Genomic DNA, 251,651 nt, shown 5'->3' with positions numbered 1-251,651 from the left:
GAGATCTCTCTGCTCATCCACACTGCCAAGAACCTTACCATTAGCCCAGTACTCTCTTCCTGTTATTCCTTCCAAAATGAATCACCTCACACTTTTCTGCATTAAACTCCCTTTACCACCTCTCAGCCCAGCGCTGCAGCTTATCTATGTCCCTCTGTAACTTGTAACATCCTTCCGCACTGTCCACAACTCCACCGACTTTAGTGCCATCTGCAAATTTACTCACCCATCCTTCTACGCCCTCCTCCAGGTCATTTACAAAAATGACAAACAGCAGTGGCCCCAAAACAGATCCTTGTGGTACACCACTAGTAACTGGACTCCAGTCTGAACATTTCCCATCAACCACCACCCTTTGTCTTCTTCCAGCTAGCCAATTTCTGATCCAAACTGCTAAATCACCCTGAATCCCATGCCTCCGTATTTTCTGCAGTAGCCTACCATGGGGAACCTTGTCAAACGCTTTACTGAAATCCATATACACCACATCAACTGCTTTACCCACATCCACCTGTTTGGTCACCTTCTCAAAGAACTCTATAAGGTTTGTGAGGCACGACCTACCCTTCACAAAACCCGTGTTGACTATCTCTAATCAAATTATTCCTTTCCAGATGATTATACATCCTATCTCTTATAAACCTTTCCAAGATTTTTCCCACAACAGACGTAAGGCTCACTGGTCTATAGTTACCGGGGTTATCTCTACTCCCCTTCTTGAACAAGGGGACAACATTTGCTATCCTCCAGTCTTCTGGCACTATTCCTGTAGACAAAGATGACTTAAAGATCAAGGCCAAAGGCTCAGCAATCTCCTCCCTAGCTTCCCAGAAAATCCTAGGATAAATCCCATCCGGCCCAGGTGACATCTATTTTCAAACTTTCCAGAATTGCTAACACCTCCTCCTTATGAACCTCAAGCCCTTCTAGTCTAGTAGCCTGAATCTCAGTATTCTCCTTGACAACATTGTCTTTTTCCTGTGTGAATACTGACGAAAAAAATTCATTTAGCACCTCTCCTATCTCCTCGGACTCCAAGCACAACTTCCCACTACTGTCCTTGACTGGCCCTACTCTTACCCTAGTCATTCTTTTATTCCTGACATATCTATAGAAAGCTTTAGGGTTATCCTTGATCCTACCTGCCAAAGACTTCTCATGTCCCCTCCTGGCTCTTCTTAGCTCTCTCTTTAGGTCCTTCCTAGCTAACTTGTAACTCTCGAGCGCCCTAACTGAACCTTCATGTCTCATTTTTATATAAGTCTCCTTCTTCCTCTTGACAAGTGTTTTGACTGCTTTAGTAAACTACAGTTCCCTCACTCGACCACTTCCTCCCTGCCTGACAGGTACATACTTATCAAGGACACGCAGTAGCTGTTCCTTGAACAAACTCCACATTTCCATTGTGCCCATCCCCTGCAGTTTTCCTCTCCATCCAATGTATCCTAAGTCTTGCCTCATCGCATCATAATTGCCTTTCCCCCAGATATAACTCTTGCCCTGCGGTAAATACCTATCCCTTTCCATCACTAAAGTAAACGTAATCGAATTGTGGTCACTATCACCAAAGTGCTCACCTACCTCCAAATCTAACACCTGTCCTAGTTCATTACCCAGTACCAAATCCAATATGGCCTCGCCTCTCGTTGGCCTATCTACATACTGTGTCAGGAAACCCTCCTGCACACATTGGACAAAAACAGACCCATCTAAAGTACTCGAACTATAGCGTTTCCAGTCAATATTTGGAAAGTTAAAGTCCCCCATAAGAACTACCCTGTTGCTTTCGCTCCTATCCAGAATCATCTTTGCAATCCTCTCCTCTACATTTCTGGAACTTTTCGGAGGCCTATAAAAAACCCCTAACAGGGTGACCTCTCCTTTCCTGTTTCTAACCTCAGCCCATACTACCTCAGTAGACGAGTCCTTATCAAACGTCCTTTCTGCCACCGTAATATTGTCCTTGACGAACAATGCCACCCCTCCCCCTCTTTTACCACCTTCCCTGAGCTTACTGAAATATCTAAATCCCGGCACCTGCAACAACAATGACTCAATATCAAAGCTGGTCCAGGTAGGACATTGGTGCATAGGCCACATATCAATATCCTGATCACTCACTACGTAAAAAGGTTTTTCCCCCTTTTGCCTTTGGTTCTTTAGCTATTCATCTTAAATTGGCGTCCTCTGCTTCTCGACCCTTCCGCGGCCCGGTGGCACACTGGTTAGCACTGCTGCCTCACAGCACCAGCGTCCCGGGTTCAGTTCCAGCCTTGGGTCACTGTCTGTGTGGAGTTTGCACTTTCTCCCTGTGTCTGCGTGGTTTTCCTCCAGATGCTCCGGTTTCTTCCCACAGTCGAAAGGTGTGCAAGTTAGGTGGATTGGCCATGCTAAATTGTCCCTTCATGTCCAAAACGTTAGATCAGGTTACGGGATAGGGTGGGGGCGTGGGCCTAGGTAGAGTGCTCTTTTGGAGGGTCAGTGCAGACGATGGGCCGAATGGCCTCCTTCTGCACTGTAGTGATTCTATGGTTCTTCGGCGAATGGGAATGGTCGCCACACTACCAGAAGGATGTGGAGGCTTTAGAGTGGGTGCAGAAGAGATTTACCAGGATGTTGCCTGGTACGGAGGGCATTACCTATGAAGAGAGGTTGAATAAACTTGGTTTGTTCTCACTGGAATGATGGAGGTTGAGGGGCGACCTGATCGAGATCTACAAAATTATGAGGGGCATAGACAGAGTGGATAGTCGGAGGCTTTTCCCCAGGGTAGAGGGGTCAATTACTAGGGGGCATAGGTTTAAGGTGCGAGGGGCAAGGTTTAGAGTAGATGTACGAGGCAAGTTTTTTTTACACCAAGGGTAGTGGGTGCCTGGAACTCGCTACCGGAGGAGGTGATGGAAGCAGGGACGATAGTGACATTTAAGGGGCGTCTTGACAAATACATGAATAGGATGAGAATAGAGGGATACGGACCCAGGAAGTGTAGAAGATTTTAGTTTAGATGGGCAGCATGGTCAGCGCAGGCTTGGAGGGCCGAAGGGCCTGTTCCTGTGCTGTACTTTTCCTTGTTCTTTGGAACAGCTCGTCTCTGTCCAGCCCCCACCGTGATTTTGAACATCTCTATCAAACCCTGCTTTCAAATCTCTCTTATCTGGCTGAGAACTCCAGCTTCTTCAAGCTATTAAGTCCCTCATCCCTGGAACTAATCATGTAAACCTTTTTTCCTGCATCCTCTCCAAAGCCTTCAAATTGGTCCGACCAGTCCCCAGGCGAAGTCCCCAAATTTGTTCCCCTCTGTTGCCTCTGTGGGAACTACCTCGGCCCAAGCCCTAATTTGTAAAATTGTGGATGGGATGCCCCCAGGTGAGGAGTGATGAACTGGCTTCCTTTATTCAACCCCCTCGGTTGGTCATAACAAGTTTAGTTTAAAAAGAAACCCTTAATGCCTCCACCTCATGAGCGATGTTGGGGCGAATACAGGTGAAGGTGGTATATAGAGCGCACCTCACGAGGGCGAGGATGAGCTGATTTTTTGAAGGAGTAGAGGATGTGTGTGAGCGTTGCGGGGGGCGGGTGGGGGGGCGCTAATCACGTTCATATGTTTTGGTCCTGTCCAAAGCTAGGGGAGTACTAGAAGGAGGTGTTTAGGATAATTTCCAAGGTGGTGCGTGTGAAACTGGACCCGGGTCCCGGGAGGCCATATTCGGGGTGTCGGACCAGCCAGGGTTGGAAACGGGAGCGGAGGCAGATATCATAGCCTTCGCCTCGTTGATCGCCCGAAGGCGGATCCTGCTGGGATGGAGAGTAGTCTCTCCACCCAGTGCCCTGGCGTGGCGGGGAGACCTGTTGGAATACTTGACCCTTGAGAAGGTTAAGTTCAAACTGAGGGGAAGCTCGGAGGGGTTCTACAAGTCATGGGCACTATTTATTATGCACTTTCAAGAACTGGATAACATCGAACATTAGTTGGGGGGAGGGGGGCTGTGTAGATTAAGGTGACTATGGGCAATCCCTGATTCCTTTTTGTCATTTGTTTATGTAAACATGCGGGCTGATGTTTGGGAGTTGGTGGGCAGGTGGGATCGTTGTTACTGTTATGGGGATTGACATATCTTGCTGATTATTGTTTATTGTTGATGGGTGTAAATGCGGGAGAAAATGTGAAAAAGGAGGAGAATAAAAATATATATTTTTTAAATTTAAAAAAAAGAATCCCTTGAGGATCCCTATCCCAGTCCCAATATATTTACGTTATAAAAGAAGCCAAGTTAACCAGCCTAATTCGGTTAAAGAAGGAGCCAGTTTATTAACTAAATGCAAGGAATATAATAAAACACTTGCAGACATTCACACAGATTAGAAGTGTCTGAAAATAGGTTTTTAAAAAACAGATATATGAATTACATAGATACAGAGAAGATAGGAGCAGGAGGAGGCCATTCGGCCCTTCAAGCCTGTTCCGCCATTCGTCATGATCATGGCTGATCATCCAATTCAATAGCCTAATCCTGCTTTCTCCCCATAACCCTTGATTCCATTCGCGTCAAGTGCCATACTGTGGTAACGAGTTCCACAGGCTCACCACTCTTTGGGTGAAGAAATGTCTCCTCACCTCTGTCCTAAATGGTACCCCTAATACTCAGACTGTGGCCCCTGCTTCTGGACACATCCACCATCGGGAACATTCTCCCTACATCCATCGTCTCTCGTCCTGTTAGCATTTTATAAGTCTCTATGCGTTCCCCTTCTCGTTCGTCTGAACTCCAACAAAAACAATCCTAACCTAGTCAGTCCCGCCATCCCCAGAATCAGCCTTGTAAAACTGCATTGCACACTCTCAAGACCAAGAACATGCTTCCTCAGATAAAGAGACCAAAACTGCCACAATATTCTAGGTATGGCCTTACCCCCAAATCCTGTATAATTGCAGCAACACATCCCTGCTTCTATACTCTAAACCTCTCTCAATAAAAGCTAACATATCATTAGCCTTCTTTACCGCCTGTTGCACCTGCATGCTTACCTTCAGTGACTGGTGCACAAGAACATCCAGTTCCCATTGCACACTCCCCTCTCCAAATTTACAACCATTGAGGTAGTAATCTGCCGCCTTGTTTTTGCTTCCAAAGTGAATAACCTCACACTTATCCAAATTATTCTGCATCTGCCATTGATTTGCCCACTCACCCAACCTGTTCAGATCTTGCTGTAGGATCTCTGCATCCTTGCCACGGTTCACCCTCCCACCCAGTTTGGTATCATCTGCAAACTTTGAGATGTTACATTTTGTTCCCTCGTCCTAATCATTAATATATATTGTGAAAGGCTGGGGTCCCAGCACCGATCCCCATAGTTGCTGCCTGCCAATTTGAAAAGGACCCATTAATTCCTACTCTTTGTTTCCTTTCTGCCAACCAGTTTTCTATCCACCTCATTATACTTCCCCCAATCCCATGCACTTTAACCTTCCAAGAAATTAGTCTTCGACTTGTCCGTGAGGGGTGGATATGTTGCAGCTGCTTGAGATTTGTGAATCCAGTAGTATTGACATTAGCAGTTGAGTAGCTGGTTTTGAGATTCAAGGGTTCTAATTATAATAATTAATAATTGCTTATTGTCACAAGTAGGCTTCAATGAAGTTACTGTGAAAAGCCCCTAGTCGCAACATTCTGGCGCCTGTTTCGGGGGGGGGGGGGGGCAGGGACAGGAATTGAACCCGCGCTACTGGCATTGTTCTGCATTACAAGCCAGTTGTTTAGCCCACTGTGCTAAACCAGCCCCTGCTGTTTAGCTGATAACTTGTCCTGCTTCCTTTTCAGCTGTAGTTTTGCTGACTAGGCTTGCTTCAGCAATCGGAGAGAGAACAAGACTTTCATTTTTACCTGCCAGAGCAGGTGGACCCTGCTGTCTTTTTGTTTCTGTATCACATGCTCTGACACACCCAGCACCAGTCCACATTGACCATGTTTTGCAGCTGGCTTTTATCCCAGTCTTAATGTATCATCTTGGAAGGTGAAAATCCAACAAACCAGTGTGGGGCATAACTTCCAGGATATGATTTCCACTGAGCTGAGAGGATTATCAGTTTCCATTATCTCCACAGGAGATGGCATTTCATGTTTGCATGGCTTCTTCCTGTTGAATGTCTGTCTGAGACAAAGGGTGTGATATTTCATTATATCTCTCTTAGTACCACAGGCAGTGCTGAATTTACATTCTCAGAATTTACATCATCATCCACCTTTGGCTTGTGTGCCCATTTAAAAAAGCAAACATGTCTTATTTAAAAATTCAATATGTCTGTATGTAATTTTGGGGCTTTCTCCACCTTGACAACGTTCATCTTAAAATTGGACACAATACTCCAGTTGAGGCTGAACCAGGTGTTTTATAAAGATTCATCATAACTTCCTAAGCCCCTGTTTAAAAAACTTTTCAACCACTTTCTCAACCTGTTCAGTTACCTTCAACAATTTGTCTATGTGTACTCCCAGGTCTCTTTGTTCCTGAACTGCCATTATTTTATATCCATTTTCAGATTGTTATACCGTTTGTTTTATATTAGTTGCCTTGTTCTTCCCACCAAACTCTAATCTGTGGAATTCACTACCCCAGAATGCGGTGGATGGCAGGACAGTGAGTACGTTTAAGGAGGAGATCGACAGATTTTTAATTAGTAATGGGTTTAAGGGTTCTGGAGGACGGGTGGGAAAATGGAGTTGAGGCCGAAAGGAGATCAGCCATGATGGTATTGAATAGCGGAACAAGCTCAAGGGGTAAATTGCTTACTCGCTTCTCTGCATTACATTCATCTGTCCAGCCATTCTCTGTCACACATCTGTCCTTTCTACCAGCCTTGTATGAAAGTTTGAAACTGAGGACTGAACTTCAAACCTTGTGAGGCACCAAATGATTTATGATACATTGTCATTTACCCAGAGGTTGGTTAGACTGTGCCCTTACAGAGGTTGTTCAATGGTTGGCTGCTACCAAACTCTCAAGATTATAGAATTTACAATGTAGAAGGAGGCCATTCGGCCCATCGAGTCTGCACTCTTGGAAAGAGCACCCATTTAATTCCAAACCTCCACCCTTTCCCCGTAACCCCACCAAAACCTTTTTGGACACTAAGGGCAATTTAGCATGGCCAATCCACCTAACCTGCACATCTTTGGACTGTGGGAGGAAACCGGAGCACCCGGAGGAAACCCCGCAGACACGAGGACAACGTGCAGACTCCACGGAGACACGGAGACACTGACCCAAGCCGGGTATCTGGAGCTGTGAAGCAACTGTGCTAACCACTATGCTGCCGTGCTGCCCTATGAAGATGAACACACCAAAGGCAACGCAACCCCTACTTATTTTTCTCTTCCTGATTCCTCAGCCAAGCAAACATTGACTCAGGGACAATATTCCCATCGCTAAGGCGGGAGAGCGAGGGTTGAAAATCACCTCATAGATAGAAATCAGAGCTCTGGCTCTGAATTTTGGGTTGACATCCAGCGCGAACTTTGCAACCAGTGTGTGGGGGTGAGGTCGACTCCTCCCTTCATCATATTGGGAACTCAAATCTGGGATTCGCGTGAATCGACCCCTCCCTGGTTATGGCCACAGAAGGTGGCCATTCACATAACCTATCGGCCTGTGAATCCTCCCACTACTTCACACTGTTCTCCACTGTGTGAATACAGCAACAGCTCATTCAGTAAAGGAAGCCATTATGTCACTGCACAAACTTGAATGTTTATCAGCTGTCACAAAGAATATTGAGTGCCTCACAAGAGTCTCAAACACTTCCAGAGTTTTATAATCTCAGCATTCCGCAGCCTCATAACCCTAAACATAGCAGGGCTAAATATGGTCTTGAATGCCAGCGAATCAGCCTCTCCTTTTATACCATGCCATGTCCACTTTAGTTAAAGAAAAGAAAATGGTCAAGAATGGCTCCTGATTGGCTATTCTCCACTTTTTTTCCTTGGTCCAAGACCAATTTCAACACTGGTCACTTGCAGACGTGTCGCCCGCCATCTTCTGTTGATAATTAAAGTTTGGAAGAATTTAGACTTCTGCCCTCCCCAGATGTGAACTTGATGGGACCGTGCGCTTCTGGAAGCAATGTCAGGTTTGCTGGCGAGGGGCCTTTGTGATGGTGCATCAGAGAAACGTCACCCACAAAAAGAGACCTGATGAAACACCTCAATATATTGGGTTTTCTCTGTGTTGCCCAATCAAAGTTGTTGTCGGGGCTACAGGCTACACTATTTTTTGCCACATGCACCAATTTTAATAGAATGCGCCTTGCGCACACTTGCACAACAGGAGCAAATGTACTTTAAAATGTGTATTTACTTCACAAATATCTCCCATCATTCCATAAACAAAAGAATAAAGCATCACAAAAATCAAAAAGCACCCACTCTGCATCTCATATCACCATATTGTAAACAAACACTCAAATAATGTGAAAGTTCACCCAAATATACCATACAAATTTGTATTGAGATCACATGCCCAAGGTCAATGTCTATTACTCATTTTTTACTTATTAATGAGAGTGCAATTAGCCACATGTAGCTTGTGACTGACTTATTGGACAACCATGGAACTACTTCCCTAAAAAATTAAAGTCTGGTGCTTAAATTAATTTTTAACCTCTTTAATGCTCATTCTTTTTTTACAATCCCTGGGAGGGTTCACTACACCCTATCTGTAACATCCTTCAGTCCTACAACTCTCCCAGATATCTACACTCTGCAATTCTGGCTTCTTGAACACTCCTGATTATAATCACTTGACTATCGATGGGGAAAGCGAAAAGATTAATAACACCCGATTGGTATCTTCAGCTGACAAGGCCCTGTGATCTGGAATTACTTTCCCAAACCACTGTCTCTTAACAACTTTACTCGGAATAACTGTCATCTATTAATCTGCTTCTTCAAACCTACCAACCTTTTCAACACCTGTCCTAATATGTCCTTTTCTGACAGTGTTGAATTTTAATTGAAAACAGCAACTATATAAAGGTGCTGGATGAATGAAAGATGTTTTACCTTTTTGGTCACCTTGAGGAATTCATACATTCTTGGGTATTTTCTGATCCCTACAGTAAAAGGTTTAAAACTAAATTGTATATCTTTTGTGGATAAAAGGTGGAAAGAAAGAAAGGAGATTGAAACCACACTCTGATATTAGCAAATTAGCGCATCCTGAATTTCTTTTGCCTGCTTCTTCATGGCATTAGCTAGTTCCAAAGTACACAACAACTAACTTGCTGAAGATTTTCACTATTGTTGAATTCACTCGTGGCAATTTTTTGCAACCCTGAGCTGCAGCCGTTAAACTGGGAGATTCCCAGGAAATTTGGGGTGTGGGATTTAATTTTTTTTTTTAAATCTAGTTCATCAAAGTTCAGTTTGTTTCCAAAACATGCCCTGAATTTACCTGGCTCACACTGTCATAGGTAGACTCCAATTGGTGGAAGCTATAGCTCAATTGGTAGCGCACTCCCCCCTCGGGCAGAATAATGATCACGCTCCACTCCTTAATGCCATGACCAAGGTTGACAATCCTTTTTTAAAATTAATTTAGAGTACCCAATTATTTTTCTCCAATTAAAAGGCAATTTAGACGTAGAACATACAGTGCAGAAGGAGGCCATTTGGTCCGTCGAGTCTGCACCGACCCACTTAAGCCCTCACTTCCACCCTATCCCCGTAACCCAATAATCCCTCCCAGCCTTTTGGACACTAAGAGCAATTTATCATGGCCAATCCACCTAACCTGTACGTCTTTGGACTGTGGGAGGAAACCGGAGCACCTGGAGGAAACCCACGCAGACACTGGGAAAACGTGCAGACTCCACACACAGACAGTGACCCAGCGGGGAATCGAACCTGGGACCCTGGCGCTGTGAAGCCACAGTGTTATCCACTTGTGCCACCGTGCTGCCCTAAGGTTGACAATCCTGAGCAGTGCAGAAATTGTTGTCTTTGAGATGATAAAGCCTAGTGTGATTGCCTTTTCCAATGTTCTCTTGAATGCGATTAATCTTTTCGCTTTCCCTATTTACCCTTTCTGGTAGAAGTGATGGATGCCATTGCACTATTTGAAGAACATAGTGGCTGATATTTATCCCTCGGCCAAGATCACTAATAATAATAATCTTGGGCAGCACGGTGGCGCAGTGGCTAGCACTGCTGTCTCACGGTGCCGAGGTCCAGGCTCGATCCCGACTCTGGGTCACTGTCTGTGTGTGGAGTCTGCACATTCTCCCCGTGTTTGCGTGGGTTTTGCCCCCACAACCCAAAAATGTACAGGGTAGGTGGATTGGACATGCTAAACTGCCCCTTAATTGGAAAAATGAATTGGGTACTCTAACTTTATAGAAAAAAAATAATTTTTATTGTCGCAAGTAGGTTTACATTAACACTGCAATGAAGTTACTGTGAAAAGTCCCTAGTCGCCACATTCCGGTGCCTGTTCGGGTACATAGAGGGAGAATTTAGAATGTTCAAATGACCTAACAGCACGTCTTTCGGGACTTGTGGGAGGAAACCGGAGCACCCGGAGGAAACCCACGCAGGCACAGAGAGAATGTGCAGGCTCCACACAGACAGTGACCCAAGCTGGGAATGGAACCTGGGACCCTGGTGCTGTGATGCAACACTGCTAACCACTGTGCTACCGTGAACAGCATACCTGGTCATCTCCTCATTGCTATTAAGTGGGTCCTTGCTCTGTTCAAATTGTCTGCTGTATTGTCTCCATTACGCTAGTGACTGCATTTTAAATGGCTTTAATGGCTCCAAAGTACTTTGGGAGACGTTGAAATAATGGGAGATGGTGTTTTAAGTGCAAGTTCCATCTTTTCTTAAACCTAAAGTTAATAGGATGTTGTGGGGTGCTAACCACTCAGCCTCGGATGGTGCTCTGAGGAAGGCATCTAACCCTTTGAGACTGTGGAAAATATTCAAAATAGAAGGCCAGAAATTTATGTTAAAGAGAGCACATTTGTATACTTCATTCCCCATAGCCTATACTTCTGGAGCAGGCTGTTGAATCCTCATTTTATCTATTTAAAGCTTGTTAACTGATTTGAATAAGTTATTTGGTTTCTGACTTTATTTAATATAAATGTGGAATAATTTCTAATAGCACAAATATGTACATTTTAAATTTATATTTTGACCGGTTCTTTTAGTTTAAACATAGCTTGTTCATTTTAATAACTGGTGACGGAGCTGTACCTTTTGCATAAGAATGTTGTTTTTTCATTTATTGACGTTGTGTGCTGGATTTTTCACCTCCGGTAGCAGAGTTCCCAATGCAGCGGAGATTCCAGCATGGGGGAAAATGGGATCGGTGCCCGTTTCCGCTGTTCCGGTCTCGAAACGTTAGCTCTTTTCTCTCCCTGCAGATGCTGCCAGACCTGCTGAGATTTTCCAGCATTCTCTCTTTTTTGGTTTCAGATTTCAGCATCTGAGGTCTTTGGGATTGAACCTGAAACAAAAAAAGTAATTCCTATCCTGGGGTAGGGGATCCTACCCCTCCCCCAATTATAAACCTTTTCCATTATCTTCCCGACCACCGAAGTAAGACTAACTGGCCTTTAATTACCAGGGTCATTCTTATTCCCTTTCTTGAACAGAGGAACATTCGCACTCTCCAGTCCTCTGGCACTATCCCCATGGACAGCGAAGACCCAAAGATCAAAGCCAAAGGCTCTGCAATCTCATCCCTTGCCTCCCAAAGAATCCTTGGGTACATCCCATCTGGCCCAGGGGACTTGTCGACCCTCAGGTTTTTCAAAATTGCTAATACATCCTTCCTCAGAACATCTACTTCCTCCAGCCTGCCCGCCTGAATCACACTCTCATCCTCAAAAACATGGCCCCTCTCCTTTGTGAACACTGAAGAAAAGTATTCATTCAACACCTCTATTTCTTTTGACTCCATGCACAAGTTCCCACTACTGTCCTTGACTGGCCCTACCTTCACCCTGGTCATTCTTTTATTTCTCACAAGAGTAAAAAGCCTTGGGGGTTTTCCTTGATCTGACCCGCCAAGGACTTCTCATGCCCCCTCCTAAGCCCTTTTTTCAGCTCATTCCTTGCTACCTTGTAACCCTCAAGCGACCCTACTTAACCTTGTTTTCTCATCCTTACATACTCTTCCTTTTTCCTCTTGACAAGACATTCAACCTCTTTTGTGAACTGTAGTTTCCTCACACGGCCATTTCCTCCCTGCCTGACAGGGACATGCCTATCAAGGACACGCAGTATTTGTTCCTTGAACAAGCTACACTTTTCATTTGTGTCTTTCCCTGACAGTTTCTGTTCCCATATTATGCTCCCTAATTATTGCCTAATCGCATCATAATGACCCCTCCCCCAATTATTAACCTTGCCCTTCCGTATGGCCCTATCCTTCTCCATTGTCACTATCTCCAAAGTGCTCTCCCACAAACAAATCTAACACTTGGCCCGGTTCATTAGCCAGTACCAAATCCAATGTGGCCCCCCCTCTTGGCCTATCCACATATTGTGTCAGGAAACCCTCCTGCACACACTGTACAAAAACTGCCCCATCCGAACTGTTCGACCTATGGAGGTTCCAATCAAAGTTAAAGTCGCCCATGGCAACTACCCTGAGACCTCCACACCTATCCATAATCTGTTTTGCAATTTCTTCCACCACATCTCTGTTACTATTTGGGGGCCTATAGAAAACTCCTAACAATGTGACCGCTCCTTTCCTATTTCTAACTTCAGCCCATATTACCTCAGTAGGCAGATCTCCTTCAAACTGCCTTTCTGCAGCCGTTAAACTATCCTTGATTAACAATGCCACTCCTCCACCTCTTTTACCACCTTCCCTACTCTTACCGAAACATCTATACCCCAGAACTTCCAACAACCATTCCTGTCCCTATTCTAACCATGTCTCTGTAATGGCCACAACATCGTAGTCCCAAGTACCAATCCACGCTCCAAGTTCACCTACCTTATTCTGGATGCTCCTTGCATTGAAGTAGACACACTTCAACCCATCTTTCTGTCTGCCGGTACACTCCTGTGACCTTGATACCCTCCTCAGTACCTCGCTACTCTCAACACTGGCTTCTGGACTAGAGCTCGTTTTCCCAGCCCCCTGACAAATTAGTTTAAACCCCCCCGAAGAGCCGTAGCAAATTTCACTCCCAGGATATTGGTGCCCCTCTGGTTCAGGTGCAAACCGTCCTGTCTGTACAGGTCCCACCTTCCCCAGAATGTGCTCCAATTATCCACGTACCTGAAACCCTCTCTCCTACACTATCCCTGCAGCCCCGTGTTTATCTGCACTCTCTCCCTGTTCCTCACCTCACTAGCACGTGGCACCGGCAACAAACCAGAGATGACAACGTGGTTTGTCCTGTCTCTCCGCTTCCACCCAAGCTCCCTATATTCCTGTTTTAAATCCCCGTCCCTTCTCTTACCTATATCGTTGGTACCGATGTGTACCACGACTTGTGACTGCTCCCCCTCCCCTTTAAGGATTCTGAAAACACGGTCCAAGATGTCATGGACCCTGGCACCCGGGAGGCAACATACCATCCGTGAGTCTCTTTCACTGCCACAGAACCGTCTGTCTGTCCCTCTAACTATCGAGTCCCCAATAACTGTTGCTCTCCTGCTCTCCCTCCTTCCCTTCTGAGTCACAGGGATGGACTCAGTGCTGGAGATCCGTTCACCGTGGCTTACCCCTGGTAGGTCTCTATGCTGGTGCTCTTGGCTCCTTCAAGGATGCTGATATTAGTAAGCCTGTCCTCCCAGCTGATGCAGAGAATCCGTCTCCGACAGTGTTGATGATACCTCTCCAGGACCTTGAAGTGGTGTCTGTACATAGTCCACGTTTCTGAGCATAGAAGAGTTGGGAGGACACGAAGATCAGCCCGGAGCTAGGGACTTCCAGATCTGACGTTATGTCTCCGTCAGTTCTCGGCAATCGCCACAGGGCTTGTTTGTGTGGTGTGTGTGTTGGTTTCCTCTAGGTAGATGCCTTGTGAGGTGCATCTTTTAACATGAGTATGCCGCTGCGCATTAATAGATGCACAGTCCTTGACAGAAGGTAGGTCCAGTTCCAGTGGCAGGGGAAACCTGACAACTGGGGAACTCCCTGTTGCTGAAGCCTTCATCCGCCATTGCAGCTGTTGATATAATACGAGTATCTTCTACCTGATGAGCTGTTAAGGACTGCTTTTGGATTGTGCTTTGTCTGTTTCCTTCCCTCCAACCTTACCATCATGGGTGACCCTGCCAGGAGGGTCTCATGATCAACGGAGCGCTCTAGCATATCTACCGTGATGTCAATCCACGGAAAGGTTCACCGAGTTAATCTCTGCTCTGGTTATACCCCTCTTTTAAAATAAGTTCATTCATGGGAGTATGTGCTGGCTAGGTCAGCATTTATTGCCCATCCCTAGTTGCTCTTGAACTGAGTGGGCTGCTGGCCACTACAGAGGGCATTTTCACCACATTGTAGTGGATCTCTACCACTAAGCCATCACCTACTCTTCTGAGAATATCAGTCTAGATTTCTTGCTCAAGTTTCTGGAGTGGGATTTGAGACCTTAAATTTTTGACTTGTGATTACTATCCACATCAGAAATCCCAGATTGAGCATTGAAGGGGAGATGGTGGCGTAGTGGTATTGTGACTGGACTAGTAGTCCAGAGACCCAGGGTACTGCTCTGCGGACCTGGGTCCGATCACGGCAGATGGTGGAAAACGAATTCAATAAAAATCTGGAATGGCCTAGCAAGCCTCTGAGTTGTATTAAAGTTGGTCAATAAGGAATAATACCAGTTCCCAGTCTGTCCCACCAGCAGGGCAGACCCAGCAGAGGTGGCAGCACAGTCGTGTACAGTTGGGAGTCCCCAACATAGATTCTGACCCTATGATGTCTCCTGGCATTCGGTCAAACATGGGCAAAGAAGCTTCCTGCTGATTATCCCGTACCGTCCACCGCCAGCTGATAAATCATTACTCTTCCATGCTGAACATCACTTGGAGGAACTAGAAGCATTGAGGGTGGCAAGGGTGGGGGAATGTGGGTGGGGGACTTTGGGGATGGTCTAACTCGGGCTCGCCTGGAGGTTCCCAGCATTGCCTTTAGCCAATTTGATTCACTCCACGTGATATCACAGGAAACGGCTGATGGCACTAGATAGTCCAAAGGCCCTGACAATATTCCAGCAATAATACTGAGAACCTGTGCTCCAGAACGTGTGCCCCTAGCCAAGCTCTTCCAGTACAGTTACAACACTGTCAAACCCAGCAATGTGAAAAATTGCCCAGGTACGTCCTTCACACAAAAAACAGGACAAATCCAACATAAGAACATAAGAACTAGGAGCAGGAGTAGGCCATCTGGCCCCTCGAGCCTGCTCCGCCATTTAATGAGATCATGGCTGATCTTTGTGGACTCGGCTCCACTCTCCGGCCCGTACACCATATCCCCGAATCCCTTTATTCTTTAGAAAGGCATCTATCTTTTTCTTAAAAACGTTTAAAGAAGGAGCCTCAACTGCTTCACTGGGCAAGGAATTCCAGAGATTCACAACCCTTTGGGTGAAGAAGTTCCCCTTACACTCCGTCATAAATCTACCTCCCCTTATTTTGAGGCTATGCCCCCTAGTTCTGCTTTCCCCGACCAGTGGAAACAACCTGCCCGCATCTGCCCAACCCAGCCAATTACCACACCATCTGCCTATTCTTGACCATCAGTAAAGTGACGGAAGGAGTTAGCAGCGGTGCTATCAAGCGGCACTTGCGAAGCAATAACCTGCTCATTGATGCTCAGTTTGCATTCTGCCAGGGCCATTCTGCTGTTGACCTCATTACAGCCTTGGTTCAAACATGGACAAGAAAGCTGAACTTCAGAGGTGAAGTGACAATGATGGCCCTTAATAATGAGGCGCCACTGCTGGGAGCGAGGTATGGGCTGGAGCAGGGGGAAATGTTTAGATACATGCAGGTTCGAGATTTTGCCAGGAATGAGATACAGAGCTTCCCGGTGGAGCCGGCCTCCACATTGCTGGAGGAGGTGCTGATGACAGGGGGACTGTAGGAGGGGGTAGCGTCGGCGGTTTACGGGCCTACTTTGGAAGAAGTAGGGGAGGGGGGGGCGCGGGAGGGTGGGGGCGCGGGGGGGGGGCCGCGGGGGGGGGGGGCGCGGCGCGGCGGGGGTGGGGGGCGGAAATCACGTTCATATGTTTTGGTCCTGTCCAAAGTTGGAGGATTACTGGAAGGTTTTTAGGGTAATCTCGAAAGTGGTGCACGTTTAACTGGATCCGGGCCCCCCGGAGGCCATATTCGGGGTGTCGGACCAGCAGGGGTGGTCCGACAGTGATGTAGCCTTCGCCTTGTTGATTGCCTGAAGGCGGATCATGTTGGGCTAGAGAACAGCCTCTCCACCCTGTGCCCTGGCGTGACTCTTGAGAAGGTTAAGTCTGAACAGAGGGGAAGGATGGAGGGGTTCGACAATTCATGGGCGTTATTCATTATGAACTTTCAAGAATTGGATAACATCGAACATTAGTGGGGTGGGGGTTGGCAGGGTTGGGGAGGGAGACTCTATGTGTTAATGGTGAGTATGGGTGATTCCTGATTCCTTTTTGTTATTTGTTTATGTTAACATGTGGGCAGTTGTTTGGGGGTTGGTGGGAGGATGGGATCGTTGTTGATATGGGGGATTGACATTATGTTCATTACTGCTTATTGTTTATTGTTGGTGGGTGCAAATTTGGGTGAAAAAGGAGGAGAATAAAAATAGTTTTAAAAAATTAAAATAATGAGGCACCCTTAGATTGCGTGTGGCATCATGTAGCCCTAGCAACTCTGCAGTCAATGGGAACCCAGGCAGGTACTCTCCTGGTTGGGGTCATACCTGGCACAAACAAAGATGGTTGTGGTTGTTGGAGGTCAGTCATCTCAGCTCCAAGACATCACTGTGGGAGTTCCTCAAGGTAGTGTCCTAGGCCCAGCCATCTTCAACTGCTTTATCAAGACCAAATAGGAACATACACGATTGAGTGGAAATGTGACAGAATAGGTTGAATGGTCTCTTTTGCTGTAAAACTTCTATGGTTCCAGTGAAATACATTCGCGGACAGGGCAGAGATGGACCGACTGATAAAGGAGATATTACAGATCGATAGGAGGTATGCGGAGACCCCAGAGGCAGGGCTTTTAAGGGAACGGCGGAGGCTACAGGCGGAGTTTAGCTTGCTGACCACAGGGAGGGCAGTGGAGCAGTTGAGAAAGGCGAGGCGGGGGCGATCCATGAACATGGAGAGAAGGCCAGCAGAATGCTTGAGCAGCAGCTAGGGAGATAAGGAGAGTAAAGGACGGAGATGGGAACCTGGTTGGAGATTCGGCAGGGGTGAATAAGGCGTTTAGGGATTTCTTCAGTAGGCTGTACAGGTCGGAACACCCTACGGGGCCGTAGGGGATAAGGCACTTCTTCAAGGGGCTGAATTTCCCAAAGGTGGACGGGGAACTGGTAGAAGGGCTGGGGCCCCGATCGGGTTGGAAGAGATAGTGGAGGGTCTGAATGCCATGCAGGCGGGTAAGGCCCCGGACCCGAATGGGTACCCAATGGAGTTCTATAAAAAGTTCTTTGGGATATTGGGGCTGGTGTTAATGAGGATGTTCAAATAGGCAAGGGAAAGAGGGGTGCTGCCCCCGACGATGTCACAGGCCACGATGTCGCTGATTCTGAAGCGGGACAAGAACCCGGAGCTGTGTGGGTCCTACAGGCCGATCTCCCTGTTGAATATAGATGCCAAGTTGCTGGCCAAAATCTTGTCCTCCAGGATCGAGGATTGTGTTCTGGATGTTATTGGGGAGGACACGGTGGCCAATGTAAGAAGGTTGTTAAATGTGATCATGATGCCCCCGGAAGGTAGGGAGGTGGAGGTAGTGATCGCAATTGATGCAGAAAAGGCTTTTGATCGGGTAGAGTGGGATTATCTGTGGGAGATACTGGGACGGTTTGGATTCAGGCGGGGCTTTATTGACTGGGTTAGGTTGCTGTATCAGGCTCCTGTGGCAAGTGTACGGACGAATAGGACAACATCGGACTATTTTAGACTGCACCGGGTGAATGAGATAGGGATGCCTCCTCTCCCCACTGTTGTTTGCGCTGGCTATAGAGCCGTTGGCAATTGCTCTGAGAGCCTCAAGGGGCTGGAGAGGACTGGTCCGGCGAGGGAGGGGGGGGGGGGGGGGAGGCGGGGGGGGGGGGTTGGAGCACAGGGTTTCGCTCTATGCAGATGACCTGCTTCTGTACGTTTCGGACCCAATAGAGGGGATGGAAGAAATCATGAGGATTCTAGGGGAATTTGGCCGGTTTTCGGGGTATAAGCTTAATATGGGAAAGAGTGAGATGTTTGTGGTCCAGGCGAGGGGACAGGAGAGGCGACTGGGAGAGCTGCCGTTTAGGTTAGTAGAGGGAAGCTTCAGGTACCTAGGCATCCAGGTGGTGCGGGAATGGGACCGGCTGCATAAATTGAATCTGGCCCAGCTGGTGGACCAAATGAAGGATGATTTTCGGAGATGGGACGTGCTTCCATTGTCTCCGGCTGGGAGGGTGTAAACGGTGAAGAGGACGGTCCTCCCAAGATTCCTACTTGTATTTCAGTACCGCCCCATCTTTATTCCGCGATCCTTTTTTAAGCGGGTCAACAGAGTGATCATGGGCTTCATCTGGACGGGCAAGACCCTGCGAGTAAGGAAGGTAATGCTTGAGTGGAATCTGGGAGAGGGCGGGCTCACGCTGCCAAATTTTAGCAACTATTACTGGGCGGCTAATATAGCCATGATCAGGAAGTGGGTGGTGGGGGAGGGGTCGGCATGGGTGCGTATGGAGGCGGCTTCATGTAAGGGCACCACTTTGGGGCGTTGGTAACTGCGCCTCTGCCGTTCCCGCCGTCACGGTATTCCACCAGTCCAGTGGTAGTGGCGGCCCTGAGAGTTTGGGGGCCAATGGAGGAGGTATGTGGGAGCAGTGGGAGCATCGGTCTGGGCCCCAATCTGTGATAATCACTGGTTTTCCCCGGGGACTATGGACGGGGGGTGCAGGTTATGGCGGAGAGTGGGGATTGAGAGGATGGGGGATGTGTTCATAGAGGGGAGCTTTCCGAGTATGAGGGCGCTGGAGGAGAAGTTTGGATTGGCGAGGGGAATCGAATTCAGGTATCTGCAGGTGCGGGACTTCCTACGTAAACAGGTGTCAACCTTCCCGCTCCTACCGCTAAGGGGGATTCAGGACAGGGTAGTTTCCAGAGGGTGGGTAGGAGAAGGGAGCGTCTCGAACTTTTATAAGGAGCTTATGGGGTCGGAGGAGACGCAGACCGAGGAGCTGAAGCGCAAGTGGGAGGAGGAGCTGGGAAGTGAGAGAGAAGATGGTCTATGGGCAGACACGTTGAGTAGAGTCAACGCGTCCGCAACATGTGCCAGGCTCAGCCTGATACAATTTAAGGTTGTTCACCGGGCTCACATGACAGTGGCCCGGATGAGCAGATTCTTTGGGGTGGAGGACAGGTGCGCAAAATGTGCGGGAGGACCAGCGAACCATGTCCACATGTTTTGGACATGTCCAAAGCTTAGGGGATTTTGGCAGGGGTTTGTGGATGTCATGTCCACGGTGTTAAAAACAAGAGTGGCGCTGAGTCCAGAGGTGCCGATTTTCGGGGTGTCAGAAGGCCCGGGAATCCAGAAGGAGAAAGAGGCAGACGTTCTGGCCTTTGCTTCCCTGGTCGCCCGGAGATGGATACTATTAGCATGGAGGGACTCAAAGCCCCCGAAGCCGGAGGCCTGGCTATCGGACATGGCTAGCTTTCTCTGTTTGGAGAAAATCAAGTTCGCCTTGAGAGGGTCACTGTTGGGGTTCGCCCGGATGTGGCAACCGTCCGTCGACGTCTTTGCGGAAAATTAATCGTCAGCAGGCGCAGGGGGGAGGGGGGGGGGGGGGGAGTAGTTTAGATTAGAGTAGGGGGGTCAATAAGGGTGGGACCTTTACGAGAGGTAAATGGCTTTTGCACTATGTTTATAGTTTCATGTATATTGTTTAGTTTGTTTTTGTTACTATACCAAAAATACCTCAATAACATGTTTATTAAAAAAAAAGAAATACATTCGAGGCACTTGCAGAGCAGGCGGCCACAATGGATCAATTAAAATGGGGGTTTGCAAGATGCCAGAGTTGGAGGAGCCTAAAGATCTTGGAGGGTCATATGGGACTCGAGGTAGGGAGGGGTGGAAGAGGCCGAGGGGTTGAAATGCCGACTCCTTTTCCGAAAAGAGAGTTAAAGCATTACTGCCTTCTGAAATTCTCTTACCAAACTCCTTGCTACATTTCTTCCTCCACGTTTAAAAGCAACTCTTCAACATTATGTTTGGACAGCCCCCCCCCCCCCCCCCCCCCCCCCCACCACCACCACCGCTGCTGGAGGCCTTCCGTTTCAAACACTCTATTTTTAAATCTTTTAAAATATTTTTATTCCACTTTTTCAATTTTATACATCAACAGTAAAACAATAACAGACCCCCACCCTCCTGAGCACAAAGACCCCGTTCCACACCCCAGCTCCCTCCCCCCCTACCTAACAGCTAACATTGACCAGCTCTTTTTATAGTACAGAATAAACGGCTGCCATCTCTGGTTGAGCCCCTGAATTGCACACTCTCTCACACACTGTGTGACCGCAAGGGGTTCTCCCCTCCATGTCCCATGTTTCTGAGACCAAGGTGGCAGCCAGCCCCACCCACCAGATGGAACAAAGAACCCTCAGTTACCATCAGAACTGTACCCACCCTCCCCATCCCAGAAATCCCCCAGCCACTTCCTCTCGAACCAACACCTCTCCCCTTCCTCCCACCCTTCACACCTTCCGGAACATGCCTAAACAGGTCCAGCAAGCCAAAGCCCCTACCACCCACCCCACCCCCCATCTCGTTCCCATTCCCTCGCCAACCTTGGCAAGATAAACCCCTGCCAGAGCCCACAGCACCCAAAAAAAACCACCCCTCCAGCCAAACAACCAACACTCACCAAAAAGAAAAAACACAACAAAAAGAAAAATCCCCAAACAAAACACACCAATTTCAATTAACAGCAACTCGGTACAAAAAGGGAGAAGGACAACGAGGGAGAAATAAGGAAAAGTACCCATCTTTACAACAACGTCCCCAGACAAATCCGTCTTGACCACCAGTAAAGTCCCTTTCAACCCCACTCAATTCTGTCCAAGTCCTTGAGCTTTAATAAAAGCCTCCATTTTCTCTGTCGCCTTGAAGAAATAGTCCTTGGCATTATGTGTAAGACCATAAGACATAGGAGCAGAATTAGGCCATTCAGCCCATCGTGTATGCTCCGCCATTCAATCATGGCTGATATGTTTCTCATCTCCATTCTCCTGCCTTCTCCCCATTGCCCCTGATCCCCTTATTAATCAATAACCTGTCTATCTCTGTCTTAAAGGCACTCTGTGATTTGGCCTCTACAGCCTTTTTGTGGCGAAAGGTTCCACAGATTCATCACCCTCGGCCTCGCCGGGCACACCCACACCAAAAAGTTCACCACTCCTGAAAAGTGCTATCTTTGTCCTGTTGAAAGGCCACACGCCTCCTTTCCAATTCTGCCGCGACATCTTGGTAAATTTGAATACTGCTGACATCCCACCAAACTCCCGATTCTCCTTTGGTCCACTTCAGGACCCTCTCCTTCATCCGATAGCTGTGAAAACATACTATCACCGCTCGTGGTGACTCATTCACCCGTGGTTTTGTCCGGAGCGAGCGGTGGGCCCGGTCCAGCTCAATTGGGGGTGGAGGGGGAGGGGGGGGGTGGGGGGAGACCTGATCCTCCTTCATCAACTTCATAAACATTGACTCAAAGTATTCGGTCAGCCTTGGACCCTCCACCCCCTCTGGCAACCCCACGATCCTGAGGTTATACCACCTCAACCTATTTTCCAGATCATCGACCTTCGCTCAGGCCTTGTTCCTCTCCTCCACCCTCCGCAGCTCAGCATCCAGCGAGACCAACTGATCATTATGTCACGACACCATCTCCTCCACCACCTTCAACACCTCACCTTGCTCCTGCACCTTCTCCGAGGTCTTCCCAATGCACCTTTATCGGGACCAATGCATCATCCACCGACGTTTTGAGGGTGTCCAGCATCTCTTTCCCTTGCCTCTCGAAATGCTTGCCAAACTGCCTTTCAATTCGATGGCCATTACCCCTGTCAGCTTGTCCGCTGTCCGACAAGCTTGCCTCCGCTATCTTCGATCCCACAGGACTCCGCAACCTGCTCAGTTTCTCAGAAGGGCTACCTCTCCCACCGTTCTGCCCAATATTTTTTTTGCACCTTTTGACACAAAAGGCTCTCAAATGGGACAAATCTGTCCACCAATTACCACCGGGAACCGGGTGAAAAGGACCAGAAACCAAGGACTCCAGCGAGAGCTACCTTGCACACGACCTCCTTCTGCATGTTGCCACCGGACGTCCCCCTCCTGCATCAAATTTAACACCGTTAATTGAAACCAAATTCGTCAAAGGCACTCTACTGCATGTTTTCTATTTCTCGCACCAAGGGTTGGATTTTCCCCTTCATTAGGTCACTTTCAGGCTTTTTAATGCATCAGTATCAAGTTAGTCAGTGTTGAGCTATGGGTTCATTTCATAAGAAATTACGATGTGGAGATGCCGGCATTGGACTGGGGTGAGCACAGTAAGAAATCTTACAACACCAGGTTAAAGTCCAACAGGTTTGTTTCGAATCGTTAGCTTTCAGAGCACTGTTCCTTCCAAAGGTGAACGAAGAGGTTGGTTCCAGAAACATTTATACAGACAAAGTCAAAGATGCAAGGCGATACTTTGAATGCGAGTCTTTGCAGGTAATTAAGTCTTTACAGGTCCAGATGGAGCAGGTTAGAATGTGAATGGTCCCAAGCCAGGACAGTTGGTAGGATTTTGCAAGCCAAGGCCAGATGGTGGGGGGTGAATGTAATGTATCATGAATCCAAGGTCCCGGTTGAGGCCGCACTCGTGTGCGGTACTTGGCCATTTATTCCAACATTTTGCTTCCTGTCTGCTACCAACTTTCTATGCATCTCAAGGCACTCCCTGCAATCCCACGTGCTTTAACTTTACATATTAATCAGCTATGTGAGACCTTGTCGAAAGCCTTCCAAAGTCTAAATAAACCACATCCACTGGTTCTCCCTCGTCAACACTTACTAGTTACATCTTCAAAGAATTCCAGTCTATTTGTCAAGCATGATTTCCCTGTCGTAAATCCATGCTGACTTTGTCCGATTATGCCACTGCTTTCCAAATGCTACGCTATCAAATCCTTGATAATGAACTCTAACAACTTCCCTACATCCGATGTTGGGCTCATTGGTCGGTAGTTCCCTGTTTTCTCTCTACTTCCCTCTTTGAACAGCGGCGTTATATTAGCTATCCTCCAATCTGTAGAAAGCATTCTAGAGTCCAGAAAATTTTGAAAATTGGCCACCAATGGATCTACTATTTCTTGGGCCACTTTCTCAAGAACTCTGGCTCTGGAGATTTATCAGCCTTCAATCCCATTAATTTCCTCAAAACCATTTCTCTACTAGTACTAATTTCCTTAAGCTCCTCACTAAAACTTGCGTTTCTCAGAACTTCCGGTACATTATTCATGTTTTCTTTTGTGAAGGCAGTAGCAAAGTACAAATTTAGTTCCTCAGCCATTTCTTTGTTCCCTGTTATGAATTCTCCCGTTTCTGGCTGTAAGGGCCTACATTTGTTTTTTCAATCATTTTCTGTCAAAGGAGCCTTGGTGAGTTGCTGACACCCAAACAGCTTGGTGAGAAATTTATCAATCGGCAAAAAGGTATGAGATTTGCTGGTGCGAATTTAAGAGGCAAATGCAGGTTTTTCTTCAATTTGGATAACCTTACTGAATTGTACAGAATGTACTGCACAAACGTTTCATTCGGCTCACATTTACCCGTATTTTTCCGTCAGTTTATCCTAATCCCTTCTCCCATTGGTATTTATTATTGCTTAAATGCAACCAATGCGGCACAGTGATTAGCACTGCTGCCTCACAGCGCCAGGGACCCGGGTTCAATCCTGGCTTAGGGTGACTTGTCTGTGTGGAGTTTGCATGTTCTCCCCGTGTCTGTGTGGGTTTCCTCCGAGTGCTCCAGTTTCCTCCCACAGGGCAGGTTAGGTGGATTGGCCATGATAAATTGTCCCTTAATGTCCAGGGATGCGTACATTAGGTGGGGTTACGGGGATAGGATGGGGAAGTGGGCTTGGTGGGGTGATCTTTCAGAGGGTTGGTGCAGACTAGGTGGGCCGAATGGCCTCCTTCTGCGCTCTGGGGATTCTCTGAACCATGCTATTTATCTCCATTTTCCACATTTGCTCCATTCTTTGACTGTTTCTCCTGATTTCTTCTTTGGATTTAAATTATTGGTCACGCACTCGGTAATACGTTGGCAGATTTTACTGAAGTATGGAAATACAAAGAGGTTCCAGCAATTCTATAAATAGTGTCTGTCATTGCCACCCCTTCATCGAGTATGTGTTTCAGTTCCCTTTATAAACTTCCTTGTTTTTTTTAAAAGGCAGACGTACTTTAGTTCCACATCAATTTTCAGATTTTTTGGGGTTTTCATTTTTTTCTCTTGTTTTACTTCTCTATTTTAATAGTCAGCTGATCTTTTTTTGTCAGTTTGATTTCAGATAGATGAAGAAATCTACAGCTATGCTTGAGCTCCCAACCCAGACAGACAGATCGACATAAATAGAGTTTCTGTTTACCTGAAAAAGACATTTCTTCTTTGAACTGTTTGACACTGTTGGAGTTTAAGAGTAAACCGCATTGGCATGGGACTGGAGTCACATATAGGCTAGAGCCTCCCCCCAGACACTCCAATGGAAGCTATCAATGTTCAATTAAAAAGAGAAAATAAATTGGGAATTATGGATGGGTCAAGCGGTTGAAAAAAATCAAACAGGGAGGAGTTGCACAATGAAAAGTAATTTTGTTGAATAATGTGGGTAATTAACCTTTTAGTTAAACTGGGAGGAAGTCTTTTATAAAATTATGCAGAACAAGAGGAGGCCATTCAGCCCATCTTGTCAGTGCCAACTCGTCAAAAAGAGCTAGCCTCTCGGGGCAGCAGGTTCGATCCCGGCTCTGGGTCACTATCCGTGTGGAGTTTGCACATTCTCCCCATGTTTGTGTGGGTTTCACCCCCACCACCCAAAAATGTGCACGCTAGGTGGATTGGACACGCTAAATTGCCCCTTAATCGGAAAAAATTAATTTATATTTTTTAAGAAAAAGAGTTAGCCTCTCACTCACCTGGTCTTTTCCCCACAGCCCTGCAAGGTTTGCCTCCTCAGGAATAGATCAAATTCCCCTCTTAATTACAAAGTATAAATAACAGGAAAGCTGTGAGTATTTCCAGCCTGGCTTGTGTTTGCGTGAACATGAAATAGCTACAGAAACCTTGCTCCATTTGTGACCAATGTGTAAACATGACGGTGAAAAGGAAGCAACGACATGGCTTTACATAGGAACCAACTGAACGGTGTCGTCACGTCCGCCTCGAGAGGCCTCTCGTGAAATTTGTAAACTATTGAGATCTCATGACACATTGCGATCTGGACCCGACTCGCTGATGTGATCCAGATTTTCACTTAAATATGTCTACTCCGGAGTCTCCCAAGGCCCGGGATCGAACACCCGCTCCTGGGAGACCTTGCTGTGGTGCCATTTAGGGGTCTCCTAGGCCGTTGGAGGCCCCCAGGTGGTCGGGCCCTGGGCTGGGTGGTACCCCAGCACTCCCGCCTGGGGGTGCTCTGATTGTGAGGGGTGCTCGAGGACCCTCTAACAAGTAAATTGTGGCATGAGGGGTGGGGTCTGGAGGCTGTGATGGGGGGGTTGAGAGATCAGACAGGCATTTAAAAACGGCACCCCGATCTCTTCCTGTCCTGACGAGATCAGAGTTGAGCTTGTCAGTGCGGCCTTGGCCAAGCATTCCTCGCTAAGGCCAGGAAAAAAAGAGTCCCGTTTGATAGCGGGGTCCGGTGCTGAGAAACACCACGTTAAATGTGCTCAAAATTAGACTCCGTTTCCCCCCATTAAATTGTGACTTAATTTGAGCTGGCACTTCTTTACCCTTGTTGCTCTCTTTTGGTGGCTATGAATATGGCGATTAATAAGGTTGCCTTTCTTGATCTTAATTATGAATATGCTTTCAGAGTCGCCAGGTATCTCTTGATACCGCCACAAGGTTCAACCGAATACCGATCAAAGAGCCAATACACCAGTTAGTTAGTTCAAAGTCAATGCAATTTTATTCACACACAGTATGATTTACTCATGCACAATAACACTACAGGCTAAACTATGTCTATCACTAACACCTATACTTAACTTCGGGTGCCCACTTAGGTCAGAGGAACATGGCCATTGTTCGGATCTGAGACTGTTGGGTTCGAAGAGGTAGCAGGAGTACAGCTAAGGTTGGTATATAGAGGCGGGAGCGGCCGTGGTCAGCATGGGTGAGCTGACTCATGGAAGCACAATGGGGGGGAAACCAGAGCTAAGCGGATGCTTGGCAGGGGCGGGGGGGGAAGGGGTGCTGCTTTGCTGACTGAAGGGATGCCAGGTGAGGGATATGGATGGAGAGTCGGGTGGGGGGGGCGCCGGGGGGGAGAGCTGGAGGACGGAGGAGGGAGGCGGGGCCACGCGGCCGGCCGAAAAAGGGAGATGGTTAGTTGGTGGGATGGGGGGGTGGTTAACCCCGACCAGGCTGATCACGTGGAATGTGAGGGGCCTGAATGGGCCAGTCAAGCGGCCCCGCGTGTTCTCGCATTTGAAGGGGTTGAAGGCGGACGTGGCCATGTTGCAAGAGACGCACTTAAAGCTCACGGACCAGACGAGGCTGAGGAAAGGATGGGTGGGACAGGAGTTTCATTCGGAGTTGGACTCCAAGACCAGAGGGGTGGCCATTTTGGTCAGTAAACGAGTGGTGGGGAGCATCGTGGCAGACAAGGGATTGCAGGTATATAATGGTGAGTGGCAAGCGGGGCCCGGGTGGTGTTCGTGAATGTATATGCCCCGAACTGGGGCGATGCAGACTTTGAGGCGCGTGTTGGGTAGGATCCCGGACTTGGAGATAAGTCACCTGATAATGGGAGGGGACTTTAATACGGTCTTGGATCCGTGCTTGGACCGTTCCAGGTCCAGAACGGCAAAGAGGCCGGCGGCGGCCAGGGCCTTGTGGGAGTTCATGGGCCAGATGGGGGGAGTGGACCCCTGGAGGTTTACACGGCCAAGGACAAAGGAGTTTTCCTTTTTCTCCCATGTCCATAAAGTCTATTCGCGAATAGACTTCTTTGTGTTGAGTAGGGCGTTAATCCCGAGGGTGGAGGGGATAGAATACTCGGCCATCACGGTCTCGGACCATGCACCGCACTGGGTGGACCTGCGACTGGGGGCGGAACGGGGTCAGCGCCATCTCTGGCGACTGGATGTGGGGCTGCTGGTGGACGAAGAGGTGTGCGGGTGGATAAGGAGAGTATTGAGAATTATGTGGGAGCGAGTGACACAGGTGAGGTGACAGTGGCAGTGGTTTAGGAAGCTCTGAAGGCGGTCATTAGGGGAGAGTTAATCTCCATTAGGTCCCATAGAGAGAAGGAGAGATACTCAGGGTAGATAGGAGGTACGCGGAGGCCCCAGAGGGGGGGCTGTTGAACGAGCGCCGGAAATTACAGGCGGAGTTTGACTTGCTGTCCGTGGCAGAGGGCGAAGGCGCAGCTGAGGAAAGCGAAGGGGGCAGTGCATGAGTATGGGGAGAAGGCGAGTAGAATGCTGGCACACCAGCTGCGCAGGAGGGAGGCGGCCAGAGAGATTGGGGGAGTACGGGATAGGGAAGGCAACATGGTGCTGAACCCAGAGAGGGTGAATGAAGTCTTCAGGGAGTTCTACGGGAGGTTATACGAGTCGGAACCCCCCCCCCGGGGAGGGGGAAGGGATGAGGCGGTTCATGGACCGGTTGAGGTTCCCAAGGGTGGAAGCAGAGGGGGTGGAGGGACTGGGGGCCCCGATTGAGTTGGAGGAGGTAGTCGGGGACTGGCAGGCATGCAGACGGGCAAGGCCCCGGGCCCAGATGGCTTCCCCGTAGAATTCTATAAGAAGTTCTCGGAGCTGCTGAGCCCGCTCCTGATGAGAACCTTCAATGAGGCAAAGGAGAAAGGGACCCTCCCTCCGACAATGTCGCAGGCATTGATCTCGCTATCCTGAAGAAGGAGAAGGATCCGCTTCAGTGTGGGCCCTACAGGCCGATATCACTCCTGAACGTGGATGCCAAGCTGTTGGCAAAAATGTTGCCAGAATAGAGGATTGTGTCCCGGGAGTGATTGGGGAGGACCAGACGGGTTTTGTTAAGGGCAGGCAGCTGAACACGATCGTGAGGAGGCTCCTGAATATTATCATGATGCCCTCGTAGGTGGGGGGGAGGTGGAGGTGGTGGCTGCGATGGACGCGGAGAAGACCTTTGACAGGGTGGAGTGGGAGTATCTGTGGGAGGCGCTAGGCAGGTTTGGATTTGGGGAGGGATTTATAGGGTGGGTCAAGCTGCTGTATCAGGCCCCTGTAGCGAGTGTGTCCACAAACCGGCTAAGGTCGGAATATTTCAGGCTGCACTGGGGGACGAGACAGGGGTGTCAATATTAATGGCCCAGACTTGGGTGTGCAGGTCACCATTTCAAATTTGTGAATGACCCCAAACATGGAAGTACTTTGAATCGTAGGGATTGTGAGGCTTCATGTCACGTGGAACACAATCGATTCCAATGGAAAACGGTGCCGGATTCTCCGGGTTCAGGGTTGGCACTCAGGAGGCTGACAAGCTGCAGCCGCATATACACACTTCACTCCCTACGCACACCCATCCTAGCCAACAAGATGGCAGCAAGACGTGAGGCCCCGAGTTTCACTGATGCGGAATTGGAGACCCTGCTGGACACCATGGAGGAGGGGGCGTGACCCCGTACCCTGGGGTGGGAAGGAGGATGCCAGTCACTGCTGTTCACCAGGCCTGGGCACAGGTGCCAGGTGGACAGCGCCGTGGGCAACATCATCTGGCCCGGCCAGTAGTGCCACATAAAACTGCACGATCTCCTCAGGACGGCCAGGGTGAGTAGCCAGCACTGTGTCCCTGGCACCAACCCCTGTCCCACATACCTGTATGCATTGGACTGTCTAACCCTGTGTGTCTTGTTTTCCTCAGCCCCATCCCGCAGGAGCTGGTCACCCATAACCGTCAGGAGCGGGAGAAGACTGGAGGCAAACCGCCAGACCTGCAGCCCCCACCGCAGCAGAGCAGAGGGCACCGGACGTGTTGGGCACACCCGAAGAAAGGGCAGTGGCTGGGGCAGAGGTTGGCATTGGTGAGGAAGCGAGACCCCGCTGAGTTGGTTCCCCACGTCACCACCCCCATCACCACCCCCATCACCACCCCTACACCCCGACCCGTGATGCAATCATGCGCCTTGTGTCTTGCAAGAGCTGCTGGGGTGGGCCCCAACCCCAACCCCAGCCACAGTCAGAACCCCATGTGTCGACCAGTGTCGAGGATGGACTGACACGGACGTGAGCTCTCAACACACATTCCATGACACCCTGGAGTTCGGGTCCGGAGATGACACTGACTTCCCGTCACAGCTGTCTCCAACACCCTTCATCATCACAGGGACACGCACTTCAGTGAAGAAGCTCCTGGGGCTACACACCACACACAAACCTTTTAGAAAATGCTGACCCTAACTGGAGTCTCGTGTCCAATGCTGGGTACCATTGGAGAGGCTGGAGAAATGATGTACAAGAATGGTTCAAGGTGTGAGGGGCATCAGCAAAATGGATTTGTTGGAGAAGCTGAAGCTGTTCTCCTTGGAGAAGAGAAGGTTGAGAAGAGATTTTATAGAGATGTTCAAGATCATGAGGGGTCTGGACAGAGTAGAGGGAAAACAGGCATAAGGATTCAAAGCCACGCAACACTGAATGGCAAAAGAACCAAAGGGCGACTTGCGTGAAAATATTTTAGCCAGAGAACGATTTGGGTCGGGAATGCAACACCTGAGAGTGTGGTGGAGGCAGAGTCGATTGTGGTTTTTCAAAGGGATTTACATAATTATCTTGAGAAAACAAATTGCAGGGTTATGGGGAAAGGGAGGGTGGAACTGGCTTAGTTGTTGTTGCAGAGATCTAACACACACACGATAGGCTGGCGGGTCTTTATAATTCTCTGAATAGTTCTCCGGGATCATGTACATCACCTGAAAGTGGGAAGACAGGGGGTGCAATTCTCCCATCGGGAGTCTAAGTGCCGTCGTCGGAGTGAAACCGGAGTGTTTCACTCCGGCGTCGGAGCCCGCTCCCAGCCCCCTATTCTCCCGCCCCCGGGGGGCTAGGAGCGGCGTCGCGTCATTTACGCGCGTCGGGCCTTGGCGCTGCGTAAAAGCGGCACCGCGTGAATGATGCGGCCGGCGCCGCGTAAATGACGTCACCCGCGCATGCGCGGTTGCCGTCCTCCCCGAGGCCGCCCCGCGAGAAGATGTCGGATGGATCTTGCGGGACAGCGGAGGAAAGGAGGTCCTCCTTCAGAGAGGCCGGCCCACCGATTGGTGGGCACCGATCGCGGGCCAGACCCCATTTGAGCCCCCCCCTCCCCACAGGCCACCCACCGTTCCCGCGCTGTTCCCACCGGCAGCGACAAGGTGTGGACGGCGCCGACGGGAACCCGTCGTGTTGGGCAGGCCGCTCGGCCCATGTGGGCCGGAGAATCGCCGCTCGCCTATTGCAAACGGCGAGCGGCGATTCTCAGCGGCCAGCCGTGATTCTCGCCGCGCCGGTTTGGGGTGGGGGGGGGAATCGTGTGCGGGTGGCGGGGCGGCATGGCGGGACACGCGTGGCGCCCTGGCGATTCTCCCACCTGGCGTGGGGGGGGGGGGGGGAGAGAATTCCGCCCAGGGTCTCGGTTTAATGTTTCATAAGATGGCACTTTCAACAGTGCAGCACTGCTTCAGCACAGCAGAAATGTCATTCTGAATTATGTAGTCAAATCTTAGTGGGACTATGAACCCAGGACATTCTGACTCAGAGCAGAATGCTGAGCCACAGCTGACACTGATGAAGCTGTTGCAGCCTAGGCTGTTTCTTCCTTCCAATTTCTCATCACAAGTTCCTCTTTTTTTTCAGTTATTAACATCAACTGTCTGATGTGCCTTCCCTTTAATATGTCTGCAATTTTTTGAAATTAATACTGTAGATGACCTAACTTTTCATTCCATGCATAGAACTAGTTTCACTGACCTTGTCCTCCCCAATGTGTGTTTACCAGTAGGCAAATCCCAGACAGCAATCGAGAAGTTAATTTGCCAGCTGGGGAGACACTCGAAGTAAGAGATGCCCAGACCTAGGCCTAACATCTACCTTGGCTTGGCTTAGCAAACTTGCAGCGATTCAACAATAGTCTGCATTTGCCTAGTGTATTTTGTTGCTAACTTTCTCCTTGGTTCAATTGCTCTGTTTTATTACCTTTGCTCTCGATCAATAACCCAATACACTGATTAGTAAGATTCAAATCAAAGCACATTTATTATACACAGTAATCGCTACTCATGCACAAATTCTACGTCTAAGCTACTTCTACAACTAACAGGCCTATACTTAACTTCGGACTGGCCCACCAGGTCAGGGGAACAAATGGCCTTTCGTTCGGGTTCTGAGTCTGCGGGATTCGAAGTTGGTACGGATTGGTAGCTAGGAGCGCCTATCACGTAGCGAGCGTTGAATTAAGACTTACTTTGTTCGGTGGTCACTGCACCGGTCACGGTCAATGTTGGTTCATGTTGCTGGGTGACCTGGGCAGGACGAAGAGGTGAAGAGGGCTGAAGCGAGACCGATTTGAACTTGGGGCTTAACTCTTATAGTCCCCAGGGGCTTCCTGCCTTTCGGGGCGGACCCTGAACCTGGTCACAAGTGATTGGACTTCGTCCCAATCGCTTGGTTCGATTTCTCCAATACTGGAGCGGTTCCCTGATCGATGGGTGGTCTTTAGGTGCTCGTTCACCTCCTTTGTTTTGGTTCCTGCTGGCGCCAAGGAGTCTGGCTTTGCGTTGTGTGTCCAAAATGTTACTTATTGTTCCCGGGGATTGTTCATCAGTATGCAGATGGCTGCTACATTGTTATGCTGATGGTCGCTGGTATCGATGTTGTCTGGCCTTTGCAGAGGTAAATACACAGCAAACCTGCACCTGCCGGTTTCTGTCTTGTTGGCTGACTTTCCCATCAGCCTTTGCCGTTCGCCATTTTAAATTGGGAGTTGGCCAATTTAGGTGGCTACAATTTCATGTAGATTATTTGTCTATTATGAGAATGCCATTTGTGAGACCTTACAGTGTTCAAACTGGCTGCGTTGTTTCCTATTTACAACAGAAATTGCACTTCGAAAGTATTACATAATAATCTTTATTAGTGTCACTAGTAGGCTGAAGTTACCACTAAATCTCCTGGTCGCCACACAACGATGCCTGCTCGGGTACACTGAGGGAGAATTCAGAAAGTCCAATTCACATAACAGCACATCTTTCGAACATGTGGGAGGAAACCCACGCAGCCACTGGGAGAACGTGCAGACTCCACCCAGACAGTGATCTGAGCCGGGGATCGAACCCGGGTCCCCAGCACTACGAAGCAACAGTGCTAACCACTGAGCTGCCCTTTGACTGCGAGTGCTTCAGAACATTCTGAAATTGTGACATACATCAGAAAGTAATTCAATCTTCTTTCCTGCACCATCAGAAGACCATGCTGGTAACATTGGCACTTGGCTGGATCCATCTGTCAGAGCAATTGCAAATTTTTAGTTGCATAAAATGTAAAATACAATTTTATATATTTCCCTCCCCTAACCTCCAAATAATTTATTACATGGCACTGAACACTGTTCCAGAGTTGTTAACATAGACCTAGTCAAGTAGGTGATTTCCACGTTGCTCCTGGCACTATCAGCAGGCATGTTGATTATCACTGGATATTACTGCTGGTCTTGTTTGGCTAACCACAAATATTTCTCCACAGGAATGAAAACAAATAACTTTAACTTATATGGCAGGCACCTTTCACAACCTCAGCTTTTTCCAAAGGACTTTACTGCTATGTCTTTGAAATGTAGGCCGCGAGTCTCCGAAATCCCGGCCAAGTGTTGACGCCGGTGTAAACACCGGTGTGGTGTACGCCTTCGTCAACGGGCCTGCTGGCCCAGCAATTTTCCTTTTCTTAGGGGGTTAGCACGGCGGTGGAATGCTGTGCGCTGCTCCGGCGCTGAAAGGCAGCCCTGCATGGCCGGCGCGGATCCGCGCATGCGCACGATGGCCGTCACCGCGCCGGAATGGAGCAACATGTTGGACCAAATAGCGAGCCTGAGCGGAAGGAGGTAGGCCCCCTCCAGATCGGAGAGGAACCCCCCCCCACACCACACAACCAGGGCGTCCACGGGTCAGAGCTCCCGCCGGGTGGTACCAGGTTTGAACCACGACGGCGGGGCTCGGAGGGCGTTTGGCCCGTCGCCCGCGGAGAATGCTGCGGGGGCCTATTTCAGCGGTCCCCGACCGGCACCACGGCGACCGCGATTGGCGCCGATTCTCCGGTCGCCGGAGAATCAACAGCCCGGTGTCGAAGCGGCATGCCGGGAATTTCCCACGCCCCCACCGATTCCCCGACCCATTGCGGGCTCGGAGAATCCCGGCCCCAATGTGAGCAAACGCAATTGCCAAATTATGCACAGCAAGGGCTGACAAACAGCAATAAGTGACTCAAGTGACAGATAAGTGGAAGACGAAATTCAGTCTGATACCCTGCTCCCCAGTGACCTCTGCTGGAAAGTACATGTGGAGCCAATAAAAGTCTTGGCTATGATCCAATCTCTGGTGCCTGATCACATTCACTGGTCTTCAGAAGAAGTGGACTCACCTGTGTGAGGTATAGGGATGTTTCTGGATCTTTGACCCTTGAAGGAGCTTCACCATCAATTTAGTGCAGGAAAATACATGGGAACAGGAGTAAGCCATTCAGCCCCTTGAGCCTGACCCACATTGAATGAGATTGACTGATCTATGGCCTAACCCCCTAAACCTGCCCTTGGCCCATATCCCTTAATATGTTTGCTGAACAAAAAATTATCTATCTCTGATTTAAATTAACAACTGATCCAGCTTCAACTGCTGGTTGTGAGAGAGTTCCAAACCTCTTCCACCCTTTGAATGAGGAATTGCTTCCTGACATAATAATAATCACTTATTGTCACAAATAGGCTTCAATGAAGTTACTGTGAAAAGCCCCTAGGAGTATCTTCTCAACGGCTGAGTCCTAACTTTTAGACTATGCTCCCAAGTTTTAGAATCTCCAACCCGTGGAAATATCTTCATCTACCCGTCCTGCCCTGTTGAAGACTTCGATCAGATCACCCCCTTAACCGTCTAAATATTGGGGAAGTAATTTGTGTAATTAAACAAAAATCATTTACGGGATGTAGGCATCGTTGGTTAGGCCAGCATTTCTTGCCCATCCCTAGTTGCCCTTCAGAAAATGGTGGTGAGCTGCCTTGTTGAACTGCTACAGTTCATGAGGTGTAGGAATACCCTACAGTGCTGTTAGGGTGGGCGTGGATTTTGACCCAGTGACAATGAAGGAACGGCGATATATTTCCAAATCAGGATGGTGAGTGAATTGGAAGGGAACCTCCAGGTGGTGGGGTTCCCAGCTATCTGCTGCTCTTGTCCTTCTAGATGGTAGTAGTCTTGGTTTGGATTGTGCTGCCTAGTGCAGAAGTCTCACAGGCGTGAATTACTACAAGTATTTACAAACGTGGACTGGACACCATGGCTGCGGAGGGGGAGAAAGAGGTTATAAAACACTGAAAAACTGTGAGGCATGCTTGGGGTGGCTGTCCGGGTCAGAAGCTGGTAGTGACTTGGTGCCGAGTCCGTGAACTTGGGGTGTCCTCTCAGGATTGGGGTGGCCTGGCTAAGACCGCCATTGCTACAGTGTGTCTTTTAAATGCATTCCTTTGTTGCTACTTACAGGCTCTTGGCTGCTCACATTGCTGAGTGCTGCCTGAGTCCTATAACTGCTCAGAAGGCCTCTGGCCATCTGGAAGCCCACCCAGGCAGCCCCTCTGGATTCCCTAGCTGTATGATCAAGGGACAAACTCAATCAGGAGCCCACCAGGTGTTGGCACCCCTCAGAAGTGCTGCCCTATTGTTGAGGAAACAGCAGGTCAGCAGCACTCACCACAACCAGAAGACACCTGCACCGCAGCCTTTGGAAACCTCCCTGGTTCTCTGCCCCCCTCAGGGCAGAGGACTCACCAGTGACCCCCACCAGTGACCTCCGGATCACCAGGTGTCTCCTCCTGGTGAGACTGGCAGCGCTGACTTCCTCTGTCACCACCTCCCAGGCACTGTTCATTAGGGCAGGCTGGAGTCTGCGGCCCACATTGAGGAAGAGTGTGTCCCTCCGCTTCTCACTAGCATGGAGCTGCGGGTCCACCTCGGACTCCTGACCTCGGGGGACAAGTCTTCTCTGACCATCTTGGTAGCTGCAGTGAGTGTGTAGTAAGTGGAGCGCTTAAAAAACAGCTCCAGTGGCCTGGCTCTTTGGCACTAACTCTGGCCCCAGCGGTTAGAATACCCGCTGGGCCCGGAATTCATGGCAGCAGAGTGCTGGCCCATTTAAATTACCTGACTCTCTTAACGAATAGCATCCCCAACGAGAATGTGAATTGCACGCATTTCAGTCCCAGCGTCAACACTTAAGTCTCCCAGAGAATTTTGCCCTGTTTATTTAAAGAAAAAGTTACTGGTCCCTAATCATAACAATAGAGCGCATAATCTCCAAATTAACACTTGTGTGGCTACACCACTCTTGCTGCAGCAGTGTACTGTTAATTGTTAACTTTTTTATGGCTCCTTTCATCAAGTTTAACAAAATTACAGCTGTTCAATATCTGTCGCAATAAATTTATTGCAGTGTTTTACCAACTATTAAAAATAATAAAGTTATACAATGATAGATATCTCTCAGTATAATTAAAAGCATTCATGAAATCTCAAACCAGAACATTTTTTTGGGAATATTTCACAGTAAATTACCAGAGGGCAACTGCTCCTGTTACAAGCTGGATAAAAGATTACTCATTTAACAAGAACTGCAAATAACCGGTTCAAGTTAAAATCAAGGATGTAGAGGAAAAGATGTATGCTTATTCCTATTCTGATTTACCCAGTGGTAAAAATGCACAATGTATTTACCTCCATGCTTCTAATTTTTAAATGCTACCCTCAATAAATGCCACCCTCAAATTGTAATCTCCACATGCTCCCTTTGTATTTTACTCCAATTTTTCACTTTATTATTTTGGCTTCTCATGTCACACACATTTCCCCATCAATGAAGAGATGCAAGATTCTCCCAACTACAAAGGAGAGTGGTAAGATGGTGATCTCTTTTGGATGATGGCACACTGAGATCAGGAATTCAAATTTAACCCCATGAATCTCATCTTGCAGCATGTTGATGTATTTACGAGTTATTCCTTCTTCATATAGCTATTGTATGCGTGAAAATGTCTATCCTTGTGCAAAAGAAATTACCACACTTTAAAAAAAAAACTTTTTTCCCCTGTTGGTCGAGGCAGCATGTTCCTATTGGAGCAGTTTTCATTTTGAACCCCCATTTTGCACTCCCAGTCAGGCTTCGGACAGATTACATGAAGTGCAAAACTCTTTGTACCCTGCACCAACAAAGTGCCTCAACCAAACTTCCAAAAAAAGTATCCTTTCCCATATCATCATCACATTTTTCCAATTGTTTACAGCGGGATTATCAACGTTGTGCTTAATCACTGTGTTGTACACCCTCTCGGTATTAGACTTAATACCATACAAATTATAATAGGCTTGAGGAACTGAATGACCTATTCTTGTTTCTATATTTCCCAAATTCACATCACCAGAATCCTCGTAGCTAGCAGACGGTAGAGGATTTTTTTTTTACCTCTTTCATCTAGCTAGATTTAAATTTGGGTTTCTGAAGTGACCAACAAGAACTAGGCAATGAAAATTTGGTCACTAAATAAATCAAGGAGCAACCCATGTCTATGACGGACAACAGTAAATGAAGATGTATTCCGAAAATCTCACCAGAAACTTTGTAACCCAGTCAGGAAAATGGTACGATACATTTTCTGACCCGAATGGAACGCTCCCAGTTTCTGCAATTTGGGACCAGTGCAATTTTCAACCCCTGTCTAACAATAGCTACAGGTGCCAGAAAAAATATGTTCTACCGCTTAAACAATAGCGTATGGAAAACTTAAATTAACTAAAAGCATCAGAAGCCTGACAGAAACTCATCATCGTCATCTGGAAATTGGGCTCTTTTATGAGAGCAAGTGCTCATAGGCAATGCAGGTCGGAAACTCTTCGGCTGATTGGTGGGCTGACGGGCTAATGGGAAGGGGGCCACAGTAGCTTTGATTTTATTTTGGTATGGTCTGTTCTGTTGCTGGAAGAGAAACAAAAATAAGCGATGATTAATAGTATATCACCAGAACAAAATGATAACATTTCCTGTTGGCATCTGCACAATGACTTACCATTGGCTGTTAGGGCTCCAGAGTCAATTTCCAATCTGTGCTAATCTAAGCTAGGGCCATGACTGGAGCACAATTAATTTCTGTTCTAATGGGCTAGTTGGGAAGGCAGTGAACATCAGCAACTCTATCACTATCCAGCAGCTACTCCCCTCCCCACTGCCTCGCCACCTGGAAACCAAGAGTGCTTTGCCATCATTGTGGTGAGTGACAAATGAGACCTGGGGCGAAATTCTCCAGTATCGGCGCAATGTCTGCCGACCGGTGCCAAAAACGGCGCTAATCAGTCCGGCATCGCGCCGCCCCAAAGGTGCGGAATCCTCCGTATCTTGGGGGGGCCGAGCCCTAACCTTGAGGGGCTAGGCCCGCGCCAGACTGATTTCCGCCCCGCCAGCTGGCGGACAAGACCTTTGGTGCCCCGCCAGCTGGCGCGGAAATGACATTGCTGGGCGGCGCATGGCGGGAGCGTTAGCGGCCGCTCACGGCATCCCCGCGCATGCGCTGTGGAGGGAGTCTCTTCCGCCTCCGCCATGGTGGAGACCGTGGCGAAGGCGGAAGGAAAAGAGTGCCCCCACGGCACAGGCCAGCCCGCGGATCGGTGGGCCCCGATCGCGGGCCAGGCCACCGTGGGGGCACCCCCCGGGGCCAGATCGCCCCGCACCTCCACCAGGAGCACGCCAGCGCCGCCTTGTCCCGCCGGTAAGAAAGGTGGTTTAATCCACGCCAGTGGGACAGGCATTCTAGCTGCGGGACTTCGGCCCATCCGGGCCAGAGAATAGCCGGGGGGGGGGTCCACCAACCGGCGCGGCGCGATTTCCGCCCCCGCCGAATCTCCGGTGCCGGAGAATTCAGCAACCAGCGGGGGCGGGATTCACGCCAGCCCCCGGCAATTCTCCGACCCGGCGGGGGGTCGGAGAATCTCGCCCCTGATTCTGATTAATTAGAAACAAAATCTGACAATGAGCATTGGAAGGAGATATGAGGACAAGTGATCAAAAGCTTGGTCAGGGAGATGGGTTTTAAGGAGTGTTTAAAAGAGCAGAGACAGGTAAAGAGGCAGAGAGGTTTGGGGAGGAAATTCCAGAGCTCAGATCACTGAAGGAACTGTAGAATTTAATGTAGACAATGGGGTGTCACGCCCACTGGCTGAATACCTAGAGGTTGCCATGTGTTGTCTCTTTTGAGAAGGCCATTTTATTGTGTGCCGGTCAAGCGCTGAACTAGGCAGCAGCAGGCCTTTCCAAGAAACAAAGGCCCCAGGGGTGCAAGTCCCTCCCACCTGCCAAGAGCTACCAGCCAATCAAAAGCTGGCAACATTGTTCAGCATAGCCACTGGGAAGGCAGTCACCTGCTGCTGATAACACACTCATTAGAGGCTCAGAATCATTGTGGAACCCAGGCTACAGGTGAGTAATGGCAAGATAGGGATTGCCGGGAAGAAAGAGGAGGTATCATAGAATCATAGAATTTACAGTGCAGATGGTGGCCAGGGAGGAGGTATCATAGAATTCACAGTGCAGATAGAGGCCATTTGGTCCATCGAGTCTGCACCGGCCATTACAAAGAGCACCCTACTGAAGCCCACGTATCTACCCTATCCCCATAACCCAGTAACCCCCATTTAAAATTTTTTGGGACACGAAGGGCAATTTAGCATAGCCAATCCACCTAATCCGCACATCTTTGGACTGTGGGAGGAAAGCGGAGCACCCGGAGGAAACCCACGTAGCAAATGTAGTTGGGTGACTCTCAGTGGGTTCCCCTTCCTGATGTCAGGTCCCTCAAACTGGCAATGACTAGGTGGGCCCACCCCCTGAAGCTCAAAAACAACCACAACAGGGTTTGCTTTTTGGGCTTCCCACTTGGCAAGTCTGCCGCTTGGGTGAATATCAGTGTCAGCGGGATGAGGATTGGCAGCCGCCCATGAGAGATGGGAAGGTTGCACCCACCACCTTCGTTCACGATTAAATGCCTTCCTGCCACCAAAATCACCTTGGGGCATTAAATTCCACTCTGATGTTGGGCGATGAAAATTACACTCACAATCTAGAATCATACATGGTACCAGAAAGATACTCATGTTCATGGAGACTTAAATCAGCAAGAGTTTGCATTTTCAACAGAAGACAGGAGAAAGACTTTGTGAAGACTGTCAAAAGCATTTATTTTGTTAAGCTTTGAAGTTTGGTCATAATGCAAGAGACTGAAAGCTGATTTCATCAATCAAAAACCTCTGAAATCTAGTTAATTCTTCTGGATAACAATGTTCCAATCAGTCGGCCAATTTCAAATTTCAATCCTATTAATTACTGTTTTAATCCTCAGAAGAAGGTTAGCAAAGGTCTGGAACTAAAAGAAAAGATTCCAAAATATGAAACTTATAAATTACTCATGGCACTTGAACTTATTTGCATAATATTTTTAAAATAACATAATATTCTCTCTTGCAGACCTGTCACACCTGCACATGTGCATGCACAAGGTATGCCACGTAATATTTCAATAAGGTCATAAGTAGCTTCCTCAGATAATTTGTTTGCTGCATTTGTATTTATTTTGGAACCTGTGATAATGACATGTTTTCCTAGCTGCAAACTTTAATTGCTATGCTAAACACTGATGCAAGCTGTTGCTGTTTGCCACGGTTCATTAAAGCAGATCTGTCAGCTCTTTGCTGCTTTCTAGCTGTGAGTTATGGAAAATCCTCTGTTGCTAATGACCAGCATTAGGAAAGACTCTTAAGGGATGATTTTTTAACTTATCAAAATTAGTTTTAAGGAGGCGGTAAAGGCCTCAAACATTGGGTTGACAGACATATTGCCCATCAATATGGTTAATGAACCAATCACCGCTCTACTGCTGGGTGGCTAAAACAGCTGTTTCACACATTAGTCTTTATAGTATGCACATTTTGGGGACCTATGAATTATATAGGACTCCAATTAGGGATTTGGGATAGAACTAGTTGGGGTGCAATTCCCGGCAGTTTCACTAGTGACAGAGCCGAAGGGACCCTGTAAAGTTAAGTTTTAAATTATTTTTGTGAAGGCAGAAGAAGCTGGAGCATTCCTCTGGTCCTTGCAAAAATAATCAGGGTTCGTCCTGTCTTACCCAATCCACTTCCTCAACCCTCGATTGGAATCTGTTCCAAGACGTAACTTGTTGCAGGCTGGATGACTTCAGGACTGTTTTGTTACCCGTCAGCTCCCTAGTTGAATTTACATGAGAGCTGGGCCAGGCCTTTTTTTAATGTCGTAATGGTGGGTTGCTGTCACGCACCACTGATCAAGTGTACAAAAGTTAAAGTCATCGTCTCCTTCAATTTTATTTTTAACTTTTTACAGCGTAATATAATCTTTAATACTTAGTGCTATGCCACTCTTAGCCGGACTGTAGTTACAACATGATAAGCTTACACAACCAACTGGCATTGTAAATGCAAATATAGGAATTTATATGGGTATGGTCGGCCTGGTAGCACAGTGGTTAGCACTGTTGCTTCACAGCGTCAGGGACCTGGGTTTGATTCCCGGCTTGGGTCACTGTCTGTGCGGAGTCTGCATGTTCTCCCAGTGTCTGTGGGTTCCCTCCGGTTTCCTCCCACAAGTCTTGAAAGATGTGCTTGTTAGGTGAATTGGACATTCTCCATTCTCCTCTTCATTGCAGTGTTAATGTAAGCCCACTTGGGACACTAATGAAGATTATTATTATTAAATATAAAAATGAAGAGAGAATGTCTGTGAAATGAAGACTGAATTATGTCTGTGTGTCTTGGTCCAATTTTGTCCTCGAATCCTGCTCTACTTGTTCATAACTCAATGTTTGTAATATCATGGGAACATTCTTCATTGTAATAAAATGGTACCCTTTTCCATTCAATTTTCTTTTTGTCCCCCCTCCTCGCCTGCAAACTCAGAATGCAGCACACCAGCTGAAAACTCTTATGTTAGCACAAACTTTGGATCAAATCTGAGTATTTCCAGGGCATATTCTTGTGTAATCCTGGGTTTATTGAAGTCACTCTAAATATTTCAGCTTCCTTCCCAGTGCTGATATTCCAGTAACATAGAAACTAGGAGCACGAGAAGGCCATTCGGCCCTTTGAGCCTGCTCCGCCATTCAAAATGAATCCTCAATCTGGTCCTCAATCTCAATGCCATAATCCCGCCTTTTCCCCAGACCCCATTAATATCTAAAACAAATCTATCTCTTTCTTGAGTACATTCAGTGACTTGGCCTCCACAGCCTTCTGTGGTAGAGAATTCCACACGTTTACTGCCCTCTGAGTGAAGAAATATTTCCTCATCTCCGTCCTAAATGGTCTACCCTGTATCCTGAGACTGTGTCCCCTGGTTCTAGATTCCCCAACCAGGTAAAACATCCTCCCTGCACATAGTCTGTCCAGCCCTGTTAGAATTTTATATGTTTCAATCAGGTCTCCCCTCATCCTTCGATTCTAAAGGGAGAAGGACCTACTGCTGGTAAGGAAGGGCTGGGTGGGACAGACGTACCATTCATGCTACGGGATGAGGGCGAGGGGAGTAGCCATACGGATCAGCAAGAGGACGGGATTTACGAGACCAGGGCAGTTACGAATCCAGGGGGACGGTACATCATGGTCAGCGGTGTCCTGGAAGGGGCACTGGTGCTGCTGGTGAATGTGTATGCTTCCAACTGGGATGATACAGAATTTATAAAAAAGACCATGGTGGAAATCCCCGTCATTGACACACACCGACTGATTATGGGGGGCGACTTTAACTGTGTACAGGGCCCACTGGCCGACCGATCAAACCCCAGAATGGGGAGAAAGACAGGCATGGCTAGGGAATTGGGAACATTCATGGAACAGATGGGGGCAGTGGATCTGTGGAGGTTCCTATACCCAGGAGAAAAGGAGCTTACGTTCTTTTCGGAGGTGCATAGGGTGTACATCTGCATCAATTTCTTTGCAGTGGGGAAATCGCTGCTTCCAGGAATCATAGGAGCGGAATATTCCGCCATCATCATCTCCAACCACTCTTCATATTACATGGATGTGAGATTGGAGACGGGCCGTGCCCAGCGCCCTTCATGGAGGCTGGACACCGACCTCCTGGTCGACAAGGCCTTCTGCCAGAAAACATCGCGGGCCATAGGTGATTATGTTAGTAACAACCAAAACGGGGAGGTCTCACCCTCCATGTTCTGGGAGGCATTGAAGGCCGGGATCAGAGGAGAGATCATGGCCTAGAAGGCAAGCAGAGATAGGGAAGAGAGGGCGGCCAGGCAGCAGCTGGTCGAATCCATTTTGGAGGTCGACAGAAAGTACTCCGAGGGCCCGACCGTAGAGCTGCTGGCAGAGAGGCAAAATCTATAAATGGACTTTAACCTGCTATCCACCAGTAAAGCAGTGCACCAAGTCCTCCAGACACGGGGGACCTTCTATGAACACGGGGACAAGGCTGGCTGCCGTCTGGCTCACCAGCTGAGAAAGCAGGCAGCCACGAGGGAAATAGCACAGGTAACGAATAACAGAGGCAGACTGGTAGCAGAACCAAAAGAGGCAATCAGAGGGGAGACATGGCCGAAGCTGACGGGGGAAGAAAAGAACATTGAACATAGAACAATACAGCGCAGTACAGGCCCTTCGGCCCATGATGTTGCACCGAAACAAAAGCCATCCAACCTACACTATACCATTATCATCCATATGTTTATCCAATGAACTTTTAAATGCCCTCAATGTTGGCGAGTTCACTACTGTAGCAGGTAGGGCATTCCACGGCCTCACTACTCTTTGCCTAAAGAACCTACCTCTGACCTCTGTCCTATATCTATTACCCCTCAGTTTAAAGCTATGTCCCCTCGTGCCAGCTATTTCCATCCGCGGGAGAAGGCTCTCACTGTCCACCCTATCCAACCCCCTGATCATTTTGTATGCCTCTATTAAGTCTCCTCTTAACCTTCTTATCTCCAACGAAAACAACCTCAAGTCCATCAGCCTTTCCTCATAAGATTTTCCCTCCATACCAGGCAACATCCTGGTAAATCTCCTCTGCACCCGCTCCAAAGCCTCCACGTCCTTCCTATAATGCGGTGACCAGAACTGTACGCAATACTCCAAATGCGGCCGTACCAGAGTTCTGTACAGCTGCAACATGACCTCCTGACTCCGGAACTCAATCCCTCTACCAATAAAGGCCAACACTCCATAGGCCTTCTTCACAACCCTATCAACCTGGGTGGCAACTTTCAGGGATCTATGTACATGGACTCCTAGATCCCTCTGCTCATCCACACTTTCAAGAACTTTACCATTAGCCAAATATTCCGCATTCCTGTTATTCCTTCCAAAGTGAATCACCTCACACTTCTCTACATTAAACACCATTTGCCACCTCTCAGCCCAGCTCTGCAGCTTATCTATATCCCTCTGTAACCTGCTACATCCTTCCACACTATCGACAACACCACCGACTTTAGTATCGTCTGCAAATTTACTCACCCACCCTTCTGCGCCTTCCTCTAGGTCATTGACAAACAGCAACGGCCCCAGAACAGATCCTTGTGGTACTCCACTTGTGACTGAACTCCATTCTGAACATTTCCCATCAACCACCACCCTCTGTCTTCTTTCAGCTAGCCAATTTCTGATCCACATCTCTAAATCACCCTCAATCCCCAGCCTCCGTATTTTCTGCAATAGCCTACCGTGGGGAACCTTATCAAACGCTTTGCTGAAATCCATATACACCACATCAACTGCTCTACCCTCGTCTACCTGTTCAGTCACCTTCTCAAAGAACTCAATAAGGTTTGTGAGGCATGACCTACCCTTCACAAAGCCATGCTGACTATCCCTGATCATATTATTCCTATCTAGATGATTATAAATCTTGTCTCTTATAATCCCCTCCAAGACTTTACCCACTACAGACGTGAGGCTCACCGGTCTATAGTTGCCGGGGTTGTCTCTGCTCCCCTTTTTGAACAAAGGGACCACATTTGCTATCCTCCAGTCCTCTGGCACTATTCCTGTAGCCAATGATGACATAAAAATCAAAGCCAATGGTCCAGCAATCTCTTCCCTGGCCTCCCAGAGAATCCTAGGATAAATCCCATCAGGTCCCGGGGACTTATCTATTTTCAGCCTGTCCAGAATTGCCAACACCTCTTCCCTACGTACCTCAATGCCATCTAATCTATTTACCTGGAGCTCAGCATTCTCCTCCACAACATTATCTTTTTCCTGAGTGAATGCTGACGAAAAATATTCATTTAGTATCTCGCCTATCTCTTCAGACTCTACACACAACTTCCCATCCCTGTCCTTGACTGGTCCTACTCTTTCCCTAGTCATTCGCTTATTCCTGACATACCTATAGAAAGCTTTTGGGAAAGAAAGGGGGGGGAGGGGAGAGGAAGGGGGGGAACCCCCCCAAACCAACCAAGGGGACACACAAGGGGGGTGGGTGGGAGGGGGGCAGGGAGGGGCGGACAAAGGGGATTTGGGAGGGACCACATGCCGAGCCAGATGGCGGCAGACTGTATGGAGAACTTAAGGGAAGGAAAAGACAAACCTTTCTGTATTTACAGTGAATGAACACAGCCAGTAAAGTACATAATTGTTTATAATTTTTGAAAATGCCAATGAAAAGAATTTTAAAAATAATAAATTCTATCTCCCACTTTCCTGCCCATTTGACCATCCCAACTATATCTTCCTGTAACCCAAGACACTCAACCTCACTGTTCACCACCCGGCCAATCTTTGTGTCATCCACAAACTTACTGATCCTGCCCCCCACATAGTCTTCTATGTCATTTATTTAAATGTAAAATAATAGGAGACCCAGCACAGATCCCTGTGGAACGCCACTGGACACTGGCTTCCAGTCACCAAAGCAGCCGTCTATCATCATCCTCTATCTCCTACAGCTAATCCAATTTTGAATCCACTTTATCAAGTTCCCCTGTATCCCATGTGCAGTTGCCCTGTTTATAAATCTCCCATGTGGGTCCCTGTCAAAGGCTTTTCTGAAATCAGTTTGACAGTTTGACAGTGCATCAACTGCACTACCCTCAACAACACACCTGGTCACATGCTCACAAAATGCAATTTGTTAGGCATGACCTTCCTCTGTCAAAGCCATGCTGACTATTCCTGATCAAACCTTGCCTCTCCAAGTGGAGATAGATTCTCTCTTTCAGAAGTTTCTCCAATAATTCTCTTACCACTGACTTGAGACTCACTGGTCCGTAGTTATCTGGCTTATCTCTACAATCTTTCTTAAGTAGTGCGACCACATTAGCTGTTCTCCAGTCCTCCAGCATCTCCCCCGAGGCCTGAGTGGAATTAAACATTTGGGTCAGAGCCCCTGTAACATCCTCCACCGCTTCCCACAGTATCCTGGGATGCAATTCATTTGGACCTGGAGACTTGTCCACTTTTAAGCCTGCCAACACCACCAATACATAGATCATAGAATTTACAGTGCAGAAGGAGGCCATTCGGCCCATCGAGTCTGCACCGGCTCTTGGAAAGAGCACCCTACCCAAGGTCCACACCTCCCCTATCCCCATAACCCAGTGACCCCACCCAACACTATGGGCAATTTTGGACACTATGGGCAATTTTAGTATGGCCAATCCACCTAACCCACACATCTTTGGACTGTGGGAGGAAACCGGAGCACCTGGAGGAAACCCACGCACACACGGGGAGGATGTGCAGACTCCGCACAGACAGTGACCCAAATCAGGAATCGAACCTGGGACCCTGGAGCTGTGAAGCAATTGTGCTATCCACAATGCTACCTTGTCATTCCCAATGATAATTTGCTCAAGAACCTCACAGTCTCTCCTTCCGCATGCTATACCTACCTCCTCATTCTCTTGGCTGAAGACAGATATGAAGTATTCGTTCAACACCTTACCAATGTCCTCTGGCTAAATCCACAGATTTCCCTGTTGGTCCCTAATGGACCCTACTCTTTCCCTGGTTATCCTCTTCCCATTGATATACTTAATAATAATCTTTATTGTCACAAGTAGGCTTACATTAACACTGCAATGAAGTTACTGTTCCCAAGCTCCTCCTCCCCAACATCGCGCCAACTCCGCTCCCTGCCGACTACTTAGATAAACTCCAATATTCAATGGTCCTTCTTTCCTTGTCCTTGTTACTACCAACTAGAGCCCTTACAGATTATAAACCACAAAACGCATTTTCAAACTCTAATTGATGAAAGTTGCAATGACTTACTGACCTTGTCCACCACTTACCAATCAGTTCTCACTTGTAGCCTCAGCAGCAGCAGGGTAACACCACCCTCTGAAGATTTGAAAGCAAGGAGAAAAAACAAAGAGCACCTCTTCCCCTCTGCAATGAATCCCCGCTCGGCTTCAAATTCCTGAGTTTAAAGCTGAAACCTCACTCTGCCTGTGGAACTCACTCCGAGTGTGGCCTCTCTCCCACTGCTGGTGCGCAAAGCTCACTGTAGTGCGCTTTGAAGCTCTTTACTTAAATAGAGCTGGGACTGTCTGAGATGTCTCACACACCAGTTAAGCTTCAAATGATGTAATCAACACCTCTTACCTGCGAAGCAGGCTTCAGGAGATTGACAGAAAACTGCCATTCAGAATAAAACCAACACAAAACCCCAAACCTGCCCCCCCCCCCCCCCCCCCCCCCAGCTCCTTGAAATGTAGTATAAACAAACCCGATCCGTTATGAATCCATCATTTGACCCACCACCCGTGAGCAAATTTCACCTTTTCCAAATACAAGAACTCCATTAAATCCCCCAGCCACACCAAGGCACAGGATGGAATCATAGAATTTACAGTGCAGAAGGAGGCCATTCGGCCCATCAGGTCTGCACCGGCCTTGGAAAGGAGACCCTATCTAAAACCACACCTCCATCCTATCCCCGTAACCCAGTAACCCCACCTAACTTTTTTTGGACACTAAGGGCAATTTAGCATGGCCAATCTACTTAATCTGCACATTTTTGGACTGTGGGAGGAAACTGGAGGACCCGGAGGAAACCCATGCAGACACGGGGAGAACGTGCAGACTCCGCACAGACAGTGACCCAAGCTGGGAATCAAACCTGGGACCCTGGAGCTGTGAAGAAACTGTGCTAACCACTGTGCTATCATGCTGCCTGGACAAACTGGCCTCCAACCCAACAGGACCCGGCTGCAAGCGATCACCTCGGTGAAGGCTAAAACACCTGCTCCCATTCCCATCTGCAGCTCCAGGAAATTCAACACCCTGAATATGGCCCTAGGGGACTGGGCTCTAAATCCACATGCAAGATTGCAGACATGGTGTTGAAGAATGACGTCCAACTTCGGGCAGGACCAGAACATATGTAGGTAATTGGCTGGGCCCCTCCCACACCTCTCACAATATCCTCCACAACCTCATACAACTGGCTCTTCTTCGACATGGTCAGAAAGGAAGGACCTCGGACAGGCAATGGCAGGACTTCAAGGAACGAATAGGTGAACTCCAAAAGTTGTTTATTCCTATTTGAATAGAAAGGGAACTGTGGCCAAGCCATGGCTTACAAGGGAAATTAGAGATAGTATTAGATGCAAAGAAAAGGCACGCAAATTAGCAAGAAAAAGCAATAGACTGGAGGATTGGGGAAAATACAATTTGAAAGTAAACTAGCAGGCAACAAAAAAAAACTGACTGAAAAGGTTTCTCAAGGTATGTAAAGAGAAGAAGATAAATAAAAACTAATGTACGCCCCTTAGTCAGAAATGGGGGAATTCATAACAGGTAATAAAAAAATGGCTGACGAACTAATTTGAACTTTGCTTTTGTCTTCACAAAGGAAGACATAATAATGTACCGGAATGCCTGAGACGCACAAGTTTTAGTGAAGAGCTGAAGGAAATCAGTATTAGTAAGGAAATTTTTAAAAATAAAATTTAAAGTGCCCAATTTTTTTCTGCCAATTAAACAGCAAATTATTGTGGCCAATTCACCTACCCTGCACATTTTTGGGTTGTGGGGGTGAGACCCACGCAGATATGGAGAGACTGTGCAAACTCCTCACGGATAGTGACCCAGGACCGAGCTCGAACCCGGGTCCTCAGCGCAGTGATGCAGCAGTGCTAACCACTGTGAAACCATGCCACCCGTTTGGAAATGGTTTTGGGGGAATAATGGGATTGAAGGCGGAAAAATCTCCAGGGCCTGACAATCTGCATCCCAGAGTACTTAAGGAAGTGGCCCTAGAAATAGTAGATCCATTGTGGTAGTTTTCCAAAATTCTTTGGACTGTGGAATGGTTCCTACAGATTGGAGGGTGGCGAATGTAACCCCACTATTCAAAAAGGGTCGAGAGAAAACAGGGAACTATAGACCAGTGAGCCTAATGTTGGTAGTAAGTTGCTGAAGTCAATTATCAAGGATTTCATAGCACAGAATTTGCAAAGCAGTGGTGTAATCAGACAAAGTCAGCATGGATTTACGAAAGGAAAATCATGCTCGACAAATCTATTAGATATTTCTACTAGTAGAGTTGACCAGGGAGAACAGGTAGATGTGGTTATTTAGACTTTCAGAAGGCTTTCGACAAGGTCTCACATAGCAGATTGATATAAAAAGATAAGCATGGGATTATCGATAGTGCCTTGAGATGGATAAAAAGCTGGTCCGCAAAATGTTGGAATAATTGGGTCCTTTTCTGATTGACAGGCAGTGAGTAGTGGGGTACTGCAGGGATCTGTGCTAGAACTTCAACTGTTGACAATATATATTAATGATTTGGACGAGGGAACTAAATGTATTATGTCAAAATTTGCAGATGATACAAAGTTGGGTGGGAGGGTGAGCTGTGAGGCGGATGTACGGATACTTCAGCAGGATTTGGACAGGCTGATTGAGTGGGCATATGCATAGCAGATGCAGTATAATGCGGATAAATGTGAGGTTATCCGCATCGGTAGCAAAAATAGGAAGGCAGACTATTATTTGAATGGGTGTAAATTGAGAGAGGTAGATACTCAGCAAGCCCTCGGTGTCCCCGTGTATCAGTCGCTGAAAGTAAGCGTGCAGGTACGGCAAGCAGTAGAGAAGGCAAATGGTATGTTGGCCTTCATAGCAAGAGGATTTGAGTATAGGAATAGAGATGTCTTACTGCAATTATATAGGGCATTGGTGAGGCCATATCTGGAGTATTATGTGCAGTTTTGGTGGCCTTATCTGAGGAAGATAAGGCCACCATAAAGCAAAAAGTGCAGAGGATACCAGAAGTCTGCAGAAGGATTTGGATAGGTTAGGTGAATGGGCTAGGGTCTGGCAGATGGAATTCAATGTTGCCAAGTGTGAGGCTATCTATTTTGGGAGGAATAACAGCAGAATGGATTATTATTTAAACGGTAAGATGTTAAAACATGCTGCTGTTCAGAGGGACCTGGGTGTGCTGGTGCACGAGTCGCAAAAAGTTGGTGTGCAGGTGCAACAGGTGATTAAGAAGGCTAATCGAGTTTTGTCTTTCATTGCTAGAGGGATGGAGTTCAAGACTAGGGAGGTTATGCTGCAATTGTATAAGGTGTTGGTGAGGCCACATCTGGAGTATTGTGTTCAGTTTTGGTCTCCTTACCTGAGAAAGGACATATTGGCACTGGAGGGAGTGCAGAGGAGATTTACTAGGTTGATCCCAGAGTTGAGGGGATTAGATTATGACGAGAGGTTGAGTAGACTCATTGGAGTTTAGAAGGATGCGGGGGGATCTTATTGAAACATATAAAATTATGAAGGGAATTGATAGGATAGATGCGGGCAGGTTGTTTCCACTGGTCGGGGAAAGCAGAACTAGGGGGCATAGCCTCAAAATAAGGGGAAGTAGATTTAGGACAGAGTTTAGGAGGAACTTCTTCACCCAAAGGGTTGTGAATCTCTGGAATTCCTTGCCCAGTGAAGCAGTTGAGGCTCCTTCTTTAAACATTTTTAAGAAAAAGATAGATACCTTTCTAAAGAATAAAGGGATTCGGGGATATGGTGTACGGGCCGGAGAGTGGCGCTGAGTCCACAAAGATCAGCCATGATCTCATTGAATGGCGGAGCAGGCTCGAGGGGCCAGATGGCCTACTCCTGTTCCTAGTTCTTATGTTCTAATGTTCCTATGAAGGATGTTCTTGCTATGGAGCGTGTGCAGCAAAAGTTTACCAGGCTGATTCTTGGGACAGCGGGACTGTCATATGAGGAGAGACTAAATCGGTTAGGATTATATTCATTGGAGAGGGGATCTCATAGAAACATCCACATCCATGAAAGAATGAAAAAAAGGCTGTAGTGTCATTGTCCCTTAATCCCACAGGCTTTAATTTTTCTAATAAGTATCTTTTGTGATTGCAGAGGTTGGCTAGCTCAGATGGTTAGGGTGTAATGCAGAATGATGCCAACAGAACAGGTTTGATCCCTATACCAGCTGTGATAGGTCATGCCTGCCTCCTTGCTTGGCCATATGCTTGTAGAGTGGTGGCCCTCAAGCTATATATAACCTATTGTCTATCTTGCTAATTCAGAGAGATGCCCCTGGTCCTTTGTGGACTAATATTTATTATCTGATACTTTTTAAAATGCATTTTGAATGTCCATATACACATGAACCACAATACCTTCACCAATACTCTCCACAAGGAGGCTACAAAGGGACATAGGTTAAGTGATTGAGCAAAGATCTGGCAAATGGAGTATAATATGGGAAATTGTGCAATTGTTCACTTTGGCAGGAAGAATAAAAAAGAAGCTTATTATCGAAATGGGGAGAGATTGCAGAGCTCTGAAGTGCAGAGTGATCTGAGTTCATGAATCACAAAAAGCAAGTTTGCAGGTTCAGCAAGTAATTAGGAAAGCTAATAAAATGTTACCCAATTGGGGAGTATGGAGTGAGGCACTGCGAAGGGTAAACGGGACCTCCTCTTGTGCAAGGATGAGCCTGATACAGTTTAAGGTGGTGCACAGGGTGCATATGACTCGGCCGAGAATGAATTTCAGGTGGTAGCAGATGAGTGTGAGAGGTGTGGGCGGGAGCCAGCGAATCACGTGTACATATTTTGGGGTTGCAAAAAATTGGAAAGATTCTGGTCGGGAGTGTTCGCGGTCATAGCTAGGCTAGTGCAGGAGGAAGTGGACCCGGACCCTTTGGTGGCGATATTTGGCGTTTCACAGAAGCCGGAGTTCATGGAGAGGAGGAAGGCCGATGTCGTGGCCTTCGCCTATCTGATTGCACGGCGGCGAATTTTGCTGGAGTGGCGGTCGGCATTACCACCGGGGGTAGTGGCATGGTTAGGTGACCTGCACAACTTCCTGTGGTTAGAGAAGATAAAGTATGAGTTAAGGGGCTCAGCAGGGGCGTTTGAGAAAAGGTGGGGGATGTTTGTGACCGTGCTTGAGAAGCTATTCGTTGCAGGGGAGAGCGGGGGTGGGGGGGGGGGGGGGGTGGCGGGGGTGAAAAAGGGGAAAAATCGGTACAGACTGTCTAGTTGATTGTTGGGTAGCATGTTTCCTGGGGTGTTTTTCTGCTGTAACCTGCTTTGATACATGTTTGTAATAAAATACGTTTTTTTAAAAATATTACCGTTTATTGTGAGGGGAATTGAAGACAAATGTAGAAAGGTTATGGTTCAGTTATACAGGGCATTGGTGCGACCATATCTGTGTACAGTATTCGTATTTAAGGATGGCTGTAGATGCATTAGAAGCAGTTCAGAGAAGGTTTATTAAACTGATACCAGAAATGGGCAGCTTAGTTTCTGAGGAAAGAATGGACAGGCTAGGCTTGTATCTGCTGGAGTTTAGAAGAGTAAGAGATGATTTGAGTAAAACATACAAGATCTTGAGGGATCTGGATAGGGTGGATGTGGGAGGATGTTTCCTCTTGTGGAAGAATCTAGAACTGGGGGTCATTTTTCAAAAGTAAGGTCACACATTTAAGACCATGATGAGGAGAGGTTTCTTTACTCAGAGAGACGTGAGTCTTTGGATCTTCCTTCCTCAAAAGGCAGTGGAAGGTGTCTTTGAATTTACTGGTACAGGCTTGGAGGGCCGAAGGGCCTGTTCCTATACTGTATTGTTCTTTGAATGTTTTCAAGGCAGAGGTCGATAGTTTCTTGATAAACAAGGAGGCGAAAGGTTATCGGGGCGAAGAGGTGTGTATGTGTGGGGCCGGGTGGGGCGGGGGGGGGGGGGGGGGGGGGGTGTTGTAGGAGGCAGGTTACAGTCAGATCAGCCATGATCAAATTAAATGGTAGAGCAGGCTCGAAGGTCCAAGTGGCCCATTCCAGCTCCTTGTTCATTTGTTCATAATACTTCACCAAAGAACTTTACCAAGTTAGTCAAACACAATTTTCCTTTAACAAATCTGTGTTGCCTTTCATTAGCCAAATACAAATTAATTTGGTCTCTTATGTCTCTATTAATAGGCAGAAATGAGGAGCTCAGTCCATTTGTGAGCACACTCACAGGTTTTCTCAGCCACCTTTACTTTAATTCCCTCATGTGAACGAGCAGCATTTATTCAAATTATTCATTTATACAGCATTGATGCAAATGTTTCATGGGCATGTGGTTTTAAATACCACACATTCTCGTCAAGGAAATATTGGTCATTACTATTGTTGGCATAAGATAGCCAAAATAGGGGGAATTTATGTTTCGTCAGGATCAGATAATTAGTCAATGTCCTACTTAGAATACAATCATAGAATCCCAAAAGTGCAGAAGGAGGCATTCGGTCCATCGAGTCTTCACCGACCCTTCGAAAGACCACCCTACCTAGGCCCAATCCCCCACCCTATTCATGCAACCCCACCCTAAGTGGCAATTTAGCGTGGCCAAACCACCTAACCTGTACATCTTTGGATGGTGGGAGGAAACCGGAGCACCTGGAGGAAACCCACGCAGAAATGGGGAGCACTGGCCGACTCCACACAGTCACCCGAGGTCGGAATCGAACCCGGGTCCCTGGCGTTGTGAGTCAGCAGTGCTAACCAATGTGCCGCTGTGCCGCCTAATTGCAATTTTAGCCAAAACATTATGTGAGTGAAGCAACTGTTACACTATCATTGATAACCAAATTGCATCATACTTAGCAACATAGACCAGAAATTTCTCAAGCGCAGGCATTGAGTCAGCTGATCCTGGCTGAGCCAGCAGTTGGGTTGTGAGAATTGGCCTATGGCCTCTTGATTGCTATCCTGTTGTGCAACTGCTGGAACATGCAGACTTGTGCGTGCCAGGTGAGAGCCAGGCAGGCTTGCTTGCGATGCCCTTTACAGTTGAATAGGCTGTTTTCACTCAAAATTCAGTTCAGACATGAAAAAAAGATCTGTTGAGTGATATTCCAATTTGCAGTGGTTTCAGGGGGATTCAGTAATTTAGAACAGCAATAACTTACAATGACAGAGCATCTTTAATGCAGTAAGCACTAATTGAGTCAGGTAATGAAGATCAGAGAAAAAACATGTCTTAAAAGTTACTTAGACAATTTGCTCACCTCACTTGCCAAGGGTTAAATACCCTGCTGAAAGTTGCAGAGTATACAAAGCCAAGAGAGATTAGTGAGAATTCTGAAAGCTGTGAAAAGTAACTCAGTGTGAATTTCTCAATGGCCTGATTGAAAGACTTGAGCAAAATATTTGGATTATATAGATTTTGAATAACTACCTGGCCCAAAATAAATATCATAGTATTGTATGTGTACTTCCTTTATCATAGATGACACTAGAGAGACTTCATTATGATCCAATCTCTTTTGTTAAACAAATCATATTTTTAAATTAATATTTAACTGGAAATGCAAAAGGTCATTGGTGAACAAGGAAAGCTTTGAAGCATCCCAGGAACATAAAGGGCACTCAGTTTATTGGCGTGGGTGCCAAAGCACAAATTCAAATATTGTAGCATTTGGTCACAGCGATGAAAGATAAAATGATACTGGCAAAATGTTCCTGTCACTATTTACGAATACACCTATTATTCATTTTGTTTTTTATTGCTCTTGAACTTCAATAATTATGAGATATATTTTCAGCTTCTGCATCCTGGGAATAGGTGCAGGAGGGAGGGATTGACATTCCTGGGACATTGGGACCGGTTCTGGTGAAGGTGGGCCACAAGCAGGACCGGTTGCATTGAGGCAGGGCTGGGACCAATGTCCTGGGGTGGGTGTTTGCTAGTACTGTCGGGGAGGGTTCGAACCAGAACGGCAGGGGGATGGGATCCTGAGCAGGGAGACAGATGAGGGAGAAACAAGGATAGAAACAAAAAACAGAAATGTAGGAAGCAAAAGTGGAAGACTGAAAAAACAAGGGCAAAAAAACAAATGGGATGACAATACAAAATAAAGCTGAGATGCTGACGATGAAATGAGGAAGAGGAGGATGACGATGATGAGGAAGATGAGATTACAAAACTCCTGTAAGAACATCAGTTAAAGTGAGTTAAAACCACTCTTTGGGTGGTCTATTCAATATAGGCAATTAGTGCTGCTTCTATCTTTTCCTTATGCACCAAAGTAAAGATTGAGGATTGCAGTCCAGCATGATAATAGGGCTGGGTTTGAGCGTGGAGCCTTTAATGTGGCAGGATACAATCTTTCATGTTGGTGCAAAACAAACCAAGGTTAAACCCAATGGCAGTGTAATTCCCACAGTTCATTTCCAATTTCCCAATTATGGGCTGCACAGTGGTTGGCACTGCTACTTCACAGCTCCAGGGACCCGGGTTCAATACCGGCCTCGGGTGATTGTCTGTAGTTTGCACGTTCTCCCGTGTCTGTGTGAGTCTCGTCTGGTGTTCCGGTTTCCTCCCACAGTCCAAAGATGTGCAGGTTATGTGGATTGGCCATGCTAAATTGGCCCTTAGTGTCCAAAAGGTTAGGTAGGGTTACCGGGATAGGATGGACTGTGGGCTTAAGTTGGGTGCTCTTTCCGAGGGCAAAGATGATTCTAGATAGGAGCGAAAGCAACAGGGTAGTTGTTATGGGGGACTTTAACTTTCCAAACATTGACTGGAAATGCTATAGTTCGAGTACTTTAGATGGGTCCGTTTTTGTCCAATTTGTGCAGGAGGGTTTCCTGACACAGTACGTAGATATGCCAACGAGAGGCGAGGCCGTATTGGATTTGGTACTGGGTAATGAACCAGGACAGGTGTTAGATTTGGAGGCAGGTGAGCACTTTGGTGATAGTGACCCCAATTCGATTACGTTTAGTTTAGTGATGGAAAGGGATAGGTATATACCACAGGGCAAGAGTTATATCTAGGGGAAAGGCAATTATGAAGCAATGAGGCAAGACTTAGGATGCATCGGATGGAGATGAAAACTGAAGGGGATGGGCACAATGGAAATGTGGAGCTTGTTCAAGGAACAGCTACTGCGTGTCCTTGATAAGTATGTACTTGTCAGGCAGGGAGGAAGTGGTCGAGCAAGGGAACCGTGGTTTACTAAGGCAGTCGAAACACTTGTCAAGAGGAAGAGGAAGCTTATGTAAAGATGAGACATGAAGGTTCAGTTTGGGCGCTCGAGAGTTACAAGTTAGCTAGGAAGGACCTAAAGAGAGAGCTAAGAAGAACCAGAAGGGGACATGAGAAGTCTTTGGCAGGTAGGATCAAGGATAACCCTAAAGCTTTCTATAGATATGTCAGAAATAAAAGAATGACGAGGGTAAGAGTAGGGCCAGACAAGGACAGTAGTGGGAAGTTGTGCTTGGAGTCCGAGGAGATAGGAGAGGTGCTAAATGAATATTTTTCGTCAGTATTCACACAGGAAAAAGACAATGTTGTCGAGGAGAATACTGAGATTCAAGCTACTAGACTAGAAGGGCTTGAGGTTCATAAGGAGGAGGTGTTAACAATTCTGGAAAGTGTGAAAATAGATAAGTCCACTGGGCCGGATGGGATTTATCCTAGGAATCTCTGGGAAGCTAGGGAGGAGATTGCTGAGCCTTTGGCTTTGATCTTTAAGTCATCTTTGTCTACAGGAAAAGTGCCAGAAGACTGGAGGATAGCAAATGTTGCCCCCTTGTTCAAGAAGGGGAGTAGGGACAACCCCGGTAACTATAGACCAATGAGCTTTACTTCTGTTGTGGGCAAAATCTTGGAAAGGTTTATAAGAGATAGGGTGTATAATCATCTGGAAAGGAATAATTTGATTAGACATAGTCAACACGGTTTTGTGAAGGGTAGGTCGTGCCTCACAAACCTTTCTTTGAGTTCTTTGAGAAGGTGACCAAACAGGTGGATGAGGGTAAAGCAGTTGATGTGGTGTATATGGATTTCAGTAAAGCGTTTGATAAGGTTCCCCACGGTAGGCTATTGCAGAAAATCCGGAAGCATGGGATTCAGGGAGATTTAGCAGTTTGGATCAGAAATTGGCTAGCTGGAAGAAGACAAAGGGTGGTGGGTTGATGGGAAGTGTTCAGACTGGAATCCAGTTACTAGTGGTGTACCACAAGGATCTGTTTTGGGGCCACTGCGTTTGTCATTTTTATAAATAAGACCATAAGACTATAAGACATAGGAGCGGAAGTAAGGCCATTCGGCCAATCGAGTCCACTCCACCATTCAATCATGGCTGATTTCAACTCCATTTACCCACGCTCTCTCCATAGCCCTTAATTCCTCGAGAAATCAAGACTTTATCAACTTCTGTCTTAAAGCCACTCAACGTCCCGGCCTCCACCGCCCTCTGTGGCAATGAATTCCACAGACCCACCACTCTCTGGCTGAAGAAATGTCTCCTCATCTCTGTTCTAAAGTGACTCCCTTTTAAGGCTGTGCCCCCGGGTCCTAGTCTCCCCTGCTAATGGAAACAACTTCCCTACGTTCACCCTATCTAAGCCATTCATTATCTTGTAAGTTTCTATTAGATCTCCCCTCAACCTCCTAAACTGCAATGAATATAATCCTCAGACATTCATCGTATGTTAGGCCTACCATTCCTGGGATCATCCATGTGAATCTCCGCTGGACCTGCTCCAGTGCCAGTATGTCCTTCCTGAGGTGTGGGGCCCAAAATTGCTCACAGTATTCTAAATGGGGCCTAACTAATGCTTTATAAAGCTTCAGAAGCACATCCCTGCTTTTATATTCCAAGCCTCTTGAGATAAATGACATCATTGCATTTGCTTTCTTAATTACGGACTCAACCTGCAAGTTTACCTTTAGAGAATCCTGGACTAGTCCCTTTGCACTTCAGCATTATGAATTTTGTCACCGTTTAGAAAATAGTCCATGCCTCTATTCTTTTTTCCAAAGTGCAAGACCTCGCACTTGCCCACGTTGAATTTCATCAGCCATTTCTTGGACCACTCTCCTAAACTGTCTAAATCTTTCTGCAGCCTCCCCACCTCCTCCATACTACCTGCCCCTCCACCTATCTTTGTATCATCGGCAAACTTAGCCAGAATGCCCCCAGTCCCGTCATCTAGATCGTTAATATATAAAGAGAACAGCTGTGGCCCCAACACTGAACCCTGCGGGACACCACTCGTCACCGGTTGCCATTCCGAAAAAGAACCTTTTATCCCAACTCTCTGCCTTCTGCCTGACAGCCAATCGTCAATCCATGTTAGTACCTTGCCTCGAATACCATGGGCCCTTATAAATGACCTGGAGGAGGGCGTAGAAGGATGGGTGAGTAAATTTGCAGATGACACTAAAGTCGGTGGAGTTGTGGACAGTGCGGAAGGATGTTACAAGTTACAGAGGGGCATAGATAAGCAGCAGCGCTGGGCTGAGAGGTGGCAAATGGAGTTTAATGCAGAAAAGTGTGAGGTGATTCATTTTGGAAGGAATAACAGGAAGACAGAGTACTGGGCTCATGGTAAGATTCTTGGCAGTGTGGATGAGCAGAGAGATCTCAGTGTCCATGTAGATAGATCCCTGAAAGTTGCCACTCAGGTTGTGAGGGTTGTTAAGAAGGCGTACGGTGTTAGCTTTTATTGGTCGAGGGATTGAGTTTCGGAGCCATGAGTCATGTTGCAGCTGTACAAAACTCTGGTGCGGCCGCATTTGGAGTATTGCGTACAATTCTGGTCGCCGCATTATAGGAAGGATGTGGAAGCATTGGAAAGGGTGCAGAGGAGATTTACCAGAATGTTGCCTGGTATGGAGGGAAGATCTTATGAGGAAAGGCTGAGGGACTTGAGGCTGTTTTCGTTAGAGAGAAGAAGGTTAAGAGGTGACTTAATTGAGGCATACAAGACGATCAGAGGATTGGATAGGGTGGACAGTGAGAGCCTTTTTCCTCAGATGGCGATGTCTAGCACGAGGGGACACAGCTTTAAATTGAGGGGAGATAGATATAAGACAGATGTCAGAGGTAGGTTCTTTACTCAGAGAGTAGTAAGGGCATGGAATGCCCTGCCTGCAACAGTGGTGGACTCGCCAACACTAAGGGCATTCAAATGGTCATTGGATAGACATATGGACGATAAGGGAATAGTGTAGATGGGCTTTAGAGTGGTTTCACAGGTCGGCGCAACATCGAGGGCCGAAGGGCCTGTACTGCTCTGTAATGTTCTATGTTCTATGTACTCGATGGGCCGAATGGCCTACTTCTGCACTATTCTATGACTAACAAGGTTAAAACGACAAATCTAAAAATGTTCTGTCTTACTTTGCAGAGAATTCATAATGAAGTAGTTGAATTAACAGCACAAATAGATATATACAGGTTATGATAGATTCATAGAGCCAAAGAGATCTAAATGCCAGATAGTTGTAATCACAGAGGCATGGCTGCAGGGTTACCAAGGGTGGAAACTGAACATCCAGAGGTATTTATTATTCAGGAAGGGCAGACAAAAAGGGAAAGAAGGTTGGGTAGCATTGCTGGCGAAGGGTTCCGGTTGTGGCGATGCGGAGCTAAGCCGCACATTTCGGCGGCTCCCACTAGAACGGACTTTCGGGCTCTCCAGAGGAGCCCCAAAGGAAATTTTTTGACCACTTCCCATGTGGGAAGGTGAGAGCAAGGTCCCCCTTCCATAGTGTATGGAGGGGACCAGAAGTGGAGCAGGAAAAAAAGCGGCTTTGGAGCAGCGACAGAAACGAGGGAGAAAAAACAAGATGGCGGAGGGCAGAGATCGAGCAGCATTGGGGCCGGAGCAGCAGGAGTTTCTCAGGTGCTGTGTGGAGGAGCTTAAAAAAGAGGTGCTGGCGCCACTGCTGACGGCAATCGAGGGGCTGAAGGAGACCCAGAAGGCCCAGGAGGTAGAGATCTGAGAGGTGAGGGAAAAAACCACCGAGAACGAGGATGAGATCTTGAGCCTGGCGGTGAAGATGGAGGCGCACGAGGCGCTGCACAAGAGATGGGCCGAAAGATTCGAGGACCTGGAGAACAGGTCGAGGAGGAAGAATCTTCGGATTCTGGGTCTCCCTGAAGGGGTGGAGGGGGCCGATGCCGGGGCATATGTGAGCACGATGCTCCATTCGCTGATGGGTGCGGAGGCCTCTCCGAGTCCCCTGGAGCTAGATGGAGCTCACCGGGTCCTGGCGAGGAGACCCAAGGCCAACGAACCGCCAAGGGCGATAGTGGTGAGGTTTCATCGTTTCGTGGACAGAGAGTGTGTCCTGAGATGGGCCAAGAAGGAGCTGAGCAGTAGATGGGAGAATGCGGTGATCCGAGTCTACCAGGACTGGAGCGCGGAGGTGGCAAAGAGGAGAGCTGGCTTTAATCAGGCCAAGGCGGTACTGCATAAGAAGAGGGTGAGATTCGGAATGCTGCAGCCAGCGCGACTGTGGGTCACATTTCAGGATCGACACCACTACTTTGAAACGTCTGAAGCGGCTTGGACCTTTATCCAAACGGAAAAATTGGACTCAAACTGAGGGTCTGTGGTTGTGGGGGGGATGTCGATTGTATACAGGGTTTTAACTATGCGTAAGGAATGTTCCACGGGTGGGGCGATGGGTGGGGATGGGGGAAGAGATAGATTTTTTTGTTCTGAGCAGGGCGCTGATCCCAAAAGTGGAGGGAACAGAGTATTCGGCCATAGCCATCTCAGACCACGCCCCGCACTGGGTGGAACTGGAGTTGGGAGAGGAGAGGGGCCAACACCCGTTGTGTCATTTGGATGTGGGACTACTGGCAGAAGCGCACGGTAGCATTGTGGATAGCACAATTGCTTCACAGCTCCAGGGTCCCAGGTTCGATTCCGGCTTGGGTCACTGTCTGTGCGGAGTCTGCACATCCTCCCCATGTGTGCGTGGGTTTCCTCCGGGTGCTCCGGTTTCCTCCCACAGTCCAAAGATGTGCAGGTTAGGTGGATTGGCCATGATAAATTGCCCTTAGTGTCCAAAATTGCCCTTAGTGTTGGGTGGGGTTACTGGGTTATGGGGATAGGGTGGAGGTGTTGACCTTGGGTAGGGTGCTCTTTCCAAGAGCCGGTGCAGACTCGATGGGCCGAATGGCCTCCTTCTGCACTGTAAATTCTATGAAAATATGAAATGAGGAGGTGGGCGGGAGGGTGCGGGGGTGCATTGAAAGGTATTTGGAAGCCAACGACAACGGGGAAGTACAGGTGGGGGTAGTATGGGAGGCGCGGAAGGCGGTGGTCAGGGGAGAGTTAATCTCCATCAGGGCTCACAGGGAGAAGAGACAGGGCAGGGAAAGGGAGAGGTTATTGGGGGAGATTTTAAGGGTGGACAGGGGATATGCAGAGGCCCCTGACGAGGGACTACTCAGGGAGAGGCGAAGTCTCCAGATGGAGTTCGACCTATTGACCACGGGGAAGGCAGAGGCACAGTGGAGGAAAGCACAGGGGGCGACTTATGGGTATGGGGAGAAGGCGAGCCAGATGCTGGTACATCAGCTCCGTAAGAGGATGGCAGCGAGGGAGATAGGGGGAGTCAAGGATGGAAGGGGATCTACGGTGTGGAGTGCGGTGAAAGTAAATGAGGCATTTAAGGCCTTCTATGAGGAGCTGTACAGATCCCAGCCCCCAGCGGGGGAAGAGGGGATGCAAAGTATTTTGGACCAACTGAGGTTCCCGGGGGTGGAGGAGCAGGAGGTGGCTGGTTTGGGGGCGCCAATTGGGTTGGAGGAGCTGATTAAAGGACTAGGGAGCATACAGGCGGGGAAGGCCCCAGGACCGGATGGGTTCCCGGTTGAGTTCTACAGGAAGCACGTAGACCTGTTAGCCCCATTGCTGGTGAGGACTTTCAATGAGGTAAGGGAGGGGGGGACCCTGCCCCCGACAATGTCTGAGGCGATGATCTCTTTGATCCTGAAGCGGGATAAGGACCCACTGCAATGTGGGTCGTATAGGCCGATTTCGCTCCTTAATGTGGACGCTAAGTTGCTGGCAAAAGTGCTGGCTACGAGGATTGAGGACTGTGTCCCGGGGGTGATCCACGAGGACCAGACGGGATTTGTAAAGGGCAGGCAGCTAAACACCAATGTGCGGAGGCTCCTAAACATGATAATGATGCCATCGGTGGAGGGAGAGGCAGAGATAGTGGCAGCTATGGACACGGAGAAGGCCTTTGACCGAGTAGAGTGGGAGTATCTCTGGGAAGTGTTGCGGAGGTTTGGGTATGGGAGGGGTTTATCAGTTGGATTAAGCTCCTATATAGAGCCCCGGTGACGAGTGTGGTTACGAATTGGCGGAGGTCGGAGTATTTTCGGCTGTATCGAGGGACGAGGCAGGGGTGCCCCCTGTCCCTCCTGTTGTTTGCATTAGCAATTGTTTGCATTAGCAATTGAACCTTTGGCCATGGCATTAAGGGAGTCCAGGAAATGGAGGAGGGTGGTTCGAGGGGGAGAGGAACATCGAGTGTCGCTGTATGCAGACGACCTGTTGCTGTATGTGGCGGATCCAGTGGAGGGGATGGTGGAGGTCATGCAGATCCTAAGGGAGTTTGGGGACTTCTCGGGCTATAAGCTCAATGTAAGGAAAAGTGAGCTCTTCGTGGTGCATCCAGGGTCCAGGGAAGAGGGATAGACGATCTACCGTTGAGGAGGGCGGAAAGGAGCTTTCGGTACTTGGGGATCCAAATAGCTAGGAGTTGGGGGGCCCTGCATAAACTTAATTTGACGCGGCTGGTGGAGCAGATGGAGGAGGACTTCAAACGATGGGACATGTTGCCACTCTCGCTAGCGGGCAGAGTACAGTCGATTAAAATGATGGTCCTCCCGAGGTTTCTTTTTGTGTTCCAGTGCCTTCCAATTGTGATCACCAAGGCCTTTTTTAAGAGGGTAGGCAGGAGCATTATGGGTTTTGTGTGGGCGAACAAGACCCCGAGGGCCAGGAGGGGGTTTCTGGAGCGGAGTAGAGATAGAGGAGGGCTGGCGATGCCGAATCTGCGTGGCTACTACTAGGCAGCCAACGTGGCGATGATCCGTAAATGGGTGATGGAGGGAGAGGGGGCGGCATGGAAGAGGTTGGAGATAGCGTCCTGCAAAGGAACGAGCCTGGGGGCGCTGGTGACGGCACCGCTGCCGCTCTCGCCGACAAGGTACACCACGAGTCTGGTGGTGGCGGCAACGCTAAAGATCTGGGGTCAGTGGAGACGACACAAGGGTGTGATGGGAGCCTCGGTATGGTCCCCGATCAGAGATAACCATCGGTTTGTCCCAGGAAGGATGGACGGGGGGTTTCAGAGCTGGCATCGGGCAGGGATTAGAAGAATGGGGGACCTGTTCATCGATGGGACGTTTGCGAGCCTAGGGGCGCTGGAGGAGAGGTTTGGGCTACCCCCGGGAAACGCTTTCAGGTACATGCAAGTGAGGGCATTTGTGAGGTGACAGGTGAGGGAATTCCCGTTGCTCCCGGCACGGGATTCAGGACAGGGTGATTTCGGGTGTATGGGTGGGAGCGGGCAAGGTGTCGGCGATATACCAGGAGATGAAAGAAGAGGAGGAGGCTTTGGTAGAGGAGCTGAAGGGCAAATGGGAGGAGGAGCTGGGGGAGGAGATTGAAGAGGGTCTGTGGGCTGATGCCCTAAGTAGGGTTAATTCCTCTTCTTCGTGTGCCAGGCTTAGCCTGATACAGTTTAAGGTGATTCACAGAGCGCATATGACAGGGGCGAGGCTGAGTAGGTTCTTTGGGGTGGAGGACAGATGTGGGAGGTGCTCAGGAAGCCCAGCGAACCACGCCCATATGTTCTGGTCGTGCCCGGTACTGGATGGGTTCTGGAGGGGTGTTGCGAGGACTATATCTAAGGTGGTGAAAGTCCAGGTCAAGCCAAGTTGGGGGCTAGCACTATTTGGAGTGACGGCCGAGCCGGGAGTGCAGGAGGCGAAAGAGGCCGGTATCCTGGCCTTTGCGCCCCTGGTAGCCCGGCGGAGGATCTTGCTATTGTGGAAAGACGCGAAGCCCCCCAGTGTGGAAGCCTGGATAAATGACATGGCAGGGTTCATCAAGCTGGGAGGATAAAGTTTGCCTTGAGAGGGTCTGTACAGGGATTCTTCAGGCGGTGGCAACCGTTCCTAGACTATCTCGCGGAGCGTTAGGTGGAGGTCGGTCAGCAGCAGCAGCAACCGGGGGCGGGGGGGGGGGGGGGGGGGGGGAGGGGACGGGGGGGACGTTTCTTTCGGGGGGGGGGGAGGTAGAAGGGTGGGCGGAGAAGTTTTTTTTTCCTAGGGGCACTTGAGTAAGGAAATACATAAACATATGGGAAAGTCGATATGTGCGGGAGGAACCCTTTGTACAAAGTTCTGTATTATGTTGAATTGATATGTTTATGTCTTGCTATGCGACTTTTCTTTTCTTTTTTTTGTTACGGGGGGGGGCGGGGGTTTGAATGGTTGAAAATTTTTGTTGAAAAATTCTGAATAAACATATTTTTTTAAAAAAAAGCATTGCTGGCGAAGCAGGAAACCAATGCAATAGTGAGGAAGGATATTGGCTTGGGAAATCATGATGCGGAATCTGTAGATAAGAGATAAGAAACACTAAGGGGCAGAAAACGTTGTTGGGGGTTGACTTACAGGAGATATAAGGGAAGGTATTAAATGAGAAATCAGAAATGCATGCAATAATCTATCATTATGAAGTGCTTCGAGAGGTTGGTCATGAGACACATTGTGGTAGTATGCATTAGGGGTCATGTGGGAATGTGAAGCCGTGATGCCATTGGCTGACAGATCCCGGGTCCTGGTTGGCTGTTGATCTCTAGCTCCGCCCTGAAGGCGGAGTATAAGAACCAGGAGTTCTCCCCGCAGCTCCAGTCTGTTGCTGAACTGCGGGGAACAAGTTACGCTTAATAAAGCCTCATCGACTTCATCTCTATTCGTCTCTCGTAAGTCATTGTGCGCTACAATTTATTAAGCGTGCTTAAAGCACTTTGGAGCTCAGGATCGCCCCGGAATGCCTGCGGATCAGCCCCCACGCAGTGAACTCAGCAGCAGTTTTTAAACACTGGCAAGCTTGTTTCGAAGGCTACCTCCGAACGGCCCCCAGCCGGATCACAGAAGACCAGAAACTGCAGGTCCTGCATTCGAGGGTAAGCCCGGAAATTTACCCTCTCATAGAAGACGCAGAGGATTTCCAGACGGCGTTCGCAGCACTAAAGAGCGTCTACGTTCGCCCAGTGAACCAGGTCTACGCACGCTACCAACTCGCAACGAGACGGCAAAGTCCCGGAGAATCGCTAGACGAATTCTACGCCGCGCTGCTAATTTTGGGAAGGGCCTGCAGCTGCCCGCCGGTAAACACGGCTGAACACACGGACATGTTAATTCGCGATGCGTTTGTGGCAGGTATGAACTCTCCCCAAATCCGCCAAAGACTGTTAGAAAAAGAGTCACTAGGACTCTCAGAGGCACGGGCCCTTGCAGCTTCCCTAGATGTGGCCGCGCAAAACGCCCGCGCGTACGGCCCCGACCGCGCGGCAGCCCCTTGGGCTCCGTGGACCCCTGTCGCGACAAACCCCCCCCCCTCACAGGCTTGCGCGGTTCAGACGCCAGGTCATCCCGGGGGGGCCCGCTGCTATTTCTGCGGGCAGGCGAAACACCCCCGGCAGCGCTGCCCGGCCCGCGCAGCGATTTGCAAGAGCTGCGGCAAAAAGGGCTATTTCGCGGCTGTGTGCCGGTCCCGGGGGGTCGCCGCTGTCCCCGGAGAAGAAAGAGTCCAGCGCATCCCAAACGCTCCCCAACCCCCCCCCCCCCCCCAGCGCCCCATGTGCGACCCGCAGGCGCCGCCATTTTGGGTCCCGGCCACCACGAGGGGAGGATGGGTGCCGCCATCTTGTGACGATGCATGGGGCGGCCATTTTGTCCCCCGCCGCCATCTTGGACGACAACAAAGGACCCCAGCATCGACGGCTCCACGGGGTTCGAAGAAGACGCTGAGACACTGCGACCACATCTGGCCTCGGTGACGCTTGACCAAGCACGGCCCCGGACGCTCCAGACGACGACAACAACGGTGCTGATCAACGGACACGAGACACCATGCCTGATCGGCTCCGGGAGCACCGAAAGCTTCATCCACCCCGACACGGTAAGACGCTGTTTCTTGACCATCCGCCCAAGTATGCAAAAGATTTCCCTAGCTGCAGGATCCCACTCCGTACAGATCAAAGGGTTCTGCATAGTGACCCTAATGGTGCAAGGGAGGGAGTTTAAAAACTACAGGCTCTACGTCCTTCCCCAACACTGCGCGCCCACATTACTGGGATTAGACTTCCAGTGCAACCTGCAGAGCCTAACATTCCAATTCGGCGGCCCAATACCCCCACTCACTATCTGCGGCCTCGCAACCCTCAAAGTTGAACCCCCATCCTTGTTTGCAAACCTCACCCCGGATTGCAAACCCGTCGCCACGAGGAGCAGACGGTACAGCGCCCAGGACCGGACATTTATTCGGTCCGAAGTCCAGCGGTTGCTGAAGGAAGGCATAATCCAGGCCAGCAATAGTCCCTGGAGAGCACAGGTGGTAGTAGTAAAGACAGGGGAGAAGCAAAGGATGGTCATAGACTATAGCCAGACCATCAACAGGTACACACAGCTAGATGCGTACCCTCTCCCCCGCATATCCGACATGGTCAATCGGATTGCCCAATATAAGGTCTTCTGCACCGTGGACCTCAGGTCCGCCTACCACCAGCTCCCCATCCGCCCAAGTGACCGCAAGTACACAGCCTTCGAGGCAGACGGGCGACTATACCACTTCCTAAGGGTCCCATTTGGCGTCACAAACGGGGTTTCGGTCTTCCAACGAGAGATGGACCGAATGGTTGATCAGCACGGGTTGCAGGCCATGTTCCCATATCTCGACAACGTAACCATCTGCGGCCACGATCAGCAGGACCACGACGCCAACCTCCAAAAATTCCTCCAGACCGCTAAAGCCTTGAACCTCACATACAACGAGGACAAGTGCGTGTTTAGCACAAACCGGCTAGCCATCTTGGGATATGTAGTGCGCAATGGGATAATAGGCCCCGACCCCGAACGCATGCGCCCCCTCATGGAATTTCCCCTCCCCCACTGCTCCAAAGCCCTGAAACGCTGCCTGGGGTTCTTTTCATATTACGCCCAGTGGGTCCCCCAGTACGCAGACAAGGCCCGCCCCCTAATACAGACCACTACCTTCCCCCTGTCGACAGAGGCTCGCCAGGCCTTCAGCCGCATCAAAGCGGATATCGCAAAGGCCACGATGTGCGCCATCGACGAGTCCCTCCCCTTCCAAGTCGAGAGCGACGCCTCCGACGTAGCTCTGGCGGCCACCCTTAACCAAGCGGGCAGACCCGTGGCCTTTTTCTCCCGAACCCTCCACGCCTCAGAAATCCGCCACTCCTCAGTGGAAAAGGAAGCCCAAGCCATAGTGGAAGCTGTGCGACATTGGAGGCATTACCTGGCCGGCAGGAGATTCACTCTCCTCACTGACCAACGGTCGGTAGCTTTCATGTTCGATAATGCACAGCGGGGCAAAATTAAAAATGACAAGATCTTAAGGTGGAGGATCGAGCTCTCCACCTTCAACTACGAGATCTTGTCCCGTCCCGGAAAGCTGAACGAGCCGTCCGATGCCCTATCCCGCGGCACATGTGCCAACGCACAAATAAACCTTGTCCAAACCCTCCACGAGGACCTCTGCCACCCGGGGGGTCACTCGGTTCTACCATTTTATAAAGTCCCGCAACCTCCCCTACTCCGTGGAGGAGGTCCGTACAGTCACCAGGAACTGCCACATCTGCGCAGAGTGCAAACCGCACTTTTTCAGGCCGGATAGAGCGCACCTGATCAAGGCATCCCGTCCCTTTGAACGCCTCAGTCTGGATTTCAAAGGGCCCCTCCCCTCCACCGACCGCAACACATACTTCCTGAACGTGGTGGACGAGTACTCTCGTTTCCCTTTCGCCATCCCCTGCCCCGACATGACAGCGGCCACAGTTATTAAAGCCCTTAGCACCATATTCACACTGTTCGGTTGCCCCGCATATATCCATAGCGACAAGGGGTCCTCCTTCATGAGTGACGAGCTGTGCCAGTTCCTGCTCAGCAAGTCTGGAAGACCGTGCTACTGGCCCTACGGTCCAGGGATCTCCCAGTTTTACGGTGGCAGGAGGTCCTCCCGGACGCTCTCCACTCCATCCGGTCGCTGCTGTGTACCACCACTAATCAAATGCCGCATGAGCGCCTCCTTGTCTTCCCCAGGAAGTCCTCCTCTGGAACGTCGCTGCCGACCTGGCTGGCGGCCCCAGGACGCATCTTGCTCCGGAAACATGTGCGGGCGCACAAGTCGGACCCGTTGGTCGAGAGGGTTCACCTCCTCCACGCGAACCCGCAGTACGCCTACGTGGCGTACCCCGACGGCCGACAAGACACGGTCTCCCTGCGAGGCCTGGCGCCCGCCAGCAACACGCACACCCCCCCGACACCGATCACCCTCTCCCTGCCACCGGCGCACCCCGCGACCGCCCCCTTCCCGGGAGGATCGGTCCTCCTCCCATGTCCGACCAGGAGTGAAGCAGAAGCAGACACCGTAAAGCTCCCGGAGACGACAACGCTGGAACAAGCACCTGCACCACCACCGGGGCTGAGGCGATCGACAAGGAAGACCAGACCGCCCGCTCGACTCGTGGCATCGGTGTAACACAAGAATGTTGTGGGACTATAACGAGAAGGTTCTGTTCCTCTTACGAATATTGTAAATAGTTCACAAACCCTGTACATAGCCCAGTGTAGGGCAAAGTGTAGGGCACTGTAATAACGTGCAAAAAGTTTTTTTCCTCCCAGGACCAGCCTTGTAAACCCCTACCACCATGCGAAGCACCACCCCGCCGGGTTCATTTTTAACAAGGGGTGAATGTGGTAGTATGCATTAGGGGTCATGTGGGACTGTGAAGCCGTGATGCCATTGGTTGACAGATCCCGGGTCCTGGTTGGCTGTTGATCTCTAGCTCCGCCCTGAAGGCGGAGTATAAGAACCAGGAGTTCTCCCCGCAGCTCCAGTCTGTTGCTGAACTGCGGGGAACAAGTCACGCTTAATAAAGCCTCATCGACTTCATCTCTATTCGTCTCTCGTAAGTCATTGTGCGCTACACACATCAACTCCATACTCCCAAAATGTCTTGATCCACTGCAATTCGCATACCACCACGACTGGTTCACAGCACACACCATCTCCCCGGCCCTACACTCATCCCTGGAGCATCTCGACAACAAGGCCTCCTACATCAGACTTCCAATCATTGACTACAGCTCCGCCTTCAACACCATAATCCTAGCCAAGCTCATATCAAAACTCCAAAACCTAGGACTTGGCTCTTCCCCCTGCAACTGGATCTTCGACTTCATGACCCATAGACCATAATCAGTAAGGATAAATAACACTTCCTCCACAATAGTCCTCAATACCGGGACCTTGCAAGGCTGCGTATTTAGCCCCCGACTATACTCCCTATACACATACGACTGTGTGGCAAATATTTGGCTGCAATTCCATCTACATGTTTGCTGATGCCACGACCATAGTGGGTCGGATCAGAACAATGGTGAGTCAGAGTACAGGAGGGAGATAGAGAACCTAGTGGTGTGGTGTAACGACAACAATCTCTCCCTCAACATCAGCAAACCTAAGAAGCTGGTCATTGACTTCAGGAAGCGAAGTGTCGTATACACCCGTCTACATCAATGGTGCCGAGATGCAGATGGTTGACAGCTTCATATTCCGAGGTGTGCACATCACCAGCAATCTGTCCTGCTCCACCCACATCGAAGCTATGACCAAGAACGCCTATACTTCCTCAGGAAATTTGGTATGTCCCCATGGACTAAAGGGTGCATTAGTGGTCATCTTCCAAACTTCTATAAACTCTGGAGCAGTTCCTAGAGATTGGAGGGTGGCAAATGTAATCCCACTAAAAAGATAGGAAAAAAAAGGAAATTTACAGACCAGTTAGCCTGGCATCAGTAGTTGGGAAGATGCTGGAGTCTACTACAAACGACGTGATAACAGAACATTTGGAATGCATTAATGGGATTGGACAACGCTAGCATTGTTTATGAAAGGCAAATCCTGCTTAACAAATCTATTAGAGTTTTTTTTTGAGGATGTATTTAGTAGAATAGATGATAGAGAACCAGTGGATGGGATGTATTTGGCCTTTCAGAAGGCTTTTAATAAGGTCACTTATAAAAGGTTAGTGGGCAAAATTAAAGCACATAGGATAGGGAGTAATGTATTGGCGAGGATCAAGAATTGGTTGATAGACAAAAAACGGGTGGCACAGTGGCTCAGTAGTTAGCACTGCTGCCTCACGGCGCTGAGGACCCTGGTAGATCCCGGCCCCGGGTCACTGTCCATGTGGATTTTGACATTCTCCTCGTGATTGCTTTCCAAATGCTGTGCTATGAAATCCTTGATAATTGACTCCAGCAACTTCCCTACTACCGACGTTCTGCTCCCTGGTGTATAGTTCCCTGTTTTCTCTCTACCTCCTTTTTTGAATAGCAGGGTTACATTCGCTACCCCCAATCTGTAGGAACTATTCCACACTCCAAAGAATTTTGGAAAATGACCACCAATGGATCTACTATTTCTTGGGCCACTTCCTTCAGTATTCTGGGATGAAGATTATCAGGCCCTGGAGATTGGTCTGCCTTCAATCCCATTAATTTCCCCCAAACCATTTCTTTACTAACACTAATTTCCTTCAGCTCCTCACTAAAACTTGTGTTTCTCAGAACTTCTGGTACATTATTCATGTCTTCCTTTGTGAACACAGAAGTACGAATTTAATTCCTCAGCCATTTCTTTGTCACTGTTATGAATTCCCCGTTATTGACTGTAAGGGGCCTACATTAGTTTTTTATTAATCTTTTTTCTTTACATACCTATAGAGAGAGGCGAGACTTCAGTAAAAAACGCAGAAAAAGAGGTGAGACTTCATTTAAAAGTGCAGAGGGAGAAGCGAGACTTCAATAAAGAGTGTGGAGAGAGAGGCGGGCTTCAGTAAAGATCACAGAGAGAGAAGCGGGACTTCAGTAAAGAGCACATAGAAAGAGAGGCGGGACGTCCGTAAAGAGCGCAGAGAGGCGAGACTACCATTAAAAAGTGTGGAAAAAGAGGCAAGACTTCACGAAAGAGTGCAGAAAGAGAGACGAGACTTCATTAAAAAGTATGAGGAGAGAAGCAAGACTTCAGTAAAGAGCGTGGAGAGGCGGGACTTCAGTAAACCTTTAAAAAAAATTTAGAGTACCCAACTTTTTCAAATTAGGGGGAAATTTAGCTTGGCTAATCTACCTATCCTGCACATCTTTGGGTTGTGGGGACGGAACCCATGCAAACACGGGGAGAACGTGCAAACTCCATATGGATAGTGACCCAGAGCCGGGATCGAACCTGGGACCTTGGTGCAGTGAGGCAGCAGTGCTAACCCACTGTGACACTGTGCTGCCAGATTTCAGTAACCTTGACATCACAGTAAAGCTGTGACCTGATTTGCTGGTGGGGAAACTGCACTAAATTTGAAAAACAAATTAAAACAAATTAATTAACTAAGTAGAGGGGTAACTAAACCAGAGGACAGAGATTAGTGTTTATCATTTAATAATTATAGTAGAAATGTAGCGATAGAGACCATATATTATTTGGAACTTAATTAAATAAATATTTATTTTTAATTAATTAGTGCGAGGAATATCAGTTGGCAGGGTAAAGGGCTTCACTTGTGAGATGTGGGAGATCTGTTACACTTCCAGCATTCCGGACAAGGAAGTATACCCAAATTGAATCCGGGTCCCTGGAGCTGTGAGGCAGCAGTGCTAACCACTGTGCCACCCCAGGAAGGAGTAACAAGCCCAGAAAACCATGGATGACCAGAGACATTTAGGATACGATGAGAAGGAAAAGAGAGGCTTTTAGCAAGTACAAGGAGAGCAAATCAACAGAGGCATTAGTGGAGTACAGAAAGTGCAGGATGGAGTAGAAGAAAGAAATTAGGAGAGCAAAGAGGGGATAGGAGAAAGCTCTGGCTGGTAAAAGTAGGAAAAATGCCAAGATATTCTATAACAAGGTAGCATAGTGGTTAGCACTGTTGCTTCACACTGCAGGGTCCCAGGTTCCATTCCCGGTTTGGTTCACTGTCTGTGTGAAGTCTGCACGTTCTCCCTGTGTCTGGCCGCAGAAAAATACTTTTCACTGTACTCTGGTACACGTGACAATAAATCAAATCAAATAAATCAAATCAAACACCATGGCCGCCACCAGAAGTTTCAGCCCAGTGTCTTCCATAGAAAAGTAGAAACGAAAGCTAGAGCATGAGCTAGAAACAAGAACCTGAGCCCCCGTAACCCCATCTTCCAGCCACAGATCAAAGGACAAAACAGATCACCGGACCACCAGCACCAACACCACCACAGAGAGGTCAACAAGATGCTGTGGGGTCAAAGGCCACTCATGAAACAGGGGGAAAATCCCATTCCAGGGTGAGACAGCTGCTAGAGACCCAAAATTGGGAGCGCTCTGAGAGGGAGGGCCGATCTCCCTGGAACCAAGAGATTCTCCCTAGCTCCCAGGACCACCCAAACGGAGAAAGGATTATGCCCACACAGAAGACAACATTAATCCGTATCTGATTGTCCATGACACCGAGGCCGACCATCCAACATTCAGATGGTAAAATTTGAATTCAATAATAAATTTGTAATTAAAGGTGACCACAAAACCATTGTCGATTGTTGTAAACACCCACTTGGATCACTAATAACCTTTCGGGAAGGAAATCTGTTGTTCTTACCTGGTCTCGGCCTACACGTGACTCCAGACCCACAGCAATGTGGTTGACTCTTAAATGGCCTCAGGGATTGGCAATAAATGCTGGCCCAGCCAACGATGCCCACATCCCATGAACGAATTAACAAAAAACGTCAGCTCATAATAGTCACTTGTACTGCGAGAAGTAAGGGCAACACTCCCAAGGCCTCCAAACAAACAAGAAGAATGAAGAGGAAGAGCAAGAACTGTCAGAACTAATCACTCGTATAACAGGATTCCACAGGCCACTGTCTAAAATATTACGACTGGACGAGAGCCAACCACCCTCTAATTCCGAAGACAAAAAGAATAAGGATAATTACTGGGCACAGACCTTGGTCCATCCCCAATCTTCACCCCGCCGAATATGGAATGACCCACATCGGAATCCCCATGGCATCCCTCAAGGAAGCAACAGGATACTCATCATAACGCTGAGCCTGGCTTAGCCCAGCATCGCCACAAAATAGAAAGAAAGGAGAACTGAGCCCCAAAGACTACCATGACACTCCAGCCCTTACACCCTCTGAAACTGTAACAGTCCTGTACAGAACACGGCGACTCGACTTCCGGGTGCGGCGATGACCAGCTGAGTCGCACGTTTCGGCAGCTCCCGGTGTAACGGACTTTTGGGCTCTTAATAAGAGCCCCAACGGCAATTTTAACGGCTAAAAGTACTGTGCGGTGAACCAGAAGGGAATCCCCCCTGGATACGGATGGAAAAAGGAGAGGAAGGTGGCCGGATTGCGGTGGATCCTTTAGAGCAGCGGCAAGGAAGGCAAGCAAAAACCAAGATGGCGTCGGAAGGTGGCAGTTTAATATGGGGCCCTGAACAACACGATTTTTTGAAACGCTGCGTGGAAGAACTCAAAAAGGAAATGAAGAAGGAGCTGTTGGCCCCGATATTGCAGGCGATCGAAGGGCGAAAGGAGGAGCAAAAGACCCAGGAGCGGGAGCTTCGGGTCGTGAAGGCAAAGGCTGCCGAGAATGAGGACGACATACAGGGCCTGGTAGTGAAGACGGAGATGCACGAGGCACACCATAAACGATGTGTGGAAAGGCTGGAGGCGCTGGAGAACAACGCGAGGAGGATCAACCTAAGGATTCTTGGCCTTCCTGAAGGTGCGGAGGGAGCGGACGTCGGGGCATATGTGAGCACGATGCTGCACTCGTTAATGGGAGCGGAGGCCCCGGCGGGTCCGCTGGAGGTGGAGGGAGCATACCGAGTGATGGCGCGAGGACCGAGAGCAGGAGAAATTCCTAGAGCCATAGTGGTGAGATTCCTCCGTTTTAAGGACAGAGAGATGGTCCTTAGATGGGCAAAGAAAACTCGGAGCAGTAAGTGGGAGAACGTGGTGATCCGCGTATACCAAGACTGGAGTGCGGAGGTGGCGAGAAGGAGGGCGAGCTTTAATCGGGCCAAGGCGGTGCTTCACAAAAAGAAGATAAAATTCGGAATGCTGCAACCGGCAAGACTGTGGGTCACATATCAAGGGAGGCACCACTACTTTGAGACGGCGGATGAGGCGTGGACTTTTATCGTGGAAGAAAAATTGTAATGAGCGGGTTATTAAAAAAATGAACGTTTGAAACAAAGTGGTGGGGCGAGTATGGGGGGGGAAAGAGGAGTTTTATGTTATTAATCCTGCGATGTGGTAACTTTTCTCTCTTCCACAGGAGGTGGTGGGGGGAGGAAAGGAGGTGGAAGAGATGGGGCGTTGGCCATTGGGGGCAGGGCCAAGGGGGAAGCGCGGGCTCGGTTCCCGCGCTATGATAATCATGGCGGGAATAGGGAAGCAGGAAGGAGGGGGCATCGCACGGTGCGAGCCGAGGTCACGGGGGGAAGCCGAGGTCGGCCAGAGTTTGCTGACTTCTGGGAGCAACATGGGGGGTGCAACTACGCTAGTGGGGGATGTAGCGGGGGGGGGGGGGGGGGGGGGGGGGTGGGGGGGTGGGAGGGGGGAATTATTGGGCTGCTGCTGCTGGGGAGAGGGGGGAGCTGGTATGGGGTGGGATGGGCGGGGGGGGCACCGCCTGGGGGGGACACAGCTGCGTGGGAACCGGGTGAGGAGCTGGAAAAAGGGGATGGCTAATCGACAAGGAGGGGGTAAAAAGCCCCCCAACCCGGCTGATCACGTGGAACGTGAGAGGGCTGAACGGGCCGATAAAGAGGGCACGGGTACTCGCACACCTTAAGAAACTTAAGGCAGACGTGGTTATGTTACAGGAAACGCACTTGAAACTGATAGACCAGGTGAGACTACGCAAAGGTTGGGTGGGGCAGGTGTTCCATTCGGGGCTAGATGCGAAAAACAGGGGGGTGGCTATATTAGTGGGGAAGCGGGTAATGTTTGAGGCAAAGACTATAGTGGCGGATAGCGGGGGCAGATACGTGATGGTGAGTGGCAAACTACAGGGGGAGACGGTGGTTTTGGTAAATGTATATGCCCCGAACTGGGATGATGCCAATTTTATGAGGCGTATGCTAGGACGCATCCCGGACCTAGAGGTGGGAAAGTTGGTAATGGGGGGAGATTTCAATACGGTGTTGGAACCAGGGCTGGACAGGTCAAGGTCCAGGACTGGAAGGAGGCCGGCAGCAGCCAAGGTGCTTAAAGATTTTATGGAGCAGATTGGAGGAGTAGACCCGTGGAGATTTAGCAGACCTAGGAGTAAGGAGTTTTCGTTTTTCTCCTATGTCCACAAAGTCTATTCGCGAATAGACTTTTTTGTTTTGGGAAGGGCGTTGATCCCGAAGGTGAGGGGAACGGAGTATAAGGCTATAGCCATTTCGGATCACGCTCCACATTGGGTGGACTTAGAGATAGGGGAGGAAACAGAAGGGCGCCCACCCTGGAGAATGGACATGGGACTAATGGCAGATGAGGGGGTGTGTCTAAGGGTGAGGGGGTGCATTGAAAAGTACTTGGAACTCAATGACAATGGGGAGGTCCAGGTGGGAGTGGTCTGGGAGGCGCTGAAGGCAGTGGTTAGAGGGGAGCTGATATCAATAAGGGCACATAAAGGAAAGCAGGAGAGTAGGGAATGGGAGCGGTTGCTGCAAGAACTTCTGAGGGTGGACAGGCAATATGCGGAGGCACCGGAGGAGGGACTGTACAGGGAAAGGCAAAGGCTACACGTAGAATTTGACTTGCTGACAACGGGTACTGCAGAGGCACAGTGGAGGAAGGCACAGGGTGTACAGTACGAATATGGGGAGAAGGCGAGCAGGTTGCTGGCCCACCAATTGAGGAAAAGGGGAGCAGCGAGGGAAATAGGGGGAGTGAGGGATGAGGAAGGAGAGATGGAGCGGGGAGCGGAGAGAGTGAATGGAGTGTTCAAGGCATTTTATAAAAAATTATACGAAGCTCAACCCCCGGATGGGAGGGAGAGAATGATGGGCTTTCTGGACCGGCTGGAATTTCCCAAGGTGGAGGAGCAGGAAAGGGTGGGACTGGGAGCACAGATTGAAATAGATGAAGTAGTGAAAGGAATTAGGAGCATGCAGGTGGGGAAGGCTCCGGGACCGGATGGATTCCCAGTTGAATTTTACAGGAAATATGTGGACTTGCTCGCCCCGCTACTGATGAGGACCTTTAATGAGGCAAAGGAAAGGGGACAGCTGCCCCCGACTATGTCTGAGGCAACGATATCGCTTCTCCTAAAGAAGGAAAAGGACCCGCTGCAATGCGGGTCCTATAGACCTATTTCCCTCCTAAATGTAGACGCTAAGATTCTGGCCAGGGTAATGGCAATGAGGATAGAGGATTGTGTCCCGAGGGTGGTCCATGAGGACCAAACTGGGTTTGTGAAGGGGAGACAGCTGAATACGAATATACGGAGGCTGCTAGGGGAAATGATGATGCCCCCACCAGAGGGGGAAGCGGAGATAGTGGTGGCGATGGATGCCGAGAAAGCATTTGATAGAGTGGAGTGGGATTATTTGTGGGAGGTGCTGAGATTTGGTTTTGGAGATGAGTATGTTGGATGGGTGCAGCTGTTGTATAGGGCCCCAGTGGCGAGTGTGGTCACGAATGGACGGGGATCTGCATACTTTCGGCTCCATAGAGGGACAAGGCAGGGATGCCCTCTGTCCCCATTACTGTTTGCACTGGCGATTGAGCCCCTGGCAATAGCATTGAGGGGTGCCAAGAAGTGGAGGGGAGTACTTAGAGGAGGAGAAGAACTCCGGGTATCTCTGTATGCGGATGATTTGTTGTTATATGTAGCGGACCCGGCGGAGGGGATGCCAGAGATAATGCGGACACTTCGGGAGTTTGGAGAATTCTCAGTATATAAACTGAACATGGGGAAAAGTGAGTTGTTTGTGGTGCATCCAGGGGAGCAGAGCAGAGAAATAGAGGACTTTCCGCTGAGGAAGGTAACAAGGGACTTTCGTTACTTGGGGATCCAGATAGCCAAGAATTGGGGTACATTGCATAGGTTAAATTTAACGCGATTGGTGGAACAAATGGAGGAGGACTTCAAGAGATGGGACATGGTATCCCTGTCACTGGCAGGGACGGTGCAGGCAGTTAAAATGGTAGTCCTCCCGAGATTCCTCTTTGTGTTTCAGTGCCTCCCGGTGGTGATCACGATGGCTTTTTTCAAAAGGATCGAAAAGAGTATCATGAGTTTTGTGTGGGCCGGGAAGACCCCGAGAGTGAGGAAGGGATTCTTACAGCGTAGTAGGGATAGGGGGGGGGCTGGCACTACCGAGCCTAAGTGAGTACTACTGGGCCGCCAATATCTCAATGGTGAGTAAGTGGATGGGGGAAGAGGAGGGAGCGGCGTGGAAGAGATTGGAGAGGGCGTCCTGTAGGGGGACTAGCCTACAAGCTATGGTGACGGCCCCATTGCCGTTCTCACCGAAGAAATACACCACAAGCCCGGTGGTGGTGGCGACTTTGAAAATTTGGGGACAGTGGAGACGGCATAGGGGAAAGACGAGAGCCTTGGTGGGGTCCCCGATAAGAAACAACCATAGGTTTGCCCCGGGGAGAATGGATGGGGGATTTGGAATATGGCAAAGAGCAGGAGTAACGCAACTGAAAGATCTGTTTGTGGATGGGAAGTTCGCAAGTCTGGGAGCGCTGACCGAGAAATATGGGTTGCCCCAAGGGAATGCATTCCGGTATATGCAACTGAGGGCTTTTGCGAGGCAGCAGGTGAGGGAATTCCCGCAGCTCCCGACGCATGAGGTGCAGGACAGAGTAATCTCAAAGACATGGTTGGGGGACGGTAAGGTGTCAGATATATATAGGGGAATGAGGGACGAGTGGGAGATTATGGTAGATGAGCTGAAAGGGAAATGGGAAGAAGAGCTGGGGGAGGAGATTGAGGAGGGGCTGTGGGCGGATGCCCTAAGTAGGGTAAACTCATCGTCCTCGTGTGCCAGGCTAAGCCTGATTCAATTTAAGGTGTTACACAGGGCGCATATGACTGTAGCACGGCTCAGTAAATTTTTTGGGGTAGAGGATAGGTGTGCGAGATGCTCGAGAAGCCCAGCGAATCACACCCACATGTTCTGGTCATGTCCGGCACTACAGGGGTTCTGGGTGGGGGTGACAAAGGTGCTTTCGAAAGTAGTGGGGGTCCAGGTCGAACCAAGCTGGGGGTTGGCTATATTTGGGGTTGCACAAGAGCCGGGAGTGCAGGAGGCGAGAGAGGCCGATGTTTTGGCCTTTGCGTCCCTAGTAGCCCGGCGCAGGATACTGTTGATGTGGAAGGAAGCCAAGCCCCCGGGGGTGGAGACCTGGATAAATGACATGGCAGGGTTTATAAAGCTGGAACGGATTAAGTTCGTTCTAAGGGGATCGGCTCAAGGGTTCACCAGGCGGTGGCAACCGTCCGTCGAATACCTCACAGAAAGATAGAGGGAATGGAAAAGAAGAAGGCAGCAGCAGCAGCCCAGGGGGGAGGGGGGGGAGGAACCAGAAGGAGTCTCAGGGTTATTAATATATATGTATAATATGTATAGGTCGTTGCTATAAATAATTGTATATTGGATTGTTAAACCATATTTTTGGAGAGTGTTTATCTGAGACAAGGCAGTTGCCATTTAGTTTTAGTTTTCATTTTTGTTATATATTATTTATTCTTTGTTTATAAAACAGGTCATTGGTATTTATACTGTTATATTATTGTGTAAAGGATACACAATGTACTGTGATGGTCGACCAAAAATTTTCAATAAAATATTCTTTAAAAAAAAAAGAACACGGCGACTCTCCCTCCATCAAAACGTCCAATGCACATAGCAGCAATGCTATCAATACCCAGTGCCCCAACAGGAGAAAAGAAGAAAAAACCCTGTGGGGGCAGGCCACCCAGACAAACCACCTACCATCGACAAAGCATATTCAGACTGGCCTTTCTCTCAATAATTTTTGACAGTAATTAGAACAGTCAAAGAGGGAGATCCGCAGCAGGAGAAATTACTGACTCGCCCCTGAAGTGGGGTTAAACAAATCCCAGTCCTCAATAGGATAATCCCAGTCTGCCTGGGCCTGAAGAAGAAAAAAGCGCAACTATAAAAGAGATTAGCTCTGACTAGGGGGGACCTTCCTCGAACATATCGAGGGCAGAACTAACCTTACCAGCCACACCCTCCTACCCTCATCCTGCACCGGCTCTGCTCACCCTCCCCTCCAAGGATACAGTCAGAGAAAGAAACTGGGCCCAATCCCGAAATCAACATTCAGCTTAACATGATATAACCTAATTAAATCAGGATAGCCAACGGGGCAGGACATCACATCCAGAATATTTACATCCCTGCAACCAGATGAATTGACGACATCAACTGATAACAACATGATTTTCACAGAGTCAAAGAACAACAAAGAACAAAGAAAAGTACAGCACAGGAACAGGCCCATCGGCCCTCGAAGCCTGCGCCGACCATGCTGCCCGTCTAAACTAAACTCCTCTACACTTCCAGGGTCCGTATCCCTCTATTCCCATCCTATTCATGTATTTGTCAAGATGCCCCTTAAATGTCACTATCGTCCCTGCTTCCACCACCTCCTCCGGCAGCGAGTTCCAGGCACCCACTACCCTCTGTGTAAAAAAACTTGCCTCGTACATCTCCTCTAAACCTTGGCCCTCACACCTTAAACCTATGCCCCCTAGTAATTGACCCCTCTACCCTGGGAAAAAGTCTCTGACTGTCCACTCTGTCTATGCCCCTCATAATTTTGTAGACCTCTATCAGGTCGCCGTTCAACCTCCTCTGTTCCAGTGAGAACAAACCAAGTTTATTCAACGTCTCCTCATAGCTAATGCTTTCCATACCAGGCAACATCCTGGGAAATCTCTTCTGCATCCTCTCTAAAGCCTCCACATCCTTCTGGTAGTGTGGCGATCAGAATTGAACACTATACTCCAAGTGTGGCCTAACTAAGGTTCTATACAGCTGCAACATGACTTGCTAATTTTTATACTCAATGCCCCGGCCAATGAAGGCGAGCATGCCGTATGCCTTCTTGACTATCTTCTCCACCTGTATTGCCCCTTTCAGTGACCTGTGTACCTGTACACGTAGATTTCCCTGACTGTCAATACTCTTGAGGGTTCTACCATTCACTGTGTATTCCCTACCTGCATTAGACCTTCCAAAATGCATTACCTCACATTTGTCCGGATTAAACTCCATCTGCCATCTCGCTTCCCAAGTCTCCAAACGATCTAAATCGTGCTGTGTCCTCTGACAGTCCTCATCGCTACCCGCAATTCCACCAACATTTGTGTCGATCGCAAACTTACTAATCAGACCAGTTACATTTTTCTCCAAATCATTTATATATACTACGAACAGCAAAGGTCCCAGCACTGATCCCTGCGGAACACCACTAGTCACAGGCCTCCAATCAGAAAAGCACCCTTCCATTGCTACTCTCTGCCTTCGATGACCTAGCCAGTTCTGTATCCATCTTGCCAGCTCACCTCTGATCCCGTGTGACTTTACCTTTTGTACCAGTCTGCCATGAGGGACCTTGTCAAAGGCCTTACTGAAGTCCATATAGACAACATCCACTGCCCTACCTGCATCACTCATCTTTGTGACTTCCTCGAAAAACTCTGTCAAGTTCGTGAGACATAACCTCCCTTTCACAAAACCGTGCTGTCTCTCGCTAATACGATCAGTTGCTTCCAAATAGGAGTAGATCCTGTCTCAAAGAATTCTCTCCAGTAATTTCCCTGACGTAAGGCTCACTGGCCTGTAGTTCCCTGGATTATCCTTGCTACCGTTCTTAAACAAAGGAACAACATTGGCTATTCTCCAGTCCTCCGGGACATCACCTGAAGACAGTGAGGATCCAAAGGTTTCTGTCAAGGCCTCAGCAATTTCCTCTCTAGCCTCCTTCAGTATTCTGCGGTAGATCCCATCAGGCCCTGGGACTTATCTACCTTAATATTTTTCAAGACGTCTTTTTGGATCTCAATGTGACCCAGGCTATCTACACACCCTTCTCCAGACTCAACATCCACCAATTCCTTCTCTTTGATGAATACCGATGCAAAGTATTCATTTTGTACCTCGCCCATTTCCTCTGGCTCCACACATAGATTCCCTTGCCTATCCTTCAGTGGGCCAACCCCTTCCTTGGCTACCCTCTTGCTTTTTATGTACGTGTAAAAAGCCTTGGGATTTTCCTTCACCCTTTTTGCCAATGACTTTTCGTGACCCCTTTTAGCCCTGCTGACTCCTTACTTAAGTTCCTTCCTACTTTCCTTATATTCCACACAGGCTTCGTCTGTTCCCAGCCTTCTAGCCCTAACAATTGCCTCCTTTTTCTTTTTGACGAGGCCTACAATATCTCTCGTTATCCAAGGTTCCCGAAATTTGCTGTATTTATCCTTCTTCCACACAGGAACATGCCGGTCCTGAATTCTTTTCAACTGGCATTTGAAAGCCTCCCACATGTCAGATGTTGATTTACCCTCAACCATCTGTCCCCAATCTTGGTTCTTCAGTTCCCACCTTATATTGTTATAATTAGCATTCCCCCAATTTACCACATTCACCGTAGGACCACTCTTATCCTTGTCCACCAGCACTTTAAAACTTACTAAATTGTGGTCACTGTTCCCGAAATGCTCCCCTACTGAAACTTCTACCACCTGGCCAGGCTCATTCCCCAATACCAGGTCGAGTACAGCCCCTTCCCTAGTTGGACTATCTATCTCCCTCAATTTTTTCACCTTCTGCCCTATTGCTCTGGTACCCACCCCTCTGTCATACTACTTTCAACTAGTTTAGTCCAAGATAAGAACTGTAAAGCGCAGCAGTTATCAGGATAAAGACTCCTCCACTGGTGCACAAAGAAAATAGAAATCAAGGATGAAGCAAGATATCAAAAACGACGAGCCCTCCTCAGGATCTTCCAAGGATTCCAACGATTGGAACACAAAACCTCATTGCTTCCAACATGCCAACAGGCCAACAACCTCGGCTCCAGCAGTGGGGCAGCACTGTGGTTAGCACTGCTGCCTCACAGCTCCAGGGACCTGGGTTCAATTCTGGCTTTGGGTGACTGCCTGTGTGGAGTTTGCACTTCCTCCTGCGACTGCGTGGGTTTCCTCCCGGTGCTCCGGTTTACTCCCACATTCCAATGAAGTACAGGTTAGGTGGATTGGCCAAGCTAAATTGCCCCTTAGGTTAGGTGGGTTATAGGGTTGCGGGGGAGTGGGCCTAGCTATGTTGCTCTTTTGGATGGTCGGTGCAAACTCAATCGGCCGAATGGCCTCCTTCTGCACTGTCGGTATCCTATGGGATGACTTAGCTGCCTCAACCATCCCTGGCCATCTCGACAGACATCAGGAATAAGACCAAACAGAATCAGAGGTCGGAAGGCCAACCCACCCCAGGCCTCGGAGACAGGATTAAAAGTACTCCATCAAATTTAAGCTGGCCGCCCTCCAGATCGAGACTCTGAAATATGGTAGCTCGTTCTCCAACTCAGCTGGGAACCTCTCCACCACCTCACCATAGATATCAGGGTCAGCAGCGCTCCTCGCCCATTCCCCTTCGTCCTCAGGAAGGACAATAGGCCATGCAGCAGGAACTCAACTGCGTGGAGGCAGGCTTCCACCAAAGACAGTGCTGTCTGAACCTCCTCATGCACCACCATTGCCTTGCCACTCTTGAAATTGGGCAGAGCCAAGACTTTCAGCCAGATCAATTTCATCGGTAGCTGTCAGAGCGAGAATCCTCTCAAAAGTAACTGCGCCACCAAAGATATGGCCCGTCCCTAACTCCTTCCAGCGCCACAAATCAACGAGCATTTAAGTATTTTGTATTGCGTTTTGTGTGGAAAGCCAACGAGCAAGGACCCTGAAGACTCTCTCACTCTCTCTCTGCAGACGATTCCAAAAGGCATACTGGACAAATCTGTGAAGAATTTCTTGTTTTATGGGGCACAGACAGTCATCAGAACTGGGAAAGTGGAAGTCATTTTCCCAAAGATTAGTAACCATCGAACTGTGGAAGAGCTGTGGAATTTAAGCTTAAAGTGGGAGCATTTGTGATAAAGCCGCCAGAGTCTTGTACAGGAATCAGGCAAGTAAAAACTACTAAATTCCAGGATCAGAGCTGTATTCTTCTCAGAGGGAAGTCAAAGCTTCCTCCGGAGGTAGAAAGGCAGAGGTGCACTGATCTGAGCATCCCATGTACAGCACTATCCGGTGGCCGGCGACAAGAACTGTAGTGATCTGAACACCCCGGACCTAGCTCCATCTGGTGGCTGAAGAGTGGAATCGTACTGACCTGGAATTCTCAGGTGAAACACCATCTGGTGGTCGAATAACAGAATTGCACCAACCTGAACCTCTCACGTAAATCTATTTCCCAGAGGCTGCAATCACAGTAGTGAAGACTCATCTCAGACATACCCTTTAATCCTTGCTTTTTCTTTTATCCCCACTGACCCTTACCTAGTATCTGTCTTGTGTGCATCTGGGTAGAGGGTGGGATGGAGTCTTGGGATTAGGTACTCTGATAGACCACTATCCTGTTATTTCCTTATATGTTCATCTTTTCTTCTTTTTATTAATAAACAGTTTGTTAATGTTTTACTTATAAAATAGTATTTTGTCTTGACAATATAGCGCTGAAACATTGACCAACAAATCTCTGCACAAAATAAAAGCTATGGGTGCGATTTAACAGAAAGGTTTCTAAGTGTGGGAGTGAGCGGGAACTGCCATGTGCTTCCCGAAGGTCGAAATGGCAAGGCCGTCACGAGTATCAAAGGATAATTGGGCCACTTAACGAGGCCCCAAAGGCTTCACGCCATTATTGACTGTTCCGCCGGCTGATTCGCTGAGACTGCGCCTACCAGCAGCCTACTAACAAGGGGGAGCACCACCCAAACCGATCCCGCAGAGCAAACTCCAGATAGCATGCAGCCATGCCAACTTGCAGACCAGCTCCACAATTCGGGGATGCTGAACTGGCCAGAATGTTGGACGTGGTGGTGTCCAGATGGGTTGCCCTGTTCCCCCAAGGGGTTTGGAGGGCTGCCAGTGCCACCTGGGAGGAAGTAGCAGTGGCTCGGTCAGCTCGGGGAGTGTCACTAGGCGGAACGGCACCCAGCGACCTGCACCGGTCCAACGGGTGAGTTTGCACTGGCCCCCTTGCCGCATACCTCCGCCACCCCCACCCAACGGTATTGTGCCTGGCACAGCCCCCGCACAACACCATACCGTGCCCCAGCCCACCCATGTCTAGCAGTGGTGTGCTCACCTGCCCCCTCTTCTCATGATAGCCTCTCTGTCCCCGCAGGAGAGGTTGGCCCACAACAGATGGGAGGGGGCCCAGACGGGCAGTGGGGTGCCAGACATCAGAGTTTCCACCCCCTAAGAGGGTGGCAGAGGACAAATCAGTCACCGACGCAGAGGTTGGCGTACGATGCAGAGGTGAGTAAACACCGGCCCCCACCCCGACAACGGCAGGTCTCGGAGTCAACCTATGAAACAAGAGTAGCATGGTGAAGCTTGTGCCGCCGGCAAGTGCACCAGGGGATGCCTGCCAGGGGCATCAAAGGCCATGTGGAAAGGTAAGCAGCAGGCTGCCTCCACCTTCGATGTGCAACCTGGGGACACACCTGGATGTAACAGTAAAGCATGGAAGGCTAAGCAGGTCGAGGATCACTCAGAGGGCATGGGTGGAACGGGAACGGTGGGGGATGTGAGATGCGGAACCAGGGGCAGTTGGGGGGTCACAATTGTACGTCATTTTATACACCTTGCACCCAACACATGTGAATACTCTGGCATGTTGTTCGTAATGTGGGTTGTCCTCCAATCCCCTTCCCCAGCCCCCCCTAGGTATGGTGAGGTCCTGCACGTCCCTGCTCCGAGCCCTGGAATGATCCTGACGAATACATGTTCAGGGCTGCGGTGACCTTGATGGTCACCGGGAGTGTGTATCCTACTCCTCCACGTGGTGCCATGTTTCCCCTCCCACCGATGGTGGCCCACCCCCTCCCCCGCCCCCTAGCACTGGGGCAGCAACCCAGGATCGAAGATGGCTAACTCACCTCTTCGGATCCCCACAGCCATTCCACCGGCTTCACCTTTTTAAAAAAGTGTGCTGATCAGTGCCCATGTGACTGCTTGTTGGGGAGGTGGTTAGATCATTGGAGGCCGTTAGATAGGGGGTCATTCCCGTTAATGGTCTGAAGATTGGCTTTAATTGGTGATTAGTGATTTCTCGCCATGGCGGGATTCTGTTCTCAGAAGCGCAAGCCACGATTTTGTCCTCTCCCGCAATCTAACGGCCGCGTCGCGCTCTCGTTCAAGTGCGATGCGGCCGTTAAATCATGCCCTATGTAAACCAAGAAAAGACATAAGAGAGATGTGCACAAGGATTGAAAAAAAATTGAAAGTTGAGCAGATCCAGAGCTCATGAAAACGCAGCCGCTCCAGCGCTCACATTACAGTTCCACAGCACTGACCTGCCATTTCCCTGACCACCCAGGAACTCCAATGGCCTTTGAGCCCCCCCCCCACCCCCTCAGTGTGGTCGTCAGGTCTGGTCTCCGGTGGTGGAGACCAGTAGTGATTCCCACTGACCTCAGCTGTGCCAGCGGATGGGGGCAGGTGCCAGGCAGATCTGGCTTTAAACAGATGCAGCAGATTTAAATGCTCATTTAAGTATGCTGCTTTTGTTTTGAACCAGATTTTGTCACCTGTAACAGGCCAGAGGGACTCTTCCGCTATTCCCCCGGCACAGCTGGATGTGCATGAGGCACGGCTATCAAGCGGCACTTAATCAGCAATAGCCTGCTCACGAACGCTCAGTTTGGGTTCCGCTAGGGTCACTCAGCTCCTGACCTCATTACTGCCTTGGTTCAAACATGGACTAAAGTGCTGAATGCCAGAGGTGAGGTGAGAGTGACTGTCCTTGACATCAAGGCAGTATTTGACCGAGTATGGCATCAAGGAGCCCTAGCTAAACTGGAGTCAATGGGAATCAGGGGGAAAGCTCTGGTTGGAGTCATACCTGGCACAAAGGAAGATGATTCTGGTGGTCGGAGGTCAATCATCTCAGCTCCAAGACATCACTGCGGGAGTCTCTCAGGGTAGTGTCCTCGAACCAACCATCTTCAGCTGCTTCATCAATTTAAAAAAAAAACATTTTGTGTACCCAATTCACTTTTTCCAATTAAGTGGCAATTTAGCTGGGCCAATCCACCTAACTTGCACATTTTTTTTGCGTTGTGGGGGCGAAACCCACGCAAACACGGGGAGAATGTGCAAACTCCACACAGACAGTGACCCAGAGCCGGGATCGAAACTGGGACCTCGGCGCCGTGAGGCCACAGCGCTATCCACTGCACCACAGTGCTGCCCTAATTGCTTCATCAATGAACTCCCTTCCATCATAAGGTCAGAAGGGGGGGTGTTCGCATTTGACTGCACAATGTTCAGCACCATTTGCGTTCGTCGATGGTAGGGTGTTTTAATGTCTGTGGAAGGAGGAGCAAACAAGTGGGCTGCTTTGTCCTTGAAAGTGTTGAGCGTCTTGAGTGTTGTTGGAGCTGCACTCATCCAGACAAGTGGAGAGTATTCCATTACACTCCTGACTTATGCTTTGTAGATGGTGGACAGGCTTTGGGGGGGGGTCAGAAGTTGAGTTACTCGCTGTAGCATTCCTAGCCTTTGAGTTGCCTGGTAGCCACAGTATTAATATGGTTAGACCAGTTCAGTTTATGATCAATGGTAACCCCCAGGATGTTGATTGTGCCTAACTCAACAGTCTGGGGTACATTTAATCTTGCCCTGGAGATTTGGCTATTTATAAGCATGATAGACTACTCAGAATCTTCTCTCTATGTTAATTTCTTAAATTTTATCACAGTCCTTCTCCCTGATTTCTATACCTACACAAGCTCGCTCATTAGTGAACATCGACACAAAGTATTCATTTAAAATCCTGGGCGACATTCCCCGACCCCCCGCCGGGTCGGAGAATCGCCGGGGGCTGGCGTGAATCCCGCCCCCGCCAGTTGCCGAAGTCTCCGGCACCGGATATTCGGCGGGGGCGGGAATCGCGCCGCGCCAGTTGGCGGGCCCACCTGCTCGATTCTCCGGCACGGATGGACCAAAGTCCCGCCGATAAATTGCCTGTCCCGCCGGCGTAAATTAAATCACCTACCTTATTGGCGGGACAAGGCGGCGTGGGCGGGCTCCGGGGTCCTGGGGGGGGCGTGGGGCGATCTCGCCCCGGGGGGTTATCCCACGGCGGCCTGGCCCACGATCGGGGCCCACCGATCCGCGGGCGGGCCTGTGCCGTGGGGGCACTCTTTCCCTTCCGCCTCCGCCACGGTCTCCACCATGGTGGAGGCGGAAGAGACTCCCTCCACTGCGCATGCGTGGGAAACTGTCAGCGACCGCTGACGCTCCCGCGCATGCGCCACCCTGAGATGTCATTTCCGCGCCAGCTGGCGGGGCAACAAAGGCTGTTTCCGCCAGCTGGCGGGGCGGAAATTCCTCCGGCGTCGGTCTAGCCCCTCAATGTTGGGGCTCGGCCCCCAAAGATGCGGAGCATTCCGCACCTTTGGGGCGGAGCGATGCCCATCTGATTGGCGCCGTTTTGGGCGCCAGTCGGCGGACATCGCGCCGTTTCGGGAGAATTTTGCCCCCTGTCTCTGCCCTCCGGCCCCACACATAAATGACCACTGTGGACCTTGTGGCCCGACTGTTTTCCTAATTATTCTTAAGGTACTTGTAAAACAACTTAGGATTTTCTTTTCTTTTACCTTAAGCCTCACTTTTTCTCCTTATCCAATGCTGTACATCCCTCAATATCGAGGGTTCACTGGATTCGTTGGTCCCACCCTTTTCTTGATTGGATGTTGGCCCTGTATCCCTGATTCCTTTTTGAATGCATCCCACTGTTCTGTCACAGATTTACCTAAACGTGTCTGCTCCCAGTCCACTCTGGCCAAATCATATCTGATCTTATTAAAGTCGGCCATCCCCCAGTTTAGAACTTTGATTTCAGGCCCATCCTTGTCCATTTCCATAATTATGTTGAATCTAACGGAGTTATGATCGCTGTCTGCAAAATGCTCCCCCACTGATACATCGGCTTTGTAGCCGAAAATGAAGTCTAGGACCCTTCTCTTGTAGGACCTTCTAATAATACTGGCTTAAAAGGTTCTCCTGGATGCATTTTAAGAATTCCGCTCCCTCTAAACCTTTCACACAATGGATACCCCAGTTAATGTTGGGAAAGTTGAAATCCCCCACTATCATTATCCTATTACTTTTACACTTCTCTGAAGTTTGCCTATATATCTGCTCTTTTATTTTTCTTGGGCTATTCGGGGGCCTATAAAATATTCCCATCAATGTGATTGCTCCATTTTGATTCTTATGTTCTACCCATATGGCTTTCTTTGAAACGCCTCTACTGACATCCCTCCGTACTGCTGTAATTGATTCCCTGATCAAAATTGTAACATCCCTCCTCTTTTACCTCTTTCCCTGTCTCGCCTGAAGATCCTATATCCTGGATTATTGAGCTTCCAATCCTGCACCCCTCACAATCATGACACTACAACTCAGTTTTATTGCTAACAATAACAACACCTGGTACTATGTTGTGTTGGGTGCTCTGCTACATAGATGAACCAACACGGTTGCGGATGGTACAACTCAGTTTTATTACTAACAATAATAACATCTGTAAACTGGTTACTGTGGTTCGTTCCTTACCCTCTAACTTGTGAACCTAGCCCTAACACTATCTTGGAGAAGCTCTCAGCACATGGTGAATGTCTGAGTGGCTTGCTGTGAGCTCTGTGCCCTGAGCTGTCTCCTGCTGGAAATGAGTGGGAAGTGTTGTGTTCCCCATTTTATAGTGTGTATGCTCTTGCCTGTGATTGGCTGTGATGTTGTGTGTGTATTGATTGGTCCGTTGATCTGTCCCTCAGTGTGTATGTATGTTTGCACCATGATGTTTATCTGAATATCATGACACCCCCTGCCAAGTTAGTTTAAACTCTTCCCAACATCATTAACAAACCTTCCTACAAGGACGCTGGTCCCATTTTGATTCAAGTGCAAACCGTTCCACAATCCCCCAAAACTGTCCCAATGTCCCAGAAATCTACAGCTCTCCCTCCTGCACCATCTCTCCAGCCATGCATTCATCTGGACTAACCTCCTATCTATACTCATTGGCATGTGGCACCAGAAGTTATCCAGAGATTACTACCTTCTGGGTCCTGTTTTTTAATCTACTTCCTAGCTCCCTAAATTCTGCTTGTGAGACCTCATCCCTTTTTCTGCCTATATCGTTGGTACCAATGTGTACCACGATATCTATCTATTTGCCTTCTCCCTTCAGTAGGTCCTGCGGCCGTTCAGTGACATAGAAACAGACATAATAGAAGAAGGAGGAGGCCATTTAGCCCTTCAGGCCTGCTCCGTCATTCATCATGATCATGGCTGATCATCAAGTTCAATACCCTGATCCCGCATTCCCATCATATCCCTTGATCCGTTTAGCCCCAAGAGCTATATCTAATTCCTTCTTGAAATTGCACAACATTTTTGCCTTACATCCTTGACATTCCTGACCCTGGCACCAGGGAGGCAACATACCATCCTAGAGTCTCTTTTGCGACTGCAGAAATGCCTGTCTGTTCCCCCTACAATTGAATCCCCTACCACTATCGCCCTGACGTTTTCCTCCTTCCCTCTTGTGCAGCAGACGTACCCATGGTGCACAAAATTGGCTGCCACTGCTTCCCCCTCACAGTCATCTCCCCCAACAGTATACAAAATGGTATATTTGTTAGAAAGGGGGATGATCACAGGGGACCCCTGCACTATCTGATTTCCTCAAGTCTGCTTGGTGGTCATCCATGCTTTTTCTGCCTGTTCAATCTTCACCCACGGCGTGACCACCTCAGTAGATGTGCTATCCACGATTTGCTCAGCATCGTGGCTGCTCCACAGTGAATCCACCCTCAGCTCTAGCTCCAAAATGCGTTTAACCAGTAGCTGCAGTTGGACACATTTTCTGCATACTTGGTCACCAGGGACAACTGAAGCTTACATAATTTACACATAGCACGGGAGGAGCATATCCCGAGTGCAAGCGCTCCTGCCATGACTCAACCGTAAGCCAGAGAAGACAGAATGGTGAGGTTGTATTAGTTATTGGGTTGAATTGTTCAGTAAATGTAATGATTTCTTTGCAGCAACTTTCCTTACATCAGTTGACTGCTCTGTGATTAATTAACCTTAGAGAATCAGCACTAGGCCTCCAATTTCACCACTGCTACAGTCACTCTGCTTGCTGCATGTGGATGCAACGAAAGAAACATAAAACCTACATTTGTACAGCACTTTTCCCAAATTGCTTCACAGCCAATGAAGTACTTTTGAGGTAATAGTCACTGGTATAATGTGGGTAATGTTATCAAATGACAGAGCAGACTCAAGAGGTCAAATGGCTTACTCCTGCTCCGAAGAAAAATGTCCATTTGGATGGATGAGATGAGCTGGGCTAGATGGTCCTTGTCATCTGTAATTAACTTGTGAACAGAGGATGGAACCATGGCTGAAGTTCTGTTTATTTTGTTGCTAAGTTTACTGATCAGACTTTGTGGGGTGAAATTGCTAGGACAGGAGTGATAATGGGCTAATAGTGAATCAATGGTGTGTTTTATCTTGCACATGATTCTCAAGAGTGTTTTCCATTGACTTCAGTCAATTTCCTATATCCCACTTTATCTTTGTGCTTTTATGAGTTATTTGATGTATTGAAATATCATGATAAAGTTCTGTTGTGTAGAAGGTATTGCAAATATATTGTAGTGATTAGAAGCAATCAGCAGAGTCTTCAGATTTGCTGATCAAGAAAACACAGATATAATTGTGAACCACTCGGTTGTTGTGCTCTGGACTGTTAAAAGTTATGTCACTCAGAGACAACTGCGGGCTCCAACTCTCACTTTGTTGCTCAGGTGGAATTTGATCTTTCTACCCAGTGAAATTACTTATAAAATAGAATCCAATTGCATCCCTTGTATGAAATAATTATATTTAATAACATCATGCACCCCGGCAAGAGACAGTCTTCTTCTACTTCTACAGAATGGAAAACATCTAATGCAGTTTGCCTGGGTTTCAAGTATTAATCTTCTGCCAAATAACATGTTAATAAGGGCTGAGGCAGTCACGAAAATCAATGCTATTGGCTGCACAGTGTTATAAATAATCACTGGGATAGTTTCCTATCAAATTAATAATATTGCATGATGCTTTAAAATTTTTACACACTTACATAGAACATACAGTGCAGAAGGCGGCCATTCGGTCCATCGAGTCTGTATTGACCCACTTAAGCCCTCAATTCCACCCTGTCCCCAAAACCCACTAAACCCTCCAAACCTTTTTTGGACACGAAGGGCAATTTATCATGGCCAATCCACCTAACCTTGCACATCTTTGGACTGTGGGAGAAAACCGGAGCACCCGGAGAAAACCCACGCAGACACGGGGAGAACGTGCAGACTCTGCACAGACAGTGACCCAGCTGGGAATTGAACCTGGGCCCTTGGCGCTGTGAAGCCACAGTGTTAGCCACATGCGCTACCGTGCTCCCCACTTGTCATAATCTTCCCAAAAGGGAACAAAGTCCCCGAGTGAGCGTGTTTAGCCGCGTGGTTCCTGGCACTCGCAATGCCGAGAAACACATGGCTATTCAATGCGATTCGTACTGAATAAGTGGCCTGAACGAGGAACGCGCGGCCGATGCCGCATAGTCCTGTTTTTTACAATGGGGAGCTCAGCCGGAACTCCCCATTGTAGCAAACGATCAGGACGCCATTTATCTCCGAGGCCCCAAAATGAATCCCCGACCCCCCCCCCCCCCCCCCCCCCCCCCCAAACCCCAGCCCAGGCGCAATATGGGCACCCCGGCCTGATCGCGTGCACAAAATGGCAGCTTGGCACTGCAAACCTCGCTGCACTGAGCAATTTCTGTGCGGGGAGCTCCTCAGTGTACAAAACGTGCGGCCAGGCACGGCGAATGGCAGCAGGTGGCAGCCTCCTTCCCAAGCTGGCTTGCCTCTCCTCCACCGTCTCCAGCAGGGTCTCCAGCTTGGTGTTTGCAAATCGTGGGGCCGCACATTTTGCTGCCATCTTGTTGGCTGGGATTGTGGGGAGTGTGCAGCTTGTCAGCCTCCTGAGTGTCAATCGCGAATGTGGCGAAACCCGCACCGTTTCTCATTGGACTCGATTGTGTTCCAGGCGGCGTCGGTGCTAGCCCCCCAGCAGTCGCTGAATCGGTCTAGGTGCGGTGCCAGTTTTGCTGTCACGGAAGTCCACAAATTCTGTGCCAACACTTGGACTCTGGAACGGAGAATCCTGTCCCAGGTCTTTCAAAGCAGCCCAATGTTTGATTACAATTTTGTCAGTCAAACTTTAATTCCAATTTAATTGGGCCAGATCAAAGAACAAAAGAACAGAGAAAGGGACAGCACAGGAACAGGCTCTTCGGCCCTCCAAGCCTGCGCCGACCATGCTGCCTGCCTAAACTAAAATCTTCTACACTTCCGGGGTCCGTATCCCTCTATTACCATCCTATTCATGTATTTGTCAAGATGCCCCTTAAATGTCACTATCGTCCCTGCTTCCACCACCTCCTCCGGCAGCGAGTTCCAGGCACCCACTACCCTCTGTGTAAAAACTTGCCTCGTACATCTCCTCTGCCCTATGCCCCCTAGTAATTGACCCCTCTACCCTGGGAAAAAGCCTCTGACTATCCACTCTGTCTATGCCCCTCATAATTGTGTAGACCTCTTTCAGGTCGCCACTCAATCTCAGTTGTTCCAGTGAAAACAAACTGAGTTTATTCAACCGCTCCTCGTAGCTAATGCCCTCCATACCAGGAAACATCCTGGTAAATCTCTTCTGCACCCTCTCTAAAGCCTCCACATCCTTCTAGTAGTGTGGCGACCAGAATTGAACACTATACTCAAGTGTGGCCGAACTAAGGTTCTATATAGCTGCAACATGACTTGCCAATTCTTATACTCAATGCCCCGGCCAATGAAGGCAAGCATGCCGTATGCCTTCTTGACTACCTTCTCCACCTGTGTTGCCCCTTTCAGTGACCTGTGGACCTGTACACCTAGATCTCTCTGACTGTCAATACTCTTGAGGGTTCTATTATTCTCACCCTACTGAAATTGGCCCAAGATTCATTCTAATACTTTTACTTTAGATTTCTTTTTGTCCTTTTCGATTGCTAATCTAAATATATAATCCTATGATCACCGTTCCTGATAAGATCCTTCACGGACATTTAGGGATGGATTTTGTAGAACATAGAACATAAAATTTACAGTGCAGAAGGAGGCCATTCGGCCCATCGTGTCTGCACCGGCTCTTGGAAAGAGCACCCTACCCAAGGTCAACACCGCCACCCTATCCCCATAACCCAGTAACCCCACCTACCACTAAGGGCAATTTTGGACACTAAGGGCAATTTATCATGGCCATCCACCTAACCTGCACATCTTTGGACTGTGGGAGGAAACCGGAGCACCCGGAGGAAACCTACGCACACACGGGGAGGATGTGCAGACTCCGCACAGACAGTGACCCAAGCCAGAATCGAACCTGGGACCCTGGCGCTGTGAAGCAATTGTGCTGCCCATGCTAGAGGAGACAGGGATCCCGTCCACCAGTTGGAGAACCAGTAGGGAATCCCCATCAGTTTCATAAGGGAAGGCGTTACAAAATCAAGTGTCCTTTAGGTGGCCACCGTTGGGCCTCTCTCACAATTGATTTATCCAGCACTGGAAGTTTAAACTGCTGACAGCTGCTGGCCAATTAGAGATCAGCTACTCTTTGATGCCAGAACCCATCAGAGGCCCAGAAACATCTTGGGACCCCAGACCCAGGTGAGTGAGGTTGAGATGGGTTGTGTGGTGGAAGTTGCAGGGAGTGTGATGGCTGGGTGGGGTAGGAGAAATGGCAGGAGACAATACATAGCCATCCCTCTGCCCAGTGCCAACAGCTCAATGAGGCACAGAATGCTTGATAACAAGGAACCCCACCCCTGGGAGGCCGCTGCCCAACAGAGCTTGTTGGGTGGCCTTTCAGGGTCATGGCAAAGCCAGAAGGCTCTGGTTAAATCTCTGAGTCATTACCAAATTGTGGTGGTCTCAGGGATCATAGTTGTCAATAGGTTTGTTTATGAGCCTAACTGACATCACATTTCCACCCTTTGAGAATCCAGCATTAAGTCCTTCCGCTTTCCAACTTAATTGGGAGCGATTATCCCATTGTTAGGAGACTGACATGGGACCTCTTCCATGATAACGTGAGCCCGACAATCAGTCACACTAACGTTGCTCTGAAACAGCACATCACTAAGAGATGTGACCGAAGTGTGGTACAAAGTACCAAGATGTTGCTCCTCCTCTTTTATGTGTTCAAAGTGTTTCCAACTCGCACTCTGCAGAATTTACTCTGAGAGATTCAAGATAAATAGTGTCCAAAAGGTTAGGCCGGGTTATTGGGTTTACGGGGATAGGGTGGAGGCATGGGCTTAAGTAGGGTGCTCTTTCCAAGGGCTGGTGCAGTCGATGGGCCGAATGGCCTCCTTCCTCACTGCAAATTCAATGATTCTATGACGGTAGTTACTTGTAACTGTGTTCACTCTGGATAGTTTTGCTGACCACAGACCTCCACCTACCGCTGTCCAGACACAACCTGCTTTTCTCTGAGCTTCAGCAAAACTTTTAAATACTTACTGCCTCAAGTTTACACAAACTGCTACAAGTATTGCCATGAAACAAGGCTTGTATGTCGCAACGTATGGGAACAGTGTGGGTAATCATGAATGTAAATACCTGTCTGTATGGTTGCTCAGAATGATTTTGTTCTTTACGTTGTAGTTGCTTTGGTTGCTGACGATAAGGAGTTCGAGACAAAGTTCCTCTGAGCTGTTTATACAGATTACTTTTCAGACTCAGTGGGTTATATGTTGATTCGACATCTAGCCCATCCAATATGTCCTACCAAAGTACAAAATAAAAGCTTTTCCTTGTTTTTTTGAATTTGTCAGCACCAAGAACATTTGGTCCTCTCGCAGCCCCCGCAGCCTCCCATTATTGAAAAACAAAGTGTAATAAACTATACAAAGAAGTAGGCCTGTAGCATGTTTACGCATTGCATTAATAATAAAACAAATTGTATCACAATATACCACATTTAAGTGAAACTGCTCAATTTTGTATGTATATTGTAATAAATCTGCTGACTGCAGTATCTTTAAATGCGAGAATGTTTTTTTTCAGTGGTTATGTGCAGTTTTACTGATGGCGATTTTGAACAGTCACCCATTTATATAGGGTATGTGAGCATCTCAGGCCTGTGCATCAATTTTCCCATCGAGATGGTTCAGATAATCTTTGCTCTACAAGGAAAGGGTTAATATTTATATTGCAGTAATGTTAGCTTCTGCCCTTTGTTAAGTGGCGAAGTATCATAGAATCATAGAATTTACAGTGCAGAAGGCCATTCGGCCCATCGAGTCTGCACCGGCTCTTGGAAAGAGCACCCTACCCAAGGTCAACACCTCCACCCTATCCCCATAACCCAGTAACCCCACTCAACACTAAGGGCAATTTTGGACACTAAGGGCAATTTAGCATGGCCAATCCACCTAACCTGCACATCTTTGGACTGTGGGAGGAAACCGGAGCACCCAGAGGAAACCCACGCACACACGGGGAGGATGTGCAGACTCCGCACAGACAGTGACCCAAGCCGGAATCGAACCTGGGACCCTGGAGCTGTGAAGCAATTGTGCTATCCACAATGCTACCGTGCTGCCCACAATGATTCTTAAATTATTACTATCTTAAAATGGTTCGTCATCAGACACACATCAAACGGAAAAGTTCTCTTTGTTTATTCATTAGAAGGGAAGCTACAGAGGGGGGTGGAAAAAACTCAGCAGGTCTAGCAGCATCTATGGAGATAGAAGGAGTTAGTGTTTCAAAGACAATATGATTCTTCTTTGGAATGAAAGCGAGGCATAAAAGTGAAGGCTTTTATGCTGTTGAAAATGGAGGGAGAATCAGGAAGAACAAAAGGGAAGGTCAGCGATAGGTTAGAGGGCGGAGGAGATAAAATCACAAAGATGTCATGGAACAAAAGGCAAAGGGTTTGGGGATGGGTGTATTGAAAGAACAAAGCATTTGTCCAGAGTAGGTGTTAATAGCAGAATAATGGTAAGTGCTGCCTGGGAGCAAAACATGAGAACAAGGTACAGACTGGCACAAGGGGAAATATACAAATGGAGGACAGAATTCATCGCCTGAAGTTGTTGAACACAATGTTGACTCCAAAAGGCTGTAAAGTGCCCAATCAGAAGGTGAAGTGCTGTTCCTCAAGCTTGTGTTGGACTCCACTGGCGTATTGTACCAGGTGAGGACAGAAATGTGAGCATGAGAGAAATTATGTGGAGATGTCGGTGTTGGACTGGGTGGGCACAGTAGGAAGTCTTACAACACCAGGTTAAAGTCCAACGCCTGTTAGATTTTAACCTGGTGTTGTAAGACTTCTTAACATGAGAGAAAGGTGGTGAATTGAAATTGCAAGCCACACGGAGTCATGCTTACAAACTGAACACGGGTGTTCTGCAAAGCGGCCACGCAATCTGTGTTCGGTCGCCTCAATGTAAGTAAAGTCGCCGGCCGGTTTAGTTCAGTAGGCTGGACAGCTAGTTCATGATGCAAAGTGATGTCAACAGCATGGGTTCAATTCCCGTACTGGCTGAGGTTATTCATGAAGGCCCCACCTTCTCGACCTTGCCCCTTGCCTGAGGTGTGGTGATCCTCAGGTTAAATTGCCACCAGTCAGCTCTTCCCCTCAATGGGGAAAGCAGCCTTTGGTCATCTGGGGCTATAGTGACTTTATGTTCTCCTCGATGTATGGGAAACTACGTTAGGAGCAGCAATTACAATAGACCAACTTGAAAGAAGTATAAGTAAATCATTGCTTCATCTGGGAGAAGTGTTTGGGGCCTTGGACAGTGAGGAGAGAGGAGGTAAAGAGGCAGATGTTATACCTCCTCCAATTTCATGGGAAGGTGCTTGAGAAGGTGCTGAGGTGTTAGGATTGATAAAGGAGAGTGTCATGGAGGGAACTGTCCCCTCAGACTATTAACATGGTTGGGGAAAGGAAGATGTGTTTGGTAGTGGCATCATGCTGGAATTGGCAGAAATGGCAGAGGCTGGCAAGGTGGTAAGTGAAGACAAAGGGAAAGCTATCATGGTTCTGGGATGGGAAGGGCTGAAAGAGCAGTAGTGTGGGTAATGGGCCATACGTGGTTGAGGGATCTGTCAGCCACACTGGGGGAATCCTTGGTTGAGGAAATAGGAAGACATGTTGGAAGTGCTGTTGTGAAAAGTAGCATCATCAGAAGAGATGTGACGGAGGCACAAGGGGTGTAATGCCTGCCTGCTTACCTCCTCCATCCTCACTATCTAAGGCCCCAAACACTCCTTACAGGTAAATAAATCAGTGATTTACTTGTACTTCTTTCAACTTAGTCTAGTTCAGTGTTTTTCAAACTTTTTTCCCCAGAACCCACTTTTGCTAACTGGACGACCTTTGCGACCCACGCCAGCCAACCTCCACGACAAATGTCACGTTCGCTTTCCTTTACAAGTACGCTGATGACACGACCGTAGTGGATCGGATCTCGAACATCGATGAGTCAGAGAACAGGAGGGAGATAGATAACCAAGTGGCGTGGTGTAACAACAACAATCTCTCCCTCAATGTCAGCAAATCTAAGGAGCTGGTCATTGACTTCAGGAAGCAAAGTATCCTAATCACCCCTGTATGCATCAATGGTGTCGAGGTGGAGATGGTTGACAGCTTCAAATTCCGAGGTGTGCACATCACATCACCAGAAAGCACAACAGTGCCTATACTTTCTCCGGAAACTAAGGAAATTCAGCATGTCCACATTGACTCTTACCAATTTTTACAAATGCACCATAGAAAGCATCCTATCTGGCTGCATCATAACTGCTGCTCGGCTAAAGACCATAAGAAACTACAGAACGTCGTGAGCACCTCCCAGTCCATCACGCGAACCTGCATCCCATCCATTGACTCTGTTGACACCTCCCGTTGCTTTGGGAAAGCGGGCAGCATAATCAAAGACCCCTCCCACCCGGGTTATTCTCTCTTCCAACCTCTTCCATCAGGCAGGAGATACAAAAGTCTGAGAACACACACTAACAGATTCAAAAACAGCTTCTTCCCCGCTGTTACCAGACACCTGAATGACCCTCTTATGGACTCAGCTGATCTCTCCACACATCTTCTCTACTGAGCAGTAATACACTCTGTCTGCTTCACCCAATGTCTATGTATTTACACTGTGTATCTATTGTATGTCCCATGTTTTTCACGTATGGAACGATCTGTCTGGACTGTACGCAGAACAATACCTTTCACTGTATCTCGGTACACGTGACAATAAACTCAAATCTAATCTAACCTAATGTGAAAGGAGAGCCTGCTTGGTTCTCACAATCCCACTCCAATCAGGTTAGACCCATAGAATAGAATTCCTACAGTGCAGAAGGAGGCCATTCGGTCCATCAATAATCATAGAAATGTTATAGCACAGAAGGAGGCCGTTCGGCCCATCTTATCCATGCCAGCAAGAGTCTGCACCAACCCTCTGAAAGAGCACCCTCCCCTTGCCCACTCGCACGCCCTATCCCCGTAATACCATAACCCCACCTAACCTGAACATTTTTGGACATTACATAAGAACATAAGAACTAGGAACAGGAGTAGGCCATCTGGCCCCTCGAGCCTGCTCCACCATTCAATGAGATCATGGCTGATCTTTTGTGGACTCAGCTCCACTTTCCGGCCCGAACACCATAACCCTTAATCCCTTTATTCGTCAAAAAACTATCTATCTTTATCTTAAAAACATTTAATGAAGGAGCCTCTACTGCCTCACTGGGCAAGGAATTCCATAGATTCACAACCCTTTGGGTGAAGAAGTTCCTCCTAAACTCAGTCCTAAATCTACTCCCCCTTATTTTGAGGCTATGCCCCCTAGTTCTGCTTTCACCCGCCAGTGGAAACAACCTGCCCGCATCTATCCTATCTATTCCCTTCATAATCTTATATGTTTTTATAAGATCTCCCCTCATCCTTCTAAATTCCAACGAGTACAGTCCCAGTCTACTCAACCTCTCCTCGTAATCCAACCCCTTCAGCTCTGGGATTAACCTAGTGAATCTCCTCTGCACACCCTCCAGTGCCAGTACGTCCTTTCTCAAGTAAGGAGACCAAAACTGAACACAATACTCCAGGTGTGGCCTCACTAACACCTTATACAATTGCAGCAGAACCTCCCTAGTCTTAAACTCTTAAACATAATGATTAGTCTTAAAATTGAGGGGCAATTTACCACGGCAAATCCATCTAAGCTGCACCTCTTTGGACTGTGGTAGGAAAAGGGAGCACCCGGAGGAAACACATGTAGTATGGCGAGAAAGTACAATCTCCACTCTGACAGTAACCCAAGGCTTAAATTGAACCTGGGTCTCTGGCGCTGTGAGGCAGCAGTATCAACCACTGTTCCACCGTGCTGCAGGTTTGCAGGAGGAGAGGGCAATGCACATATCTGGTATAGAGTTCAGCCAGTTCCTTTGTGTTATCTTCATCTTTGTGAGAATGGAAAATCGAACCTCACACATGTAGGTCATCGTGAAGGGCAATAGCAACAAATTATTGTTTTACTCAGCATTGGATAGTCTTGGGAGAGGCTGCTCCAGAATGCTGACAGCCTCAAGGGCTTTTGGTATGTTTTTAATGTGTTGTCATAGATCAGGTACAGCAGCGTAATCTTCTCATTTGGAGTCAGCTGTAAGTTAATAATTGACTCTGGGGTCTCAACCTCAAAATAAATTTTTTACCTATCACTTCTCTTTCAAAATCTTAAACTTCTCCTCACATCCTCACATTTGCCAGTACCTCCCTGCATATAACACACATGGGCTTTGAATACTTATTTTCATTGGCACAATTCAGAAAACTATACCTCAAGTAATCCTCTTTGTATTGCTTTGTTCCGAATTAAGTTTCTTCTTTGTAGGCTGTTAACCAGAGGCCCTGGAGCTCTGTACAGAGCTAACACCGGGTGCACTGCTCTGTCCTGCCGTGGGTTCTCCTGAGCAGCTCTCTCCAGCAGATCAGATGTGACAGCCTGCCAATAGGTATACTGCCTATTTGTGTTTCTGGCCATCTCTTTCTTGTAACAAAATGATCCAACTTAACAGTCCTCGTGCCTTGCTTGCTAGCAGCTAGAAAATGGAAGATGCACTCATCCGTGATTTGGCGTCAAAAGCATGAACATACAGCGTGCTTGATGTCAAGTGCATAAGCAGGGCGCGGGACCTGCTCACTGCTGTCGCTTATGGTTAGACAATCCCACGCAGCCGCTTTTCATTCTCATCTGAAAGCTGGTCACAGTCGCCATTCTTAATTTAAATGTCAGTGGGAGCTGTTCTCCCACAATTGGGATCACCATGGGAATGCCTCAATCGATCGCTCTGTGACCCTCCCTGTCATGATATTCAGATGAACATCACAGCACATACATACACATATAATGATGGACAGATCAACGGACCAATCAACACACAAAACACGACAGCCAATCACGGACAAGAGCATACACAGTACAAAGCAGGGAACACGACACTTCCTGGGCACTCGAGCAGGAGAGAGCTCAGGGCATAGACTTCATTGCCAGCCACTCAGAGGTTCACCATGTGCTGAATACCAGAGTTTACTATGTTTATAGTTCAATGAAAGAAAACTGCATTGTACCATTCGCAATCGTGTTGGTTCGTCTGTGTATCAGAGTACCCAACACTTCACTCCCGACACCTGCCTACAACCTATCTCGAACTGCACTGTGAAAAACCCTGGTCCACTGTATTCGCTGCTCACAATGAGATCTCCTTTTTTCTGGGGAGACCAAACATAGATGGCGTGATTGTTTTGCAGAATACCCCTGTTCAGTCTGCAAGCATGACCCCAACCTTTGCTATTTCAATTCACCACCTTGCTCTCATACTCATATTTCTATCCTCGATCTGCTGCAATGTTCCAGTAGAGTGCAGTGCAAGCTTGAATAATAGCACCTCATCTTCTGATGAGTCGCTTTACAGCCTTCTGGATTCAACATTGAATTCAATAACTTCAGACTTCTGTCCTCCATTTTATATGTTTCCCTCCAATACCACTCTGTATCTTGTTTTCATGTTGTGCTTTCAGGCAGCACTGTCATTTTTCCTGCTATGAACACATTCTGCCATTTTGCCTCAGACAGCACTGACCTTTATTGATATTAACACCTACTCTGAACGAATGCTTTGTTCTTTTACTACAACCAGCCCCTCTGTCTTTGTCCTTTGTTCCATCATATCTTTGTAATTTAATTACCTCCATCCTCTAACCTATACTTGACCTTCCCTTTTGTTCCACCTGACTCTCCCCGCTTTCTCAACAACATAAAACCCATCACATTTCTGCCTCTCTTCAGTTCCAAAGAAAAGTCGTATTACTTCAAATGTTAACTTTCTTTCCCTCTCTGCAGATGCTGCCAGAGCTGCTGAATTTTTCCGTCACTTTCTGGCTTTATTTTGGACCTCCAGCATTCACAATATTTGGCCTTTGGCCTGAGAAAGACCTTGGTTCTAGAATATTTGGGAATATAGTCAAGTTAGAGAGTCATTAATTTATGTCTGAAAGAACAAGTCATAATCAAATCAGTGTTGAATGACAACTGGTTTAGCACAGGGCTAAATCGCTGGCTTTGAAAGCAGACCAAGGCAGGCCAGCAGCACGGTTCAATTCCCGTATCAGCCTCCCCGAACAGGCACCGGAATGTGGCGACTAGGGGCTTTTCACAGTCACTTCATTTGAAGCCTACTTGTGACAACAAGCGATTTTCATTTCATTTTTTTCATAACTATGTAATTCAATTACGAAGCATACATAAGGGATGCAAAAAAGGTATAAAAATGGGTGCTGGAACAAATCCTTTAGAATTCACTTCTGGGCAATTTTCATACTAATATTGGAATTGCAACTAATTGAACTCTGGTGGAAACTCACAGTTTTGTCATAAGCATGCTGTTAAGTATATATTTAATTGTTACATGCTTTTTAATCAATATGTGATGTATGACATTCAAATTTGTGAAACTTATTAATTTGAGAGTAAGTTACAAGAAGCACACAAATAAAAATTCTCCAATAGCGGAGTAAATTCTATTTGAATGAGAGTGTTAGCTCACTTCCTCCCACTACCTCCTCTCATCACAAGTCCATGTCAATGACGAGTGCAGCCACTCACCTCTATTCGACTTAGAGCTGTCTCAGGTGGTTCATCAGACCTGTAAGGAAGGTCGCAGGGTAAAAGGAGTTCTTGCACCGCTACGGGCTTTACCAGGAGTGTCATTGTGGTTGAAGGCAGGATGATGTAATAGGAGTCAACATTAACAGACCAAGTGGGTCCCATTACCTGAGGTTCAGATCGAGCCAGAAGCATCCAATCTCTTTTCTGTGAAAACAAAGAAGAAATTGGGCTGGTATTTGTACCTTCCCAAAGCACTTTGCAGCCAATTAAATATCTCTTGAAGTGTGGTCATTGTTGTAATGTAAGAAACACAACAGACAATTTGCACGCAACAAGGTCCCACATACAACAATGCATTAATAACCAGATAATTACATTTTAGTGATGTTTGTTGAGGGTTATATATTGCCAGGACAGTGGGGAGAACTATCTAGCTCTTCTGTGAAATATGGATTTTTTTACATCCAGTTGAAAGAGTACACATAACTTTGGTTTATCATCTCATTTGAAAGACAGCACCTCCACATTCCGACAATCCCAGTCTAGATTACTTGTTCAAATTCCTGGATTGGAACATTAACTCACAACTTTCTGGTTCAGAGGAAAGAATTCACTTACGAATGAAATATTTCAGATTTCAAGTTATACAAACAGTATTATTCCCCACTTATCCAATGTTATCTCATAGAAATTGCTGATTATCTACAGGTGAGCCTAAGGAACACTGGGTAGGATTCTCTGTTTGGGAGACGAGGGTGGGTTTCTCCGTCCCGCCCTGCCAGATTTCTGGTTCAGCACACCATCAGGATTCTCTGTTTTGCCAGCTGGTCAATAGGGTTTCCAATTGTGGAGCAGCCCCATGCTGTCAGGAGCGCCGGCAGAGAATTCAGCCCTATGTTCTTCTGTCGTGGAGGAGCGCCAGAGATGATCTATTCACGACAGGCATGGACTAGCGCGTGGGAAACGTGCAGCCCGCGCAATACCGGGTCCCGTTGGCATCTGATTCTCTAGGGTTGGGATTATCCTTTCGAACCTGACAAGCTGGAGCAGATTTTAAGCGCTCCACTTACACCACTCTATCATTCCAGCAAGAAGATGGTGACAGGAAGAGCTGCACCTTACTTTATGGATGCCAAAATAGAAAGACTGTTGGACGCTGTCGAGGAGAGGAGGGCCACCCTCTTCCCCAGGGTGGGATGGCGACCCAAGTCTGCCCTTCTTAACAAGGCTTGTGGTCAAGGGGTAGAGGCCATCAATGTTGCCAGCATGACGAAGAGGACCGACACGCAATGCTGTAAAAAGATGAACAACTTCCTTCAAGCAGCTGAAATGAAATGAAAGAAAATCGCTCATTGTCACAAGTAGGCTTCAAATGAAGTCACTGTGAAAAGCCCCTAGTCGCCACATTCCGGCGCCTGTTCAGGGAGGCTGTTACGGGAATTGAACCGTGCTGCTGGCCTGCCTTGGTCTGCTTTCAAAGCCAGCGATTTAGCCCTGTGCTAAACAGCTCGGGTGAGTAACCAACTCTGTGCCCCTGGCATCACTCCCATCTCTCACCTCCACACCTACCCCCAATCCCCTAGAGGCCAGCAACACTCCACCTGCCTGTATTTCCCTTACAGCCCACCCTTCACAAGCCCACACCATTTTTACTGCCCTTCTTGGCGAGGAGCTTTGCACACACATGCCCCTCCCCCCCTCAAACTCATCGCCTCAATCCGTCCTTTCTGTGTCCCAAGGTTAAAATTACCCGTAACTGGCAGAGTGGGAGAAGACTGGAGTGGGTAGCCCAGAGCTATGGGTCCACAACCTGTTTGACGAAAGGGCACTCCAAATCGCTGGGGAGGTCGAGGAGAGGGCAGTGTCTCAAATTGAATTTGGCATGTGGCAAACAAGTGAAAGGCCAATGCAATGCAAATGTCCCTCCAGCAAGTGAGTCTTTCATCTCCTATAGACCTGACCTTCTCAAGTCATCTACCCCTGTCTTTTGTCTTGCAGGATCACAATCAGGTCAGGCCGGGCCGTCTGGGGTCACTGCTCCCATCGAGACCCTCCACTCACCCCGGAAGATACTGACATCTCAGCACTGCTGTCACCTGCACCATCCACCAATGCAGAAACTGTCACCTCGGTGGGTGATCAGGCTCCTTGGTCACTCTCTGGTGCACACCGCACACATGCTGTAGCACATCAGGTGGAGGCAGTGACTCCAGATGGCGTGGGCGGTCAGATGGCTGGTCAAGCCCAGGGAACAACTGTCACCGAGACAGATGTTTGGCTTCTGGAAAAGATGAACCCAGCACTCATGCAGATGCAGACTCAGGGCCAGAATCTATAGGAGATAATGTGGCAGCGACATTCCAGTGCCTGCAAGGTCAGCTGGAGGAGTCCACTCGCTTTCAGGTGCAGGAGATGTTGCCGGCAATGCGTGGCACCGAGGCTAATATTGAAAGGGTGGCAGCCGCGGTGGAAGGCCTGGGGCATGTGTCAGGATATCCAAGACATGGGCACACAGTGCTGTCCATGGCTGAGGCACAGGACAGGATGGTCCAGTCACAGTTGGGTATGTCCCAGGCACAGATGGACATTGCTGTAGCATTCCAGAGCTTCACCCAAACACAAAGGGTCATGTCTGAAGGCGTTGAGAGAATTGGCCGGACTGGACATAGAGGAACATGGCTGAAGCATTGTGGGCATGACACACTCACAAAGTGAACAATCCAAGGCACTGAGAGACATGGCTCAGTCACAGCGCACCTTGGCTGAGGGCATCGAGACCATGGTGAAGCTGAGGGCAGGCCTCCGGCTTCCCCACCATCCCATGGAATAACCCGGGAGCCAGTGAGCTCCCTGAGAGAGGTGGAAGTGATGGGGCCCATTATGGCACCTCCCGTGGGGGGGATGCTGGAACGCCTCAGTGTTTGCAAATCCCCCCAACCAATACTGGTGCATCTCATAAGTGTCATAATATACACCAGTATATGCGCGGTTGTGCAACAAATGTGCTGACGTCACGACGTGCGGCAACTGTGGCTCCGCCCACTTAAAGCGGCAATGCCCCGCAAAATCCCGACAATGCCTACGATGTGGAAGACTTGGCCACTATGCTGCCTTCTGTTGAGCAGCTCAGCCTGCCAATTCATCTCGCTTCAGCCAGCCTCGCAGGAATGTTCGGGCAATTCAACCCACGGTCACCGAGTCCAATGCGGACCTCCCACACAGCAGTGACACCGAGGACCCGAAGGCGCCTTTTCGAGTCGGCGTCGTAACGAAAAACAGGCTATCCCCGAAGCAAAGGCACCAGCCGCTGTCGGTATACAGCATCGATCCAGACGATGAGTGGTGTGCCACCCTGACGGTCAACCAGAATTCGTCGCCCACCTCAGAGACCTAATTTGTGAACTTTGTGGACTTATGGACTTTTTGATTTGTTCTGTTCCGTTTAATCGTTCAAGTGGTTTGTATACAGTGTTCATCTCGTTATTCTTGTGACACACTTTTTCTGCACCAGGCACCTTCCCATGTAAATATCTTAGTTTCTATGTACATAATCCTGTAAATATTTCGCACCCACATAGTCAGGAACATTCACCATACACTATTTATTGCCACGCAGGTACATTTTTTATAAAAGGGGGGATGTCATAATATACACCAGTATATCATGGTGCAGCCACACACTGATGGACACACAGTGGGACCAATCAACACACACAACACCGCAGCCAATCACCAGTGAGAGCACACGCACTATAAAGACAGGGGGCATCAGAGATCCCACTCTTTCGAGTTGCAGCTAGCTAGGAGGACAGAGCTCACAGCCTGCAACACAGACATTCACCATGTGCTGAGTGCATCGACTGGTTAGGACAAGGCATAGGTCTTTAGTTAAAGCTAGTATCGTATTAACCCACAGTCTGAGTATGTTTAAACAGTTAATGATTCAATGAAATAGTGTTGCACTATTTCAAGTGTTAGTGACCTGTAAGTGATCCAGAAAACCCAACACATCAATAAGTTCATAAGATATAGGAGCAGAATTAAGCCATTCGGCCCATCGAGTCTGCTGCGCCATTCTATCATGGCAGATATGTTGCTCATCTGTTATGTACCAAGAGCTGGATTGCAAAATCAGCCAGAGCATCTCCTTCCGGAACACATGACTTAGGAGCAGAAGTAGGCAATTTAGCCTCCCGAGTCTAATCACCCTCAACGTGATCATGGCTGATCCCATCCTGGCCTGAACTCCACTGTCCTGACCGTTCTCCATGACCCTTCAATCCATTACCAATTAAAATTCTGTCTGATTCTCCTTAAATTTACTCGCTGTCCCGGAATCCACCGCACTCTGGGGCAGTGAATTCTACAGATTCACCACCCTTTGGGAGAAGTAGTTTCTCCTCAACTCTGTTTTAAATTTGCTATCTCTTATTCTAAGGCCATGACCTCTCATTTTAGATTGCCCCACAAAGAAAGTAACAGCTCCATGTCTACTTTATCCACACCTTTTATCATCTTGTATACCTCAATTAGATCTCCCCTCATTCTTCTAAACTCTAGAGAGTATCGGCCTAAACTGTTCAATCTCTCCTCATACAACAAACCCCTTAGGGTCAATGCAAATGCGAAGCTCCCCTGACAGCTTCGTTACGCAGACCATGGAGCTGACCCAGTCTGTTGGCTCTGTGACGTTCGATATGATGCCCTGGTCTTGGAGGTCCTGTAATTGCTTCTTCAGACGATCCTTGAGGGGTGCCGGCACCCGGCGTGGTGCATGAATTACAGGGGTGACGTTCGGCTTGAGCAGGATTTTATATCGGTATGGGAGCGTGCCCATTCCATCGAATATGCTGTGGTACTGCGTGATAATGTCATCTATGTCGGCTTGCAAGTTTCCATCAGGTGAGGCCGTCGCCGGTGATGATGACATGGTGTGGACTCGCTGAACCAGGTTCAGGAGCTTGCAGGCTCGAGCACCGAGCAGGGACGCTCTGTCAGGCCCGACGATTTCAAACCGCAGTGTTGCCTTGATCACCTTGTTGGATACCCCTAGTTGACAGGAGCCACTGGCAGCTATGGCATTGCCATTGTAGTCAAGGAGCTAGCACGCCGGTGGAAGAATGCTTGGTCTGGCGCGGATGGTGTCGAGGTCGGATTTTGAGATGAGATTCAATGATGCGCCGGTATCCAGTTTAAATCGGATGCGAGCCTTGTTAACTGTGAGGACAGCACACCACTCGTCGTCGGGATCCACACTGAGGATCGAAAGGCGTTTTGCCGTTGTGGTGGAAGGCAGCGCACATGTAGTTATGATGCCCACCCGGTATGGGGACCTGAGGCACTCAGGATCAGGGTCTGTTGGGCTGTCGGGATCGGAATCTGGCATGCTTTGTTGTATTGAGCGGATACTTCTGCGCCGCAGCTGGGATCGCTGGCTGCTGAGCGGTGGAGAAGATCTGCAAAAGGCTGCGTAGTGGCCAAGCTTGCCGCACTAGACACTGGCGTCCTTTTGCCGGACATTGCCGCTTTAAATGGGCGGAGCCACAATTCGGACATGTCGCTGATGTCAGCGCATTTTGTGCGCCATCGCGCATGCGCAGTGCGGTTGGTCGATGTACACACCTGCACAGTCGGGTTGTCGGGCTCGTCGTCCACTCGGTCGTGGCACGCATGCGCAGGGACCCGGGAAAAGCGCGCAAAACGGCCATTCTTCTCGATGCTCAGGCCCTGCATTTGTGCAATGGCCTGCACCCGTTCCGCCTCGTGGGAGGCCAGCTTTGCAGTTTCTGCCACCCTGATCTGGGAGTAACGATTCTTAGCATGCTCATGGACAACGCACGTCTCGATAGCGACAGAGAGGGTCAACTGTTTGACTTTCAGGAGCTGCTGCCGAAGGGAGTCGGAGTGGACCCCGAAAACGATCTGATCCCGGATCATGGAATCAGCCGTCGAGTCATAGTTACATGACTGCGCTAGGATGCGGAGATGGGTCACGAAGGACTGAAAAGGTTCATCCTTACCCTGAAGCCTCTGCTGGAAAACGTACCGTTCAAAGCTCTCATTCACCTCAATGTCGCAGTGGCTGTCAAACTTCAGCAGGACTGTTTTGAATTTTGTTTTGTCTTCGCCTTCAGCGATCGTAAGGGAGTTGTAGATGTGGATGGCGTGGTCCCCCGCAGTGGAGAGAAATAGCGCTATCTTCCTGGCATCCGCTGTTGCTTCGTGGTCGGAGGCCTCGATGTACAAGAGGAACTTTTGCTTGACGATTTTCCAATTGGCGCCGAGGTTGCCGGAGCTGCGGAGGACGCTGGATGTTTTCCATTTCACCGGATGGCTGCTTGCTGGTCAATGCTGATTCACTCAAGGTAGGTCCGTCAAGATCAGTATCACTCTGGTACCATGATGTGTTAGGCAGGTAGGTTCGATGTGGACTGCACTCGATGCAGGGAAGCTAGAAAAAGACGTCTAACACTGGAGAAGATCCAACGCTGTTTTATTCAACGATAGAACTGATATACATATTCAGCTGTGGGTCGACACTATACTGAACTGACTGGAGACCTCGTAGTAGCCTGACTAGACTTACTAGCTACCGCATGGTGTTTCCACTTGCGAGCTCGTGGACTCTGACTGTCTCAGTGGCTGGGTCCCGAGACAGCGGGAAACCTAGTGCCCTCTGGCTTTATAGTGGTAGTGGCCTGTCTGGTGATTGGCTACACTGTGTTGTGTGCTTACTGGTCATCCTGTGTGTCAATCACTGCCTGTCTGCATCTCATTATATACATGAGTGGATATTATGACACAGAGTAAGGCTGAAACGAGAGAAGTGTTCCTTCCAAGCTCAGGAAATAACATATTTAAGATTCAGATTAGACGCCAAAGGGCTGCACCCTATGGAGGAGAAGATGACAGCAATTAAAGATGTACCGGACCCCACAAATACGTCGGAATTGAAATCCTTTGGAGGAATGGTAAACTATTCTGGTAAATCTATTACCAATGCTTCTACATTATTGGCATTCTTACACATCCTACTCAAAAAGCACCAGAGATGGTACTGGAAAGAGTATCAGAAAGAAGCTTTTGAATAGGTTAAATTAGCCTTACAATCATCCAGTCTCTTACATAGAACATAGAACAATACAGCGCAGTACAGGCCCTTCGGCCCACGATGTTGCACCGAAACAAAAGCCATCTAACCTACACTATACTCTTGGTCCATTTTGATCCATTGAAAGAGATAATCTTTATCTGCACCACATTCCCTTATGGGATAGGGATGACTTTGACCCAGAAAATGGAAGATAGGTCAAAAGGCCTGTTGTCTTTGCCTCGAGGACTATGACGAGTGCTGGCGAGTGTATTCGCAGATCTCTTCACCACCTCACTTCTCCGTTCTGAGGTCCCCACCTCCTTCAAGAAGGCCACCATAATACCAATACCAAAGAAGAACGAGGTAGCCTGTCTCAATGACTACTGACCGGTGGCCCTAACGCCTGTTATCATGAAATGCTTTGAGTGGCTAGTCGTGAGACGGATCACTGCCAGCCTCCCAGACGGTCTTGATCCACTGCAGTTTGCCTGTCTTCGCAAGACACTATCTCACTGGCTCTGCAATTAACACTCGAACACCTCGACAACAAGGACACCTATGTAAGACTGCTGTTCACAGGCTACAGCTCCGCCTTCAACACCATTATCCCAACAAGACTAATAACCAAACTCTGCAATCTGGACTTGACCCCTCCCTGTGCAGCTGGATCCTCGACTTCCTCACCAACAGACTGCAATCTGTCAGGATAGGCAACAGCACCTCCTCCACAATAGTCCTCAACACCGGAGCCGCGCAAGGATGTGTGCTCAGTCCTCTACTGTACTCCCTATACACCCATGACTGTGTGGCAAGATTTAACTCCAACTCAATCTATAAGTTTGCAGATGATACGACTGTGGTGGGCCGCATCACAAACAATGACAGGAGGGAGATAAATCACTTGGTTGCATGGTGTACCGAAAACAACCTCTCTCTAAATGTTGGAAAGATCAAGGAACTGATCATCGACTTCAGGAAGCGCAGCACGACACACACTCCCGTCTGCATCAACGGCTCCGAAGTGGAGATGGTAGATAGCTTTAAGTTCCTGAGGGTCACCATCACCAACAGTCTGTCCTGGTCCACTCACGTTGATGCAACAGTCAAGAAAGCCCAACAACGTCTCTACTTCCTGCGGAAGCTAAAGAAATTTGGCATGTCTGCATCGACTCTCACAAACTTCTACAGATGTGCGATAGAGAGCACCCTATCCTGCTGCATCACAGCCTGGTATGGCAACTGCTCAGTCCAAGATCGCAAGAAACTGCAGACTGTGGTGAACTCAGCCCAATGCATCACACAAACTTGCCACCCCCACATTGATTCTGTATACACCTCTCACTGCCTCAGGGAGGCAGACAGCATTATTAGAGACCCCTCCCACCCAGGAATTCCCTTCTTCCAGACCCTTCCATCAGGCAGAAGGTACAGAAGTCTGTAGACTCGTACATCCAGACATAGGAACAGCTTCTTCACCACAGCTACAAGACTCCTCAACGATGCCCGCTCGGACTGACCTGTTCCCTGTAAGAACACTATTCACGACGCCCTATGCTGCTCTTGCTCATGTATGTGCTTTGTTTTGCCCTTTGTTTCGCACTGTAACCAATCACTATTTTGTCAATGTACCATTTGTCAATATTCCCTGTTGATTATTCTTGTGTCTACTATGTACGTTCTGTTCCTCGGCTGCAGAAAAATACTTTTCACTGTACATCAGTACATGTGACAATAAATCAAATCAAATCAAATCAAAACAAGCTTGTTCCCAAATTGAAAAGGAGGGACAAGCCATGATATTTGGAGCCAGAAATTTCCACCAGTACATCTATGGATGACATTTCATAGTCGTTAGCGACCACAAACCTCCATTGCGGTTTCCTAGGGAGGATAAGGCCATTCCCCCATGGCTCTATTGTTGACACTTTGCGAGTATACATTCCAAAATATGCATGGCACTCACATTTCAAATGTAGACGCTCCAAGCTGTCCACCCCGACCTCAGAATATACCGCCTCCATCAGTACCTGTAGCATAGTGGGCTAAACAGCTGGCTTGAACTGCAGAACAAGGCAGCAGCGCGGGTTCAATACCCGTACCGGCCTCCCGGAACAAGCGCCAGAATGTGGCGACTAGGGGCTTTTCACAGTAATTTCATTGAAGTCTACTTGTGACAATAAGCGATTATTATTATTATTATTATTACCACAGGTGATCGTTCTTACTTTGCACTTCCTTCATGTAGTGCCAGTGTCAGCTCGGCAGATCAAGCTTTGGACACAAAAAGACCCCTTATTAAAGCAAGTCAAATGCTTGATTCTTCACGATTGACATTATGATAACAGGCCTGAATTGTTACAGCCGTTTCAGATAAGAAAAGACAAGTTAAGTTGTAAAGACGGTGCATTATTGTGGGGAACTAGGTTGGTGGTTCCCACCCCGGCTACAAAACTATTTTTATAGGAGCAACTCTGCAGCAATTTGGTGATGACAAAAATGAAAATGCTCCCATGAAGTTACGTGTGGCGGCTGGGATGGACATCGACATAGAGAATTTGGTCAAACAATCTGACCAGTGTCAAATGCAGCAACACTTGCCGGCTGTGGCACTCATGCACCCTAAGGTGTGGCCAGGTTGCCCCTAGGTAAGACTACACATCAACTTCACTGGCCCATTTATGGGCTCCATGTTCTTGCTTATTATTTATGCTCACTCCAAGTGATTGGAAAGATGAACTCCATGACCTCATCAGCAACAGACGATTGAGGAGTACAGAAATTGTGACAGACATTCGCCACCCATGGGTTGCCGGTGGTTCTGGTCCCAGATAATAGGACCGCTTTTACAAGCGAAGAATTCCAACATTTTATGAGGATCAATGGCATTCCTCATATTCAAACTGCTTCATTCCACCCTGCTTCCAATGGACTGGCTGAGAGAGCTGCCCAAACATTGAAGGCCGCCATGAAAAGCGGTTTTCAGCCCCTTTGCAACTCAGACCAGCATGGTGGCAAAGTGATTAGTATTGCTGCCTCAGAGAGTGAGGGACCCAGGTTCAATTCCGGCCTTGGGTGACTGTGCGGAGTTTGCACTTTCTCCCCGTGTCTGCCTGGGTTCATCCGGGTGCTCCGGTTTCTTCCCACAGTCCAAAGATGTGCAGTTAGGTGGAATGGCCATGCTAAATTGCCCCTTAGTGTCCAAAGATATGCAGATTAGATGGGGTTACGGGGATATGCGAGGCAATGGTCCTAGTTCGGATGCTCTTTCAGAGGGTTGGTGCAGATTTGATGGGCCAAATGGCTTCCTTCTGCACTGTAGGAATTCAATAGTTCCTACTCACCTATTATACTATACCTCATGCCACCACGGGTGCCACACAGGCTGAGCTGCTAATGGGCGATTAGAGCGCGATTAGACAGTCTATTTCCAAATTTGGCGGGGATGGTGGAGGCTAAACCAAATAAACAGAAAAGACACCATGATTCAAAGAAAATTGAAAGACCATTTGTGGTGTGATTTAGTTTATGTGAAGAATTTTGGTGCTGGCCCAAATGAGATAGAAGTACAAGGGAGAAAGTTTAAACAAAACGTTGAAGCATTTAAGGAAAAGAGAACTGCACACTGAACTAGTGGGACAACTAGGCTCTAGTAGACTTGTCAGCGGGATGGATACAGAGGAAAGTAAAGCCAAGGCAAGCTGTTCAAACTCAGTATTGTTTCAAGGGGAACTGACAAAACTACCTATATGGATACATCTTCACTCAGCGAGAGTCAGACCATTGAGTGCCGAACACCAGCCACCTCTACTGTGAAAGCATCCGGCAGTGAATTTTAATAATAATCTTTATTAGTGTCACAAGTAGGCTTACATCAACAATGCAATGAAATTACTGTGAAAAGCCCCTAGTCACCACATTCCGGCGCCTGTTCGGGTACACAAAGGGAGAATTCTGAATGTCCAATTCATCTAACAGCACAAATTTCAGGGCTTGCGGGAGGAAACCGGAGAGCCAGGAGGAAACCCACGCAGACACGGGGAGAATGTGCAGACCTCACAGACTGTGCCCCAAGCGGGAATCAAACCTGGGACCCTGGCGTGTGAAGCAACAGTGCTAACCACTGGATTGGATTGGTATGGATTTCTTTATTGTCACATGTACCGAGATACAGTGGGAAGTATTTTTCTGCAAGCAGCTCAAACAGATCATTTAGTACATGAAAAGAAAAGGAAATACATAACAGGGCAACACAAGGTACACAATGTAAATACCTAGACACTGGCATCGGGTGGAGCATATAGGAGTGTAGTATTAATCAGGTCAGTCCATAAGAGTGTCTTTTAGGAGTCTGGTAACAGCAGGGAAGAAGCTGTTTTTGAACTTGTTTGTGGGTGTTCTCAGGCTTTTGTGTCTCCTGCCCGATGGAAGAAGTTGGAAGAGTGAGTAAGCCGGGTGGGAGGGGTCTTTGATTATTCTGCCCGCTTTCCCAAGGCAGCGGGAGGCGTAGATAGAATCAATGGATGGAAGGCAGGTTCGTGTTATGGACTGGGCGGTGTTCACGACTCTGAAGTTTCTTGCGGTCTTGGGCCGAACAGTTGCCATACCAGACTGTGGTGCAGCCAGATAGGATGCTTTCTATGGTGCATCTGTAAAAGTTGGTAAGAGTCAGTGTGAACATGCCGAATTTCCTTAGTTTCTTGAGGAAGTATAGGCGCTGTTGTGCTTTCTTGGCAGTAGCGTCAATGTGGGTGGACCAGGACAGATTTTTGGTGATGTGCACACCTCGGAATTTGAAGCTGTCAACCATCTCCACCTTGGCACCGTTGATGCAGACAGGGGTGTGTACAGTACTTTGCTTCCTGAAGTCAATGACCAGCTCTTTAGTTTTGCTGGCGAAATTGTTGTCGTTACACCACTCCACTAGGTTCTCTATCTCCCTCCTCAATTCTGACTCGTCATTGTTCGACCGTGCCACGCATTGTGTCGCTCTCAAAGAATTAAGTTCCCTGACCTATAAATCAAAAGTACTTTAAAAAGAGGGCTCTTAAAAATGGGAATTAACTGTGTGTATATTTGCTGATCAAATTTGGGGGAGATAGTGGCGCAGTAGCAATGTCACTGGACTGGTAATAGAGAGACACAGACTAATTGTCTGGGGACATGGTTTCAAATCACAGCAAGGTAGGTGATGGAATTTAAGTTAAATTGATAAACTTGGAATGTAAAGTTAGTCACAGCAGTGATGACTATGACAACTGTCATTGATTGTAAAAATCCAGCTGGTTCATTGGTGTTCTTTGGGAAAGAAATCTGTCATTATTACCTGGTCTGGCCTATATGTGAATCCAGATCCACATCAATGTGGTTGACTCTAGCAAGTCACTCAGTTAAAGGGCAATTAAGAATGGACAACAAATACTGGCATTGCCAGCAATGCCAACATCCCATGAAATATTTTTTTGTCACCACCATTCAGTGTGAAATATTCCAGTTTTTCCCTGTTTTGGAAATCAAGGTTGGAAAAAAAGTTGGGTGGCGTGGGTAGGCAAAATAACAATGCAAGAAAAGATTAATTAGATTGATTAGAGAAAGTGTACCTGAGAGTCAGGTTCGGCAAGTCTGAGGGAAAACAGTGCCAGCAACCCACATGTAAAAATGTTGGCCGGGGGAAGGGGGTGTGGAGTCAGCAGAAAACAGAAACAACAAGCCTGAGGGAAAATAGTTCCCAAGGTTAACAGGTAAAAGCGACAGAGGAATGTCAGCAGGAGGCAGAGAGAACAAGACAAAGGGAAAACAGTAACAGAGACCAGGAGGTAAAAGTGGAGTAAATGAGATACAGAGGGCTGGATTCTCCATTTCTCAGGCTAAGTGTTGACTCCAACAGAGGATGTGTGGGGTTTTACGACAGAGAAATCGGCGCAACACCTGCACCAATTCAGCTACTTTAAATGGGACAGCACTGTCGCCACGTGGAATGCAATCAATTCCATGGAAAATGGTGCCGATTCGTCAGGTCCGTGATTGGCACTCATGAGTCTCACACGTTGTAGCTGCACTTAAACGGTCCTTCCCCCTACACACCATCCCAGCCAACAAGGTGGCTGGAAGGAGAGTAGCGCCACGGTTCAGGACACTGAGCTGGACACCCTCCTGGACGCAGTGGAGGAGAGAAGGATGACCCTATACCCCGGCCCAGGAGGAAGACCAGTAGGCGCTGCCATTCGGCATGCCTGGGCGCAGGTGGCAGAGGCGGTCAGCGCCATGGGCAACGTCGCCCGGACTGGCATGCAGTGTCGCAAGAAACTCCACAACCTCCTCAGGGTGGCCAGGGTGATTCGGCTGTTCCATGCCCCTGGCACTAACCCCTCCCCCCACACACATGTAACCAGGGCCCTCCCCCCCAGGGGACAGCCACACCCCCACCCTGCACCACATGCCAGAACCCATGCCATCCGCCATGGCCTGGTGCCCTGGCCACTGAGGCCACCCCCTGGGCTGCATGGACCGGACCGTCTAATGGTTTCATTGTTTGTGTTTCCCCCCCCGCAGGAGAAGGCCGTGCACAACCACCGTGAGCAGGAGAAGACTGGAGGGGACCAGGCACCTGAAGCGCATCTGTAGGAGACCGAAGCACCACTCAATCACACTCCTGGTCGCTATATGGGCATCGTCGTAGCGGGTGTCCACGTCGGTCTGTGGCCTCCGGATAGGTGTCACCAGCCATGTCCGCAGCGGGTAACCCTTGTTACCCAGGAGCTAACCCCCTCAGTGGGGAGGGGGGGGGGCTGTGATTTTGGCGAAGTTTCGTTGAAAAGTGACTATTTTTACAGGTCCACGGCAGGAGAGCCACCTGACGTGCGACTGCTCAGCGCATCGTCGTCACGACCTTCTTAACCAGATTCTCCCGCTTAAGTTTCTGCTTGTATGCCGGGAGAAGGAGAACCATCTTGTGGTCTGATTTCCGTAGTGCGATTTGGGGATGGATCGGTAGGTGCCCTTGATGTTTGTGCAGCTGTGGCCAAGGATGTTGGGGCCCCTGGTGGGACAGGAGCTGTGTTGATGTGACGGTCAACAAGGCCTCCCATTTAGACAAGTACCCCATGCCATGTGTGAAAGACCTTTACGCAAAGTTTGTTGGGGTCCATTCTTTCTCGAAGCTGGATATGAACCATGCATACCTGTAGCTGGGGCTGGACACGGCATCCAGAAATGTAATGCTTAATACCCACAGGGGATTGTATGAGTACACCTGGCTCTCATTTAGAGTGCCGTCCGCATGTGCCATTTTCCAGTGGGTTATGTAAAACATTCTTCCAGGGCTCCCCAGCATGGCTGTCTACCTGGACAACGTGTTGATTACAGCAGCCTCCAAGAAGGAACACCTAGACAACCTAGAAGAGGTCCCCTGCCGATTCTCAAAAGTAGGTGTCCGCCTGAAAAGAGGCAAGTGAGAAGTCATATATCTGGGATACTGGGTCCGAGCCATCAAGCAGGCCCCAAGGCCAGAGAATACGACAGAGCTAAGGTCATTCCTCGGACTCATTAACTATTATGGAAAATTTATTCCACATCTGGCAACCATACATGCACTTTTAAAGAAGCACCAGAAATGGGCACAGAAGGCGCCACTAGAAGAGACATTTGCCACAGTAAAGCGCCAGCATTATCCTCCATGCTACTGATGGCAATCAAGGCGACGTTAAGATTCCAGATCGTCCAGCCTGACAAGAAACCCTCTGGTGAATTCTGCATTTGCATCGATCCCAAAGACCTGAATCGCAACATCATCTGTGAGATGGCTCATGCCAAATTCATCACCAAGCTGGACGCCTCACGTGGTTTCTGGCAGATACAGCTGGACGCGTCCAGTAGGAAGCTGTGCACGTTTAACACTTCGTTCGGCAGGTATTGCTACAACCGCATGCCTTTCGGTATCATTTCAGCTTCCGAAGTCTTTCATCGAATAATGGAGCAAATGATGGAGGGCATCGAGGGGGTGCGAGTCTATGTGGACGACGTGATCATCTGGTCCACGACGCCCGAGGATCACATCGCTCGCCTCAGACAGGTTTTCCAGAGGATCCACGAAAATGGTCTCCAGCTCAACAGGGCCAATGCTCATTTGGTCGGTCCGCTATCAAGCTTCTGGGTGACCACATTTCACAGCATGGTGTGCAATCTGATGCTGAGAAGGTACTGGCAATCAATGCCATGAAGACCCCAGAGGACAAAAAGGGGATCCTATGTTTCCTTGGGATGGTAAATTTTCTCTGAAAATTCATTCCTAACATGGCATCCCACACCACAGCCCTCCGGCATCTCGTAAAAAAGTCCACAGTGTTCGAGTGGCTTCCCGCACATCAAGCGGAGTGGCTTGAGCTGAAGGCGAAGCTCACCATAGCCCCAGTACTGGCGTTCTTTGACCCGACCAAGGATACCAAGATATACACAGACGCAAGCCAGGACGGCATTGGTGCGGTGCTCCTCCAGAGAGGCGACTCCTCATCCTGGGCTCCAGTGGCATATGCATCCAGGGCCATGACTCCGACCGAACAACGGTATGCCCAGATCGAAAAAGAGTGCTTGGGTCTCCTGACAGGAATAGTCAAGTTTCATGACTACGTATACAGTCTGCCAAAGTTCACGGTGGAAACAGACCACAGGCCTTTAGTCCACATAATCCAAAAGGATTTAAAGATATGACACCTCGGCTGCAGCGAATTCTTCTTCGTCTCCGCCGATATGACTTTGAACTCGTCTACACACCGGGTAAGGAGCTGATCATCACGAATGCCCTAATCCCGATCCATCACCACGCCATGTGAACAGGGCGACTTCATTCACCACATTGAGGCACAGGTACAGTTGTGTGCCAGCAACCTCCCAACCACTGATGAACGAGTTGTCCAAATACGCAAAGAAACTGCCAAAGATCCTCTACTGCAGCGTGTGATGCAACACCTCGCCCATGGCTGGCAAAAGGGGCAGTGCCCCCAGTTCTTCAATGTTAAGGACGAGTTAATGGTTGTTGAGGGGATCCTTCTTAAACTGGATAGAATCGTCATTCCCCAAAGCATGCAAACCATGGTGCTCAGACAGATCCACAAGGGTCACCTTGGGGTCGAGAAATGTCGACGAGAGCTCGGCAGGAAGGTTACTGGCCTGGCATCAGCCAGGACATTGCCAACACGGTCCTCAACTGCACAACATGCCAGAAATTCCAACCATCCCAGCCCAAGGAAACACTGCAACAGCACGAGATCGTGACCTCTCCGTGGTTCAAGGTGGGGATAGACATCTTTCACGCAAATGGGCGTGATTACGTGCTTTTAGTCGACTACTTCTCCAGCTACCCGGAAGTGGTGAAACTGTCGGACCTCACATCCAAGTCAGTCATCAAAGCCTGCAAAGAGACGTTCGCCAGTCATGGGATACCACTCACAGTAATGAGTGACAGCGGTCCATGTTTCTACAGCCAAGAGTGGTCCGACTTTGCACGAGCTTACCACTTCAGGCAGATCACATCCAGTCCCCATTACCCGCAATCAAATGGGAAGGCCGAGAAGTGGGTCCATATTGTCAAGCGGCTGCTTTGCAAGGCTGCAGACTCAGCCTCTGATTTTAACCTGGCTCTGTTGGCATACAGGGCAACCCCTCTGTCGACTGGTTTGTCTCCGGCGCAGCTGCTCATGAACCGCAGCCTGCGGACGACTGTTCCAGCCATCCATGTTCCAGACCTTGACCATCTCACAGTGCTGCAGAAGGTGCAGTGATCCAGGGACCAGCAGAAGATCACGTATGATGCTCATGCCACTGATCTGCCTGCGCTAGCTCCAGAAGATGTTGTTCGCGTCCTGAGAGAGGCTGGTCAGTCCTGTCATGATATTCAAACACACACATCATGATGGACACACTAACAGGCAAATCAGAGTACACAACACCACAACCAATCACAGACAAGAACACCAACCACATAAAAAGCACGAGCACGACACCTGGAGGTCAGTAGGTCTGGGGAGAAGGAAGCATGAAAGAGCTGTTGAAACACCACAAGCAGGGAGCCCCCCACGTGCAGAGTGCAAAGACCAAGTTGTAAATAGTGAGTTTAAATAAACAAGTGTTGTACCATATGCAACTGTGTTGGCTCTTCTGTGTGTTAGAACACCCAACACCACATGGTACAGGAGTGGATCGATACCTGCCTACCAACCTGCCATTCTGGACATGGACCACACCGGCAAACCGCAGCCGATGCAAGTCACGGGGAACCTAGGCACCAACTGGAAGCTCTACAGGCAGCGATTTGACCTGTACATCCGTGCCACCGAAAAACAGAATGTCTCGGATGATTCGAAGATTGCAATGCTCCTCTTCTACGCAGGCCCCCACCCAAATGATGTCTTTAATTCACTGGTGTTCGAGGAAGGCGAAAACCAGGCCAAATATGACACGGTCATCCTCAAAATGGACCAGCACTTTCAAACTGAAGTAAACGAAACTTTCGAAAGATACATCTTTCAGCAACGCCTGCAAGGTAAGGAGGAGCTTTTTCAACCCTTTTTGACGCACCTCCGGATTCTAGCGCAGTCCTGCGGTTACGGCACCACCACAGAGTCCATGATCAGGGACCAGATTGTTTTTGGCGTTGCCTCCAGTGGCCTACGCCAGCAGCTTCTTAAAATAAAGAGCCTCACCTTAGCGTCTGCTGTGGAAGCCTGTGTCCTCCATGAAAATGCGACCTGCCGTTTTGCCCGATTTCAGGCGTCCGAGTTGGCACGGAGGGGGTCCCCAGCCGTCGAATCGGCAAGCCAGGCCGCCCACGACGTTGAACGCATCCAGGCCGTCGATTTCTTCCCGCCCCACAGCCCGGACGACAGCGGCCGCTTCCCGCGCTTTTCGCGGTCTCCCGCGCAGGTGCGCGCCAAGAATAACGGCCACAACGAGGGACGCACTGCGCAGGCGCGCCCACCGCAAGATCGCACTGCGCATGCGCAGTGGCGCAACGAACGCCGTGACGTCATGACGTGCAGCAAGTGTGGAGGTCTACACTTAAAAGGACAATGTCCTGCAAAATACCAACAGTGCAACAGATGTGCCATGATAGGCCACTACGCAGCCCGCTGTCGTGCGGCTCAACCCATGGATCCGGCGCATCCTCGACAACCTCGCACACGAGTCAGGACCGTCCAGCCCACGCATCAAGACTTCCAGTTAAGTGATGCAGATGACCAGGATGACTTCAGAGTTGCCGTCATTGATGTCAACAAGGTCAATGCCATCAATCCAGACGATGAGTGGTGTGCCACCCTGACGGTCAACCGATCGCGCGTCGCCTTCCGTCTGGACACCGGCGCATCCGCCAACCTGATTGCTTACTCTGCAGTCCAGGCCATGAAGGTCAAACCACTCATCACACCATCCCGGCTTAAGATGGTTGACTATAACGGGAACGTTATCCCGTCCGCAGGATCTTGCCAGCTACAGGTGACTCACAAGGGGTACACGGCCACACTCCCCTTCGAAGTTGTGGGCTCATCAAAGGACTCGTTACTGGGCGCACAAGCGTGTAAGGTCCTTCACCTGGTACAGCGCATCATGTCTCTCTCTCCAGATGAGATATCCGACTTCCCGGATGCTGAGTTCCACGCGAATCTCCATTCCCTCCTCGCTCACAACCAGGAGGTTTTTGAAGGCATGGGGACATTGCCACACACGTACAAGATTCGACTCAGACCGGACGCCATCCCTGTCGTTCACGCACCTCGCAGGGTTCCTGCGCCTCTCAAAGACCGCCTCAAGGCACAACTGCAGATTCTTCAGGACCAAGGGGTCCTATCCAAGGTCACGGAGCCCACGCCATGGGTCAGCTCCATGGTCTGTGTAAAGAAGCCCTCTGGCGAGCTCCGTATATGTATAGATCCAAAAGATCTGAACAACAACATCATGCGGGAACACTATCCCATCCCAAAACGAGAAGACCTCACCAGCGAGATGGCGCGAGCCAACATATTCACTAAATTGGATGCGTCCAAAGGATTCTGGCAGATCCAACTGGACCCGGCCAGCCGAAGACTATGCACATTCAACACCCCTTTTGGCAGATTCTGCTACAACCGGATGCCATTCGGCATCATTTCGGCATCTGAAGTATTCCACCGCATTATGGAGCAGATGATGGAAGGCATCGAAGGGGTACGTGTATATGTGGACGATATCATCATTTGGTCCACCACTCCGCAGGAACACATGCATCGTCTTCGACGTGTCTTCACCCGCATACGGCAAAATGGCCTGCGTCTCAACCGTGCGAAGTGTGCTTTCGGCCAGACGGAGCTGAAATTCCTCGGGGACCACATCTCAAGGTCCGGGGTCCGTCCCGATGCAGACAAGGTTAGCGCCATCACAGCCATGCCACGACCGGCTGACAAGAAGGCTGTCTTAAGATTCCTGGGCATGGTCAACTTCCTTGGGAAGTTCATTCCCAACCTGGCTTCTCATACAACAAACATGCGCCATCTCGTAAAAAAATCGACGGAATTCAACTGGCACCAGTCGCATCAGCAGGAATGGGAGGAGCTCAAGCACAAACTGGTCACGGCACCAGTGCTGGCCTTCTTTGACGCGACTCGCCCTACAAAGATCTCAACAGACGCCAGCCAATCTGGTATTGGAGCGGTACTCCTGCAAAAAGACAGCACGTCATCATGGGCCCCGGTTGCGTATGCCTCACGAGCCATGACCCCTACCGAACAGCGCTACGCGCAAATCGAAAAAGAATGCCTGGGCTTGTTAACTGGACTGGACAAGTTCCACGACTATGTGTATGGCCTGCCACGATTCACGGTCGAAACTGACCACCGCCCCCTGGTCAACATCATTAACAAAGACCTGAACGACATGACTCCTCGCCTCCAGCGCATCTTACTCAAACTCAGGAGGTACGATTTTGAACTGATCTACACTCCGGGGAAGGAACTCATAGTGGCGGACACTCTTTCCCGAGCAGTGAGCACACCACCAGATGCGGAGGGGTTCGTGCGTCAAATTGAGGCACACGTGACTCTGACAGCAGCAAATATGCCAGCTGATGATCCTTGTCTGGCCCACATACGCGCAGAGACGGCGACTGACCCTCTGCTGCAGCGAGTGATGCGCCACATGACGGAAGGGTGGCTAAAAGGGCAGTGCCCCCAGTTTTACAATGTGCGAGATGATCTCACCAATATAGACGGGGTCCTTATGAAATCGCATAGGATCGTCATTCCACACAGTGTGCGCCAGATGATTCTTCGTCAACTACACGAAGGCCACCTGGGTGTCGAAAAATGCAGACGAAGGGCCCGGGCGGCGGTATATTGGCCGGGTATTAATGAAGACATAGCCAACATGGTGCTCAACTGCACAACCTGTCAGAGGTTTCAGCCGGCGCAACCTCCGGAAACACTTCTACCACACGAGATGGTGACGTCCCCCTGGGCGAAGGTGGGTGTTGACCTATTTCACGCGCTCGGCAGAGATTACATTGTTATTATAGACTACTTCTCAAACTACCCGGAAGTCATGCCTCTCCATGATCTGACGTCGTCCGCAGTCATTGGGGCCTGCAAGGAAACGTTTGCTCGCCATGGCATTCCAAGGACTGTCATGTCAGACAATGGACCTTGTTTTGCCAGCCGTGAATGGTCGTCCTTTGCCGCAGCATATGGTTTCACTCATGTGACATCCAGCCCTCTGCATCCACAATCGAACGGGAAGGCTGAAAAGGGTGTCCACATCGCAAAGCGGCTCCTGTGCAAGGCGGCTGATGCCGGATCGGACTTTAACCTTGCCTTGCTGGCCTATCGATCGGCCCCGTTATCCACGGGCCTCTCGCCAGCGCAGCTACTAATGGGTCGCTCCCTCAGGACGACGGTACCTTCCGTCCTGGCACCGACAACAGACCATGAGGCGGTTCTTCGGGACATGCAACTGCAGCGTGATCGCCAGAAAGGTCGGTACGACACACGAGCGACGGACCTGCCCCCCCTGTCCTCCGGAGACAAAGTACGCGTCCATCAACCGTATGGTGGCTGGTCAGCACCGGCCGAAGTCCTCCGACAAGTGGCTCCCCGCTCGTTCCTGGTTCGCATGCCGGATGGTTCCGTGCGTCGCCGCAATCGGCGCGCCCTTCGCCGACTTCCACGTTCACAGCCACACAACACGCCAGATCCTCAACAGGCTTCCGAGGATGACTTTGTGGAGCTGCCGCACATCACGCCCTTTCCATCGCCACCCATGGCCATGCCTGCACAGCAGCCGGTGGTTCTTGATCCACCCTTAAGGCGGTCAACCCGAATTCGTCGCAAACCCATTAGAATGGACTTATAATACAGTTCATATGTTTAATAAGTTGGACAATTTTACATGATAACCTGTTGTTGTTTATCGTTCCAGATGTCGTCTGACTGGACAACTGTTCAAAATTTTTTTTCTTCTTCTCTCGTTCGAATTTCTGTTATGTTATGGTACAACTGGATTCATGTGACGCACTCGACATCGCCCCATGTACATAGTTCCGTCATAGACACATGCTGCACACGACACACACACACTCTTAGATGCACTCACGTCACGATCATATTTATTACCACGTAGGCACATATCTTTGTAAAAAGGGGGGATGTCATGATATTCAAACACACACATCATGATGGACACACTAACAGGCAAATCAGAGTACACAACACCACAACCAATCACAGACAAGAACACCAACCACATAAAAAGCACGAGCACGACACCTGGAGGTCAGTAGGTCTGGGGAGAAGGAAGCATGAAAGAGCTGTTGAAACACCACAAGCAGGGAGCCCCCCACGTGCAGAGTGCAAAGACCAAGTTGTAAATAGTGAGTTTAAATAAACAAGTGTTGTACCATATGCAACTGTGTTGGCTCTTCTGTGTGTTAGAACACCCAACACCACAAGTCCCAGCTGTTGTCGTCAGACAGGCCGCCCCCAGGTCTTTCATTGTTCAAATGGCTGATGGCTCCATTCTATGGCGCAACAGGAGGGCGCAGCGCAAAGCTGCCTGCCCACCACCTGACCGCACTTCTCCGCATGTCATCATGCCGCCTCAGGACATCTCGCACCACGTGGCCACCGATCTGGCAGCAATCCCGACTGTCCACGTGGCCACTGATCTGGCAGCAATCCCGCCTGTCCAGGTGCCGGCGTCCCCCCTCCAGCTCTGAGGCGATTGACAAGAATTCATCGCCCACCACAAAGACTGAATCTATAGACTTGAATCCTGTAAATTTTGTTCAGTTTGCTCTGTATCTGCACGATAGACACCTTCCCATGTACATATGTTCATTCACTCACCACTTGTACATAGTCATACATATATATACAGCCACATTCCAAAATTTATTTCAAAAAGGGGAGATGTTATAATATCCACTCATGTATATAATGAGATGCAGACAGGCAGTGATTGACACACAGGATAACCAATGAACACACGACACAGAACAACCAATCACCAGACAGGACACTACCACTATAAAGCACACAAGGCATTAAAACTCTCCCTCTTCTCACAGGATACAGCTACAGAGATAGTTAAGAGTGCACAAGGCTGTGAGCACCGTCTCCATGTGACAGAGAGCTAGTCTGGTCAAGCCAGTCAGAGGTTATCAGTTTAGATTAATAGAGTGTCAACCCACATCAGATTATGTACAGCAACCAGCAGGTTCAATAAAACAGTGTTGGACCATCTCCTGCGTCAGAAGCCTGTTTCTAGTCTCACTGCATCCAGTTGCAGTCAATGTTAAACCAACTCAAATAACACATCAGTCATGGTCTTTGTAGTTAAAATATTTCACCAGTACGTCTATGGACATCATTTCACAATAATCACGGATCACAGACCCATACTCAGCCTTTTCAAAGAAGACTGATAGCTGATAGCTTTGGCCAAGATCCAGTGATGGGCATTGCTATTGGATATCGCTCAGGTGCACAGATTGCGCACGGGGATGCACCTAGTTGACTCCCACTGCCTATGAGCCTCCCATCCCTGCCAGGAGTGGACAAAGTTTTGTTGGCACTTAATTTTATGGGCATGTTGCCTGTCACGGCCTCACAAATTCGTGTATGGACTCAAAAGGCCCCAACAGTGGCAAAAATGCGGCAGGTCATCCTACATGGGGGACTGCAGGGAAAACTTCCAGAAGAACTGTGAGCATTCGCCACCAAGCAACAGGAGGTTAGTGTAGAGGATGGCATTCTCTTGAGGATACTGTGGACCATAGTGGAGAAGACATGACCAGTCTCCTATATAGTCAAAACCAGATAGCGGACTTTAAGCAAGCATCTGGACCATCTCAAAGGCAGGGAACCTGTAGCCACCTGGGTTGGCCAATTCCCGACGTAAAATGGAGAACAGCAAAGGCTGAAGGGAAATTCAGCCAACACAGGCAGAAACTAGCAGGTGCAAGTTTACTGTGTAAAAGCCCAGACAGCTTCGATACCAGCAACCATCGGCATAATAATGTAGCAGCCATCTACATACTAATGAGCGATCCCCGCGAACGATCGAAACATTTAAGGTAAACAAGGCCACGCCAGACTCCTCGGCGCCAGCAAGAGCCAACACAAAAGAGGTTAACGGACACCTAAAGACCGCCCAACGATCAGGGAACCGCTCCAGCATTGGAGAAATCGAACCAAGCGATTGGAATGTAGTCCAATCACTTGAAACCAGGTACGGGGTCCACCCCGAAGGGCGGGAAGCCCCTGGGGGCTATAGAGTAAAGCCCCCAAGTTCAAATCGTCCTTCTTGACAGGGTCACTCAGCAACGTGAAACAACCCTTGACAGTGACCTGTCCGGCTGCCTCCAAAGAACGTAAGTCTCAAGTCAACGCTCGCTACAAGATAGGCGCTCCTAGCTACCAGTCCATACCAGCTTTGAATCCCGCAGACTCAGAACCCGAACGAAAGGCCATTTGTTCCCCTGACCTGGTGAGCCAGTCCGAAGCTAAGTATAGGCCTGTTAGTTATAGAAATAGCTTAGAAAGTAGAGTTTATACATGAGTAGCGATTTACTGTTTATAATAAATTGATTTGAATCTTACTAATTGGTGTATTGAGTTATTGATAATTACTTGAACTTGAACCTCGTGGCGGTATCATAAAGACACCTGGCGACTCTAAAGCAAAGGTTATAAAACAGAGCCAATTGAACCAACCAAAAGTTAGCAACATATTACTGGCGACATCCTGACGGGACCCGATCTAGAAGTGGCTTAACCACTCCGGGAGAACCCAAAAATGTGAATTAGAAATCCAATTGGGAACAGAAAAACCACAAGTGTTCAAGCATTCTGATCAATCCTCATAATTCGGAAGTGTGTTACATGCATGCGTAACTAAGAGGGCGATAAGGCAATACTGATAGATTTTTTGTTGCGACAACACTGTCGGGAGTTTGTATTGCGGAAAATAGCAAAAGCCGTACCCGTAATTACAGCACCGCCTTAGTCCCCCTCGTTCCAAATTTAAGAAAGCATTCAGATAGGAAAGATGGCAATGCAGGCAATGCAACGCCTCATGAACCCCGAAGAATTCGCGGTCGCAGCGACCAGCAGCAGTAGAATAGGACAGTGTCCCGTTTGGGAAGAGGAAATCAGAAAGTACCTCAAAGGGAAACGATGGCCCCTTTGGAGCGAATTCTGTAACAATGAGGAAACAGGTCCCGGGAGTATAGGACATACTTGGTGGGAGAACCTGAGCGAGATTCACAAGAAGAGCTTAGGAAAAGCTCGCAAGCCGATGGCAATCGTGTCCTGTTTGGCACAATTGTGAGGCACAGAGGAGGTCGTTAGGACGCTCCGGAAAGAGATAGAAGGCATACATCAAATGAGCAAGGTCGATGTCAGTGAGGTAGAGAAAGAGAACGTAGAGCTAAGGAGGAGGTTAGCAGCAAAGGACGGAGAGGTGGATGATGCCAAGTGGGCACACCAATCTTGTCTGGCGCACTTAAGCAGCTTCCAATCCCAGTAAGAAAAGGCCTATCAGGACACGCAACGTGCAGTCCTGGTACGAGAGGAAACCGAGAAGCAGGTAGAGGCATTGCAGAGGCAGTGTAGTGACCTGAAGGAAGCGTTAAGAGCACTCCATGCTGTCACCATGGAGCAAAGGCAAAGATCATTAGACCACGCAAAGTGCCAGAAGCAGATTGCAGAACTGCAATCTCTGCTTTCAGTTCAAAAAGGATTCCAGGAAACCTTTGGATCACAGCTAGATGAGGAAGACGGCCCTGATTGGGAAGAATTGAGTGAGACAGCGCAGAGATATGTTCAAGGAACATGTGCGCAGGGAAAGCCACAGGAGAGAAAAGCGCCCCAACCCCCCACCGAGCAGATAGTTCAGGCTCCAATGAACCCAGTCACCACCCACCGCACAGCCACATCGGACGACACGGAATTTCTGTACACCACCCCCTTAACAGTGACCCAATTACGGGACGCGTGCGATAAAATCAAACCGTTCCTCCCACCTCAGACCCCACACCACTTCTTTGCCAGAGTAAAACAGCAGGCTACCATGTATGGCCTGGATGAGCGAGAGGAAGTAAAGCTCACAGTTTTGAGTCTGGACCCTTTGGTCGCAGCAGCCCTTCCCGACCCACAGAATGTAGGAGGAGACACCCTTGCAGAAATGCTTACCGCGATCCTAGACGGGATCGGGTATAACAGGGTTGACCCCGTAGATGGCCTCAATAAGTGCAGACAAAAGAAAACCGAGCACCCCACAGCATTTGCTGGACGCCTGTGGATCCATTTTGCAGCGGTTTTCGGAGACTTAGACCGTGCCCAATGGTCCCCAGACAACATGGCCAAATGGACCCGCACCCTTATCTCCCATGCCACAGAAACAGGACAAAAAGCTTGTGCGAATTATGACCCCTCAGAGGAGGCTCATAATGAGAAATGGGTTGTAAAAAGATTGTCCCGCACCTGGGAGCAATCTGTTCAAAACAAACCCACGAACAAAAATCCCGAGGAACAGCAGGCAGAAGCAGTTAAGGCACACCAGTACCCCGCATGGGTAAATGAAGGCAAGAACAGCCCCCCACAAAAGTCACAGGAGTGTTACAACTGTGGACAGTTGAGACACTTTGCAAGAGAATGCAATGTCCCACAAAAGCAACAGAGAGCCCAGCAGACAGGCACTCTAAATAAGAACAGGACACAGCCAATACGCAGCGTTAGCACCTGTTCAGATCAGATGGACCTGAACGGAACGGACTGACGGTGTTCGGGCTCCCCCAGTTGGGTCTGCGACACCCTTTGGGATAGGTCCGGCCGACCAGTAGTTGCAACAAAGATACGGGGACAGCCCATCGAGTTTCTCTGGGACACAGGAGGGTCCCGCACCACAATCAATTCCTCCACCATGTTTCAAAAGGACATGTGGCCCACTACAGCCACCATCATCCTCAGCGGCTTTACAGGCCACTCACAGCAGAGACACATCACAGCCCCTGTACCCATTCAAATCGGCAACATCACCACCAAGCACCCCATAGTTTTAGTCGATCTACCCCACACAGCAGATCACATTTTAGGAATTGATTTTATGAATTCCCACAACCTATCCTTTGATCCAGTCAACCAATGTGTCTGGAAAATGGCAAAATCCGCAAGAGCCATAGGAGAATATGCAAACAAGATTAGCGCAGTAGGCAAATTTTGGTTTGACCCGACTACAATTAGCACGAACAAGCAGGTTAGGGCAGTTTTACAAAAGAACAGGACAGCATTCGCGACCCACAAACACGACTGTGGCCGGATGACTGGTTCAGTTCAAATCACAGGACCTGACCCTAGACCCCAAAAGCAATATGGATTTCCCCAAGAGGCAGAGGGAGAAATCGCAAATGTTATCGACAGCTTATTAGAGCAGGGCGTACTCAGATCAGTAGCCTCCACTAATAATGCCCCGATTTGGCCAGTGAGAAAGCCCGATGGATCATGGCGACTGACCATCGATTACCGGGAACTCAACAAAGTCACCCCCGCAGCAGCCCCCACTGTAGCCACAAGTCATGAGACCATGCTCAAACAGGGACTCAACTCATAATTCTTTACGATTTTGGACGTCAGTAATGGATTCTGGTCTATTCCATTGGCAAAAGCGTGCCAATACAAATTTTCCTTCACTTTTAAAAACCAGCAGTACATGTGGACATGCCTTCCACAAGGATTCGACAACTCCCCCTCCATTTTCCACCAACAGCTGGCAAATGGTTTAGCCAAATTTTCTCGCCCCGAATGTCTGGTCCAGTACGTAGACGACCTACTACTGCAGACAGACACCAAGGAAGAGCACATCGAGCTTCTGTCCGAACTCCTGGAACTCCTACAGAAAATTGGTTGTAAAGTCAACCCCAAAAAGGCCCAGATTTTGGAAAACAAAGTGATATATTTGGGTACAATTATCACACACGGTAAACGCGAGATTGAGCATAAAAGAATTGACTTGATTGCCAAATTGTCCCTTCCCCAGAACGTTTCAGCCCTCTGGTCGTTTTTAGGACTTATTTTCTACTGCCGAAACCACATTGACGGTTTCGCCAGCAAGGCAGCACCCCTCTCAGACCTCCTAAAGAAAGGAGCCCCCTGGGAATGGCTCCCGCAGCATACGGATGCTGTGGACTCGTTGAAAAGAGCACTCATTTGCAGCCCCCGCACTACAAGTTCCAGACCCGCTTTCCCCCTATGCGATAGAGGTAGCAAGCACAGACCGCACCCTTTCGGCCGTGCTCCTCCAGGAACGGCACGAACAGTTAATGCCCGTGGCTTACGTCTCCAGAGTTTTAGATGCTGTGGAGCAGGGTTTTTCAGCCTGTGAAAGGCACCTGCTCGCAGTTTTCTGGGCAGTACAGTATTTTTCTTACATAACCGGACTAAACCCCATCACAATCCTCACAGAACACACCCCCACCCAACTTTTACTTGACTCAGTTAGTCAGATTAGAGCAGCCAGATGGACCCTTCTTTTGCAAGGACGGGACATCACTGTTAAAAGGACCAAGACCCACACTTTCTTAGCAAATAACCTACAGTACCCAGGCAACCCCCATGAATGTGAAATCATCTCTCCACACCACAACACAGGCCCCTTTATTGCAAAAACACCCCCCCAGAAAGATAGGTAGTTCAACCCAGAGCCCCAAGCACACAGACATGTGCAAACCCATTAGGATATATGTGGATGGACCTTCCACAATATTAGCAGGGAAGCGCATAACAGGATGCGGCATTTATGTTGAGGACGCGCAGGGACGCGCCCTAGAAGAAATCGCAATAAAACTTCCAGGACACTTAGGCGCGCAGGCGGCAGAGCTTGCGGCCATCACATACATAGTGGAACACCCAGATTCCTTCCCCAGCCCAGCAGACATATATTCGGACAGCCTCTATTGTCTGCAACAGCCTTACGGAATTCCTACCCCTGTGGAAAGCAAGAGGATTTGTTTCTGCAGATGGAAAACCCCTCCCCTCAGCCCCATTGCTCCGTCACATTTTAGAAAGAGCACAGAACAGGACCTTTGGAATCATCAAAGTTCGTAGTCACCATCGTTCCTCCCCCCCTGGAAATGTAAAAGCCGACGCATTGGCAAAAGCAGGTTCCAGGCACGGATATTTTTGGACACCCCCCGGGAGCGCACCAGTGAATGCAGTTCAGGTCTCGCAGACTAATATCGAGGATTTAGTGCAGGCCCAGAAGCAGGATAGCAATCTCAGGGAGATTTTGAAAGGTAAATTTACGGCACTCTATGATAGGTTTAGAAATGCACTGACCACACATGACGGTGTGGTGTTAAATGACACCCTTTATGTGGTTCCTGAACAGGACAGGAATCGACTGATTTGTTTGTTCCATGACAGTCATGGACATCAGGGAATTGATCCCACTACAGCCCACCTCAGGCAGCTCTGTTGGTTGGTAGCCGAGTTTGAAAGAAGATGTAACTCACTATGTTGAGAATTGCCTTATCTGTGCCCAGAACAATCCGGACAGATATGCCAAAAAGGTTCAGCTTAGTCACACCCGACCCGTTAACGGCCGCTGGACTAACCTCCAGATCAATTGTACTGGACCATTGCCCCCTTGCAGGAATGGTTATATGTATGTACTCGTGGTGATAGACACGTTTACAAAATGGGTAGAAGCATTCCCATCCAGAACGAACATGGCAAAGACCACAGCCAAGATCCTAACTCACCACATCTTTACGAGATGGGGACTCCCCCGCAGCATTGAATCCGACCAAGGTTCCCATTTTACGGGACGTGTCATGAAGAACGTCCTCACGATATTTGGCATTACCCAAAAATTCCACATCGCATACCACCCCCAGTCGAGTGGTATCGTGGAGCGCATGAATTGGACCCTAAAAGTTACCCTTTGGAAAGTGACCCAGCAAAACAACACCACTTGGGATTCAGTCCTCCCTTTTGCGCTGATGTTTTTGCGAAATACGGTTTCAACATCTACAGGTTACACCCCACACACCCTCATGACCGGACGCCCCATGAAAGGCACAGAATTTTTATTAGGATTAGATTTGACCAGCCCCGAAGTGACGGCCCTCACACACGAGAAAGCAGTAGAACAACTGGTACAAAATGTAAAAACGGCTCAGCTAGCAGCCGCAGTGAAATTGGGCACAAGAAAGAAACAGAGCAAGGCCTGTTTCGATAGGACAGTGCATGCGACTGAGTTCAGTGTAGGACAGCAAGTCATGCTCTCCATATACAACCCCAGCACATTCCTGTCACCAAAGTATTCGGGTCCGTACTCCATTGCGGACAAAGTCAGCCCTTCCGTCTACAAAATAAAGTATCCCAACGGAAAGACTGCGTGGTTCCATATCAATCAGCTTAAGGCATATGGAACACAGTCTAACCACACACACCACGTCATGCTCGACGCAGCAGACCACGTGCCGCCCACAGCCAACGTAACCCTACCCTCCCCCAACATGTCCAGCCCAGCCACGGACTCAACCCCGACTCCACCCCCGAAATATACACTCCGCCCCAGAACGCCCACAGACTGAAGCAGTAGCGACAGCGACTGTGACTCGGACAATAGCCACAGCACGCCTCCCTACTATCCCCATGCAACAGGACCCACACCCTGCGAATCTGACCACGATTCGAGTGATCCCTTCATGATCACTTTCCTAAACAAACCCCACCACCGACCACCGACCTACAATGACGACCCCGATTCCGTCCCCACAGAACTGGACACCACCTTTTGGCACCGAGATAACTCATACAGACTCGTCCGGAATGACGAGAGGGATCCCAAATCACACCATGCAGCCTTATCCGCCCTGATACACTCGAGAGTTTGGCATCTGGGAGAAGATGACGACTTTGAGTCTGACTCCCAAAACGAGAACCCCTTTGTGACCCTGTTCGCAACGGATAACTGAGATGTCCAGATGACGTTTTAAAAAGGAACCGCTTGGGAGAAAACGGTGTCCTTTCTGATGGAACCTGCAGCATGTTTAATGTTGTCTGTTAGGACTTCCGGGTGCGGCGATGACCAGCTAAGTCGCACGTTTCGGCAGCTCCCGGTGGAACGGACTTTTGGGCTCTTGATAAGAGCCCCAACGGTAATTTTAACGGCTAAAAGCACTGTGCGGTAAACCAGAAGGGAATCCCCCCTGGATACGGATGGAAAAAGGAGAGGAAAGTGGCCGGATTGCGGTGGATCCTTTAGAGCAGCGGCAAGGAAGGCAAGCAAAAACCAAGATGGCGTCGGAAGGTGGCAGTTTAATATGGGGCCCTGAACAACACGAGTTTTTGAAACGCTGCGTAGAAGAGCTTAAAAAGGAGATGAAGAAGGAGCTGTTGGCCCCAATATTACAGGCGATCGAAGGGCTAAAGGATGAGCAAAAGACCCAGGAGCGGGAGCTTCGGGTCGTGAAGGCAAAGGCTGCCGAGAACGAGGACGATATACAGGGCCTGGTGGTGAAGACGGAGATGCACGAGGCACACCATAAACGATGTGTGGAAAGATTGGAGGTGCTGGAGAATAACGCGAGGAGGAATAATTTAAGGATTCTTGGTCTTCCTGAAGGTGTAGAAGGAGCAGACGTGGGGGCATATGTGAGCACGATGCTGCACTCGTTAATGGGAGCGGAGGCCCCGGCGGGTCCGCTGGAGGTGGAGGGAGCATACCGAGTGATGGCGCGAGGACCGAGAGCAGGAGAAATTCATAGAGCCATAGTGGTGAGATTCCTCCGTTTTAAGGACAAAGAGATGGTCCTTAGATGGGCAAAGAAAACTCGGAGCAGTAGGTGGGAGAACGCGGTGATCCGCGTATATCAAGACTGGAGTGCGGAGGTGTCGAGAAGGAGGGCGAGCTTTAATCGGGCCAAGGCGGTGCTTCACAAAAAGAAGATAAAATTTGGAATGCTACAACCGGCAAGACTGTGGGTCACATATCAAGGGAGGCACCACTACTTTGAGACGGCGGATGAGGCGTGGACTTTTATTGTGGAAGAAAAACTGGAATAAGCGGGTCACTAAAAAAGAACGTTTGAAACAAAGTGGTGGGGCGAGTATGGGGGGCGAAGAGGGGGGGAAAAAGGGGGGGAAAGATGAGTCTTATGTTATTAATCCTGCGATGCGGTAACTTTTCTCTCTTCCACAGGTGGTGGTGGAGGGAGGAAGGGAGGTGGAGGAGATGGGGCGTTGGCCATGGGGGGCGGGGCCAAAAGGGAAGCGCGGGCTTTGTTCCCGCGCTATGATAACCATGGCGGGAATAGGGAAGCAGGAAGGAGGGGGCGTCGCACGGTGCGAGCCGAGGTCATGGGGGGAAGCTGAGGTCGGCCAGAGTTTGCTGACTTCTGGGAGCAACATGGGGGGGTGTAACTATGCTAGTGGGGGATCTAGCGGGGGGGGGGTGGGAGGGGGGAGTTACTGGGTTGCTGCTGCTGGGGAGAGGGGGGAGCCGGAATGGGGTGGGGTGGGCGGGGGGGGCGCCGCCTGGGGGGGACACAGCTGCGTGGGAACCGGGTGAGGAGCTGGAAAAAGGGGATGGCTAATCGACAAGGGGGGGGGGGTAAAAAGCCCCCCAACCCGGTTGATCACGTGGAATGTGAGAGGGCTGAACGGGCCGATAAAGAGGGCATGAGTGCTCGCACACCTTAAGAAACTTAAGGCAGACGTGGTTATGTTACAAGAGGCGCACTTGAAACTTATAGACCAGGTTAGACTACGCAAAGGATGGGTGGGGCAGGTGTTTCATTCGGGGCTAGATGCGAAAAACAGGGGGGTGGCAATATTAGTGGGGAAGCGAGTTATGTTTGAGGCAAAGACCATAGTGGCGGATAGCGGGGGCAGATACGTGATGGTGAGTGGCAAATTACAGGGGGAGGCGGTGGTCTTGGTAAACGTATATGCCCCGAACTGGGATGATGCCAATTTTATGAGGCGCATGCGAGGACGCATCCCGGACCTAGAGGTGGGAAAGTTGGTAATGGGGGGAGATTTTAATACGGTGCTGGAGCCAGGGCTGGACAGGTCGAGATCCAGGACTGGAAGGAGGCCAGCTGTAGCCAAGGTGCTTAAAGATTTTATGGAGCAGATGGGAGGAGTAGACCCGTGGAGATTTAGCAGACTGAGGAGTAAGGAGTTTTCGTTTTTCTCCCATGTCCACAAAGTTTATTCGCGAATAGACTTTTTTGTCTTGGGAAGGGCGTTGATCCCGAAGGTGAGGGGGACGGAGTATACGGCTATAGCCATTTCGGATCACGCTCCACATTGGGTAGACTTGGAGATAGGGGAGGAAACAGAAGGGCGTCCACCCTGGAGAATGGATATGGGACTATTGGCAGATGAAGGGGTGTGTCTAAGGGTGAGGGGGTGCATTGAAAAATACTTGGAACTCAATGATAACGGGGAGGTCCAGGTGGGAGTGGTCTGGGAGGCGCTGAAGGCAGTGGTTAGAGGGGAGCTGATATCAATAAGGGCACATAAAGGAAAGCAGGAGAGTAGGGAACGGGAGCGGTTGCTGCAAGAACTTCTGAGGGTGGACAGGCAATATGCGGAGGCACCGGAGGAGGGACTGTACAGGGAAAGGCAAAGGTTACACGTAGAATTTGACTTGCTGACAACGGGTACTGCAGAAGCACAGTGGAGGAAGGCACAGGGTGTACAGTATGAGTATGGGGAGAAGGCGAGCAGGTTGCTGGCCCATCAATTGAGGAAAAGGGGAGCAGTGAGGGAAATAGGGGGAGTGAGGGATGAGGAAGGAGAGATAGAGCGGGGAGCGGAGAAAGTGAATGGAGTGTTCAAGGCATTCTATAAAAGATTATACGAAGCTCGGCTCCCGGATGGGAAGGAGAGAATGATGTGCTTCCTAGACCGGCTGGAATTTCCTAAGGTGGAGGAGCAGGAGAGGGTGGGACTGGAAGCACAGATCGCGATAGAGGAAGTAGTGAAAGGAATTAGGAGTATGCAGGCGGGGAAGGCTCCGGTACCGGATGGATTTCCAGTCGAATTTTATAGGAAATATGTGGATTTGCTTGCCCCGATACTGATGAGAACCTTTAATGAGGCGAAGGAAAGGGGACAGCTGCCCCCGACTATGTCGGAGGCAACGATATCGCTTCTCCTAAAGAAGGAAAAAGACCCGCTGCAATGCGGGTCCTATAGACCTATTTCCCTCCTAAATGTAGACGCCAAGATTCTGGCCAAGGTAATGGCAATGAGGATAGAGGATTGTGTCCCAGGGGTAGTCCATGAGGACCAAACTGGGTTTGTGAAGGGGAGACAGCTAAATACGAATATACGGAGGCTGCTAGGGGTAATGATGATGCCCCCACCAGAGGGGGAAGCAGAGATAGTGGTGGCGATGGATGCCGAGAAAGCATTTGATAGAGTGGAGTGGGATTATTTGTGGGAGGTGTTGAGGAGATTTGGCTTTGGAGATGAGTATATTAGATGGGTACAGCTGCTGTATAGGGCCCCGATGGCGAGCGTGGTCACGAATGGACGGGGATCTGCGTATTTTCGGCTCCATAGACGGACGAGGCAGGGATGTCCTCTGTCCCCATTATTGTTTGCACTGGCGATTGAGCCCCTGGCAATAGCATTGAGGGGTTCCAGGAAGTGGAGGGGAGTACTCAGGGGAGGAGAGGAACACCGGGTATCTCTTTACGCGGACGATTTATTGGTGTATGTGGCGGACCCGGCGGAGGGGATGCCAGAGATAATGCGGATACTTGGGGAGTTTGGAGAATTTTCAGGATATAAGCTGAACATGGGGAAAAGTGAGCTGTTTGTGGTGCATCCAGGGGAGCAGAGCAGAGAAATAGAGGACTTACCGCTGAGGAAGGTAACAAGGGACTTTCGCTACTTGGGGATCCAGATAGCCAAGAATTGGGGTACATTGCATAGGTTAAACTTAACGCGGTTGGTGGAACAGATGGAGGAGGACTTCAAGAGATGGGACATGGTATCCCTGTCACTGGCAGGGAGGGTACAAGCAGTTAAAATGGTGGTCCTCCCGAGATTCCTCTTTGTGTTTCAGTGCCTCCCGGTGGTGATTACGAAGGCTTTTTTCAAAAGGATTGAGAAGAGTATCATGAGTTTTGTGTGGGCCGGGAAGACCCCGAGAGTGAGGAAGGGATTTTTGCAGCGTAGTAGGGATAGGGGGGGGGGCTGGCGCTACCAAGCCTGAGTGAGTACTACTGGGCCGCCAACATCTCAATGGTATGTAAGTGGATGGGAGAAGAGGAGGGAGCGGCGTGGAAGAGATTGGAGAAGGCGTCCTGTAGGGGGACTTGCCTACAAGCCATGGTGACGGCGCCGTTGCCGTTCTCACAGAAGAAATACACCACAAGTCCGGTGGTGGTGGCTACTTTGAAAATTTGGGGGCAATGGAGACGGCATAGGGGAAAGACGGGAGCCTCGGTGTGGTCCCCGATAAGAAATAATCATAGGTTTGCTCCGGGGAGAATGGATGGGGGATTTGGAACATGGCAAAGAGCAGGAGTAACACAATTGAGAGATCTGTTTGTAGATGGGACGTTTGCAAGTCTGGGAGCGCTGGCCGAAAATTATGGGTTGCCCCAAGGGAATGCATTCCGGTATATGCAACTGAGGGCTTTTGCGAGGCAACAGGTGAGGGAATTCCCGCAGCTCCCGACGCAGGAGGTGCAGGACAGAATGATCTCAAAGACATGGCTGGGGGACGGTAAGGTATCAGACATATATAGGGAAATGAGGGACGAGGGGGAGATTATGGTAGATGAGCTGAAAGGGAAATGGGAAGAAGAGCTGGGGGAGGAGATTGAGGAGGGGCTGTGGGCTGATGCCCTAAGTAGGGTAAACTCATCGTCCTCGTGTGCCAGGCTAAGCCTGATACAATTTAAGGTGTTACACAGGGCGCATATGACTGGAGCACGGCTCAGTAAATTTTTTGGAGTAGAGGATAGGTGTGCGAGATGCTCGAGAAGCCCAGCGAATCACACCCACATGTTCTGGTCATGTCCGGCACTACAGGGGTTTTGGGTGGGGGTGACAAAGGTGCTTTCGAAGGTGGTGGGGGTCCAGGTTGAACCAAGCTGGGGGTTGGCTATATTCGGGGTTGCAGAAGAGCCGGGAGTGCAGGAGGCGAAAGAGGCTGATGTTTTGGCCTTTGCGTCCCTAGTAGCACGGCGCAGGATACTGTTGATGTGGAAGGAAGCCAAGCCCCCGGGTGTGGAGACCTGGATAAATGACATGGCAGGGTTTATAAAGCTGGAACGGATTAAGTTCGTCCTCAGGGGATCGACTCAAGGGTTCACCAGGCGGTGGCAACCGTTCGTCGAATACCTCACAGAAAGATAGAGGGAATGGAAAAGAAGAAGACAGCAGCAGCAACCAGGGGGGGGGGGGCAGAGGGGGGGGGGGGGGGGCAGAGGGGGGGGAGGGGGGGGGAGGGGGGGAGGAACCAGAGGGATTCTCAGGGATGTCAATATATAAGTATATAAGTATAATATGTATAGGTTGTTGTTATAGATAATTGTATGTTGGACGGTTAAAACATATTTTTGGAGAATATTTATCTGGGACAAGGCAGTTGCCATTTAGTTTTGTTTTTGTTTATATATTATTTATTTCTTGTTTATAAAACTGGCCATTGTTATTTATATTGTGATATTGCTGTGTAAAGGATACACAATGTACTGTGATGGTTGGCCAAAAATTTTCAATTAAATATTTTTTTTTAAAAATGTTGTCTGTTAGTGTTATTGCTAAATGTTGTTTGTGAAATCGGAAATTTTTTCCACGGCCCCACGCCTTATTTTTCGGCCGAAACCTCTGAGAGCTTGTCAGCACGCTCATCAGCAGAAACCTCTGAGAGCTTGCCAGACCCCAGTTCGTAACTGCCCTTCTGGTTCGAAGGAAGAACCAATACGGCAACCCCCCACGATGACTACATTTCTTGCCCATACTTGTCGGTTGCTCAGGCAGTGGAGAAACGGCATTGGGACCCGCCCTCCCTGGGAACCCCCCTCTGGTCAGCTACGCTCGGGTAGTGCACACACGGCATTGGTCGCCGTCCTACCCGGGGATTTCATCCAAATCTTACCCGTTGCGGCCCATACGCACCTCATTTCGGCAATTTTCCTTCAAAAAGTTTTGTTTTGTTTCAGGCGACCCTTAGGTTGCCAACCCTATGCTATTTACATCCTCAAACATTTGGATGGTAAATCGCACAGCCTGTGAGACGGCTCGCACTGGTTCAGTATTTGTAAATGTGTCTTGTCCTTAAATTTGGTTTTTGGAGAAAAAAAATGAGGGAGTCACACATGGTGACAAATTGTAAAGGGAGTAATTGGCACTAAAGGACAGATATGCTATCATACAAGATATTAATACAAGGTAGTGACAGAGACTATGCTTGATCCCACAGAACTCCAGAAGCTCCAGGAACAGAAGAGAAGAGAAAAAGAAGAACCATGAGGACATCCTCCGTGTTGCTCATCACCCTCATGAGCATTTGGTTGCGCGCGAACGCGAACCCCCTAACCCCAACCCTCCCCCCCCAGCCGTTAATGATTCACTTCCCCATAGTACCCAGAGCCCAGTCAAAAGTGACACCACACCATCTTGGTGTGTCAGGTTTATAACCTGGCACTCCCTGTCCTACTTAATAGAATCCCTACTAGTATTGGCGATACTCTGCTGCATCGTGCAGACTATTCGTCTGAGGAAATGGAGAAGGAGAGCCTACCGCGCTGCACCCCGGTATATAGGATAAGATCCCCTATTTTTGGATATGACCAGACCCCCGACCCCCGCGATCTCTAATCAAGAACATTTGTTTGCGTTCCTTTTTGTGAATAAAGAAATGTTTCATGAGCGATTGTACAATCCTGAGCTTGACTGCCAAGCCAGGAAAAATGTGAGTAATGCTGCTATGATTTCGTTTGTATTATTAGGAAGTTAGTATGATTGAATGTTTGAGTGAGTGTAGTTTATTGAGGATAGTTAAAGGTACCGTTTTTCTTATTTTGCAATGCATGTCCCTGTTTTGGCATAGCGCCACTTAGAATTGTCAGTTTAAATTTTTCCTACATAGTTATGGTCAGTGTCGAGGCCATAAAAGAGTGTTCGCCGGGTCAGGGAATGAAGAACAACGCAGTTATGTGATCCTTCACGCTTCGCGTTAGGATCACAAGGAGGGTGTGTAGCCACCTGGGTTGGCCAATTCCCGACGTAAAATGGAGAGCAGCAAAGGCTGAAGGGAAATTCAGCCAACACAGGCAGAAACTAGCAGGTGCAAGTTTACTGTGTATTAGACTCTGCAAAAGCCCAGACAGCATCGATACCAGCAACCATCGGCATAATAATGTAGCAGCTATCTAAATACTAATGAGTGATCCCGGGAACAATCAAAACATTGAAGGTAAACAAGGCCAAGCCAGACTCCTCTGCTCCAGCAGGAGCCAACACAAAAGAGGTTAACGGACACCTAAAGACCGCCCAACGATTAGGGAACCGCTCCAGCATTGGAGAAATCGAACCAAGCGATTGGAACAAAGTCCAATCACTTGAAACCAGGTACGGGGTCCGCCCAGAAGGGTGGGAAGCCCCTGGGGACTATAAAGTAAAGTCCCCAAGTTCAAATCGTCCTTCTTGACAGGGTCACTCAGCAACGTGAACCAACCCTTGACAGTGACCTGTCCGGCTGCCTCCAAAGAACGTAAGTCTCAAGTCAACGCTCGCTACGAGATAGGCGCTCCTAGCTACCAGTCCATACCAGCTTTGAATCCCGCAGACTCAGAACCCGAACAAAAGGCCATTTGTTCCCCTGACCTGGTGGGCCAGTCCGAAGCTAAGTATAGGCCTGTCAGTTATAGAAATAGCTTAGAAAGTAGAGTTTATGCATGAGTAGCGATTTACTGTGTATCATAAATGTGCTTTGATTTGAATCTTACTAATTGGTGTATTGAATTATTGATCATTACTTGAACTTGAACATCGTGGCGGTATCATAAAGATACCTGGCGACTCGAGAGCAAAGGTTATAAAACAGAGCCAATTGAACCAACCAAAAGTTAGCAACAAACCCACACCAGTGGTAGCCACGCCAGACCAATCAGTCCCTCGTACCCCTTGCCTGCCATCCATTAGCCAGGGAGCACAACTCTCCAAGGACCAGGGCCCAGGTTTGTATGAGATGTAAGACTCTGCATCGGATATAGATACAGAATCATCAATACTTTCGGTGAACAGTATGTGTGGTGATATGCCAGCAAGCAATACCATAGATGGCTGCTGGTGCGATCTCCAACCAGCAGGCGGCAGTACAGACACACCATGTGGTCTCAAGACAGTAGTCACGTGACAAGGCACTCACATATAAGTGGGGGCACATCCGGTCACAGGGATATGGTTATAAGACATACAAGTAGACAGTCATGCTTAGGGGTAGTTCCAGAGGGGTACAAAGGAACTCCATGATAACTTGCTCCGTAACAGATCGCTATTTTACCATGCGTGATTCAATAAACATACTGGTTTGGACAAGACTCAAGTTGTTTGGTCGATTCCTTGTTAGACATCGAACACCGAACACAACAGTATGGTCAGAGATGGATCTCTGGCAGGATTCCTCCGACAGTCAGCGCAAAAATGGCATTCGCCGGCGCCTTAAACAGACCTCAACCCACAGCTGTTGGAAGCATAACTGCGGGCAAAGTGGTGAAGGAGGCTTCCTTTGGATCCAGCAACAGGGGAAACTCGGGGGTGGGGGGGGGTGGGGGGGGGTGGGGGGGATGTAATAACCCTCACGAGACCCATGGGGATGACCCAATTGACCTCTCCGTGGGGCCCGTGTCATATGAGCTTCTCCGCTGATGGGCAGAGCCGGTCCGGATTCGGACCAGCATGACCGGTAGTCCTGGTTGGGACCTATGTGCTGTACGCTGTATTGCACCTTTTCTTTTGGTTATAAATACATCTTCTTTGATCTCCTGAGCTTTTATAGTGATCTTTAAGGATGAGATGTTTTGCTATGGGCGGCACGGTAGCACAGTGGTTAGCACTGTTGCTTCACAGCACCACGGTCCCAGATTCGATTCCCAGCTTGGGTCACTGTCTGTGCGGAGTCTGCACGTTCTCTCCGTGTCTGCGTGGGTTTTTTCCGGGTTCTCTGGTTTTCTCCCACAAGTCCCGAAAGACGTGCTGTTAGGTGAATTGGACATTCTGAATTCTCCCTCTGTGTACCCGAACAGGCACTGGAGTGTGGCGACTAGGGGCTTTTCACAGGAACTTCATTGCAGTGTTGATGTAAGCCGACTTGTGACAATAAAGATTATTATTATTATTATAATGTTTCACTATAACTACTGCAGCAGTAATTTCTCCTTTTCCAGGTTTTGCAGTAAGTGGATTCTTCCACTTGAGGTCCTCAGTAAACTATGGATATAATATGAACTTCCTCTCGTGGCAGAGGTTATTGTTGCATTTCAATTTGTTTCATAGATTATGTATAATTATATGGTGAATATAGCAAATAGGCCATTTGGCTCAATTAGACTGAGCTGGTGCTTACACCTCATGCAGATTTCTTCCTGTTCCATTTACACACGTATCAGGGGAAGCAATAGTGTAGTGGTATTGTCAATGGACTAGTCACCCATTGACCCAGGGTAATACAAAACCCAGGGTATTGTGCTGGGGATCCAGTTCAAATTCCCCCATAGCGGAGGTTGAAATTTGAATAAATTAAAAATCTGGATTTTAAGTCTAAGAATGACCATGAAACTATTGTTGTAAAAACCCATCTGGTTCACTAATACCCTTGAAGGAAATCTGTTGTCTTTACCCTGTCTGGCCTACATCTGATTCCACACCCACAGCAATGTGGTTGACTCTTAAATGCCATCTGAAATGGCCGAGCAAGCCACTGAATTCAAGGGCAATTAGGGATGTGCAACAAATCCTGACCCAGTCAGAGACGCCCACATCTCATGTAAAAATGTAAAAAATCTCAGCCTTTCAGCATATCTTTCAATTCCTCTTTCTCACAAGTACTCACATAGTTTGCTTTTGTAAAGGTCAATTTCTCCACTTCTGGAGTTATTAGGGTGGACCTTAAATTTGTGCGAGGTCAGAGTGGTGGTGGGATAGTAAATTCAAGTGGCCATCCCACTTCTACTCTGACCTCTCATGCCCTCAGCCCCCTACGCAGTTTCAAAGAAGTTTGAGGAACAACACTTCATTCTTAGGACTTCCGGTGGCGGCCATGAGGTGAGTGGTCGCTCATAGGGCAGCTCAGGCTCGAAGGTTTGGGCGCTTTATACCCGTTAGTGGGGTAGCTCCGGCAGGAAAGTGGTGCAGAACGTGTAGAGGGAGAGGTTCTCCCTAAGATTGGTATGTATACTGGCTACCAGACTCGGCAAAAAACAGTCAAAGACCTGGCTGATTGTTGCACTGTCTCCTTGCTCAGCCGGAGTCTTCGATGGCAGCCCGGTCCGGCAAGTCCTCGAATGACAGGCACTGCCGGTACAAGCGAGGCCTCATGTCGCACCTCCTTGACATTCATCCTCCTCGGCCTGGAGGGCGGCTTGCTCTCCATGCTGCGCGGTTGCCAGTGCCATGATATGCAAACACGCAACCAATGAACACAGAATAGGACACAACCAATGGGCAGTCAGGACACTCAGAGGTGGCATCACCACAAGGGGGCATGGCATAAACACTATAAAAGGGATGAGGCACTCACACCCTGCCTCTTTCCACAGACAGACATCTAGAGAGTTAGACAGGATTGATCAGCAGCATCACACCCCAGCACGTGGCTTAGAGCAAGCTGATACAGTTAGGCTGAGTTACTACAGTTAGATTAGCAGAGAGTCGAACTCATTTGAGAACTGTGTTAATAGTTCAATAAACACGTTGAACTCATTTCAGAGTCTGGAGCAGCCTTTAGTTAAGACTGCATCAAGTAGCAGCCTATGTTATCCGAAGCAGCATAACACAACAGCCACCTGCATTCTCCGCTGCTGCAGTTCCTCTTCCTCGAGCAGCTGCAGCTGGTACAGCTGCAAGGTATCCCCACAGGGCTGCGGTGACTAGCAGGAAGGCCACCATTGCTGGTTGAATTCCAATATCCATTTTCTGCAGGGGATGAAAGGCTGGCATGTTAGCATGGTGTGTACCCCCCGTGCCGAACCAGGTCCAACGGGCTACATGGTGGCTCCGGTTGGCACTGTGGGTTCTACCTCCACATGTTCTCTCCACCCACTCCTGCGAACTCCACACCCCTGGCCGCATCAGTGTCTGGCCCCATGGGGACCACTGGCCCTGGCATCGTCCCTGCTGCCAGGGTTACCGTTGGCTGGCACTGCCCTTGCCAGCAGTATGCTCTATGGCACCCGCCTGCCCCCCCACCCCCCACCCGTAGGGGCTAGTGTGGATGTTGCCCTGGTTGGGCTGCCGGCAGATGGCAGCTGGGTTGGGCGGGGGTGAATGGCGGAGGGTTGGATGCGGGGCTGGGGCACCCATGGTGTCACTCTGCAAAACCAGGGCCCAAGGTGGGTGGTCACTGGGGTGTGCAATTAGATGGCTGCCTTGCAGGCCGCGGCAACAGCGGTCCATGGCTGGACACCGCCCCAGTCCCGAGGGGGGGGTCCTCCCAGCCACTCGGTCTGTTCCCCCATCAGTCCCCTCTCCCCTGGCCCTGGCAGGGTGCCTCCCCCCCCATCCCAGCGCGCCCGGCCAGTGTACTGCACTGCAGCCCATGGTCGCACCTCTCTGTGTCCTACCTCCTCTCTATACTTAATCAACCACGGCCCAGTTTCATGATTTTTAAAAGCACAAGTGAACCACGCAGTTGGGAACTTGGCCATTGGAGGCGAAAAATCACGGAGGCCTCAGAGAATACTGGGCCGGGCCCGCCAATAACATGCAAACAGTGTAGAGTACATGCATTCTGCACTGCATTTACGCTGCTGTCGAGGTGACAGAGAATTGCGATTTGGCGTCAAATCGGCGCCCGCCGCGATTTTGGCGTTGGAACATATTCTTCGTCCAGTCACGTTTCACGATTTCTGCGTCAGCCAACGGAGGATTCAGCCCACAATCTCTGCTTACTCTATTTAATGCACACCTATTATACTCATCTTTTCTCATGGACAACTGATGAAGTAATACCTATATTTCATGCCAAAGGTTATATAGCCATTACAATCATTGCAGCATCACTCTTTCATCGTGAATATATAATTTATTTGTAAAAAGCTTACTGTGGCAATTCAATTTAGTGCATCTATATTTACATCTCCTTACATAAGCTAATCTTTCACATAAAAAATTGAGTGGGGCTGTAATCTGAAAGCTTACAATATAAAGAAATGGGTATCTCCATATATGAGTCAATGAGCCTCGTCAATGTTTGATGTTTTAGATTTAATGAAAAGTAAGCCAAAAATGCAACAGTAAAATTAGTTTCAGACGTTTTCACATTGCAACATACGTTCTTTTCCTGCCTTTACTCTACATTTATACCTTATTGGGCAATGGTTTTTTTCTCATTCCTACCTTCAAAGTATGACAGAGTGCGTGAAAACTTTGGTGGTTTGTCTCTAGTTCATCCCAGTCCAGTTTCCAACAGTTTGTGGGTCTGATGATAAGTGGGAGCCCATAGAATACAGATTCACAAACACCGTCTGATTTCAGAGCCCTGTAAGGTAAAGATTTTAATAAGTATCCAGGCCTTGAAATTTGACTGCCCGGTGTCCATTTCTGAGTGAAAAATGTGTGCTCAGGAATGGTTGTCAGACAAAATGTGACACCGAGCCGCAGAGAAAAGGTGATAGGACAGGTGGCCAAAAGCTTAATCAAACAGTTATGTTCTCAGGAGAAAAAAAGAGGTGGAGATGTTGAAGGATGGACTTCTAAAACTTAGGGCCGAGGTAGCAATGGTGGAGCGATGAAAATCAGGGAAGTGCAAGAGGCCAGAATTGGAGAAACTCAGAGATGTTTGTATAGTTGTAGGACCTAAGGCGGTTACAGAGATATGGATGGGCAAGTCCATGGACTAAAGTGGAAAGCTTAATAACAAACTATGCTATATTGGTTAAAAGAAAAAGCATAGGGCAGCACAGTGGCGCAGTGGTCAGCATTGCTGCATCACGGCGTTGAGGTCCCAGGTTCAATCCCGGCTCTGGATCGTTGTCCGTGTGCAGTTTGCACATTCTCCCTGTGCTTGCATGGGTTTCGCGCCCATAACCCAAAGATGTGCAGGGTAGGTGGATTGGCCATGCTAAATTGCCCCTTAATTGGAAAAAATAAATTGGGTACTCTAAATTTATACAAAAAAAGAAAAAGCATAGAAACTTATGCACTGAAGGAGGCCATTCATCATGTCCAAGCCAGCTGAGAAAGAATTATCCATCCTAATTAACAATTTACATTAATCCCACCTTCCAGTTCTTAGTCCATCACCCTGAAGGTTTGGCACCTCAAGTGTATATTCAATTGTGTTTTTTACTGCAATGAGTTTCTTTCATCTTTTTACAGTAAGAAGTCTTACAACACCAGGTTAAAGTCCAACAGGTTTGTTTCGATATCACTAGCTTTCGGAGCGCTGCTTCTTCCTCAGGTGAATGAAGAGGTATGTTCCAGAAACATATATATAGACAAATTCAAAGATGCCAGACAATGCTTGGAATGTGAGCATTAGCAGGTGATTAAATCTTTACAGATCCAGAGATGGGGTAACCCCAGGTTAAAGAGATGTGAATTGTGTCAAGCCAGGACAGTTGGTAGGATTTCGCAGGCCAGATGGTGGGGAATGAATGTAATGTGACATGAATCCCAGGTCCCGGTTGAGGCCGCACTCGTGTGCGGAACTTGGCTGTAAGTTTCTGCTCGGCGATTCTGCGTTGTCGCGCTGAAGGCCGCCTTGGAGAACGCTTACCCGGAGATCAGAGGCTGAATGCCCTTGACTGCTGAACTGTTCCCCGACTGGAAGGGAACATTCCTGCATGGTGATTGTCGTGCGATGTCCGTTCATTCGTTGTTGCAGCGTCTGCATGGTCTCGCCAATGTTGGCCAAGTCGCACGAGTATGTACCGCGTACCTGGTGGGTGGTGTTCTCACGTGTAATGGTGGTATCCATGCCGATGATCTGGCACATCTTGCAGAGATTGACATGGCAGGGTTATGTGGTGTCGTGGTCACTGTTCTGAAGGCTGGGTAGTTTGCTGCAAACAATGGTTTGTTTGAGGTTGCGCGGTTGTTTGAAGGCAAGTAGCGGGGGTGTGGGGATGACCTTGGCAAGATGACTTCTTACTGTGCTCACCCCAGTCCAACGCCGGCATGTACATTTCATCTTTTTAGGCAGTGATTTCCAGATCCCACAAATCCTCAACTCCCCAATAATCATTGTGCAAATTACTTTAAATCAATACTCCCTGATTAGTGGCTTCTCTGTTAATGGTCCTTACTATCCACTCTGTCTAGGCAGCTCATAATTTTATACCTCAATTTTTAAAAACATTTAGAGGACCCAATTATTTTTTTCCAATTAAGGGGCAATTTAGCGTGGCCAATCCACCGACCCTGCACATCTTTGAGTTGTGGGGATGGAACCCATGCAGACACAGGGAGAACGTACAAACTCCACACAGACAATAAACTGGGGCCAGGATCGAACCCGGGTCCTCAGCACTGTAGGCAGCACCGTTAACCACGGCTCCACCGTACACCCTATTTTTATACCTCAATTAAGCCTCCCCTCAGCCTCCTCAGTTCCAAGGAAAACAACACCAGCCTATCCAATCTTTCTCCACATTTAAAATTCTCCATTTCTGTAAATAGCCACATAAATCCCGTTTGTGTGCTCTCTAGAGCGACAACATCCTTCCAATAATGCATGACCAGAATTATCATAGATTATCATAGAATTTACAGTGCAGAAGGAGGCCATAAGGCCCATCGAGTCTGCACCGGCTCTTGGAAAGAGCACCCTACCCAAGGTCAACACCTCCACCCTATCCCCACAACCCAGTAACCCCATCCAACACTAAGGGCAATTTATCATGGCCAATCCACCTAACCTGCATATCTTTGGACTGTGGAAGGAAACCGGAGCACCCGGAGGAAACCCACGCACACACGGGGAGGATGTACAGACTCCGCACAGACAGAGACCCAAGCCGGAATCGAACCTGGGACCCTGGAGCTGTGAAGCAATTGCGCTATCCACAATGCTACCGTACTTATACATAGTACTCCAGCTGCAGTCTAAATAGAAGAAGACTACTTATTTTATAACTTGGAGTTTGTGCTGTAGGGGTCCAGGATCTGTTGCTTTGCTTGTGTTCTGGTAGTCTCGGAGGCTCTCAGTTTTCTCAGTGAGGAGAGTTGGCCCAGGAAGGAGAGCAGGACTGATAAGTCTCTCTTGAACATCACATTTCAGACATGCTATGAATGAGAAAGAAACAAATTATGTAGATCACATTATTTTTACATGAACTACACTAGACCGTCCTTATATTGGCGAGGAGGTGCCGGCGATGGACTGGGGTGAGCACAGTAAGAAGTCTTACAACACCAGGTTAAAGTCCAACAGGTTTGTTTCACCTGAGGAAGGAGCTGTGCTCCGAAAGCTAGTGATTCAAACGTTCCTTATATTGGTAACTGGTGAAAAGACAAATTGTGGAAATAAAGAATAAGAAATAGGAGCATAAATAGGAGGAGTAGGCCAATGGGCCCATTGGGTTTGCTCAACCAATCAGTAAGATGGTGGTTGATCTGATGTGGCTTTAAATCCACTTTCCTGCCTGCCCCTTGGGAACCATAAGAAAATTGGCTCTATTTTGAGTGACCTGAGGTAGTGCAGGATCATGGACTTGGAGGAGCCCATTCAGCTCATGAGTGCCACCATCTCTCAGGGCTTTGAGCATTTGAGTTTGTCCATTGAAGCTATTTAGATCTAATGTCATGCAATGAGGAAGAATTAATTAGTAATCTCACAATAAAAGATTCTCTCGGAAGAATTGACCATAATACAATTGAAACACATATTATGTTTTAAAACGACGTACTCCAATTTCAAAAAAGAACAAAGCCAATAGCGTAGGTATGAGAAGAGAGCTAGCTAAGGTTGATTGGGTTAATAGATTTAGTTATTATGGGAAATATTTAAAAATAACAATTCGAATTGTTCACCAAAATAGATTCCATGAGAAAATAAACACTGAGCAGAAAAAATCCATCTCTGGCTTACTAGGGAAGTTTGGGATAGTATTAGATTGAAATAAAATTCTTAGAGTGTTGCAAAGAATAATAGAAAGCCTGAGGATTGTGAGTGTTTTGGAAACCAGTGAAGAATGACCAAAAAGTTAAGAAAAGGAAAAAAAGAGAATATGAGAAGAAAAAAGCCAGGAAGATAAAAACAGATTGTGAAAGCTTCCACAAGTATAATGTTATGGACAGGGAGGGTGTTAATATAAGCAGCAGGAATTAAGTCTTAAAAATCTTTATTGTCACAAGTAGACTTACATTAACACTGAAGATAGGACAAACTCAAAGGAAAAGGTTTAGTTTATTTGCATACAATAAAAATTTGGGGGAGGATCATAATGTAGCCTCCTATACATTCATACAGTAAAATATGGATAGAGAAATGAAATATTTACAATGCAGAGATCACAGAGAAAATAATTGTTTTACGTGGGTTACAGAGTCCAGAATCAAAGTCTAATGAGGTATTCCTTTACGGATGTTGGTGGGTTGAAAACCGATGCTGTACATTTCACTTTTCTGGTGCTATTGACTTCACACAATGAGATAGGCATGCTGAGATGAATCAGTCTTGGAGGTGATGGTACACAATTTCTAGCAGTGTAGATGGAGACCAAAGCTCCTTGTCTGTGAGACCACGAGTCAGATGGTAAAAAGACAGACTGATAATTTACAGTTCAGCAAGGCAATATTATTGGCTCCACAAGTGAGGTCCATGTCACATGACTCCCACCTCTCCACACTGTTTTGACAAGGATGTGTATCTCTTATCGAGGTCCCTGAGATTGTTCAATGTCTGATCCATTAGAATTGAAAGGAAGGTTGCGGCCCTTTGTCTTCGCAGATGAGCAGGCTCCTCTTGGTCTGCCTGGGTTATGAAATGTAGCTGGTCTTTGTAAGTTTGATCTGTGCAACCATCGGTGTGGTCATTAGTGGCTCTTCATAGATAACGAGGTGCCAGTTTCTCCAATACTGCCAGGTAGCCTCTTGCGTTCGGGGTCACAGGGGTGCAAAGAGGTGGGTCCCTGCTAGGGGATTCACTGGAAGACGATGAGAGTTCCTCAAAACATGAAGATGAAGTGGTGCAGGAAACCCAGGGCCCTGCAGAGGGAAGATGTGACAGACATGTCTGTCTAGTCGTCTGCCTTGGCAATGAGCAACCATAATATGATAGAATTCTTCATCAAGATGGAGAATGACACAGTTGATTCTGAGACTAGGGCCCTGAATCTGAATAAAGGAAACTACAATGCTATCTGCACGAGTTGGCTCGATTTACCAATTACTTAGGGGTCCTTTAAGAAAATCAACAAACCCTACATTGGAGAATAAAATGGGCCTGTATGACCCGCATTTTGTCGGGTCTTTCTTTTTCTTGGGTATCAGAGAGATTGAAGATTGTGCTAGAGTTGGTGGCAGCGTGCCCTTGCTAGCGAGTCTGTAAACATCTCCTGCAGATGCGGCGCCAGTGCTGGCGCAAATCTTTTATAGAAGTGTGCCGGGAATCCATCTGGTCCCGGGGCCTTCCCTGCCTGCATGGAGTTGATGCTCTCCATGACTTCTCCCAGTTCCAATGGTGCTTCCAGCCCCCGTTTTCTATCCTCCCCCATGAATGGCATGTCCAGTCCATCGATGAACAGTTTCAACCTCAAGTCCCCTCTGGATGTTTCATTTACCTTTTCCAGCTTGGTTTCTAGTCTACCGTTGCTGTCCCCAATCTGCGCTATTTCCCTCGTGACTGCCTGCTTTCTGAACTGGCGAGCCAGCAGGCGGCTAGCCTGGACTCCGTGTTCATAGAAGGCTCCCTGTATCTGGCAGAGCAGGTGCACTGCTTTCCTAATGGACAGCAGGTCAAAGTCCATTTGTAGCTTTTTCCTCTATGCCAGAAGCTCTACGGTCGGGCCTCAGACTATGGCCTGTGCACCTCCAGCATGGTGTCGACCAGTTGTTGCCTAGTCGCCTCTCCTGTCTATCTCTACGTGCTTTATAGCCAATAATCTCACCCCTGATCACTTCTTCCATCGGGCAGGAGATACAAAAGCCTGAGAACACGCATGAACAGACTCAAAAACAGCTTCTTCCCCGCTGTTATCAGACTCCTAAGCAACCTTCTTATGGACTGACCTCATTAATACTACACCCCTGTATGCTTCATCCGATGCCAGTGATATGTAGTTACATTGTGTACCTTGTGTTGCCCTATTATGTATTTTCTTTTATTTCCTTTTTTCATGTATTTAACGATCTGTTGAGTTGCTCGCAGAAAAATCGCAGGGATCAGGGGCTGGTCTCGAAAAAAGGACCCACGGACGCAAGCTAGGGTCCGGGATTTACTGTTTGAAGGGACGCCTACTGTGCCTGGACTGCTGATCGACTGTTTACTGCTTAAAGGTGCCTTGTGCTGTACTTTTCGTGGGCAGTTTTTTGCCTTTTTTCTGTTGCTTTTTTTCTCTCTTTTTTTTCTGGTGTGGTGGGTATCTTTTGTTGGGCTCTCTGAGTGCGCTGGAGCCTGTATTGTAACAAAAGGGTGGCCGGTCAGCAATGGGGAATAAAGATGTTGGTTGGGGGCTTTTGTTTCATTTATGTATATGGTTTTTATGTTTGTTTCGGATGGGGGATGTACGGGTACTGGGTTATTGCGGTGTTATATATTTTCTTTTAGTGCTCAGAAAGTGGGTTAACACTTTTCTGTGTACACAGCTGGAACTGTATTGTACCTGGAGCAGCCTCGCGGTGCTTTTTGATGTTTACATCTTGTTTGATCTTTCCCATCTCAGTGAGACTGCTCCAGTGGGTCGGAGTGGGGGATGGTGTGCTGGGGACGGGGGAGATGAGGTCGGGGAAACAATGGGAGTGAGACAAGGGGTGCCGGAGCGATGAGTCACCGGGCTAGCAGATTGGCTAGTCAAGGGAGTCAGGTGGCGGGGGGGAGAATACAGCCAGTGGATGGCAGGGGTGGGGTTATCGGTGGTGTTGCTAGGGGGGGGAGTGTTATTTTGCTGACGTGGGGGGATCTGAAGTAGGTAATGAAAAGGAGGTCAGGGGTGGAGGCGGCCAAGAGGTGAGCCAGGAATGGCGCGGCGCATGGGCGGGCCCAAGAAAGGTTATGGCTGACCGGCAGTGGGGGGGGGGGGGGGGGGGGGGGGGGGGGGGTTGTGCCCCCTAACCAGGCTGATCACCTGGAATGTCAGGGGACTAAATGGGCCAGTTAAAAGGGCACTTGTGTTTGTGCATTTGCAGGCTCTGAAGGTGGACGTAATTATGTTGCAGGAAACACATCTGAATGTCTAACCAGACTAGGCTAAGGAAGGGCTGGATCAGCCAGGACTTCCACTCGGACTTGGATTCTAAGTCCAGGGGGGTAGCAATTATGATCAATAAGCGGGTTCAATTTGAGACGGAGGGCGTAGTCGCAGACGGCGGGGGCAGATTCCTTATGGTAGTGGCAAGCTGCAGGGGAGAAGAGTGGTGCTGGCGAACATATATGCGCCGAACTGGGACGACGCTGACTTTATCAAAAGAGTGCTGGGGAAGATCCCGGACCTAGACTCACGTAAGTTGATAATGGGGGGGGGGGGACTTTAATATGATCCTTGACCCGGGGCTGGACCAGTCATGTCCCAGAATGGGTAGACTCCCAGCAATGGCAAGGGAGCTGAAAGGGTTCATGGAGCAAATGGGGGCTGTGGACCCATGGAGAGCCAGACAGCCGACGGGAAGGGGCTACTCGTTTTATTCGCATGTTCATAAAGTATATTCTAGGATTGATTTTTTTATCTTGAGCAGGGACTGTGTAGGGGAGGTAAAGAATACGGAATACTCGGCAATCACTATCTCGGATCATGTCCCGCACTGGGTGGACCTGCAGGTCGGGGGGGCGAATTACCAACGCCCGCAATGGAGGTTAGAAATAGGACTGATGTCGGAGGAGGGGATATGTGAGAGACTTCGGAAGTGTATGCAAAATTACTTACAGGTGAACGATACGGGGGAGGTTTCAGCAGCGACCCTATGGGAGGAGCTGAAGGCAGTAATGAGGGGGGAGCTGATCTCAATTCGGGCTCACAGGGTCAGGGCGGACAGAGCAGAAATGAACAAATTGGTTAGGGAAATTCACTGGATAGACGAGGAGCATGCGGGGTCCCCGGGGGAGGACCTACTCAGGGAGAGACGGAGATTGCAGTGGAACTGGGGGTGCTATCCACGAGTAGGGCTGTGGAACAACTTAGGGGAGTAGTGTATGAGCATGGGGAGAAGGCCAGCAGATTGCTAGCACAGCAACTCAGGAAGAGGGAGGCGGCCAGGGAAATAAGTAGAGTGGTTGATGGGAAGGGGAGCAGAGTGGAGGACCCGGCAGGACTGAATAAGGTATTTCGGGACTTCTATAATAAGCTGTACACTTCAGAACCCCTGGAAGAGCCGGAGAAGATGAAAAGATTCCTGGATGGACTAACCTTCCCAAAAGTAGGCAGGGGACTAGTGGACGGGCTGGGGGCCTCGATTAGAGCGGAGGTATTGGGGGCCTAAAGGGCATGCAGTTGGGGAAAGCCCTGGGGCTGGATGGATACCTAGTAAAGTTTTACAAGAAGTTCTCAGAGATAGTGGGACCGGTCCTGACAAGGGTTTTTAATGAGGCAAGGGACAGAGGGACCCTGCCGTCGACGATGTCGCAAGCCATCATCTCGCTGATATTGAAGCGGGACAAGGACCCGGAATCCTGCAGGTCATACAGGCCAATCTCCCTGATCAATGTGGATGCCAAGCTCCTGGCCAATGTCCTGGTGATTAGAATTGAGGACCGGAGGTGATTGGGGACGATCAGACAGGGTTTGTGAAAGGCAGGCAGCTGACAACTAACTTGAGACGACCTGCTCCCGTACGTGTCGGACCCACTGGCCGGGATGAAAAATATACTGGAAACATTGAGGAAGTTCGGCCGGTTTTCAGGGTACAAATTAAAAATGGCCAAGAGTGAGATGTTTGTGGTGCAGGCAAGGGGCCAGGAGAATAGACTGAAGGAGCTACCATTTAGGCTGGTGGAGGAAAGTTTCTGGTACTTGGGGATACAGGTGGCACGAGACTGGGGCAGGTTGCATAAGTTAAATTTGACTAGAATGGTGGAACAAATGAAGAGGGAGTTTCGGAGATGGGATGCACTCCCGCTGTCACTGGCGGGGAGGGTGCAGACTGTAAAGATGATAATCCTCCCCAGATTTCTGTTCATCTTTCAGTGCCTCCCAATCTTTATCCCACAGTCCTTCTTCAAAAGGACTGGCAAAATCATCATGAGCTTTGTCTGGGCGGGAAAATCCCCGTGGGTGAAGAAGGCGATGCTTTAAAGAAGCCGCAGCGAGGGGGGACTGGCATTGCCGAGTCTGATCAACTACTACTGGGCGGCTACATAGCCATGATAAGGAAGTGGATGGTGGGTATGGGGTCTACCTGGGAGCGAGTGGAGGCAGCTTCGTGCAGGGGCACCAGTTTGGCAGCCCTGGTCACGGCTCCCCTACCGCTGTCGCCAGCCAGGTACTCCACCAGCCCGGTAGTGGGGGCGGCCCTGCGGATATGGGGCCAGTGGAGGAGGCATGTAGGGGGGGGGGTGGGTGCATCTGTCTGGGCTCCAATATGTGATAACCATCGATTTGCCCCCGGGAACATGGATGGTTTTGAACATGGCGGCGGGCGGGGGTGGGGAGGGTGGGCGATATGTTCCTGGAGGGGAGCTTTGCGAGTTTGAGGGGCTTGGAGGAGAAATTTGGGCTGGTAAGGGGAAATGACTTTAGGTACTTACAGATGCGGGACTTTGTACGGAGACAGGTCCCATCCTTCCCATGCCTCCCGCCAATAGGGATCCAGGATAGAATGTCTGTGATGATTCTAGAGGAGAAAGAGGAGAGGGTAGAGTCTCGGATATCTACAAGGTGCTCATGAAGGGGGAAGAGTCCCAGACGGAGGAACAGAAACTCAAATGGGAGGAGGAGCTTGGCGTGGAGATGGAGGACGGGCTGTGGGCGGAAGCCCTGAGTAGGGTAAGCTCAACCGCAACATGTGCCAGGCTCGGCCTGATTCAATTTAAGGTCGTTCACCGGGCCCACATGACGGTAGCTCGGATGAGCAAATTCTTTGGGGTAGAGGACAAGTGCGACGCGGGAGGACCAGCGAACCACATTCACATGTTTTGGGTATGTTCTAAGCTTAGGGGTACTCGGAGGGATTTGCGGGGGTCATGTCCCGGGTGCTGAAAACAAGGGTGGTGATGAGTCCAGGGGTGGCAATTTTCGGGGTTTCGGAAGACCCGGGAGTCCAGGGGATAGAAAGAGGCAGATGTCCTGGCCTTTGCTTCCCTAATAACCCGGGAGCGAATACTGCTGGCATGGAGGGACTCAAAACCCCTGAAGACCGAACTATGGCTTTCGCACATATCAAGTTTTCTGGGTATGGAAAAAATTAAGTTCGCCCTGAGGGGATCTGTACTGGGGCTCGCCCGAAGGTGGCAACCATTCATCGACTTCTTCACGGGAGAGTGAACGTCAGCAGGGGTTGGGGGGGGGGGGGGGGGGGGGAGGAAGGAAGAGGGGGGGAGGGGGGAGATTAGAGTAGAGTAGGAGGGATACATAGGTGGGTAGTGTCTAGGGGAGAGGAGCGGGCATGTGCAGTATGGTTTGATTGAAGTATTGGTTTTATATTGATGTTTGCACATTTCTGTTATCTGTAACTGTTTACAATTCCAAAAAATACCTCAATAAAATAGTTTGTTAAAAAAAAATGGAACCTCCTGACTGAGTTTGCGGATGGCAGAACCTCGAGATAAGGGGGCTTCAAGGAGCAAATTCAAATGCTTTCAGTTGACCAGAGCATTCACCATCCAATGAGTTTCAATAAGTTCAATTTATTTAAAGTGATAGCAGATCCGTGAACCAGAGGTGACATCAACATTTTTAAACTTTCCTGGCCCTACCACTACACCTTGGTACAGCCTCAACACCCACAGCAGTGGAACCTGCTGACTGCTAGGTCCTGATGCCTGTGATGACCTTGACAGGTATCCTCTGAGGGCCCTCTGAGTTGCACTGGTGGAGTGGGTGTGGGCTCAGGCAGAGGGGACGCTGTATGGTTGCACATCCTTGGGGTGTCTTGAGTGGAGACTTCTGGCACGTCCAGCTGATGTTCATCCTCCTTGTGGGTGCCAGAGAGCATCAGTCCGACTCCTGCAGGATGTGGAGCACTTGGAGAGAAGTCAAAGTGTCTCATTACCATGTTGCCTACATCCTGATGGTGTCCACCAGAGTGTGTGGCGATGGAGTGCAGGGCCAAGCATAAATCTGGCAAGACCTGCTGGACCAAGATCTCCATGGTGGTCATCAACTTTCCCATTGTGGCCTTGAGGTGCTTGCACGTCGGAGCCACATCAGACAGAACAGACAAACTCCTCCATCGTTCACTCATGTCTGCTGAGTGACTGTCGAATCTCTGCCTGATGTTCCACCGCCTGCTGTTGCATCTTCACCATGAGCTGGCAGCTTCCAGAGGCTTATCATCTGACTGGGACAGTGCAAATGGCTCATCTCCAGCATGTGTCAGTGTGCTGGATACCTTGGCTGTCCCGCCTCAAGACTGCTGCTATGTGGTGTTCTACAGAAAGTGACCTCAAGTCTAATCTAGAACTGTGCCCCACTGAGATGTGTATCTCTGCACTGGTGGGGAGAGTAGGTGAGAGCTGTAATGATTCTTCATGAGACCCTTGTCTTCAGACTCTGAGGACTCTGAGTGCTTCTCAGTGGATGGCCTTGACCTGATTGTGCCCGCAAGAAATAATGACAGTTTTAGTGGATGTGCTGAAGCTATTTCAAAGTACATCTGACTCAGTGATTGTCACGATTTGATGAAGTGATGGAGCTGAAATCTGCACCAGATTGTTAGGAGTGGCCAACCAGCGCATTGCTATAACATCAATCCCTGTCCTCACCATCAAGGTCAGCTGGGGGCAATGATCTCTGCATTCCCTCCCCCAGTTTTGATTCGTTCACAATTGTTGTGTGCCAGCCTATCCTGTATGAAGACAAAATAAAGGCATGTGATCAGAGATGGAGCAGAGGTTGAGCGAAATGCATGAATCCTGTGGTGCTGAGCCCTCCCCAGAAGGGACAGAGGATGGAGTGTGGGCAAAATAACATATTGGACGGTGGTGATATGAAAGGGTACGTGAGAGTATGAGCAATGGATGCGTGGGATCTATGAAGAGAGTAGACTTTTGAGTACATGATGCCATGCTGAGAGTTTGATACTGGAAGGAATTGAGAGAGGAGTTACGCTGGCGGTGCGGATGAGATCATTTATCCGCTTCCTGCACTGGATGTGCTTCTGGCACGGTTTTCAACCACGTTGGCTTCCTAGAAACTGACCTCCCAGTCCAGAGAGGGGAGTTTGCTGTGCTTCATCGAGCCAGCCCTGGGGTAGAGGATGTGCCTCGGCATCCGGACTCCTTGAATCAAGACCTCAAAGGCATGAAATGGGGTGCAAACTTGTTCTTGAGGTTTCGGGCCTTCTGCCCTGTGTTCATGACATCCTGCACGGCCTTGTGAAGACGAGTGGGCTGGAGAGAGTGGCATGAGCGTGTTGGACTGATGTTTAAATATGGCACCCAGACCTTCAAGCCCACAAACTGACGGTGGGTGGACGGGTTAGCTCCCAACCCATCAGGTGATTTGGAGAGATACTTGCTCCTGTGTAGCACTGTCAATATGACGCGAGGCAGGTTGAGGTAATGTCAATTGAAGGCTTTATTAAGCAGAACTTTATCCCCAGCCGCGTGGTTACAGAATACAACTGCTGAGGGAAATGGAGGGAAAAACTGGGTTCTTATACCGGCATTTCTGGGTGAAGTCCAGTAGGTGGCAGATCCTATCAGGACCTGGCATCCCTCCACCAATAGCCTGTCGACACGTGGTGTACCGTATTACCCCTAATACATACCAGCACATCCTGCATAATTATCGAGACTCTAAGCCTGGAATTGGGTGCGACTTCACGCCATTCTGGCCAGCAGGAACAATGCCATCAGAACCTCCCGTCACTGCACTTAGACGAAGGCACTGAGAATTCCACCCTGGTTTTTTTGCATGTGCAGGTCTTAATCCTGTTTTTCATACTGTTGGTTTCGGACAAAATTCCTTGTTCTGTCATAACATCCACTCCCGACAAACATTATTCCTCTTTACTATAACCATTACTTCTCCCTTTGTACCATGAAATATTTTGTCAGCTAATCTCTCCCATCCTCCACCCACCCTGTCACTGACCTTCCCTTTTGTTCTTCTTTCCCCTTTCACTTGTTCAAAGACTATTATATTGTTACTTTCCTTCAATTATGAAGAAAGGACCTTGACCTAAAATATTTTGTCTCCCTCTCCACAGATGCTGCCAGACCTGCTGAGTATTTCTAGGATACTGTTTTTAATTTTAGATTTCCAGCATCCGCAGCATTTTGCTTTTGTAGATTGGTTGAAGGACAGGAAGCAGACTAGGGCATATCCAAGTTGACAGACTGGAGCGAGTTGAGTCCTCAGCTGCTTGCAATCTACATTAATGGCTTCGGCAATGCTGATAATACAAAGTTAGTTGGAAATATGAGGAGGACACAAAAAGTGGCAAATTAAATAGAATGTGCATAAGTCTAAGGTAGGAAGGACTGGGGGCTGGTTTAGCTCAGTTGGCTGGACAGCTGGTTCTTGATGCGGAGCAAAGCCAACAGCGTGGGTTCAATTCCTGTCTGGTTGAGGTTATTTGTGAAGGTGCCTGAAATGGTAGATTTAGGTATAAAAAGGTAGATTTAGGTATAAACCTATATACTAGGTTTAAATTAAAACCTCAGGGCTCACATGAGCTCCTGCTTGCGGAGACACTAGAAGGTTCTGGAAATAGATAACCTCAGGCCATTGCTATGGCGACAGATACAACTGCCAAGGACTGAGAACAAAGGCAAGGATGCCTGCACACATAAAGTTGATTGATACAAGACAGTTGCTGCTCACGTGAACCTCACGTGAACCAGGCCTTCACTCTGCAGGCTCCCAGAGTCCTTGAAAACACCGCAGAAGCCAGGACCTCCACTCTGCTGCTCTCCAACGACCAGACTAGCATCGCAGCAGCTGGAGCCCTCGCCCCCACAGCTACCAACCCCTCTGACCTGGAGAACTGCGACCCCCTACAGACCCCAAGCTCTCCCTCCACTCCCCCCCTCTACAGTCGCCCCACACTCCTAGAAATCAACTCCCACAACCTAACTATCACTAATACTGCTCTTGTAAATCTAGAAATCCTCTGTCCTCTGAAGGAAGACCGCGATCTGGAAAGGACCCTGCGGACCCCAACACACGGACCCGGCCATTGCCTCAACCACAATCGCGATCCCAGAGACGTCATCCACTTACCGGCCTTCACCCCATCCACGCCGGAGCGTGGTCTGGACATCCACCGACCTGTGAAGACAAACCGCAGCCCAACAGCGACCCGGGACGCTCGACCTACCGACGCAGGAACCGCAAGCAAGGCAACAAATCCTCCATCCACACACCGACCAGAGTGAATAACCTCATTGGATACAACTATACCCTTAACACTACAAAATATGGTACACAGCAAGACACCACCAATAGCAATGGGATAATGATCAGATAATCTGCTTGGCGGTGTGGGGGAGGGGAGTGAGTGGGTATGGGTGTGAGTGTTACATCTTACCTGAAAATGACACTTCATGAGGGGCAGTGGCATAGTGATATTCTCACTGGAGTAGTAATCCAGAGGCTCAGGGTAATGCTCTGGAAATCCAGGTCCTCGAATCCCACCATGGTAGTTGGTGAAATTTGAATTCCGTAAAAATCTGGGATTAAAAGTCCAACGATGATCATGACGCCATTGGCAATTGACGTAAAACCCGTGTCTGGTTCATGAATGCCCTTTTAGGTTAAAACAAATCTGTCATCTCTACCTGGTCTGGCCTGCATGTGACTCCAGATCCACAGCAATGTAGTTGACTCATAAATGCCCTCGGTTCGAGGGCAGTTAGGGATGCTGGTCCTGCCATGAATGAGTAAAAATAAGGAAGGCAGTGTAGCACTCCGTCAGTACCGCACTGGGAGTGTGGGGCTGGATGATTGTGCTGAAGGAGTGGGATTTGAACCCACCCTGGAGGATTTGACCTGGAGGAGGGCGTAGAAGGATGGGTGAGTAAATTTTCAGATGACACTAAAGTCGGTGGAGTTGTGGACAGTGCGGAAGGATGTTACAAGTTACAGAGGGACATAGATAAGCTGCAGCACTGGGCTGAGAGGTGGCAAATGGAGTTTAATGCAGAAAAGTGTGAGGTGATTCATTTTGGAAGGAATAACAGGAAGACAGAGTACTGGGCTAATGGTAAGGTTCTTGGCAGTGTGGATGTGCAGAGAGATCTCGGTGTCCATGTACATAGATCCCTGAAAGTTGCCACCCAGGTTGAGAGGGTTGTTAAGAAGGCGTACGGTGTGTTAGCTTTTATTGGTAGAGGGATTGAGTTTCGGAGCCATGAGGTCATGTTGCAGCTGTACAAAACCCTGGTGCGGCCGCATTTGGAGTATTGCGTGCAATTCTGGTCACGGCATTATAGGAAGGATGTGGAAGCATTGGAAAGGGTGCAGAGGAGATTTACCAGAATGTTACCTGGTATGGAGGGAAGATCTTATGAGGAAAGGCTGAGGGACTTGAGGCTGTTTTCATTAGAGAGAAGAAGGTTAAGAGGTGACTTAATTGAGGCATACAAGATGATCAGAGGATTGGATAGGGTGGACAGTGAGAGCGTTCTTCCCCGGATGGTGATGTTTAGCACGACGGGACATAGCTTTAAGTTGAGGGGAGATAGATATAATACAGATGTCAGAGGTAGGTTCTTTACTCGGAGAGTAGTAAGGGCATGGAATGCCCTGCCTGCAACAGTAGTGGACTCGCCAACAGAAAGGGCATTCAAATAGTCATTGGATAGACATATGGACGATAAGGGAATAGTGTAGATGGGCTTTAGAGTTGTTTCACAGGTCGGCGCAACATTGAGTGCCGAAGGGCCTGTACTGCGCTGTAAAGTTCTATGTTCTATGTTCACTGCATACTCTCACCATCTCCTTGGCTCATGTGGTGAATGTAAATACAGTTAATTCACCAGTTCTGTTCTATGTTTGTAAATACAGCTAATTCACCAGTTATGTTCTATGTTATTAACCCTGTGGGTTTTATCTGTGGGCCATTGTATGGTTTCACCCACAGGGGGAGATGTTGGAGGCTGTTGGAGCATGTACAGGCTCAGCCCATGGCTCTGCCCTTTTGAAGGAGTACAAGAGTAGCTGGCCTGTGGGACTGTCCTCAGTATGTACCAGTCGCAGGCAGGCAAAGTTGATAGTTAATTAAAACACTGTTTTACTCCGACACGAGTCCTTGAGTGAATTGATGGTCGCATCAATTTAATTAACTACCTGAACAAAAACGATTATGGAGTCAGCCCTCAAACCTGACAGACTGGAGCTCGATCCACAGGCCGCGGAGGCGAAGGAAATTTTTTCACACTGGCTGCGGTGTTTCAAGGCTTACCGTGCCACGTCGTCGACGCCATCCGTCACGGACGAACAAAAATTGAGTCTCCTCCACGCACGGGTGAGTCACCGCATTTCTGTGCAACTCGAAGAGGCCACCTCATATACCGCCGCTCTCGCAATCCTCGAGCGCATCTACGTGCGGCCTGTGAACGAGGTCTATGCGTGACATATTCTCACTACTCGACTCCAGCGCCCCGGGGAGTCACTCAACGACTATCTGCGCGACCTCAAAGCCCTCGCGCGCAGCTGCAAATATCAGGCCGTTACGGCCACTCAGCACATGGAGCTCGCCATCCGAGACATCTACCTTGCGGGGTCAGATCAAATTACATGCGGCAGCGACTGCTCGAGAAAGGGGCCCAGGACCTGGACGAGACGGTGAAACTGGCAACTTTACTGGAGGTCGCTTTCCAAAACCTCACTGCATTTCCGGCCGAACATTCGACCCCCTCGTGGGCTCCCGACCGGAGACTACCCCAGGCCTCCCGCTCATCATGGGGGGTTGTCTTGTTATTTTGGGGGCCAGCCTCAACACCCTCGACAGCACTGCCCGGCCCGCAACGCGCACTGCAACAGTTGCGGCCGAAAAGGGCACTTCGCCAAGGTCTGCCTCGCCCAGCCTAAGCTCGCGAACTCTCAGACCCGGACTACCGACTCTCAGGCCTGCTGACCTCGCAATCTGGCAGCGTGCCTGCCAACACCGACTCCGCACAGCATGTGCGACTCACGGGGGCCGCTATTTTGGCCATCCTCCCCCACGCGGCCGGCCACGTGCGATCCATGGGGGCCGCCATCTTCCTCGACGCCCGCCACGCTTGATCAACGGGGGCCGCCATTTTGGACTCCATCTGCAATGCCGCTCGAAGCGTACGACCTGCTCGGGCAGTCACCGGGGGGCCGCCCAGCACAGCCGACCACGCCGCCGGTTACCCTCAACTCAGCGCAGCCACCTTGGGCCAGTCGCGACCCTAGCACCTCAAGAGCTCAATGATGGCCGTCCAGGTTAACGGGTATGAGACATCTTGCCTGTTCGACTCCGGGAGCACCGAGAATTTCATCCACCCGGATCTGGTAAGCCGCTGCTCGCTGCCGATATTCCCGGCGCAACAAACAATTTCCCTCGCCTCCGGGTCGCACTCGGTACAAATCCGAGGGTGCACTATGGTAACCTTAGCGGTACAGGGCACTGAGTACACTAATTCCCAGTTGTACGTGCTCCCAGACCTCTGCGCCCTCCTCCTTTTAGGGCTCAATTTTCAATGTAATCTCAAGAGCCTGACGCTTAGCTTTGGCGGACCCCTGCCCCCACTCACTGTGTGCAGCCTAGCCACTCTGAAAGTCGACCCTCCTTCCCTCTTCGCTAATCTCACCGCTGATTGCAAGCCAGTAGCCACTCGCAGCAGGCGATATAGCATGCAGGACAGAATATTTATTAGGTCTGAGGTCCTGCGTCTCTTGCGGGAAGGAGCCATAGAGGCCAGCAATAGCCCCTGGAGAGCTCAGGTTGTGGTCGTCAAGACAGGGGAGAAGCTCCGGATGGTGGTTGATTACAGCCAGACATTTAACCGGTTTACGCAACTTGATGCGTACCCCGTTCCCCGGATTGCAGACATGGTCAATCAGATTGCTCACTACCGCGTGTTCTCCACGGTGGATCTGAAGTCTGCATGCTACCAGCTCCCAATCCGTCTGGAGACCGCCACTACACGGCGTTTGAGGCAGACGGCCGCCTTTTTCATTTCTTCCGGGTCCCTTTTGGCGTCACGAACGGGGTTTCGGTGTTCCAACGAGCAATGGACCGAATGGTGGACCGTACGGGCTGCAGGCCACGTTTCCGTACTTAGACAACGTCACCACTGCAGCCATAACGCCAACCTCCACCGATTTCTCCAAACCGGCCATTCTCCTATAATAAGGAGAAATGTGTTTTCCGCACCACTAAGCTAGCCATCCTCGGCTACATCGTGGAAAACGGAGTCTTAGGGCCCAACCCTGACCTTCTGCTTCCCCTCCTGCAACTCCCTCTCCCTCACTATCCCAAGGCCCGCAAGAGGTGCCTTGGTTTTTTTTCCTACTACGCCCAGTGGGTCCACCAGTATGCGGACAAAGCCCGCCCACTATTTAAGGCCACCCTTTTCCCTCTGGCAGCTGAGGCCCGCCAGGCCTTCAACTGCATCAAGACGGACATCGCCAAAGCCGCGATGCGCGCGGTTGACGAGTCTGTCCCCTTTCAGGTGGAGAGCGACGCATCAGAGGTTGCTCTCGCCTGCACTCTCAACCAAGCAGGCAGACCGGCTGTGTTTTTTTCACGCACCCTCACCGCCTCTGAACTTCGACACTCCCCGGTCGAAAAAGAGGCTCAAGCCATCGTGGAAGCCGTACGGCACTGGAGGCACTACCTCGCTGGTAGGAGGTTTACCCTCGTCACCGACCAACGATCGGTAGCCTTCATGTTCGACAATACGCAGCGGGGCAAAATCAAGAACGACAAGATCTTGAGGTGGAGAATCGAACTCTCCACCTACAATTACGATATAGTATATCGTCCGTGGAAGCTCAATGAGTCCCCAGATGCCCTGTCCCGCGGCACATGCGCCAGTGCGCAAGAGGACCGACTACGGGCTACCCACGACATCCTCTGCCACCCGGGGGTCACCCGGCTCGCCCATTAGATCAAGGCCCCCAACCTGCCCTACTCCACTGAGGAGGTCAAAGCTGTAACCAGGGACTGCCAAATCTGTGTGGAGTGTAAACCGCACTTCTATCGACCAGATAAGGCCCACTTGGTGAAGGCGCCCCGGCCCTTTGATCGCCTCAGTATCGATTTCAAAGGGACCCTCCCCTCGAATAATCGCAAAACATACTTTCTCTATATTATTGATGAGTTCTCCCATTTCCCGTTTGCCATCCCGTGCCCCGATATGACCACCCTCACTGTTATCAGGGCCCTGCACAGTGTCTTCACCCTGTTTGGTTTCCCCAACTATGTCCACAGCAACAGGGGCTCGTCGTTCATGATCGACGGACTTCGTCAGTACCTGCTCAGCAAAGGCATCGCCTCGAACAGGACTACAAGTTACAACCCCCGGGGAAACGGACAGGTGGAGAGGGAGAACGCAACGGTTTGGAAGACCATCCTACTGACCCTACGGTCCAGGAATCTCCCGGTTTCCCACTGGCAGGAAGTCCTCCCCGATGCGCTCCATGCTATTAGGTCCCTCCTTTGCACGGCCACAAACCAGACTCCTCATGACTGCTTGTTTATTTTCCCTAGGGGGACTACCCACCCTGGCTGATGACACCGGGTCCGGTTCTCCTCCGGAAACACCTTCGGACCCATAAGACCGATCCCCTGGTAGAGAGGTTCCAGCTCCTGCACTCAAACCCGCACTACGCATATGTTGAGCACCCCGATGGTCGACAGGATACCGTCTCCTTCCGAGACCTTGCGCCTGCAGGCTCCGCCACCACTACGTCCACAGTACCCCCCTCGCTGTATGCCACTCTTTCTTCCATGCCCAGCGCCCCTGCGCCCATTTGGCTCCCTTCCACCCGGCACACCAGTCCACAGGAATGAAGTTCAGGAAGAGCCGCTCCCGGAGTCCATCCCTGGGGCTGCACCGGACCCACTTCCCCAGACACCTGAAGCGGCTGCAACACCAGTGCTTCGGCAGTCGCAGCGTACGATCCGGGCGCCGGACCAGCTGAACTTGTGACCCATCACCCCTGCTGGAATTTATTTTTTTACAGGGGGTGAATGTGGTGAATGTAAATACAGTTAATTCACCAGTTATGTTCTATGTTTGTAAATACAGCTAATTCACCAGTTATGTTCTATGTTATTAACCCTGTGGGTTTTATCTGTGGTCCATTGTATGGTTTCACCCACAGGGGGAGATGTTGGAGGATGTTGGAGCATTTACGGGCTCAGCCCATGGCTCCGCCACTTTGAAGGAGTATAAGAGTAGCTGGCCTGTGGGACTGTCCTCAGTATGTACCAGTCGCAGGCAGGCAATGTTGATAGTTAATTAAAACTACTGTTTTACTCCGACACGAGTCCTTGAGTGAATTGATAGTCGCACAGCTCAAAAAGAAGCCGTCACTCCAGGAAGCGTAGAAAACGTGCAGGCCTGCAGGTGAGAGTGAAACAGCGCGGCCCCAAAGCCCCTCTGCCTAGCTTACTCCCAGCTAATGTCCAACCTCTAGAAAACAAACTAGACGAACTAGCACGGTAGCCTTGTGGATAGCACAATTGCTTCACAGCTCCAGGGTCCCAGGTTCGATTCCAGCTTGGGTCACTGTCTGTGTGGAGTCTGCACATCCTCCCCGTGTGTGCGTGGGTTTCCTCCGGGTGCTCCGGTTTCCTCCCACAGTCCAAAGATGTGCAGGTTAGGTGGATTGGCCATGATAAATTGCCCTTAGTGTCCAAAATTGCCCTTAGTGTTGGGTGGAGTTACTGGGTTATGGGGATAGGGTGGTGGTGTTGACCTTGGGTAGGGTGCTCTTTCCAAGAGCCGGTGCAGACTCGATGGGCCGAATGGCCTTCTTCTGCACTGTAAATTCTATGAATTCTATGATATGATAAAGCCAGACTCACTTTTCAAAGAGAACTGAGGGACTGCTGTGTGCTCTGTTTCACGGAGACATGGCTCACTCCTGCATCACCGGACTGTGCCCTACAACAAGACGGCTTCTCAATCCACCGAATGGACCGTACGGCGGCCTCAGGCAAGGCTAGGGGAGGTGGGGTCTGCCTCCTAATCAACACCTCCTGGTGCCTAGGTGGAGCAACACTGGCGAATTTCTGCTCCCCGGACCTAGAATACCTGACTACTACCTTCTGCGGGAGGTACGCTCTGTTATCCTGACGGCAGTTTTCATCCCACCCCATACGAATGTGAAAATCACACTGGACGAAATATTCACCACCACAAATAGCCATGAAACGAAACATCCCAAGGCCTTCTTCATTGTAGCTGGGGACTTCAATCAGGCCAAGCTCAAGAGCGTACTACCAAATTACCACCAACACGTCACCTATTTCACCAGAGGCCCAAACATCCTGGACCACTGCTACACAAATATCAAACATGCCTATCGCTCTATCGCCCGCCCACATTTTGGCAAATCTGACCACAAGGCTGTGCTCCTGCTCCCGGCCTATAAGCAAAAACTGAAGCGGGAGCATCCATCAAATAAAGTTGTGTATTGTTGGTCTGAGGAATCGGATGATCTCCTACGGGAGTGCTTAGAGTCAGTGGACTGGTCAGTATTTAAAAACTCTGCAACCAGCCTGAACGAGTACGCCACTACAGTAACTGACTTCATTAGTAAGTGTGTAGAAGACTGTGTGTCAAAGAAACAAATCTGCATGTTTCCCAACCGGAAACCCTGGATGAACAGGGATATCCACTGCTTGCTGAAGTCTAGGTCTGAGGCATTCAAGTCAGGTGACCCTGATCTATACAAGGAAGCCAGATATGATCTAAGGAGATCTATCAAAGATGCCAAAAGACAGTACCCGACCAAGCTCGAGTCCCAGGCTAGCCACACAGACCCCCACCGACTATGGCATGTTTTGCAAGACATAACGGGCTACAAGATGAAGGCATGTAAAATTACCGTCTCCAATGCACCCCACCCTGATGAGCTCAATGCATTCTGTGCACGCTTTGAGCAAGAGGTCAGCGAGAACCAACCCTCCCCCCTGGAAGCCTCGGAGGAACTTGTATCTGAGATCACCTTTGCAGACGTCAGAGCAGCCTTCTCGAAGGTCAACCCTCGGAAAACCACTGGACCAGATGGGGTACCCGGACGAGCACTCAGGTCTTGCACGGATCAGCTGCCGGGGGTATTCGCGGACATCTTCAACCTCTCTTTACAACAATCTGAGATCGCTATCTGCCTCAAGAAGATGACCATCATCACTGTACCAAAAAAGGCAAAGCAGCGTGCCTTAATGACTATCGTCCAGTGGCTCTGACATCCATCATCATGAAGTGCTTCGAAAGGTTAGTCATGGCACAAATCAACTCCAGCCTCCCGGATTGCCTTGCTCCACTACAGTTCACCTACCGCTGCAACAGGGCCACAGCAGACATCATCTCCATGGCCCTGCACTCTACCCTGGAACACCTAGATAACAAAGACACCTATGTCAGATTCATATTTATCGACTACAGCTCAGCCTTCAACACCATAATTCCTATGAAACTCATCTCCAAACTCCGCGGCATTAGCCTCTGCTCCTCCCTCTGCGACTGGATCCTGCACTTTCTAACCCACAGGCCACAATCAGTAAGAATAGGCAACAGCACCTCCTCCACGATCATCCTCAACACCAGTGCCCCACAAGGCTGTGTCCTCAGCCCCCTACTGTACTCTTTGTACACCTATGACTGTGTGGCCAAATTCTCCTGCAACTCGATTTTCAAATTTGCTGATGACACCACAGTAGTGGGTCGGAATTCAAACAATGACGAGACAGAGTACAGGAATGAGGTAGAGAATCTGGTGAACTGGTGCGACGACAATAATCTCCCCCTCAATGTCAACAAAACAAAGGAGATTGTCATCGACTTCAGGAAGCGTAGCGGAAAATATGCCCCTGTCTACATCAATGGGAACGAAGTAGAAAGGGTCGAGAGCTTCAAGTCTTTAGGTGTCCAGATCACCAACAGCCTGTCCTGGTCCCCCAATGCCGACACTATAGTTAAAAAAGCCCACCAACGACTCTACTTTCTCAGAAGACTAAGGAAATTTGGCATGTCACCTACGACACTCACCAACTTCTACAGATGTACCATAGAAAGCATTCTTTCTGGTTGTATCACAGCTTGGTATGGAGCCTGCTCTGCCCAAGACCATAGGAAATTACAAAAGGTCGTGAATGTAGCCCAATCCATCACGCAAACCAGCCTCCCATCCATCGACTTTGTCTACAATTCCCGCTGCCTCGGAAAGGCAGCCAGCATAATTAAGGACCCCACGCACCCTGGACATACTCTCTTCCACCTTCTTCCGTCAGGAAAAAGTTTGAGGCCATGTACCAACCGACTCAAGAACAGCTTCTTCCCTACTGCCGTCAGACTTTTGAATGGACCTACCTCGTATTAAGTTGATCTTTTCTCCACACCTTGCTATAACTGTAACATTATATTCTGCAGTCTCTCCTTCCTTCCCTATGTACGGTATGCATTGTTTGTACAGCATGCAAGAAACAATACTTTTCACTGTATACCAATACATGTGACAATAATAAATCAAATCAAAATCAGAAAACACAGGACAATGTCAGTGAGTTTAGGAGGGCTATAGCTCAGGCGTCTACTTAATCTAATAACTGTTTGAGAAAATGTAGATAAGAGGCACCTATATACCTAGCACATTATAATATTGTGTAGGTGCCTTGTTTATGATCGGTAATTTCTTTAAAAAAAAATTAATTTAGAGTATGCAATTATTTTTTTTTCCATTTAAAGGGCAATTTAGCATGGCCAATCCACCTAACCTCCACATCTTTGGGTTGTGGGGGTGAAACCCAGGCAGACACGGGAAGAATGTGTAAACTCCACACGGACAGTGACCCAGGGCCGGGATTCGAACCCGGGTCCTCAGCGTCGCAGTCCCAGTGTAACCAATGCACCACATGCCGCCCCCATGATTGATAATTTCATGTATAATGCATTATGTAATTCTAATTCTTAATTGTGAATAGACATAGATAATTTTTGAACAAATGTATTTTTTTGATTGCTGTATGCTAATTAATTTAGATAACACACAAAGTTTAATTGACCTGTATTTTCTGTGCTCAGGGAACGAGCAAGTCATCTGCTGGTAGCTGAATTCCCTGGCTATAGCTTGCAATAAAAGTTTAAACTGAACTTCAACTCTTTTTTATTTCAATATATTTTATTCAAATTTTTTCGGTCAAACAAGAACAGTACAGGGTTTTCCCCTTTTTACAACTTTAAAACAATATAAATAATAATGACCGTTTTTTTTAAACAAATAAATAATATATTAACTAAACGGCAACTGCCAACAACAAAATAATAACTCTCCAAGACAGCAAAGTCCCACACGCCAGTGTAAATAACTAATATACAAACAACTATAGGAAACCCCTGAGGGCCCGCGTAACACCCCCCCCCCCCCCCCCGGTTGCTGCTGCTACCTTCTCCATTTCTCTTATCGTTCTGCGAGGTAGTCAAGGAACGGCTGCCACCGCCTGGTGAACTCTTGAGCCGAACCTCTTAGTGCGTACTTTATCCGCTGCAATTTTATAAACCCTGCCATGTCGTTTATCCAGGCCTCCACGCCCGGGGGCTTAGCTTCTTTCCACATAAGTAGAATCCTTCGCCGGGCTACTAGGGATGCAAAGGCCAAAACATCGGCCTCTCTCGCCTCCTGCACTCCCGGCTCATCTGCAACCCCAAATATAGCCAACCCCCAGCCTGGTTCGACCCGGACCCCCACCACCTTTGAAATCACTTTTTCCACACCCACCCAGAACCCATGCAGTACCGGACATGACCAAAACATGTGGGTGTGATTCGCCGGGCTTCCTGCGCATCTCCCGCACCTATCCTCCACTCCAAAAAATCTACTCAGCCTTGCTCCCGTCATATGCGCCCTGTGTAGAACCTTGAATTGTATCAGGCTGAGCCTGGCACATGAGGACGAAGAGTTTACCCTACCTAGGGCATCTGCCCACAGCCCCTCCTCAATCTCTTCCCCCAGCTCCTCCTCCCATTTTCCCTTCAGCTCCTCTACCATCGTCTCTCCCTCATCTCTCATTTCCCTATATATATCTGACACCCTACCATCACCCACCCATGCCCCCGAAATCACTCTGTCCTGGATCTCTTGCGCTGGGAGCTGCGGAAATTCCCTCACCTGTTGCCTCACAAATGCCCTCACTTGCATATAGCGAAATGCATTCCCAGGTGGCAACCCATATTTTTCTGTCAGTGCTCCCAGGCTCGCGAATGTCCTGTCTAAGAACAAGTCCTTCAATTTCGCAATTCCTGCTCGCTGCCAAGATTTAAATCCCCCATCTATCCTTCCCAGGACGAACCTATGGTTGTTCCTTATCGGGGACCACACCGATGCACCCGTCACTCCCTTATGTCGTCTCCACTGCCCCCAAATTTTTAGTGTTGCCACCACCACTAGACTTGTGGTGTACTTTTTCGGGGAGAACGGTAAAGGCGCCGTCACTAATGCTTGCAGGCAGGTTCCCCTACAGGACGCCATCTCTAGTCTTTTCCACGCCGCTCCCTCCCCTTCCCCCATCCACTTGCATACCATTGATATATTGGCGGCCCAATAATAATCACTTAAGCTCGGCAGTGCCAGACCACCCCTATCCCTGCTACGCTGCAGAAACCCCCTCTTCACTCTTGGGGTCTTCCCAGCCCACACAAAGCTCATAACGCTCTTATCCACTTTTTTGAAAAAAGCGTTGGTAATCATCACAGGGAGGCACTGGAACACAAAAAGAAATCGCGGAAGGACCACCATTTTGACCGCCTGCACCCTGCCCGCCAGTGACAGGGGCACCATGTCCCAACTCCTAAAATCCTCTTCCATCTGCTCCACCAATCTTCCTAAATTAAGCTTCCCCAGTTCCTGGCTATCTGGATCCCTAGGTACCGAAAATCCCTTGTTACTCACCTCAGCGGCAAATCATCTATTCCCCTGCTCTGTTCCCCAGGGTGCATCACAAACAGCTCACTCTTCCCCATATTCAGTTTATATTCCGAAAATTCCCCAAACTCCCTGAGTGTCTGCATTATCTCGGACATCCCCTTCTCCTCCCCTAAGTACTCCCCTCCACTTCCTAGAGTCCCTCAGCACTATGGCCAGTGGCTCAATTGCCAACGCAAACAGTATCGGGGACAGGGGACACCCCTGTCTTGTCCCTCTATATAGACGGAAGTAGTCAGATCTCTGCCTGTTTGTGATCACACGTGCCACCGGGACCCTATATAAGAGCTGAACCCACCCAATAAACCCCTCTCCAAATCCAAATCTCCTCAACACTTCCCACAGGTAATCCCACTCCACTCTATCAAATGCTTTCTCAGCATCCATTGCCACCACTATCTCCGCCTCTCCCTCCGGCGGGGACATCATCATCACACCTAGCAGCCTCCGTATATTAGTGTTCAACTGTCTCCCCTTAACAAACCCAGTTTGATCCTCGTGAACCACCCCTGGAACATAATCCTCGATCCTCGTCGTCATCACCTTGGCCAAGAGCTTGGCATCTACATTCAGAAGGGAGATAGGCCTGTAAGACCCGCACTGCAGCGGGTCTTTGACCCTCTTCAGGAGCAACGATATCGTCGCCTCCGACATCGTCGGGGGCAACGTCCCCCCTTCCCTGGCCTCGTTAAAGGTTCTCGTCAGAAGCGGGGCTAGTAGGTCCATGTATTTCCTATAAAATTCCACCGGGAACCCATCTGGTCCAGGGGCCTTCCCTGCCTGCATGCTCCCAATCCCTTTTACCACCTCCTCCACCTCAATCTGTGCTCCCAATCCTGTCCTCTCCTGCTCCTCCACCTTCGGGAATTCCAGCTGATCCAGGAAGTGCATCATTCCCTCCTTCCCTTCCGGGGGTTGAGCCTTATACAGCCTCTCATAAAATGCCTTAAACACCCCGTTCACCCTCTCTGCTCCCCGTTCCATCTCACCCTCCTCATCCCTCACCCCACCTATCTCCCTCGCCGCCCCTCTCTTCCTCAATTGTTGGGCCAGTAACCGGCTCGCCTTCTCTCCGTACTCATACTGTACTCCCTGTGCCTTCCTCCATTGTGCCTCTGCTCTGCCCGTGGTCAGCAAGTCAAATTCCGTCTGCAACCTTCGTCTTTCCCTGTACAATCCCTCATCCGGAGCCTCTGCATATTGCCTATCCACCCTCAAAATTTCTCTCAACAATCGCTCCCTCTCTTTACTCTCTTGTTTCCCCTTATGGGCCTTTATGGAAATCAGTTCTCCTCTGACCACTGCCTTCAGTGCCTCCCAGACCACTCCCACCTGAACCTCTCCATCATCGTTAATCTCCAGGTACCTTTCGATACACCCCCTCACCCTTACACACACACCCTCATCCGCCAACAGTCCCATATCTAATCTCCAGAGTGGGTGCCGTTCCTTTTCCTCTCCTACTACCAGGTCTACCCAATGTGGGGCATGGTCCGAGATGGCTATGGCCGAATACTCTGTCCCTGTCACCTTCGGGATCAGTGCCCTTCCCAGGACAAAAAAGTCTATCCGAGAATACACCTTGTGGACATGGGAGAAGAAGGAAAACTCCCTACTCCTGGGCCTAGTGAATCTCCAGGGGTCTACTCCTCCCATCTGCTCCATGAAGTCCTTAAGCACCTTGGCCGCTGCCTGCCTCCTCCCGGTCCTAGACCTGGACCGGTCCAGCCCGGGATCCTGCACTGTGTTGAAATCTCCCCCCATTACCAACTTTCCCACTTCCAGGTCCGGGATACGCCTCAGCATACGCTTCATGAAGTTTGCATCATCCCAGTTCGGGGCATATACGTTCACCAGAACCACCGCTTCCCCTTGTAATCTGCCACTCACCATCACGTATCTACCCCCACTGTCCGCTACTATGGTCCTTGCCTCAAACACTACCCATTTCCCCACTAATATAGCCACCCCTCTATTTTTCGCATCCAAGCCCGAATGAAATATCTGTCCCGCCCATCCTTTACGTAATCTGACCTGATCCGCCAGTTTCAGATGTGTCTCCTGTAGCATGACCACATCTGCCTTTAATTTCTTTAGGTGCGCGAGTACCCTTGCCCTCTTAATCGGCCCATTCAGCCCTCTCACATTCCACGTGATCAACCGGGTCGGGGGGCTCTTTACCCCCCCCCCGCCATGGCGACTAGCCATCCCCTTTTTTAGACCAGCTCCTCACCCGGTTCCCACGCTCCCGTTTGTCCCCCCGACGGTGTCCTCCCGTACCGACCACCCCGCCCCATAACAGCTCCCCCTTTCCCTTAGCAGCAGCAACCCAGTTAACCCCACCCCCCCACTCCGCTAGATCCCTTTCTAGCGTAATTGCTCCCCCCATGTTACTCCCAGAAGTCAGCAAACTCTGGCTGACCTCGGCTTCCCCCGTTTATCCTTGGCCCCCCATTGTGTAAGGCCCCCTCCTTCCTGCGCTCCCTTTCCCACCGTAATTACCATAGCGCGGGAACAAAGCCCGCGTTTCCCACTCAGCCCCGCCCCTAATGGCGCAGCTCCCTCTCTCCTTCCCCCTCTCCTTCCCCACCGGCGCCCACAGTTCACCATACCCCCCCCCCCCCAACGAGGGGAATAGAGAAAATTTCCCCCCCTTCCCCCTTCCCCGTCCCATACAATCCCCCCACTACTTTATTACAGAAACTCTTTCTCTCTCCAGTCTAGTCCAACTTCTCCTCTACAATAAATGTCCATGCCTCTTCTGCCGTCTCGAAGTAGTGATGTTTCCCTTGGTGTGTAACCCACAGTCTCGCTGGCTGCAGCATTCCAAATTTAACTTTCTTTCTATGTAGCACCGCCTTGGCCCGATTGAAACTCGCCCTCCTTCTCGCCACCTCCGCACTCCAATCCTGGTACATGCGGATTACCACATTCTCCCACCTGAAGCTCCGTGTCTTTTTCGCCCATCTCAGGACCATCTCCCTGTCCTTATAGCGGTGAAACCTCACCACTATGGCTCGAGGTATTTCTCCTGCCTTTGGTCTTCGCGCAAGGACTAGGTATGCTCCATCCACTTCCAAGGGGTCCGTTGGGGCCTCCGGTCCCATTAACGAGTGAAGCAATGTGCTCACATATGCCCCGACGTCCGCCCCCTCTGCACCTTCGGGAAGACCCAAAACTCTTAAGTTCTTCCTCCTCGAGTTATTCTCCAGGGTTTCCAGCCTCTCTACACACCTTTTATGCAGTGCCTCGTGCGTCTCTGTCTTCACCACCAGGCCCTGTATTTCATCCTCATTCTCAGCAGCCTTTGCCTTCACATCATGAAGCTCCAACTCCTGGGTCTTCTGTGCCTCTTTTAGCCCTTCAATCGCCTGTAGCATCGGGGCCAACACCTCCTTCTTCAGCTCCTCCACACAACGCCGCAGGAACTCTTGCTGTTCCGGGCCCCACACTGAACGGCCTCCTTCCGCCGCCATCTTGCTTCGTGCTTCCCTACCTTGCCGCTGCTCCTGAGGATCCTCTGCAATCCAGCCACTACTCTCTTTCTACTTTCTCCATATACATCCGGGGGGATTCCCTTCTATTTCACCGCACAATGGTTTTAGCCGTCAAAAATTGCCGTTGGGGCTCCTAATAAGAGCCCAAAAGTCCGTTCCAACGGGAGGTGCCGAAACGTGCGACTCAGCTGGTCATCGCCGCACCCGGAAGTCACTGAACTTCAACTCTTAACTGTCGTCTGGTCAGTTGGAGAGTGAAGTACACTACAGTTGAATAACTATGTGAAAACTCCCACAGAAGCCCCGCCTTCGAAACCTCGGCCCTCGCCTGAATTGTGGTGAGCCTCAGGATAAATCACCACCAGTCAGCTCTCCCTCTCAATGGGGAAAGCAGCCAATGCTCATCTGATAGAACATAGAACATTACAGCGCAGTACAGGCCCTTCGGCCCTCGATGTTACACCGACCTGTGAAACCACTCTAAAGCCCATCTACACTATTCCCTTATCGTCCATATGTCTATCCAATGACCATTTGAATGCCCTTAGTGTTGGCGTGTCCACTACTGATGGTCTGAGTTATAAGGAGAGGCTTTTATCCGTGGAGCGTAGGTTTAGGGATGATCTTATAGAGGTCTGTAAAATAATGAGGAGCGTAGATAAGGTAGATATTCAACGGGCAGGATTCTCTGACCCTGAGGCTAAGTGTTGACGCCCTCGTAAACGCCGTCGCGTTTTACGACGGTGTCAACAGGCCCCTAGGAGCAGCGATCCTGCGCCTCACAAGGGGCCAGCATGGGACTGGAGCGACTCATGCAGCTCCAGCTGCCGATAGCGGCGTCAGAACCGGTGGCGCTGGTCTGCGCATGCGCGCTATGGATGGCGCGAAATCGCGCATGCGCGCTACTACCGGCGCAAACTCGTGCTTGCGCGCTAGTTGCCTTCTCCGCGCTACAGGGGGCCGGCGGGAGGAACATAGGCCCCCACCAGGAGAAGCCGGCCCGCCGATTGGCAGGCCCCGATCGCAGGCCAGGCCACGGTGGAGGCCTGCCCGGGGTCGGATCCCCCTCCCAGCACCAGGCCGCCCTCCCCTGCAGCATGAGCAGCGAGGCCCCGCCGAGTAGGACCACACATGAACGGCGCCGGCGGGACTCGGCCTATCTTGGCGGCCACTCGGCCCATTGCGCGCGGAGAATCGGCGGGGGGGGGGGCACGCGTAGCGCGTCCCCCGACTGGCGCCGTGCCGGTGGCAATTCTTCGGCGGACCGGCGTCGGAGCAGCGTCACGTGAATCGCGCCCGCCCCCGGCGATTCTCCGGCCCAGGGTCGGAGAATTCCGCCCAACATCGTTTCCCAAAGATAGAGGCGTCTAGAACTAGAGGGCATAGGTTTAAGGTGAGAGGGGAGAGATACAAAAGAGATCAGAGGGGAAATTGTTTCACACAGAGGATGGTGAGCATCTGGAACGAGCTGCCAGAGGCAGTGTTAGAGGCGGGACAATTTTCCCCTTTAAAAAACAGTTAGACAGTTACATGGGCAGGGTGGGTATAGAGGGATATGGGCCAAATGCGGGCAAGTGGGACTTGCGTAGTGATAGAAACTGGGCGGCATGGACAAGCTGGGCCGAAGGGCCTGTTTCCATGCTGTAAACATCTATGACTCTATCTGGGATTATGGTGACTTTACTTACTGGTAAGAAGGAAAAACAGAGGGCGTGATTCTCTGAAATGGAGACAGTGTGTTCGCGCCGTCCTGAACGCCGTTGAGGTTCACGACGGTGCGAAACGGCCCCTATCCCGACCGATTCAGGGCCCGAAAATGGGCTAGGAGCGGCGCTGCATCATTTACGCGCACCAGGCCTTGGCGCTGCGTAAAGGCGGCGCCGCATACATGACGCAGCCGGCACCGTATAATTGGCGTCACCCGCGCATGCGCGGGTTATCCGGCGCCAACCTGCGCATGCGTGGTTGCCATCCTCCTCGCGTCCGCCCCGCAAGAAGATGTCCGATGGGTCTTGCGGGGCTGCGAAGAAAAGAGGTCCTCCTTCAGAGAGGCCGGCCCGACGATCGGTGGGCACCGATCGCGGGCCAGACCCCATTTGCGGCCCCCACCGGTGCAGGATCCCCCCTCCCCCCCTCCGCAGGCCGCCCCCCCCCCAGCGATTCAGCGCTGTTCCCGCCGGCAGCGACCAGGTGTGGACGGCGCCAGGGGGAACACGCCGTTTTAGGCAGGCTGCTCGGCCCATCCGGCACTGTGAATCGCGGTGGTACCGGTGAATCGCCATTTTGGCTGTCTCGGGCGATTCACTGGACCGTGCCGTGCAAAACGCGATTGTGCCGATCTGGCCGCTTCCGTGAATCGCGGGAGGGTGTCGGACCGGCATCACAGGAAAATTTGGCGACCCAGGCAATTCTCCAAACCGGCGCGGGAGCGGAGAATCATGCCCAGAATATTTTTCAAAAGCGTGAAACTTTGAAATGTTAATGACCAAAGAGATTTGGGCGTACATGTATAAAAGAACTACAGCAAGCAAATAGAAAGGCAAGTGGCATGTTGACCTTTATTGCAAGGGCTACAAGAATTTGGAAACCTTCCTACAATTGTAAAGAATTTTGGCAAGATGCCAAGTGAATGCTGTTCTGTTCCTCTTATCTCAGGAAGGATCTAATTCTCTTGGGGATCATTCAGCAAAGGGTCATTAGACTGATTCCTGGAGTGAGGCAGTAGTCCTATGACCAGAAGCTGAGTAAACTGGACCAATACTATCAAGTTTAGAAGAGTGAGAGTTCATCCTGTTGAAACATACAAGACTCAAAAGAGACTTGGCAGCGTAGGCACGGAGAGGTTGTTTCACCTGGACGGGGAATCTAGAAGATGGGCACAGCTACTCAGAATAAGAGGTTCATCTCTGACTGAGACAAGGAGAAATTTCTTCACTCGAAGGATTGTGATTCCTTGGAATTGTCCACTCCACTCTGTGGGGTTCTGTATGTTCCATTGTTGAGTATATTCAAGACTGAGAATAGCATATGTTTGATCTTTCAAGAATGGGAATCAAAGCAATTGGAGCAGAAGATCAATCATGATTGTATTGAATGGTGGATTGAGGGCTGAATTGTCTATTATTTTTCTTACTTCTTATGTTCTTATAATGTAGCAGGAGGCCTTAATAGAGCCAATTATCAAGATCAAAATAAAACTTAATTGAAATAAATTAGATTTTCTATTCAAATTTCACAATCAGCTACAGGGAGCCCATTGTTTCACTATAGGAGCCAAGGATGATTGGCATCTTCTCTGTACTCTATGACACTGGCTGGTTGTACTGCTAATTATACTTTCAAACGGGATATTAAAGATCTCAGGGCAATCAGTATGAGTTTACAATTCTATTCACATGAATTCATTGTACAGCCAAAAATGCTGTTGCTTTGATATTTTTTAAATGACTGCCAAGCCCTTGTGCGGCGTGACAGTCAACAATTGTAGGAAGCTTGCCATGAAATTATGTACTTGGATGATTCACACACATTACAGTTGTTTAAGCTTTCAACAAATTGGGTGAGACTTATTAATAAACCACGGGCAAAATTCTCCACCTTGTGACGCCATAATCGCAAACTGCAATCAGGCAGAGAAGCGGGCGTCTGTCCAAAATTGAGGTCTGTGCCCGGCGCCAATTCAGGTGGCATGCTCCGGTCCCTTCCTAGTGGCGATAACAGGATTTGCACCCCGTACCAGCGGGGCATGCAAAACCGGCATTTGCATGCATTTAAATGTATTTAGCGCGTTTGACCCAGTATGCTCCGGACCTCCTCTCAGGCGGAAGTCACACGAGCGTGATTTACGACAGGTATTTATAAACGGGGACTGGACGCCATGGCTGCTGAGGGGGAGAGAAAGTAAGCAAAGTTTGAAAAACTGTTGTTGTGCTTGCTGGGAGGTGGCTGCCAGGGCCGGTGGAACTAACGGGGAGTGACTTGGTGACAGTTCTGTGGATTCGGGATTTCCCCCTTAGGATCGGGGTGGTCTGGCTCAGACTGCCATTGCTGCACTATTTGTTTTAAGCAGATTCATTTGGTACAAGTTACAGGCCCCTGGCTGCCCACTCTGCTGATTGCCCACTGTGGTCTCTGCATGTTCACAGAGCCTCTGGTCATTTGGCAGCCCATCCAGGAAACCTCAGACCCCAGCTGATCCATTAATGGGACGGGTATGGTCAAGCTCATCAGGTGCTGACACTCCTCAGTGCACTCATCAGAAGTGCTGCCCACAGCCAGGGAATAGCAGAGCTCACCTCAAACAAAGGACACATGCACCATGGCTTTTGGCACCGTCTCTGGCACACTGCCCCTCTCAGGGCAGAGGCCTCAACAGTTACACTATCAGCTAGCCCACCCCTCAGGTGCACCATCTGTCTCCAAGTCCTGTCTTCCCACTGTGCCCCTGCTCCCATCCATCCAGCCCCCGGTCAAGTTGTCACAAACTATGCATCACACCCAAGACCCCACATCCCTCGCAGCAGACGCACACTTCCCTGCCCACACACAAACCTCGAAGCATGTAGGTGATTGGTGGCAAACCATGACCCCTCCACCGCACATCCAGGTGCCACCTGCTGGCGAGATAACATACGGCCAACCCAATGAGGATACCCATAGTATACCCCACTGGGGAAACAGGACTGACACGGGTTGCGGCAGCCACCGGTACATCTGTTGACAGGGACGCGTGGTGAGGATAGAAACTCCCCGGTGCCCTTCACTGATGGGAACAGGGGTGTAGTGTAGGCGGCAACATATTGCGGGGGGGAGATATGGTCAGTGGAGTTGAAGTCAACTCAGGATCACCACGTAGTCTGTTGGATTTGTATGGGCAAGGGAATACTCATCTTGCTAACATGTCTTCTCATTTTCTCTGCTGCAAAGAATAAATTTCGGAGTACAGCCAGCAATGTTTGCTATCTACCTGGCCACGGCTGCCGTTTCGGAATCATAGAGGCTAGAGGCATAGGACCCACTTGGGGAGGACCCTGCATAAGAGGAGCCTGGTCCAGAAGAGCAGGGGCCAGCAGGTGAGGCTTGAGTGTCGGCTGTCAACAGGCCGATGAGGACGAGAGGAGGTGCCGCATCAGCGCTTGTCAAACAAAGAACAAAGAACAAAGAAATGTACAGCACAGGAACAGGCCCTTCGGCCCTCCAAGCCCGTGCCGACCATACTGCCCGACTAAACTACAATCTTCTACACTTCCTGGGTCCGTATCCTTCTATTCCCATCCTATTCATATATTTGTCAAGATGCCCCTTAAATGTCACTATCGTCGCTGCTTCCACTACCTCCTCCGGTAGTGAGTTCCAGGCACCCACTACCCTCTGCGTAAAAAACTTGCCTCGTACATCTACTCTAAACTTTGCCCCTCTCACCTTAAACCTATGCCCCCTAGTAATTGACCCCTCTACCCTGGGGAAAAGCCTCTGACTATCCACTCTGTCTATGCCCCTCATAATTTTGTATACCTCTATCAGGTCGCCCCTCAACCTCCTTCGTTCCAGTGAGAACAAACCGAGTTTATTCAATCGCTCCTCATAGCTTATGCCCTCCATACCAGGCAACATTCTGGTAAATCTCTTCTGCACCCTCTCTAAAGCCTCCACATCCTTCTGGTAGTGTGGCGACCAGAATTGAACACTATACTCCAAGTGTGGCCTAACTAAGGTTCTATACAGCTGCAACATGACTTGCCAATTCTTATACTCAATGCCCCGGCCAATGAAGGCAAGCATGCCGTATGCCTTCTTGACTACCTTCTCCACCTGTGTTGCCCCTTTCAATGACCTGTGGACCTGTACTCCTAGATCTCTTTGACTTTCAATACACTTGAGGGTTCTACCATTCACTGTATATTCCCTACCTGCATTAGCCCTTCCAAAATGCATTACCTCACATTTGTCCGGATTAAACTCCATCTGCCATCTCTCCGCCCAAGTCTCCAGACAATCTAAATCCTGCTGTATCCTCAGACAGTCATCGCTATCCGCAATTCCACCAACCTTTGTGTCGTCTGCAAACTTACTAATCAGACCAGTTACATTTTCCTCCAAATCATTTATATATACTACAAAGAGCAAAGGTCCCAGCACTGATCCCTGTGGAACACCACTGGTCACAGCCCTCCAATGAGAAAAGCATCCCTCCATTGCTACCCTCTGCCTTCTATGGCCTAGCCAGTTCTGTATCCACCTTGCCAGTTCACCCCTGATCCCGTGTGACTTCACCTTTTGTACTAGTCTACCATGAGGGACCTTGTCAAAGGCCTTACTGAAGTCCATATAGACAACATCTACTGCCCTACCTGCATCAATCATCTTAGTGACCTCCTCGAAAAACTCTATCAAGTTAGTGAGACACGACCTTCCCTTCACAAAACCGTGCTGCCTCTCACTAATACGTCCATTTGCTTCCAAATGGGAGTAGATCCTGTCTCGAAGAATTCTCTCCAGTAATTTCCCTACCACTGAAGTAAGGCTCACCGGCCTGTAGTTCCCGGGATTATCCTTGCTACCCTTCTTAAACAGAGGTACAACATTGGCTATTCTCCAGTCCTCCGGGACATCCCCTGAAGACAGCGAGGATCCAAAGATTTCTGTCAAGGCCTCAGCAACTTCCTCTCCAGCCTCCTTCAGTATTCTGGGGTAGATCCCATCCGGCCCTGGGGACTTATCTACCTTAATATTTTTTAAGACACCCAACACCTCGTCTTTTTGGATCACAATGTGACCCAGGCTATCTACACCCCCTTCTCCAGACTCAACATCTACCAATTCCTTCTCTTTGGTCCTTCGAGGAGTTGCCAGACCGCCTGTGCCGCCAAAGACTTTGGCTAACCAGGGAGACCGTGCACCACGATAATGGCGCACCTGGCACTGCGGGAGTATGGAGGAGGAAACCCACTTCCTGTGGGAGTCAATGTGATGGCCACCCTGAACGTTTGTGCCTCTGGTTCTTTCCAGTGTCCGAGCGGGGACCTGCCTGGGATCTCTCAGACATCCGTACACAGATGCATCTGAACTGTGATGGATGCCTATGCGCCTGGGCAGCAGACTATATAAACTTTAGTCTAGACCAGTCACCCTCATGGGTTCCCGGCACTTTTGAGGCGCTCCCGCGGGTGAGGGGTTGACGCTTGTGCAATAACAGTTACCTGCTGAGGTCTTGGCTAATGTCGCCTTTCCGGAGGCGTAGTGAAGCATTATAATGACGCCCATGCAGCAACCAGGAGCAATGATGCGGGGTGCTTCGGCGTCCTCAAGGTGCACTTCTGATTCCTGGATGGCTCTGGTGAGGCGCTCCAAAATAGCCCCAGGAGGGTGTCTAACATTGTGCTGGCCTACTGCATCCTGCACAACAATGGGTGGTAGAGGGTGGACATGCTGGAGGAGGAGGAAGAACGGCAGGCCTCATCTGACAAGGAGGATGGTCAGGAAGAACCAGGCATGGAGCCCAGTCTGGCTTGGCAGACCACCCAATGTGTCCTCCAGGGCTGCTACACACGGGAGAACCTGATCACCTCCTGTTTGCCTACTAGTAGGCTTGGCTACTGGCAGCTCCGTTACTCTGTCACACCTCTTCATACTCTCTCGCTCTCTCTCTCTTCCCCCCCCCCCCAAAAAACACACACACACACACACACTTCCAAGCAGTGCCCACTTCTCCATAATAAAAGCAAATTACTGCAGATGCTGGAATCTGAAACCAAAAGAAAAAATGCTGGAAAATCTCAACAGTCTGGCAGCATCTGTAGGGAGAGAGAAGAGCTAACGTTTTGAGTCCTGATGACCCTTTGTCAAAGCTAAAAGACAGAGAAAGTGGGAAATATACTGTGGGGTGAGGGAATGGAAGATGAGTCATAGCCACAGAAACCTTGGGAAAAGAGTGCTAATGGCAGTCCCCAGAGAGAATAAAAGGTGTGAAAGACCAAACAGAAGAGAAACTAAGTTCAGAGGGTAAGCTGTGACAGATGTAGGGGGAAGGGAGAAAAGGTAAGGAGAGGGGTGATAAAATGGAGGGGAAATATATATATATATAAAGAAAAAGCCCTATTCCCTGCCATCTCTGAGGCTGAACCCAGGTGGAACGTTTATTTGTCCTTTAAGTGTCATCCTCCAACACCCACAACCCCATCCGGCACACCCTCTACACCCACCCCAGCCCATCCTTCACGCCTTCAGACAAAGGATTGAGGCAGGCTGGAATGTTGGTGAAAAAGTGTTTAACAGTGACTCTATACATTATTGTGCCCTGACCCCTACCTCTAATCTATGTGCTGCACAGGTGCCAATTTAACTGGTGTCTAACCTCCTTATCTTACGTGGCCTGCTGTTCCTTCTAGCTGTGACCCCAGACAGCACAGACGAGGAGGCAACCTGCTGCATATCTCACCCTCTGACCAGAGATGCCATGCAAATGCCCACTCACTCAGCCTGTCCAAATCCCGCTGAAGAATCTCTGCATCCACTTTACAGTTCACTCTCCCACCTGTGGCAGGTTTTGCTAGTAGTTTCCTGTTGGCTCTGTTGGCTAGTTCGCCATCGTTATCTAACCACAAGTAGTCACTTTTTGGGCCCTGGCGAGTTTCCCATCGGTTTACCCACACTTAGGGCGGGATTTACCAACCAACCTGCTGCATGTTTTCCGGCGGCCGCCAGCAGGATTTACTGGTCCCACTGTTGTCAACAGGATTTCCCGTTGACTGCAATCTTCATCGCCGGGGTGATTAAAAGGTAAATCCCGGCCATGGAATTATTTTCATCACTGGGAAGCTGAACTCACTGGCCAACCTGCTCCTCAGAGATTGGGCCACCATTTTGAAAGGAAGCCCCAATCTCTAAGTGAGCTTGTGGGCCCTCCAAACCTATGGGCAATGTCACCCCCACACATAAGGACATTGCCCAATTCTTCCCGCCCAAGTGAGAACACCCCCTGGGGCACCCTCCTCTTCAGGCCGCCCCCCCCCCCCCCCCCCCATGCTCCCTTACAGGCCCCAACCCTCCAAGACCCCCATCCATCACCCTCTCCTATCTGCCCTGTACCCTCCACTCTTCATACCCCTCCTCCACGCTCCGTGCATGGACATTTCCCCCATTGGGCCCTGAACCTTGGCAGTGCCACCCTGACACATGGGGATCCTTGCACTGCCATCCTGGCAGTGCTCCTGCCAGTGCTAAGGTGCTCATATTTCTGAGGGAGGACCAGGGGTTTATCCTGCCTTATGCCTGACCACCCAGGCGCCTCCGATGGCCTGGGAAACCCCTCGGGTGCCGTTCCGCCTGGTCCACGTTTGTGTGGCTCAGTACTGAACGATGCCCAGCTGGGGACTCCCTGGGGAGGCTGTTAGATGCCGGGAGGCTGAAAGATCTCTGGTGAGTTGGCCTTAGTAGGTTTAAGACCTACTTAAGTGAGTGTGGCTTACTCAGGCCCATTGTGGGTAGGATCCTGATCACGCGAGGCATACTGGCTGCCAGGAAGCCCGAGGGAGGCTTCACCGTGCATCTACCGGCCACGTTGTGCGCCCATTCGAGCACAACATGGCTGGTAGATCTTGCCTTTAGTCTCCCAAACAGAGAATTTTGTCCTAAGTATCTGACTTTGAGTGAGGCAGTTGCATTTTTTCTAGGTTTAAGCATTCTCCCAGGGAGGTCATTCTCCAGAGCTCCACTGCAAGTATGGAATCCCTGAGTACAAACAGTGAACTGAAGATACAGCAATAATAGACCCTGATTCTCTGATTTGTGCTTGCCAGTAGTGGGATTCATGACAGGCATCCCACTAATATACTATAATTGACTATTATTTTAAAATTTATCAACTGAAGAAAACATAATCAATCTAAGGAAGGTCATACAAACTCAAGTATAAATGATCATCACTTCCAAACTAATGTTCATGAGAGCCAGCTCTCATTTCTGTTCTTTTTCATCTCTCTCTTTTGCAGAAGTTGGCTTACATTGTTGGGATGTCGTTCCATGGGCTGCAGTAGCTTGCCAAGTGAATATTATTTATGTGTCAGAGCCAAAAGGCTAACATTGATCTAGAGAGTAAGTAACAGCCTGGCAATAAAACTCGTCTTCCACTGACAACTGCACAATTGCAATTTCTCTGGACATTGTTCAGAAATTGTTTTCCAGCTGAATATTTTCTACTCTCTTCTACTCCTGAAATGTTGAGGTCAATTCTTGCACTTTCCTTAAAATCATACGTGATGCAGCACGGAGGAGGCCATTTTTTGGTATAGCTATCGAATTAATATCTCTTCCTTGCTCTTTTGTTATAGCCTGGTGAAAGATTTCACTTGAGGTATTTATCCAATTCTTTCCTGAATTTTGCGATTCAAGCTGCTCCATCATGTCTGCTTTCCTATGTCGCCTTTGTTTTCTCTGGTTACTGACCCTCCTGCGACTGAAAAAAGTTTCTCTTTATTTACTCTATCAAAACCTCTCATGATTTTGCTCATCTCTATGAAATCTCCTCTTAGTCTCTTCTTTTCTGAGAACAGTTATAAATAGGTATAAAGCTTGAAGACATCAGAGCTGTGTGTGTGCTCTGTTCAAAGCAAAAGTGAAACTAAGAGCAGGATTTTCCAGTTCCACCCGTCTTCGGGACTGTCCAGTTCCGTCAAACGTCAATGGACATTTTATTAGACTGCCAAACACCCTGCGACGGGTCCCACCACAACGGAGCTGGAAAATGTCGCAGGACATCTTTTCCTTCTGGTGAAGCACAGCACGGTAGCATTGTGGATAGCACAATTGCTTCACAGCTCCAGGGTCCCAGGTTCGATTCTGGCTTGGGTCACTGTCTGTGCGGAGTCTGCACATCCTCCCCGTGTGTGCGTGGGTTTCCTCCGGGTGCTCCGGTTTCCTCCCACAGTCCAAAGATGTGCAGGTTAGGTGGATTGGCCATGATAAATTGCCCTTAGTGTCCAAATTGCCCTTAGTGTTGGGTGAGGTTACTGGGTTATGGGGATAGGGTGGAGGTGTTGACCTTGGGTAGAGTGCTCTTTCCAAGAGCCGGTGCAGACTCGATGGGCCGAATGGCCTCCTTCTGCACTGGCTTCTATGATGATGTCATCCCTGAAAGACATTTTACAATAGGGATGGGATCTCAGAGGCAGCTTTCGGTGTGGAGATTTTAATAACAGTGCATTGGGTTAGCCAATCGATGTGTTCTCACCTCCAGGTGAATTAGTGGTTAGAAACTGACCACTTGGCGGCAGAATAATAACAGCACCTAATGGGCACCAGGTTGCAGCTGGTGCCAGCGAAGTCAACTTTTTTAATCTTCTTCCCACCCTGGAGCTGCTATAGCCACAGGGCACAGCTCCAGGCACAGCTCATCTTGTGGAGGGTTCCACCTTTCAGAATGTTGGCCTAGTAGCTGTGACCACAGATAATTAGAAAATGTTCACACATCCGCATTCTGGAGGCACCCCTCGCATTTTCCTGCCTGCAGGAGCAGCGCCCACCTCTCTTGAAGGCACTCACACTGGGCTAGCTGGGTGCCTGCTCCATCCACCATACTTAGTTAATGGACAGTGCTCAAAGAGACGTCTCCAATGCAACCAGGCATCACCAGTGGGATTGAAATCCACTTTTGGTCCTGACCTCAGAAAATCTTCAAACGCGGTAAAATTCTGACCAATATGCCAGCTGAGTACTAACTAGTGCGTTATAGAGGTTTAGCACAATCTCTTTGCTTTTGAGCTCTTCTTCTTTTAATCAAGCAAATGATCCCCATATGATTTTCCACTAGTCCTTCCAGCTTACACTTTGTGCACGTACATCACCAGCTCTCTCTGTACTTGCACCCTCCTTTTACGTTAGTCTCTAAACTATTCTCGTAATTTCTCTTTGCCCTTTCCTAGATTTCCTCTGTACTTTATTTATTCAGCTTGATTCTCTACTGTATTAGGAACCTTATGATTGTCATTAGCCTTCTTTTTCTGTCTCATTTAGCCTCTGTACTTCTAATAATCCACTTAACTCTATCATGGGATGCCCTCTCTTTCCCCCTCATTAGAATATGTCTACTCTTTACCCAAACAATCTCTTCTTTGAAGATTTCCTATTGTTCAATTATTCATAGAATTTACAGTGCAGAAGGAGGCCATTCGGCCCATCGAGTCTGCACCGGCTCTTGGAAAGAGCACCCTACCCAAGGTCCACACCTCCACCCTATCCCCACAACCCAGTAACCCCACCCTACACCAAGGGCAATTTTGGACACTATGGGCAATTTAGCATGGCCAATCCACCTAACCCGCACATCTTTGGACTGTGGGAGGAAACCGGAGCACCCGGAGGAAACCCACGCACACACGGGGAGGATGTGCAGACTCCGCACAGACAGTGACCCAAGCCGGAATCGAACCTGGGACCCTGGAGCTGTGAAGCATTTGTGCTATCCACAATGCTACCGTGCTGCCCTATTCTTTCACTGACCAATTTTTGATTCCAATCTGCCTAGGCTAGATACCTTTTCAATTCACTGAAGTTAACCCTTCTCGAGTTAAGTATTTTTATGCTTAATTTTGCACTGTCCTTTCCCACAGCTATTCTCAATCCGCTTAATCTTCAAATCTGAAGTTCAACTAATTCAAGTACAACTAAGGATTGTACCATGGTACTATAGTCTGTTATAGTCCAGTCACGCACTGTCCTTGTCAACTGTGCCATGACTTGAACTCTGAAATGCTTCACAAGATAGAGAAAACACTTAAAGGTAGCTTTAATCAACCTATTTTACTAGTTATCATTCATAGCACTGATTACTTCTTCCTGCAGAGCTGTGAAGGCGTACTGCTGGAAGCAGCAGATGGAGATGCTCCTTGTCTGTTCCATGATTGTGTAACCAACTCTTGAAGAAACTATCCAGGCTGATTGTGTCATTCTCAACTGTCTGCAGATCGATATCTGTTCCCAGGATGGAGCACTCTGCACAGCGGAAAAAGGCGTCCATTAAATAAGTAACTGTAGCAACTGCAGTGGTAATCACTTTTTATAAATGTCTACACCATTTACTAACAGCTGGCAAGCAAATATTTTCTGGGTGACATTGGGTGGTCCAGCCAATTCAATCTGGGTGAAATCCAGTCACGATAGGTTAGATTAATTTTGCCTTTCTCTCCATCAGGTGGCCTTGAGGAAGCATCATTAAGTCAGGAAATCTTTTGAACCAGCTAATAGATTTATATGAATGATACACTCTGCAAAAACACTGGAATCACAGTTGCTGGGACGATGAGGAGAGCAGTAAAGTTATCTTGCCAATGAAAAGCAGGTAGCGAATCTTGCATCCTGGGCGAAATTCTCCGGAAACGGCGCGATGTCCGCCGACTGGCGCCCAAAACGGCGCCAATCAGACGGGCATCGCGCCGCCCCAAAGGTGCGGAATGTCCGCAGCTTTGGGGGCCGAGCCCCAACCTTAAGGGGCTCGGAGGAATTTCTGCCCCGGCAGCTGGCGGAAACGGCCTTTATTGCCCCGCCAGCTGGCGCGGAAATGACATCTCCGGGCGGCGCATGCGCGGGAGCGTCAGCGGCTGCTGACAGTTTCCCATGCATGCGCAGTGGAGGGAATCTCTTCCACCTCCGCCATGGTGGAGACTGTGGCGGAGGCAGAAGGGAAAGAGTGCCCCCACGGCACAGGCCCGCCCGCGGATCGGTGAGCCCCGATCCCAGGCGCGGGTCAGATCGCCCTGCGCCTCCCCCAGGACCCCGGAGCCCGCCCACGCCGCCTTGTCCCGCCGGTAAGGTAGGTGATTTAATTTACACCGGCGGGACAGGCAATTTATCGGTGGGACTTCGGCCCATCGGGCCGGAGAATCGAGCGGAGGGGCCCGCCAACCGGCGCGGCGTGATTCCCGCCCCCACCGAATATCCGGTGCCGGAGACTTCGGCAACCGACGGGAGCGGGATTCACGCCAGCCCCCGGCGATTCTCCGACCCGGCGGGGGGTCGGAGAATGTCGCCTGTGTGCATAGTTATCTTTAGCAGCAAACACAATGTAAGAAACAGCTCTGTTCAAATTGAGAAACAATCTCCAAATAGAGAGGTGGAGGTAAAAACTAGATCATTCAGAAACAACGAGGAGAGATTAACATTTTTCTAGATGACTAAATCAACATGGATCAAATTGCTTTCCTCATTCATAATTAATTTGTAATTTTGTTTGTACAGTTCCCTGAAATAACACAAACTAATCTCTAAATAAGACATTGCGGACTGGATTTTCTCCAAGTCGTAATGACTTGGGAGCCCTTAAAAATGGTGGGCAGGTCCTGATTCCAAGATTCCTGACCCCATTCCCAGGCTGCACAATTTTCTGGAGTACCTTGAAAGGGTGCGAGCTGGTTCCTGTCCAAAACCCACATCCATCACTCGTGACATGGCTGGTTCCATTGGAGAGGTAGGTATCTCCTACTGCTCCACAATTTAAGGAGTCAGGGCAGGTTTTTATGGAATCTTGGTTCACGGTCCCTTTTGTGAACCCTAAAGCAGGCATTGTCAAACTCGGGGGCTGTACCCGTGGGTGGATCGCGGTCGAGTGTCCGGAGGGTCGCGGAGCCGTCCTTCGTGGCGCTCCTGATCGCGCAACATCCGCAGCAGCCAGCTTTTAACTATGCCGGCTGCAAGTGGCCTTCAAAATGGCGCCGAACATTTAAAAAAAATTTGGCCGCACTGCGCATGCGCACCGATGATCGGACACGCATGTGCAGTGCAGCCGCATTTTTTTAATATGGTAGCAGCCTTTTTTTTTACAAGTCAGGGGGCCAAAGGGACCATTTCCTCCATTTTTGTCAGCAACAAACAAGGTAAGAGAAAATGGTGGGTCGAGCAGGTCAGCCGGCATGGGTCACGAAGGTCGGCCGGTGTGGGCCGCGAAGATCGGCCGGCGTGGGTTGCGAAGGTCGGCCTGGTTGGGTCCCGAAGTTTGGCCGGTTGGTAAAAATGGGTCCCCAGGAAAAAAGTTTGAAAAACACTGCCCTAAAGTGTTCGAGGGGTCCTTCCAAATGGTAAGTTTAAAAGCATACAAAATGAGGCTTGGCTGAGAGCCCAGACATCTATTAGAATAACAGAACACATTCCCCAGAGGAAACATGTTTTGATTGAAAGCTCAGGCTCTCTGATCTCTGCAGTCAGTTGTTTGTTGACATAACTCAACTGGTTTTAAATGTTCGGAGCTTGTGATTTTTGAAAGGTCAAAATGGACACTTTTACTAGCTTACTGTCCAGATTTTTTTTTTCATAGGAGTAAGTGATCAAAGTTTATTTTTGTTACACATTCCACTTTACACTGGGGTGTTCATTGGTTCTTGAAAGTTTACAGTGGATCAATGGGAATGGAAGTGCCAGAGCCTGGCATAGGGGGCATAAAGAAACCTAGAGAGTGGGTGGTAGGGCAGAGTTTGGCATGGGGGCATGAGGGGCCTGAAGGAATGGCATAGCCGGCATGAGGGGAGAGAAGGAGTGGGTGGAAGGCAGAGTTTGGTATGGGGCATGACAGGACATGGTGTAGGTCATGAGCATGAGATGGCATGGAAGGGGATTGGGGTGTGTTTTGAAGGTGAAGAGGGTGAGGGCTGGAGGGGCTTTTGTTTTTATTTTTTTCACTGGGACAAAGTCCCAGGCACTGAGACAGGCCTTTTCCCCTTCCCCACCTGGCAGCCCCTGTGGTTGCCTCCACACTTCCTCGATTGTCTGGCCTGACACCAGTACGCACTCTTATGAGGTCATGGAACTTTTTGCGGCATCACAAACAAATCCTGCGAGCTGAGCTCCTGACCTCCACTGCGACTTCTTCCCACTAACAGCGAAGGTGGTACCTGGAGGTCTTTTTGATCCCAGATAGAATTTCACCCCTATGCATTGCCTGCACCAGGACCCCCAACACACAGCTGGATGCCCTGTCTGAACCCTTTTGAGCCATTTTTCTCGTAAGAGGTATCTCTTCCTATCTGCAGCCAGAGTGAACCTCCCTCTTCAGAGCTGTTGGCTGTCTTTAAGAGAGATACACAATTCTGAATGCCCTTCAAACAGGCACGGATAGCACTGACTGTACACCTGAATCATTGCAATGAGGTTCTAACACATTTTCAGATGCTATCAAATTTCTAGGCTGATGTGTTCGAAGGAGGAAAGCAAATTTAAGGAAAATGGATGAAAAAGTCATCTGAAATCCCAGCTTGAAACTATAATTGAACGAACATATATCTCTTTTCCCCAGAAATCCAAAGAAGCAGACAAAAGTAAGCCTGTTAACATTACAGCGCAGTACAGGCCCTTCGGCCCTCGTTAAATAATGCTAAATTATTTAGGGAAAAGATAAACCATTACAAGGGTCCTGTATCTGTATAGACTGGTTGAGTGGGAATTGATAACCAATGGAAGCCAATGGCAGTGGTTTCCAATGGAAATAAAATAGAGAGAGATGGAAGATGAGCTGACAGTTAGCTAGCATCCATTTTGCATTATTACACCAAGTCAAAATCTACCCTGTAATGCCATAAGGTGATGGAAAAATAACTGAATCAGCACATAGGACTTCTCTGGTCGTTGAGTGTGCAAATGCATCAACAATGTGCTGCTCACCTAGCAAACCAACAAGATTGAAAATTTGATCACTGTTGGCTAAATTATCTCATTTGACAATTTGGCAAGGATAAAAAACAACTATAACTAAAATTGTATCACTTAAGTAAAAATATTCCAACTACTGTAAGTACAGACCATCGGAGTTATTGTCTTCACTAGATAAGGCTGACTGTGTGTTCCATGTCATGTCCATCAACTCCACTGGGTTACATCTAGAGATATGCAGTACCTGCAATCGCCTAACACTGACTAAATCTGTTTCACTGAGACCTAATTCTAGCTGATTCACCACTTGCTTCCCAGGCTGGCTGGTGAGTACTGTAATCTGAAAGGATAGAAATAAACAAAGGTTATTAAAGTTCAGTATTCAATTTATTGACATTTGGAACCTGATTTTTCAGTTGAATGGGTGCTAACAACCTTTGGTCCTGCAGAGGGTTTTCTGGAACTGCATTTAATCACTAACTTCAATTTCTTGGTTTCATGATTTTTTCCTCAAATATTCTCGTCACGTCCTGACGACATTAAAGTTTGCTGGGATGCAATTCCATGGGTGCTGGCCATGCTTCAGAACTGGAGAGAATTGTTTGAGACAGGATCTACTCTCATTTGGAAGCAAATGGACATATTAGCGAGAGGCAGCACAGTTTTGGGAAGGGGAGGTCGTGTCTCACTAACTTGATAGAGTTTTTCGAGATGGTCCAATGATGATTGATGCAGGTAGGGCAGGGGATGTTGTCTATCTGGACTTCAGTAAGGCCTTTGACAGGGTCCCTCATGGTAGACTGGTACATAGGTGAAGTCACACGGGATCAGAGGTGAGCTGGCAAGATGGATACAGAACTGGCTAGGTCATCGAAGGCAGAGAGTAGCAATGGAAGGGTGCTTTTCTGATTGGAGGGCTGTGACTAGTGATGTTCCGCAGGGATCAGTGCTGGGACCTTTGCTGTTTGTAGTATATATAAATGATTTGGAGCAAAATGTAACTGGTCTGATTAGTAAGTTTGCGGACGACACAAAGGTTGGTGGAATTGCAGATAGCGATGAGGACTGTCAGAGGATACAGCAGGATTTAGATCGTTTGGAGGCTTGGGCAGAGAGATGACAGATGGAGTTTAATCTGGACAAATTAAGGTAATGCATTTTGGAAGGTCTATTGCAGGTAGGGAATATGCAGTGAATGGTAGAACCCTGAAGAGTATTGACAGTCAGAGAGATCTAGGTGTACAGGTCCACAGATCACGAAAGGGGCAAAACAGGTGGAGAAGGTAGTCAAAAAGGCATGTTTGCCTTCATTGGCCGATGCACTGAGTATAAAAATTGGCAAGTCATGTTGCAGCTGTGTAGAACCTTAGTTAGGCCACACTTGGAGTATAGTGTTCAATTCTGGTCGCCACACTACCAGAAGGATGTGAAGGCTTTAGAGAGGCAGAAGAGATTTACCAGGATGTTGCCTGGTATGGAGGGCATTAGCTATGAGGAGAGGTTGAATAAACTCGGTTTGTTCTCACTGGAACGATGGAGGTTGAGGGGCGACCTGATAGAGGTCTACAAAATTATGAGGGGCATAGACAGGGTGGATAGTCAGAGACCTATTTCCCATTGTAGAGGGGTCAATTACTAGGGGGCAAGGTTTAGAGGAGATGTATGAGGCAAGTTTTTTACACAGAGGGTAGTAGGTGCCTGGAATTTGCTGCCGGAGGAGGTGGTGGAAGCAGGGACGATAGTGACGTTTAAGGGGCATCTTGACAAATACATGAATAGGATGGGAATAGAGGAATACGGACCCAGGAAGTGTAGAAGATTTTAGTTTAGACGGGCAGCACAGTCGGCACAGGCTTGGAGGGCTGAAGGGCCTGTTCCTGTTCTGTACTTTTCTTTGTTCTTTGTTCAACTCACCATCCTTCATGCGTGAGGTTTGCAAAAGGAGAACGTCATCAAATCATTCCAGCTTCACAAATGAGGCCAATTTTGTTATCACCTCCCAATATTCACTCATGCAAGCATTGCTGCAGGAGTGACACATCTGGCTGCTTTGCTCCATTTTGTTAGGTTAAATGCAATGTGGATGTTACAATTGTATCCCGGTGAGTTAAACTTTTTACAATGATATAGGTGGGCCCCCCACCAATAACTGCAAGCTGTTAGCAGTATCGTCATTTGCCTTTCATCCCCGATGATCATGTTCATGTGAAAAATATACTGCAGACGCTCGTCGTATTGCCCCCAGTCACCAGTACCTGTGTTGAAGGATTCTAATTTCCTGATGTGCGGCATTTCAGCGGGTAATTGTGAGGCCTCCTGAGGGAAATACTGGATATAGGCTTATTCACAATACAACACGTCTCCACTCCCCTAAGGGTCTCCTTCTCCCACTTGCACCCAGATCAGGGTTTTTATACAAGTGAGGGTTCTCCTTGTTAAGGGGAAGCCCCGCCCTATTCGTACTCTGGGGAGATTACGGGAAACCAGATGGTTCTTATCCCTGGACCTCCATAGGGGTTAGAACAACTGTGCAGTTGAAGAAACTGAGCTTATAATACGTTTTTTGGATGACTCAGGAAGAGATATACGTTGGGTGAGAAGCATCAAGTGAATGCCCAGGAAGAACGTCATTTGCAATTGTGTGATTCCCAAGCGAGAAGCTCTAAACCTAAGTCTTCACTGGCTTACGTGCCTGTGATGATAATGTTAGGGTAAAGGAATAGTCAGAATTTGAAATATCTTCTTGTGTTTATATTGAGATTTTTCCAGTTCTTGTTTCTGGTGTATTCTCAGCTTTAAAAAATGCATAGGTAAAGGGATATAAAAAGATGACTTATATTTTAGAGAATAATTGACAGAGCTGTGCAAGCTGGGTGGCACAGCGGTTAGCACTGTCACCTCACAGTGCCAGGGACCCGGGTTCAATTCCGACCATGGGTGACTGTCTGTATGGAGTTTGCATGTTCTCCCCGTGTCTGCGTGGGTTTCCTCCGGGTGCTCCAGTTTCCTCCCACAGTCCAAAGATGTGCAGGTTAGGTGGATTGCCCATTGTCATCTGAGAGTACCTTTAAGAAATGGGTGTTTATAAATGGGTGTGTATATAAATATCTGTAGTGAGAGTACCTTTAAGAAATGGGTGTTTATTACTGCAGTGATGTCAGGGAGTGGGTGGAGCTGGGCTGTCTGTCAGTTTTTTACTTTTGTTTTAGGCTGTTTGCTGTAGGGTGTGTTTTAGTTTCGTTTTCAGTGTTGGAGCTGAAGCCAGACAGGTGTACAGTTGATCTCTCTGCCATGAAAACACTATCTCTTGATCATTTGGTGAATTCAGAATTATAAATGTTTTCAGTAGTGACTTTAACCTGATGTGCTTCTGTTAAAGGTTTTGTTTTTAAGTCGTATGGATGTGAAAAGGAAAGCTTAAAGGATTACTTAGTGTTGTATTCTTTGGGGGTTGTATTTGTATTGATGGTTGCTAAGATGTTCACTGTATGTTTTAAAAAGGTTAACTTGAGTTCATAGAATAAACATTGTGTTGCTAACTTTTGGTTAGCTCTTAATTTGGCTCTATTTAATCAATTTTGCTCAAGAGTCGCCAGGTATCTTTCGACACCGCCTCAAGGTTCAGAACCGAATACTGATCAATGACTCGATACACCAGTTAGTAAGTTCAAAAGCAATGCTCATTTATTTACAAAAACATTTAAATCTACTCATGCATAAACTCTACAAACTAAACTACTACTATTACTAAGGCCTATACTTAGCTTCGGGCGCCCACTCAGTCAGAGGAACAATGGCCGTTGCTCGGTTCTGAGGCTGCTGGGTTGAGCTGTTTACAGGGTAGCAACTAGGAGCGTCTATCTCATAGCGTGCGTTGACTTGGGACTTACTTGGTCTGATGCAGCTGCTAGGCAGGTCTCTCTCTTCGGTGAGAGCCAAAGCCAAAGGAGGGCGTTTCTCACTTGGGGGATACCTTTTATACAGAAAAGGGGTTTTGCGTGCTCTTGGGCGGGCCTTGAACTTGGCCTCAACTAATTGGGTCTTTCCCAATCATCTGTATCGATTTTCCTCCAATAGAGTGGTGGTTCCCTGGTCGCTGGGCGTGTCCTGGTGACAGTCAGTCTGGTTTGTCTTAGCTTCTTCTGGCGCCGGGGAGTCTGTCCTAACATTGTGTATCTAAATGTTCCCCTTTTGTCCCTGGAGATGGCTCATTAGTATGTAGATTGTTTGGTAGTTTCTGTCCTGTCTGAGAGTTTAAGGTTCTAATCCATAGTCAGAGCTTGCACCTGAAGTGTTGGGTACTCTGAGGTACAGACGAACCAACACGGTTGCGACTGGTACAACGCAGTTTTATTCCGTTAAACTATTTATACATCGGACTTGGTACTCAGCACGTTGTGACTGTGTGAGTGTCTTGCTATGAGGTCCTGGCCCTGTGCCGTCTCCAGATGGACTGCCTAGGAAGTGTCGTGTTTCTTGTTTTATACTGTGTCTGCTCTTGTCTGTGATTGGCTGTCGTGTTATGTGTGCTAATTGGTCCGTTGGTCTGTCTATCATTATGTATGTGTTATGATGTATGTTTGAATATCATGACATCCCCCTTTTTTACAAGATTATGTCCCTACGTGGTTATATATATAAATGTGTCCTGAGTGCAGCTAGAGGTGTGTGTGTGCGTAATATTTACATCATGTACATGGGGCTAAACTATATACAAGGGGCGATGTCAGGTGTAACATGCTAACGAAGTTGTACCATAACAAAAAGAAGAACAACGTGGAAATTTGGAACAATCAAACAAAGCCTGTAACGATAAAACAGAGACATGTTATAAAACAGTGGTTGCAAAAGTTTGACGTGCGAACAGTCTCATAAGTCCAGTCTAGTAGGTGGGCGACGAATTCGGGTTGACCGTTAGGGTGGCACTCCATTCATTGCCCGGATTGATGGTGTTGACCCGGTTTCCATCAATGACCGCAACCCGGAAGGCGTCTTGGTCATCTGTGTCATCGGTTTGGATGTTGTGATGTGGAGGCTGAATGGTCCGCACGTTCCTGCGAGATTGTCAGAGATGTGGAAGATCAACAGGTTGAGCCGCTCGACAGTAGGCAGCGTAGTGGCCCATCTTGCCACAGCGTAGGCATTGTCGCGCTGTTGCAGGACATTGCCCTTTTAAATGTGCAGCTCCACAGTTGCCGCACGTCATGACGTCATGGCGTTCGTGACGCCACTGCGCATGCGCAGTTCGGTCTTGCATAGGGCGCGCCTGCGCAGCACGTCCCTCAGTGTTGCCGTAGGTTTTGGCGCGCACAAACGCGGGAGGCATTGAAAAGCGCGTGAAACGGCCACCCTCGTCCGGGCCGTGGGCCGGGAGAAACTCGATTGCCTGGACACGTTCGGCCTCGTGGGTGGCCTGGCTTGCCGATTCGGGCGCGTGGGACCCCCTCCGTGCCGATTCGGTCGCCTGAAATTGGGCATAGCGGCTAGTCGCATTCTCATGCAGGACACAGGCTTCAACTGCAGGTGCTAAGGTCAGGCCTTTTATTTTTAGAAGCTGCTGGCTTAGGCCACTGGAGGCAACGTCAAAAACGATCTGGTCCCGGATCATGGACTCTGAGGTGGTGTCGTAACCGCAGGACTGTGCGAGTATGCGGAGGTGCATCAGGAAGGACTGAAAGAGCTCAACCTTACCTTGCAGGCACTGCTGAAAGACATACCTCTCAAAGCTTTCGTTGACCTCAACGTTGAAGTGCTTGTCGAACTTGTGGAGGACCGTGTCATACTTAGCTTTGTCCTCGCCTTCCGCGAACACCAAGGAGTTGTATACATGGATGGCATGCTGACCTGCGGTAGTGAGGAGCATGGCAATCTTTATTTCATCCGAGGCGCCCTGTTTTTCATTGGCTTGCATGAAGAGTTCGAAGCGCTGCTTGAAGAGCGTCCAATTTGTGCCCAGGTTCCCAGCGACTTGCAACGGCTGCGGTTTGTTGAGGGTGTCCATGGCTCAGGATGGCAGATTTGCCGGTAGGTATCGATTCACTCCTGGTATCATGAAGTGTTGGATGCTCTGAGGTACAGACGAACCAACACGGTTGCGATTGGTACAACACAGTTTTATTCCATTAAACTATTTATACATCAGACTTGGTACTCAGCACGTTGTAACTATGTGAGTGTCTTGCTATGAGGTCCTGGCCCTGTGCCGTCTCCAGATGGACTGCCTAGGAAGTGTTGTGTTTCTTGTTTTAAACTGTGTCTGCTCTTGTCTGTGATTGGCTGTCGTGTTACGTGTGCTAATTGGTCCGTTGGTCTGTCTATCATTATGTATGTGTTATGATGTATGTTTGAATATCATGACAGCACCTACTTGTTTCTTAGCATTGTCCAATTTTCCCTGCATTCTTTGCAAGTGTCCATTTTGTAATCGGGATGTGGCCATCCCAGATGGCTTCAATTGTTTTGCTTTAAAAATTACTTTTCCATTTCTGCTGTATGACACCTATAGAGTGGGCTGTGTGCTCCCATATCACAATCTATTAAAAGTTGTGGGTCAGGTGAACTCCATGATACACTTTGGGGTTCTCTAAATAACAAATTGGGGGCTCGTCTGGGATAAAGGTCTATCTATTGGATTGGTTTAGTGAACTTAAAAACAGAGGGTGAGCATATTGTGGGTGCTTTTCAGGTGTGGTATTTTAGTTTAAGTAGGTAGTGTGTTGTGGACAATGGCTCTTTCAGAGGCTCTGAAGTTTTTGGGGTGGAGACGGTCACACGCAGTACCTTACGGACAGAGACTAAAAGCAGACTGTTAGATTTGGCAAAAACATTGCAGTTAACATTACCTGACAAAATGCGAAAAGATGAGGTAATTATGGCGGTGGCTAAGCATTTGAAGTTGCCTGAGATACAGTTTGACTCAGTGGAAATAGCAAAAATTCAGTTACAGATTAAACAAATGGAACATGAGAAAGAATTAAAGCAGCTTGAATACGAAAGAGAGAGTGAAGGAAATGAAAGAGAAAGAGAGAGAGGGGAAAAAGAGAGTGAAGAAAGGAAAACAGAATGAATAGCCCTCGCAGAATAAAAAGAAAGGGAAAGGGAGATACAGATCAGGGAAAAAGATAAAGAGAGAGAGTTTGAACTTCAGAAAATGGCCATAAAACATGACAGTCAGTTCAAATTGGCAGGCGTAAAGGGAAACGCACAGTTGGATGATAGTGATAAGGATAGTGAGGAAGAGCGCCATAGCCGAAGGCGTTGTGGGGATCTATTTAAATATGTCCAAGCATTGCCAAGGTTGGTAAGTAGGAGGAGGTAGAAGCCTTTTTCATTTCATTTGAGAAGGTAGCTGAGCAAATGAAATGGCCACAGGACATGTGGGTATTACTGATTCAATCAAAGCGGATAGGTAGGGCTAGTGAAGTGTTTGCATCACTACCGGAGGAGGTATCTGAGACATATGAGGAGGTGAAAAAATCCATCTTAGGTGCATATGAACTAGTGCCTGAAGCTTACAGACAAAGGCTTAGAAATTTAAGGAAAGGATTTGGTCAAACACATATGGAATTTGAAATGATCAAACAGAGTAATTTTGATAGATGGATCAGAGCTTTGAAAATAGACCAAACATATGAAGCTCTCAGAGAAATTATACTTTTGGAGTATTCAATTCCTGATGTAGTGAGAACTCATGTGGAAGAGCAGAGGGTTAAAACTGCAAGATTGGCAGCAGAAATGGCAGATGATTATGAATTAGTTCATAAATCAAAGCTTGGTTTCCGACATCAGTTTCAGTCTGTGAGGGATAGAAACGGAAATACTGAAAGAGAAATACTCAAGTGGTAAAAGTAAAGGTGATCTGATGGGAGATAATAAGGAGAGTGTACTTCAGGTTAAAAAAGAAATCCAGGAGGGTGGAAGAGACATGAAAAGTTTCAAATGTTTTCACTGTAATAAACTAGGTCATGTAAAGTCACAGTGTTGGTGATTGAAGAAAAACACTGGGAAGGCTGATGTGGTAAAACAGGATAACACAGTGGGGTTTGTTAAAGTGGTAAAGGAAAGCCCAAGTGAAGCGGAGGAGGTGCAAAAGATTATACAGCCTGATCAAGAGGTGATTGATAAGAAGGTGCCAGATCTCTTTAAAGAATTTACTTCTGTGGGTAAAGTTTACTCATGTGTATGAGGAGGAGCAGGTAAAGAAGTCACAATTTTAAGAGATACGAGAGCTAGTCAATCTTTAATGGTGAGAGATGAAGAGTTATGTAGTTTGGGAAGAATGTTGCCAGAAAAGGTGGTGATATGTGGAATTCAGGATGAGAGGAGTAGTGTTCCATTATATAAGGTAAGGTTGGAAAGTCCAGTGAAGAGTGGTGAAGTGGTAGTAGGAGTAATAGATAAACTATCTTGTCCAGGAATTCAGTTTATCTTGGGGAATGATATAGTTGGATCGCAGGTGGGAGTGCTGCCTAGTAGTTGATTACCCAGTGGAAAATCAGACAACTGAAGTGTTGAAGGATGAATATCCTGGGATTTTTCCGGATTGTGTAGTAACAAGGTCGCAAAGTCACAGGTTAAGGCAAGAGGAGAAATCAAGGAGTGAAGATGAAGTTGAAGTGCAATTATCAGAAACGATTTTTGATCAGATGGTTGAAAAAGAACAAGAACAGGTAGAGGATGAGGCGGATATTTGTAGTTCAGGAAAATTGGCGGAGTTACAACAGAAAGATATAGAAATAAAACTGATGTATAAGAAAGCATATACGGAAGAGGAATCTGTGTGTATACCAGAGCATTAATACCGTAAATGTAATGTCTTGATGAGAAAATGGAAACCTTTACATATGCAGGCGGATGAAAAGTGGGCAGAAGTTCATCAAGTAGTATTGACGGTGGGGTATAGAAAGGAGGTGTTGCGAGTTGCACATGAGGTACCAGTGGGAGATCATTTGGGAATAAGGAAAACTCAAGCTAAAATCCAGAAACTGTTTTATTGGCCTGGACTACATAAAGATGTAGTTAAATTTTGTCAATCATGTCACACATGTCAAGTGATAGGGAAACCTCAAGCAGTGATAAACCCAGCGCCCTTAATACCCATTCCAGCATTTGAGGAACATTTTACAAGGGTCTTAATTGCTTTCATAGGACCGCTTCTGAAAATGAAAAGTGGGAATCAATATCTCTTGACGATAGTGGATGTGTCTACTAGGTTTGCAGAGGCCATTCCAATACGTAATATTACAGCTAAAAAGATTGTGGAGGAGTTACTTAAAGTCTTTACTAGATATGGACTACCCACAGAAATATAATTGGATTAAGGATCAAATTTTACCTCAAGGTTATTCAAAGAAGTTATGGATAGCTTAGGAATAAAACAATTTAAATCAACTGCGTACCATCCAGAATCGCAGGAAGCGATAGAAAGGTGGCATCAGACATTAAAGACAATGTTGAGGGCTTATTGTCACGATTATCCAGAGGATTGGGATAAAGGAATTCCCATTCGTACTGTTTGCAAGTAGGTTTGCACCTAATAAGTCAACCAAATTCAGTCCTTTTGAACTAATTTTTGATCATGAGGTCAAAGGACCACTTAAATTGATTCAGGAAAAATTGGTGAGTGAGAAATCAGAACTTGCATTATTGGATTACGTGTCAAATTTTAGGGAACGATTAAATAGAGCAGGTCAATTGGCTAGACAACATTTAAAAGTTGCACAAAATGTGATGAAACGGGTAGCGGACAAGAAATCCAAAGTTCGTAGTTTTGCCATTTGAGATAAAGTTTTAGTGTTGTCACTAGTGGTAGGTGAACATTTAAAAGCAAGGTTTTGTGGATCTTATCAGATTGAAAGTAAATTAAGTGATGTGAATTATGCTAGATAGAAGGAAAACTCACCGAGTGTGTCATGTGAATATGCTTAAAAGGTACTTTGAAAGGGAAGGAGAGAAAAAGGAGGAGGTTTTAATGATTCTAACTCAAAGTGACGAACCAAATCCAGATGACTGTGAATTTGACATACCTCAAATTAAATTGGAAAAAGAGGATGTTCTTAAAAATTGGGATAAACTGTTGAGTTACCTTCCAGAGGAGAAACGAACTGACCTGAGTTATTGATATCACTTGGGCAAGTTTGTAGAGATAAATTGGGAAGTACTAAAATGGCTATACATGATGTAGATGTGGGATATGCTTAAAAATGGCATAATTGAGGGGGGTTGCAGCCAATGGAGCTCACCCATAGTGATGGTGCCAAAACCAGAAGGTACCCAACGGTTGTGTGTGGACTATAGAAAGGTTAATGCAGTTAAATTTTGTCTAGCCAATTCACCTGCTCTGTTTAATCGTTCCCTACAATTTGACACATAATCCAATAATGCAAGTTATCCTATCCCACGTTTGGAGGATTGCATTGAGAAAGTGGGACAATCAGCTTTTATTTCCAAATTGGATTTACTTGGCAGGTACCCTTATCTGAAAGGGCGAAGGAGATTTCAGCTTTTGTGACTCCAGATGGTATATACCAATTCAAAGTTATGCCATTTCGCATGAAAAACGCCCCAGCCACATTTCAACGGTTAACTAACAAAGTTGTTAGGTAGTGGTGACAATGGACGCGGAGAAGGCACTTGACCGGGTAGAGTGGGACTACGTATGGTGGTGCTGGGACGGTTTGGATTTGGGGTGGGTTTCATCGACTGGGGCAGGCTGCTATATCAGGCCCCGAGGCGAGTGTGAGGAGAAACAGGACTACTTCCGATTATTTTAGACTGCACCGCAGGACGAGACAGGGGTGCCCCCTCTCCCCACTGCTGGTTACGCTAGCTACAGAGCCACTGGCAATTGCTTCAGAGGGTTGGAAGGGGCTGGTTCGGGGGGGAGGGGGAGTGGAGCATAGGGTTTCATTGTATGCAGATGACCTGCTTTTGTATGTTTCGGACCCGATGGCGTGGATGGACGGAATCATGGCGACCCTGGAGGAATTCGGCCGGTTTTCAGGGTACAAATTGAATGTGACAAAAATGTTTGTAGTTCAGGAGAGGGGCCAAGGGAACCGGCTGAGGAAGCTGCCGTTCCGGTTAGTGGGGGACAGTTTCAGGTACCTGGGAATACAAGTGGCATGGGATTGGGGTCGACTGCACAAGCTGAACCTGTCCCGGCTGATAGATCAAATGCGAGGGGAGTTTTGGAGGTGGGATGCGCTCCCGCTGTCATTAGCTGGGAGAGTACAGACAGTTAAAATGATGGTCCTCCCGAGGTTCTTATTCGCGTTCCAGTGTCTCCCCATTTTCATTCCACGTTCCTTTTTTAAGATCATTTTGGGCTTTGTATGGGCGGGCAAGTCCCCGCGAGTGAAGAGGATGATGTTCGAGTGGAACTGGGGGGGAAGGGGGGCTTGCACTGCCGAATTTCAGCATCAATTGTTGGGCGGCTAACATAGCCATGATAAGGAAGTGTGTGGTTGAGGGCTGGGGGAGGGGGGCGACTTGGGAGCGGGTGGAGGCAGCCTCATGTAGGGGTACCAGTCTGGGGGCATTGGTGATGGCGCCTCTGCAGTTCCCGCTGGTGTGCTTCTCCACCAGTCCTGTAGTGGTGGCGGCCCTTCGGATCTGGTGACAGTGGAGGAAGCATGTGGGAGCAACGGGAGCATCGGTCTGGTCCCCGATATGTGACAACCATTGGTTTGTCCCGGAGAGGTTGGACGGGGGGGTTTTGGGTATGGTGGAGGGCGGGGATTCAGCGGATGGGAGATATGTTCTTGGACGGGAGCTTCCCTAGCTTGAGGGCGCTGGAGGCCAAGTTTGGGGGGAATGAATTCCGGTATATTCAGGTGTGGGACTTTTTGCGTAGGCAGAAGCTATCTTTTCCACTCTTGCCACTAAGGGGGATCCAAGATAGGGTTGTGTCTAGAGGATGGGTGGCGGGGGGAAGTGTCTCGGATATTTACAAGGAGCTCATGGTGGCGGAGGAGACGCAGACCGAAGAGCTGAGGCATAAATGGGAGGAGGAGTTAGGAGGGGGGATTGGGGAAGGCCTGTGGGCGGACACACTGAGCAGGGTTAATGGGACTGCAGCATGTGCCAGGCTCAGCCTGATTCAATTTAAGGTCGTCCACCGGGCCCACATGACAGTGTCCTGGATGAGCAGATTCTTCGGCGAAGAGGACAGGTGTGTAAAGTATCTGAGAGGACCGGCAGACCATGTCCACATGTTCTGGGCGTGTCCAAAACTTAGGAGATACTGGCAGGGGTTCGAGGACGTCATGTCTAGAGTATTGAACACGAGGGTGGCAATGGGTCCAGAGGTGATGATTTTTGGGGTTTCAGAGGCCCCGGAAGTCCAGGGGGAGAAAGAGGCCGACATCTTGGCCTTTGCTTCCCTGGTAGCCCGGAGATGGATACTTCTAGCTTGGAGGGACTCAAAGCCCCCGAAGTCAGAAGCCGGGCTGTCAGACATGGCGAGATTCTGGGCTTGGAGAAAATCAAGTTTGCCTTGAGAGGATCGTTGTTAGGGTTCGTCCCGAGGTGGCAACCATTCATTGACTTCTTTGCGGAGAATTAATCGTCAACAGGGGGATGGGGGGGGGGGGGGGGTTAGGGGAATGTTAGTTTAGGGGGTCAATTAGGCAGATCTGGGTGGTACTTTGTTTATTGTACAGTCCTTTTGCTTTCTCGTTCTGTAATTCTACTTTTTACAATGCCAAGAAATACCTCATTAAAATTATTTCTAAAACAAAACTAACAAAGTTGTTTCAGGAATACCCAATTGTGCGGTATACATCAACGATCTGGTAATTTTCAGCCAGACATGGACAGAACATTTAAAACATCTGATGGAGTTATTCGATTGACTTCAGGAGGCGGGTTTGGTGATAAATCTTGCCAAAAGTGAATTTGGAAAGGCCGAAGTCACTTTCCTTGGCCATACAATCGGACAGGGGCTGATGGTCCCACGAGATGTGAAAACAAAAGTTATTGGGGAGTTTCCGATACCCTCGACACGATGGGAAATAATGCAATTTCTTGGTATGAGTGGATTTTACCGGAAATTTGTGCCAAATTTTAGCAATGTGGTTGCTGCACTGACGGACTTGTGAAGAAACATCGAAAGTTTCAGTGGTCAGCGGACTTTCAACAGGCATTTGACTGCCTTGAAAGCTGTGATAACGAATGTTCGTGTGTTGGAGAATTACAAGGGACTCTGTGATCAGATTGAATTAAAGTATCTGACTTTAAAGAGAAGTGCCGAGGCATACAGAAATGGCCGGATCGTGCAAAGACCTTCTTGTTCAAAGAGACTGTCAATCGAGAAGGATTCAGTTGGAGGAATTTGAACTAAAATGGACTGTTATTATAAATGTTTGCGTGTTTTGTTTTGTTAAGAAAGAAATGTATGTTCACTGCCCATATTTCTAAAAGGAAAGTGAAAAGGTGGAAAATGAAACCATCTTGAAGTTGATGGTTTTGGGTTTTTTTCTTGTGGGGAGGTGTCATGTGAGAAGAAATGGGTGTTTATCAGTGATGTCAGAGTGTGGGTGGAGCTGAGCTGTCTGCTTTACTTTCGTTTTTGAGCAGGCTGCTACAGAGTGAGTTTTTAGTTTTGTTTTCAGAGAGAAGAGCTGCAGTGAAAGCCAGCAGATGGGGGGGGGGGGGGGAGGGTGAACAGCCAGCTGTCGTGGTGCACATAGGCACCAACGATATAGGTAAAACACGGGACGAGGTCCTACAAGCTGAATTTAGGGAGCTAGGAGTTAAACTAAAAAGTAGGACCTCAAAGGTAGTAATCTCAGGATTGCTACCAGTGCCACGAGCTAGTCAGAGTAGGAATGTCAGGATAGAGAGGATGAATACGTGGCTCGAGAGATGGTGCAAGAGGGAGGGATTCAAATTCCTGGGACATTGGAACCGGTTCTGGGGGAGGTGGGGCCAGTACAAACCTGACGGTCTGCACCTGGGCAGGACTGGAACCGATGTCCTAGGGGGGGTGTTTGCTAGAGCTGTTGGGGAGAGTTTAAACTAATGTGGCAGGGGGATGGGAACCGATGCAGGAACAAAGAACAAAGAACAAAGAAATGTACAGCACAGGAACAGGCCCTTCGGCCCTCCAAGCCCGTGCCGACCATACTGCCCGACTAAACTACAATCTTCTACACTTCCTGGGAGTTGGAAGGTAGAAAAACAGGGACAGAAATAAAAGGCAGTAAGGGGGAAAGTGTAAGGCAGAGAAGCCATAGTCAAAAATCAAAAAGGGCGACAGTACAAGGTACAGTGACTGAGGGGAGCTCAGTGAATAGGACCAGGAATACTAAAAGAAATAAAACAGGAAGTGAAAACATTAATGGAAAGCGACGCGGCAGGTTGTTACAGGAAGATATGGGTTCGACGACAAGGAAAATTAGGAGAAAGGTTAAGAGGAAATATAACTTAGGAGAGGTTACTGATCGAGGTGTTAAGATTCAGAACAGAGGTAAAAAAAGCCAACATAAGTGTACTTTACCTGAATGCTCGTAGTATTCGGAATAAGGTAAATGAGTTGATGGCGCAAATCATCGTGAATGACTATGATTTAGTGGCCATTACTGAAACATGGTTAAAGGATGGTCACGACTGGGAGTTAAATATCCGAGGGTATCAAACTTTTCGGAAGGACAGAGTGGATGGTAAGGGAGGTGGTGTAGCTCTGTTATTTAAGGATGACATCCGGGCAACAGTAAGGGATGACATCGGTGCTATGGAGGATAAAGTTGAATCCATATGGGTGGAAATCAGGAATAGTAAGGCGAAAAAGTCACTGATAGAAGTAATTTATAGGCCACCAAATAGTAACATTATGGTGGGGCAGGCAATAAACAAAGAAATAACAGATGCATGTAGAAATGGTACAGCAGTTATCATGGCGGATTTTAATCTACATATTGATTGGTTTAACCAGGTCGGTCAAGGCAGCCTTGAGGAGGAATTTATAGAATGTATCCGCGATAGTTTCCGAGAACAGTATGTAATGGAACCTACGAGGGAACAAGCGGTCCTAGATCTGGTCCTGTGTAATGAGACAGGATTGATTAATGATCTCATAGTTAGGGATCCTCTCGGAAAGAGCAATCATAATATGGTGGAATTTAAAATACAGATGGATTAATTAAGAATAAAATCTTAGTGTTTTGTGCTTAAACAAACAAAGGACATTACAATGGGATGAGAGAAGAACTAGCTAAGGTAGACTGGGAGCAAAGACTTTATAGTGAAACAGTTGAGGAACAGTGGAGAACCTTCCAAGTGATTTTTCACAGTGTTCAGCAAAGGTTTATACCAACAAAAAGGAAGGACGGTAAAAAGAGGGGAAATCGACCGTGGATATCTAAGGAAATAAGGGAGAGTATCAAATTGAAGGAAAAAACATACGAAGTAGCAAAGATCAGTGGGAGACTAGAGGACTGGGAAATCTTTAGGGGGCAACAGAAAGCTACTAAAAAAGCTATAAAGAAGAGTAATATAGATTATGAGAGTAAACTTGCTCAGAATATAAAAACAGATAGTAAAAGTTTCTACAATTACATAAAACAAAAAAGAGTGGCTAAGGTAAATATTGGTCCTTTAGAGGATGAGAAGGGAGATTTAATAATGGGAGATGAGGAAATGGCTGAGGAACTGAACAGGTTTTTTGGGTCGGTCTTCACAGTGGAAGACACAAATAACATGCCAGTGACTGATGGAAATGAGGCTATGACAGGTGAGGACCTTGAGAGGATTGTTATCACCAAGGAGGTAGTGATGGGCAAGCTAATGGGGCTAAAGGTAGACAAGTCTCCTGGACCTGATGGAATGCATCCCAGAGTGCTAAAAGAGATGGCTAGGGAAATTGCAAATGCACTAGTGATAATTTACCAAAATTCACTAGACTCTGGGGTGGTCCCGGCGGATTGGAAATTAGCAAACGTGACACCACTGTTTAAAAAAGGAGGTAGGCAGAAAGCGTGTAATTATAGGCCAGTGAGCTTAACTTCGGTAGTAGGGAAGATGCTGGAATCTATCATCAAGAAAGAAATAGCGAGGCATCTGGATGGAAATTGTCCCATTGGACAGACTCAGCATGGGTTCATAAAGGGCAGGTCGTGCCTAACTAATTTAGTGGAATTTTTTGAGGACATTAACAGTGCGGTAGATAACGGGGAGCCAATAGATGTGGTATATCTGGATTTCCAGAAAGCCTTTGACAAGGTGCCACACAAAAGGTTGTTGCATAAGATAAAGATGCATGGCATTAAGGGGAAAGTAATAGCATGGATAGAGGATTGGTTAATTAATAGAAAGCAAAGAGTGGGGATTAATGGGTGTTTCTCTGGTTGGCAATCAGTAGCTAGTGGTGTCCCTCAGGAATCAGTGTTGGGACCACAACTGTTCACAATTTACATAGATATTTGGAGTTGGGGACCAAGGGCAATGTGTCCAAGTTTGCAGACGACACTAAGATAAGTGGTACAGCAAAAAGTGCAGAGGATACTGGAAGTCTGCAGAGGGATTTGGATAGGCTAAGTGAATGGGCTAGGGTCTGGCAGATGGAATACAATGTTGACATCCATGAGGTTATCCATTTTGGTAGGAATAACAGCAAAAGGGATTATTATTTAAATGATAAAATATTAAAACATGCTGCTGTGCAGAGAGACCTGGGTGTGCTAGTCCATGAGTCGCTAAAAGTTGGTTTTCAGGTGCAACAGGTGATTAAGAAGGCAAATGGAATTTTGTCCTTCATTGCTAGCGGGATGGAGTTTAAAACTAGGGAGGTTCTGCTGCAATTATATAAGGTGTTAGTGAGGCCACACCTGGAGTATTGTGTTCAGTTTTGGTCTCCTTACTTGAGAAAGGACGTACTGGCACTGGAGGGTGTTCAGAGGAGATGCACTAGGTTAATCCCAGAGCTGAAGGAGTTGGATTATGAGGAGAGGTTGAGTAGGCTAGGACTGTACTCTTTGGAATTTAGAAGGATGAGGGGGGATCTTATAGAAACATATAAGATTATGAAGGGAATAGATAGGATAGATGCGGGCAGGTTGTTTCCACTGACGGGTGAAAGCAGAACTAGGGGGCATAGCCTCAAAATAAGGGGAAGTAGATTTAGGACTGAGTTTAGGAGGAACTTCTTCACCCAAAGGGTTGTGAATCTATGGAATTCCTTGCCCAGTGAAGCAGTAGAGGCTCCTTCATTAAATGTTTTTAAGATAAAGATAGATAGTTTTTTGAAGAATAAAGGGATTAAGGGTTATGGTGTTCGGGCCGGAAAGTGGAGCTGAGTCCACAAAAGATCAGCCATGATCTCATTGAATGGTGGAGCAGGCTCGAGGGGCCAGATGGCCTACTCCTGCTCCTAGTTCTTATGTTCTTATGTGCATGGACCTCTTTACAAATTAAAGAGTGTTCATTTGGGTGATTTCAAAGGGATAACAGCTTTCATTAGAAAATTCAAACCATGGGCGTCATTCTCCGACCCCCCGCCGGGCTGGAGAATCGTCGGGGGCTGCCGTGAATCCCGCCCCCGCCGGTTGCCGAAGTCTCCGGTACCGGATATTGGGCGGGGGCGGGAATCGGGCCCCGCTGGTTGGCGGGCCCCCACGCTTGATTCTCCGGCCCGGATGGGCCGAAGTCCCGCCGATAAATTGCCTGTCCCACCGGTGTGGATTAAACCACCTTTTGAACGGCGGCAAGGCGGCGTGGGTGGGCTCCGGGGTCCAGGAGGGGGCGCGGGGCGATCTGGCACCGGGGGGGGCCCCCACGGTGGCCTGGCCCGCGATCGGGGTCCACCGATCCGCGGGCGGGCCTGTGCCGTGGGGGCACTCTTTCCCTTCCGCCTCCGCCACGGTCTCCACCATGGCGGAGGCGGAAGAGACTCCCTCCACTGTGCATGCGTGGGAAACTGTCAGCGACCGCTGACGCTCCCGCGCATGCGCCGCCCGGGGATGTCATTTCCGCGCCAGCTGGCGGGGCAACAAAGGCCGATTCCGCCAGCTGGTGGGGCGGAAATTCCTCCGGCGTCGGCCTAGCCCCTCAATGTTGGGGCTCGGCCCCCAAAGATGTGGAGCATTCCGCACCTTTGGGGCGGCACGATGCCCGTCTGATTGGCGCCATTTTGGGCGCCAGTTGGCGGACATCGCGCCGTTTCGGGAGAATTTCGCCCCTGATCTCTGTGTGAAAAGGATCTTTTGTCTTCTGGGTGTTGTTTGGGAATTTATCAAGGGTTATCTGACAAGGTTATGAGTACTGTATTCTTTGGGGATTTATTGGTGTTGATAGTTATTAAGATGTTTACTGTGGGTTTATAAAGTGTTAACTGGTTTCATGAATAAACGTTGTTTTAATTTAAAAGTAGTGTAACACTCTGTTGAATAACACCTGAAAGGCAGGCCCATGTGCTCCCCATAACCACAGTAAATTCAAAGTTAAGGGTCAGGTGAACCCGCCTCCTGAAGTCGATCGAATAACTCCATCAGGGTCAGGTGAACTCCATGATACACTTTGGGGTTCTCTAAACTCTGGCCCTCAACAACAGCAAATGTAAATATGTTTTACCTCCACTGAGCAGCTATTAAATGATGCTCCCACTGTTACATGCCTCATATACTGTTTAAACTGTAAGAGGCCATCCTCGACAGCGTGTTTTAAAGAGCCTGGCTTTTCACGTATACAACCCTCTTTTGGCATTGATCTCAATTCAGCAACACAAGAGTGGAGCCTGGGAAAGTTTCCTTTCACCTGCTGCAGCAGAAAAAGATAATATTAAAGTACTACCCAATCATGCCCAAGATATTTTTGTACATAATTTAGATTTGCCCCTATTCTTTATATGATTCTCTCCTGAGTGAGTAAGCAGTCTGCTAGTAATAATAATAATATTTATTAGTGTCACAAGTAGGCTTATATTAAGACTGCAATTAAGTTAAGAAAAGCCCCTGCTCACCACATTCCGATATCTGTTTGGCTACACTGAGGGAGAATTCAGAATGTCCAATTCACCTAACAAGCACGTCTTTCGGGACTTGTGGAAGGAAACCGGAACACCCGGAGGAAACCCACGCAGACACGGCGAGAACGTGTAGACTCCGCACAGACAGTGACCCAAGCCGGGAATCGAACCTGGGTCCATGGCGCTGTGAAGCAACAGTGCTAATCACTGTGCTACCGTGCCGGCCTTTAGTGGTGCTGCTCCTAAAAAGCTCCTAAAGAGCAGCACGGTAGCACAAGTGGGTAGCACTGTGGCTTCACAGCGCCAGGGTCCCAGGTTTGATTCCCCGCTGGGTCACTGTCTGTGTGGAGTCTGCACATTCTCCCCGTGTCTGTGTGGGTTTCCTCCAGGTGCTCCGGTTTCTTCCCACAGTCCAAAGACGTGCAGGCTAGGTGGATTGGCCATGATAAATTGCCCTTAGTGACCAAAAAGATTAGGAGGGGTTATTGGGTTAGGGGGATAGGGTGGAAGTGAGGCCTTAAGTGAGTCGGTGCATACTCGATTGGCCGAATGGCTCTGTATGTTCTCTGTTCTATGTAAAGTTAAAAGTGGTTTGAAACGACCTGCCTTCTCAGCTTACTCCGAGGCAAATAAAAGTGGGAAACAATTCAGCCTGGGAATGATCAGCAAGTGAATTTTCAAAACCTTTATTGAATACTGCGTCACATTGGCTAAATTAAAACACTGAATTGGTATTACAGTGCAATCATTCTTTTTTTAGCTGTTACTGAACCCCGTAGATCTGCTACTGCTTTGTACTTTATCTTAATGTTTCTCATTCATCTTCACAAAAAGGAAACTTGTCAACCTTCAAACAAAAAAAACCTAAAACATAGAGAATTTTTTTTTAGCAGCAGCAAATTCTCAGTGAATTCCACTTCAAACAGTCCTTGAAAACCCAACTTTTTCTCATGTTTCTGTATCAAAAGTACAGCCAAATTCTGTGGTTTACATGGATTGCGTTGGCTTCTGACCAACAGGAAATAATAATTTTATGTAGTGAAATATATTATCATCTGGCTAATAACCTGACACAAACTGTATCAATACTGTTAATGAGTTGGCTTATGAACTTAAAATTCATGTAGAGCTACAATTTCAGAATAATTACATGACAAGTAACTAAATGAAATCCAGCTGCATTGCCTGGGTTTGATATTCTTACATACCAAAAAAGGAAGAAGGCATTCTTGTTGGTTATGAACCACATATAGACTGAACAGAGGCAGGCGAGGCGGCCCTCCCAAACTGCAGACCAAAGCAAAGAAATTTTCCAGAGCTTCACAGAGATTTGTACAAATGTCTGACCAAAAGGGAGGTGTCACATCCACTATAAGGATTCGGGGTGGTTGCCTGGCGGCGATGGTAGAGTGGGTTTTGTTACTGAAGCCGTTCCTGTTCTCTGATATTGACCTTTCTGAATTCATTGCAACGGGTATTTATAGCTCCACCAATCCTACAGATGAAAAAACACAGCGTAAGATTGGGAAAATCATACTTTTCATCAGTTTCAATTGTTTTTAATGACATTGTACAACCTGTGGGTGCTTATCCTCTTTTATGGCCAAGATTTCCCATTGGCTTTAAAAGCCAAACAAAGATCAACTTAAAACAAAATCAGGGAAAGGAACTGAACAACAACTGCTTGTACTTAGATAGTGCCGTTAATGCTCCAAAGCTTTTCACTGAAGGATTATTGAGGGAAAATTGATATTGAGCTGTGAAAGGAATATTGGCCGCAATTTTCCATCCTTCCCGTCGATGGGATATTCTAGGCCTGCTGATAGTAAAGCCCCTCGCCGTGGCAGCTTGGCAGATTCCCAGGCACCAGGGGGTGCGAGCCATCAACATCGACAGGACCGGAAGGTCCCACCGCCAGTCAATGCCGGGCCCCACAGGAAAACATGCTGCTGGGGGAAAATCCCACCCAACAGGATCAAAAGCTGGGTTAAAGGGGCAAGAGAAGGGGCTTCTTAAATCAGATGAGAAATGTGGAGAGGCAGAGCAGTTTCAGCAAAAAATCCCAAGGCTTCAGGCCCAGGCAGCTGAAAGCAAGTCCACCAATATCAGGGATCTGCTAGAGGCTAGAATTGGATAATGGCAGAGATCTTGGAACATTTTAGGCCTGGATGAGGTTGCAGAGAAAGGGAGGGGTGAGTCCAGAAATATTTTTAAAATAAGGATGAGAACTTTAAAACTGAGGTATTGTTGAAAAGTGAGCCAACACAGGTCAGCGAACACAGGGTTGGTGGGTGAACAGTCCTTCGGGGCTTGAGTTAAAATGCATGAGCTCAAATTTACAGTAAGTGGACAGTGAGAGGCTGGCCTGGAGGCCACTTTAATGTGAAACATTCATAAACCAACTACTTGAACTCAGGGGGTAAATGACTCCATAATTTAATTGCTTGTGTGCTGATATACTATTTAATATCCAGGATATGCTATGCTGCTTTCAGAACTAGCATGATGACAAGCGTCAAAGAACATAATGATCTAGAAAAGCTTGAACAAATACAGTACTGAAGTGAGACATCCTGGAGACATATGGGGCTGGATTCTCCGTGGGCGGGATCCTCCGCTTTGCTGGCAGCGCATTCACGCCGGATTTTCCGATGGCGTGGGGGTGCCCACAATGGAAAACCTATTGGCTGGCTGCCGAGACAGAGGATCCCGCTACTGGTAGGGGCACGCCACACCAGAAAATAGTCATGGCGGGAAGGAGAACCTCACCCATGATCATTCAAACCACAAGCATACAAAAACACTGCAGAGACCAGGAGCTAAACCTTATTTACCAATCCATATGTTGGATTCTGGGTTAGGAACATGGAGAACAAAGAACAATACAGCACAGGAACAGGCCCTTCGGCCCTCCAAGCCTGCGCCGACCATGGTACCTGCCTAAACTAAAACCGTCTGCACTTACGGAGTCCGTATCCTTCCATTCCCACCTTCTTCATATATTTGTCTTGATGCCCCTTAAATCCTGCTATTGTACCTGCTCCCACCACCTCCCCAGGCAGCGCGTTCCATATATTTACCACCCTCTGTGTAAAAAAGGTGGGCAGCATGTTAGCATGGTGGTTAGCACAATTGCTTCACAGCTCCAGGTCCCAGGTTCGATTCCCGGCTTGGGTCACTGCCTGTGTGGAGTCTGCACGTTCTCCCCGTGTGTGCATGGGTTTCCCCTGGGTGCTCCGGTTTCCTCCCGCAGTCCAAAGGTGTGCAGGCTAGGTGGATTGGCCATGCCAAATTGCCCTTAGTGTCCAAGATTGCCTTAGTGTTGGGTGGAGTTAATGGGCCATGGGATAGGGTGGGGGGGGTGCACTTGGGTAGGGTGCTCTTTCCAAGAGCCGGTGCAGACTCGATGGGCTGAATGGCCTCCTTCTGCACTGTAAATTCTATGAAAAAACCTGCCTCACACATCTGTTCTGATCTTTTCCCCAAGTACTTTAAACCTATGTCCCCTAGTACTTGATTCTCCAACCCGAGGAAAGAGCATCTGACCATCCACTCTGTCCATGCCACTCATAATCTTGTAGACCTCTATCAGGCCGCCTCGCAACTTCCGTCGTTCGAGTGAGAACGAGTTTATATAACCTCTCCCCATAGCTAATGTCTTCCATACCAGACAACATCCTAGTAAACCGCTTCTGTACCCTCTCCAAAGCATCCACATCCTTCTGGTAATGTGGCAACCAGAATTGTACACAATATTAAAATGAGGCCTAACTAAGGTCTCTAACTAAGGCTGCAATATGACTTGCCAATTTTTATATTCACTGCCCCGACCAATGTGAAGGCCAGCAAGCCATATGCCTTCTTGACCACCTTATCCACATGCGTTGCCACTTTCAATGATCGGTGGACATGCACGCCCAGATCTCTCTGCCTGTCAGTACTCGCAAGAGTTCTACCATTTATTGTGTAATTCCAATAAGCATTGGACCTTTCAAAGTGCATTACCTCACACTTGTCCGGATTAAACTCCATCTGCCATTGCTCTGCCCAAGACTCCAACCAATTTTTATCCTGCTATATCCTCTGACAATCCTCTTCCCTATCCGCAACTCCACCAATTTTTGTGTCGTCTGCGAACTTACTAATCAGAAGATTTCCAAGGAGGCAGAAAAATAAAAGAGAGCCTGTCCAAGTAAAGGCAGCAGACAGGCTCCACAGCCGCAAGGGCCAATGGGCAAATCCAAGGCTTTGGGTAGCTGAATATTCTATCAGGAGAGGTAGGTCAGGCTGCTGTAGGTAGGGGAATTGTGTGGTCCCCTTAAGATGGGGGCGCCCTTTGAAGGCTTGTAAATGATAGAAAATATATTGTGGTCACAAGTGCAATGTCATCTTTTTGGATGGGAAAACCGCTCCACAGGAGGGCCTGGGGCTGTGGCCCTTGTAGTCCAGTGGATCAAGGATGGATTGTTCTGAAGAATGCACCTGTGGCAATTCCACCCCTACCTGGCATGCCACGGGAAGACCACCACCACTATGCTATCCATGGGCTACATCATCTGGAAAATCCATTTGGAATGTGGAGAGTGCCCTCAATTGGCACATTAATTAGCGGGCTGTGACTAGCGGAATGTTTCAGGAATCAGCGCTGGGGTCTCAGTTATTTACAACCTATATGAATGAATTTGCAGGAGAGATAATGGATTTAAGTTTGCAAATGATATCAAATAGGTGGGAATACAAGTTGTGAGGAGGACACAGAGAGGTGGCAGAGATATAGTCACACTGTGGAATTTTCCACTGTGCAGAATAAGTCCGGTGGAAAGTGGGATAGTCAGTGTGAATACGACTGGGTGTTGGAGGGATGCACATGCACAATCTTCCACTTTTGAAATTAATAATTATGTATCCACAAGGAATTTGGTGACTTTTGTGGCAAGGATTGGATTTAGATTTGATTTATTGTCACTTGTACCGAGGTACAGTAAAAAGTATTGTTCTGCATACAGTCCAGACAGATCATTCCATACAATTAAAAACATAGGACATACAATAGATACACAATGTAAACACATAGACATAGACATTGGGTGAGCATATGGAGATAGTGAAAGAGGCGAGTACAATTTTTCCCTTTAAAAAACAGTTAGACAGTTACATGGGCAGGGTGGGTATAGAGGGATATGGGCCAAATGCAGGCAAGTGGGACTAGCTTAATGTTAGAAACTGGGCGGCATGGACAAGCTGGGCCGAAAGGCCTGTTTCCATGCTGTGAACATCTATGATTCTAATAGGGAAGATGTGTGAAGAGGTCAATTCAGTCCATAAGAGAGTTATTCAGGAGTCTGGTAACAGCGGGGAAGAAGCTGTTTTTGAACCTGTTAGTGCGTTTTATCAGACTTTTGTATCTCCTGCTTGATGAAAGAAGTTGGAAGAGAGAATAACCCGGGTGGGAGGGATCTTTGATTATGCTGCCTGCTTCGAAAGGCAGCGGGAGATGTAGATACAGTCAATAGAGCCTTGCAGGGCCCCGGTACTGAGGACTATCATGGAGGAAGTGTTGTTGTTTATCCTTACTGATTGTGGTCTATGGTTCAGGAAGTCAAGAATTCAGTTGCAGAGGGAGGAGCCAAATCCTAGGTTTTGGAGTTTTGACACAAGCTTGGCAATGATTATGGTGGTGAAGGCGGAGCTTTAGTCAATGATTGGGAGTCTCACGTAGGAGTCTTTGTTGTCGAGATGCTCCAGGGATGAGTATAGGGCCAGGGAGATAGCGTATGCTGTGGACTGGTTGTAGCAGATGGAGAAGAGGAAAGAGCTGCACATATATAAACAGATGACAATCACCTACTGTGAAATGTGTGATGTAATAAAGTATCCTAAAACAACAAAACAGGGGGGGAGCCGGGAGCCAACGGAGAGTTCTTGTATATTGTACCCAATCCACGTACCCTTGTCTATTGTAAATTAAATGAAATGAAAAACCTCAATAAAAACACTTTCAAAAAACATGTGAATCTTCTTTCTGTAGTTTATAGTATAAGTTGCCTGCAGAAAGAAAGTAGTCTTTTTTAGTCACTTGTTACAACACAAATTTTAAAATGTGAGATCTTGGGAGAAATTCTCCCCAAACGGCGCAATGTCCCCCGACTGGCGCCCAAAATGGCGCCAATCAGACGGGCATCGCGCCACCCCAAAGGTGTGGAATGCTCTGCATCTTTGGGGGCCGAGCCCCAACATTGAGGGGCTAGGCCGGCGCCGGAGGGATTTCCGCCCCGCCAGCTGGCAGAAACGGCATTTGTTGCCCCGCCAGCTTGCGCGGAAATGACATGTCGGTGCGGCGCATGCGCGGGAGCGTCAGCGGCCACTGACAGTTTCCCGCGCATGCGCAGTGGAGAGAGTCTCTTCCGCCTCCGCCATGGTGGAGACCATGGCGGAGGCAGAAGGGAAAGAGTGCCCCCACGGCACAGGCCCGCCCGCGGATCGGTGGGCCACGATCGCGGGCCAGGCCACCGTGGGGGCACCCCCCGGGGTCAGAACGCCCCGCGCCCCCCCCAGGACCCCGGAGCCCACCCCCGCCGCCTTGTCCCGCCGGTAAATAGGTACTTTAATTTACGCCGGCGGGACAGGCAATTTATCGGCGGGACTTCGGCCCATCCGGGCCGGAGAATCAAGCGGGGGGGCCCGCCAACCGGCACGGCGCGATTCCCGCCCCCGCCGAATCTCCGGTGCCAGAGACTTTGGCAACCGGCGGGGGCGGGATTCACGGCAGCCCCCGGCGATTCTCCGACTCGGCGGGGGGTTGGAGAATGACGCCCCTTGTGTGCCATTTTTTTCAGCTGTTAACTGGTAGTTTGAATTTCTCTTTAGAAGTTATTGGTGTTTATGGAGAGCTGTTATCGTTGTTACAGACACTTTGGTGAAACACTGAGGATCCAGAACAAAACTTCATTTAGTGCCCTCTGGAGAGGAGAGAATAAAAGTGAAGAAGTCGAGCCAGATGCACAATCCAGCTAATTGTGTCTGTGCGTCATTGTATTGTACAGATCAAAAAGGTCTCCAACATTCAGTTGAATGATATTTCACAGAAAACCACATGAAATCAGCCAACTGTTCAACTCTTTCAAACATAAAAATTACCAGCTGTGGCTTGGCAAATAGTGGTTTTTCAGCTTAGACACAGCAGTCCACCGAAATGTGCTGGTTTAGCACAGGGCTAAAGAGCTGGTTTTTAAAGCAGACCAAGGCAGGCCAGCAGCACGGTTCAATTCCCGTACCAGCCTCCCCGAACAGGCGCCGGAATGTGGCGACTAGGGGTTTTTCACAATAACTACTCTTTTTAGCCTTAGTTTTTAGCCTTAGTTTATTAGCTCTGATTACGTCACCTTTGCTCACGAGTCGCCAGGTATCTTTCTGATACCGCCACGTGGTTCAAGTTCAAGTTATGATTAATAAGTCAGCACACCGCTTAGTAAGATTGAAATCAACGGTCATTTATTATATACAAGTAATGTTTACACAATATTCCTACTATCTATATAATAAACCTATCACTACTGGCCAATACTTAACTTTAGGAAGAGCCCACCAGGTCAGGGAAACGAATGGCTTATCCAATCGGATCTGGCCCGCGGGATTCAAAAGGCTGCTACAGGTCGATGGCTAGAAGTCTTTATCGGATAGCGATCTCTGGACTCAAACTTACGGTTGCCGGTTGCTGTTCTTGCGAAGGTCTCGAGCAGGCGAAGAAGGGAGAGAGATCTGAACTTGGCCCCTCACTTTATAGGGCCCAGGGGCTTCCCGCCTCCCGGGGCGGCCCTTGACCCTGAGTCCCAAGTGATTGGACTTGTCCCCAGTCACTGGTGTCGATACGTCCAATTGCGAGGCGATTCCCCGATCGGGGGGTGGTCGTTCACCTGCCTTTGTTTCGGCCACTGCAGGCGCCGACAGGTCTGGCCCGGTATTCAATTGCTAATATGTTGCAATTGTTCCCGGGGATAGCTGATTAGACTGCAGATGTCTGGGTGGATGGGCTGTTAATAGCCCTGAGTATCGATCTGGGCCAACTTCCCCAGAGCCGAATATGCTATTCTGTCTGCAGCTGTCCGTTTCTGTCTTGTTACCTGCTTTTCCCAGCAGCCTTTCCGGTTAGCCATTTCAAATCGGGTTTTGGCCAAATTAATTGGGACGCAGCCATTTTTACGTGGCTACACTACATTTGAAGCCTACTTGTGACAATAAGCGATTTTAATTTCATTTTTGTCATTTCATAAATACCAAATCAAAAGAGAACATGCCAAGAAAAATCCTTAACTTGCACACTGAAGACATCCAAAATCATGTCAAGACAACTAAGAACTTGACTTAATAGGACTTTAAGCATGAACTAAATTCAGCCAGCTGATAACAATTTAATTGTTTTGAATATTTTTCTTTAATTTCACTTGGAGGAGTGTCTGGCAAAAAAACAAAAATTTAAAGGGTCAAGGCCATATGAAAGAAACATTTGATCACAATAGTAGGGCAATGACGTAAGTGTTCTACATGATGTTCTACACAGAATCATAGAATGCCTGCACTGCAGAAAAGACCATTTGGTATATTGGGTCTGCAACGACCCTCCATAAGAGCACCCTACCTAGCCTCAATCCCACACTCTGGGCTGGAATCTCCGATTCTGAGGCTATGTCCCCACGCCGGCAGATCAAATGGGGTAAAATGGCCACCGATCCTCCATTTGGCTGGGGGCTAGCACCCGGCTCTAGTTGCCGATACAGCCTGAAGACTTGCCGGGTCCGTGGCCGCAGATACGCACGGCGCCGGCCTGCAGCGGCCGCGCCGTGCTGCATGGCAGAGACTGCTCGTGGACCCGGCCCGCGAAATAGTGCCCCCCTTTGGCCAGCTCGCGTGCCCCGGACCACTCCATTCCAGTGCTCCCAGCCCCTGGTAAAGTCGCCCCCTGCCCGCGGATCGGTCCTCCCCCGACTGTGGTGGCACTGGACTGAGTCCGCAGCTGCCAAGCCGAGTTCCCAAAGTATGAGACCATGAGAGACCCACGCTGTCGGGAACTCGGCCGGTTGGAGATGGAGCATCGGGGGCTGGGACTCCGGTAATGTCCTGAGGCCGTCGATATGGGGCGAGCATACTCTCCGAGTACGCCGCTCTGGAGGGGGCAGAGCATTCCGAAAGCGGCGCCACCCCCGATTCAGTCGGGAACTTTGATTCTCTGGCCGTTTGCTGAACACGATTTCGGCGTCGGCGACCAGTGAATCCAGCCCCCTATCCCTGTAACTCCACCTAACCTTTTGGACAATTAGAGGCAATTTAGCATGACCAATCCACCTAACCTGCACATTGTTGGACTGTGGGAGGAAACTGGAGCTCTCGGAGGAAACCCAGCCAGACACGGGGAGAACGTGCAAACTCCACACAGTCACCCGAAGTTTGAATTGAACACGGGTCCTTGGTGTTGTGAGCAGGAGTGCTAACCACTGTGTGACAAATCTTTTTTCATCTTGTATCAAATTCTTGTATAGTACTATGACATTAAGTCATAACATGAGCGCACAAAATCGATGGAAAAGTCTATTAGAAACATCCACAGAGAATGATCCTTTAAAAAATATATATATATTTATTAAAGTTTTTTCACACAATTTTTCACCCTTACAAAAATTAACTCCCCCCCCCCGTAACAAAATAGCAGGAAATCGCACATAGCAAGATATATACATTGTAAAACGATATGTTACATAGCTTTGTACACTGGCTCTCTCCCGTACGTGCCAGTTTCCCAGGTCCGTCATGTGTTCTCTTGCTCAACCACCCCCCAGGCAAACCCCCCTTCCCCTTTCCCTCCCTCCCCCCCCTTTCACAGGACGTCCGTCCCCGCTACCAACCCCCCCCCCCCCCCCCCCCGGGTTGCTGCTGCTGCTGAACGACCTTCCTCTAATGCTCCGCGAGATAATCTAGGAACGGTTGCCACCGCCTGTAGAACCCCTGCGCAGACCCTCTCAAGGCAAACTTAATCCTCTCCAGGTTAATGAACCCAGCCATGTCGTTTATCCAGGCCTCCACGCTGGGGGGCTTCGCCTCCTTCCACATTAGCAAGATCCTTCGCCGGGCTACTAGGGACGCAAAGGCCAGAATACCGGCCTCTTTCGCCTCCTGCACTCCCGGCTCATCCACTACTCCAAATATTGCTAGCCTCCAGCTAGGCTTGACACGGACTTTCACCACTTGAGATATTGCTCCCGCCACTCCTCTCCAGAACGCCTCCAGTGCCGGGCATGACCAAAACATATGGACATGGTTCGCCGGGCTCCCTGAGCACCTTCCACACCTGTCCTCTACCCCAAAGAACCTACTCAACCTCGCCCCCGTCAAGTGCGCTCTGTGAACCACCTTAAATTGTATCAGGCTGAGCCTGGCACACGAGGAGGAGGAATTAACCCTACCTAGGGCATCAGCCCATAACCCCTCCTCAATTTCCTCCCCCAGCTCCTCCTCCCATTTACCCTTCAGCTCCTCTACCAGTGCTTCCCCCTCTTCTTTCATCTCCTGGTATATTGCCGACACCTTGCCCTCCCTGACCCATACACCCGAGATCACCCTGTCTTGAATTTCCTGTGCCGGGAGCAACGGGAACTCCCTCACCTGCCGCCTCACAAACGCCCTCACCTGCATATATCTAAAAGCATTTCCCGGGGGTACCTCAAACTTCTCCTCTAGTGCCCCTAGGCTCGCAAATTTCCCATCAATGAACAGGTCCCCCATTCTTCTAATGCCAGCTCTGAAATCCCCCGTCCATCCTCCTCAGAACAAACCGGTGGTTACCCCTGATCGGGGACCATACCGAGGCTCCTATTGCACCCCGTTGCCGTCTCCACTGGCCCCAGATCCTTAGCGTTGCCGCCACCACGTGGTATACTTTGACGGTGAGAGCGGCAGTGGTGCCGTCACTAGCGCCCCCAGGCTCGTTCCTTTACAGGACGCCATCTCCACCCTCTTCCATGCCGCCCCCTCTCCCTCCATCACCCACTTGCGGATCATCGCCACATTTGCTGCCCAGTAGTAGCTCCCTAGGTTCGGCAGCGCCAACCCTCTGTGGTGTTGGGTGCTCTGGTGCACAGATGAGCCAACACAGTTGTATGTGGTACAACTCTATTTTATTATAACTCTTATAATACAGTTCGTTCTGGATACTCTGCACGTGCTGTCTCCCTGAGTGTCCCCGGCTATGGCTGTGTCCTGGTTCTCCCCTGCCGCTCTTTCTGACCACCAGGGGTTGTGTCTGTGCTTTTATATCTTTCTGTCATTGGTTGTGGTGTTGTGTGTTCTGATTTGTCTGTTGGTGTGTCTATCATGATGTGTGTGTTTGAATATCATGACATCCCCCTTTTTTACAAAGACAAGTGCCTACGTGGTTATAAATACAATTGTGTCGTGAGTGCATCTAAGAGTGTGCGTTTGTGTTGTGTACAGCGTGTGTTTATGACGTAACTATTTACATGGGGCGATGTCGGGTGCGTCACACTAACAAGGTTGTACCATAACAAAACTTGGATGCGAGAGAAAAAAAAAAACTTGAACATTGGTCCGGTCAGACGATATCTGGAACAATAAACAACAACAGGTTATAATACAGAAGTGTTTGACTTTTTGAACGTATTAACAGCGTTATAAGTCCAGTCTAGTGGGTGACCGCCTCAAGAATGGGCTGGTCCTCAAGCCGGTTCAGCTGTGGAGATTTGTGGTCACACTGGTTCACCTTGGACTGTTGGAGGTGATGCTGTTGCCGAAGTCTCTACTTTACCATTTGTTGTACTTCCTGCAGTGCTTGGTCTTTTTCATTCTTGCAAATATGACATTCAACATCTTTGTTAGTGGTGCCCTGGCTGTGGTTTGGTTCCGGTGGCGATGGAAGGGGCATGATCCGTGGCATCTCCACGAAGTCATCCTTGGGAACCAGTGGAGGATCCGGCGTGTGCGTACGGTGCAGTTGCGAGCGTGGAAGGCGGCACAGAGCCCGCTGATTGCGCCTACGCACCAATCCATCCGCCCTGCATGCCAGGAACAAGGTGGAGTCTGTTTTCTTTTTATGTTTGTGGTGGACGGCATCTTGTAGCCGATGGGTCGTTGCCATTGAAGTAGCACCATCACTAATATCATGCAAGGCGATGACTGTGCCAGATGTGGAAGTTGGCCAAGACCGTGTACGCTGGTTCCGGCCACCTGCTGTGCCGGAAGGGCGACTCCGCAGAGAAACGTCGAAGCATGTCGCCTTGGATAGAGAATTGTTGCTCGCATCAACGTCTGGCGATGGCGCGAGTTGGTGTGTCCATCTTGGACCGCCGGTGCTGGTTGCCACTGCCGACCCAGTGGGACTGCCACGCGATCCATTCCCTGTCGCCGTGGCATCTGCCGTCACCCTGAGCGTGCCATCACCGAGGCCGCGACACCGCCCGTCCGGAGCAAGGTCTGGCGTGCGCAGATCAGAGTCGGCGCTTGGCTGCTCCCCATCTGGAGTCCGGTCTGCCTTCCGTCGATGCCCCCCATCCGGAGTCCCAACAGGTTCACTGGAGGCAGCCGAGATTCCCTGAAGCTGCACTTCTGGAGTCGGAACATGCAGGAATGCACCAGCCAGTGGAGAGGCTCGAGCCATCGAGGGTGGAAGCGGTGCGCCGCCACCGCAGTCGTCAGTGGTCCCACCGTGATCGTTGAGTGCCTTGGTACGCACTAGGCGAGGTCTGTCACCTTGCACCTTTTGCATGGGAAGTGGGATGCTGTCGTCACTCGTCTCACATCCCGTGGATAGATCGTCATTAGCAGCTTGCTGTTCACTAGGGTTGGGTAAATTGTCAGAGTTTTCATCTGGTGGTGCACACCATGTCGGTGGACTGTCATTGTCTTGCCATTGTCCTTCATTTGGGCTTTTCTTCTTTGGAACTTTAAATCTTCCCCCAGACATTGCAGAACCTTGTTTATTACCCCCAAATTCTCCCATATGTATGGTCTCTGGGTCTGATTTTGCTGGGACTGGCATGGTCACAGTCTCTTTTTTACTGTTCTCAATTGCCCACATCATACTCCCCATACATAACTGCTTGAGCACTGGGGTTAGTGTGGTACAATGGATAATCGGTTCGACCTTATCTGCATCTTCATCATTAGTGGAAAGCACACTTGGTTCACTTGAAACTGCTGTGGGTGTTAAATTCGTTATCTGGCTACTCGATGTCGGTGTCCTCAGGATTCTTGCTCCAATGTTCTGCTCAATAATCAGTGGAGTGTGTATAGGTTCAATGCAATTAATGTTCCCTTCCAGGTTTGAAGAGTCATTACTGACTAACTGCTGGTCTCCGAAGTTGGGATTTTGCGGCATTGTGTTGAAGGGAGACATTTGTCCCTGCCGTGGATATGAGTCAGGTTGTGTTATTTCCATCACCTGAGGATCAATGTCTTGTCCATTTTTTCGATCCGTACTAAAACACTGGCAATTCTCAGTCTGCTCCTTGCAAGTTAAACATACAATTAATTTCGTTAGGAAATCCTCAGCATCCTTCTGTGGCCGTGCTGCATTATTAATCTCTGTTCGGCTACAATGATCCTGAAGGTCAGCGCATAAACCTTTTTTCTTCGGGCTTGGACGAGGCGATTCCTTTGGCTTGTCTTCAGTTGGGCTTGAACAGTCTTCAGCGCTGTGCCCTTTATTGTAGCATGAGAGACCGTCATGGTCATGCTGCTGTGTAGTGGAGCATGGTAGGCTGTCATAGCCTTCCTGCTGTTCACGGGAGCATGGCAGACCTGCATCGTCTGCCGCTGGTTGGTCAGGAGAGGTTGCTAGACCCTCATGGTCTTGTTCCTGCAAGGACTGCGCTCTGGAGTCCTGCGTTCCTTCCATCGTGGAGTCCGTCCACGAGCTCTCTGTGGAGGCTTGTGACACTGGAGTCACTTCTTGTTCGTGCAAGGACTGCGCTCTGGAGTCTTGCGCCGCCTCCACCGTGGAGGCTGTCCACGAGCTTGCCGTGGAAGCTTGTGACACTGGAGTCACTTCTGGTTCATGCGAGGACTGCACTCTGGAGTCTTGCATGTCTTCTTTCATAGAGTCGGGAACGTTGAGCGGGACGTGGACCACGCTCTGTGTGGCAGCAGGGCACCCTCCGTGTGCTTGCACCGCTCCCCGTCTGGTAATGTCAGGCCGCAGCATCATCCGGTACTGATAAGTTGGAACGTCATATCTGCTGGGTTGAAGATCCTCAAATCCGAAAAATGAATCCGCATCTGCGTCGGATTCAGTATGGGGGCCGCCAATGTGCAACACGAAAGGTTCGTCCGAGTCATAGTCATATAGGACCACGGAGCTATCATTGGGCTCGCGAGGTCCGGAAACACTGTAAAAATCGTCATCGAAGTATTCAAGGTCGGAATCATCGGCTTGTGCGTAGGTAACTGCTTGTCGGAGGGTTCTTCGGAGGTAAAATTCATCTCCTGGGTCAATTTGCGGCACTGCGCTGTCATTCCAGGTGAGGGAAGGTTGTTTTACAGCTTTAACAGATTTTTGTTTTTTTGATTTGGGACGTTTCCCTTTTAAATTGGATTTGGGACATTTCCATTTTAAATTGGTGCAGTCTGGGGCCTCTGACATCCTGACGCTCGGTATGTAGCACGTAGGAAGCGACTGCGCATGCTCAGATCGCTGTTCCTTTACCGATGGCCATTTTCTTAACTGCGGATGCGCACCATATTGCGCATGCGCATACGAAACTTCCGGTTCTGCGCACTTCTCGCGCAACTGTGCTAGCGTTATACCTTTAGCAAGATGGCCGCCGACCTCGACCCAGCCTTTTCTCAGGCCCGGGATTTTGGGCTCCGGGATCCCAGCCACGAGGTGAGTACTGCCGCTTTTCTTACCTTTAAGTCCCCATTGGATTGCGTATTCTTCACAGTACTTGGCGAATTTGCCCATGACTGCCTGGTAATCGTGCCTTTGGTGCCTCCTGAAGAACCTGAACCTTCTGAACATTGCTCTTGCCCTTGCACCGGCGACGATGAGGAGAAATTCAATTTTTTCCTTGTCATCCAGGTCTTGGAGTTGAGCTGCCGCCAGGAACAATTCGAAATTTTGCCGGAATCGCCGCCAGTTTTCGTGGAGGTCGCCGTCGCACTGGAGCGCCTGCGGAACCGGGAGCTCGTACATCATGTCTGGGCACTGCTGGTTGTCTCTGTACACTGGATGTATGCCGGCAGGTATCGATCCACTCCTGTACCATGTGGTGTTGGGTGCTCTGGTGCACAGATGAGCCAACACAGTTGTATGTGGTACAACTCTATTTTATTATAACTCTTATAATACAGTTCGTTCTGGATACTCTGCACGTGCTGTCTCCCTGAGTGTCCCCGGCTATGGCTGTGTCCTGGTTCTCCCCTGCCGCTCTTTCTGACCACCAGGGGTTGTGTCTGTGCTTTTATATCTTTCTGTCATTGGTTGTGGTGTTGTGTGTTCTGATTTGTCTGTTGGTGTGTCTATCATGATGTGTGTGTTTGAATATCATGACACCCTCCTCGGTCCCTACTGCGTTCCAGAAACCCTCTCCTTACCCTCGGGGTCCTATTCGCCCACACAAACCCCATAATACTCCTGCCTACTCTCTTAAAAAAGGCCTTGGTGATCACGATGGGAAGGCACTGAAACACAAAAAGAAACCTTGGAAGGACCACCATTTTGACTGACTGCATTCAACCCGCTAGCGAGAGCGGTAACATGTTCCATCTTTTGAAGTCCTCCTCCATCTGCTCCACCAACCTCGTCAGATTCAGTTTATGTAGGGCCCCCCAACTCCTGGCTATCTGGATCCCCAGGTACCGAAAGCTCCCCTCCGCCCTCCTCAGCGGTAGATCGCCTATCCACCTTTCTTGGTCCCCTGCCTGTACTACAAAGAGCTCACTCTTCCCTACATTGAGCTTATAGCCCAAAAAATCCTCAAACTCCCTTAGAGTCTGCATGACCTCCACCATTCCCTCTACTGGATCCGCCACATACAGCAACAGGTCATCCGCATAAAGCGACACCCGATGCTCTTCTCCCCCTCGGACCACCCCCCTCCATTTCCTAGACTCCCTCAGTGACATGGCCAAGGGTTCGATCGCCAATGCAAACAACAGGGGGGACAGGGGGCACCCCTGCCTCGTCCCACGGTACAGCCGAAAGTACTCCGACCTCCGCTGATTCGTCACCACACTCGCCACCGGGGCTCTATAAAGGAGCTTAACCCAACTAATAAACCCTCCCCGTACCCAAACCTACGCAGCACTTCCCAAAGGTACTCCCACTCTACTCGGTCAAAGGCCTTCTCCGCGTCCATAGCTGCCACTATCTCTGCCTCTCCCTCCTCCGATGGCATCATTATCACGTTTAAGAGCCGCCGCACATTGGTGTTTAGTTGCCTGCCCTTTACAAATCCCGTCTGGTCCTCGTGGATCACCCCCGGGACACAGTCCTCGATCCTCGTAGCCAGCACTTTTGCCAGCAACTTAGCATCCACATTGAGGAGCGAGATCGGCCTGTACGATCCACATTGCAGTGGGTCCTTGTCCCGCTTTCGGATCAAAGAAATCGTCGCCTCCGACATTGTCGGGGGCAGGGTCCCTTCCTCCCTTGCCTCATTAGAGGTCCTCACTAGTATCGGGGCCAACAGGTCTACGTACTTCCTGTAGAACTCCACCGGGAACCCGTCCGGTCCCGGGGTCTTCCCTGCCTGCATGCTCCCCAAACCCTTGCTCAGATCCTCTAATCCGATTGGTGCCCCCAAACCAGCCACCTCTTGCTCCTCCACCCTCGGGAATCTCAATTGGTCTAGGAATCATCTCATCCCCTCTTCCCCCGCTGGGGGCTGGGATCTGTACAGCTCGTCATAGAAGGCCTTGAATGCCTCGTTTATTTTCGTCGCACTCTGCACCGTGCCTCCCCTCCCATCCTTGACTCCCCCTATTTCCCTCGCTGCCATCCTCTTACGGAGCTGATGTGCCAGCATCCGACTCGCCTTCTCCCCATACACGTAGGTCGCCCCCTGCACCTTCCTCCACTGTGCCTCTGCCTTCCCTGTGGTACAGAGAATGATCCTGGGATTTCAGTGGAAATAATCCTTAAATGCCAGCAAAATGTGCAGTGGTGAGATTTAGTGACTAACAGATTAATCGCACATCCAGATAGTCATAATTGGCTTCTAAAAAGCACCAGCATATCTTAATCGTGAACACTTAATACAGTTCTGGGCATCATAGGTGTATGGGACACATCTGGCCTTGGAACAAGTGCAAAGAAGGAAACTAAATTGATAAGTAGAATTGCACACATTAGCAACTATTAATGACGATTAATATTTGGAATGCTCATGTTGGAATTAAGTAGCTTAAAAGAACAAAGAACAATACAGCACAGGAGCAGGCCCTTCGGCCCTTCAAGCCTGTACCAGTCATGATACCATCCCCTCAGCACTTCCTGGTGCCGTAACCCTCTATAATATAATAATCTTTATTGTCACAATTAGGCTTATACTGCAACGGGGCTCCGTTGATTCTGCGGCCCGGATGGGCCGAAGTCCTGACCGTATGACCCCAGGTCACGCCGGCGCCGTTGTAACCTGCTTTTAAAAATCGAGAGCCAGCACGGAGGCAGGAGGTGAGGGGGTCGGTGTGGGGGGACCTATGGGTGGTGGGACGGGCATGGGCGTGGCTGGGAGGCGAGGGGATGACGGGGGCAGGGCCTCTAGGTTCGGTGGGGGGGGCGTGGGTAGGACAGCACCGCTGTCCGGGAACGGCCCGCCATGGCAGGGCGGTGCCTAAGCCACGGGCGCGATTACGGCAGCCAGGCTGATGGGCACCGACCCTGGGTGCTGGCTGAGCGTGAGCCCCCGGCCGTGCGGATGGGTGCCGGACCCCCGCCGGGGGGGCGGGCTGCTGAAGATGTGCTTCAGGTGTCTGGACCGCTCTGGAGGGGCCCTCCAGTACCCGTCGGAGCAGATCGGCCGCATCGTTGTGGTCTGCTGCGTCCAGCACAATATAGCCCAGCAGAGGGGGGGAAATCGACGGGACATGGGGGCTGGATATGGACGGGAGGCTGCACGACACCACCGGCTTGGCCAGCGAGCACGGGAGGCAATGATCGCCGCACGTTTCACCAACTAGGTGGTAGGGGCTCGTTGAGCACGGGCACTGACCCCACTGTACGTCACCATCTCACCACCCCGCACCCCCACCTCTCACAACACCCATGAGGCGCACCACCACCACCCTTAGCTCCCACACGACATCATGCACCACACCCCTCCATTACCCATCCACCTGCGGCACAACGGGCTGGGCTCACACGGTTGCTTGTGGAAGCGGGTGTGGTCCATGCCATTGGAGGATAATGACAACTCGGTCTGCATTGATCTGTGAGCTCAAAATTGTTCGACAATGTCTGACTCATGGCCACAGTTACACCCTCCACCTGGGTGGTCCCTGTCTACGTGCTGGACACTCCATCTCATGGCCCTGTCAAATCACTGGGGGCGGGGTGGCGTGGATGTCCGGGGGGCGGGCGCACATTACACCCACCGGGGCTCAAGTTCGTTCACTCCTTGACCACAGTGGCACTCAGTCCCCTACCCAACCCCGCCGGCATCGGACATCGCACAGAGGCAGCTTGCATTGGTGTAACAGTGATTTTAATTAGAAATAGTTGTACACACGTGCCCTAGCCCCTATAACTAAACTGTGCCCTGCACCCGTGACAACTTACTAGGTGTCTAACCTCCTGGCCTTACGGGCCCTACCACTACGTCTCTGTGCTTCCCCAGACGGTAGAGCAGGAGTGGAGGCGGACTGCTGAGACTCCTGCCCTGCGACTTGGCTCCCCGTCGGTGCTCGTTTCCTGTGGCGGCCCAGCTTGGATGGGCCAGGCTGCTCCTCGGGCGTACTGGATGGCGCGGTGCCACCCTGTTCTGCCCGCTGCCCACCAGATGCACCAGGGACGGAATGGGGAGAGTCCGAGGTGCTGCGATGTTCCGAGACCTCCCCTGCAGGAATCACCAGCACAGGCCCCAGCCCCTCCTCCTCCCTCAAGGTCCTCGGTGGCCCCCGGGCCTCTCTATGGGATGGGGGTGCGAGCGGAGACAAGCCCCGAGGCTCCACCGACACCTGGCACTGCCAGTCCTGGAGGCCCGCTGTGGTATCGACCAGAGTCTGATGTTTGCAGCGAAGGAGCTCAGGGAGTGGGCCATCCCTGTCTGGGACTGCGCCACCTCCCTCTGGGCTTGTGCAACGCCACCCAGCATCTGAGCAATGCCGCCGAAGCTCTCAGCGATGGCCTGCTGAGACTGTGCCATCATCTTGGCAATGCCGCCGGTGCTCTCAGCGATAGCCCGCTGAGACTCGGCCAGACTGCGGAGCGTGGCTGCAATGTCCAGCTGGCTCTGGCACATGGCTGCCTGTGAGAGGGCAGCCCTGTCCTGGATCACGGATGACGCATGCACACGAAGCCCCACGCCTTGCATAACCTGACCCATGGCTGACATCGTTGCCCCCATTGCAGGTGCGGTGTCGCCCTGGGTGGCAGCCACCATTCCCTGCTCCCTGACGCGGATGGACTCCTCCACCTGCGTCTGCAGCTGCTGGAAGTCGGGCGTCATCCTGTTGTCTAGTCGCTGGGTGTCTAACTGCATCGGGTATATGGGTGGGTCTGGGAAGTCAAGGAACCCGGAAACCGTCTGGATGGCAGCTGGTTGCTGGGGCTGGGCTGCCCTCTAACCATCCGGCCCCTCGGCTACTCCTACCTCAACCTGCTATACCGGTACAGCTGTGTGGTGCGCACCAGTCAGTGTCCCAGAAGCCTCAACAATAAAGTGCCCATCCGAGGAGATAGTCTCTGCGATGGTGGAGGGTGAGGGTGACAGCAGGGCCGAGAAGTCAAGGTTGTGTCCGAACCAAAGTTCGGGGTGTCCTGCGTTGACCCCTGGCCCGATGGGCCCAGATTCGCCTCCGTCTGCGTTTCACTGTCCGGTCTGTCAGTCCTCTGGGTTGCCGTCCTCTGTGTGTCGGTCCACTGAGTCGGTGTCCTCTGTGTGTCGGTCCTCTGGGTTGGCGTGCTCTGGGTTTCAGTCCTCTGGGTTGGCGTGCTCTGTGTGTCAGTCCTCTGTGAGTCAGTGTCCTGGGTGTCAGTCCTCTGTGTGTCAGTGTCCTCGGTGTCATGTGCATCTGGGTCCTGGGTGTCCGTGTCAGTGGAAGGGCTTCCATGGCGTCTGGCCTCCCCGCCGTGGCCTGCGTCCCCGGGGGTCACTGGGCCTGGCACTGTACATGGGCGTGCATCGCTAGACGGGCCAGGACCACCGGTGGCTGGTCCTGTAAGACACAAGACAGCATGTATCATTAGACAGGCGGCCGGCGGTGAGCGGGGTGCAGTGGGGCATGGGGTGAGGGGGGTGCAGTGGGGCATGGGGTGAGGGGGTGCAGTGGGGCATGGGGTGATGGGGGTGCAGTGGGCCATACGGGGTATGGGGGGTCGGGGGGGGAGTCAGGCGGGTGAGTCTCACTTGCTGGTTTGCCTCCAACCTGACAGCCGGCAACCTCCCGGTCCTCGGCTCCGCCTATGAGGTCCAATGCCCTCTGCTCATGGATGGTGAGCGGGTGCAGTACGGATGGAGTCCCTCCAGTTCTGTCCCGCTCCCTGTGGTTGTGGGCAGTCTTCTCCTGGGGGGGCGGCAGGGAAACAAACATCAGTGTTAGGCGGTCCGACGCAGGAAGCGCAGATGTTGGGTATATGATGGCATGACAGCATGGGCACACGGCCAAAGTGCCTGGCATGGGTGGGTGCAGCACATGTGTGTCAGGTAGGGAGTTGCGCTGTCCCTCTGGGGGGGGCATCTTTCACATGTGTGGGTGGTAGTTGGGTGGTATGTGGGGGTGGCACGTCACTATGTACTCATCATGCCTGCCTTCATAAGGTAGTGCATCTTCTTCCGGCACTGTTCGCTGGTATGTGGGGTGTGCCCCACGGCACTGATGGCATTGCCCACCTCCCTCCACAAACGCCGGACGGTGCTGCGCAGGTGGTGGTGTCCACGTCTGGGGCACAGGACTGCCCTCCTGTCCTCCACAGCGTCCAGCAGCATGTCCAAGTCGTGGTCCCTGAACCTCGGGGTGGCACAACGGCCACCTTGCGGGTCTCAGGACTGAACGCCGCTCGTGCACTTTAGCGACGCGGTCCAGCGTCATTGACGCGTCGCGCCTATCCGACCCCAGTCTGGGGCCGCTCCTTCCTTGCTTCTCGCGATGCCCGTCCTAGCCCCTTTTGCGGGCCTAAATTGCTAATGGCAGCGGCCCGTTCACGCTGTCGTAAAACTCTCTGGGTTTTACGATGGCGTCAACACTTAGCCGCTGGATCAGAGAATCCCGCCCCTGACCTCTTGACAGCCAAAGTATTTCTGTGAAACAATAAATGTGTGAGCTCGGTCCCCATATCGGAACAGATCCTCGAAAAGCCTGGTATTGAGTGTGCGGCATTTAATGAAATTCACAACTTTCACAATTCCTTTCAACATCACTCCAAGATTGGATGGAATTCCTTTTGACGCCAATGCCTCATGGTGAATAAAGCAATGATTCCAAACAATGTCCTGACCAGCTGCCTCCTTCTTATTATAAATCCGCTATTTTCCCCAATCATGTTGGCTGCCCCGTTGCTTGTGTCATGTGAGAGTACTTTTAAGACATGGATGTTTAAGCAGTGGGTGTGTGTCTGTGTGTGCCCAGGGAGCTGCAAGAAGAAAGCAAGGTGCTGGGGCTGAAATCGACCAAGCTAATATATCTCTGCATTCTACAAAAAAAATATATATCCTTTAACCTGATGTGATACTGTTTAAAGGTGTTAAGTCTCTTGGAAGTTTGAAGGAACATTTTAAAGAGTTATTTACTGTTGCAATATTTTCTGAGTTATCTTTGAAGGGGTGTTAAGAGATCCAATGTTTATTTAAGATGTTAAGTTGAGTTCATGGAATAAAACAGTGTTTTGTGTTTAAAAACCCACGTGTCCATAATTGTAATCCCACACCTAGGGAAAAGCTGTGTGCTCGGAAAAGCAACAAATCCATTAAAGGGAGAGGTTGGTTGAACTCCATGATACATTTTGGGGTTCTGAAAATGCCTCGCCCATAACAATTGGGGGCTCATCCGGTATAAAAGTCTATCTATTGGATTGGCTTTTGTGAACTTAAAGACAGTGACGGGTAGTTGCTTTCTGGTGTGGTATTTTAGATTAAGTGGGGAGAGTGTTGTGAACAATGGCTCTTTCAGAGGCTCAGAAGTTTTTGGGGATGGAGAATGTCACACGTAGTACTTTACAGACTGAAACGAAAAGCAGACTGTTAGATTTGGCAAAAACATTGCAGTTAACAGTACCTGACAAAATGCGAAAAGATGAGATAATTATGGCAGTGGTTAAGCATTTAAAGTTGCCTGAGATTGAGTTTGACTCATTGGAAATGGCAAAAATTCAGTTGCAAATTAAACAAATGGAACATGAGAAAGAATTAAAGCGGCTGGCATACGAGAGTGAGAGAGCGGAAAAAGAAAGAGAAAGAGAGAGAGAGGAAAAAGAAAGAGAAAGAGAGAGAGAGGAAAAAGAAAAGGAGAGAGAAGAAAGGCGAAAAGAAAGAATAGCCCCAGCAGAACAAAAATGAAAAGAAAGGGAGATACAGATCAGGGAAAAAGATAAAGAGAGGGAGTTTAAACTTCAGAAAATGGCCATGAAACATGACAATCAGTTAAAATTGGCAGACGTAAAGGGAAACGTACAGTTGGACGATAGTGATGAGGATAGTGAGAAAGAGCGTCATAGTCAAAGGCTTGGTGGGAATCTATTTAAATATGTCCAAGCATTGCCAAGGTTTGACGAGAAGGAAGTGGAAGCCTTTTTCATCTCATTTGAGAAGGTAGCTAAACAAATGAAATAGCCACAGGACATGTGGGTGTTCCTGATTCAAACAAAGCTGGTAGGTAGAGCTAGTGAAGTGTTTGCATCATGACCGGAGGAGGTATTTGGAACGTATGAGGAGGTGAAGAAATCCATCTTAAAAGCATATGAGCTAGTGCCTGAAGCTTACAGCCAAAGGTTTAGAAATGTAAGGAAAGAATTTGGTCAAACATACATGGAGTTTGAAAGGCTCAGAGTAATTTTGATAGGTGGATAAGGGCTTTGAAAATAGACCAAACGTATGAAGCTCTCAGAGAAATTATACTTTTGGAGGAGTTTAAAAATTCAATTCCTGATGTAGTGAGAACTCATGTGGTAGAACAGAGGGTTAAAACTGGAAGATTAGCAGCGGAAATGGCAGATGATTATGAATTAGTTCATAAATCAAAGATCGGTTTACGACATCAGTTTCAGCCGGTGAGGGACAGAAACTGGGGACATGAGAAATACTCAAGTGGTAAAGGTAAAGGTGATCTGATGGGAGACAATAAAGAGAGTGCACCTCAGATTAAAAAAGAAATCCAGGCGGGTGGAAAAGAAATGAAAAGTTTCAAATGTTTTTACCGTAATAAACTAGGCCATGTAAAGTCACAGTGTTGGTGGTTGAAGAAAAGCACTGGGAAGGCTGATGTGGTAAAACAGGATAAGGCAGTGGGGTTTGTTAGAGTGGTAAAGGAAAACCCAAGGGAAGCGAAGGAGGTGCAAATTATTGTACAGCTTGTTCAAGAAATAATTGTTAAGAAGGTGCCAGATGTCTTTAAAGAGTTTACTTGTGTGGGTAAAGTTTACTCACGTGTATCAGGAGGAGCAAGTAAAGAAGTCACAATTTAAAGAGATACAGGGGCTAGTCAATCTTTAATGGTAAGAGATGAGGAATTATGTAGTTTGGGAAGAATGTTGCCAGAAAAGGTGGAGATATGTGGAATTCAGGGTGAGAGGAGTAGCGTTCCATTATATAAGGTAAGGTTGGAAAGTCCAGTGAAGAGTGGTGAAGTGGTAGTAGGAGTAATAGAGAAACTATCTTGTCCAGGAATACAGTTTATCTTGGGTAATGATATTGCTGGATCGCAGGTGGGAGTGAAGCCTACTGTGGTTGATAAGCCAGTGGAAAATTAGTCAACTGAAGTGTGGAAGGATGAATATTCTGGGATTGTTCCAGATTGTTTAGTAACAAGGTCGCAAAGTCACAGGTTAATGTGACTTGTGGGGCAGCACGGTAGCATTGTGGGTAGCACAATTGCTTCACAGCTCCAGGGTCCCAGGTTCGATTCCGGCTTGGGTCACTGTCTGTGCGGAGTCTGCACATCCTCCCCGTGTGTGCGTGGGTTTCCTCCGGGTGCTCCGGTTTCCTCCCACAATCCAAAGATGTGCAGGTTAGGTGGATTGGCCATGATTAATTGCCCTTAGTGTCCAAAATTGCCCTTAGTGTTGGGTGGGGTTGTTGGGTTGTGGGGAAAGGGTGGAGGTGTGGACCTTGGGTAGGGTGCTCTTTCCAAGAGCCGGTGCAGACTCGATGGGCCGAATGGCCTCCTTCTGCACTGTAAATTCTATGAAGACAAGAGGAGAAATCAAAGAGTGAAGATGAAGTTGAAGTACAATTATCAGAAACAATTTTTGATCAGATGGTTGAAAAAGAACAATAACAGGTGGAGGATGAGGCGGATATTTTTAGTTCAGGAAAATTGGTGGAGTTACAACAGAAAGATGTAGAAATAAAACGGATATATCAGAAAGCATATATGGAAGAGGAATCTGAGAGTATACCAGAGTGTTATTACCATAAAAATGATGTCTTGATGAGAAAATGGAGACCTGTCCATATGCAGGCGGATGAAAAGTGGGCAGAAGTTCATCAAGTAGTATTGCCGGTAGGGTATAGAAAGGAGGTGTTGCGAGTTGCACATGAGGTACCAGTGGGAGGTCATTTGGGAATAAGGAAAACTCAAGCTAAAATCCAGAAACATTTTTATTGGCCTGGACTACATAAAGATGTAGTTAAATTTTGTCAATCATGTCACACATGTCAAGTGATAGGGAAACCTCAAGCAGTGATAAAACCAGCGCCCTTAATACCCATTCCAGCATTTGAGGAATCTTTTAGAAGGGTCCTAATCAATTGTGTAGGACCGCTTTCTAAAACAAAAAGTGGGAATCAATATCTTTTGACTGTAATGGATGTGTCTACTCGGTTTCCAGAGGCCATTCCAGTACTTAATATTACAGCTAAAAGGATTGTGGAGGAGTTACTTAAACTCTTTACTAGAAATGGACTACCCACAGAAATTCAATCGGATCAAGGAACGAATTTTACTTCAAAGTTATTCAAAGAAGTTATGGATAGCTTAGGAATAAAACAATTTAAATCAACTGCGTACCATCCAGAATCGCAGGGAGCGTTAGAAAGGTGGCATCAGACATTAAAGACAATGTTGAGGGTGTATTGTCAAGATTATCCAGAGGATTGGGATAAAGGAATTCCATTCATATTGTTTGCAATTAGGGATGCACCTAATGAGTCTACCAAATTTAGTCCAAGTGATCCAATTTTTGGTCATGAAGTAAGAGGACCACTTAAATTGATGAAGGAAAAACTGATGGGTGAGAAATCGGAAATTACACTATTGGATTACGTGTCAAATATTAGGGAACGATTAAATAGAGCAGGTGAATTGGCTAGACAACATTTGAAAGTTGCACAAAATGTGATGAAACGGGTAGAGGACAAGAAATCCAGAGTTCGTAGTTTTGCCAGTGGTGGGTGAGCCTTTAAAAGCTATGTTTTGTGGACCGTATCAGATTGAAAGGAAATTAAGTGAGGTGAATTATGTGGTAAACACACCAGATAGGAGGAAGACTCACCGAGTGTGTCATGTGAATATGCTTAAAAGGTACTTTGAAAGGGAAGGAGAGAAAAAGGAGGTTTTAATTATTCTAACGCAAAGTGACGAACCAAATCCAGATGACTGTGAATTTGACATACCTCAAGTAAAATTGGAAAATGAGGATGTTCTTAAAAATTGGGACGAATTGTTAAGTTACCTTCCAGAGGAAAAACAAACTGACCTGAAAGAGTTATTAATATCACATGGGCAAGTTTGTAGAGATAAATTGGGAAGTATTAAGATGGCTATACCTGATGTAGATGTGGGAAATGCTGTTCCTATCAAACAACATCCATATAGACTTAATCCTTTAAAATTGGCACAGGTTAACAGAGATTGAGAGTATGCTGAAGTATGGCATAATTGAAGTGGGTTGCAGCCAATGGAGCTCACCCATACTGATGGTACCTAGACCATATAGTACCCAACGGCTGTGTGTGGACTATAGAAAGGCGATTGCAGTTACAAGAACGGACTCTCATCCTGTCCCACCATTGAAGGATTGCATGGAGAAAGTGGGACAATCTGCTTTTATTTTCAACTTCCAGACATGGAAAGAACATTTAAAGCATCGTATGGACTTCTGCGATCGACTTCAGGAGGTGGGTTTGGTGATGAACCTAGCCGAAAGTGAATTTGGAGAAGCCCGAATCACTTTCCTTGCGGAGTTTCCGTTATCCTCAAGACAAAGTGAAATAAGGCGATTTCTTAGCATGAGTGGATTGGATCGAACAGCTGTGGAAAAGTTTTGTGGCGTGATTACTCCACTGATGGAATTGCTGAAGAAACGTAAAAAATTCAATGGACAGTGGACTGCCTGAAAGCTGTGATCACCAATGTTCCTGCATTGGTGAATTGCAAGGGACTCTGTGGTCAGATTGAACTAAAGTATCTGATTCTAAAGAGAAATGCCAAGGAGTAGAGGAATGGATGGATCGTGCAGAGACATTGTTCAAAGAGACTCAATCGAGAAGGATTTTGGTTGGACGAAGAAGAAAGAAAAATGGACTATATTATTATACCTGTTTGCATGTGTTGTTTTTTTAAAAAAGGAAAAGGTATATTTACTGTGTACATTTCTTAGTGGATGGTGCAAAAGCGAAAAATGAAAGCATCTTGAAGTTGATGGTTTATTTTTTTTTCTTGGGGGGAGGTGTCATGTGAGAGTACTTTTAAGACATGGGTGTTTAAGCAATGTACCTTTATGAAAACAGTGATGTCAGAGAGTGGGTGGGGCTGAGGTCAGGTCAGCCATTTTGCAGTTTAGTTTTGCAGGTTTTTAGTTTCAGTTTAAAAAGCAGTGTGTGTGTGTCTATGTGTGTCCAGAGAGTTGCACGAAGAAAGCAAGTGCTGGAGCTGAAATCAACCAAGCTAATATATCTCTGCCATTCTACAGAAAATATATATATCCTTTAACCTGATGTGATACTGTTTAAAGGTGTTAAGTCTCTTGGAAGTTTGAAGGAACATTTTAAAGAGTTATTTACTGTTGCAATATTTGCTGAGTTATCTTTGAGGTAAGGGGTGTTAAGAGATCCAATGTTTATTTAAGATGTTAAGTTGAGTTCATGGAATAAATAGTGTTTTGTGTTTAAAAGCCCATGTGTCCATAATTGTAATCCCACACCTAAGGAAAAGCCGTGTGCTCGGATAAGCAACAAATCCATTAAAGGGAGAGTTGGTTGAACTCCATGATACATTTTGGGGTTCTGAAAATGCCTCGCCCATACCACTTGTGATTCCTCAGCAACGAATCCAGGCGAGCCCACATTTTCCAACCATGTAACTAATCAATGCTTCAAAAATCTGTGCGCCACCTGTCTTTTTGGTAATGTCAGGCAGCACAGCAAATCATTTACAAATTCATTGTGCCAAACTCCCCTCTTAAGGGAGGCAGTGGCACAGTGGTATTGTCACTAGACTAGTAATCCAGAGACCCAGGGTAATGCTCTGGGGTCCGGGGTTCGAATCCCACCATGGTGACATTTGAATTCAGTAAAAATATGGGGCGGGATATTGCTGGGTCGGAGAATCCTCGGGGGGGGCGGCGTGAATCCCGCTCCGCCGCCATATTTCAGGCAGGGGCGGGATTCATGCCATGCCAATCGGGGGCCGGTTTCCCGCCACTTTGAGCGCCGAGTAACAACATGCTATTGAATTCTCATACGAGGCCGCTTGCCGGAACTCCTCCGTACAGAAGGAGATTGGGACGCCATTTTAAAATGGTGCAGGTAGGATGTTCACCAGAGGCCATGGAAATCGGTACAGAGCTAACACTAGCACTGCTCTATCCTGCTGTGGACTGTCCTGAACAGCTCTCTCCACCACTTTCAGTCCTGTAGGTTGAGATCCTGTCCAGTAGGCTGACTATTTGTGTCTCTGGCTTTCTCTTACTTGTAACAAAATGATCCATCTTCACAGTCCTCTTGCCTGGCTTGCTAGCAGCTAGAAAATGGAAGATGATTTCACGGCAAATGCACATACGTACAAGGCGCTTGATGTCAAGTGTATGTGCAGGGTACCTGACTTGCTTAACATTGCTGCTTATGGCTGGAAAACTGCGTAATTGTCATATAAAAGTCAGTAGCGGCCGGCTGCTATTCTCGAGTTAAAAACTGGTAGCGGTCTTTGGACGCTTCTCCCATGATCAGGAAGGCCATGGGAACGCTCTGTGACCCTATGGACACTTGGTCGCAACCCACACTTTGAAAAACCCTGCTCTAGACAATGAAGATGCCACTATTGTTAGTAGTTTCAAATCACTAGTTTGAAGTAATATATGCTTAAGCATTTTCTGCTTAGATTGATGAAAAGCCTTTTTAATAAAACCTAAATCTCAGTATTATTGGAAACCAGTCGGATTCATAAAGTAGATGGGTCCAGGGGTGCCCTGCCCATATGAGGTGGGGCATGGGGACTCTACGACCCCTCAACAGATGAGTTGGAGCACTGGGGGGATCCGGGGGTCACGTCAAGAGGCCGAAAGATCGGGGCACCATTTAAAAATGAAGCAGAACTCCTCAGTGCAGGAAATACGACTGAGTGCGGCCCAAAAAATCCAGAGTGCGGTTAGATAGCAGGGTCATTCCCATCGCTACAAGCATCAGGAACAACCCCCTAAATCCTGCCCAGAACGGACTCTGTTTTGGCCCATTGATTGCGAAGAAGCATTGTTGCGAAGCTGAGACCACATGCGTAATTACCTAAAAACCAATGGGCTAATTCTTATTTCATTATTGACAAGTTATAGACCAATTGGCTATTTTCCAACCATTGGCTAAGGTGGGCTTTCAATTTGTAAGCCATTTTCAGTAAGGCAGGGCAGTTGTAAAGAGGCAGAGGGAGAGGGAAAGGCAGAGAGAAATAGCAAGGAAAAGAGTGATGTTTACGAGAATCAAAGAAGAGGTGTGAAGAGAGTGATGTTTATGGAGAAGTGCTGAGAGCTGTCTTCAATGTTTTTGGAGTTGGCGCTTCACAATTTGGTCTGAAAAGGGTGGTGAGAAGTCTGTTCAATTGTTAAAGTTAAGCTTTCACCTCTTACTGTTAATTACTACTAATAGATACTTTGCATTTTATCTTTCTGAGTTGTTACCTCTTTAATGGTTAATAAACTATCTGAATTCAACATTAATGTTCTTTTTTTCCATATGGTTAAGTAGAAACATTATGTAATTTACAATTGGGGTTTATTGCAAACAAGTGAACCCCATAAGTCTTAGTTCAGATAAATAAAAACGCATACCATGGGAATGATTTTTTGGCTTTAGTTTATTACAAGGGCTTTCGTAGGGAGTAAGGCAACAGATTAGAGGGATCATAGAATCCCTACAGTGCAGAAGGAGCCCATTTGGTCCATCTAGTATCAAGTCCAGCCTGGACAGGGACCAGTATGTTGGTAGTCCTGAATGGGACTAATACTGTGTGTACATGTACTACCTTAGGGCAGATTCTTTTGACCATGAATAAACCAGCGTTCACCCTACCGTTCAGCCGCCTGGTCTTTATACTAAATTTAGCAGGCGGCTGATTTGGAGGGACTGAAGCATTATATGTAGAAAACTAACATTTATTACAGATTAAATGAAAATGCTACTATTGCATGCCTGAGCTGTGCTTTTATACTGTAGTTATACAATGTGAGTCAACTCGCATAAAAATATATTGCTCAGATCACTTCATAGACCAAATGAATATAAGAGCAAAAGAAATAGGAGCAGGAGTAAGCCATTTGAGCCTGCTCCTCCATTTACTCAGATACTGGTTGATCTTCTAACTTAGCTTCCATTATCCCCATATCCCTTAATATCCAAAATCTATCAATCTCTGCCTTGAATATACTGAACAGTAGAGGATGTACGGCTCTCTGGGGTAGAGAATTTCAAAGAGTCATTGAAAAATACACTGAAAAGAGATGGGTACTGCAAATGCATTTGTGTCTAAATGTATATAGAATTAATTCCAATTAATAATAGCTAGAACTTACCTGTGGCTAGAGCACAACCATCTACATAGAAATATATATATATAAATGGAGACAAGTGTATCCAGACTGAAGCTCCATTAATAGCAGATGAGCAGCATTTTTCACAGAGAAAGCCTGCCATTGGCAGGATCTTCAGGTCACATTGCTGCCTATAGAGTTCCCCATTATTTGCACCTTCCACTGGCGAGAACCCATGGCAGGGGGTCGCCGTCAGCGGGACTGGGAGATCCCACTGGCTGGAAAGGCCAGGAAAGTTTGGCCGACGATTCTAAAAATTCCTATTTCTCTCTTTGACTGACGGTACTGACTTTTGCTGGATACAGTTCTAAGAGCCCAGCACCCCTCAGTATAAAATTATACAGCACAAAAGGAGGACATTTGGTCTAGGGTGACTGTTCCAGCTCTTTGAAAGATTTACCCAATTAGTCCCACTCCTGCCCTTTTGCAGCAAATTTCTGGTCCCTCCTTGTGGGGGTGCAGGCGGCTCACTATTGGCCGCCAGCAGAATCTTACGGTACGCCGATGACGGTGGTGTTTTGCGGGACTTGTCCTTCCTGCCACTGGTCAAACCGCTGCGGGGTTCACCTTCGGTGGGACTGGAAGATCCCGCTGGCTGGTAGGGCTGTAAAATGCCGCCTTTAGTCTTTTAAATAATTTATTCAATTGCCCTTTTAAAGTTGATGCTGAAGGTCCTTCCGCCATCTTTTCAGGGGCTGCATTCCAGATCACAAAAAATAATTGTGTCAAAATATGTCCCTCATTTGCTTTCTTGTCTTCTTTTGCCAGTTACCTTAAATCTGTGTCCTCTGGTTCCAAATCCTTCTACCAGCAGAAACATCTTCACACAATTAAATTTATCAAAACCCTTCATGAATTTGAAGACCTATATTAAAATAATAATAACATAAGAACTAGGAACAGGAGTAGGCCATCTGGCCCCTCGAGCCTGCTCCGCCATTCAATGAGATCATGGCTGGTCTTTCCCCTTAACTTCCTCTATCTAATGTAGACAACCCAGCCTCTCAAATCTCTTAATGTGACTGAAATCGCCGGTATCATTCTGATCCTCATCTCTTCCGCAACCTGTCCATATTCTTCCAAAAGCGCTGTGGCCAGAACTGGGCACAATGCTCCAGATGAGGCCAAACCTGTAATTTTAAAAGATTTTGCCTAAATTCCTTGCTTTGGTACTCCATTCTTCTAACCATCAAGTCAGTCCTTCCAAAAGTGGCCATTAATTTGAGACTCTGAACATTGAATACCAGCAAACCATGTAACGTTAGAGGGGAATCACAGCAAGATCCTATCTTTACCCATATTTACACTTATGCACTTTTACACCCGGGTGATCACTAAACAGCAATCAAAAGCAGGAACGTCTGATTGATTTCCTCCTCTCCAGAACCATTGGCCAACCCCACTCGACTTAACTATCACCTGGGCAAAAAAAACAGCTTGTCCGTGGTACCTATTGGTCTGTAGGGCTCAGCACCGCACCAGATAGTGGTATGGTTTGCACAGGAAGATTATCTGTATCAAGAAAAAGCACAATGGTGAGCGATGGTAGTTCATTTGATAAAATAAAAATACATTTTAAAGAACAACTTCCTTAGTTTATTGCCGTAATGAATGAACTCTCACATCAAATATCATTAAATGACTCCTCCCATCTCTGGAATCACAGGGCAGCAAAATACTACCGCAGATGGTGAAATTTGAATTCAATGAAAATCTGGAAGTATAAAGTCTAATAATGACCATGAAACGATTGTCAATTGTTGTAAAAATCCACCTTGTTTAGTGAAGGAAAGCTACTGTCCCTACCTGGCTTGGCCAACATGTGACTGCAGAACGACAGTAATGTGGTTGGCTCTCAATGCCCTCTGAAATGGAGGGCAGTTAGGGAGGGCAATAAATGCTGGCCCAGCCAGCGAGCCTCACATCCAATAAAACAATTTTGTTTTTAAATCACCTTCAACTGATGGCAATCGTGTTTTTTTTGGGGGGGAAACAAATCTTCATTTTTTTCCCCCTCATAGATGCACCAAATTCACGCAAATATACATGCAAAAAAGCATCAACTTTTTTCAAGAGAAACGCAAGCAGTGTTTCTGCGATGAAATGTGTATTTCTTAAAGCGGGTTCTGACAGCAGAAACAAAGATCTGCTTCAGAACTGCCCGCCTGTGATTGAAGACATCTATTTCCGTCACCTTGCCTCTCGCCTCTGGGTGGACAGCCGGCAAATCATTTTCCCGCCTCTCCTTGGCTGGAATACCGTCAGCCGCCGGCTCACGAGGCAGCGACGGTTCGCGGTCACTTTTGACAGTTACTCGAGCATTCCAACCATCTTTTCCCACCCGCCCCACCCACACCTACTCCAGTCCCCACCCCACCCACATCTACCCCAGTCCCCACCCACCCTTACCACAGTCCCCACCTCACTCACACCTACCCTAGTCCCGCCCCACCCACATCTACCCCAGTCCCCACCCCTATATCCCAGCCCCCACCCACCCTTACCACAGTCCCCACCCCACTCACACCTACCCTAGTCCCACCCCACCCACACCTACCCCAGTCCCCACCCCCCCATCCCAGTCCCCACCCACCCTTACCACAGTCCCCACCCCACTCACACCTACCCCAGTCCCCACCCCACCCTTACCCCAGACCCCACCCCAACACCGACCCCAGTCCCCACTCCAACACCGACCCCAGTACCACCCTGACCCCAGTCCCACCCACATCTGCCCCAGTCCCCACCCCAGGCCACACCAACCCCAGTCCCCTACCTCCTCCCCACCCCCTACCCCAGCCCCAACCCACCCACACCTACCCCAGTCCCCACCCCACCCCTACCCCAGTCCCCACCCCACAACTACTCCAGCCCCTATCCCAGTCCCCACCCTTATTCCAGTCCCCACCCCTACCCCAGTCCTCACCCCAACACCGACCCCAGTACCACCCCGACACCAGTCCCACCCCACACCTGCCCCAGTCCCCACCCCTGACCACACCGATACCAGTCCCCAACCCCACCTACCCCCTCCCCACCCCTACTCCAGTCCCCGCCCCATCCCAACGCCAGTCCACACCCCACACCTACCCCAGTCCCCACCCTACACCTACCCCAGTCCCCACCTCTACCCCAGTCCCCACCCTACACCTACCCCAGTCCTCACCCCTACCCCAGTCCCCACCCCACACCTACCCCAGTCCCCTCCCCACACCTACCCCAATCCCCACACCTACACAAGTCCCCACCCCTACCCAGTCCCACGCCAACATCTGCCCCTATCCCAGTCCCCACCCACACGTGCCCCAGTCCCAGCCCCACCCCACACCACACCGACCCCCAGACCTCACCGCCTACCTACGCCCTCCCCACCCCAACACCTGCCCCAGTCTCCATCCCTAACCCCTCCCCACCCCAACGTCTGCCCCAGTCCCCACCCCACCCCTACCCTAGTCCCCACCCCTACCCCAATCCCCACCCCAACACCTGCCCCATTCCCCGCCCTACCCCTACCCCTGTCCCCACCCCACACCGACCCCAGTCCCTACCTCACACCAACCCTCTCCCCACACCTGCCCCCAGTCCCCACCCAACACCTGCCCAGTCCCCACCTCCCCAGTCCACCCCAAACCTACCCCAGCCTCCACCCCACACATGCCCCAGCCTCCACCCCACACTTGCCCCAGTCCCCACCCCACACCTGCCCCAATCCCCACCCCACACCTGCCCCAGTCCCCACCCCACCCCACACCTACCCCAACCCCACCCCATCCCACACCTACCCCAATCCCCACCCCATACCTGCCCCAGTCCCCACCTCACACCAACCTCGTTCCCTGTATCAAACCTACCCCAGTCCCCACCCCACCCCAGTCCCCACCCCACACCTACATCTATCCCAGTCACCTTCCCCCACCTACTCCAGTTCCCCTTCCACCTACCCCAGTTCCTTCAACCACCTACCTACCCCAGTCCCCTCCCCCCACCTACCCCAGTCCTGTCCCCAACACATAACCTCTCCCCACACCTACCCCAGTCCCCTCCCCAACACATACCCCTCCCTACACCTACCCCAGTCTCCTTCCCCCACCTACCCCAGTCCCCTCTCCCACCTCCCCAGTCCCCTCCCCCCACATACCCCAGTCCCCTCTCCCACCTACCACAGTCCCCTTCCCCACCTACCCCAGTCCCATCCCCAACACATACTCCCTCCTCACACCTACCCCAGTCCCCTCCCCAACACAAAGCCCCTCCCACACCTACCCCAGTCCCCTCCCCAACACATAGCCCCTCCCCACACCTACCTGATTTCCATTCCCCTCCCCACCACATCTACCATATTCTAATTTCCCTCCCCACATCTACCCCATTCTCCTACCCCAACACATACCCCGTCCTCACACCTAACCCATTTCCATTCCCCTGCCCACATCTACATCATTCTCCTCCCCAACACATACCCCATCCTCACACCTACCCCATTTCCATTCCCCTCCCCAACACATACCCCCTCCCCACACCTAACCCATTTCCATTCATCTGCCCACATCTACCCCATTCTCCTCCCCAACACATACCCCCTCCCCACACCTACCTCATTTCTGTTCCCCTCCACACATCTACCCCATTTCTACTCTCCCTATTCCCACCACAACACCTACCCCATTCCCAATGCCCCTCACACATACCCACTCCCCAACTTCCTCTCCCACACCTAACCCTTCCCAACCCCCCCTTCCACCTCCATCACTCCTACTCCCCTTCTCACCCTCCCTCCCCCACATATACCTCTTCTCACCCCATAGCTACACACTTCCCAACCCCTCACCCCAATCCTAACCCCTTCCCTACACCCCTCCCATACCAACGCCTGTCACAAACCCCACCACAGTGACACCTTCCATCATCTCACCCCCTCCCTCACATCTCCCCCTTTCCCACACCCCCTCCCATACACTTACACATTTCACAACCCCTCCCCCAATCCTACCCCCTCTCCCACACCAAGCCCTGTCTCAACTCCCCCTCCCCACAGCAACACCTACCACCCTGCCAACCTCCTTCCCCACACCTAACCCTTCCGATCGCCCCAACCTACCCCCTTCCTTTTCTCTCCCCGTCAGCTGTCTCCCAACATATTCCCCTCCCAACCTCTATTGGTCCTCCCTCCTTTTCCACATCTCTCCCACTCTATTCTCATCCAAATCTCTGTTTCCACCGAACCTTTACCCCTCCGCCCACTGCTCTCCCTCTCTGCCCCACACCTCTCTACCCTTCCTCCACACATTTCCCCTTGATCTCCATCCTCTCTTATCTATCACTGACCGATTCCCTTCTTCCTTGATTCCTCCCATCTACCAAATCCCCTCCTTTTTGCCCAAAACCTTCCTCCTCATTTCCACCCATCTTGCTCTTTTCCACCTTCCACTCTACTTTTTCCCTATCTTCTTCCGCCAATCTCTCTTCTGTGTGCCCAATCACGTGCAGTTGTACCACTGAACCAAGCGGTAACTGCCATTTTTGCTCAATGCGACCTCCAACTGCCTCTTATGCCAAGCAGGGTGTCCTGGTTGCAGATGTTTTTGGTGTGTGTTTGTGGGGGGTGGGGGGGGGGGGGGGGGGGGGGGGGGGTCGTTGAGGGTCAGAGGTAGATTTATGCTGAAGATTTGCAAGTTTCTCTTGGGCGGGAATGTGAGGGGATTGTGGTGGCAATGGGATAAGGCAGGATTTGCAGTGGGATTTGCATGGGTCGAAATGAATGCTCATGAGATCCAGCATGAACCCTTTCTATCTTTCTCCCAAGTTACAGGGCAGAGCTTGCCCTCAGCAAACATCATACTTAATGTTTTTTAAACTTTGTGTCCTTGACCTTCTGCACTGTTTCAGCCTCCTATCTGGCATGGAGCTGCAACTAGGTCCTGCACCAGCTGTCCTTATTGGGCAGGTTCACTCAGGGCTGTGCCTATGGTCAATTTGTTTTTGGTCCCACCGTTTGACTGGTCTTGTTTGAGTATTTGTAACACTACACTAAAGAACAATCCAAGAATCTTTGTGCTGGCAGGTTTTAGGTTATCGTTCTAGCTGTTCTGTTGGGCTCCTGTTGAAGTTTTGGCTGGCAAACAATGAGCCATTTGTTTTCAACAACAACAACAAGCCTTTACTTAACAACTTTAACATGGAAAAGCATCTCAAGGTTTAAACGGACAACAGAGGACAGCAAGTCAAAGAAGGAATGAAGTGACCAAAAGAAGGTATTCTATTTGATAATCTGCAAATTAAGTTTGGATTTTCAGAAAGGGGAGATGGTAATATACCTGATGATTTACCTCATTTATCGTTGTTCCAAAATATTCATCTTAAACTTCATACAGGGCACACGTAATGCATGACTTCCGGTTGCGGCGATGACCAGCTAAGCCGCACGTTTCGGCGGCTCCAGCTCGAACGGACCTTCGGGCTCTTTTAAGAGCCCCAACGGGGAATTTTTTCGGGACGAAACCCAGTGTGGGGTGAGGCAACAGGGAGTCCCCCCAGCGAAAAAGAAAAATATCGGCAGTGGCGGCCAGATCTCGAAGAATCCTCGAGGGCAATGGCAGAAGGAAGAAAGGAGCAAGATGGCGGCGGAGGGAACCCAGGCGACACGGGGACCAGACCAGGATTAAGTATCTGGGGGCAATGGAGGCGACAGAGGGGTGTGCTGGGGCCTCGGTGTGGTCCCCGATCAGGAACCACCATAGGTTTGGCCCAGGGAGGCTGGACGGAGGATTCCAGAGCTGGCACCGGGCAGGAATCAGGAGAGTGGGAGACTTATTTATAGATGGGACGTTTGCGAGCTTGGGAGCGCTAGAGGAAAAGTATGAGCTGCCCCGGGGAAATATCTTTAGGTATATGCAGGTGAGAGCGTTCACAAGACAACTGGTGAGGGAATTTCCGCTGCTCCCGACACAAGGGATCCAGGACAGGGTGCTTTCGGGGGTGTGGGTCGGGGAGGGCAATGTGTCCGAGATATACCGGGAGATGAGAGAAGAGGGGGAGGAGCTGGTTGACGAACTGAAGGGAAAATGGGAAGAAGAGCTCGGGGAGGAGATTGAGGAGGGTTTGTGGGCTGATGCCCTAAGTAGGGTAAATTCCTCTTCCTCGTGTGCCAGGCTTAGCCTGATCCAATTTAAGGTGCTGCATAGAGCACACATAACGGGAGCGAGGTTGAGCAGGTTCTTCAGAGCGGAGGACAAGTGCGGGAGGTGCGGGGGAAGCCCGGCGAACCACACACATATGTTTTGGTTGTGTCTGCCACTGGAGGGGTATTGGAGGGGAGTGACGGGAGTGATCTCGAAGGTGGGGAAGGTCCGGGTCAAGCCAAGCTGGGGGTTAGCTATATTTGGGGTAGCGGATGAGCCGGGAGTGCAGGAGGCGAAAGAGGCCGATATCGTGGCCTTTGCGTCCCTAGTAGCCCGGCGTAGGATTTTACTCATGTGGAAGGAAGCGAAACCCCCCGGCGTGGAGGCCTGGATAAACGATATGGCGGGGTTCATAAAACTGGAGCGGATGAAGTTTGTGTTGAGAGGATCGGCTCAAGGGTTCACCAGGCGGTGGCAACCATTCCTCGACCATCTAGCGGAAAGTTAGGGGGAAGATAGATGGCCAGCAGCGGCAGCCCGGGGGGGGGGTAAATTGTTTGTGTTCTAGATGGGGAGAGGAGGTGGGGGAGCATTACTTCGTGTTATTTGGTTAGTTTACTATATTATTTAAACAATATTATATATTAGTTATCACGCTACCATTTTTGTTGATTTGTAAGGGGAAAAATTGTGTTTGAAAACTTTAATAAAATATATTTTTTTAAAAAAATTATTGCATGATTTTTGGGAATCATGAATGTTGCTTATCCAAGCCTGTTCATGTCGGCGAACCTTGCGGATAATCAGAGTTCCTAAAGAGCTTTGCTTCACTTAACTAGAAATACAGATGCCCAGATTTACGCCCTGGATTTAAATCTCACTGTGGCAGCTGGTGGAATTTAAATTCAATGACTGAATCCGAAATATAAAGCTAGTCTATAATGATGATCTTGAAACTAATTGGTTGTCCTATTATACCACAGACTTTGCAAACAATCACAATTTATACTACAGGGAAAAAGGATGCTGATTGATTGACAAGTGGAATATGATTGGCTGAGGCACTGCCACAGAGCGAGCAATGGAACTGATGGCCCCAAGTTCCAAGGTAATTCAAAAAGGTGTAAGATCTTGAACATATTCTTTTTGTTTAAAGAGAACGGGTCCTTCGTATCAGTGTATGTTTCTTTTAGCAAATGAGCTATGTTATTAGCTTGATGGATTATCTTAAATTTGCTGTTAGTCTAGTAACTATAACCATCAGCCAAATATTATGGTGTATGGCCTACGCACCTGGCATTGCATCGGCATTGAAATTCACACACAGTGTTGTTCAATTGTGTGATAGACAGAATGTAGCATAGCCACTGCATGGTACGGCCTACTTAGACTGTTAGACCATAAGACCATAACATGTATGACCAGATGTAGGTGCAGGCGAGGGCAAGAGATAGTTGTCGGATTGGGGCTGGGGGTGGGAAGCGGGTAGTTGTGGGAGAGGGGCCTGAGAATGGGTAGGTGTAGCTACTTCCTTCAATATCTTAGGATGCAACCCATCAAGTCCAGGGAACTTATCGGTCTTTCGCACATTAGTTTACCTAATAATGTTTCTCCAGTGACAGTTATTGTTTTTATTTTCTCTCCCCCTTGCCTCTTGATTATTTCGTATTTTTGGAATGCGCTGCCATGTCCTGGTTCTCCATTATTATTTCCCCAATCTCACTCTCTAAGAGGCCTATGTTCACTTTGGCCTCTCTCTTCCTCTTTATATATTTAAAGACGCTCTTACTGTCCGTTTTTATATTAGTTCCTGGTTATCCTAACAGTTTATCTTCTCCCTCTTTTTCTTTGGTAACCTTTTGTTGATTTTTAGAACTTTCCTAACCCCCTGGATTACCACTAACGTTTGTCATATTGTATGTTTCTTCTTTCAGTTTAACATTATCCTTTTTTTAAAGGGGCAATTTAGAGTGGCCAATCCACCTACCCTGTACATCTTTGGGTTGTGGGAGTGAGACCCATGCAGACACAAAGAGAATGTGAGTTTAACACTATCCTTAACTTCTTTGGTTAACCATCGTTGATTTATCCCCTTCCTAGAATCATTCTTCCTCACTGGGATATATCTTTTTTGTGAGTCATGCATTATTTTTATAAACGTCACATCCTCAGTCACACCCATACCTACCGTCACAGCTTCTGAATTCAGATTGGCCTTCTTGAAAGTTAACCATCGGAAAGCAATGGGTCCTGAAGGAATCCCTGCCCGTGCAGTCAGATTTTGCGCGGACCAACTGGCGAGTGTGTTCGCGGACATCTTCAACCTCTCTCAACTCCGTTCCGAGGTCCCCACCTGCTTCAAGACTACCATTATACTGGTGCCAAAGAAGAACCAGGCAACATGCCGCAATGTCTACCATCCGGTGGCCTTTACATCTATCATTATGAAGTGCTTTGAGAGGTTGGTCATGAGACACATCATCTCCAAACTTCCAGAGTGCCTTGATCCACTGCAATTTGTAATTCTGCCACAACCGGTCCATAGCAGATGTCACCTCCCTGGCCTAACAGTCATCCCTTCAGCACCTTGACAACAAGGACTCCTGCGTCAGACTCCTATTCATTGACTACAACTCCGTCTTCAACACCATAATCCCAGCCAAGCTCAGATCAAAACTCCAAAATCTAGAACTTGGCTCCTCCCTCTGTAACTGGATCCTCGACTTCCTGACCCATAGACCACAATCAGGAAGGATAAACAACAACACCTCCTCCCTGGTAGTCCTCAATACCGGGGCCCTGCAAGGTTGCATACTTAGCCCCCTACTGAACTCCCTATAAACACATGTC

General features: G+C 48.9%; 2 protein-coding genes across 2 annotated transcripts; one reads left to right on the top strand and one right to left on the bottom strand.

Annotated features, from left to right (window-relative positions):
* Positions 1-91,349: 91,349 nt before the first annotated feature.
* Positions 91,350-243,191, bottom strand: m1ap (meiosis 1 associated protein). Its single transcript, XM_072497870.1, has 11 exons — positions 243,134-243,191; positions 212,501-212,787; positions 210,899-211,084; positions 192,482-192,671; positions 188,556-188,689; positions 188,306-188,321; positions 148,896-149,052; positions 146,164-146,305; positions 102,958-103,164; positions 95,396-95,560; positions 91,350-91,511 (listed from the first exon to the last, which is right to left on the bottom strand). The coding sequence occupies exons 2-11, from the start codon at positions 212,756-212,758 to the stop codon at positions 91,350-91,352; spliced, it is 1,617 nt and encodes a 538-aa protein (XP_072353971.1). The 5' UTR covers positions 212,759-212,787; positions 243,134-243,191.
* On the top strand, positions 239,635-248,333 carry LOC140409435 (uncharacterized). The gene is made up of 4 exons (XM_072497869.1): positions 239,635-239,700; positions 245,630-247,268; positions 247,745-247,934; positions 248,055-248,333. Exons 1-2 carry the CDS (start codon positions 239,635-239,637, stop codon positions 246,575-246,577), a joined length of 1,014 nt encoding a protein of 337 aa, XP_072353970.1. The 3' UTR covers positions 246,578-247,268; positions 247,745-247,934; positions 248,055-248,333.
* The last annotated feature ends 3,318 nt before the right edge of the window (positions 248,334-251,651 follow it).

This window comes from Scyliorhinus torazame, chromosome 3, assembly GCF_047496885.1.
Source record: "Scyliorhinus torazame isolate Kashiwa2021f chromosome 3, sScyTor2.1, whole genome shotgun sequence".
Taxonomy (NCBI): domain Eukaryota; kingdom Metazoa; phylum Chordata; class Chondrichthyes; order Carcharhiniformes; family Scyliorhinidae; genus Scyliorhinus; species Scyliorhinus torazame.
Note: the sequence above shows the minus strand (reverse complement) of the source record. Positions and strands in the feature narration are given on the sequence as shown.

Coding starts and splice junctions, on each gene's coding strand:
- m1ap (XM_072497870.1), bottom strand. CDS start 212,758: ATGAATTCAGAAAGGTCAATATCAGAGAACAGGAACGGCTTCAGTAAC. Junction 146,306..148,895: donor CACAAACTCCAAGTTATAAA/ATAAGTAGTCTT, acceptor TTTACCTTACAG/GGCTCTGAAATCAGACGGTG. Junction 91,512..95,395: donor CTGAGCAACCATACAGACAG/GTATTTACATTC, acceptor TTCACTGGGTAG/AAAGATCAAATTCCACCTGA.
- LOC140409435 (XM_072497869.1), top strand. CDS start 239,635: ATGGAAGATGATTTCACGGCAAATGCACATACGTACAAGGCGCTTGAT. Junction 239,701..245,629: donor ATGTCAAGTGTATGTGCAGG/GTACCTGACTTG, acceptor CACCTACCCCAG/TTCCTTCAACCACCTACCTA.